The sequence below is a fragment of the Mauremys reevesii genome, linkage group 2 (assembly GCF_016161935.1).
Source record: "Mauremys reevesii isolate NIE-2019 linkage group 2, ASM1616193v1, whole genome shotgun sequence".
NCBI lineage: Eukaryota > Metazoa > Chordata > Testudines > Geoemydidae > Mauremys > Mauremys reevesii.
In genome coordinates, this window is record NC_052624.1 from 176,034,481 (window position 1) to 176,291,417 (window position 256,937).

A 256,937-nucleotide genomic window follows, 5' to 3' on the forward strand; every position below is an offset into this window, starting at 1 on the left:
TTGCTGTTTGCACATGCTCAGTAGAGACTGTTTTGATTTTAGCAGCTAAAGTCCCTGAAGATCCCATTCTCACTGAGCATCCTCAGGCCTCTCACAGTTCCTAGTGCTGATCAGACTCTGCATGCACCCATTCCCACAAAGTGACTGACGTGCTTTATCCCCTCACAACTCCTATATGTAACTGGAATATGCATGTTCCAGCCCAGGACTACAGGGGTGAAGCTGGACTTTCCCTGTAATAGCTGCTTCCAGCTGATCCAGGCTAGCCCAGAACCAGGCACCTGAACTGAGAGCAGGGAACCTTTCTCTCTGGTGCTCTCAGTGACTCTCCCCACCCCTTCCTGCTGGCACCCAGGCAGCATGGAACATGAAGTCTGATTTGAATGCCTCTGATCTGGAACTGGTAGGGGGAGACGGCTGGACTGGGAGCTGGTGAAGGAAATTGTGGGTGGGACTGGGAGCCTGTTGGAGTGTACACTGAGTTTGCTGGGAGGAGACTGGGACTAAGAACTAGTGTGGGAGGAGTGGCGATAGTGTAGTGAATGAGGAAAGAAAGAGAAAGGAGGGTTAAAGTAATTGAATGCTGCCCTGGCAAATTAGTTTCTATTCTTGTCTCTGCCACAGAGCTCCTATCCAATGCTGGGAAAATCACTGAAACCAGACTTTTCATCGGTGGTCACTAATTCTGTGTACCTCATTTTCTGGGTCCCCAGTCTGAGACCCTTGGATCTGATTTGCAGAAGTGCTGAGTACTCACAGTTACAACTTAAGTCCATGGAAGCTTTGCTTTGGATGTATAAAGTGCTATTTTAATGCTAAATACTCTGAAAAATGAGGTCCTAGGTGTCTCAACTTGGGCACCAAAATTAGTGGAAATTTATTACTTTAATCTCTCTGTGCCTCAGTTCCCCATCTGTAAAATGAGGATAATGTCCCCTCATCTCACAGAAGTGTTGCTCAAATAAATTCATTAATATTTGTGATACTATAGTTATGAGTGCCACAGAAAAGCCCTTTAGGAAATTAATGTTCCTGTCTTCATAACAGGGTTTGAATAGCATATAAGGCCGAGGGCCACACATTGAACAATAAGGAGAAAACACAGTATCTTGTGCAATGAATGAGTTAGGAGATCTTGAGAAAAAAATAGTATGGGGTAATATAATTAATGACTGGATCAAAATGAATACACACAAGGGAGCCAAATTAAGTTACTCGGGCAACTTTAATTCTGGCATTTCCTAATTTGGGTGCTTGGTTTCAGAGCTTTAACAATATTCTTTTAACATAGGTAGAGGTGGAGTTTTTGTTTGTTTGTTTGGGTTTGGTTTGGTTTGATTTTGTATCTTTTCATTATGTTTTCTTTATCATACTTCAGGAAATGCTCAAAGGCAAAAACCCCAATCTATATGAAGGCCAAATTCATGTTGAGTTTATCAAGCAGACCTCAGCTTGAATACTTCCTTAGGCATATAAGAGACACTAAGAACCTTCTGGTTTGACAATTTAAATGTTAACAGCTGCTCTGGACTGTTGGCTGAATGACTGTTGACTGAATGATATTGTGAAAAACTGTCTGTGCTGATCCATGTTTGCTGTCTCAAATGAAGTGGAATGCTCCATTTAATCAAATCATTGTGTAACGTTTTAGTTGAGATTAATTCACTGCTGCTTGACTCCTGTTTCACACGAGTGTAACACCATTGATTTCAATGTTTCATTTTTATTTAATGCCTTATTTATTTCAACATTGGTGTAAGTGGGAAGACACATACATATATCCATTGTGTATCACTTAGGCCTGATCTACACTGGGCGGGAGGGGGGAAATCGATCTAAGATATGCAACTTCAGCTACGAGAATAGCGTAGCTGAAGTCGATGTATCTTAGATCGACTTACCTCCCGCCCTCACGGCGCGGGATCGATGGCTGCGGCTCTCCCGTCGACTCCGCTTCCGCCTCTCGCCCTGGTGGAGTTCCGGAGTCGACAGCAGCGCATTTTTTGGGATCAATTTATCGCGTCTAGACATACCCTTAGAGTGCATTCATTGTTGCTTAGTGTCTCTTAAATACATAGGCCCAGATTCTTAGCGCTAGTCTACACTGGCAATACTAAATAGCTGCCACGGCAGAGCACTGGGAGAGAGCTCTCCAAGCACTCTAAAAAAACCCACCTCCACGAGGGGCGTAGCTCAGAGCACTGGGAGTGTGGCTCTCAGCGCTGGGGCACTGTCTGCACTGGCGCTTTACAGCGCTGAAACTTGCTGTGCTCAGGGGGTGTTTTTTCACACCCCCTGAGCGAGAAAGTTGCAACACTGCAAATTGCCAGTGTAGACAAGCCCTCAGTAGTGCACCTTTTTTTCTGCACAGTGCATAGAGGGGAGGTCACAAAAAAGATTTTTGGAACTCCCTGATCCTAGGTCCCAGATTTATACTGGCACCATCCCTGGTGTAATTTAAAGCAGCCGCGGGGCTGACTACAGCCCCAAGGGGCCAGTACACTAGCCTGGGACTGTTGGAGCAGAGTTGTACTCCTCCCACACCACTTCCTCATGACAGGAGATTGCGCATCTGGCCAGTTTTAAACCAGCTTTCCAGCTGCTTTGCACTGCCAGAGCTGCTCAAAGCAGCCAGACCAGGGGTTAGGACCTGAGCCCTGTGGAAACATTAACCAAGTATTCTGCTTGCTAGCTGAAGATTGGAGATTTTTCTTCAAGACGGGATGTTTTTCTAAAAGATCTGCTCTGGAATTATGGTGGAGAAGGTCTATTGCCTGTGTTTTACAGGAGGTCAGACTAGATTATCACAATGGTCCCTTCAAGCCTTGGAATGTATGAATCTATGATTTTGATCAGGCTATAATTAGATTATTGTGCCTTTGATCATTTCCTGATGCACATGAAGAAAATATAGCAAAAAGATCCAACCACTTGTAAGCAGTATCTAGTGCTCTCAGTGCTCCTCCTGCTGGGAAGAAGCATAACATATAAAGTACTCTAATTGGTGCGCTTATCACTACTCATGCCTACTTGCGGCATAATTATTCCATACTTCAATATACATTTTTTTGACAACTCTCCACCGCAACATACAGCTTTCAGACTGTTCAGCAATATCACAAACCTGTGTTAAGATCAATAAAATAAAGGTGCCAATTTGTAATCTGACCATACATTTATGAAGATCTAGTATTAAAAATGAGAGGAACCAATGTTAGGTTAAAATGTGGATTCTGGAATGCATTTTTTGTTTTTTCCAACCATGGAGTTGCTAAACACTGTGTCCCAGGTCCTTGGCTGCAACAACGTAGTGCACAGAGCAAGTAAGGGGTCTGGGAAGGGAGGCAAAAGCAGCTTTAAGACATCTTTATGCTTCCCCAATCCTAGGTGAGCTGTGTGCCATGCCAGTGTCGCAGCATAAACTGGAGCAGCCTGAAGACTTGTGCTAGTTGCCCGTGGCCCGAAGAGCTGTTCCAATGGCACCAACTGCAAATAGTCCCAATGCAGCAAGCAGGTGTCAGCAGGGTATAGTGATGTCCTGACCAGTTCCCCATATGCCAGTTACAGGGATGGTGAAGGGAATGCTACACTAACTCTATGATCTCCAAGAATCTCCTCTTCCCTGAGGTAATCCTTCCATGGCCAACTCTTCTGGCTTAAGGGCTGTTCTGCACTGGCCTTGCTATTCAACGAGGCTGCAGTGCAGCAGAGAATCTGGCTTGTGGCCTGATTCTCCGCTGCCTTGCACCTCGTATAGCAATTTACAACTGCGTAAAGGGAATGTAAAGTGGGTGTAAAATACTTCTATTTTGATTTGGGAGGCTTTACCACTGTAAAGGGTAGACCATAACAGGGTTCAAAAAAAGAACTAGATAAATTCCTGGAGGATAGGTCCATCAATGGCTATTAGCCAGGATGAGCAGGAATGGTGTCTCTAGCCTCTGTTTGCCAGAAGCTGGGAATGGGCGACAGGGCATGGATCTCTTAATGATTACCTGTTCTGTTCATTCCCTCTGGGGCATCTGGCATTGACCACTGTCAGAAGACAGGATACTGGGCTAGATGGACCTTTGGTCTGACCCAGTAGGGCCATTCTTATGTTCTTACATTCTTAACTGTAATTTACACTCACTTTAAGGCACCAGTACACTGAAAGAACGATGTAAAGTGCCATTAATTTAAATGAGACTCAGACCCACTTTGTATAGGTTTAAAAGACAACCCAAGAAGCAACACAGCAGAGAATTGGGCCATGTAGAAAGCACCTCAGAAGAACAACAGAAGCACGAATAAAGAGGATGTGGGTCATATCAAGAGCAACTAATCCTCCTCTTAAGAAAGAAATCTGTGGCAGGGAAAAAATCCATAATACTTTTTAAAAGAAAGTCTTGTTTTATTCTAAAGTGAGAGACAGCTTCCTGTGACAATTTAGCCCTGCGAACCTCTCAGGGCATGTCTACACAACAGCAGCTACAGATGCATAACTATGGCCCTGGAGCTGTGCTGCTATAGTGTAGATGCTTCCTACATCAATGGAAGGGGTTTTAGGGTCAGTGTAAGTAATCCACCTCTCAGAGAGGCGGTAGCTAGGTTGATGGAAGAATTCTTCAGTCAACCTAGCTGCATTTGCAGCAGGAATTAGGTCACAGACCTGAGCAATGTAACTAGGTCAACCTAAGTTTTAGGCCTCTGTAATGGGGGTGAATCTTGGATAACATTAGAGGTTAGCAACGTGGCAACCATGTCCTATGCACAATCTGTGCAATTGATTATGTAAGCCCTGACTAAAGTAAACTATTGAAATCTGTCATTCTATGAAAAACTTCCAAAGGCTAAAACTGTTGTTTAAACTCCAATGATGGGGCTGATTTTCAGCTTGGCTGATCTATCTGTTATGTTCTGTCGATCTAAAATTGCCATGATAGTCTCAGTTGGAAAAGGCATTTCTTATTTCCTGCCATCAACTGATGTTTAGTGTTATTGTGCACTGTTATGCAGCAGCCATTTTTCACGTCAGAGTGGCTGTATTTCAGTGGGGATGTATACAGGGCTAGACTGGGCCTAGCCTTGCATAGCTGTTCAAGGGAGGAGGGTGCATGGAACTGCTCACAAGCACATAATTGACCAAGGCACAATTCCATGAGGCACCATAGCACCCTTTTTTCTTGCACCAGCCACACAACACTAGTCTATTAAAATTGAGGTAGGTAAAGCCCCTCCTCACTAACCCCCCAAATTGGCCCACCTTAAAGAGAAGCATATACTTCATCCTTTCAAAGGGCAGCACACAGGGGCAGCTCTAGGAATTTGGCCACCCCAAGCACTCCGGTCCCGCGGCTCCGGGGGACTCTTGCAGACGTGCCTGCGGAGGGTCCACTGGTCCCGCGGCTCCGGTGGAGCATCTGCAGGCACGCCTGCGGGAGGTCCACCGGAGCCATGGGACCAGCGGACCTTCCGCAGTCATGCCTGCGGGAGGTCCACCGGGTCCGCTGGTCCCGCGGCTCCGGTGGACCTCCCGCAGGCATGACTGCGGAAGGTCCGCCGGAGCCGCCTGCCGCCCTCCCAGCAAAATGCCGCCCCAAGCTGTCCTGCTGTAGTATGGTTGCCCAACCTTCCTTCCTGCAGTGTGACCATGGATTTAAGAGCTGCAATCTGACCATAGCACTTTGAGAGCTTTTTGATTGAATTACAGTATATAACTTTCAGTCACTAGTGAGCTCTAGTAACAAATGGAGCTCAGCCTGAGGCAACTGCTAACCCTTTCCTTCATCCCTACCTCCTGTTTGAGGCAGATGGACACTACTTCACTTGGTATGAGTGAAGGCCTTGGAGGGCTGCTTCTAGTCAGTGACTTGTGGTGGGTTCTGGGAAGTGCTTCCAAGGGCTAGAGACAAGGGGACTGTACTCTGGGGAGTAAAGAGAGTCTGGGAGTGAGCTGAACTGCTGGGAACAGTAAGATTGCCCAGGAGTTGGGATTCCTCTAGGGGACCCAGGGGCAAGATACTATGGTTTAAGCCCCAGCTGAGGGCCAGCTGACTACAAGGAATCAGTGTTGGGTCTGGCCTTATGTGACATTCTTTAATGAAGTTACATGAGGGGAAAACACTATGTTACTTAATTTGCAGCTGATTCTAAAATTGAGAAGGACTTCAAGCACTGTTGCACATCAAAAAATAATACAAAGGGACCTGGAATGGTAAGTATTATGGGTAATACTATTATGGTATTATGGTAATAACAAAAGGTGAATCAACCTGGGAAAATAATCCAAAATAGGCTGTTTTCAATGGCTGGGAGGAACATGGAAAGCAGTAATACCAAAAGGAATGTAGGAAAGTGTCACAGAAATATCCTCTGCATCAGAATAATCTGTAATAATGTAACATAAACATCCGTAATGTGGATTTAAATGTGACTTACTCACATTTCAAGGCCTTGTTATGCTGCCAGAGAACTGTAAAGGGGCCTTACTGTAAATTAAAATTCAGGTCCTATTGTCTTCAGGTAGGAATTTTTAGTTAGGATGAGGCTTACTCAACCTCTTCTGGGGCAACCATAACTCCTTAACTTATCAGACTCTCATCTTACAGATTTGCACAGCTAAGTCAAAAGTCATGAGTCAGACTCTACAGTCAGCAGCTATTTTTTTTTAAATGATCATTTTTAAACTTCCCTTACCCACTCCCAATGCCTGTGCATATGCAGGCCTGCCACTTCGTGCTGCCAACTCCTCCAGATACATAGAGTAAGGGGACTCAGGCCTGGTCTACACTACGCGTTTAAACCGGTTTTAGGAGCGTAAAACCGATTTAACGCCGCACCCGTCCACACTAAGAGGCCCTTTATATCTATATAAAGGGCTCTTTAAATCGATTTCTGTACTCCTCCCTAACGAGAGGAGTAGCGCTAGTATCGGAATTACCATATCGGATTAGGGTTAGTGTGGCCGCAGATCGACGGTATTGGCCTCCAGGCGGTATCCCACAGTGCACCACTGACCGCTCTGGACAGCAATCTGAACTCGGATGCAGTGGCCAGGTAGACAGGAAAAGCCCTGCGAACTTTTGAATATTTCCTGTTTGCCCAGCGTGGAGCTCCGATCAGCACGTGTGGTGATGCAGTTAAAAATCAAAATAAAAAAAGAGCTCCAGCATGGACCATGCGGATGTGATCGCTGTAAGGGCAGGCAAATCTGTTCTATCAGCGCTCCATTACAGAACACGAAATTCAAAATCATTTAAAAAAATTCTCCAGACAGACGCCATAGCAGGGACTCAGCACACTGCTGCGTGACAAGCTTAACGGAAAGCCAAAGAATCAAATGGATGCTCATGGAGGGAGGGAGCGGGGACTGGAGGACTCAAGCAATCCCACAGTTCCTGCAGTCTCCGAAAAGCATTTGCATTCTTGGCTGAGCTCCAAATGCTTCTAGGGTCAAACACAGTGTCCGCGGTGGTTCAGGGCATAGCTCGGCAATTTACGCCCCACCCACCCACCCACCCCCAGAAGTGAAAGGGAAAACAATCCTCTCTTGACTCTTTTACATGTCACCCTATCTTTACTGAATGCTGCAGATAGACACGATGCTGCAGCAGTCAACACCAACATCCTCGCTCCCCCGCCCGCCATGGGTGGCTGATGGTGCAATATGGCTGATATCCACTGTCATCATCAGCCTTTTGGCACATGGTGCAGTGCAAAAGGACTGGTAACCATGCTGACTAGCATCCAGTGAGGTCGACCATGGGTGCCTGTGTAAAAAACTCCTGATTTTTCCTGGTAGATGGTGCAGTATGGCTGTTAACCATCTTCATCATAGCAACAGGGGGCTGAGCTCCATCAGCGCCCGCCCTTCATGTGTAAAGAAAAGATTCAATTGTCCCTGGACTAGCAGCAGGATGCTGGGCTCCTCTCCCCGACACTGCTTAATGTCCTGTCTGGACTATCATAGCAGCTGGAGGCTGCCTTCCACTCATTTCTCACTAACAAGTCACTGTGTCTTATTCCTGCATTCTTTATTACTTCATCACACAAGTGGGGGGACACTGCTATGGTAGCCCAGGAAGGCTGGGGGAGAACGGAATCAACAGGTGGGGTTGTTGCAGGAGCACCCCCTGTGAATAGCATACAGCTCATAATTTCTGCGGGATCTGACACAGAGCAGCTGTGCTCTCTGGTTCTATGATACACTGGTTCTCTAGTACACTTGCCCCATATTCTAGGCAGGACTGATTCTATTTTTAGATACCAAAAAGGAGGGATTGACTCAGGGAGTCATTCCCAATTTTGGCTTTTGCGCCCCCAGCTGATCTCAGCCAGGGGCACTTATGACAGCAGCAGATAGTGCAGTGCAAAAGGACTGGTAACCATGATCATCTTATTGCCAATTTATGGCATGGTAGATGGTACAGTATGGCTGATAACCATCTCTGCTGTCATGCAAAAGCAAATGCATGCTGCTGTGTAGCGCTGCTGAATCGCCTCTGTTAGCGGCAGCTAGTACACATACGGTGACAGTCACAAAAGGCAAAACAGGCTCCATGATTGCCATGCTATGGCATCTGCCAGGGCAATCCAGGGAAAAAAGCCGCGAAATGCTTGTCTGCCGTTGCTTTCCCAGAGGAAGGAGTGACTGACGACATTTACCCAGAACCACCCGCAACAATGATTTTTGCCCCATCAGGCACTGGGATCTCAACCTGGAAATTCCAAGGGGCGGGGGAGGCTGCGGGAACTATGGGATAGCTACGGAATAGCTACCCACAGTGCAACGCTCCAGAAATCGACACTAGCCTCGGACCGTGGACGCACACCACCGATTTAATGTGTTTAGTGTGGCCGCGCGCACTCGATTTTATACAATCTGTTTTGCTAAACCGGTTTATGTAAATTCGGAATAATCCCGTAGTGTAGACGTACCCTCAGGCTGCTCCAGCAGGAGCTCGTGCTGGTACTGGCTGCCTGATGGCGAAGCACTTCACGCTGCTCCCCAAATGCCAACATTTTAATCAATTCATTCTAGGCCTGCCCATCCCCTTGCAATTAATTGTGCACCCCTTAACTCCTCATCAACTTTGCCCCGTCCCAGACTCTGCATCTGTCCTTGGCCCCTCAGTGCACTTCTCCTCCTCCTCCAACTCCAGGGGTTCTTCATTCCACTTTTTTAGGTCTGGGAGGAAGGGGAAGGGCTGCAGCAGAATGAACTTCTCCCCCTTCCTAGGCCTGGGAGGAGCAGGAGAGAGAGCACCTGCTTGGAGTCTTCAGTTCCTCACCCTTCCTTCTTTCCTAGGATTGGTGTTAAAAAGATGGAGAGGAGAAGGAGCAGAAAACAGACTGACCCATTTTTCCAGGACAGGAGGGAGCAGAGCTGCCCTGAGCTACAGGGCTCTTTCTGCTGTCCCTCCTCTATCCAAAAACCCATCTTGGCTCCTGAGGGAAGGGAAAGAGCTCTGCCTCCTGCAGCAATCCTGACTGTCTAGTCTTCCCCAGGAGGTGGGTAAGGGGAAAGGCAGCCAATCAAAGGGGGTTGTCCCTTAGACCAGGCTGAAAATTACTAGCGAGCTGGAGCTTCTGACATCATTGGGAGACTAGCCCCAGCAGGGATAAAATCATGAGATATGGCAACACTGCTAATGGTACAGATAAAATGTGCTATATAGTTGCTACAACTGCATTAATAAATCATGGGTATGTTGTAAATGCAAGAATGTGCAACATGCGAAAGAATGCTTGAAATAAGATGACCCTGTTGCTACTCCAACCACCAACCTCCCCCAGTCCTATATTCTTCTTTAGCTAAATCAATAGCTCTTTTACTTTCAGATGTGAAGATTCTCAGTGCGATTTATGCTGGCATGGTTTCTTCACAAACAAGGATAATCCTTTACTTGATGTTTCACTTCACTGGCTTGATCCTGCAAAACTCTGCTTGTCTGAGAATGAGTTACACAGGTGAGTAGTCCCATTGATTGCAGTGAAACTGCCCACTTAAGAATTATACAGCTGAGTGTTTTCAGAATTGGGACCTTAGCTACTCTACATTTGATTTTCTGGGCTGATCCTGTTGCATTTTGTCTGACCACATAACCAGGGAAAAACACATTTGTGCAGGCAGGACCCTTCATGACATTTCTGTCTGTTTGTCTGGATCAGGGGTCGGCAACCTTTCAGAAGTGGTGTGCCAAGTCTTCATTTATTCACTCTAATTTAAGGTTTCGTGTGCCAGTAATACATTTTAATGTTTTTAGAAGGTCTCTTTCTATAAGTCTATAATATATAACTAAACTATTGTTGTATGCAAAGTAAATAAGGGTTTTAAAATGTTTAAGAAGCTTCATTTAAAATTAAATTAAAATGCAGAGCCCCCCGGACCAGTGGCCAGGACCTGGGCAGTGTGAGTGCTACTGAAAATCATAGGTGCCATAGGTTGCCTACCCCTGGTCTGGATGTAATGTGGTAAACTTGAGCACTACATTCTATCAATTCCAAAATCTCAGGGAATGTTCTACGCACTGATGGGCAGAACCCTGTTGAAAACTGGAAGACTGGAAAAAGCTATTTGCATTTAAAGTTGTTCTTTGCTCTGCCTGCTGTGATCCACCTAACACAGTGGTTTTCAAACTTTTGTACTGGTGACCCCTTTCAAATAGCAAGCGTCTGAGTGCGACCCCCCCTATAAATTAAAAACACTTTTTAATATATTTAACATTATATTATATTATAAATGCAGGATTCAAAGCAGGGTTTGGAGTGGAGGCTAACAGCTCGTGACCCCCCATGTAATAACCTCATGACCCCCTGCGGGATCCCAACCCCCAGTTTGAGAACCCCTGACCTAACAGCTGTGGGGCAGATGCTCAGCCAGGAAGAGAGAGAGAGAGAGAACAGTAGCTGTCTGGGAAAGGTACTTTGGAGGGGAGGCGAGGAGAGATGTACAGAATCCCTGGGATCTGGTTGAATGGGGAATGTGAATGGGGGCAAGAGGGAAAAGTAAAGGGCACACAGAGCCCTGGGGCTGAGGGGAATGGGAGGTAGATAGAGCCCCTGGCATGAGGGAGGGGACAATGTAGGGCAGAAGTCCCTGCAACAGAGGGAGAATGGGAGGGTGGCACACTGGGAGCTTGTGTGTGGGACGGTTACTGGGGGAAAGGAGGGATGCAAGGACCCTCTGGTCTTAGCCTGCAGAAACAATGAAGTATGCAATCCCCTTAGTTTATTTCAATTTAGGACCCTGTTCTGCAACTCTTAACACTGCTGAGAAGTAATTCTGTATTTCCTGACTTGTGTGATTAAAATCTTATATTTAATATTAAATTAGCTTAATTTTTGTGTGTGACTAACTTTTGAAGAAAATAAAATGAAAAAGTAGTTTTTATTTAAGAAAAAAAAAGGAAAAGAAACATACAAACAAATTTTAATCAAAGAAGGAACTATGGAGCGGCACAATATAACCCCACCTCAATCTCATAAATACTACTAAATGTGATTAAGAATTGTAGAATCAGGACATTAACCATTATAAATTATTTGCTTGATTAACCAATAATACACCTCTACCCCAATATAACGCTGTCCTCAAAAGCCAAAAAATCTTACCGCGTTATAGGTGAAACCGTGTTATATCGAGCTTGCTTTGATCCACCGGAGTGCACAACCCCACCTGCCCGGAGCGCTGCTTTACCGCGTTATATCCAAATTCATGTTATATCAGGTCACGTTATATCGGGGTAGAGGGGTAGTTACCAGTCGTCCTGTTACACTTCATTACAAACTATTCTTTGGTAAAAAAATTTTTGTACGTTTCTTTTTCATTTTATAGGCTGGCCAGTTGCTCTTCCCACCTCAAATAAGGTCCCAACAGTAATGATATTTCAGCCACATTGCACATATAGTATTTTGGATCTCTGGTTAGATGGCTGGATTATATGCTATGTGGCCAAGTTAATGTTACTATTGAAACTTTGGGTCAGTTCATCAGCTGCTATAAAGTCCCACTGACTTCAATGGAATTATGCCAGTTTGCACCCGTTAAGGATCTGGCTCCTTAACTTTTGCATTTCCTTACATTGTAATGTTCACATTTGTAACCTTAAAGTTGCATCAATATCGATTTTTTTCTATTTTATATGTGAGAGCAGTTAAGTCACAGTTATATCCAAGTATAAGAATATACTGTATCTTTGTGACATAGAGGTAACCTCCGCACTTGCAGTAGAATGGAGGCTACAGCATTTTCTGGCAGGTAACATGATTTTAGTAAGGCTTTTGGCACAGTCCCACATGACGGCTGTTCCCTATGTCCACTGAAGATAGGACAAGAAGTAATCAGCTGAATCTGAAGCAAAGGAGATTTAAGAAATCACGAAAAACTTTCTAACACTAAAGATAGCAAGCAGTGGAGCAGGCTTCCAAGGGAGGTTGTGGAATCCTTGTTATTGAAGAGTTTTAATAATAGGTTAGACAAATACCAGTTAGGGATGGTCTAGGTATACTTGGTCCTGCCTCAGCACAGGAGGCTGCATTAAATGACCTCTCGAGTAGGGTGACCAGATGTCCCGATTTTATGGGGACAGTCCCAATTTTTGGGTCTTTTTCTTATATAGGCTCCTATTACCCCCCACCCCCGTCCCGATTTTTTCACATTTGCTGTCTGGTCACCCTACTCTCGAGGTCCCTTCCAACCCTACATTTCTATGATTCTGTGCCTCTCAAGGAAGTGAAGCATGTGTTTCAAGCACACACATTTTTTTCTTGTGACAAGTGGTGAGCCACAATTTAGCAGTCTTAGTGGCATGTCAGTGCCATTTACTGTAACGTTTTGATGTTGCCTTTTAAGTTATTATTCTATTTAAACATAATCATATTTCCCTTTTCAGAGAAAAAGCAATCAAATAGCTTACAGAAAAAAAAACACTCTCCTTTTGAATGGAAACATTAGGTAACTGAAACTGAAGCACTACCAGCATGCACTCTGGGTGGCCAGAGAGAATTGGACAGGTAAGGGATGTCAGCACTCACTGCAACTGCTTACCTATGAACAGCTCAAAGGTCATGGCTTGCAGATCCAAAATCCATGGTATCCAAATTCAAATCTAGTTCCCCTAGTAATTTACTGGATAGAGAAGCTAACTTTGGGCCAGGTTCTAATCTCATTTGTACCAGTGTAGCTTTATTTGCCTTTTACATCGTGTAGGCATTTATTTGCACTTGTGTAAGATGCACCCACTCTGATTTGGTAGCATTTTATACCGTCTTTGCATTCACTTTGCACAGGTGTAAATGACTGAGCAAGGTGCATGGCTGTGGAAAATCAGGTCCATAAATTTTACTGTGGAGATCTTGCAAAATGGTAGGCATGCCATGACAACAGTGCTGAATTGCAAGGTATGCCCTCAAAAGATGCATGTGTGTGATATGCCTCACCCTTGCATTTGTTTGCTAAGATCTTTTTGGAAATTTTTTAACTCCTCAGCATTGGAGCTTTTGGTATGTTAGCAATTTAGAGTTAACAAAAGATTTAATTTAATATATTTAAAGGTTTAGCAAAATCATTTGCTGCAGCCGGCAGGGGGATATGTTAGAATACTGGCTCTCAACCAGGGGCACAAGTATCCCTGGGGTTCCACAGAGATCTTCCAGGGGGCAAATCAACTCATCTAGATATTTGCCTAGTTTTACAACAGGCTACATAAAAAGCACTAGCAAAGTCAGTACAAACTAAAATGTCATACAATAACTTGGTTTATACTGCTCTATATACTATATACCGAAATGTAAGTACAATATTTATATTCCAATTGATTTATTTTATAATGATATGGTAAAAATGAGAAAGTCAGCAATTTTTCAGTAACAGTGTGCTGTGGCACTTTTGTATTTTTATGTCTCATTTTGTAAGCATGTCATTTTTAAGTGAAACTTGAGGGTACACAAGACAAATCAGACTCCTGAAAGGGGTACCGTAGTCTGGAATGGTTGAGAGCCGCTGTGTTAGAAGACCCCACTGTGAGAAAATAGCAGTAGTATAACAATCAAGCCTTCAGAAGAAGAGCACCAAGATAATTTTAAGCAGAAATATGAATTCAAGAGATCATTGCTATCCTCTTTTTCATTTAGTAGGGGACTAATGTGCAGACTAACATCAAAACAGTGGTAAATAGTACAAACATGAGAGCTGAACACAACTAAATAGTTTAGTGCTGGCTTTTGACACACCACAGCAAATACCCAGCATATGACCTGCATTTCGCTTATGGAGAGAGAGCGAGCACAAAACATTTTGTTTTTAATGTTTAAATTTTCAAAAGATAAACTTGTATAGTCCCTGTATGTTTGACATTTTGTAAGGTATGTTTATGCAAAACGTCCTGTTTTCCAATAATTCTGGCTTAGTATGCCCTCATAATCAAAAGGTTACAAATCTGATAGCAATTTTTTTAATCAAGTTCACCACCCCCTTAAATGTTTTGTTAAACGTGTACAGGAAAAAATTCCTTTCCTGAAAAAGCAAGTCTTGCCCCCACAACCTGTGAACTTTCAAGCGGATCCTTTGCTCAGTAGGCTATAAAGAAATTCTAGAAAATATACTTTAAAAATATATGTCAGATATATTAGTGCAATAGCACTGAACCACAGAAATGCCTCACAAAGAAACCACTGAATGAAATGCCTTTCAGTTACTTAGGTGTGATAAGGTGGTTGTTGAGGAATTTAAGCAAAAAGAGAGCATGCCACAGAAATAGTATCATATGACAAACATGTTGTAAGTTCACATGTTTCAGTAGGTTTTAAAATGGATGAAATACAAGAGAAAATAGGTTTATTAAATACACATGTGAACTACATTATATTTATGGGAATTAGTATGGAATCTGTAGTTAAGAAAGATTTAAGGGTAGATTTAACCAGAAAGCATGAGATGAAGGACAATAGAGTGGAAAATAAGAGCAAGTTTGTGAAAAAGGTTAGTGATGACCCATGTATCTCAGTTAAAGTGGTATACAAAAAAAAAAAAGGCAAAAGTACAGAGATGTTGAAGAGATAGTGTCACCACTACAAGGTGATCTGCGCCTTAGACTCTTTTCAGTTCCTCTCAAATGCACCCCTTAGATGATAGGCCTGGCATCTGACCCCCTCACTCTAGGTGAAACCATGTGGCCCAACCACTCTTGGATTGGCTCTCTAGGCTGTAGCATTCTGGTTCCCAAGGTTTTAACAACACGGACCCAACTTGGTTTTGGCACCTGTAAGAGTTTCCTTTTGGGAACCTGTGACAGCATAAGTTTGCAGTGACAGAGAAACAGCATCTTCAAAACAAAGCATGATTTATTCATTCCTCAAAAGTACAAGGCATATAGAGCAGAAGTTAAAACAATAAGAGGCCTATATGCATCAGTCTATCTTACATAATCTCTGGCAGGGAGAAACAGACTTCTCCTACTGCAGTTTCTACCTCCCTCCCATTGTGTGAATGCTTGCCAGGCTGTCAGCTTTCCAGTGACACACTTTGGGCAGCCTATCTGAGCCCACCCAACCCCTCTCCTTTTTCCAGGATCTTTGAGATTTTAGACTCCCTTCGATCCCAGGCTTTAGCTTTGGGGACAATAAAGCATTCTAGCCTGGATGGAGTCAGACAGGTAGTTTCTTCCCTATTGATGTGCCTAGCCATTGTTTCCTTAACAAGCCTTATCATTGTTTTGGGGTTTTTTGTGGGTTTCTCCCTTACCCACCTTCTTTAATTTAATTCCTGGCAGTCAGCCCAGTTAATATCAAACCGATAACTTGAGAGGCATTTGATATTTCTAAAAAATAACACACGACTCTCTCGTTCTCCACAGATGGTGAGAGCCAGTCCTTGCTAAAAAGACAGACAGAAGACCACACTGCATTTTCAACAGAGGGGTCATCAGGCACGGAACTCACTTCTCCTGGCTCCGGGGTTCTCAAACTGGGGGTTGGAACCCCTCAGGGGGTCACGAGGTTATTACATGAGCTGTCAACCTCCACCGCAAATCCTGCTTTGCCTCCAGCATTTACAATGGTGTTAAATATATTAAAAAGTGTTTTTAATTGATGGGGGGGGGGGCGGTGTCTCACTCAGAGGCTTGCTATGTGAAAGGGGTCACCAGTACACAAGTTTGATAACCAGTGTCCTAGCTGAACACAGTTAATTGGGCAGCCTTCTGGGTAAAATGTAGCAATGTGAGGCACAATATGAGCAATAAGTAGGCTTTATAGATTAAGTGTTTGCAGCACAGCATGGACAGTTCTGTGAGACAGGGAAGACAATCATTGGGCTAAAATAGACTTGGGTGTTGGTGTTTCTTTTAATCATAGATGAATGTTTTAAAATAAACTATAATAGCTGTTGTATATAAATCCTTCCCCAGGTGGAAGTCGTTAACAATTTCTTGGGTTGCTCAGTACTGTGATACATTTTGTTACCCCCCCACCTCCCGCCTCCAGTGAAAGGAAGATTTGCTTGTGCTAAACTAAATGTGAGTTCCTTGACACCACCACCCCTTACTTTGCCTTGCAGGTTAATAATAAGTGCACCTCAAATCCCCTTGAAGCTGTCCCCTGCAGTGTCCACTCCTTAACCACAGAGATTACCAGGTAAGCTGTCCCCAAAGGGCAGTGCACACACCAACTTGTTTGGTTCCACAGAATCATAGACTATCAGGGTTGGAAGGGACCCTCTGGAGGTTATCTAGTCCAACCCCCTGCTCAAAGTAGGACCAATCCCCAGACAGATTTTTGCCCCAGATCCTTAAGTGGCCCCCTCAAGGATTGAACTCACAAGCCTGGGTTTAGAAAACCAATGCTCAAACCACTGAGCTATCCCTCCCACAGAATAACAGCACAACACTGAGATATATTTGTAGTGAAAACAATCATAAGTTTATTATCAAAGGCTAAGAATTAAAAGAGAGGGAGAAAGGATAATGATGGAAACAGAAATAGTTACATATAATACAAGAAGCATAACATGCTTCCTAGAGTCTAAACTTAACTGTAACAGGCTAAAATCCTCTAGTTTCCCACCTAAAGCAACCTCCAAGCATCTCCAACCAACATGGCTGTTTCATGAATGCAAAAAGTGCTGTCCTTTGTTGCTGCTTCAGTGAAGGATGAAGGAGTGTCTTTTTGCCTTCCCCTCTACTCCCCTAAGCCATCATTTTGTCCCCAGAATCAAGATGATCCCTCTGGTTTATTCCCTGGTTTGTTGGCTCCATGTTGCCATCATATCCTCATGCTGATGTTGCATGCAAACGGGCTTCCATTATGCTGGCTTACAATGGTTATTTTACATGCAAACCAAGGCAGACCAGTGAACATGCATCCTTTGGCTGGTCAAAAGCTGCTCGTCAACGCTGCTTTGATTCAGACTTTAAAACATTTTCCAATATATCCACACGACTCTTTACAAATCATCTGTACGTACATCTCACAGTGATCATGAGGATCAGTATGACAAGCTTTTAATATATACCTCACTTGTCCCGCTTTGCGTAAATACTATGAAAGCAATGAGTTGGGTGTACTGAGTTTGTCAGGCCCGTTAAGAGTCACTGCCTACACAAGAGTTGGCATTGAGGGATTCCTGGGGCATGGCTACCCTCGAGAGTTTACAGCGGCACAGCTGCATGACTATAAGCTATCCAGTATAGCTGCTCTAAGCCAAGGAGAGAAAGCTCTCCTTTTGGCTTAACTATTCCAGCCCCTGTAAGTGCCAGTAGCTATGTCGGTAGGAAAGGATCTCCCGCCAACATAGCACTGTCCACACCAGCGCTTATGTCAGTGTAACTTATGTTGCTCAGGGGGATGGTTTATTCACCGTCCTGAGTGACATAAGTTATGCTGATATGGGATGTAGGGTAGACATAGCCTTAGAGTCATAATGTTACTTGGACTTATTTTTTAAGGTTTTGCATGCTTGCTAGAAGGGAGAGTTTTATGGTTGGAGGATAGCAGGGCTGAGTTAAGACTTTAAGATGGTGAATCGATTTCTGATTATCCCCTCAGGCTGGTAACCAGAAGCGGGAATAAGGCTATATCAGGATATCATGCTGGTGGGGATAGTAATTTGTGTTTAACCCTCAATATGTGTTGTCAGTGAGATGGAGCAGAAGCAGGAGCAAAAAGCAGGTGGAAAGGGAGGTGCCAATTTTGAACTGTGCTTTTTAGGAGAAGCTGCTTAGCAGGCTCGTGGGGGAAATAAATAGTGGATTTGCCTACTTTAAGGTGTTTATGCCTTCTTTATGCCTTCAGGATTCTGGGCCCTGCTGGGGATTTGCCTGGCGCTGCGTGTAACTTTGAGGAATCACGAGGGCTGCAGTGAGTTGTTACAGCTTCCGGTGGGCAGTTCTCTAGCAAAAATGGGGAGCATTACAACCCCCTTCATGTCCTGTCTGGCTTCTGTGCCAGGAGCTGCAAGTGGGGATGGCATAGTACTGCTTTGCCAGTGCTATATCACCAGAAATGCCTCTTTGCACAGGACTGTTTTCTTTTTTTTACACTGCTGAAGCAGCATAAATGGGTTGAAGTGGCAGACAGAATTGGGGCCAGAGTATGAAGTGCTTGGTCTCTCTGTGTGGTTGTTGCCAGATGGGTGCTCATAAAATCACAGGGTTAGAAGGGACTACAAGTGTCATCTAGTCTAACCCCCTGCCAAGATGCAGGATTGGTTGTGTCTAAACCATCTAAGATGGATGGCTATCCAGCCTCCCTTTGAAAACCTCCAGTGGAGAAACTTCCACAACCTCCCTAGGCAGTTTGTTCCATTGTCCTACTGTTCCTACATTAGGAAGATTTTCCTGAGATTTAATCCAAATCTTCTATGCTGTAGTTTGAACCCTTTTGTTACCCAACAAATCCAGGAAAAGTCTCAGGAGCAAAATCAGGACCTGTACATGGCCTGCATTGATTTGACAAATGCCTCTGACTTTTGGCTGCCCTCCAAAATATATTATGGTCCTAAGGCTTCTTCATGATCAGATGACTGCCACCATTCTCTGTAATGGCCTGGAGATGGACCCCCATCATCATCAAAACTGGAGTTAAGCAAGGATGCGTTATTGCCCCAACTCTGTTCTCCATCTATTTAGCAGTCATTTTGGTCCTCATTAAAGTCCGCCTCCCCACTGGAGTTGACATTCAATACAGAATGGATGGGCGCCTTTTTAATGTTCGACATCTCCGCTTTAAGTCTAAAGTCCTCAGGGCATCCATTACTGATCTTCAGTATGCTGATGACTGTGCCATCCTCGTGCACACTAAGAACGACCTTCAGTCCATACTGGAGTTTTTTGAACAAGCTTATTGAAGCCTAGGACTCTCATTTAATATTGAGAAGACTAAAGTGCTCCATCAGTCTGCTTCAGGCCTTGCACATGATCCACCACAAATCATCATCGAGGGCCAGAATTTGGAGACAGTTGAACACTTCTGCCAGCTCAATAGCCAACTCTCTCAAAATGCAAAAATTGACAGTGAGATCCAGCACAGGAGCCAGTGTGCATGTGCCTCCTTTGGGAAATTGCTGTGATGCATTTTCATGGACCACGACCTGAGGAAAGACACCAAAATTAAGGTCTATAAGACAATTGTTATTAATATACTTCTGAATAGATGTGAAACCTGGGTGACCTATTGATAGCATCTCAAGAGTCTGGAGATGTACTTTCAGACTCCAACGATGCCTCTGGAAGATCCTTCACATCAAGTGGGAAGATTGCAGCACTAATACCAGCATCCTTACTAAAGCCAATGTCATCAGCATTGAAGCAATGGTCCTTATGCTCCAACTCCTCTGGGATGGACATTGTGTGTGGATGCCAGACTCTCACCTCCCAAAACAAGCCCTCTACTCTCAGCTCACCCATGGTCAGAGATCCCATGGTGGTCAGAGGAAATGCTACAAAGACACTGAAAGCATATCTGAAGAAAACTGATGTGGACATCACAAGCTGGGAGGAGCAAACCACCAACTGACCTCAATAGCTCCATATCCTCCATCAAGCAGTGGCCTGCTTCAAGGAGAAGCGCCTTGCCCTTGAAGCTGAAGAGCGAGCAGAAAGGAAAAAGAAAGAACTTGCTCCCATCAGAAAATGCCTGCATCTAGTGCAGGTGCATATGTGGTTCCAGGTTCGGACTCCTGAGTAATCTCAGGACCCATATGTAAACCTTTGGTAGAGATCATCCTCAAATCAAGGGATTGCTGATGATGCTGAAGAGTTTGAACCCATTGCTTCTTGTCCTACAGAGAACAACTTTTCTCCATCTTTTTTATGGCAGCCTTTCAATTATTTGAAGACCGCTATCATGCCCCCACTTGATCTCCTCTTTTTCAAATTAAATATACCCAGTTCCTTCAGCCTTTGCTCGTATGGCTTGCTTTCCATTCCTTTGATCATCTTTGTCACGCTGCCGCTATGTCCTTTCTATACATTGGTGACCAAAATTGGACACAGTAATCCAGCTGAGGCTTAACCAGTGCCAAGTAGAGCAGCACTATCATCTCCCATGATTTGCATGCCATGGCTCTGTTAATGCAACCTAAAATTGCATTTGCTTTTTTTTGTATAGCTCCGAGATCTTTTTCAACAGTGCTGCTGCCAAGCCAGTTTTCCCCCATCCTGTATTTGTATATTTCTTTTTTTTCCTCTAAGTGTACCACCTTACTTTTGTCTTTGTTGAATTTCATTTTGTTGTCTATAACCCATTTCTACAATTTGTCAAGATCCCTTTGAATTTTAGTTCTATCCTCCAAAGTGTTTGCAGCGTTCCCTCGCTTTGTGTCATCTGTACATTTGATCAGTATACTCTCTCCCTTTCTACATCCAGATAATTAGTAAAGATGTTAAACAACACAAGACCTAGAACAGATCCCTGTGGAACCCCACTTGAGACCTCTCTCCACTCCAACCTCATTCCATTAATAGTTATTCTTTGTTTGTGGTTGTTTAAGCAATAATGTATCCACTTAATGGTAGTTCTGTTGAGCCTGCAATTCTCCAGCTTACTTATCAGAATGTCCTGTGGGCCTGTGTCAAAAGCCTTGCTGAAGTCAAGGTATTTTATGTCCACAGCATTCCCCCATCCTCCAAATCAGTTACCCTGTCAAAGAAGGAAATTAACTGGGTTGGCATGACTTGTTCTTGGTAAATCCATGCTGGCTGCTAGTAATTTACCCCTTCATCCTCCAGGTATTCACAAATTGAATGTTTTATACATTGCTTTAGTCTAGCAGCTTCCCAGGTATCAAAATCAGGCTGATGGTGTGTAATTTCCTGGCTCTTCTTTTTTCCCCTTTTTAAAAATGGGCACTATGTTATCTGTTCTCCAGTCTTCCGGGACCTTTCCTGTCATTCTTGAGTTTGTAAATATTATTGCCAGTGGCTTTCATTTGGTTAGGAATGAGTGAACATAGAAGTAGATAGTGGGACTCTTGTAGGGATGGGGCAGAGTACTGAAAACAATACTCTCACCGTAATAGTCATTCAGTGCAAAACATGAACAACAAGTGTACTCATCTTAGACACTTGGATAGTATATGGTAATTAGTGTGGTATCAATGACTTTATGGCTCTTCAGTGTTTGAAGGGTTAATTGAATCTCTGGAGTAGCGTCTGGTTAACAGTCAGTTACTGATTTAAGGTATAATGACATATCAGTATATTATATTCTGGTTTATTCCACATCTGCCTAGTGTATGTCACACTACAGACTTAAATCTAACTACGTTAGGTTAATTTACAGCCAAAGCAGTAATTACTGCAGTGGCTGATGTCCACACTGCCCTTCTTCTGTTGGTGCGCATCCTCACCAGGAGTGCTTCCACTGACTAAAGAGGGGCAGTGTTGGGGGCTGAGAGCCAGGGCTCTCAGGTCTGTGCAGCTCCCCACAAGGAGCCCAGCTGTCCCCTTGGGCTTCTTGCCTCCCCGTTTCCTGCTGGAAGCAGGGGGCAGTCACCCTGAACAGGGAGCTGGATGGGGGCAGCTGGCTGGGAGCAGGGAACCAGGGATTCTTGACAAGAACCTGCTCGGCTTTCTTGTCAATTTCAAGGCTCCAGCATGAAGCCCTGAAATTGACAAGACATCCAACAGCTGATGTAAGTAGCAGTGTCTGCAGAGACACCGTGTTGCCCTAATTGCACTGACATAAGCCCAATGCCTCTCCTGGAGGTGGAGTTTTGATGTCGGTTTAGTAGGGCACTTACATCGGTGGGCCAAGGCTGACATAATTAGGTCAACATAAACTGCCTTATGTCGACCTAACTGTGCAATATAGACCAAGCCTAAGACCCCATTCCCCAAGTGAGACTGTTCTATTCAAGGGGTCGGCAATAGTATATCTCCTTGAGTGACTCAAGTCTGTGAGAGAAATATAAATCTAAGCTTGCCTAATACATATGTCATTGTGCAGTGGACAATATAAACAATATCAATATTTGCTGCCCAGGGTAGTTAAATTTGCCACAACAGTTTCCATAGTTAGTAAGAACTGTGGTAAAGTCAAATACCATGGTGTGGTAAATGCTGAATTATTTGAAATTCTTTGCTGTATCCTGGCCTCTCTCACTTCTAAACTTTCTACGTACCTGTGTGGTAGACTCAGGAGTAGTACAAAGAAATCCTGTTCCAGGACTAGGACTTGTAGGTGCTATGGTAGTATAAATAATAATAACTAGTAATTATATATAAGCACCATTATACAATATTATCTGTTGCCAAGTATAGATGCTCTTTGCATAACTTGAGAGGGAATATACTGAAATTTTAAAAATTAGTCCCTTTTTGAAATTGCAATACAGTCAAAAGTAAAATATGCTTTAATAGCCCTTCCCCCCACTCACTCATTTGAAGTGACTCTCATGTATATGGGATTCATTTTAGATGCAGTTTTTAAAGTATCTTACTTTTGTGAGATGGATTTTGCAGTGTGTTTCAAAGAGACATTTAAAATCTCACTGATTATTTGTTGAAATCTCCCTCATGCACAGGGCATGAAAAGATTACCAGACACCTGCTACTAATAATACTACCTAGCACTTTTCATCCAGACATCGCCAAGTGCTTTACATAGGTGAAGATGCATATTATTTCCATTTTACTGATGGAAAAATCATGGCAGAAAGAGATGAAATGACTTGCCCAAGGTCACACAGCATATCAGTAACAGAACAAGGAATAGAATCTAGATTTCCTGATTTATTTTTTTTCAGGCCTGTGCCATATCCAGTGGATGATACTACCCCCTCTTATCTAGAGGATTAAATTTAGTAGCCACAGACAGATGTGAAAGGACTTCACCAGCAAGATCTAGAGGCAAATCCCTGCTAAGAAGCTTGCTTCACCCCTTTCTGCTGGAAGTATACTTGGATTCCTGTCATGATGCTGCCCCTAGACACTGCTTGAAGGCTCCATTTTTAAATCAGCATCTAATTGTAGGTATCTGATAACTTTCGAGTCTCACCCCAGCCTCCAAGTTGCAGAAGGGCTGGTAGGTTGGAAGTCTGCTACTGTAGTCTTCTCCTGCCTTGTGAATATTCCATTGCTTCTGCTGCTACTGATTCAATAAGCAACAATGTGAAAATGACACTATTCTTGTAACCCTTATGTCTATTCCCTGGATGTAGTCCCAGTTGTCAGTTTCATTCTGCTGCTTGGGAAATCTATGAGCACAACAGAGACAATAGAGCTGTCTGTCTGCAGACTCTGGAATGTAGCACTTCATTGGTTCACATTTGAAAAATAATACTTGCACCCTAAGGATGAGAAACATTTTTTTCATAAAAGCTTAAATTCTTCAGATTCTGTTGTGTTAATGCCTGCTGTCACCAGGCAAGTTTTATATTCACTGTGGGAGAGTTGGCTTTTCAAGAGCTCCTCATTCAGACTGATGTAGGTTGACAACACTGCTTCAACCATGAACATGGGGCTGGTCTACTCAGGGAATTTACATTGGAATAGCTACATCTCTCAGGAGTGTGAAAAATCTATAACCTTGGGAAATGTAGCTATGCCAACCTAGCAGACAGTGCTAGGTTGACAGAAGAATTCTTTCTCAGGGAGGTGGATTTTTTTACACCTGTGAGAGATGCAGAAGGGGTTTTCTTGTCAGTGCAGGTAGTGTCTCCTGCAGAGATTTAAGTGTAAGCATACCTATGGATGTCTAAGTGATGATCTTGCAAACTGTAACCCCAAAACATTCCCATATTTTTCCCAACGGTAGTGAATTTAAGTAAGTGTGCATTGTATATCACATATTGCTGTCAGGGGTGTGATATTTGTATTCCAGTAGCACCCCAGAGTCCTAGAGAGGAAGACTGGTCCAGTGGTTAGGGTGCTGGCCTGAGACTCATGAAGACCTGGGTTTAACTCCCTGTGTGTTGTTGGACAAGTTGCTCTGCCTCAGTTCTCTCTTTATAAAATGAGGATAATAATACTTCCAAGCTTTGCAGGGATGTTGTGAGGATATATACCTTTAAAAAAAATTGAGGTGTTCAGATACTATGGTAATGGAGGCTATATAAGTACCATAAAGGGAGAGCCCCACCCACAGACTGGAATCCTGTGTTGATGCCACTGTGCAAATTTATAGTAAAAAGGCAGCTCCTGCTCCAGAGAGTCTTAGTGTAAGACAAGAGACAACAGATGGATCTAGATAGATAGCTGAGGAAGCACACGTAAACAATGAGGCAATATAAGATAGATTTAATGGGAGGTCAGTTAATTAGGTTTGTTCTGTTAAAAAAAAGAAATGCGCTGGATCCAAATGGAATATAAAGGAGAATCTCGTGTAGAACTCCAGTGGCAACAGAAATTTAAAATATCCAGGTGTTAGGATAATGCATTTTAAATAATAATAATTAAAAAAGCTGTCCGCTTTTGAACAAAAGGCAAGGGTTTTTTTTTTGTTTGTGTGTGTGTTTTAACCAGCGATCCACCCCCTTTACTTCCCTGCAACAAGAGGAGGAGGAATCCCTCACCACAAATCTTCCCCATTCAAGATGACCCACACGCAAAATCTATATAAACAGCTGATGTAGTAAACCAATCAGCGCAGTACAGCTAGAACAGCAAAACCCTAGCAAGGGCCAAAAAAGGGGAGCAGCAGCAGAGAGCATTAGGCGCCTCCTCCTCGTATTTCCTCTCACGCCCACTTCCAGCAGAGGAGGTTTTTTTGCTTTCAGCTTTTGTCGCTTTATGTTAAAAGTTAACTGGGAAAGAATGTGCAAAGAGTTTGGGCATTGGGTGAGTTTCTTCTTTTAATCTCGTTGGGGAAAATTGTATGGGGAGGGTTGGATGGTCGGCTGTCCTCAGCATGGGGAGGTTTTATTGGTATGTTGCAATGGGAAGGAGGAGGGGATTAAACGTAGCTGCTAGCGAACGGGAAAACCCAGAGAGAGCAGAGGAAGGAGGACACAGCATGTGTGACCTGCCAGTGGCAGCAAGGAGGAACCTCCGGGATCTCCGCGTCAGCAGCGGCCCCAGTTATGCGCATACATGGGAGTGTGTGTGCGTGTTTGTGTGTCTTCTCTGTCTGTGCTGGAGGGATGGGCCGCTGTAGGGGGGAGTGCGACACACACCTGCGTGCCCACTGCATTGCATTGTGACAGCAGCCCCTCATGTTGGGGTGTGAGAATGCAAATAGCTTTGTAATAACTTTTCTTTAGGTTCTTAATCAAGTCTTGACTTTCTGGTCATGTCGCCTAGGAAAAATAGAATTCTCTTTAATAAGACTTTAACAGCTGTTTGTTGCTGCTGCTGTTTGGGATTAACTGCTTCATGGCTGAAAATGTCTCAGATGCTACCAGTTGACCAAATACGACGTCATGTCATAACTACTGATACAACTGACGTGTTCTGTCATGGTGTTGCATGGGCTGGCTTGGTGCTACATCATCTAACGCTCTCCCAAAAGTCTGACACACTTTTGTGAAGTCTGGCGCAGTGACGCTGTGTTTGACACACTGCTGCCTGGCTCCATTGTAGTGCTGGGCAGTCTATTTATTATGTTAACATGACTTTATCTGACATGGCACTGCCAGGCCCAGTGTGGCACTGGGCACTCTGGCACGATATCACTTTTCCAGGGTAGGGATGGTGGGGGGCAGTGTGGATGGGCTGGGGGAGAGGGAATCCTTGCTGGCTAGGGGGATTTTTTTTTTAAATGTTAGCCTGGGTGCGTATCTAGTTTCACTTCTGTCCCTTCCCACCAGCCTGTGAGGAAACCCCCTCAGTGACCCCTCCCCCTCCCATGCAGACAGGGAAGAGGGCGGAACCGGGAGACCCGATGACGTCACTGGACCGGGCCGCTTCCTGCAATAGAAAGTGAGCGAAGGTAAAACACCCCCTCCCCCCCTCAGACCCGGAGCTGCCGCCGCCGCCGCCGCCGCGCGCCTCCCCTCGCGCTGCCCAGCTGCTGCCCCCAGCCAGCCACGTGAGTGACCGGCCGGGGAGCCCCCAATGGCTGCGCCGCCAGCGGCCCGCCCGGCCCAGCGGGGCCCGCCTACCCGCTGCCCCCTCCCCACAGCCCGGCCTCAGGGACGCCTCCCCCTGCAGCCCGGCCCGCCGGCCCCTGCCTGGGTCATGCATGGAGCATCCCCCGCTGCTGCCTGCGCGCCGGGGCGGGACTAGTGTCAGACAGACAGACCTCGCCCAGCGGGGGCGCCCTGCTGGGGCCTGGGTGGGTGCGGGGGGCGTCACCGATGCTGGAGCGGTGGGTGTTTGGGCGGGCCGGGGCTGTTTGGGGGCGGCACAGGGGGGGTGGGGGCCGGGGATGTTTTGGGGGGCTCGGGGCGGTACAGATGCTGGAGCGGTGGGTGTTGGAGGGGCGGAGGTGTTGGGGCGGTACAGATGCTGGAGCGGTGTATGGTTGGGGGCCTGGGGTGGTGGGCGTTGGGGGTGCAGATGCTGGAGCGGTGTATGTTGGGGATCGGGCGGTGCAGATGCTGGAGCGGTGGGTGTTGGGGCTCAGGGCGGGGTGCTTGGGGCGGTGCAGATGCTGGAGTGTTGGGGGCCTGGGCAGGGGTGCTTGGGGCGGTGCAGATGCTGGAGTGTTGGGGGTGCTTGGGGCGGTGCAGATGCTGGAGTGTTGGGGGCTCGGGGCGGGGGTGCTTGGGGCGGTGCAGATGCGGGAGTGTTGGGGTGCTCGGGGCGGGGGGTGCTTGGGGCGGTGCAGATGTTGGAGTGTTGGGGGGCGAGGGTTGTTGGGGGGCTGGGAGGCGGCGGAGATGGGCGGGCTGGGGGCGTTTTGCACGGCTGCTCAGGCGAGGGAGGGGGCCAGCCCCGGGTTATGTTTGTCCGAGGTTGTCAAGTGAAGGAGGCTCCCAGGCGCCGTGTTTCCTAGCTGCTGCCTCCGCCGCTGGTGCCCCCTTACACCGGAGCGGCCGCCATCAGCAGCGGCAGCAGGGCCGGCTCCAGCCGCCCCCCGGAGCAGGCCGGCAGCGGGGGCACAGGCCGGCGCTGTGGTGAACCCCCAGAGCGGGTCCCATGCGCCCGGCGCGGCCTGGGGAGCCGCCCCCTCTGCTTGTCTGAGCCGCGGCGGCGCCCAGACACGCCACGGTAGGGAGATCGGGGCGGGCGGGAGGCAGGGACCAGCAGGCCCGGCTCCAGCTGCCGTCTTCCCCCACCCCCACCTCCCTGCCGGGGGGCTGCGGTTTGTGCGAAACCCGCCTTTACTCCTGTTCCAGCAGCGTGTGTTTGTTTCCAGCCGGGCTGTGTGTGTGTGTGTGTGAGGCGCCCCCAGGCAGGCTTTGCTGGGTTGTGGCAGGGAGTAGGCAGGCATCCCGGTGATTCCCCTCTCCCCCAGCCCTTCCCATCTGTTTCCTTGTCCCCCCTACGCCTCTTCCCCGGGTCGGTCCCGGTCGCTCTCCCCCTTCCTGGCATGTGGATGGATGTGTGCAGCGCTTTGTTCGGTGCAGCGTTGCAGAGGGGTTTTCCCAGGCTCCTCCCTCTTTATTCATTCATGTTTTTCCCCTTTGCAACTTGTGTTCGCACTTCTCATCATTTCGTGCTTCTCTCTCTCTCTGGGTTTTTTTAATACTTGCCTCTAACCCGCTTTTCTGGTGATCATGATATGGCCATGTTTTCAGGGAGATAACTGAGGAGGAAAAAGGAGATTTCAGATTTCTTTAGCTTTTAAAAGATTTCTACCTGTACCCTTGCTACTGCGTGATTTCCCCCACCCCCCAGCAAAAAAAACTTATTATTTTATTGCTGGTGGGCAACTGAAGTATGCAGTTTTAAATATTATGTAACATGTAACTTGTGTTGCAACAAAATGCTAGGAAATGTTCTAAGAATCCCTGTTCAAAGATATGTCAACATTTTGAAACTTACTTGAATGCTTAACTTTAAGCACTTAAGCGGCATATCTTTTTCCAAAGGTGCCAGGTGATTACCCGTAGCTCTCACTGGAGTTTATCATCATCATCGGGATTCAGAGATGCTGAGCACCTTTTAAAATTTGGCTACAGACGTAGGTGCCTAACTTCAGTCACCAAAGCTTGAACATTCTGATGTTGAATGCTAAATTTCATTTATAATGTATTCATAATTATACCAAACATCTTTTAAAGGATGAACAACTTAAACATCACACTACTGCATGGGATTTTTTTTAACATAATTTATTATTATAACTGAAAGAAATTTGTGAAAAAAATCTATTTTCCAATTTTCATTTGTGTAGTCAGTTCCTTCTTTGAGTCTTTCACACAACAACAGATAAGAGAAAAACATTTAAAATTAATAGCAACATGTCATTGTAAATACAAAACAATGGGTAAGCTTCAGGGGCAGGTGTAGTAACTGAAACGTATACACTTTTTAATTGACTTAAATAATTTCAGGTTTACAATGTCCTTTTACAAACAAAGAATTGGAAACAAAATACAATATCTTTGTTACACCTAGAAGATAAGGTGTGTGAGGATGGCCTTTATCTCCCCTTTCCCCCTCAAGCAGTTTCACTTGCTGCCTAGTCCGATTAAAGGCTCTATGTCAAGTAATTAAAAAATCATTACCTGTGTTGTTAGTACTGTAGACAGTACATTTTAAAATTAACTCTATATTTGTATGTATTACCTTTTCATTCTGTTTAGCTTGGATAGTGGAAGTATACTGGTCAATTTCAATAAGCAGTTCTACATGAGCAGGATGCTGTCCTTTTAGGGTTGTAAACACTGCAGAGCGATTTAAATCCAAGCAAAATACTGTTTAAATAGAAATAAAAAATCATGAGAACACTTTTGTGCATGAAGCTTTGTAGAACTGGGAGGCGGGGGGGGAGGGGAGGAGGAATCTAGCTCTTGTGACTAAAATACGTATTTGTGTCCCTTCAAATATATGGAAAACCTAGTTGCAGAATATTAGGAGAGTGTCATTTTACCTTGGTCTATTTCAGATATTGGCCTTATACACTTAGATGTTGCAGCTTCTTCTGTGTGGGTGGACAGCTAGACCCATCCAGAGCCCTATTGATTGGCTTCAAGGTGGTTCAGGAGTCTATCCACATGCAAGATTAGGGCCTGATTTTGTTTTCCATGTTACAAAGAAAGGTTGCAATGAAACCACCAGCAAAATTTCTCCTGACTTTGTCACAGCTGCAGGCTCCTGCAGATGCCTAGTGTCATGGAGGGGAAGGAATGGGAAGTATATATAAGAGGATCTCTAGTACAGCATATTTCTGTTCACTTCCTTTCACCGTGGATCAAGATCTCAAAGCCTGAGGTTGAGTATTTTTGTGGGGAAAAGTGCATGTTTTTGGAAGTTAGAGAAGAAACTGGGAAAGGTACAAGCAGTGCATTATTTCTTAGTCCATCAATGACATCCTTTGTAACCCTGGAAATCTGTTTTTGCTAACAATAGTAATAAAAGAAAGTTTGAGTTTCTTGGAATGAAAGATGCTATATAGATACAAAGGATTATTAACTATGCTTTATTAATTTGTATAGCAGCTTTAGGGTAAAAAGAGGGTAGAGAGGATATATCTGTTTTCATATTAACATCATATGTCTCTAAAAAACCCTTTTTTTTTCTCTCCTTTTTTTAAGCACATGGATTAATTGACCCCTTTGGCAGATTTATGGAGCTGCCTTTCCTCTGCTTGCTCTACTTGCTATTTTGGAGAGGAGAAAGTGGCCTCTGATTAGAGCAAAATGCCTCGGACAAAACAGATACATCCCAGAAATCTGAGAGGTAAGAAGCTCCTACCTAAGAAAGCAAAATTTCCAGGAAGCTTGGGAACAATTTCAAATGGAAAATTAAAGGAACACATACCTTGAAAAACAAAGTTTCTATCTGAAAAATATTTTATACACTAGTGTTAGATGTAATGTCTAAGATTACTGTAATAGAGACAATTTAGAGAGAGGGTGGGAGGGCACTTTTTCAGTTCTTGTAGTTTATTTTGTGCATGGAGAGCACGTGGCTGTTCTAGAGATTGCAGAAATGCCCAATATAGGCTAGGAACTTTCCAAACACAAAGGAAGACGTGGTTTCTTGCCACAAAAAGTTTACGGTCAAAGGCCCTGTCTACACTTACAAGCTTACAGAGGCACAGCTGTACTGATACAGCTGTATAGCTGTACTGATACAGCTGTGCTGCTGTACGAGTGCTCCTGCAGCCGCTTTATGCTGACTGTTGACATGCTAAAACCAGCAGTGGTAGCTATGTCAGTGGGAGAGCGTCTCCCGGTGATATAGTGCTGTGCATTATCATCAGAGTTTCTAGTCTTCTACAATTAAGTGAGCCTTTCATTAAATTAAGCAAAGAACCTTTAGAAGGAAAATCTGGGTATAGTGTATGCCCAAATTTGTAAAATGATTATTTACAAGCTTTCCTTAGGATTTATTGTTATAGTTAAAGTTGCTTAGAGAGGCTATAAACTTCATATATATAGTACATATATTTATTATCATCTTAGGTTATAGAAATGAAGGAATTTTAAAAATCAGTTTGCTGTTCATTATTTATATTGTTTCCATTTCTCTCATCTTAAATGAAGCAAATGTAGTCAGTTTCACTTTTCAGGTTTAGTGTTGCTTTGTCACTGTTTGCAAGCATTGCAGGAAATCTCTGCTTAAAATAGTTTTTGCTGGAATTTTATAAAGTAGAAATATTTAAATATTTTAATTTTAGAGAGTGTTTACAGTGTCTCTTTTAATGAGTACAACTTATAAATGAATCAAATATATATGTATGATGTAATAAGTTATGGCAATTGGTTCAATTAATTAGACCTGCCAAAAGAAGAAATTTATAGAGTCTAAGATGAAACTCAATATTTTCAATTTCAACAAAAGCATAATTTTTTAACAGTATAAGGATAGGAAATCTTTATTTTAGGGAGGGCATCATGTACTTCGTTCGGTAGGTAGATTGTCAGGATCTTAAAATCACCTGTAGCAATAGTTTTATCATCTCTCCCCACGCCTAATGAATGGACCTACCTGACTTCTCCCTTCCCCATTGCAAGTGTTATGTACTCTACTTGAACTTCAGAAGCTATAACTTCCTTCAGAGCTCCTTACAGGAGTCACTATTAAACATCCCCTAACAGTATCTGTTCTCCAAATGTGCTATGTCTATTGCACTTACATCCCAGGCCACTTTGGAGAGTGAGCAACTATGACCAAGAATTTAACATTTCTATTGCCTCTTAAAGCCTTGAAAATAATCTCCTTTTTGGTTAATACTAGACTTTTCATAGCATGGGATAAAGTTTTAAATTGCTGTTTTAATATGTTCTTGTGTTTTAAAAGTTGGTTGATTATTGCATGGTTTGAGAGAATGAAATAGCATCTGTTGCTGTTAAATCCAGAGATAAAGCCATATTTCACTAGATATCTTTTCTTCAGGTGAGGTGAATTTCATTTACTCAGTGTTTTAAGTAAAGACATTTGACTACTGCTTGCAGACTAGATGTGTCCCTAAAGCATTCTGTGGTGAAGCACAGGTTTCTTTCATTTTATGGGCATTGAGGTGGTTGTTTGTTTTTTGTTGCTTTTTCACTGTCTATTTATATAGTGCTGTACTAATCTGACTTTTACAGAGGGAAGAAATTTTAGCAAGAAGACAGGACATTGGAAACATTATTTCACAAATAATTATGTGACAATAAGATCATCTGATCACTTGCTTTCATGATTATACAATACTGACAAATTATTTTTTTTATGCCAAATGGGTGAATGAGCATGGAAATCGGAACAGTCCCAGTGGAACACGTTGCATATGCCTGCTCTGTATCATTTTGTTTCACAGCATTAATCTTCTCATTTCTTTATGGCTTTGTTGAATATATTCTAATGTGGTGAAATTTTTTTAGTGCCATATTGACTATTTTGGCAAAAGGTCTCAAAGATATTTTCAAACCTAGGCTCTTGACTGTTTAATTTGAAGATGTTAACTCCAGCTTTGGCGATGATTGACTAAAGCCTGAGACAAGTTGTATGTTCTCAGGTCTCGGAGTGACAGGATAATTATATTACCAAAATATTCAGTAGTTCCAAACATAAAGTCCAAAGGCATGCCCAGGTTAAAGCTATCACAGTCTGTTACCTATAGGTTAAACTAGAGGAACAATTCATAAACAGAAGTTCTCTATACTTTTCTAGCCTTATGAGTAGTCTGATGGGATATCATGCCTCTAACTAAGAAACATCCTCACATTTTAAAAAAACAAGAAAACACATTGTTTTCTCCAGTAGGTAGGCACAAAGATTAAAATCTGTAGGTGTTATACTTCAGTTCCTAAGCATCTTAAGAGGTTACATTTTCTTACCTATTCCTTCCTTTTCATCTTTTGAATACTATACATGTCTTATTTAATACAACAGAATTATAAAGAGAAGAATTGGTCAATTGACCAGTGAAGGGACCACTCTATGCAGCTACCCTGTCTATTTTCATGGGACAGACCAGATTAGGCAGTTGTTCCACAAATATAACAAACATTTCTCACTAATATATTCCCCGAAGTGCAATTACATTAGAGACTCACTTTTAGCAGGGTTGATTACACTTGGTATTTGTTGTCAAATGGCTGTGAGTTAATAGAGCAAAACACTAACTCTCCTGCTTTTGCTTTCTTGGATGTCTATTGAATGTCACAATAGTGAGGTTTTGTTTTGTTTTGTTTGTAATTAAAACTGGTTGTTTATTATTTGTATTTTGGTAGTGCCTAAGAGTACCAGTCATGGACTAGGCTCCTGTTGAACTAGAAGCTGTATAAACACAGAACAAAAAGATGGTAGAGCACAATTTAGTTCCAAAAATATGGGCCAGCTTCTTTAAAATTATATGTTAAGAGTATGAATTTTAGTTATTTCTTGTATTTTCCCTTCACCATCAAATATTTTCCACTTGAAGCAGATGATTGTTCTGTCTCTAAAGCTTAACAGCCCTGTTAGGCTTTTAACATTTTGTGTCTGCTAAGGAAATCTGAACGTAATGTGAAATTAAGATATATTCTACTGTAATCTAAACAGTGACCAGAAGTTTATTGGAAAGCTGGATCTGTTATGGTTCTTCCACTGACTTCAACGGAGTTGAACAAGTGTTCTGTTAAGTAAAGGGTTCTTTCTGTATGGTTAAAATTAGAAACTATTTTTCAGTAATGAAAGGTGCCAGTGTAGATTGAAGATTAACAGGTTGATCTTTCTTACCAGTATTTTGGCACACATTTCGATATATCTTGTAAATTAGCTGCTGTGCCAGGCTTACAAAGCATGACTAAGAGTAGGTTTGAATCAAGTGCCTAACACTTTAATTAAAAAAAAAAATCTGATTCTGTATTGTTTTTCAGCTTAAAAAACTAAAAATAATGTTGACTTGGTTTTTACTACTGTTACTGCTGCATAGATAGTGCTTTGTTTACAGGCATTTGAGGTGTCATTACTGTGGTGCTGGTACCTCACAAAAATTAATGATTTAAGCCTGTACAATGTACCTGTGAACAGGGCCGGCGCAACCCATTAGGCGACCTTAGCGGTCGCCTAGGGCGCTAACATTTGGGGGGCGGATCTTCGGCCGCCGCGGTCGTTGGCAGTATTTCGGGGGTGGGACCTTTCGCCGCCTCTGTCGGGGGTGGTATTTTGGGGGTGGGACCTTCTGCCACCTAGGGCGCCAAAAAAGCTAGCAGCGCTCCTGCCTGTGAATATCAGAGGTAGGGGAACATTAACTTGTCTCTCAATTCAAAGAAAACTGAGTCACAGAGAGGATAAATGACTTGTCCAAAGTCCCATAGCAGGTCTATGGCAAAGCCAGAAATATACCAGTAACTGTCAACTTCTGGGCTTAAGGTTGTGCTTTGCCAGAAGACTGCACATGATTATAGAAGTGTCCATTGAGTCTATAACAGTTGGGGCCTCTGTACAACACGTACTTCGTTTTGTGTAGTTTTTTTTGTACAAACTATTCCAAAAATCTTTACAGAAATAGGAAGGAAAAATGGTCTTGTGGTTAATAGACTGGCCCGAGACTTAGAAAATTGGTGTTCAGTTTCGTGGTTTACCAGAGACCTGGGCAAATTATTTAATCTCTCTAAGTCTCAATTTCTCATCTGTAACATGACAGTAATGATACTTCATTTCTCTCTCTCTTCCTCCTCCCCCTCACACTTTTATCTGTCTTGTCTATTTAGATTGTAAGATACTAGGAGGGAAAAGACTGTCTTGTACTATCTGTAAATACAACACCTAACAGAGTGAGGCCAATCTTGAGCAAGTCATCAGAGTGCTGCGTTAACACGAACAATATATTCTATGTAATTACATACAAAAACACTGCTAGTAGAATGTTACGGTTGTGAAATACTGAAAAGTTAGGAAATGCCAGAATTAAAACCTTATTTCATTCCCCTTGTGCATATGCATTGTGATACAGTCTTTAAATATGTGATCACGTAGTTTTTTCCTCAGTGTACAGGATTGATGGGACTCATGAAATGAACCAGAGTTGTGTAGTGAAAGAGACTGTTGTCTGTAGGAGCCCTGCCTCATTTGTTGCAGAAACTGGAAGTTGTGTATCATATGATAGAGAGGATTGCAGGAAGAGAGGATGATCTCATGGTAAGACAGTTGAATGCTGCCCTGGGGAATTGGATTCTACCGCTGCTTCTGCCACATAATTTCTATGTGATGCTGGGCAAATCTCTTTAAAACAAACTTTTCACAATAGGCCACTAATTGTGTGTTCCTCATTTATTAAAATAACTTTGACACGTGGGTCAAAGTGCTGAGCTCTCACGATTGCAGCTGTTCAATTAGACCTGTGATTTGAACCTGAAGTAGTAAAAATGCTCTGAAAAATCAGGTCCTAGATATCTCAAATTGTCTAGTTTTGGGTGGGCAGTCTCTTAATAACTGTGCCTCAGTTCCCCATCTATACAACGGAGATAACCAGATCGCTTTGCCTCACAGGGCTGCCGTGAAGATAATTTCATTCATTTGTGAAGCACTCAGACACTACCGTGAGAGCAACATGGAAAAGTTGATGAGGAAACGAATAATTTTGTGTTCTGTTCAGGATGTACTGTAAACAAGGCCTGGAGACACATGTTGTATGATAAAGATTCAAATAAATATTTAATAACTATCCAATCCATGAGTATGGTCCATCCTGTGTTCTGAATGAGGCAGGGATTCTGTGGATAAAATAGTATGTGATCATATATTTCAAGAATGCATATGCAACCTTGGGTACGTCTTCACTACCGGCCGTATCGGTGGGTAGCAATCGATTTCTCGGGGATCGATATATCGCGTCTCATCTAGACACGATATATCGATCCCCGAACGCACTCCTGTCGACTCCGGAACTCCTCCAACGCCAACGGCGGTAGCGGAGTTGACAGGGAGAGCCGCGGACGTCGATCCCGCACCGTGAGGACGGTCGGTAACTCAATCTAAGATACTTCGACTTCAGCTGCGCTATTCACGTAGCGGAAGTTGCGTATCTTAGATCGATTTCCCCCCCCCCCCCCCAGTGTATACCAGCCCCTTAATTCTGACACTTTCTAACTTGTGAGTGCTAGACTATGCAACCTTAGCATTCTTTTAATGTAATTTTTTTAATATAATTCCCTAGGTTTTTAAAAAAGCAAAATGGAAAAAAAAGTCACCTTGAACCATGTTGACCCTCACATACATAAGTCATTAATAGGGTTGGACCTCTAGAACTACAGCACAGACTTCTATCACCTGAATTAATTGAGTCACTGGTAGCACTAGTAGGTTGCTGTCCTCTGTGTGGACAAGCCACTAAAGGTGGATGAGACACACTTTTGTCAGTGGACTTTGCAGCTCTTTGTTGTTAGCAGAGGGAAATGTGGGAATCCTAGTTCAATTCCAGGTTCTGGACAGGAGTGTGCTTGATACTTTGTATTTTCATCCCCCTCACTGGGTTTCTGTCCCTGTTCCCTCTTGTTCCATTCCTTCATATACACCCTGGCTTTGGGACCCTCCCACCTTGCAGGGTCCTAGAGCCTGGGCTCTAGCCCGACCCCTAATGTCTACACTGCACTTTTATGGCCCCACAGCTTGAGTCAGCGGATGTAGGCCAGCCGCATGTATTTTATTGCAGTGTAGATATACCCTTGGTTTGTTAAGCCTTTGAGCCCAAGAAAACTTTGGCTTGCATTTTATAACAGTTCAGTAAGCTTTTATGTGAATGCTTAAAGAAAAAAGTCCTTTTGCTGGTTTAATAAAGATGCTTTTTTACACTCAGTGCTCAAAATAGCTTCTGTTTTTGCAGCTAATCCATATATGATCTAATTGCTTTGGTATTCTGCAGAAAAAAATATTTTGAAAAGTAGCCACTACTAATGTGTAGCCATCAGGATTTATAATGAACTATCCAGTAGGCTAAAATGGCTGTAGTGCAAATATCTATTTGGCAACTTCTTTAGAATTTTATGAGGGAGTGTGTATTGAACATCCTTATGAATAGTAAAGTTTTTTGGTCTCAGCTTTTCCCTAGTGGATTTTTTTCTTTAAAAAGTACAAAAACGAATACGTAATTTAATCTGAAGACACTGACACGTGAAGGTGAGGAAATTTATAGACTCAGTATATGTTCAGCCAATTGTTACCACAAAGGGCTTCTGTGGTACTTAAACCCAGCAGATGTTAGGTACGTAGTTGCCATTTTTAAAAAAAAATTGTGGCTGATCTACATCAGTCTTTGATAACATCAGTTTTTTCTTAATGTGCATCTTGCTGAACGATGAGTACTTTACCTACATCATCTGTTACAACATAATTTAAATAGCACTTATGCTGAGAGCAGAATTATTGGCTTTTTTCCAATAATAGTAGGCAAAATATTGCTTTAGGTAACAGGAAGCAATAACATTTTACATGTATATATTGCCCTACTCAAACAGATACATACAGGACAAATGAAATGCAGTCACCTTTCTGTTGGAGAGCAGTTGGTGGCTGACACCCAACACACTGCACAGTAGCTGGGGAAATGAAAACCACTTTCGTCAAACTGTCATCCCCCTTTTGAGCACTTCCCAATACCCCACTCTTACCAGCACATAAATCCCAGGTTTATTTTATGGGATAAAATTGAGAGTCCAGAGAAGAGCAGCAAAGATGATAAAAGGTTTAGGAAACCTGACCTATGAGGAAATTAAAAAAAAAATAAACTAGTCATATTTACTCTTCAGAAAGGAAAATTGAGTTGGGACCTGGTACAGTCTTCAAATACTTTAAGGGCTGTTGTAAAGAGGACTGTGATCAGTTGTTCATGTCCATTGAAGGTAGGACAAAAAGTACTGCGCTTAATCTGCAGCAAGGAAGACTTAGCTTAGATACTAGAAAAAACTTTCTAACTAGAAGGGAAGTTAAGCTCTGTGTAAGCTTCCAGAGGAGGTTGTGGAATCCCCAAAGCTGGAGATATTTAAGAACAGGTTGGACAAACCTCTGTCAGGGATGGGCTTGGTTTATTTGGGCCTGCCTCAATGCAGGGGGCTGCATTTGCTGACTTCTTGATATCCCTTCCAGCCCTTCCATCACATTTCTGTGATTACTTCAATACAGTAATCTTCATTGAGACTCTTTTGATGATCAAATAACTTGATTTCCTATTGTGCAAAATGTTGTTGTTTTTTCTGCTTATAAATGTTAAAGGGAATTTCCAGAGTTGTAAATTTTCCAAGAGCTTGTTTTTACTTGACTTACTGATGTAGAAATGGGGGTGAACCAGTTAGCAGGATTTCTGATTCAGTAATGGCTCTGTGAGGTGCTTTTTTTTAATGAAGTCTCTGTACGGTAGTTGTAAATAGTAGAAATCAAGATTTAGAGCACTACAACAGACCAATAAACTACAGTCTAAAGCACTGAAGAAGATAGGGCAGTATTTTTCGCTCTTTTTCATTCCTTAAGTACAGTAACATTCAGAGTGTTTACATTTCATAAAATAAATTGGTCAAATGTTTGGAATCTGCTGTGACGCATTTGTGGAGGAAGTGGGGAAACTCTTGTTTAGTAGAAACAACGAGGCCACCGGACTCCTTGTTGTTTTTTGCAGACACAGACTAACACAGCTACCCCTCTGATTCTTATTTAGTAGGGCAGGAGATACTGTTTGTCTTGTAAGTACATTTAAAAAATATTCTTAAAATTTCCTGTACTGAGGTTGTTCAGTGTGTAAACTGACTGAGTCAGCAATTCCCTTGTGTAAGTCAGTAACAGATGAAAATAAATGTTTTTATAATGATGCACAGGGTCATGAAAACTACTTTTTTAAATGCTAAACTCAAGAGGCATGTTTACCTGAATATGGCCAGCAAGACCAATTCCTTTGGAGTTTGGATTTCTAAGTAATGACAGGATTTGGTGATCCCTGGATTTAACAGGCTACTCTCACTTATCATTTATTACAGTTAGAAGGGATGAATGGAAATCTTACAGAAGTGATTTATAGTTTAAACAGCTGCTGAATTTTAGTTTTTCTTAAATAAAGAGCCCTTACATATTTAAAAGAATAGGACCATATTATACTGCCCTCTCTTACATGGCCCAGTGGAGAGATGACGGTCTGAAATCGTATGGCAAAAGATTTGGAGAAGTAGTGCTGTGGTATGATTTCATGACATTATGTTGCATAGTTGTTGGTAGCTACAACTGTGTGTGATACATTCAGTTACATATGAAATAGGTGGGTTAGGTCCTGCCTGGGAAGAAGTCTTGGAATGTCCAGTCTGAACATCATGTTCCCTTTGATTATTTGCATAACTTGAAGGTGTGGGAAGCAGCGTAATAAATCTCAGCATTAGCTTTTCTTAACTAGTGAGCCATGTCAACCCAGAGGGGAGGTCATATGCTTGCCTTGAACTCTAGAGATGCCTTTGACAGGGGCCAAGTACTATGCAGAGCCAAGAAAGATATGTATAGCCAGAAATAGCATGGTACTTACAATGTCACTTTCTATGAATTTTTGGCCTGCATGTCATTTTTAGGCTCCGCCCCTACCTATTCAACATCACTGGTGGCCGTGCTGAGTGTAAAGGAGTATGTGTCTTAATAGCAAAAAGAGTTTAAAACTTTTATCCCTTCTGCAGGATTTTCCACAGAAGGAGATCTTCCGGCCCATGACAGTCAAACACAATGATGTTTACGCATTATGGCGTTTTAAAAAATCCTGAAGATTTTGTTTTGTTAATATAATGAAAATATTGTAATATGTGATGTGCCCAAAATGCTACTGTAATTCCTGAGACATCTTGTTAAGAAGCACAGTTAAATACATGTATTGTAACACTTAGTACTGTTTGTTTACTCTGAGAAAATATTCAGCCTCTTCAGTAAAAGACCACAAGAGGTAGAACAAGAACCAGGAATAGTTGATATCTCTAAAATACCTTACCAGAGTGTTCTTATAGCTTCCTAATAAGATGTTGTCATTTCTATATAATAGGCTATCTGAGGTTTCCTTCAGTATTATATAACATCATTACTTAGATGTTGTTGCTGGGAGAAATAATCTCTCTATGGATGGGTATCTTTTTTTTCCCCTATGATTCTTCTCTATTACTTAGTTTAACTAGAAATCATCTGAATTGCTTTGTCCTGTTTTTTCCTTTCTTTGTAACGAGATATCATCTCTGGTGTAATGCCTTTGCCAATCAAATCTTAAATTGATTTTAGAAAAGTATGCGTATATTGTGCTTTTATGTAATTGTATCTACTACCTGTCTGTCTAGCTACACATTTCAAATGCTATTGTCCATATATTCTTTCTTGCCTCCTTCTAAGAAGATTAAGGTGGTCGAGACATGACCTGAAGCGGTGATGTAACTTGGAGATATTTAATAGGGTTTTTTACCATTTTCTGAGTGCATCATAGATTTCATTTTCCTCAGACTTCTGAATGATAATTTATTGCTCATTATATGGGCACATAGTTATTCAGGTTCCTAAACTGATGTTTCAGATTAGCATCACAGTTGAATTTGAGCATGTTGATGATTATTGTATTCATTATTTGTGTTACCTAAGAGCCCTAGTCATGATGCTGTCCATATACCATTGTGCTAGGTGCTGTGCAAACACAGAACAAAAAGAGAATGCCTGCCCCCAAGAGCTTGCTGTCTAAATGATTGCTATTGAACTATTAAATCCAGATCTGCCTCCCTATTAAAAGTTGAATATTCTGTCTTTTGAAGGCTAGTAGTTGTTGCTGGTACCTGAGTATGCTCAGAAACTCCAAGAGATGTTTGGCAACCTGTGCAATTTATTCTTTTTGTGTTGGGTCTGTGATTCTTTCAGTTGGATAAATGTGAATTTTTTTCAGTTACACATTCATTAAATAAAGAGCTTCATAGTAATAAGGTGACTTTTCCATAGCCATATTTGAAGTGTTTGCCTAAGAGTCTTGTATCCTCATAAATGTGCACGTTAGTAGACAAATGGACTTGTGTACTCTGGTCCCAGAACTCCCACTAATGTCAGTGGGAGGTTTGCGCAGAGATCAAGTTCTTTTATCTAGTAACTACTGTACTTCTAATTTTGATTGTTTTTTCAGTATTGTATTACCGCTTTCTGTATCCGGTTTTGAGGCAAGCATGCTCCCATTTAGGACCACAGCTATTTTTGCCTTTTGTTTCTTTTTCTTCCCTCTCCTCCTCCTCCTCCTCTCTGTTTCTCTTCCGTATCTTTCTTCTTTTTCCTTTGATTTTTCTGCACAAGCTCCCAGTTCCCACTCTCCTATAGCCCTCACTCTTGCCCCTTTCCCATTCTGTCTCTTAAAATGGTCAACAATGATGTTAGTGTCAACATTAAGCTTTAGAATTGATATCCAGTGAAATTAATATAGTGAGTAAGTTGGTTTTTTTTTTTGAAGACTTAGGAAGAGAGCACTGTATCAATTTACAGTCTGTTTACATTTGGAAAATTTCCCATAAGAACGGCCATACTGGGTCAGAGTTATAGGATAACTGGGCTAGATGGACCATCTTCCAACAGTGGCCAATGCCAGGTGCTTCAGAGGGAATGAACAGAATAGGCAATCATCAAGTGATCCATCCTCTGTCGTCCACTCCCAGCTTCTGGCAAACAGAGTCCACAAGGGGTAGATGACTTTTCTTTATGAAAGCTTAGATTGTACAGAATCTGCATATGTATATGACCACATCTGACTTTCAGGATGAGTGTTTGGCACTGCTGGTCTAGTTGGTATTTAATAGAGGACACTATGTATTTTCCAATTTAACTTGCTATAGTGCATAGAAAATTTAGTAGACTAAATCTCTGTAATGTATCCTCTTTCTTTCCATATTTTACATTTTTATTAGTTGTTATATTTGTTTACCTTGCCACAGAAAGTAATACTCAACTTTACCAGTAAATGTGTCTATTAAAGGAATTGTTTCAAAAAAGAGTAAGCCTGAATAATTTAGTTTTAAAAATATTTGGAGACCATAGGACAAATGACCAACCAGTCAATAACCACCGCAGTGGCTAATGAATTATTATTCAGAAGTCTGAAAAAAAAAGTAAAATCTATAATTCACTGAAAGTGATAAGTAATTGATTATTTCCTGTCTCTACAAACTTAATGTACTCTGCGGAAGAAGAGTGAATGTACATATGGTAGCATTTAAAATGTCTGCACATCTTAGATACACGTTGAATGTTCTTAAGATTTGATTGGAAATGTAGGCTTAAAATGAGTGAGTGTAGGAATAAAGCTTTTTTTTAAAGTTGTGCAAAAACAGTGGTACTTTCCCTTTTTATTGTAAAATATTTTAAATCTAATTGTTTTCAATTTGCATGTTTTGTGTCTGTGCTTTAATACTGGCTAGCTTTACCTGGCTCATTAGGAATAGCCTCCTATTGGAAGTTCTTTCTGGGACACTTACAGAAGTAGACCTCTTATTGGAGAGCTCATGTCCATTAGCTTTGGGTGACCTGCATTCCTTAAAGCTTCCATGTTTGCCACATATTTTAATGATTATGAATTTTAGGACCTATTATGGAATGAAACCAGGCACTTTCAATATTCGGTATTGTGGCCAGACATTAAAAAGCTTATAAACTTGTAAATGTTTGATTTCTCCCCCCCACCCCATGTGAATAGGGAATTAAATTTTGGGCAGCATGGTTGAGAATGAGTAATAATTTAATAACGCTCTTGTCTTCTGCAGCCCTGTAATGTTTTAGTTTACAGATCTTAGTAACTATAAAATGATATTTAAAAATCCCTGGATACTGGGTGGATCCTGATAAGTTAATGTTTTATTGGCAGAAAATAAGAACTTTAAAAAGGAGATGTAGTGATGAATGTTCTCCAGAGCGGAGTTCTGGTTAACAACTTATCTCTGCTATACTGTTTTAAAAAACAAACAAACAAAAACACTTAAACTTTCTGGTTTAAAGAAAAAGGAGGAAGTAGAAAAATTGTGCCTCTTACTACCTGAGCTGATGGAAGGGTTAAGTTAGATGCATAGTCATGTACTTGTATCTGCATGTTAATGAGTCCTGTTTCTCACAAACGCTGATGTAAATGTCTCTTGAGCCAGTACTAGAACTAATCAGCTTTTTCGCTATTAGGCTTTAAAAACAGTTTTGGCAACAGTAATTAAGACAACATGTTTAAAGGAGAACCTCTATTAAATGGAAAGAAGGCTGTAAGCATACTTGACTAGTTACATCTGTATTCTGTCTTTAAATGTTGATGCATTGAATAGCTGCTTATATAACGTTAAAAATACAAGGATGCCATAGAATTTGTTTTAAAGGTGGAGATAAATTTCCTTCAAGTACCAAAGGCAATAGATAGTGGAGGAAAATATATTAGGATTCTTCCTCCAAATCTTTAAAGAGAAAATTGGGCGTTGGTATTTTCACTGCCACTTACACAGTGGATTCAGAAGCTCTGCATGTGAAACTTCTTGAACATCATCTGTTTATAGGCTGGGTCAGTCACAATCTAGTTTAGATTTTGGTAATGTGCTGAATGCACCCCAGGCCCTTTGTAGTTTCTTTTTCAAGAGTCACTTCTGATTAGAATCCTCATCTGAAGCTGCCTTTCCCTTGTGCAGTATTCACTTCCACACCTACCAGTGGATCTCTCAAATGTTACAGCTTCCGTTTTTGATGTCTCAGTAATGTGGATTTCTTCCTCGCGGTATTTTCAGATAAACAAAACTCAGTTTATTTACACTGATCATTTAAGTCTTATGTGACCAAGAAAATAACTACATCCTTCTGGGTTGCAGCTCCTAGCTTCATGGGAAGCTGACATTCTACAGAAAGGTTGGCCTGCCACATAGGCACGTAATAAAAACTGAAAATCTGACAGCTGTGTGGCTAAAAGTAGTGGAATTGACGCAAGCATATTGAAAATTCATGCAACAAGCTCATGGAAAAGTCATGCAACAGGGACGTTGTATCAAAACAAATTCAGGAGTGAGGCATAAGGAATCCCGTTTTCCCTATGCCTTTTTGTTTTTTAATTGTTCTTTTGTCTTCATTTCCAAGTTAGGCTATTACTCTCCTGAAGTGAACAAGTTATAGGAGTACTAAACACTTCCCCAAAAGATTTTTGGTAAAATGATGAACTTTTGAAGTCACTATTAAAGGGAGAAGGCAGCAGGAGGATGAACAGTTTGAGAAATAGCCATAATACCTCTTCTGTTAGCAACATTAAATATGGTACTCCAGAAGGAGAAAAAATGTTCACCTACAATACATTTGAGAGGGAGCCCAAGCATGGAAAAACTAATCTCTTTCCCTCACCCAACCCTTCAATTTGCACAACATCTTCATTATCCTTCTCCAGTCTCTCCAAAACAGTTATCTTCCCCCGTCCTCCTTGATTCCAGAACCTATTTATTTTTCCAGTATTCTCAAACATATCTGCTTTTTGTTGCATTGAGCCTGAGATCCCAGAAGGCTTTGAGTGAGTCTTCCATTGTAATTTACAGCAGCAAAGTTTTCTGGGTATATTTAGTGCTGTTTTGGTGGGTAAGGAGAGGATGGCTTATTTAAAGCACTAGGCCATGAAGGAGTGGTGATGGTGACAAACTTTCAGTTGAAATTCTCTGTACTGGAAAAATATCTTATGAGTGGAAGAAGAACACGTTGGGCCCTATTTTCAAGCGTAAAGTAGATGTTCAAGAATGTAGTAATTACTGTCCATCAAGTTGATTAGCCTCATGATAATATAAAATTATCGAGAAAAGACTTTGGGAGGAGCTGAAGCATCAACTAAGTGACAACTAATTTGAGTTTGTGCCAAGAGGGTCAACAACGGATGCAGTGTTTGGAGTCTGATTATTTCATGAAGAATATGGGGAGAAATATGAGGAATTATGCTTAGCGTTTGTGAATTTAAAGAAGGCTTATGACAGAGTTCCTAGAGAATCATTATGGTGGTACCTGTAGTCTCCCAGTCTGCTGAAGACACATGTTCCGACTATCATGGACACTTCTGAGAGTAGCATAAGAGTCATGAAAAGCAGCTGTGGCTATAGTGAGTAATTCACTGTGAGGGTAAGTCTGCATCAAGGATCAGCTTGGAGCCCATTTGTATTTATGATTGTAATGGACACCTTGATGCAAGAGATTATAGGAGAGGTTCCATGGAAACATTCTTTTCACCAATGGCATCATGTTGTGCCATGAAGATTAATATGAACTGGAAAGGGCCCTAGAACTATTAGTCTGTGCAATAATTTAAATATTAAGTATTAAGCCATGATGGGGATGTGGATTTAGGAGCTGAATAAAGAACGCTTAGTGTAAATGGAGAGAGTTGACAGGAATTCTCTGCAATAAGAATGTGCCAGGTAAACTGAAGAACGAAGGGTATAAGAGGATGACTAGGCTAGCCATAGTGTATGGGTCAGAATGCTGGCCACTGAGGGAGAAGGAACAACTACTTCATGCTGCTGAGATGAGCATGCTAAAGTGGACACTGGGTAAGATGAGAGCTAATGTACCTTTTCATTACTTAGTCTAAGCCAGGATGCAGGTAACCCCTGTCACAGAAAAGCTTAGGGACTATAGAGTGAGATGGCTGGGTCATGTGATGATGTGAGATATGGGAGGTGTTGGCCAGCGAGTACAAGAGCTAGTAGTCCTGGGACAAATACCATGAGGAAGAACTAGACAAATGTGACTGGAGATGTTGAAGGAGGACATGAAGCTTGGAAGACTCATAAGACCAGAACACTTGGAGATGAAGAACAGAACAATGCAAAGTCTAAGTCAGCAGAAGGTGGATAATACCCTCAATGCTCTTGAAATAGTTTATTACAGGCAAGCATTAGAAAATATGCATAGTCAAGCAATAGAAAAAAGACTTACAACTCCTGTGCGCTGCTGAGGCAAATCCAAATCAGATGCACAAATAGATTGTCATCCTTCCCTCCCACCCCCACCTTCCCCTGCACCTTTTGAAACCATCACCAGCAGCTAGTTTGCAAATGCAAGTTTCCCACTTTGAACAATAATTTTTGGAAATTACTCATTAAGTCTGCATCTGTTTTCAATAACAATTTAATATTTGACATCTTACAATAGAATGTATAATACAGATTTAAAGGTAGTCGGAAACTAGGGTTGCCAATTTTGGTTAGACAAATTCCTGGAGGTTTCATCACATGACATAACCTTTAGTTAAAGATTAATAAGGCTAAGATTTAGGCATGACTAATTTTAGAAAGTCATGGACAGGTCACAGGCAGTAAACAAAAATTCACGGCCCGTGACCTGTCTATGACTTTTACTATAAACACCCCTGACTAAATCTTAGCTGCCCTGGCCCTGTTGGTCAGGGAGAGTGGGGGCAGGATGACCCCCCTGGGAGGCCACTGCTGGAGGGTGAGGGCGGCATGGATAGCCCTGGGACTGTCTGAGAGGCTGGCTGAGGGGTGGCTCCAGCAGCGGCTGGCGTGGCTGGCCCCCGGACTTCCACGACCTCCGTGAGAAACTTGCAGCCTTAAAGATTAATCTTTAATTCCTGGAGATTCTAGGACAATCCTGGAGGGTTAGCAATCCTGTCAGAAACAGAAATCTCTTTCTACATAACACATACTTAGAATAGTAACAGCTAATATAAAATGAGTGAAAAAAGATTTGGTTTTAGATAGCATCCTGTAACATAATTACTGTTACAGTTTCTGAAGAGAAGAAAGAACTGTGCCTTTTTTGGACTCTCCTGGAAAAATCCTAATTTTTTTGGGTGGATTTTTTTTACTTAATCAGTGTTGGCAATACATTGTTTTTGCTTATTTTGTACCCTTATAAAATATGCTATGTAATATGTATGTTCTACAGAGTCACGTGTACATACGCGCACACAGGAATTTACATAAGAGTAGCCATACTGGGTCAGACCAATGGTCCATCTTTTTGTCTTCCAACAGTGGCCAGTGCCAGATGCTTCAGATAAAAAGGAGAAACAAAATCATTTCCTTACCGGTGTCTTTAGAATCATTAATAAAATATGCCTTTTACACATGGACTTGTGCACCACAAACTTCCAGTTTCTTGCATCTGAAGAAGTGGGTATTCACCCACGAAAGCTCATGCTGCAAAACGTCTGTTAGTCTATAAGGTGCCACAGGATTCTTTGCTGCTTTTACAGAACCAGACTAACACGGCTACCTCTCTGATACTTGACACAAACTTCCTGTGTGCCCTTGAGCTAGTAATTTAGGCCCACACTTTTAAAGGTATTGAGGCACTCAGCATTGCAATGCATAACTGATTTTAGGAGTCTAAATCATTTTCAGTGCCTTGGTACCTTTAAAAACCTGGTCCCTAGTCTCTCTCTGCCCATTACCTTGTCTGTAGAGAGGCGATAGTAGCATTACCCCATCTCATAGGCATGTTGTGAGGAGATGTGCCTTAAAGGATGTGTGACACACAGATACTATAGCCATGAGGGCCATATAAATACTATAGATAGAATGATACCATTTAAATCATTATTTCCCCAAAGAGACAGAGGAGTCCAATCTTAAGGTGAGGCTAGGAGAGCTAATTATGCATGTTGTTTGCCCCTGTTTCCTTCAATAGAGATAGAAAACAGCTGGCTGGCATGAATGGCTCTCCAATGCTCATACAATGATCAAACCTAGCAGTGCAGTACTGTATGACAAAGACAATGCCCCCCCACTCCCACCCAAAAAAGCCCCAAAAGATGTGCCTGAACTATGGCTATGCTGAAGAATTAAATTTTTCTGTGTGTGGATTAGATTTGAGTTAAGGATTTATATAAAAGATTTGTATTAAATAGTTAAATGTAAATAGTAATGTCAGTTCTTACGACTGAGTAGGAGCAAGGCAGTACATCTGAGGTGCAGTGTATTATAGATTTAGTATACATTCATGTAAAGATGACTCTATCAATTTAAGTGCTACTTTGTAATTTAAAATTTCCCTGTGAGGTCTGTCTTTCTGTTTATGTGAATACCTAACTCTGACTGATATAACTGCTAGGTCATACATGTTGAAAGGAAGAGATGAGTAAACATGCTGGTTTGGTCAAATGATGTGTTTTCTTTGCTTTTTTTTTTTTATTATCCCCTTTCATCTTACATAACATCCATGGAAATAATTGTGCATGCATTTTCTTACGGCTAACATAAACATCTCCCTTCCTTTTTAACAAGAAATTCAAGCTACAGAATATGTTGGCTACATAAAAATCTGTGTGAAATGAAGGTTATTTAGGTTGCAAAGTCAAGCACTTGAAAGTTAGGAAATTCCAGATTTAGGATTACCCATGCAAATTGTGTTCTGCTGCCACGTGCATCTGTCTTGTGCTCTAAATGAGACAAATGTTCTATGGAAAAAATTAGTATTGATCATGTAATTTAAAGACTGGATTATAATGAATACGTACAAGAGGCAGAAACAAGGTTATATGGGCCAACTGTAAATCTGACATTAGAGTGCTTGACTTTGCAACCTAAATTAAAAAGCTATGGAGATATACCTATACGTATCTCCTAGAGCTGGAAGGGACCCTGAAAGGTCATTAAGTTCAGCCCCCTGTCTTCACTAGCAGGTCCAAGTACTGATTTTGCCCCAGTTTACCTAAGTGGCCCCCTCACAACCTTGGGTTTAGCAGGCCAATGCTCAAACCACTGAGCTATCTGTCCCTCCCTCAATCGTGTCCCTTTGAAATACTGCCAACTCTCCTCAGTTGTTGTTCCCCTTGGTCTTGATTCCCATGGGACCTTACCTATCAGCTATCTGAGTTTACCAAAATCCGCCTTCCTGAAATCCATTGTCTCTATTTTGCTGTACTCCCTTCTACCCTTCCTTAGAATTGTGAACTCTACCATTTCATGATCACTTTCACCCAAGCTGCCTTCCACTTTCAAATTCTCAACGAGTTCCTCCCTATTTTGTTAAAATCAAATTTAGAATTTCCCCCAGTAGCTTTTTCAACCTTCTGAAATAAAAAGTTGTCTGCAATGCAGTCCAAGAACTTATTGGATAGTCTGTGCCTCGCTGTGTTATTTTCCCAACATATATCTGGATAGTTGAAGTCCCTTATCACCACCCAATCTTGGGCTTTGGATGATTTTGTTTGTTTAAAAAAAGCCTCCTCCACCTCCTCCACCTGGTTAGGTGGCCTATAGTAGACTCCTAGCAAGACATCACCCTTGTTTTTTATCCCTTTTAGCCTAACCCAGAGACTCCCATCTCCTATGTCCATCTTCACCTCAGTCCAAGTGTGTACATTTTTCATATATAAGGCAACATCTCCTCCCTTTTCCCCGTTTATCCTTCCTGAGCAAGCTGTACCCATCCACACCAACATTCCAATCGTGTATTATCCCACCAAGTTACGGTGATTCCAGTTTGTTTCACTGAGTTCCCTTCTGCTGTCAGCCTGAGGGCTGTTGTTCATAATCCAGGATATAGGCCTACATTCACTAATTTCCACAATTAGGGGGAAGTTTCTGAACCTTTGTAAACTCTTAATTTAATAGTTTGCCTGAAATACTTGCTTCCCATCTTTATAAGGGGTAACATGTTTCACCATTGATCTTGACCACACTATGGAATTCTTGCAAAATTCCAACTGGTGCTACTATGAGGCCGGTTGTACTGGTGGTAGCAAAAGTGTGAGCCCTTCTGTAGGTAAGGATATAGCAGCTTTTTTCCAGTCTTCTTATTACCATGTCAGTTAAACCTGCTGCTGCTTAATTAACATGGTGGTAAAAATGATGGAAGCCTCTGGAGCCTTGTCGGTGCTAACACTCCCACCTCTGGAATACCCACAGTTCTTTGAAAACTGTTTTACTATTTGATGTTAGCGGCCTCGCAGGGCCGCTGTAACCACTAGGGCACCAAGATTTGGGGGTGCCAAAAAGCGGTGCCCCCCAAATTTTTTACACTATTGCTCCTGGCAGGGAGACGAGCCGCTCGCAGCCGCATTAGCACCTACCTCCGTGGGTGTCCTCTGCAACTGCGGTCCCCGCCCCCTCTGCTGCGCCCCACATCACTGCCCACCCACGCCTCCCTGCCAGCCCGGAGACGCCTCCTCCCCAAGCCCCCGGGCTGCTGCATCGCTCCCTAGCCCACTTCCTCGGCTCTGGCAGTCCCGGACTCCCTGCCGCAGCACCGGCTGCTGCCCAAGGGCTGCCGGCTGCAGATCAGAGCGAGTAACATCAGCCCGCCTACAGATGGGCCTATTGACAGCAATGCAGCGGTGGGAGGTGGGGCGGGGTGGGGGAAAGGAAGAGGAGACTATGGCCACCGGTCCGCCTGCTGGGGTGGATCGTAGCCCTGCCAGAGGATACAGGGTTAAAGAGCTGCAAAAGTGTAACCATCCTCAGCACGTGCCACCTTCCAAGGCTTCATCCCCATCTATCCTTGCAGCCCTGTGGAGCAGATAAATAGAGCCCCATTTTGGGGGAAACTGAGGCCGAGAACAGGGACATGACTTGCCCAAGGTCACCCTGGGAGTCATTGTCGGAGTCCTGCTTTGAACACAGGAGATCGAGGCTCCTACTTCTGTGCTGGCTCAGACCATTAGACCAGAGGCCTGGCTACAAGGAAAATCTTCCAAAGGTGATGGGCGTCTAGCCGACACAATTCTGTCTGCCTGAGTCTGCAGCCAGCCTGGGACAACAGCTCTAGGAAATGTGACTTAGCCAGATTTTCATAAACGTGGGTGACCAGTTGCGTGGTGCACAACCACTGCATGTGTGTGAGCAATTCCGGTTAAGTGCAGCTGAACCCTGGGCAGACTGCAGCACCCAAGAGATTTTTGTTCTCCCACTGAATGACAGCAGATGCACCAGTAACTTTACTAGGTAGAAGTTTAGTGACCACATTAGGGCCATATCCTCCCCACTGCCCCTCATTGTTCTCCTGATTGCTTGTATTGTTGATGGGATATCTGCTGTGGATTGAGGGGTATATATGCACCTGCCTTTGCAGGCTCAGTCCTGGCCCAGCATTTGAAATACATTTCCCCGAGTTTCAGAAGTACTGAAAACCCTGGAGTTCCCACAGACATTGGGGGAACCGCACGTGCTCAGCATCTCTGAAAATCAGGCCCAGAATGACACTGACACCTCTGCCCTGGGCCAGAGCCCTCTGAGTAAGGGGCTTCAGCAGCAATTGGCGTGGGGCAGAGTAAAGCAACCAGGACGGTCATGACAGTGGCTGGAACTCTGTCCTTGCCTCACATCTGTGGGGAAGACAGGCCTTCAGACACCCCCTCCTGCCTGCATTGCACTTTCCAGCCCAGAAGCAAGGAACCATTTCACACCTTAGCACTGGGGGGAGCTGAAGCCCAGAACAGGGAAGTAACTTGCCTGAAGTCATCCAGTGAGGTGGTGCCAGGGTGGAGAATAGAAGCCAGATCTCGACTCCCACCTCTGTGCTCTGATCCCCAAAACAGCCCTCTCCAGATCCATGGGGGGGAGGGGGGACTCTAGCCATGTGTAGGAGACTCAAGGCCATTTATTTTCATTAAATATGTAGACTAAATAATGAAATTAATACATTTTCAAGCAGAACGTGTATTAATTCTAATGAACAATGCCACATTATGCAGTATTCATTTTTGAAAGTTTATAATAAGCAATGCTCCGGGGGAAGGGGGAGGGCGCAAGGTGGAAGTTTTGTCTAGGGCACAAAATATCCTTGCACTGGCCTACCTTCTGTGCTGGCATATTATGTTGGCTTCAGCATCAGTCATTCACCATATCCTGAAATGGGTCATAGCCAGTAGCAGTACCAGCACCAGTCATAGATGAAAAAGAAGATACATCAAGTGGCTATAGCTGGATGGAGAGGGTCGGAATTGTGTAGCTTGTTTAGAAATGGTCACTATACAGCTAGATATTTCCACTTGAAAACTTCTTAGAGCTGCTTCCCTGAAATTTACTTTTTATTTGTCAGATTTGACTAGGATGAAGCATTGACTAGGGAGAAATGTATAATTGTCAGAGAATGGGGAGCAGGCTTAGCACAGGTATAGCAGCTGCTTCCAGTTCTGGAGAGAATTCTTTGCCAAATTTTGGAAATCACTAGGAAGCCAAAATAGTGGCTATGAGACTATGTGATGGGAAGAGCAAGAACAGCAGGTTTATATGCATACTGGTGAAAAGGGGAACAAAATGTTTTGGATCCATGTGCAGAAGGCTAACTCTTTGCTCTACGGTAACTGTGAAATAGGTCTCCCACTTTATATATTTATTTATTTATTAAGCAGAATACTTATGATTAATTTGGAAAGTTACACAGGAAGAAAACAAAATGGAACAGTTGATAAGCCAGTCAGTATTCTGAGAGAACGGCGTCTGTTGATGGTACTGAAAGTTGTGAATGTTGACTGGAGAAGAAATAATGATTCATAATGATTTATAAAAATAATCAGGACTCTCCTCAGTCATAAAATATACGATTCCTGAATTTGTTTTTTGGAGATGCACAGTAAAAAACAATATGAGATTAGTTAAATAATTGTATTTATACAAAAGTAGTTTTTATGAGTGTTTATGGGTGGGAAGTGCAGACATAAAGCTCAGTGACTTTGATGTTTTTGTGTGATTTGCTTCAATGAGGGCATCTTGCTTTTAGCCTTTTGTTGTTAGAACTACCTAAGATCTCTATAAGATCAAATGGGTAAAGAAAACCACAAATTGTGTACTTCATGTGTAGTCTCTTCTGCTGTATGGTTGGTTGGCTTGCTCAGATTGCTTCTATCACGCATTGCGGGGGAAGGATTTTTTTTTAATAGGAAAAGTGATGGTTAAACCACTGACACTGGCAGACGGACTTAAGAGTAAAGGTCTTACCAAATTAAATGGCAAAAATCTTCATTAATGCAGATTTAAGGTTTCCAGGTGATAGCTGGTGCCTTTCCAAAACATCGAGATCAGCAAAACTCAAACTTCAGAAAACCAGGAAATAGAGAGTTGAGGTACATGCCCACAAAACCTTAACTCTGTCCCTCCGGAGCTTGCAGTAGCCACTGCGAATTATCCGCATTCACTGCAGCAGCCTTCTGTTTGCAAGTTGTAGTTGGGTTTTTTGACTGGTTTGAATTATGACAGGGCAAGGGTGGTAGATGTGTGTTTGTGATATGAGGATTTGTGCACATACCATGCGTGTAAGGAAATGAGAGCATATCTACCCTCAGGAGCTAGTCTGCATCATTTTATTTCAAAATGTTACAGGTTGTCTCAGTAGCAAGACACTGTGGGGCGTTTCTTGCCATGGATATTGTCAGTAGTGAGTGGGTGGGGAGGTGAGAACAGTCTGTGGGTTTCATGATGGTTAAGGGACCATATAGATTTAGGTGATATCATATGAGTAAGTGTGGAGTGGTTGTTACATTTCACAAGTGGGATACTCTTGTCAGGATAGGAGGCTAAGAGGCTGGTCTACTCTAGGAATTTATAGTGGCATAGCTACATTGCTCAGAGCTGTGAAAAATCCACATCTATGAGCAATGTAGTTAAACTGACAACCCCCAGAGTAGAAAGCGCTAAATCAGTGGAAGAACTATTTGGTCGACCTAGCTGCCATCTCTCGGGGAGGTAGATTACTTACTCCGATGAGAAAGCCCCTCCTGTGGCGTAGGTAGTGTCCAAACTGAAGCACTACTCTGGCATTTAAAGTGTAGACAAACATTAAATGTCTGAGTGTAGGGCAGATCCAAGTGGCTCTTTTCCTTTACAGTGAAAAGGCAGGTGTGTTATAAATGTTTTGGGGCATCGCTCAAAGAGGGCGGAGTTAAATGGGCATGTACCTTAACTCTCTCTTTCCTGGTTTTCAGAAAAATTCATACTTGAAAGCTTGACATTCTGGAAGGGCATGAGCTGTCACTGGGAAGCTTTATCTGTGTTGTTAAAGATTTTTGCCCTTTAAAAAAAAAACAAACCAAAAAAACCCCCCAGAAAATAACCTTGTTGGTAGGAGTTAGGAGTCGTCATAGTAGTTACAAGTCAAATAGACTACCCATCCTGGCCCTACACCCTTCTGCCCCTTGTTGCCGAGTCCCACCAACCAGCCTTTCCCAGTCCAGCCACCCTCTCAGCCAGCCCCCACCAGGCTGTTTTTATCATTAACCCCCCCACACACAGGCAGGGGAGGTATGTCCCTGGTGTATGTACATGGCAGTTTTCCCAGGTTTCTGACTAACTTAGCCTTAGAATCTGGCTTTCCCCCCATGGATGAAGAGAGACTCCAAAAGATCTTTTAAGAGCCATCTCAGTTTTTTTGAAAAGGAACTGGATTCTGTGTGCTTCTTGGCCAGACTGGATTTCTCCTCAGATCGCTCACTCCCCTCTTTGGTAGATGGGGCATCCAGGCCTGCACATCCATCTGCAGCAATTACAGGCTCTGAGTGGTGTGAAATGGCCCATTCATCTCAATGAGGTGCTCTTAGCTGAAAGAGGATGACCAGGAGAGATTAATACAGCCTGAAAGAATAGCTGTGAGATGTGTGAACTGCTCTGTTCATGTCATTGGGTGTTCCCAGCGCCCCTCCCCACTGCTGGAGAGTGTTAAGCGTGCCCATTCGCAGCTCCTCACAACAGTGTTTTTGCTTCATGCTTTGAGCATGCCTGTTCTTAGCTCTCCACCCAGAGGGGTCCTCATGCTTCCCCAGATTGTGGTTCACATTGGGGTGGGTAAGGTGATGGGCTCAGATCCCCTTAGAAGTATAAGGCACCTGAGCTACCAGCTCACATGGGTTGGGGCTCAGACACCCCCACTATGGCAAGCCTCCCCCAGAACCTGGCTTACATAGTGGGGAATGAAGGAGGGATTGACACTCTCCACCCAGAGGGCAGGGACCCCTAGATTCCAGCTCACACTGGTGGGGTAAGCGGGGGGATTCATCCCCCACAGATCCTAGCACATATGCACAACGGGAGAATATGGCTTTGACAGGCACCCCTATTCTTTTCCAGTCACCGTAGTACTCACCCCCGTGTCCTCCTCTCACCAGTGTCTTTCTCCCTAAGCTGAGTCCCCCAGCCCCTCTCACCACCTCTGCCACCCATCCGCATTTATCTCTCTCACCTGGATGCATTCTCACCCCTATTCCCCCAACTCTGCCACCTGCTAAAATGCCCCTTCCTGCCAGCAAGCATTCACATGTCTGATTTTTGTTTTGTTACATTTGTTGGTTTTGAGGGATAGTAATCCAACTGAGAGAGATTTTAGCAACATGACTTCCAACCTTTTCCAGATTTTCAGCCCAAGGTGGGACACAAAACTGACACCTGCTGGATGGGTTAGGTTCAAAGGACTACTGTTTATCCCATTGAGCTAGCCAACTGGTGTAAAACTTTATAGATTAAAAATGCTGTTAACTCTCTGTCCCCATGCGCAGTGTAAGCCATTAGGTGTGTGAGCCTTAGTGCGCCTAAGTGCATAAACAAACTTTTTTCTTTTTCAAACAGTATTTTAATTTGATATCCTCCAAAGGTCTGGTGCAGAGACGATGCTTGTGCGGGGGAGAGGGGGTTTACTCAGGGTGGCCAGGGTTTCTGCCAGGGTTTGCCGGCCCTGCTCGGTCCACTCCCTGCTTGGCACCTAAGAGGCAGGAGCAACAGCTGGAAGCTGCATGGAGGGGCTGCTGCTTTCCAGGAGGGAAGACTGAGAGTAAAGGCGGGACCCTGCCTGGAAAGGGCATGACTCAAGCTGTTCCGGGGCCGGCAGAACCTTTATAGCTGCAGCGCTGTAAGTGTAGACAAGCCCTGTGTCAACTTTAAGGCTATGTCTATATTGTGGACCATACAGTGGTGCAGCTGTACCACTGTGAAGTCTCCTGTGTAGCCATTCTATGCCGGCGGGAGAGAGCTCTCCCACTGGCAGAATTAAACCACCCCCAATGAGCAGTGGTACTTATATTTTGTTTTGTTTTTCACACCACCTGACGGACAAAAGTTTTGCCAACAAAAGTACTAGTGTAGACAAGAAAAGCTATGTTTTTCCAGGAGCTGTATCTCAGGAACCCATTGTTCAAGTGGTCCTGTAGTTGGATCACTGACTGTATCTTGCACCCCCATGAGGCACACCAAATTTCAAGGCAATCCAATTAACCATATGGATTTTAGAGCACTTAGAATAGTCAAGTTTAAACTGAAAGCTTGTCTGAAGCTTTACTTTAGCAGAGCTGCTGCTCTGTTATACTACGACTTGTCTTTTAATTTACTTGATTTCATGTTGAATGTCTCCCTTAAAAAATTTGTCTTAGTTTGCAGAAGTTGAGACAAATTTGATATTTGATTTTTGTGTGCATTTATTAAACATCTGGATTACATGGAGATAGCATAGTTTTAGCACATTCACACTGCTTTCAGTTTTTGTTTTGTTTTTTGTTTTGCTTTACACTCTGTTTTTCTTTTTTTTTTTAAAAGAACAGAGGAAACAGTTTTTTCTGTAAATGCATGTTGTGCTTTTCAGCATAAGTGAGTTCTTTGAAATATAGGGCCCAGTGTTGCAAGGGTTCTGCATTTAGAAGCCCTACTGACTTCAAAGAGAGTTCAGTGCTTGGAGTTCTTCCAGGATTCAGGTCTTTAGAGGTGTATCAGCAGTGTTATACTTCCCGCTGGTTTCTGCAGGCATGGACTTTGCCACATAACCTATCCTTTGTCCCAAAATTGTGTTCCCAAATCTAAGCTTTCATTACAAATTGCTTCTTTATCATCCTGAAGGACACATTTAGAAGGTTAACAGAGTGTAATCTTAATGTAATGTTGTCTGTCTGAGGCCTTGTCTACACTGCCACTTTACAGCTGTGTAAAGTCAATGGGATTCTTTCTGTTGATCTCCATGAACTTTGGATCAAGCCTAAATGTGAAGAAAAGAAGTGATACACATCCTTCCCTGTGCCATTAGCTTTAATAGTCCCCTACGTGCTCACAACCCAAACCGCTTTTCCAGGAGCCAATTATTCAACTATCTCTCATGCCTAAACTCCAGAGCAGGGGTAGACAACCTATGGCACGCGTGCCGAAGGCAGCACACGAGCTGATTTTCAGTGGCACTCACGCTGCCCGGGTCCTGGCCACTGGTCCGGGGGGCTCTGCATTTTCATTTAATTGTAAATGAAGCTGCTTAAACATTTAAAACCCTTATTTACTTTACATACAACAATAGTTTAGTTATATATTATAGACTTATAGAAAGAGACCTTCTAAAAACATTAAACTGTATTACTGGCACGCGAAACCTTAAATTGGAGTGAATAAATGAAGACTTGGCACACCATTTCTGAAAGGTTGCTGACCCCTGCTCCAGACTCTGGGAGCTATGGGGAGGGGGCAGAGGATTAATATATTTGTACACTTTAAGGCCAGAAAGCCCTATTAAAACTTCATCTGACCTCAAAGGAGCCTCAGATTTCGGGTGTTAGGCAAGTGAGATTGGATGAAGGGCCCTCATGGGAGACTGGGACTGGCTGAGTTATGAGATTGGGAACCATTGGGGCTGGTGGCGTGGCAGGGAGGAAGAGACAGATCTGACAAGGAACCAGGATGTGTGGGTGCAGAGGTGGGGTGGGGACAGGGAGAACTGGGACTTGCTGGACAAATAAAACTGAGACAAAACCAGAGCATAGGGATAGCTGATTGGAGGAGAGTGGGAATGGGAGTCAGTGAGACAGGGAATGTGGAGGATGGGGATGGGGTGAGAGATGCATTAGATGAGGAATCAGGAAGGGGTAACTGAGATGGAATGAGCAAGGCAACTGGGGATAAGGAGCTGAGGGTGAGGGCAAGGAACTGGGAATGACTGGGCAAGGAGACTGGGGATAAGGAGCAGAAGGTCTGGGGGAGGGGACTGGAAGCCGGGATGGGAGAAGTCTGGGAGTGGAGAAGTAGTGGGGCATAGGGAATCAAGCAGAAAGTCCCTGCTTACTAAAGCATGCTTCCCTCGGAGCCTGGAATGGAACCCATGGTTTCAGAGTCTTACCATACACCTGTTGTGAATAAATGTCTGTGAAACCCAATGGCAAAGTTCTGGTCTGTATCTAGGATGATAGCCTACTACTGCTATCAATTATTCTGTTCGTTCAAGTGGCAGAGGTCTGAGCAGTGGATCTAAAGGTAGCAATTCTGCTGATGGCCCACGTGGGTGTTACTATGATCCCATGTGATGGAGTTTGTTTTATTTCAGTTTCAGGAGTCCTGTGGAAAAAGTAGCAGTGAGCATGTAATTAAAACTATAGCATGGTGCATGTGCACAATGGGGGTGAATTAGGGTTGTAGAGGCGACCTTAAATCTGGCATTTCCTAACTTTTGAGTGCTTCACTTAGCAACCTTAATAATATTCTTTGAACTTAATTTTGTGTGGGTGTCAGTGTAGATTTGTTTATTTAGTATGACTTTGCAGTAGTTTGCCCTGTATGGCTAGTTGCTTAGAACTATACTAAGGAAATTTTGTACACATAATTCTTCTACTCAGCTAAAAATACACCTCTGCCTTGATATAATGCTGTCCTTGGGAGCCAAAATTTTTTACCATGTTATAGGTGAAATCGTATTATATTGAACTTGCTTTGATCCGCTGGAATGTGCAGCCCTGTCCCCCCGGAGCACTGCTTTACCACGTTGTATCCAAATTCGTGTTATATCGGGTGGCGTTATATTGAGGTAGCGGTGTATTGCCTTTTGAAAGGTGTGACGACAACACCAATAAGCAACTCATCAAGCTTGAATTTTCTTTCAGTAAAGGAGGTTCATTATTAGCGTGGTAGATTTGTAGAGTTTATAACTTGGCATATGTGAATCTGAAACAAAGATGGCTATCTAATTTTTTATATGACCTGTATCACCATGATTTTAGCTTTAGTTGTTCCCAGCTCCATTTTGCTTTTGCAAGATGTTCACTTTTATAAAGAGGTAAAATTACCATTGTTAGCTTTCAAGTTTTTGGTGTATTAAATGTTCAATAAAAGATAGGATTTTGGAAGCACATGAAAAGTTGTGAGTGGAGCTGAGCATATTTTGCACGCATCCATTTTGCATACAGCAATTAAATGTGTAGGGAGAGCTGCACAGTTGCATATGTTTTTTTTTTAAATAAAAACCCTCCAAAAATGCAGTTTTTAGCTTATATGACTGAAGGTGGACACAGTCGCCAACAAAAAGCAATAGTGCACACAAACTACTTGATGATAATTCCAAACTATTTTTTCACTCCTTTCATGTCTGCAGACTGCCAAATTCTAAATGCTGTCCTTCCTGGTAACTAACTAGCATTCTCTGGCGTGATTTTTAACTTCCTCTTATGCCTGTGTTAGAAAAAAGCATATGTTTAGTCTGTAACGAAATATAGTGGTTAACAAGCTATAGATTGCAACTCACAAAATACAGTTTCATAATGCCTAAAGTAGAACATTTATTGTATAAAAAAATACGGGAGCCACTGCAAAAGGAAATGTTTTGTGTGTATATACACAGATTCATCCAGATATGAGAAAAGCTGGGGAAAGTTCAAGGGCCCAGTACGTTTTTCCTTTTGATTTTTTTTAACCACACCCTTTATTTCTTTACTGATTTTCATTACTAGTGTTTTGGGTCAAAGACCATCACCTTTATGTGTATGTATAGTGTGTAGCATAACGAGGCCCTGATATACGACTAGAGCCACTGGGTACTTCCATGACGCAAGTAATTAATAATAATAATTTCCCCCACCACCACACACACATTTCCATGCTCAGAAGGTAAAGTTAGGTGATTGTCTCTTCCTAGAATGGCATTGTTGCTATTCAAAAGGAATAGTGGTTCTATTGTACATAGTAGATGACAAGCTACCATATAGCATGGTATGGTTCCTACAAGGGACTTAAGGCAGAATTCTCCAGTCTACGCCAAAGCGCTGTAGCGCGCGCGCAGCGCGCGCAGTGCTTGGCAGCGCTGGGCGCAGTCAAAGAAGCGCATCAGCGGAAGAAAACTCTCCCGCTGTCCTGTGTCCACTCTGTGGGGCGCTGGGAAGCGCTGGAGCGCAGCGCTCCAGCTGGGGGCTTGGCTACACTGGCTTTAGCGCTAAGCGAGCGCCGCTGCAGCGCTTGCAGAGGTTTCACACCCTGCTGCAGCGCTGCAAATTTGTAAGTGTAGCCAAGCCCTACTACTTTGCTCTGTAGGAGGAGCACAAAGTAGCTTTAAAGCAGCTGGAGAATTCCCCACTGTGCAGGGAAACTCTCTGCTGCTGAACAGCTGGAGAAACCCCCTCCTACACCAGCTGTTGCCTCTCCCTCCCACGAGAAGGGGAAGGAAGCGGATGTAGTGGGGAAGGATGGGCAGATGGGGTGGGGTGCTGAAACAGAGAAGAGTTAGGCCCAATCTTCCACTGACATAAGGCTCCTCCCCCTTGCAGCCTTACATGCACCAAGTTTGGGGAGCTCTGACTCGGGGAACCACAGATGACAGCTTGAACATAGTGAAGCATCAGGGTCTTAATTTCAAAATACCAGTGTTGCCAATAACAAATGTTTAAAGATCTTGACTCAGTGTCTCCCCCCGCCCCTCCCCCCAAAGGCTTAAAATCCAAAGATTCTTCTTTGAGTAGTATCCTTATGGGTGCTCCACTGTAGGTGTGCTTGTGTCCCTGCATGCTGATCAGAGAACTTCAGTAGCAGTTTCCATTAGGCCTGCACACTCACTGTCTCTCCTCATGCCCCACTACAAGGCTAGCCAAGGCACGCAGGCTAGCCCCCCTCAGTTCCTTCTCAACTGCCCCTGGCTAGAGACAGAGCTATTAGTAATCTGTTTGCAACCATTCCCTTCTTTTGCATTTCTATAGTTAGACTTCCTGCTCTTAGTTATTGTTGTTTCTTCTTCTTCTTTTACTTCCTGAACAAAAAAGCAAAACAAACAAACACGACTTTATTCTCTCCCCCACCCCCTTTTTGTCTGGGACCCTTCCCTCAAGGGGTATGCCTCGTTCAACGGGTGTCAAGAAGTGCCTCTCCTGCAAAGAGGCCATCCCTGTAGCAGACAAACTCTCGTGGTGCATATGCTGCCTCAGGGAAGGCCACATTCTACAGAAGTGTGGTCTCTGCCAGCAGCTCAGACCCAGGTCTCGCAAGGACAGGGAGTTGAGACAGAAGATTGTCTTCATGAAGGTGGCCCTCCAACTCTCCCTGGACCTGCACTGAGAGTTACTTGGCAGACGTGAGTCTTCCCTACAACCTTCAACATGTAAGGTCTGTGGGTTGAAGAAAACTCGCAAGTCATCAAAAAAGAGAGGGAAATCCCCAGAGTGAGCCCTGAGTCAGCTGTAAACTATCTCTGGCATGCTTGGTATCCTTGGTATCCTTGGCATTGAGACAATCCCTGTCTGGTACCCATGGCTCATGGAGATCTGGAGCGGCAGGTGCCATTGATGCACCTAAGGACCTGATGGGTACAGGCACCAAGTCCATGGCATTGGAGGACAAAGACAGGAGCCAGCACTCCACTAAGAAGATGCTGCCGAAATGCGCTGTATCATCGCGGGCACCATCATCAGTGCCCCATCCAACACCGGAGTGGTCGATGTGGGCAAGATCTCTAACCTCCTCAGTACCAGCACTGGCACTGAGTTGGTTGGTACCGCTGGAATTCCGGCACTCGAGAGACCTCCGCATATCCACCATATTGGTGTCGCCTCTCCTCAGTACCAGGACCTTGGCACCGAGTCTTCTCCTAGCATGGGAGTTTTCTCCGCTGCCCTGCCACCCGCTCTCTAGTGTGGTCTCGAACAGCAAACCAGAGGAGGCCGTGCCTCGTTACTCCTCTCATGCTCGCTATGGTGCCCACTACCAAGAGGGCCCCTGAGCATACCCTCAGATACCACCCCCACAGTGGCCATACTGGGATCCTTGGGCTGCATATTGACCCCACACCTCTCAAGTTTCAGGTCTCACCCTCGACCATGGCATTCAGAGTCTCGGAACCTCCAGGAGAGATCATGGAGGCCCAGGAGGGCAGCACTGAGGAAGAAGTGACTCTGAGGACCACCATCTCCTCCTTCGTAGAAAGATCTAAGGGTTCAGCAGCATCAGCCCAGAGACTCTCAAATGGGTCTCGAAATGCATTAGACGATGTTATCAGATCCGCAGTGTGAGCTCGCCAGACAGTATTCACATACATTCCATGAGGCCAGTCTCTTCCTCTGCTGCCTTCTTCAAGAATTTCCCTATCTCAGAAATCGGTAGAGCAGCGACATGAGCGTCAGTGCACACCTTTGCAGAACATCATGCGATCACTGGGGACTCCGCCTCCGATGCCATCTTTGGCTCCCTCACAATATTGTCATCTGTAATTGACCCGACTTCAAAGCTCCAGACCTCCGGTAGGGGTACTGCTAGGGAGTCACCTACAATGGAGCACCCAAAGGGACACTGCTGAAAGAAGTAGCTACTCACCTTGTGCAGTAATGATGGTTCTTCAAGATGAGTGACCCTGTGGGTGCTCCACTGTAGTTGTGCTTGTGTCCCTGCGCTGCTGATTGGAGAACTTCAGTAGCAGTGTCCATAAGGCCCGCACATGCACTGTCTCGCCTCGTGCCCTGCCATGAGGGTAGCCAGCATGTGCAGGCTAACCCCCCCATAGTTATTTCTCTACCACAGAATCAAAGACAAGAACTCCAAAGTAGAGGGCAAGAGGGTGGGTTGTGGAGCACCCATATTGGGGGTGAGGGGGACACATTTCAAAGAACCACCATTACTGCACAAGGGGAATAACTTTTTTTTTTTTAAAAATAATGAATTTGGGGTTAATTTTATTTGTCTTCTGGTTTTTGAGCCACTTACTTTGCATTTTTAAGGTTTTCTCTGTAAACGTGAGGGATAGAAACTTAAACAAAAAAATTAAGATGAGATTTTCATTCAGCCTCTTGGTTCCAGCATCTGGGGCTTTAAGGAAAAGCCCCAAACATTGTGAGACTTGTGACGAAATCACAAGAGTTGGTAACACAGTCTTCAACCTAAGTAGCTACACTCTCTTTTTAGTAGGAAAGAATTCATCTGCAAAAACGTGTACATCAGTCATTGGCCAAGGTTTTTAAAAACAGGAGCCCAAAGTGAAGTTTCTAAATTAATATTTAGGCACCTAAATAAATGGCCTGATATTCAAAAGTCCTAAGCACCACTAAGGTCAATGGGAATTGTTGGGTGCTCAGAATTTCCCCAGATCCTAACTTTAGGTTCTACTTTTGAAAATGTGGGCCATTAGCTTTTTGCATGTTAGTGAACCCTGTACTTAGACAATGTAAGTGAGGTGGTTCTGTGGCACAGGCTGCCACAGTCTGATGAAGCAACTACTGTCAAGTAGCTATCCTCCTGTCAAAATTTAGGTTAAGATTTCATACTGTGCACATTATGTAATATCCTTTTTGTGTGTGCTTGCATATACTTGTTTTTTTCCCCTCTGAGTATATTTGTTAGTTACTGCTCTGGGAGATTTCTGAGAGTGTGTGGTTTCCTGATAAATAGTTTTTGTACAAACCAGAGGAACTGGCCTCTCTCCTTTCAAAATGAGTTCAGACGTGGTGCTTAGGTACTTTCCAAATGAGTAAAGCGTGACATCTTACATGGTTAGCCAGTGCAAATCCTGTACCCTGTCAAGTGTGTCTGTTATATTTTACAGCCCTTGTTTGTATAAGTTTTGGGGTATTTTGAAAAATGAGGATTACTGTAACGTATATAAATAATGATATGACCACAGATCAAAGGTTCATTTCTTTTTCCTCCTGCTCAGGATTATATGTTTGCAAAGACCAATGTTATAGTGTTATGGGCTGACAAACAGCAAAAGAAGGTAAATTCAGTTAAGGCAGGGGTTCTCAAACTGGGGGTCGGGACCTCTCGGGGTCATGAGGTTATCCCATGGGGGGTTGCAAGCTATCAGCCTCCACCCCAAAGCCTGTTTTGCCTCCAGCATTTATAATGGTGTTAAATATATTTTAAAAGTGTTTAATTTATTAGGGGGGGTCGCACTCATAGGCTTGCTGTGTGAAAGGGGTCGCCAATAAAAAAGTTTGAGACCCACTGAGTTAAGGCATACCTAGGCCCTGTCTATGCTACAAAAAAATTGTCGTATTCAGTTTTGAAGATCAGGTCTCAAAAACCATTGCAGGTAACGTAACTACGCAGGTGGCTATGGATAGGGCATGACCTTTTGAAAACAAACTCAGGATCTGCACATTTTTGCATTGTAGACAGAGCCCTAGGCAGTAATGAGTAAGGCTGTGATTTGGTCATGGCAGTCACGGATTCCATGACTTTACTGGACCGCTGTGGCTTCTTGCGCTTCAGCTGTCAGCAGCTGAAGCTGGGGCTGGAGGCAGGGCTGTGCACCCCTGCCCTGCAACAGGGGTTGGATAGCTGGAACCAGGACCCTGCAGCCCCTGCCCTGCGGTTTGGGGCAGGGGGGCTGCAGCCGGGCTGTGCGCCCCTGTCCAGCAGCTGTGGCCAGCTCCGGAGTGGGGGCTGTGTGGCTGCGCCCCCTTGCTGCATCCCAGAGCCCGCAGCTTCCACCAGGAGCTGCAGCAGGGACTGTGCTGCAGCCGGGGCCATGTGCCTCCCTCACGGCATCCCAGAACCATGCGATCCCCTTCTCCCCCGTCTCCGGCCAGCTCCGGGGGGGGGGGAGGTTGAGTGCCCCCTGTGGCTATGCCCCCCTCCCTGGTGGGGGTGATGGAGCCAGGGCTGTGCCCCCCGCCATGGTGGGGGGCTCGGCATGTCAGTTCTTCTCTCCCCCCTCCCCTCCCCTCATGAGACTCCGTTCCTCCCCACTACTTAGCCCTGCCCCCGATTATTTTTAGTAAAGTCACGGACAGGTCATGAACTTTGTGAATTTTTGTTTATTGCCCATGACCTGTCTGTGACTTTTACTAAAAATAACCGTGACAAAATCTTAGCGTTAATAATGAGTAGACCAATAGTATAGTTACAGTTGTGTTCTGTTATGACTAGGGTGTGTGCCAGAAGAGCCTTAACTCTGAAGACACTTGCATTTTCCAGACTGCTTGTAAAAGCTGTGTATGTACTATGTATGTACCCAAGGTATGTGTCTATTGTGGAGATCTTTGCCGTCACTCCAGATTTCTCCTCCCCTGTTAAAATCACATGGAGAATTCCTCTCCCTGGTGTAGGGGAAGGACCGCTCTCTCTTCTCACTGGTTTGTGAAATGAGGATTTGCCACACAGGTGAATCTGAAGTAGGATTAGCAAAATGAGCTGGTTCCTGTATGAGGACTCCCAATTGTCCTGCGTGTAGGAGCATGGATCACCTCAGTGCTAGTTTCTATTGCCCATTTCTCTGCTCCTCCAAGCACCTTCATATTTGTGTCTTCCTTCCAGACCCTCATGCTTGGAACACTCTCCTGATTTAGACCATAAAGCCATTACTCTGTCCTTCTTTGCATCTTTGTGCCAGACCCACTTTATTCGTAATACCTTTGGGAAAGTGCCAACTGATAATGGCAAGATGGATTGGCCAGTAGGGACTTTAGCAAAATAATTTATTGGACCCTTGTGGACGCATATTCCTATTCCTGTTTCCATTGCCCTTCCTTCTCTGTACTACTTCAGTGTTACAATCACTTGTTGCATCTTGTCTTTACTAGATTGTGGGATCTCCAGGGACTGTCTCTCACTCTGTGTTCACCAGGGCCTTGATCCTGATTGGGACTTCTAGGTGTTACCATAATACAGATAATTAACAGCAATAAAAGATCTGTTCCGCCTCTGCTGGATTCCCCCTCTCAGGGAAAGTGGGATAAAAAAGCCTCTTCTTCCCCAGCCTCAGCTTCTTTTCCCCACTAGGAGCAGTAGGAAAGAAGAGATGGCAATTTTTGCTTTTGGCTTCCTCTCCCCTCTAGGATCCACACTGCCAGTTCTCCCTTCTAAGGATATTGGGAGAAGAAAGGGAGTTTGTCCTGCCAGCAAAATCTCCTTCTTAATGGAATTAAAAAGAGAAGCCTAGCACCACTCTGGAGGAATAAAATAGCCCTGTTAGGTTCATTTCCTCTCTGGCATTCAACTTAAAAGCCCAATTCTAACTCTGAAGGCCCTGCTGAGTGACAATGTCACAGTAGGTGTTACCATTTATGTGTATTATGGTAGCACTTAGGGACCAATTGAGAACAAGATCTCATTGTTCTAGGCCAGGGGTGGCAAACTACGGCCCGTGGGCCGGATCGGGACCCTCAGGGCTTTGGATCCAGCCCATGGGATTGCCCCCCCGAGGTGCCATGAACCCCGCACCGCTCTCAGAAGCAGCTGGCACCATGTCCCTGTGGCCCCCGAGTGGGGGGTGGGAGCAAAAGGCTCCGTGCGTTGCCCTTGCCTCCGGGCACCGCCCCCCGCAGCTCCCATTGGCCGGGAACAGGGAACTGCGGCCAATGGGAGCTTCGGGGGAGGTACCTGGAGGCACGACAAAGGCTGCGCATGCGGAGCCCTCTGCCTCACCTCCCCCAGGGGCCGCAGCACTTGGAGTGGCACTGGGCCAGGGACAGGGCAGGCATGCAGGAAGCCTGCCCTGGCCCCGGTGTGCACCGCTGCCACCCTGGAGCCGCTTTAGGTAAGTGGCACTGGGCTGGAGCCTGAACCCCTCCTGCACCCCTCCCCCCAACTCCCTGCCCTACGACCCTGCCTGCACCTCACACCCCTCCTGCATCCCAATCCCTTGCCCTGAGCCCCTTCCTGCACACCACACCCCCTCCCACATCCCACACTCCCTCCCGCCCGCACCCCAACCCCCTGCCCTGGCCCTGCATACAATTTCCCCACCCAGATGTGGTCCTCGGCCCAAAAAGTTTGCCCACCCCTGTTCTAGGCATTGTTCAAACGAGCAAAACTGTGTCTGCCTCAAAGAGCTTACAATCCAAATAAACAAGACAGACTAAGGGGAAAGTAATGTAACATACATGCAGAGTAAAGATGCTCAGCAAACATCATGTGTAAAGATACAGTTTTGACATGGATTCCATGACTCTAACAAACCTCTATGACTTCTGACTTGGGCTAGGGCAGTCCACCCCCCACAGCAGCAGGGCTGGGGCTTCCTTGATTTATTGTTCATTGCCCACGTCCTGCCCGTGAATTTTAATAAACATTTCTGTGTCAAAATCTTAACCTTAATCATGTGTCATACATTGGTGAATCCATAGGAAAGTCAAAACTAAACAGGACACAGATGTACCAAATTTCTTCCCCCTGCTGTGGGAAAACTCCTCCTCCCATCACCTTCCTGTTGATTCTTGTCTTGCTCACATGCCTGAGCCCCCAAACTTCTTACCAAATCTGGCAACCTACAGGTAGCCAGCTGACAACAATCAGCTATATATTGCACTAACTCTGCCTTAGACTCACGGCTCATGGCCAGATTGTAGCTGGTCCCAACTCCAGGGTTGCAAGGAGTGGGAGTGCTTAATGGATCTCTATCCCTTCTTGCATCTCTAAACAGTGTGGCTGGGGAATATAAGCCCTACTCCTTTCTAGTGCCCCATTGGACTAGCTGCTTGAAAGCATAGGTGCCAACTCCGTGGGTGCTTAGCACCCACCGGCAGCCAGCTCCCCACCTCCCACCCAGTGCTTCGTGCCTGCTGTGATCAGCTGTTCCACAGAGTGCAGAAGGCGCTTGGGGTGGGGTGGGGTGGGGTGGGAATGGGGACAGGGCGTGCTTAGGGGAGGGGGCGGAACTGGGTGGGAAGAGGCAGGGCAGGAGTGGGAAGGGGCGGGGTGGGGACTTGGGGGAAGGGGTGAGGTGGGGGCAGGGCCTGGGGCTTGAGCACCCCCGGGGCCCAGAGGAAGCCTGTACTTGAAAGAGTTTGGAAGAACAGGGGTACATCACATCACGGGAGAATGGAAATGATCTCTTACAGAGTAAGAGGAAATTGGAGATGGCATAAGAATGGGGAGATTGAAATGGAGGAATGGATGAAGAAAATTCATCATAGACTAAGAAACAAGATAAATATTGCATTGAATTGAAAGAGCAGAAAACTTGAGGAACTTGGTAAATTAAAAAAAAAATGTTTTTATGAAATCTGGTGCCAAAAGGATTTCAACAAAACATACGTTGGTGTTTGATTTAAATGTTGGGGACACGACCTGGCTATGGATATAAGATGGGTACAGAAAAACCAATATTCTTGCACATAGAGGGGGAGATAACTTGCTGTTTTATGCATTCTTTTTTTGTTTGTTTGGGCTTTTTACATGATCAGTGCTGACATTTGGCACGTTTGTATATGTTTTAATGTGTGTGTCTGGGAAAAACACATTGTCAAGTTACTTTTAATTACTAAGTAAATTCAAATTTTTGTGTGTGAATAAAAGTTCTTTTGAAAGATCTTAAAATCTTCTAAACTGCAGGAAATCTCATTATTTAAAAAATGTCCAGAGAAAAAGGTGACTGGATCCCCATTTTTATTTGTTGTTTTTCCATCCATTCTCTGTTTTGATCAAGTCTAAGTGATGATGCTTATAAGCACCATAAACTGCACACTCTTGCTTACTTTTCTTTGAATGGCCATGGGCCTGCTTGGAGCCATAACCACCTTACAGATAAATTACATGGCATGTCCCCATTATCCACTTTCTGCTATATCCCATAAGCATACAAGGCCAAGATCTGTCATGATGGCTAATATTGGTGAACTTCTCTTCCTATTTTGACGTACTTAAGCCACTCCCAACAGAAACTATATTGTTCCCAGGAGAATGTGCAACCACTTGTACTAACATTTAGTCTTTCTACACTATGCTTACTTACCCAAAGCTCTTTGAGTATGGAGGCTGAATATTAAAGAACTCTTATGACATTTATGCTATTTAAAACTTGCCACACACGCACAGTAAATGTTTCCTTTAAAATGGGTGGGGAGGAGGCGGAAATCCCTACTCATTTAAAATAACTTATTTTCCAGATTGGACAAAAAAAACTGTTGGTCCTCACTGTGGGCTAAATGCCTGTAAAATTTCACCACTATAATTTTTTCCAGTAATTCCAAAGACTATTTGTTCAGCTGGTTTTATTCACAGCAACATTTATTAGGGCTCTTTTATAAAGCTAGGTGGCTAAAATATAGGTTTTACAATGCTGGGGTGATGTTCAAACAGCTTTTCTCATTCATTGTGTGACTTTTGGGGGGTGGGGGGGTAAATTGTACTGTGGGTGAACATCCCATGGAGTAATATTAGCAACCTTGTACTGTTGAGTCAGTGCAAGTTGCTGGAAAATGGACAGAAACAGAGTAATTACTGTAGAGAATGCTGCAGGAATTCACCTTCTATTATTTTAGACTGGTTATGGACATTGAGCCCTTTCTAACAGGCCTGAGGCTGTTTATGAATGTGTGTGTGGTATTTTCAGGGATACACAGAGCCGTTCATGTTAGGGATGACAAGAGGAAAGACTCTCTTTGGTTGGTCCCCTGCCAGAGTTGACCAGCTATTGTGGGAAAAGGTGTAGGTGACAATTTGCTTACTCCTCAGTTGACTGCTGCCATGGAGATGGGCAAAGTAGATTTCCTGTAAGTCAGAACATTAATCAAATACATAGTTTATTAGTTTGCAGAGTTTGAATCAGCTTCTAGGTGATAGCCCACAGAATCTGATTGATTCTCCACAGTTTTTGGTCTATCTTTCTCCTTTGGTGTTCCACTCTGAAAATCCTTGTCTAAGAAACTCAAAATAGAAATGTTTTTAAATTAACATTTTTTCCACTTATGTCATGTAGGATTTTTTTTTGTTAATTTTTCTAGAAATAGAGACAGTTGCATTGACAGCATGGTTCCCAGCTCCTATGTGCTATGAGGTGCTTATCATAAACATATGTACTGATACTATTCTTCCCTGTGAAGGAAGGAACAGTGTTAGGGTATGTCTACACTACAAGACTATTTCGAATCAACTTAAGTCGAATTTGTGGAATCGACCTTATGAAGTCGAATTTGTGTATCCACACTAAATACACTAATTCGACTGTGTGAGTCCACAGTAACGGGGCCAGCGTCGACTTTGGAAGCGGTGCACTGTGGGAAGCTATCCCACAGTCCCCGCTGCCCATTGGAATGCTGGGTAGAGCCCCCAATGCCTGCTGGGGGAAAAAATGTGTCGAGGGTGGTTTTGGGTAACTGTCATCATTGAACCGTCAATCACGCCCTCCCTCCCTCCCTGAAAGCGCCTGCGGGCAATCTGTTCGTGCACTTTTCTGCTCAGTGACAGCGCGGGCACCACAGCACTGCGAGCACGGAGCCCGCTGCAGTTATGGCCGTTGTCAACTCCTCGCACCTTATCGTCCACCTCTTCCACAGTCAGCTGCTGAGAAATAGGGCTACTTTTCAATGGTGCTGCGAGCACTGGTGGACCATGGGGGATGTTTTACCAACATCAACGTCGGGTGGCCAGGCAAAGTTCATGACACGCGTGTTTTCAGGAACTCTGGTCTGTTTAGACGCCTGCAGGAAGGTAGTTTCTTCCCGGACCACAAAATAACTCTTGGGGATGTGCAGATGCCTATAGTGATCCTCGGGGACCCAGCCTACCCACTAATGCCCTGGCTCGTGAAGCCCTATGCAGGCGCCTTGCACAGCGACAAGGAACTCTTCAAGTACCAGCAAGCAGCGTGACCTGTGACTGTTCAGTTTCTTTACAGAGGAGCTGAACCTGCCCCTGTTTCTTTACCAAGTTATTGTTGACTAGCATCTGCAGTTACATACCCTGTCCACCCCGCTTCCCCCACTTCCAACACACGTTTAAAAATAAAATACATGTTCCACTGTAACTTTACAAAGGTTTCTTTATTGATGACTTTGCGTTAAAGGGTTGAAACTGGGACGCAGACTATGCTGGGTAGGGTGTGCGGTGATGTAAAGACCGCCTCTAAACTCGAGGAATGACAGGCTCCTGCTCCCAGAGCGGTCTGCAGTGCCGGACTGGTTGTTTCAACGGAGCCTGCCATCCCTCCTTTTTGGGACTCTGTGTGCGGGGGCTATGTGGCCTTGTGGCGGGGGAGGACGGATACAGATTCCTCTGCTGCATGGCTCTGTGGTCCAGGACAGGGACCGTTGCATGAGATCTGTAACCCCCCTCCCCCGCTACAAAGTCACGTACCCCCCCCACCCACACAGAACCTGCAAACCACCTCCCATACTGACCAGGGTGCCTACTGACTGCACTGTGTGTGTGACCTGCTGCTGATCCTGCCCCCGTCTCTGTACCCTGCTAAAGATGACTGTCCTATGCAATACCCTACCCCCTTCCCCAACCACCCACCCCTTCAAACACAGCGTTGTGTAAAAAAGCATGACGGAAACAGTAATTAACAGCAAAGTATTTTTAATAATTAACCAGACAGTCAGGGGATGAAACTGGGATTGGGGCTTGGGTGAGTCAGGAAGGGAAGGAATTCTCAAAAATTAGGGTATGAGAGCTTTTGGGTACTTGAGCACTCTGCTGGGGTGCAGTGACAGTTTTCACGGCCCCTGGCGCCACTCCTTCTGGTTACTTTGGGTGACGGGAGGTATGGGACTTTGTTGCGGGGGAGGGCAGTTGCAGATACACTGCGGGGGGGCTCTGTCCTCCTGGCTGCGGTCCTGCAGAACATCCACAAGGCGCCGGAGCGTGTCCGTTTGCTCCCTCATTAGTCCAAGCAGCGTTTGAGTCGCCTGCTTGTCTTCCTCACGCCACCTCTCCTCCCGTTCGCTGTGTGAGCGCTGGTACAGAGAGAGGGTCTCCCTCCACTGGCTCTGCTGGTCCGCCTCGGCTCGGGAGCACCCCATAACTTCAGCGATCATCTCGTCCCGTGTCTTTTTCTTTCGCCGCCTAATCTTTGCCAGCCTCTGTGAGGGGGATGCTGTGGCAGGTCTGGAGACAGTCGAAGCTGTGTGATGGGAAAAAGGGAGTGAATTCCTTGCAAAGATACATTTTTGCGAACAATGAACACAGTCTAGTCTGTGTCTGTGAACAACACCATGCACAGCACCTATCTCGTCCGCACTCCTGCAGCAGGCAATCCTGAAAGCATAAACTCTGCCCCTGTTCTACCCCATCGCAGTGTCCCCCGACCCTTGCACTTCTGGGTTGAGATCCCAGTGCCTGATGGTGCAAATTTCATTGTCGCGGGTGGTTCTGGGTAAAGTAGTCAGTCATTCCTTCCTCCAGGAAAGCAACGCCATACAATCATTTCGAGCCCGTTTTCCCTGGATTGCCCTGGCATACGCCATAGCGTGGCAACCATGGAGCCTGTTTTGCCTTTTGTCACTGTCACCGTATGTGTACTAGATGCCGCGGACAGAGGCGATTCAGCAGCGCTAAACAGCAGCATTCATTTGCTTTTGCATGACAGCAGAGATGGTTACCAGCCATATTGCACCATCAACCACGCCAATGTAAATTGGCAAGGTGATGACGGGTAGCAGTCCTACTGCACTACACCTTCTGCTGCTGTCATAGGTGCCCCTGGCCGAGATCAGCCGGGGGCGCAAAAGACAAAACTGGGAATGACTCCCCGAGTCAATCCCTCCTTTATGGTATGTAAAAATAGAAACAGTCCTGCCTAGGATATGGGGCAACTGTACTAGGGTTGCAGTGTATCAGAGAACTACAGAGCACAGCCGCTCTGTGTCAGATCCCGCAGGAATGACGAGCTGCATGCCATTCACAGGGGGTGCCCCTGCAACAACCCTATCTGTTGCTTCCCTCTTCCCCCAGCCTTCCTGGGCTACCGTTGTAGTGTCCCCCCATTTGTATGCTGAAGTAATAAAGAATGCAGGAATAAGAAACAGTGACTTGTTAGGGAAATGAAATGAGGGTAAGGCAGCCTCCAGCTGCTATGATAGTCCAGGCAGTACAGAATCTTTTCTTTACACGTGAAGGGCGGGGGCTGATGGAGCTCAGCCCCCTGTTGCTATGATGAAGATGGTTAGCAGGCCGTCTACTTATGGGCTGACGATGAGGACGGGTAGCAAACCTACTGCACTACACCATCTGCCACAAGGCTGATGATGAGGACGGGTACCAGTCGTATTGCACCGTCAGCCACCCATGAGGCGGGGGGCGGGGGGCGAGGATGCTACCGTAGCATCGCATCTACCAGCAGCATTCAGTACACATAGGGTGACATTTACAAGAGTCAAGAGACGATTTCTTTCCCTTTTCCTTCTGGGGGTGGGGGGTGGCTGTACATTGACGAGCTATGCCCTGAACCACCACGGACACTGTGTTTGACCCTAGAAGCATTTGGAGCTCAGCCAAGAATGCAAATGATTTTCGGACACAGCGGGAACTGTGGGATAGCTTGCGTCCTCAGTTTAAAGCACTTACCGACTGCTCCTTCCCCTGATTCAGGGTCCGGGTTAACGGCCAGGGAGGGTTGGTAGGGGCTCTCCGTGAGGGTGATGAAGAGATCCTGGCTGTCGGGGAAACCAGCGTTGTAAGCGCTGTCGCCTGCCTCGTCCTCCACAAACCCTTCCTCATCTTCCCCGTCCGCGAACATCGCCGAGGAACTGGCCGTTGACACTGTCCCATCGTCAGAGTCCACGGTCACTGGTGGGGCAGTGGTGGCAGGCTCCGTAGCGTCCGTTTGCCTCTTTGATTTTTTGGTAGCCTTGTCTGGGGTCCTTGATTTCACGCGGCGCTGCGTTGCATCCCACCTGTATCCTGTGTCTCTCATGGCTTTGGAGACCTTCCCGTAGGTCTTTGCATTCCGTTTTTTGGAGCGCAGCTCCGAAAGCACAGACTCCTCGCCCCACACACCGATCAGATCCAAGACTTCCCGGTCAGTCTATGCGGGGTCCCTCTTTCTATTCAGAGATTACATGAACTCCTCTGCTGGAGAACTCTGCATTGCTGCCGGTGCTGCTGAGCTCGCCCCGATGTCCAACCACGAAATGAGATTCAAACTGTCCAGACAGGAAAAGGAATTCAAATTTTCCCGGGGCTTTTCCTGTGTGGCTGGTCAGAACATCCAAGCTCGGACTGCTGTCCAGAGCGTCAACAGAGTGGTGCACTGTGGGATAGCTCCCGGAGCTACTAAGTTCGATTTCCGTCCACACCTAGCCTAATTCGACATAGCCATGTCGAATTTAGCGCTACTCCCCTTGTCGGGGAGGAGTACAGAATTCGAACTAAAGAGCCCTCTATGTCGAATTAAATGGCTTCCTGGTGTGGACGGGTGCACGGTTAATTCGAATTAATGCTGCTAAATTCGAATTAAAGTCCTAATGTAGACCAGGCCTTAGAGTTTACCAACTGCTTTGTCTCCAAAGAGCTTCACAATGTTAAATGCATTATTTGCTGTTAATGTATTGTTTGAGTGTAAAAGTTAATAATGGCATTGTTTTCAGAAGTGCTGAGTACCTAGAGTTTCTCTGTGTTTTATTTATTACCATTTAAATAATTTAAAAAAAAAGATGCCTATACAACAGTCTAGGTGCCCTAACACATAATTAATACTACCTCAAAACCACAGCGGCATTAAAATAGTTATTCAAGAAGGAACTGTGCTAGCCTGCCACTTACAATAAAAGCGCCTTTCTACCCTTTCGTTATCCTGGGAATCATATCCTCAGCCCTCTCCAAAAACCCTTTTGAACAGATTTTTTTTTATTTTTTATTTTTTTTACCCAGTAAGCCTGTTTGTAGGATCAGGGTTTTAAAATATGCTGTTCGCTTTATACTGTTATGACTATTTTTTTATATGTATTGTGTTAAAAACCAGGGGGGGGAATTGAGTATGACTCTTTACTGGTTTATCAGATTGTACAGCTAACCTGAATTTGTGAGTATTACTTGAATTATAAGGGAGCAACATTTTGATGCATTTTGGTTGAGTATCAGAAGGGTCTTTGTCCCTGGTTCCTTATTGATCAAGTCAATAGTACATTCTCTAGGCATAAATATCAGAGTTTGTTCTCCTGTACAGTAAAGTGTAGATCATTCATACAGAAATGGATAAGTATGAAATTGTTTTTTCCATGTATATTTTAAGTAAAACATTGACATAACTGTCAAGCTAATACATCCATTACACTAATGTGACTTAATATCATTTTGTAAGGAATTTCTGTGACATGAGCATTTCTAAGACTTTTTACTGCATTTACTGAAACCAGTTTTTTTCATGAAGTAACAATAAGTTGCACACTAAACACTACTTTTCTTTGTCTTGTAGAACCTCTGAAAATAAATTGTAGGGTAGCCTAGACAGAGACAGGGTATCCACCTCAAGGGTATCATTGTTGAGTCATACAACTGATCATTCTTACCTTAATGCGCATAACATTTGATGTATGTCATATGGCAATCCCACTTGGAATGCCCTCTTGCAGCAGACCACAGCAGGACACGTGTGCCTGCCTCCTTTCCCCTCTCAGGTAACCCAATAACTCCATGCAAGGCTTATCTTCTACTCAATCAACATGGTTTATTACTAGAACATAATTCAAAACAGTCCATAATAAAGGCCCCACACATATAATTTGTTTCTCGCCCTAGTGTAAGCAGTCATCAGTACTCAAGATATCTCATCTCTTGATGCCCATGTGTCACAAATTGTCGCTTTAAACCGCGGCTAGACTCTGTCAGTGCTCTCCTATGCTTGTACCAGGACAGCCATCCCAACCCTTCCAACTGGAGTGCAACCTCAGTCTTCCCAACAGGAACCCCTATAGCCTCTCAGCTGCAAAGCATCCTGCCAGGAGAGTATCTTTCACTCCCTAAGTCCTCTTAGGGATTCCTCTGGGTCTGGTTCTCTGACCCTGGAGATGTCAGCGGGTAAGATCCTCTGCTGCTCGACTGCCTTCAGGCTTTTGGCTCTTGGAACTGGTTCTCTTGCTTAGAACCAGCAGGCAGCTCCCACTGCTGCGCCTCTTGGCCTCATTCTTCTCCATCCCTCTGGCCTTGGCTCTCTGGCTTGAGGACACCAACTATCATTTCCCCCTTGCTGATCTTTTGCCCTCAGACTTCTCCCAGAAACCACTTTCTGCTTTCTTCTGGGACTCCTCCAATCCCCCTGGTCTCTGGCACCTCTCACCTGCCCTTCCTGATTGACCCAGTCTTCTCTGACTCACTGGGCCCTTGATAGTTCCCTGTCTGCTGCCCTGCCTCTTAAGTGGCCAAACAGGAACAGCTGTTCAAGCACCAGTGAGCTGGACCTACTTTATTTACCATGGCCAGCCACTGTGTGACCGTGCACTTTAAATATTCTTTGGAATTTGATATTTTTTAGAAAATGTGAAGTTTTTTAACCTAAATTTGGCATTTTGTAAAAATGCTCATTTTTCTTTAAGATGCATAATAGGTTTGAGGAAGAGATTACATTTCTTCCCAAGTCAGAGTTAGCAGATGGTGATAAGCAAGCAGATGAGGTTCTGAAATAGTCACCACCTGGGAACTTTAGTCATCTTCATTCTGGAAGGTACAAATCAGTTTAAGCCTCCTTCCTCTTAAAGATGTTCTACTTTTACTGATATTTTGCTTCAGTGGGTTGACTGCATCTCAAAAAAGAAAATAGTGTTTGCTATTCCTGTTGCTAACTTCTCTATCTCTGCAACAGATGTTGAAAGCATGTTTCTTCTTCATTAGATCTTTTAATAAAGCTATGTTGAATTTACATATGCTTTAAATTTGCTGGGGCACTCTGTTTAAATATGATTCAAACATAGTTTTTGTTAAATCTGGTTACAGCATACTGTAGGTTAAAGGGAAATAAACATGTTAGTACTATTTTTTTTTTAATTCTTCTCAACCATGTATTAGAAACAGTTGTAAAACCACTTCGATCCATTCACAATAGCTCTTTAAACTGTGTTAGAATCTGGTTTAGTGTGAACTCTATTTATGTGTAAATATCTGTGTTTAAATACTTAGAGGACCTTGATATAGTTCCTTTCATCTGAAGTATCTTAAATTGTATTTCATCTCCTCTGTATCCCTCCCACAGTTGAACTACATTTACTTCTGCAGTGCAGTAAGGCAGCTGGTAACTACCCAGAGCTACACTGTACAACAGCTTAGAGCAGAAAATGAAGTAAATCCTATTCAAATGAAGCTTTAAGAGGAGTTTGGAATTTAGCCAAGATGCTGGAGTCAGCTGTCTTTGATACAGCTGGCCCTGAGTAGATCCTAGATGGGGTGGCTGGCGTGGCCCTGAAAAAAAGGCAATATTGCTTCTGAAATCTCAGAGGATGTTCGGGGATAAACATCTCGTCTTCCCAAGGGAGTTCTGATATGTGGCTCTACTCCATTACTCCTACCACTGTTTATGTAGTGAAGGCCAATGGGAGTATTAGCTAGACTATTCAGGCTGAAGCATGATCAGCAGGTGGATGACAAGTATATCTTGTTTTCTTCAGCTCTAAATGGCATGGTGTGTTAGCTTTCCTGGGATCTTGAAGATCATTTGAAAGTTATAGCTGATACAGAACACATCTACCTACCTGGAAACACCAGTTCTCCTGAAACTTCATAGGCTTCCCTTTCACTTACAAATGCAATTCAAGGACTTGGCTTTGTCCTATGAAAAACTTTGGGTCCTGATTGTCTGAGAGACTCCTCCTCTCACTGTGTACCATCTCTGTAGCTGAGATTAACAGAGGTGCTGAATTAAGTTGAATTATAAATACAAAACACATGAGGGGTAGAAGAAGCAGATAAAACATACCAACAAATGGGCAAGGGTGCTGATTTATTTGTATTTAGCTCGTCCTCATCCTTGTTGAAAAAAACCTTTGCCTGTTCATTTGTTGTAACCTCGGAAATCCACACTTTGAGTGAAGCATAACAACACCCTGTATCCACTCTCTATCCCCTAATGCCAGCCTCCTTCATGTTCTCCCCTCTCCTTTCTGTCTGTTGACTGGGCTTAGTGACGATGAACACAGTCCATTGCGAGGAAGAAAGTTCTGCTGACATCACCACACATTTTGCCACGGAGTTCTCTGCTGGGGTGGTGTTAGCAGAGCCCCCCCCAGAATACTGAGTCTTGAAGTTAATGTTCCGTAGAGATGAATGGGATATTTCATTCCCCCCCACACCCCTTTAGAGCTGTTGTTTCTGGCTGTGTGCAGACTCAGGCAGATACCTCTCCATTGAAATAAACATTTTTATTTTACATAAAAGCTGAGGCTCTGATTATAAACTCATGATTTGGGCTTGGCTGGGGGGTGGGGTCTGGAGCCGCTTCTTTCTGGTTCTTGGAGCAAGGATGATGCAGAGGGGATGACATGTCTGATCTCCTCCCTTCTCTGCTTAATTGCTCCTGCTATTATCTAGGGGCTTATCAGAATCCACCCCTGCAAGGACGAAGTTCGTGGGGTACCATCTCCCTGTAGTGGGTGGTGAAGGTACCTGAGACGGTTCCCTGCTTGTGGTTCCCCTAACTCTTTCCAAGGAAAGAGGTCAATTCCCCACCTCTTGGATTTCCTTTCCCACTTGGGGACCCAAACATGCAAAGTCAGAGCCCTTATGACCAGTGCAACCATCGTGATCCTTGGTGCTGGTAGTCTCAGTCTCCACTTCCTCAGGAATCTTCCTGAGGGTAAGATCACTGAGCAACCACATTGTTCAGCACCAAAGCACCCTAACGAAGTAACTGAGAGGCCACTTTTTTCCTGGATGTTCCATTGTCCATTTAGAAGAGGATGTCTCAGAATCAGGGCAGAAGGAAGAGGAACAGATTATAGATATTCCTATCATTAGATGACTTCTTGGTCATTCTTTGTTTCTTCCTCTTTATAATTTCCACGAGATGATGGTACGTTAAGTTCAGGTCTTGATTGTGTGAGTTGCTTCAGGCCAGGAAAAGGCATCCAAACTCTTTGACATCTCAGGGGCAAAACATAAAAATGTTTCTCCTATTAATGAAAGGCTGGCCAAGAAGAGCTTGGAGCAACCAGATTTTAGTGTCATCTTCTACCAGGATACTTATCTGTGTCAAGTCCTTCAGTAGAAGACTTGCTTTTCCCCCACATCTCCTATTCCAGAAACTTTGGTCTTGGCTGCCTCAGAACAACATAATAAAAGGAACAGAAAAATTAAATAAAAGCATCACCCTTCTAAAGCATCCATTATAGTGTTCAACTAAAACTCTGATTGGCATACAAAAAAGAGTTAATCTGACCTGTAGTGTCCTTTAAAGTTCATAGCTTGTTATATCAGTGCTTGATGTCATCTTTACCTATGTGTCAGAGAGTGGGTGTGTGGTTGGTTTGTGTGTTTAGTTTTTGTTTTTGGGTAGTTGTCATTTATGCTAAAAAGGGAGTCCTGTGCCATTAGAGGTAATGGTGACCTTACTTCATCTGGCAAACACCTGCAATCCATAATAGCTGAAATATATTAATAGACTAGAATATTGTAGAACTTTACGTCAAAAAGGAACTAGTGGATGTATCATATCAGCTGCTATATGTAACTGTCTTGGCTTGTGAACAAGATGTCAGGGAGAATTCCAGACATTTCTAGACATCTCTGCTATTTTCATGTGCTAACTCCCCCCCCCCTCCTAAAAGAGGCTCTTTCATGGGGACACATTGCAGTCTATTGATCTAAAAATATAAAGAAAATAAATGTTTTTTAAGGAAAAAGCTTGTAAGTCTAAAATAACACTTCATTTTCTGTAGTCTATTTTGGGTCTGGTGGTTTAATTTGAAAGCAGAATTATGTGATATGAAATAAAATGATATATTGTTTTGTTGCTTCATAGCACATATGGAAAAATCAGGCCAGTATATCTGTGCTATAAGGCTCTGATAAAGAAGAGAATACCAATTCAGAGCAGCACTTAAGTACATATTTACATCCTTCAAGGGAATTTAAGAATAAGATTAAATTTAAGCACACATTTAAGTGCTGCCCTGAATAGGGATGGATTTAAGCACATACTACTTAAGCCCCCATTCAGGAAAGCACTGAAGTTTGACTGCTATTTATATATGCTTATTAGTCCTTTGTTATAACTTCTTATGTCTTTTTGTCTTGTTTGTTGAAAGGTGCCAGGTTTAAAGATTTTTTTTCCTACTTACTTTTAGCTTGCTATGGCCCTGATGCTGCAATCTGATCAGCATGGGTTGACCTTCAGTGGTTCTCCATATGGGCTCTGGGGTCCACCTACTTGGGTCACATTTCAAGGCCAAGGTCCATATCTTGTTTTCATCTTTAATTTTTGCCCTTTGAGGGTCTAATTTATCATTTTATTAGGTTCAGAAAATTAAAGTCCGTTCAGATGCAGCACTGACTTACTGGGAAAAAATGTAAATATCCTAGTAAATTGCTTTGGTATTAAAAACAAAGTTTTCACAGTTTAGATGATATATTTGTGGGTTAAATTTTAACATTCAGAAGGTGATTGGTGGCAGTATCCTAAGGTAATCAGTATCCGCAATCCTAAAATAGACATTGTAAAATTCTTTTGTCTGCAAGACTATCTCTGTGCAAGGATAAAGAGTACTTCAGCAGAATATTTGTTACATGAAAATATAGGGAGGAAATCTGATGTTGAAAACATTGGTGCATTATCCATATGTACTTGGGTTGTAGCTCTAATTTCTATGTCTGCTTTAAACTGTTAGTCATCCAGCAAAACGTGACTTGAGATATTTGAAATGTAAGGGAAAAGAAATATAGACTACTGTTTCTTTAAGGGAGAAACTAAATGGAGAGGGGCGAGAGTGGTGTTTTGACTGCTGACATTTGTGGCCTTTTGGCCGTGTTTCATACTCTTTTCGCTTGCGTAAGAGGTAGACTGTCTTTACTGTAGCTACTGTTGCCATGGAGAGATAGCGGGGGAGGATTCCTAGGATCCCATAGCCTGTGAGAGATTATGTTTTAGAATTGCACTCTGAATATAATGTGATGTGGCAGGGTAATTCAGGTGTGCTGTGGCACAGATAATGGGGGATGACCTGTCAGCTGTCTGGTAACGTGACAATTAAAATACTTCTTATAGGCATAATATTAAAATAAAAATAAAGCAATGCATGTGAGTTAGCTTTGAGAGTAAAGAGGATTATGTTTGTTTGCATGTTGGCTGTGTTTTTAAGAGGTGACAGCACCTTGTACAAGGTTGGTTTGCACTGTTTGGCAGGCTTTAATGAAAAGGGGATTTATACATATTGATACTTGGAGATAACATCTGCTAAGGGTCTGGCTGTCATGTAGCAGAATTGGATTTGTTCGAATTGTAATCTGCAGATTTGATTGTTATAGTGGGTTAATTTTCTTTATTTTCTTATTTAATCATACAACAAAAGCTGTGTTATGGTGCTGACATAGATATATATCCTAAAAATGTTATGCTGTAGGATAACATGTAAACAGCAATAAATCTGTAACTGGCTGATGTTAGCAAACATTAGCTCTGTGCTACAGGCAAATTATTTAGCAGTCTAGGCGAAAAAACAAGTCATTGATGGATATTTTAACATGAGTGGAAGGAATGACAGGAGCAGGTATATATGTCTGCTTATGTAAGTTTTCTTTTAGTTATTTTTAATAACTAATGTTTTAGTCCCATACTCACTGGGCATTAGAGTGAGAGAGACTGTTATTAATCAGGTCTTTTAAAGCTTTTGAGTATTTGTAGTTCCCTGCCTTTAATTCCTAGAAACAGGTGATCATTTATAGATTACTGTCATTGTAGTCTCTCCCTTTTCTGCTGCCAAGGAAAATCATCACTGTGGGCAGAAACTTCATAAATAATGGGAATTGATTTTAACTTTGAAAAAGGTGATTTACTGTCTAGAAGCAGGTGGGAGACATTTTTTATTGTGAAAATATTTTCTTTGGGAGTATACTTCAAAGAGACAGAGAGAGAGGGCCATAACTGGGTTACTAATATTTTGCAACTTATTTTTCTGGCAATATGATGATCAGAGAAAAATCTAAGTAAATGTAACATACTTCAGTTGTTTTTGCAAAAGCTAGGTGAGAAATGGGTTAGAATGTAAGGGAGTTATTACTGGGAAATGAGCTTACATTACACCCACAGAGCATTTACTGTACATTAGTTATAACCATGTTGTTTTTGTTGTCTGCAGTTAATTGAGTAATTTCTTCCATGACAGAAACTGCAGGATAAGCATATTTGGTTTGAGAGGCAGACTCTTGAATCTAGACAGCTTTTTCTCTTATTATAATAACGAACTCTTGTGAGTCACATTTTATACGCCACGGGTATGAATTCTTGAAATATACCAGTGGGGGTTAATTCACTGTTTACATAAACAGCCAAAACCAGCATTTCATTATATTAGAATTGTTCTAAAATTGTTATTAGTTGCCTGGCTGTTCCTTGCAAAAAAGTGTATATTTGGTACACATGAATAAAGGAATTCTTCCTTTGTAAAACTTTTAGGGTGAAGAAGAGAAAAGTAGATTAATGAAATGTCAAAATAGATAAATGTCTTTTGTATAAATAGGGAAAGCCTGACTTTTAAAAAGTTGCATAGCTTTTAACATTCACTTTTAAGATCAAGGTAAAAACTTTATTTCCAAGTTCCATTGAGACAACCTACCAGAGCATTTTTCATGCAAGCTGGATATTTATTATATGAAAACATTTGAAAAAGCATTTTTGCTTTAATTATTATTTTCTCATTTCTGCTTTGTGTCTATTTTCTAAAAATGTTAGAGGTTAGAGTATGCTGCATTTGAAAAATGAGGTAAAATAGCTTGACCAGAATATAGGCATATGAGCAGCATAGTGGAACATCAGATTTATTGCAGTAGTGTTATGCAATAGTTCATCATAATCTGGGCAGTGCAGTAAAGAGATGAGAAACCGTTTTTGATAATGATTGAATGCCATGGTACGGTAATGGAGCTAATTTATAGTCAACTATAATATTAGTAACTGAAAGTATGCTGAATTTTATTAGTTCTGTTTTAAAAGCTTGCTACAGTGTTTGATTAGATTATATTGTTAGGCAGTTGGAATGTTTATTTGGTATGCCAGGCATGCTTTTTGTTAAAGATACTTTCAGAACTTGCATTTTCTTCATATGATTTTATCTTACGTGAAGATAAGAGAGCATGTTTACTGAAGGAATTTAATGCCATTTAAACATTATAATGTTGCTTGTTTGTGTGCCTTCTTGGTTGAATACAGATTAATTTGCAAAATTAACTGGAAAATAACTGCCTGTGCTGCAGTTCCATACAAAATATAATCATGCTTTTTATTATTTTTTGTAAGGGTTTTTTCCTATACATATGTGGGTGTAATTTTTTTTGTGAAAATAGGCAACTGCCTTTTAACAGATGGGAATATTTTACATTTTGATACTTTTTATATTAGTCTTGTTTGTTGTGTTTTAAGATGCAGTGTTGTTCGGCAACAATAACATTTGTTTATTTAAAGACTTATCATGCACACCAATAACTTTTTTTTTTTAATTCGAAAGCCTCCTTTTTGTTAAATGTTTCAGCCTGAGACTTGATAAGTTAATGGCAGTTACCTTGGCAAACTATAAAACAAATGAAGATGGATGATCCTTGACCTTAAAATTATTTTTGGCTGGACTGGGCATATGCAGCTGAAAGTGGAGAATTAATTGCTGTTCTTTTGGCAGCAAGCTTTGACAGGGTAGGATTTTAGTAAATACTTCCTCTGTAAAGGAAGTGACACATGCCCCATCTTCTGATTTGATTCTGAAGTCTTTCTAAAGCTCATTGGATTTGCATATATTTCTGATCAATATAATGTGATGTGATTACATGGCTGGTGAGATGAAGGAAGTTAGGAGACTAAGGGACTTAGCCAGCTAGGTTTGCCAGTGGAGCAAGGCAGGAAGATGGGGTTGTTTTTGTTTTGTTTTCCTCCCTGACTTGTAGGTACAAGGAAGAACCTACAAGGGGTAGGGGCAGCAGGTTTATATAATTTTTGGTAGTGCCCAGAATAGATCCAAGTCCTGACATCCCCGCACCTGTCCCCAAAGCCGATATATATAATGTAAAAATGGACTGGAAACAGTAAGCATTTAACAGTTTCCGTATACTGCACAATGTGGGGCTGGGGGGGGGGGAATGAGGATTTGGGGTGTGTGAGGGGGCTCAGGACTAGGGCAGAGGGTTGGGGTGTGGGGGGATGAGGGCTCTGGCTGAGGATGCAGGCTCTGGGGTGGGGCTGGGGATGAGGAGTTTGGGGTGCAGGCAGGCTGCTCCGGGGCTGGGGCCAGAGAGGAGGACTCCACAGTCCCCCCAGCCCTCTTCCCCTCTCCCCACCCCACCCTTCCATCAGCACACTCATCTGGCACCGTCACTGCACATGCTCCAGTGGGCCGGGCCCCTCTCAGGTCCATGAAGTCCCCTCGCTTCCCCTGTGGTGGGTGGGTGCCGGAAGGGGGGGGGGAGGGGGCTGCCATCACATGTGGCCTCCTCCCTTGCTGCAGCATGCTGCCTCTCATGGGGGATGGGGCTGCCCCTTGTCCAGCATGGGGCAGGAGTGGTGGTGGTGCGGGCGGGGAGGGCACGGATCATATGGTCGAACACTCACCTAAGCCCCAGCAGCTGCTCAGGTGAGGTCTAGACTCCGTCTCCCAGAAGCCCCCTTGGCATCGCCTCCTGGTGGGGGCCAGGGGAGGGGAGGGCTGCCAATCACGTGTGCACCTCCTCCCTCTGCGGGTGCAGCAGCCACCTCAGTCCGCTGCCGGTGCCGCTCTTGTGTTGTAGGCGGCAGCAGCAGCCACCGGCGGCAGTGAGGGGGCGCAGCATGGAGTGGCAGGGCAGCTGCCTGCTTGAGGCAGGGACACTCTGGGGCACGGCAGGGGGTGGAGGCAGGGGGACGCTCCAGGAGAGGCATGTGGGGGTGGCAGGCAGGGCTGGGAGAGAGACCCGGCTCTAAACATCGGTGGAGTCAGGCCCCCAGGCTCTTAATATTCCTGGAGTCCGGGCACAAGGGGCCCATATAACTCGCCGCTCCTAGCAAGGGGAAGAAAACGGCATGTCACCAACAGCACTGCTAGCTCTTCCGCTGCCCACACGTGTGGAGGTGCTGGCCAGACAGGCATCCTGACTCTGGAGGCTTCTACTCAGATCCTGGTCTTGACTTGCTGGGGATGTGGCCTGCAGGTGCCTGCCAAAGAAAGCCAGGCAGGCAGAGCCACCCAGTGTGAGAGGGGTCTTGGTGAAGTCCCTCAGGAAGCAGGTGAAGGAGAGTGGCTTATCTGCATAGCATCCAGTAGCATGAGAACTTCATCAATAGGATGCACATAGAGACAGCTGGGATGGAGGATGCCAGCCAACTAGAAAATACTAGCAGCCCCAGGGGAGGAAGGAAAACCAGCTGTTCTGCAGTGAGGAGACAGACTGCTTGCTGGATAGGACACTGTGTTTCATCCCCCATCCAGGTTCCCCATCCATTACAGCCAAGAACTGATATGCTGTACAGCCTCCATGCCTGAGAGGCTCCCAGCCACCACACCCACGAGGAGGAGACATAGGGTAGTGGCGGTCGGGGACTTCCTTCTGAGCGGGACAGAGGCATGCATCTGCTGACCTGACCTAGTGTCCCAGGAGGTGTGCTGCCTGACTGGAGCCCACATCTAAGATATCACAGGTTGCCAAGGCTCATCTATCCCTCTGACCACTACCCATGCACATGGGCTCTAAGATACTGCCAGGTATGACCTTGAGCAGCAGTGATTACAGGGCCTTGGCAGTGAGAGTGAAGGAGTTGGGGGCACAGGTATTCTCGTCCATCCTGCCCCTTGAGGGTAAGGGGCCAGGCAGGGGCGCACACATCCTGCAGATGAATGCTTGGCTACACAGATGGTGTTGATGGAAAGGCTTGGTTTCAGCTTCATTGACATGGGTTGCTGTTCCAGAAACAAGGACTGCTGGAAGAGATGGGGTCCACCTGACCAAGAAGGGGAAGAGCATCTTTCTGCACTGACTCACCAACCTTATGAGGAACGCTTTAAGCTAGGTTCAAAGGGGACAGATGACTGAAGCCTACAGATAAGCATAAAAACTGATGACCTTAGCAAAGGGTTAGATGATGGGGAGGAAATAGAAAATTACAATAGTCATAGGATCAACAAGAAGGAAAACAGTGGGGGAATCTCTTCCACATCTTAGATGTCTATACACCACTGCAAGGAGTGTGGCAAACAGGAAGAATTGGCAGTATTATTATGTAAGCTAAACTATTGCTTAATTGGCATCTCTGTATAAATCCAATGACTGGAATATTGGTATGGAGGACAGGCAAGGGGGAAAAGGGAGGATGTGTTGCATTATATATCAAGAATGTATAAATGTGTTCTGAAGTCTAGAATGAGGTGAGAGGCAGACCAGAGACTTTCAACTGGGTAGAGATAAAAGAGGAAAAAATATAGAGGTGATGTCATGGTAGGGGTCTACTATAGATCATCAAATCAGGCTGAGGAGGTGTATAAGGCATTTCTAGAACAAGTAACAGAAGTATCCAAAACGCAAGACCTTGTAGTAATGGGAGCTTTTAACCACCCAGACATCTGTTGGAAAAGTAATATACTAAAAAACAGTATCCAACAAGTTCTTGGAATGTATTGGGAACAACACATTTCAGAAAGTGGAGGAAGTAACCAGTTGGACAACCATTTTAGACTTGATTCTGATGAACAGGAATGAATTGGTTTTGAATCTGAAGTGGAAGGCAATTTGGATAAAAATGATCATGAAATGGTAGATTTCATGGTTCAAAGGAAAGGAAGGAGTGAGAGCAGCAGAATGACAGTGGTCTTCGTAAAAGTAGACTTTAATGAACTTTGAGAACTGGTAGGCAAGGTCTCATGGCAAGAAAATCTAAGGGAAAGAGTAGTTGAGGAGAACAGGCAGTTACTCAAAGTGGCAATATTAAAAGCACAACAGCAAATTGTTCCAATGTGAAGGAAAGACAGAAAGAATAGTTAGAGGCCAACGTGGCTCCATCAGGAGCTCTTTAGTGCCCTGAAAATCCAAAAGGAATCCTACAAAAAGTGTAAACAGAGACAAATTGCTAGCCCCATGAAATTCTTTTCATTTTTATAATTTTTCATTTTATGTTTTTGGAATTTAGTTTTATTTCATTTTATCGTGTGGGGGGCGGGGGGGGCAGAAGGGGGGATTGCAGAGTGAGCCCACTCTGCATTCATCCCACTGTGGTGTCTCTTGTTGCACAGGGCTGGGCCCAGCTCCCTGCTCCAAGTGTTGCAATCTGGTACATGGAGTCACAGCGTTTGGCCTGGCTGCCCCTCCATCATAACAGGGGAGGTGTTCAGGCCAAACCTGAGTGATTGTGCAACCTCGTACATCAGGGTGCAATTCCACTCACCCAAATTTGGCCTTGTTGCCCTCCCAGTCATGACGAAGGGGCAGATTGGTCAGTCCTGATTGGCACTGAGACCTCATGTGCCAGGTCACAATTCCCAGAGTGGGGAGCCAGACCCAGCCCCCTCACAGGATAGAAGCCTCAGAAGCCACCACTGTGGGTTAAGATTTTCATTTTATTTCGTTTTATAGGTTGTTGTTTGTTTTATTTTGCATTTGCAAAAAAAGAAAGGGCGGGGTCTCTACAAATTACTAAGGGTGAGTACAAAAACAATGACGTAGACATGTAGGAACAAAACCAGAAAGGTTAAAGCAGAAAGTGAGTTACCTAGTACAAGACATAAAAGGCAATGAGAAGAGGTTCCGCAAATACATTAGAAGCAAGAGAAAGATGAAGGAAGTGCAGGCCCATGATTTAGCAGGGAAGGAGAGCTAATAATGGGTGTTTGAAGCAAAACAGGCATTAATCTTCACTAATTAGGAAAATTGTGACCAGAACTTAACACAATTTAATATTATTAACAAGGTGAAAGGAACAAAATCCAAAATAGAGAAAGAACAGGTTAAAGAATATTTTGATAAGTGAAATGTATTCAAGTCGTCAAGGCCTGATGAAAATTTGTCTTAAGGAACTAGCTGAAACAATCTCTGATCCTTTAGCAGTTGTCTTTGGGAACTCATGGAGGATGGGTGACTGGACTGGAGGACAGAGGACTGGAGAAGGGCAAACGTAGTACCTATCTTTAAAAAGGGGAACAAAGAGGACTGAGTAAATTGTAGAATAGTAATCCTAATACCTCAAAAGATGCTGGAACAAATTATTAAACAATCAGTTTGTAAGGACCTAAAGCAGTGGTCCCCAGCCTTTTTCAGACGATGAGCCACGGAAGACTATGATGGCGGACGAGCATCCACTGAAATTCCGCCAACAAGCGGCGATGTCAATAGGCGTCACCGCCGCCAAGTAGCGTCATCCAGAGGCGTCGCCACCGAAATACCACCGAAAATCGGCAGCATTTCAGTGGCGACGCCTCTGGATGACACAGCTTGTCAGCAGCATTTCGGCGGATGCACTTAGATGCCCCTGCAGGCGCCATGGCACCCGCGGGCACCGCATTGGGGACCCCTGACCTAGAGGGTAATAGGGTTATAAGGAATAGCCAGCATGGATTTGTCAAGAACAAATGATGCCAGACTAACATTTTTTTTCCCCTTGGCTGGGTAACTGGCCTCCTGCATAGTGCAGATGCTGTAGATATGATTTTAGCAAGTCTTTTCACATAGTCCCACATGACATTCTCAAAGGCAAACTTGGGGAATGTGATTAAGACTAAATTACTATCAGATGGGTACATAATTGGTTGAAAGACCATACTCAAAAAGTAGTTATCTGGCTCTCTGTCAAACAGGGAGGACATATTTGGTAGGGTTCTGCTGGGGTCAGGTTTGGGTCTGGTATAATTAAATATTTTCATTAATGACTTGAATAATGGAGTGGAGAGTATGCTTATGAAATTTGCAGATAGCACCAGTCTGGGAGGGATTGCAGCACTGTGGAGGAAAGGATTAGAATTAAAAACTACCTTGATAAATTGGAGAATTGGTCTGAAATCAACCAGATGGAATTAAGTAAAGACAGTTGCAAAGTACTGTGCTTAGGAATTAAAAAAAAATCAAATGCACAGCTACAAAATGGGGAATAACTGCTAGGAGGTAGAGGCAGCTGGAGGGTATAGTGGTTCACAAATGAGCCAACAATGTGATGCAGTTGAGAAAAAAGGCCAATATAATTCTGACGGTATTAAGAGGAGTGACATATGTAAGACATGGGTGGAAATTGTTCTGTTTCACTCAGCACTGGCGAGGCTTCAACTGAAATATTGTGTCCAATTCTGGGCATCACACTTCAAGAAAGACTGGAGAGAGTTTAGAGGAGAGCAACAAAGGTACAAAACTTGACCTATGAGGAAAGGTTTAAAAAAAAAACTGGACATGTTTAGTCTTTAAAAAAAAAAAAAAAAAGGTTAGACCTGATAAGTCATCAGATATGTTAAGGGTTGTTATAAAGAGGATTGTGATAAATTGTTTTCCATGTCTGCTGAAGGTGAAACAAGAAGTAATCAGCTTCTTCTGCAGCAAGGAAGATGTGGGGGAAAGTTTCTAACTCAAGGCATAGTTAGCACTGGGATAGGCTTCCAAGAGAGGTGGTGGAATCCCCAACATTCTCACAGGTTTGCCAAACCCCTGTCAGGGATGATCTAGGTAAACTTGGTCCTGCCTTAGCGCAGGGGGCTGGACTAGATGACCTCTCAAGGTCCCTTCCAGCCCTACGTTTCTGTGTTTCTTTGTAGATTTGTTTTTTGAGATGTTTACATTTCTTTACATATAAACTGTATTTACTTATTTCTGTATCATTATGTTGGCATGTGTACTGTACACTTGTCATCATGAGAAGTGAATTAAATGTTTGTGAAATAGTTTAAAAATAGGAGACCTTTGCAGCCATCAGTGTAATTATACCAGAGTAAATGACACCCTTAATCAAATGGGGATTGTTGTTTTATTTGTAGTCTGCATACTGTGATTTGAATATAAATCCCAATACTGCTTGAAGGCATTGGAGAAGCTGCATGACAGAACTTGGCCTCACTAAACCTAGTATTCTTCTTTAGAACAATCAAAGAAATATCTGTGTTGGTTCATCCATTCCTGGCTTGTCTCCTAAGTAGTTGCTGAGGAGGGTTATGAAAGGACAGCGACAATTTGTTTAGGAGGAGATTTTCCAAAGGCACAGAAGGGCATTAGGTGCCTAATTATGCTGTTGAAAATCTCTCCCTTAATATAATATCATAATAGCATATATTCATATAGCAAGTTTGATCCAGAATGATGCCAAAGCTTTTTTATACTTTGTAAAATTTGCTTTAATTCCTACTTATGGAGAGCTTATAATGTCTGAGCAACAGGGGGAAGCTTGTGGCTGTTTGTGGGGTAGTCTGCTCTTCTAATGGACTGTTCTACTAACCAAGAAAAAAATTGCAATAGCCAGGTGGGGAGTCATGCCAAATTTAAGATAATCTTGGAGCCCTTTTTGGGGGGTCTCCCAAATCAGACACTCTGGAGTGTTTCAGATCTAGAATGAGCGGGTTGCAACACACTGTCAGGTAAGGGTTGCCTTTCTGCATAGAGAAATAAAATAAATGCTAAATAAGATGTTAATTTTTTTATTATTATTATCCCAGCATGCTGTTCCGGCCTTTTACATTCTAAGGCAGTGGTGGGCAACCTGCAGCCCATCAGGGTAATCTGATTGCGGGCTGTGAGACATTTTGCTGACGTTGACCGTCCGCAGGCACAACCCCCCCCCTGCAGCTCCCATTGGCCGCCTTTCCCGGCCAATGGGAGCTGTGGGAAGAGGTTGTCCGCCACTGTTCTAAGGTCTTTGGGAAAGGGACCACATCATCTTGTATGTCTGTATTGTGCTGTAGACATGCGGACTCACCCCTGCGGCGCCTCCTGCTGGTGACTTCCGGGAATTAGCTCATTCCCGGCTCTGGAGCACCCTCTGCAGGCTGGTGATCCACCTGTCCTCTGGCCCCCATGTCCCTCCCAGGATCCGGTGCCCCTTTATCTGGGGGTGCTGCCCCCTGGCAGTAACCCCTTAGTCTTAGGGTCTCCCCTCCCCGGGGAACCCCCACCCACTATTCCCACCTCGCCTCAGTATAAGGTTACTGCCAGTCATCGTCTAGCCCCCATGCCCTGGGGCAGACTGCAGTATCAGCCACTCATCACTGGCAAGGTTGGGTTTGGACCTGCTGCCTTTGCCTACCCCTGGGCTGCCCTCAGCAACCCCCAGTACCTATTGGCATTGTGCTAGGCCGCAGCCTGGGGCTTTCCAGGCTGGAGTTCCCCAGCCCTTCTGCCTTTCCCCAGCCCTACTCCACTCAGGTACCCTGTATCTAGCTCCTTGCAGCCAGGCCCTTCTCCCTCTACAGGCAGAGGGAGACTCTTTGCTCCTGGCTTCTTGGCCTTCTTATAAGGCCCTGTAGCTCAGTTTGGGGCGTGGCCCCAGCTGTAGCCAATTCCCCCAATCAGCCAGGGTTTGGACCTAAAAGCTGCTTTCTCCAGCCACAGCCCGTTCCCAGGGCTGTTTTTAACCCTTCAGGGCAGGAGCAGGGGACCACCCTGCTACAGGTGCATATAACAATGGGGCTTTATCGTGATTGTACTTTCTGGGTGGTGTTGTAAAATAAACATTAAACAGTAATAAATGTAATCACATAGGGCATGCACAAGAGCTTTATACCAGATAATACGTGTGTTGTTTTTTTGTTTTGTTTTTTTTTAAGAAGGCTTTGGTAGAAAATTTTCCCAGAATTTATGGGTGGGATTTTAAAAAGAATTTAGCATTGGCCTAATTCAGCACCCATTGTAGTTAATGGGAGTTTTACCATTGGCTTCTTTGGGAGCAGAATTAGACAAAAGCTGAGTGGTCTTGAAAATCCTGGTCTATATTTTTAAGATATTTAATTTTGGAATAACATTTTGCACAGTTAGAAGAGGGCTATATAAATTGTGCTTACTAGAATAGCTTATACATTATTTTTAAAGAAAACAAAGACATATTCTGAGGTCAAGGTTTTCAATGCTGACCTCTGTGATTTTAGGTAACCCAACTTTAAAAGGCCTTAATTTTCATAAGGCTCAACCTGTCACTGAAAACCTGGCCCCTTTAAGGTGTCTGAAGTTGGGCACCTCAAATCAGTAGTCAGCTTTGAAATTCTTGGGCTACATATATATTTAACATCTAAGAAATTTCTGTATAGGCTGGTTTACACTGACAACTTACATCAGTATAGCTGCATCTCTCAGGGGTGGGATTAGCCACAGTGAGGGAGAACCATTGCTGTAGCGAGTGTCTACGCTGAAGCACTACAGCGGCGCAGCTGCAGCTATGCTGATTAGTGTTTAAGGTGTAGACATAGCCTCAGTGAGGAGCTAATACCCCCATAAGGGCTGCGTGACAGTAGCACATGGTCAGATAGCAGAAATGTGAACAACATTCAACTTTGTGTGCACTGTAAAAATATTAAGAGCAGCAATTAAGGAATTAATTCAAAAGTTTCTTCCCTGTAGGGTGGCTGATGGCAGTAAATTGCTGATGTGTGTGTATTTATATGGCTCCATCAGTATAGCAACTGAGCTGCTCAGAAACATTAATGACTTTATCCTTACAACAACCCTATGAGGTATGGAAATATTATCTGTGTTTTACAGATTGGGAGCTAAGGCACAGAGAGATTGCCACTTGCCTTTGGTCACACTGGGAATCTGTGGCAGACATGGGTACTAAAGTCTGATATCTTCAAGATCCAGTCTAGTGCCTGGGTCTTTTTTTTCTCCCCCCGCCCTCTGTGTGTTAGTCCTTCCATTTCTCTCATTGGACTGCTTAGTCAAGAGCAGTTACTTCCTCCCTCACCCTGCTCTCTGTGTGTAGAGAGCTCTGTGCTGCTGGTGTGCATCCTGCTTATATTGTTATAAGGATGACTACTTCCCACTGCAGTCCATTCCTGCTTTTGTCTGCACTGTGGGATCCCAGAAGAAGTCTGAAGTAACACCTCTGTGTGAAACTTAGCAGGTCTACAGAGTCACTTGCCACTGGGGAGTGGAAGTAGCAACAAGAGTTTCCATAGATAGGTGGGTGTTGTGGTGCTAGAAGAGTTTGTGGAATGCTAGGAGGATTTGTCATGCCTCTTTTAAGTCCACAGGAACGTTGCTATTGACTTCTGTGGGGTCAGGTTTTCACTCAGCGCACACATGGCTTTTCTGGGTTAACAATTTCTGCACCCTCCGGCCATTATAATTCCCTATGTTCTGGAGATTTAAAGTTCCCAGAGCATGAACTCTTCATCAGCTATCCTCTCTTTATAGTGATTTTATGAAGCAGTGGAGTGCTTGCAATATGGGGCCAAAAAAGGCATTTCAATTTGATCAAACTGTTTCCAGTCAACAAAAGGTAGCATGAGAGAGATTCTTTCCTGAAAAATAGAAAACATACATCATACATATGTGTATTGGATATTTAATTATATACACATATGCATAGAGTGGGTGTGTCCGTGTATATTTGGCAGAGAGAGTGAATATTGTGGAAGCACCATTTGCAGATCTACACTTAAATTTGAGTTGAGTCATCTTTGTTGTGTGTGAAAAATAAAACTTAGCCTTCCCAAAATTGTAATGCTTCGTGGAATAATTTTTCTGAAACCTTACAAGTAAATCTACTAATATGTTTGAGTTAAAATTAAGTTAAAAATGAGTCTTGTAAAAATTTAGCACTAGATGTCAAACATTTGTGTGTGTGCCTGCTTCATTATCTTAGTAACAGGATAACATCGTCTTTAAGCTTCCCTTATTGCTAACTCATTGAAATATCCTGCATGGGCTACATTTGAAGAACTTTTGGTTTTGGACTGTTTGGACTGTTTCTCTTTCAGCAGTGCTGGCTAATTAATTTTCAAAGAATTCTAAAAAGTATCCCTGTCTTTCAAATTCCTGCCATTTCCCATTATTCACAGTGAAACTGAAGCCACAGGCTGTCCTTTTCAATGATGGTCTCTGCCTCTTTCACCTGCTCCTCAGTGTGTTTCTCTCCACTAGAGCTCTGCAGGAAGTGGTTTACCTGTCCCATAAAGGTTTTGACAAGTCAAATTTGTTTCCTTCCCAAAACAATACAAAAAGTTGAAATCACAATTTTTAACTGACCATCAAAAAAAATTGGTCAAAATATTTCATTTAGGTAATTTTTGAAACATTTCATTTCAATTTCAATCTTTTTTAAAAAAAGGTATCTTTTATTAGTATACAAATTAACTAAAATTTCAAAAAGAAAAGTAACTTCAAATAAAATTAAGCTTCTTGTTTATAAAATGTTGTAACAGGACAGTTCAACATTTTTTGAAACTTTTTTTCCCCAAAAAATTTTGAACTGGGAGATTAATCAAAACCAACCCTTTCCTCTGAACAGTTTCAGTTTGGAGGAATCAACATTTTTTTAGTAAAAAACTGTTTCTTCAGAAATTTCCCAACTAGCTCAATGCTCCTTCTCCTCCTCCAAATGAAGGAGGCTACTCTCTTGCCTGTGTGCAGCTTGGCTTCAGTCTCATATGGTATGAACATCTCAAGGTATAGAAATCTGGGATCACTGTGACGTACCAGGGTACAATCCAGACCAGTGAGGGGCTGTGTCACCCCTGCCCTGCAACCTTAGGTGCCTTACAATGCCTTACAGGTAATAGCTTCCAGCTGGACCACCCCCAAACAGCCTTCCAGCATGCAGTTCACACCCTGAGTGTCTGTGTGTAACTACAGCCTGCCAGCCACAACTGGGTTACATGCTGGCTCTTGCCAGTCTGGATAATACTGCAAGGTGACCCCTGGACTTTCCCCAGAAATGTATGTCTTGCATTGCCCAGCCTTCTCCTGGACAGTGCAAATATATTAAGTTCATTATTCCTTTAAAGAAATAATATACACCAGTTTATCACCTGAAATGGGGTTATGCAGACACTTTAAGTTAAACACACTGGATTAGATAAAACAATGACACATTTATTAACTAACTACAAAGAGATTTTAAGTGAGTACAAGCAATGAGGCATAAAAGTCAGAATTCAAAGCAAAGTTTCTCACCACATGCGTCCAACAGCATTACTGAACAAACGTGCGGGTCAGGACTCCTCTCACAGAGTCCAACAGCTGTTACCTTTATCTTCTCAGGTGGAGAGAATGAGATGGGCAGAGAGAAAGAGGAGTGCCTTGGGGTGTTTGCCCCTCCTTTTTATAGTTTCAGCCCCTCTTTGAAAACCTTTTCCGGGTGAGAACCAAGATACAGGGGGTCTGGTGGATGAAGAAGACGTCATGCTGTTTCTTTGCTGAGTTGCAGATCTTTGTACCTGCCCTCCTTTCTTGCCAAAGAATGGCTACTTGATAGGTGATAGCTTTGTTGATACCTCACTGGGGGCATCAGCTTGCCCTTTGTCTTAAAGAAACTAGTTTAGCCACTTCCTAGACTTATCTGGGAAACACACTTCAATCATGATTTCAGCTTATGTTCATAACTTTACAAACATGTTGCTACATGCATTTTAGCATGATATTACTGATTAACAAATTGATATTTCAAATGATATCTCACAAGACATGTCATGTACAAAGATTATTACAGTAGTGTGTAGGATGTGAATACAAGGGCGCATTCTGTCACAATCAAAAACACTAAAATGCCGTAATCATAATCATACAATTATTGCATGGTGTCACTATAGAGCTGAGTTAAGGTTGTTGAGGTTCTTTAACTGTGTATTTGCACATCTTACTGTGTCGGACTTATTTTAAATTTAACCTTACCTGAAGTTCCTGGGTGCGTTTACTCTCAGCCCTAACTCCATTTTATCCTAGTTTTTGTCTGTGAATGTTAAGGAGCACTATATCTTGTTACATCATGTCCAATTTGTATCACCAAGGAGTAACAGTATAATATTTACTGACTGTTTGAGAATGTGAAGATTCCTATCAGTCTGTACAGAATATCCCAATATGCATTTAACAGAGAGATTTACTGTAGGTCTGTCTCTTTTCTGCTACATGAATTTATTAGAATCCTTGAGGTCAAGGTCAGAAGGGATCCGTAGGTCATTTAATCTGACCTCTTGTATATCAAAGGCCACCAACACCAATCAGCACCTGCACACTACACCCAATAACCAAGCTTTACTGTGGTATCACCAATGATTTTGCAAGATCCTCTTTTAAATTGTATTTTTAAAATAAATAAAACACTGACATATTATTAAAGCAAAATCTTGTAAATGTTGTATTGTAGCCAAACTAGGCTTGACAAAACAAAACCAGAAATCTGCAAAGCAAGCCCAAATGTTATTTATAATATACTGTATCACAGTCAATTGTTTGATATGGCAACATTACTTCTGATCTTCTGCATAGAGCAGCATTCTGACAGTTACTTGGTATACTATTTATTCTCTCTTCCACTTACCTTGTTCCTGTTCACAAGTTGCTTAACAGAGGCTTGGAATGTTTTTTAAAATATATTTTGGTTACCCAGCTCGAACAAGAGAAATTTAATGTAAATTGGACTTGCAAAGCATGACAACTCCCTATTTTGTTCCAATTTAGATTAAAATTATTTTTATTTTCCAGTATGTGGTTTAGTATTTTTTTTCTCTTAAGTAGTAACAAAGAAAGATGACTCAAGTCAACATCCGTTGTTAAGTTGAGACTTTCATTGCCTCTTCTATGTTACATAGATTTGAAAGAGCTGATGTCACTTTGTGCATCCGATGTGCAAACCATATCTTGGAATGTGGGTGCCTATTTCCATACTGTGATGAGTATGTCCACAGACCCATAATTGATAAAATGTTACACTTGGTCCCAGGTGGGGAGGTAATTTGAAGTGCTTTCCTCAACTATCCTTGGCATAATTCTATTTTTTTTTGAAAACTCTGTTTTTACTAGGATTTTCCCTTTTTAAAATAAATAATCTAGGAACTGGTATAACTGTTAATTTATTAGTGAACAAGTTACACTGTCTTGCAACTTCCTAGTCTGTACTCTTCCTCCATTTTCAGTAAGTGCTAGGATATGTTGAGTTGCTGTTCCGATGACCGGGAGATCGCTGAGCAATGTTTGGTCGCTAAGTTGATGGCATTCATCATGAATTCATAAGTGGGCCCCGTGAAGGCTGCCATCTTCCAGACTGGTATGGAGCAGATGCAGCTTCATGCGACTTGTGGATACCCAGCTGAATACAGTGATGTGGTGCATTATGGGAACCTTTAAGTCATCTCCAACACCATGCCTACCTGTTTTGTCTAACATCGCTCCTCCTTTGATACACCGAACTGTTGCGACATTCTGGAAAGCTCAGTGAATGCAGGAAAAGAGATGTCTTCTTATTCACCAAGACTTTGACAGTGCCCTCCCCCCCCCCCCCCACCACCACACACAGCGTCTTAAGTCCTGCAAGCCTTTCTGGGAACATTAGTTTAGCCTCATACAATCAGGCTATGACCCAGGAGGAGGCTTGGAAAGCAGATTGGACTAAACAAGACTTTAAAAATAAGCACCTTGTGGCTGGTTCCATGCAGAACGTTCCTGGGTTTGACCTTCCGCAATCATCTTGGTCAACTCTGAACCGAATTTGAACCAACCACGGTAGATGTGGATATCTAATGCACAAATGGAAAATCAAGGACTCCCCGGTGTGCAAGTGTGGTTCCCCACAACCGGCTATCGAACATATCACTACCTACTGCCCAATTTATAAATATGAAGGAGGCATTACTGCAATAAATTCTGCTACTCCTGATGTAGCCATATGGCTCTGATCAACTGCAGGTGAAATTGTAGTTGCTCTATACCTGCCATATGAAAGAAGCAGTAAATGCTAGTAGAGCATTTTGGTTGCAACTCCCAGACCCTTGTGAGCTTAGACAGTTCCTGTGAACTTTCCTCTACTGCAAGTCACTAAGTGAGAATCTGTTAATGGCATCTCGTGGAAATTCTATTGGCATTCTTAAATTGTAATCTTGTTGAGTCAGGGACCCTCTTTTTGGTATACGTGGGTGCAGTACCTATCATAAGAGGGCCTTCATCCTTGGTTAGTGGCTTCTAGGTGTTACCATAATACAGACGACAATCTGCTTATGTAGCTACAGGACCTGCTGATTGTAACATCAGTTTGAAGTCTCTAGCTCCTTTTGGACTCCTCAGTGCTTTTGGATACTCAAATATACACTGAAAAAGGCTCACTTAGAGCTGGGAAGAAGACTGTGCTCCATTCTATTGGACATAGATATGTCTATAGTAATCCCATATACTGTGTGACCTCCACGGATGCTCATTTAGTAACTCATGATGGATCTATATCCAAAGCCTATGGAAGTAATTCGAGAGATTCCCAGTGTTTTCAAATGGGCTTTGCATCACACCCTATGTCTAGGAATGAATCCACACACCTTGAAAAAACTTTAACTAGTACAAAATGCGGCATTCCATTTACTTAGTAGCACTACCTTGGTGAAAGTGAGTGAAGGTGGGGGAGAGTGACTGATGGGGGGGGGATGGAGTGAGTGGGAGCATGGCCTTGGGGAAGGGGACAGGGCAAGGGCCGAGCAGCTCGGCTTGGGTGTCCCCAAAAATTTTTAAATCAAAATGGGGGTCCTTTGGTTGCTACAGTTAGAGAATCGCTGGTGTAGTACTTAGACACTGGAAATGATGGTCAGGTTTAACTTACGTCTTCTCTGTATACATCCATAGGGCATTTAAAAATCGGTATTCTCATAAATGCAAATGTCTATTGGCTCCATTTCACACATTGTCCTTGGTTATGAAATTTACAGAAAAGATGTAGACTAAGTTAGTTGTAATATTTTCAAATAATGTATTTTATGGTACAGTGTACACAACTAACAAATAGACGTCACTGTTTGCTTATACTATAGTTGTATATGTGAAGAATACCAATCCCTTTTAGTTTTAATATAACTAAAGGAAACTTCTGTGAAATTTTATTTTAAGAATCACACCCAGTATAATTTTATTTAAAAGTAAAATTAAATGTTGCTCAGTGTATCAAATTTGGAAAGTATTGCATAACAACGAAGAAGGTTAATACATTGCTTAATTTAGCAAAATGGCCTTCCAGAGAAAAATACTAAGCTTGTCAAAAATAGATAGATAAATTGAATTATGATTCCACTGTTTTGCTGAATTTCATATTATCTGTAGTTTTAGTTTTACATATTGTTTATCTCAAATGTTGTGCTTCTTTCTCTGACCAACGGATAGGGTGACCAGGTATCCGGTTTTTGACCGGAACACCCAGTCGAAAAGGGATCCTGGCGGCTCCAGTGTTGACCGGGCCATTGACTGTCTGGTTGGCGACACTGCGCAGATGGGCTGGCAGGCTCCCTGCTAGGCTCTGCATCGCTCGTGGGAAGCAGCTGGCATGTCCCCTCCCCACCCCGGCTCCTATGCGTAAGGGCAGCCAGAGGGCTCTTCACACTGTCCCCACCCCAAGCACCGCCCCTACCGCGGTTCCCAGCCAATGGGAACTGCAGGGGCAGCGCTTGTGGATGGGGCAGCATGCAGAGCCGCCTGGCCGTGCCTCTGCGTAGGAGCCAGAGGAGGGATATGCTGCTGCTTCCGGGAGCTGCTTGAGCTAAGTGCTGCCTGGAGCCCCACCCCGGAGCCCGCATCCCCAGCTGGAACCCTCACCCCCTCCTGCACGCCAACCCCCTAAGCCAGCCCAGTGAAAATGAGCATGTGAATGAGGGTGGTGGTGGGGAATTAAGTGAGTGGGGGTGGTGCCGCGGAGAGGGGGTGGGGCCTTGGCGGGGTCTCAGGAGGGGCAGGGTAAGGGTGTTTGGTTTTGTGTAAGAAGAAAGTTGGCAACCCTACTAATGGAAGTTGGTCCAATAAAAGATATTACGTCACCCATTTTGTCTCTCTAACATAGGAATTAATTTTACATATTTTTATATAACTGGTTTGAAAACCTATATAATTAAAGGAAAACTATATGTAAAAAGTAAGCCAAAAATACATCCAGTATACTGACATGTACAGCAAAATCTTTCTCTAATGACAGATGTATTAAATTTTAGTGTGGTTGTAAGGTCAAAACAATCTTTTGATTAGTACCAATTTGAGAAGTCTTAAAATCTGTTAATTATATTTTTATTATCATTTTAAACAATAGTAATAGAAATTAAGTATGTATTTAATTATAAGTAATAAAAATGCAAAACTTGTTCCCAAATCACTACAGTCAAAAACCTGCAAGCAGACTGTAAAAGGTGATAAACTGCACTTTGGTTTAGCCTTAGGCATTAAGCATCATGAACTGTTGTAGTTGTCTTATTATAGTTAACACTGCATCCTTAAAAAAGAACTAGTAATTATATATATAAAAAGAGAGAGAGACACCCCCCCCAATGTGATAGATAGATAGATTATATTGGCAGATTGATTGATATAGAGCTAAATAATGTTTTAGTGCTGGGTCAGAATAAGACACAACAGTAAAATCAAGAGCCTTTGGAGTTAAGTCACAGAGTTCTTGTTATAGTACCCTTTTGCCTATGCATTACAGTATTTTGCTTTTTTATTTAATTTTAAAGATTGCTTGATGGTTAACCAGCCATCCCTCGATTTTACCTATTTGCCCATGTCCTGTGAGTAGGCCAGGTATTGAAATAGGAGACTTGTGCTCCACTAAGCACTCAGATCACACTTTTCTATACTTCAATAATCTGCTACTCAGAACCAAGGAAATAATGGGTACTGTGCAATGGATGGCACAGCATTAACTGGCTGTCATCACATGAACATGTGTAACCCAAAATAAATATTGTAAATCTCTTTTAGGTCTACCAGTCTGGACAGCAGTCATTTCATTGTTTGCACTCCTAGGATTAAGATATCTTTTGGATGGAACATAATAGCAGTCCATGTTTTACATATAACAAAACCCAGACAAATGGCTAGCAGTTTTGAAATCTCTTTTTTTAAATGAAAACCTGGGTCATCATTGGCAGCATAAATGCCCTCAATAATATAGATGGGAAACAACGTAAGAAAGCCATAGGGCAGAATTTGTGAGTGAAATGTAAGCTAAACCTTTTGGTATAACAAAAGGGAGCCCTTCCCCCATATTGTTTGATACTCTTGTATTTGGAAACATACTTTAAAAATGAATTTTTTGATTTGAAAATACAACAGGTGGCTTCTACATTGCTTTTGATGATACAGAAAACATTTTTTTATGTTAAATAAGGGTTTTTTTTGAATGAAGCACTAGACAGTGGGTTATTGTAATATCTTTGTGGTCCCAATCACACTTGCCCCCGAACTAGACATAATTAAACAATTTCACTTGATATCTGTGGTGGCAATATTGTGAATGACTGCAGGTTCTGTTAAGAAAAAATGTATAGTGAAAGTACAATTTCTGTACCTTCTCATAATCTTTTTGGTTATACTTTCTCACAAAAGAATTAAAGTTGTTCCTGAATCTGTGATATAGGTGCACTGTAGTAATATGTATATAATCTTTTTTCATGTATGTCACAAATTGATATCTAGATTGTTCAGCCATCTAACTGCTGCCTCATCAAGGGTAGCAAGGTGTTGCAGTCTTCTGACTGTGCACTTCTAATTGTTTGACGGTCTGCAGCGCTGCTCCATAGTCATGCTGTGAAAACTGGGCCAAGCATTTCTACATTGTGGCTGCCATTCTTGCTGTTCCCATCAGCAGCCTATTAAGTCTGGTCCAGGATCTGCGTTCCGGATTGCAAAAGGCAATGTAAGTTAGGGATTCTGAAATTCATCAGCATACCTGGCTCTCTATCCCAGAGTTGCTGCCACTCTGCGAGGACATAGCTGTTGGCCCCAATGTTCTGTTGTTCATCTGAGATTGGCACTAGGCCGTTAGCCCTGGACATGAATGTTTGTCACAAAAGGGTGTTTCGAATTCAGTTGTGGCAAGGCAGCAGGAACTGCAAATGTCGGTGTTTTCTTGTGGAGGTGGCCAGATCTTATAGGAAGTGTGTATTGCTTATTTGCCCCCATTGGAACCATTGTTAGCCTTGCATGTAGCAGGCTGTTTTCATCTACCATAGCCCTTCATGTGGTTTTAAGGGAAACAGCATCTCATCAAAGTTCTGAGGAAGATGTGAGTCAACAGGTATACATTTTATGTTCATTGGTGGCTAAGACAATCACTAATGGCATGAGAGGCTGTATTCAGTTCCATATCAAGACGCATATGCCAACTTCTGTCCCAAACTGCTCCACAATATTCTATTGGAGCAAATACCAGTACTAGGATTGAGGTTTGTAAAACATTTGCCTGTGCTCCCCAGGATGTCCCGGCTAGCTTCTAGATCAAGGAAGTATGGGAGGTGATCTTTTTCTTCACTTATTCTAGATAGGACCAATATGTTAGAGTGTGGTCCAGTTTCACTCCTAAGTAAGTGTCAGCTGGCTGGAAAGGGAGTGAACATTCTCAACACAGCCTGTATGGGTTGGATGGCTGGGCAGTTCTTCAGATAGAAGGTTATGGCCACTGTTTTAGACTCACTTAATGTAAGTCTCTGCTGACGAAGGCAAGTGGCCGGAGTATTCATGTCCTGGATGAGCGGCTCTTCAGTATTGTGTGGTGGTTTACTACATCAGCAAATTATGTTATCTACATATATGCACTTATCAGCCTTAGTTGTTGTTAGATCATCAGTGCATATGTTGAAAAGGAGAAGAGGTGGAACAGATCCTTGCATTATGGAGATGACTAAGTTCGCTGACTGTCTCCAGTTTGCAAAATGAAGCTTTGATTCGTTATCATTTCCATAATGAACCACACCATGGTATTGCAAGAAATAGTCTGCAACAACTTGCTGGCCAACAGTATCATATGGAGGTGACAGATCAACCAGAACGGCACCAACTTTCTTGCCCTTCTCGAAGGCATCTTCCATGTCTTATGTTAGGCAGATGACTTGATCTTGGTTATGCAGTCCTTGTCTGAAGCTAGACTGAATGAAGGGCAGTGTGGTTCAGTAGCCTTATTGATATGCATCAGGGTCAGTCTCTCGATAGCTTGTACGTGACATAAAGGAGATAGGTGGTTCCATAGCTCTTGAGGTTTTCCAGGGATTTTCCTGGTTTCAGAATGTCTACGAACTTTGCCCTGCACCAGATTTATGGGATGCAGTTATCTTGGAGACATTGGTTGAGGAACCAAAGCAGACAGCTTTTGGTCCTAGGTGAATTAGAAACTCCATATTTATATAATCCAGGCCTAGAGCCTTTACTGTTTTCATAAGGTTTATGGCCTAGTCCCTCTTTGTCTGAAAAAGGAACCCTCAAGTTCAAATCCACACTAGGAGCCTCCCACCTCTCTGTATTTCAGTTTTGTCTGCACAGCTGAAAGACTTACCCAAGTTCTGTATATGGCCATTAGCCACTAGCTGGGTGTGATGATGATTGTGGTGACTGGAAAACTCTCTTTTTTGCTGAGGCTGGAATCTCCAGAAAATCTTTTGATGGTCTGCTACACTTTTTGGCTAGAATGAATAAAGTACGTCTTTGTGACTTTCTCTCACCATCAATCATGCCTGGTTTGAGCCAGTAATGGATTGAGTTCCTTGCTCTTAGTAACAGCAGATTTGAATTCCTTGTAGAGAGTAATTGCCTCTGGCCACACAGGAACATACTGTCAGTGATAGCTTCTAGGGCAGAGGTTCCCAAAGTTTTTTTTTGCTGAGCCCCTTTGGGAGATTCATATCCCATGTGCACCCCCCGTTTCTAAGAGACAGTATGTCCATGGATGTGTGGGGTCCAGGACCCCATTCTGGCCAGGATGTCCTAGTGCTCCGTACCCTGCAACAATCCCTTGCCTAGAACTTTCTTCAGGTGGGTGGCCCCATCAGAATGCAGTCTGGCTGCGCCCCCCTTCGTGCCCTTGCCCCTGAGAACCTCAGAATCACTCACAGGTTGCAGGCTCCTCTGGCCCTGATGTTATCCCTGGCACACACGCACAAGAGCCTGTGCAGGCAGGGAGGAACTAGCTCCCAAGGGACAGCATGCGTATCAGCCTCTAAGAGGCCAGTAAGCTGGAAAGCCCCCCTCCCTCCACACATACGCTTCCTACATAGGGAGAGGCCGTGCCCCTCACTACTCATCTCTCTTTCCTTCTTGTTCTTCTGGCCTCACAGCAGGAACTGGAGCAGGAGACTCAACTGGTGAGAGGAATTCTTATTTTATCAACAATATTTTGAAGAAACAAGAAAAAATTCTTAACCAGTCAGGTCTTTGCATCCCCCACCACCCCGATAACCTCATAGTTCCCCTTGCCCCCCATCTTGAAAATCAGTGCTCTAGGGATCAGTTGTTTTAGCAGCTGCTTGAAGTAATTTGCAGAAGTTTGATAGGAGTTGTTTAATATTGCTTGGACATGTGAAGTTCATGGCCAGTTCACTGACTGACATCTCTAGTTCTGCTTGAAAGACCTCCCACTGAGCTTTCTGATAATTCCACTGGGCCTTCTGTAAGCTGTTTTGTTGTTGATATCCACAGGCCCGTGGTGATCAAAGAGAGCCCATGCTGAGACTTTGGGAAAGCTTCAAGCACCTTCCACATTTGACCACTGGAACCAGTTGCCTGGAAGATGAAAAGACAATGGTGGATGAAGAGCCTGTTACCCATCTACTACTGTGAAAGCTTGGCATTTGCTTTGGATCATAGAGGAGCTGTAGGTCAGCGACTGAAGTCCACTCCATTAATCACTCTCCGTCTGTGTTGTTGTCAGGGTATCACAGATTGACATAGTGGGAATTGAAGTCACCACAGTAGATGGAAGATCCTAGAAAGGTGGGCAGAGCAGGGTTTGGCTAGTTAACTGATGGAGGGTTGTAGATGTTAATCAGAATAGGTTTGTTTACCTTTATTGCCTGCCATTCTACGAAGTCATTTGGACCAGATGTCTAGAACTCTGCAGGAGACGCAAACCACTGCATGGAAGGGACTCCTGTTTGGGAGCATGCAAGCCGCTTGTGAACACTAGCACGACCAGGGACTGCTGCTGGTGAGCCTAGTGCCGGCCCCAGTGGGCAGGGCTGGGGGTGGTACAGCCATGCCAGAGGAGCTGCCTGGGCTGGGCGCTGGCTCCTGTGAGTGGCGGCCTGACGTGCTGCTGCTTTTGCCGCTGCGATTCCTGGTAGAGCCCTGCAGCATCTCAGATATCCGCTTTATATCCATGGATATCCGCATCTCTGAATATAAATTTGTATCCGCGGAGGGCTCTACAGATGTTGACATAGTGACAACCTTTCTCTAAGATGGTATCCCAGACTGCTTGTGATAGTGATGACCCATGACGGTGTAGCCTGCAACTGGAAGCTGCACATCTCCTGAAGCAAGATAATATGTGTTTCAGTGTTTGTAACTAAGTGGAGCAGGATAGCTCTTTTCACTGCCGATAGCTCCTCCGTATTAAAATGCAACATCTTTAGAAACAACCCCATGTCTAGGGTTTCTGGTGCTGGCCCTGAAAAGGGCCCCATTAGAGGATAGCTCTTTCAGTCTGATTATCATTTAAAACATGAGCCTATGTTTTTTCGGTCTGCTTTCATTTTGGTTGATGCTACTCACGAAGCGACGCCATGAGATGGTAATAGACATTTGTTCACTGTGCATCTAATGATACCTCATATAAAGCAAAACCAAGGATGTCGGTTTCTGAAGCAACCAAAATTATTTTAAACTATGTTCTTCTTTTCTTTAAAACAAAAATCTAGTGTTTCATCTAATGTGAAATCCTTTCTCCAAATTTAGCTAGCACCAAATGCTTCAGAGGGATGCTGTAAGACATCCATAATGGACAATTATGTAATAACAGCCTATAGTCCAGAATATTTCTTCTTAACCCCAGGAATTCAGTAGTCTATCTCTTGAACATTTTTATTCTAGCTAGGGTAACTGTATATGTCCAGTTCCTTTTTGTATCCTGCTAAGTTCTCAGCTTCAATAATGTCAGGAGGTAGTGAATTCCACAAGTTGATTGGTTATATATTGTAAAAAAGGATTTATTTTTATTCCATTCTAAACAAAACGGATAACTCAGTGTGAAAGCTAGGTCTAACAATTATATATTTTTAAAACAAGTGGGAAGAGAATTAAGATATACTTGTAAAGTAAATAAAGCCTGCAAGATGCTCAACTACTAAGAGAAACTTCATGATATTAAACATTTAGAGACCATATTTATGGGTCTTCAGATTTCTTTTTTTCCCTAATGGTTTGTCCTTGCTCTTATAATGTAAGAGAGGGTAAACAGGAGCGCTCCCATTGACTGTCTCTGTCTTCTATTATTTTATATACCTATATTATATCAACTCTTTTACATCTCCACTGTAAATTAAGATTAGAGAAATGTTTAGTCTCCCTCATTGAAGCCTTTCCGTACTTTTGATAATTTTTCTTACCCTTCTTTGGACCTTGTGTACTTTTGCTATATCCTGTTTGCTGTATCCTACACTGACGGTAGTACTAATGGCACTATATTTGCAGTAGTATCATCTGTCTTTTTCGTAATACTGCCTTATATCTTGTTTACATTTTTGACTGCTTTTTGTGCACTATATACTTGTCTCTGAGCTGTCCGCAGTGACATCTAGGCCTGTTCCTGAGTGGTTACAGTTAATCTACAATCCATCAACGTGTATGAGTAGTTCAAATAAGCATTGTGATTTGCTTTCTGTTTAACTCTCTCAATTTCATAATGTTTTGATAATGATTGCTCCCTTAGCTGATCAGGCAGTAACTTAACTATCTGAAAAGAAGCATTTTTCATGCAAACAATTTAGGTTCATAATGTACTAGGAAGATTGCATTACTCTGACTGTCCTGTGTGCATGGAAAATAAGTGATTGTTAAAACGTCCTATAACATTAGGTTTTCTATACAGTATTCTATAAATATTGAATAAACTCAAGTACTTAGAGTCCTGACCTGTACAGAGCTGACTCCTAGTGGTAACTCAGGGTGGAGGCTTTGTCTCTTTTTCCCTTTTTTGTCCAGGTTTGTTTCTGACAGCTGTCACCAAGTCTGTCTTTGTGCTTACGCTAAATTGTGTATGGAACAATAGTAATTTCTGAATCCTTTCTTTACCATAACACATAAAGCAATTAAATTACAACTATCAAACCTTTTAAAATGACCTATTAGAAGTGGGAGATTTCAGTTTTTAATGACTGAAGTTTATGTAGTTTGTTAGTAGAGACAGATTCTGCTATCATTACTCATGCTGAGTAATATGTAACTCTGGGTTTAATGGGATTACTCATTGAGTGTTAATTGTGAATAAATATGGCAGTTACTCTTCAGAAGTTATTAAAAATTTATATTTTAATTGACCTAGAAAAAGTGATCACTAAACAGGATAAAACAAATGGGAAATGTAATGTTTAAACAGGCACATAAATCACACATTTGACGTTGTCTGGTTGAACAGACACCAAATCTATTAACGAGTGAAATAATCTTAACAGTTGGACATAGGTGTTTTTGATTGAAAATTGTTATATGCTTCAAATGCATTCTGAAGCATTAAGCTAAATGCCAAAAACTTCTGACCACCCAAGAAATGTGATAATCCTTAAAAACATAATACTGTATTTGAAATTTGGTTTGCAAATATGAAATACAATTACAAAAAAAGGAAAAATAGACGAAAAGATTGTCAGCAATGTGAACCCCGGCTTGTTTACCAGGGCACTTGTGTTTCTTGACATGGGTATATTGATGGCTACAGCTATCGATAAAGTTTTGTCTAACATTCTAAAGCCACTTTATTTGCATCTGGAAATAAACAGGAAATTTGTATTTAGTATTTTCTTACTTCCTATGATTTTCTGAACTGTAATATTATCAAACTATAACTGATCAGTTTGTGTGTGTATGTGTGTGGTGGGTTTTTATTATTATTATTATTTATTAAAGTGAAGGTGAATTTCAGCCCATCATTGGTTGTTCTACAGTGTGGTTTTCCTCTGGGACCACCATTTTGATGACTTTCTCTCCTCTTTCTCTAGTCCTGTGATTTTTTTGGTTGCTTTTGCTCTTCTTCTCATATTTCAGCACTGAAGAGAAAGTCCCTGTTTCAATCTGAGGAACAAGCAGAAAACAAATTCAAGATGGAAGTTTCTTACCCATCTGACCTAGGGTGACCAGATGTTCCGATTTTATAGGGACATTCCCGATTTTTGGGTCTTTTTCTTATATTGGCTCCTACTACCCACTACCCCCTGTCCTGATTTTTCACATTTGCTGTCTGGTCACCCTAATCTGACCAGTTCAGCTCCCACCCCTCCAAAGGCACAAATTGAGGTTTCTGAGATAGTACCTTTTGAGTTGTAGGACACAAGATATAAGAGAGCGGGTACATCCCTCCCCCACTACAATACACAGCCTAGCAAAAGCAGCATATACAGGGATGATCAAAGTAGGTCCCCCCCGTAGAGATTTTGTGCTCAGTTTTCTTTTTTTGTTTTGAAGAAGTTAGGATGAATCAGAGTTGTCCTTGGATCTCAAAGCCCTCAACTAGATACAGAAGAATCAGGATGAAAACTATTTTCCATGCTAGTGTGTGTTCAACCAAAGGTCATTTGATAGAGAGCAAGACTGTCAGTGCTCATTTTGACTTTGCTCTTCTGACAGATGTCAACAATCTGATACCTACATAATCCATAACATATAGAGGAGGAATATCATAACTGGCCCCCAACAGAGTGCAGGAACTCCACTCCACCAGGATTCACCCATAGAGAAGCAAGGATCTCATCAGCTTGCCACACTAAAGTGTTGCCCAGGTCGTGATAGAAAAGTAGTGAACTGCAGCATTTTCTACTCTCTGTAGCCTAAGACACATTCCTGCATGAAATATATGATCCAGTTTTCCAAAATATTCAAACTTTTTATAATGGTGGAGAGATGTGCCTCTGCTGATAGAAGAGAAAGTGACTAGTAAGAGGCTGTTTGTTGTTTTCCCCCTGTCTTCTATTGTTTGTATTTTTGTAATCAATCACACAATTTCAGGTCCCATTTTTAACCTAGAAACTTTAAGCAAAACTATATATTTGAACAGACCCATTATTTTATGATAGAGAGAAAATACTTTTGTTGGTGGTCAGGAAAACCAAACTTATCATCCAAGCTAGTAAGCAGTAAGGTATAGTGTGTTAAGAAAGAGAGACAATTTTAAATCTGAATATTTTTAGAGGTTCTAGGGGAATGTTTACTAAAACATGAAGTGTTAGTAAAAACCAAACAAGCATATTTTAAAATGCTAGCTCCAGGACATTACACCGTCTCTGTGTTTTCAGTTGTTTTAGTATAGTAGCTTATTCTGATTTCCTCTCCCACCCACCATTTTTCTAGAAGTCTCAGTTCCAAAAATTAAGTATCTTACTGCAAATGAGTTTAATAAGTTGGATGCAAGTCTTTCTACTGTTCTGACCAAGAATTGATTTGTGTAAATCCCTTTAAAGGACAGAAATCCTTTTGAAGACTTGGGAGTCCCTTGACACTCTCTTCCGCACATAACTGTTCAAGTGAGTTCTCTCCAGAGTTAATTGTTCCAAATGCAGTATGGAACAGTGTGCATGTTTTTGTTGCAGCTTACTGTGGCTTTCTCCCATGCAGTCCTCACCAACCCCTCATCTTCAATCAGACTGTATGAAATTGAGCATGAATTTAAAAATAAAGGAAGTGCTATGCCCCTTCTTGAATTACACATAGGGCAGGACCCACATATCCCTGGTCCCAGCGTTGCACCCCAGAAATGTACCATCTTGCACTGTTCCGTTTTTTACTGAACGGTACAGCCTCATAAGGTCCGTCAATTTGACAAAATTTGATTATGCATCACCCTTTGTTAACCTGAGTAGATTCCCCAAACACTTCAGCTGAAAATACAATAGACATAAAACATTTACTAGCTAATGAAAGATAGATTTTAAGTGAGTAAGTCGTATTGGCATAGAAGATCAGAATTGGTTACAAAAGGAAATAAAATATAAAATTGCAAGCTAATTCCTAAACTTTACCGGCAGTTCTTGCTAACTAGAACGTGTTCTAGTTAGGACCAGTCCCTCCCATAGCCTCAAAGGAGTTTCTTTGTCTTCCCGATGTTCCTTGTGTAAAGATGGTGGAGGAGAGGCAGGTGAAGTGATGATACCACTGTCCCCTATCTATACTCTTCTTGCTTTCAGGCATAACCCTCCACCCAACTGGGGTGCTGTGAAATACATAGTGTGTCTCAGGAGAATTGCAAATTTCTTGCTCACACCTTTTGCCTATGTGAGTCTTGAGCCCTCTCTGGGGATGACATTCAGGTCTTTTGTTTATAGGCCCTTCTTTTTTTCTGAGAGGTTAGTGTGTGGGCATTTCCCAGACTTACAGCATGTTTCAGTAACAAGACATGTAGCAAAATGTCATCACTTGCTATACATTGATGCACACATTTAAACAGGACAATGAGTTTCAGCAAATCATGGCTTTTCAAATGATATCTCACATTGTACTTTGTACAAAATATCATAACCACATACAAGTGGTGAATATGGGAGTACAGGGCAGTGTTCCCTCTCATTCTTTACGTCCATGTGCGGAATGAATTTTATGTGCACCAATATGGAGGTGATGTGAATTTAGTTGAGTGGTTCGTAGTGTGGGACAGGCCTAGGGTTCTGGGGTGTGTGTGTGTGTGCGAGCTCTGGCTGGAGGGGCAGGGTCTGGGGGTGGGGTTGGGGGGTTTGGGGTGCAGGAGGGGGTTCAGGGCTGGGGCAGAGGGTTGGGGGGATGAGGGTTCCGGCTAGGGGTAAAGGCTCTGGGATGGGGCCAGGTATGAGGGGATTGGGGTGCAGGAGGGGGCTCAGGGCTGGGGAAGAAGGTTGGGGTCAGGCCAGGGATGCAGGCTACCCCAGGGCTGTGGTGGGGAGAGAGGATTTCCCACAGCCCTCTCCTGCAGCAGCAGCTCGGGGCTGGGGGAGAGGCGCCTCTCCCAGAACGCGGCAGCTCCAGCGGGGCTGGGCCGAGGGAGGGGCTCCTCTCCCCCAACTGCAGCAAGTGTGGGGCAGGTCCACGCTGGGGCCGCCTGGGAGGTCCGCGCTGTGGGAGAGGTATCTTTCCTAGCTGCAGCCCTGAACCCCTGCATGGGGCTTAATAGGCAGCTGCACTGCTGCTCAGTTAGAGGGAATTTAAGTACAGGGTGTTATTTTGAGGTAGAGTGTGTCACAACCAATACAGAGGATTTCACATTTGTAAATTGTTATATAAATTGTCTTTTCTGCTGTTTGCATAGCACCTACTGTAATGTCTGGCACAATACAAATAGTAAAATATGAATAATATTGTGACACCTGGGTAATGAGTAGGATATTAATTGTGATTCAGAATAAAAGTACGATTGACCATAAAATATCTCTAACGGATTAGGTCAAAAACTGTTTCGATGGAGGATTGGGGGTGACCCCACTGCCAATCCCAGGATAAACGATGGACACTTCTGAGCAGGCTGGGGAATTTTCTGGGTGAAATGTTTCTGGAGGAAGGGGTTATGGATGCATGCATGCCAGCCTCTAGGTTTATATAGGCACTGTGTCTTGTCCCCTTGTCCCAGGTGGCGCGCGTCGCCACTCTTCTGCCAGTGGTGGGGACCATTTCTGAACACAGGCACGCCATCTCAGGATTAAGTCCTGTGAAAAATGTGGGAGACTCTTTTAGTGAGAGATAGGAGATAAGATCACCCCTGCATCTGCATCTTCGAGAACCTCAGTGTAGTAACAATTCATGTCTGGAGATAGGATATAAAATGCTGCTGTAAAAAATGTCATTTTTGTGTTCTACAGTGACCTTGACTACTGGACTGCCCAGATGTTCAACATCACAGAAAGAGCAAAGAGGACATGCTGAAAACTGTTCTTAATCAGTCTGCTTCTTGTCATATGATGTGTGTTGTGTGTCTGTCTGTCTGTCAAGTTTTTTTTTTTTTTAAAAAAAATTCTTGGCTTTGAAAACAGTCTTTATTATAGCAGATAGTGAAAGATACCTTAGCCCAGTAAAGAACTCATGCAAGGCAGCAACATTACTGTTGGCTTTCAGCCTCAAATTCTTCCCTCAAGGCAGCCCTGCTCTCCTATATCAGCCTTTCAGCTTCCAGGACTTGAACTGGTCCATGCTCACTGAATGTTTCCTTCTTCCTTCACAATATTATGGAGGGGAGGGCAGCGCTTATAACCATTGGGATGCTGCTTTCCCCTCAAGTCTAGCTTCCCATACAAACATCTCCAGCGAGACATCCCCTACTGTGATCTTCTGTCTGGGAAAAAAAGTCCTGCATCTTCCCTTCCTGAAGCCACTTCTCCGAAAGATGTGCATCATGCACCTTTCAGGCCAGCCTGTGTAAATGTCAATGAAAGGCAAATTGATATCATCATCATCTCACTCTCACTTTCACTTTGGAAGGAAAGGAAGCTCGAGCACCAAACGTGTGCTGCTGGTGACACTCATCAGCAGAGTCCTCAGCAGATCGGCCCATTTGCCACAGAAATCGACTAAGATTGAAAGTCCTTTAGGGGAGAGAGAGTGTCTTCCTTTAGGTTTATCTCCAAATATTCCAGATTTGGGGTTAATATATTATAAAACATAGTACACAGTTTATTCCATTAGTAGCATAGCTTACAGGGTTCATACAGGATGGTCTAACCCATGCAAATGAAGAGAGTGCAGTTACATTCTCAAACCTGTCTGGTATGTATGGGAACAATTTCAGGGAGAAAATAGTAATGTGAGAAATACTACTCATTGGGTTAAAATTAAGAATGTGCTTAAATGTTTGCAGGATCAGGGCATGGAAGTAATCTATTTTAAACAGTGGATGTATGACTGCCTGGCCTCCCTTAATATGAAACTTTAAATCCTCTTTTTGTCAGAGGAAATCAACATTTGTTTGAGACATGGTCCCGCTAGGTGCTGAGTACCTTGCAAGTTCAGCTTTCAATACCTACCTGAATTGGTGGTTAACAGGTTAGTAGCTACTAGAGTTCAGTTTCTAGCATTTCTTTTAAAAAGATGAAATGACTTTATAGTTGTTTGCCGCCTCAAAACTGCTGATGTGCTTTGAATATGGTAGTGAATTTTCTTAATACAATTTTATTTCTCTTTATCTTTGAGCCAGCAGCAGTACAGGACTTCTCCCTTATGCCTCTAATCTCATATGAGCATGTATGCCAAAGTGTTTCCCTTCCATTCCCAAGGCAGTAATTTGGGAAGTGTCTGGCTAAGTCAGATGATTTAGGGTAATTAATGCACAACTTTCCTGCTGATTTCCATTTTCCCTGATTAATTTTCCTCCTCCACCTATGAGAAGCATTTTCCATTTGGAGCTGGAATGCCACTCAAGCTATTTGCCAAGAATATTTGAGAGTATTTAAGTCTGTACCATTGCACTTTCCATCCTCTGTAAACATCTGACAGAATTTCCTTATTAAGATCTCCATATTGCCTAAAGATTGCCTGGATTGCTAAACTTCTCACACAGCATTCTTTTACTCAGCATTTCAGTTTTATCTTAAAAATTGACATCTGAAATCTAATTTCAGGTTTAATAGGCTCAGATCTGTCAAGTTTTATTCACTGTGACCCTGATCCTGTGAGCTGCTGAGCACTGCCTGGGGAAAGGTGGTGATCACTACACACAGCTACTTTGACTTGAACGGAATGGGTTGAGGGCACTCAACACATCGCAGGAGACTTTTTTACACCAAATTTTTGGTAGTTTTAAAAACTTTTTTAAAAAATTATAATTTGTAAAATCAAACTTTGAGTCTAGTTTGCCAGTTTTAGTTTAAACAAAACTCATTTGTTGGAGCTCTAGGAATAGAGCAAAAACTATGTATGGCTATTGGATAAATAGGTTAGAAAGGGTAATCCCATGTTCACATCTGGAATTTTAACAGAGCAGTAATGTATCATTGTGGTTTTATTTCATTTTGCGCTCAGATATAGTTTCCTAAATCTTGTTCTACTGGCCAACTCATATCACTTTCACCATTCACATAAATATGCACGTTTTGTGTCGAATACAATGCAGAATTTTTTGATCATGGGAACAACCAAGAAACCTCCATGTTCATTTTTAATTAGGTTACCCTGGGTCTTATTTGAGTAGTTGTCAATTTTTCAAAGGCTTTTCAATTTTATCAGTTCCACTTTTCTTGTAATTTACCTTTGTCACAACCGATACTTACATTTCATGCAATATGAAACGAATAGGAGACAAAATAATTTAATATGAAAAAGATCAACTTAGGCAAAATTTTAATTAAATTAGGGCTGTCGATTAATCGCAGTTAACTCACGTGATTAACTCAAAATTAATCACAATTAATTGCAGTTTTAATTGCACTGTTAAATAATAGAACACCAATTGAAATTTATTAAATATTTTTGGATGTTTGTCTACATTTTCATATATATTGTATTCTGTGTAGTAATTGAAATCAAAGTGTATATTATTTTTCCTTACAAATATTTGCACTGTAAAAATGATAAAAGAAATGGTATCTTTCAATTCATTTGAATGAATCAAGTACTGTAGTGCAATCTCTTTGTCGTGAAAATGCAACTTACAAATATAGATTTATTTTTTGTTGTTGCATTGTTTTGTTTTTGAGTGCAGTCATGTAAAACTTCAGAGCCTACAAGTTCACTCAGTCCTACTTCTTGTTCAGTCAATTGCTAAGACAAACAAGTTTGTATACATTTAAGGGAGATAATGCTGCCAGCTTATTTACAATGTCACCTGAAAGTGAGAACAGGCATTTGCATGGCACTTTTGTAGCCAGCATTGCAAGGTATTTATGTGCCAGATATGCTAAACATTCGCATGCCCTTTCATGCTTCAACCACCATTATAGAGGACATGCTTCCATGCTGATGACGCTCATTAAAAAAAATAAGCATTAATTAAATTTCTGACTGAACTCCTTGGGGCAGAATTGTATGTCCCCTGCTCTGTTTTACCCACTTTTTGCCATATATTTCCTGTTATAACAGTCTTGGATGGTGACCCAGCATGTTGTTCATTTTAAGAACACTTGCACCTCAGATTTGGCAAAACACAAAGAAGGTACTAATGTGAGATTTCTAAAGATAGCTATGGCACTCAACCCAAGGTTTAAGAATCTGAAGCGCCTTCCAAAATCTGAGAGGCACGAGGCGTAGAGCTTGCTTTCAGAAATCTTAAAAGAGCAACACTCTGATGCGGAAACTACAGAACCTGAACCACCGAAAAAGAAAATTGACCTTCTGCTGGTGGCATCTTACTCAGATAATGAAAATGAACATGCATCGGTCTGCAGTGCTTTGGATTGTTATCGAGCAGAACCCGTCATCAGCATGGACACATCCCCTGGAATACTCATAGACTCATAGACTTTAAGGTCTGGTTGAAACATGAAGGGACACGTGAATCTTTAGCACATCTGGCACTTAAATATCTTGCAACACCGGCTACAACAGTGCCATGAGAACGCCTGTTCTCCCTTTCAGGTGACATTGTAAACAAGAAGCGTGCAGCATTATCTCCTGCAAATTTAAACAAATTTATTTGTCTGAGCGATTGGCTGAACAAGAAGTGGGACTGAGTGGACTTGCAGACTCTAAAATTTTACCTTGTTTAATTTTTGAATGCAGAGGTTTTTTGTACATAATTCTACATGTGTAAGTTCAACTTTCATGGTAAAGAGATTGCATTACAGTACTTGTATGAGGTGAATTGAAAAATACTATTTCTTTTGGCTTTTACAGTGCAAATACTTGTAATAAAAAATAAATATAAAGTGAGCACTGTAAACTTTGTATTCTGTGTTGTAAATAATTTCAATGTATTTGAAAACGTAGAAAACATCCAAAAATATTTAAATAAATATTTAAATAAATGGTATTCTATTATTGTTTAACAGTGCGTTTAATCGCGTGATTAATTTTTTAACTCTCTTGACAGCCCTATTAACAATACAAAATAGTGCTGTTTTCCAGTATGAACCGTATTTCCATTAATGGGCTTTGCTGGCAAAAGCTTTGCAGTGTAGGCTATCCGTCAGTGTGTCTCCTGCAGGGTCTCCCCCTTAGCAGTTACTGATCACTCACCTCTCCCTGTCTTCTCTAGTCAAGATCTTTTTTTTAACAGTCCTTTAATCTTAGGCCCCAGCCTTTTAAAAATATAAACTTGTTAACATATGCAGAGGCAGTTAGGTGCATCCCAATCAAGAAGCCAATTGTTCTCTTAATGACCCTTGAAATATTTCCTCCCCCCATATTTTATCTTTAGTAATTGATAAGTTTCCTCCTTGTTCTTTCTAAAAGCCCCTTTTAAAATCAAATCCATGTAGTTAGAATAATATGAATCAAGTAAAAGCAGCAAAGAGTCCTGTGGCACCTTATAGATTAACAGACGTTTTGGAGCATGAGCTTTCGTGGGTGAATACCCACATGCATCCGACGAAGTGGGTATTCACCCACGAAAGCTCATGCTCCAAAACGTCTGTTAGTCTATAAGGTGCCAAAGGACTCTTTGCTGCTTTTACAGATCCAGCCTAACACGGCTACCCCTCTGATATATGAATCAAGTAAACTGAGTTACATCATATAAAAAAGAAAAATACTGATACCTCCACAACTTGCCTGCAGTATAACCCCTGCCATAGACCTGTACTAATGATATCTTGTCATTCCATGAATTAGCTAAGAAATCACCAGCCTTTGTTGACTTCAACCATTTCCCTGTCAGAATCTGGAATGGACACTTGTGGTTTTTTTCTTTGATTTCTTCAAATGTAACTGGAACAACTTGCCCCTTATGGTTGTGGTTATTTTTTTATTTACCTTTTTCATACTGTTTCTATATTGTTCCTTTAAAAAAAATCCTATACTGAGTTATGTAGAGAGAGCATATAAAGCACAAATTAAAGGTTGAATAGTAGCTCCACTAGCAACTTATATAATTAAGAACATGTTAGCTATAATGATCATTCAGTTCTATGTATATAGGTAATATTTGGCTTTCTGTGTAGAATATCAACATAGCAGTGTAGTAATTATTTCAGTAGTTTGTTGATTAGAAACTCTGCAAGTGCAGACACTATTGCTATCATTATTTGTACTTGGTTATATAATTGAAACAGCTATAAATAAAAAATAATTGTCTTGTGTCACGGCTAATATCTGAGGTAAACATAGTAATGCCTTGTTTTGTGGCACTACTGGGATAGTCGCTATCCTTCAGTGTAATGAAAACTAAAGCGATTACATAATATACTTATTCATACAATGTAAAAAGATGCCTTCATCAGATGATTCAGCTGTTGATCTTTCACCTTCTTTACTTCTGAGTGGTTTGCTTGATAGTAACTGTGGGTTTTGGTTGTCTCCACAGATTAGAAGGTACTTAATTCTTTGGGTTTGTTTGTTTGTTTTTTATTTTTCTAAACTAGTGATGCAAGTAGTCGTCATCCAAGGATCGATCTATCTTTGTCAGCCTATTTTGAGCAAGTTTAATAATCAATTCAAACAGTATAAAAATTCAAATAGTATCAAGATAAGATAACATTGTGGAGGTGATTAATTTCATAGTGTGGAGGATTGACTTTGGACCTGATTTTTCAAACACATATAATTTATGCACAAGTCCCACTGAGCTATGTGTAGTTCAAAAGCTTGTCTCATTCACCAGCAGAAGTTGGGTCCAATAAAAGATAGCACCCCACTCACCTTGTGTCTTATGCTTAAAGTAACACACACACGATCGTAAGATTGGAGCCTTTGTGTATTACGTTTAATATATACACAGTTACGGCACTGAATGTTTCACTAATGTGGTACGTATGTTCACTGCTTATGTACATTTAGTCTGAAAATTATAAAGCATGTTATTTAACATAATCAAACCTCTTTTTAAAAATACAAAGCATTTCTTAAAATAAAAATGAGTGAAGATTATTTTATGTTGAATGGTTTTTTTTATTATTTTAATTTTTAAATGACAAATAATAATTTAGGACACATAATATGTTGATAGTGTTCAAAGTCAACAGTAAGAAAAAGGTTCATGAAAATTTTCCTGAAATACTTTTGTCTGATAAGTCACTGATCAAATAGATACTGGCTGGTAGAATACTTTACACCTAAAGAAACACATTAAACTCAAAATATTAATACTTACGCATTTATAATAGGTAGTTTCAGCAATTAAATCTTCTCTGAATCTGCCTGCCAATTTTTAGAATCAAAACATATTGTCTCATTTGTAAGAACTTTTTTTCCATTCCCTGTTGCTGCATGAAAGATCCACATGGTGAGAGACAACTGAATGTATGGGGAACCGGTGAAACTGACAATATACAAAAGCAGTGTCCAGTTCACAAACCTGAAAAATAGGGGCAATTATTGTCTAGATTATTGTCTAGATTAGACGCGATAGTTCGAACTCCGAGAAGTCGAACTCACCGCGTCGACCCGGCAGGTAAGTGTAGACTAGCCCCAAGATGTTTGGTAACATAATTTTTGTGGCTTTTTATTGCTAATTGTCTATTTCAGAGGGTTGGATTCTGTGGCAGGAAGGTAGTGGTGGGAGTTTTGGACTAGCAAAACAATCTTCAGTACAAGGGATTTACAGCACTTACAGATACTACACCTACTCGCTCACAGATTAACTTGCTCCTTTACAAACCTCACCACATTCAAGTGCAAGACACATTTCTTCAACCTTGCCTTCTCGTAGGAAAATGTATATTATAAAAAATAACCCCCCTCAAATCCTCCCAAAAAACAAACACACAACCCTATCAAAACAAGACACTTCACTGCATACACTTCTCCCCCTGGGGCAAGGATAAGAACACAATTAACATATACCAGATATTAGTTTAATAGATAACTGGAAGGTGCTCGTACTATGTTGATGAGTAATGTATAAGAACATATACAGAATAGAATACAAGTGACTTTCAAGGAAAATACCATATATATCTGAAGATGGCAGTTCTCTCTGTGATAGGGTATAATGTTTTAGCTGTAGCTTGTGCTGCTGAAGAAAGAATCTGAAACGGAATGATCTTTATGTTGGATGCTTGTCAAATAAAGATGGCTTTATTAGAAAACCAGGTTATTTTTAATAACATAAATCTGAGAAGTAAAATGGTATTTATTGCCTAGGGAGTGATGTTTAATGAAAATGCTGGATAATGAATACAATTGAAAGTATCAGTTAACTCACCTGAATCTTTTTGCTGTACTAATGTGTGATTGACTTGATACTTCCAATTTTAACAGGTGGGTATATCTCACAGGTGCTCAAACACTACGTGATGAGGGAATATAAAAGTCTTGGTTGATGGGCAGAAAGATGTTATCTTACTCAGAATTCTCTCCTAAATTTTGTATCAAGTAATCCATACTGTATGTAATAATTTTCTAAACTGTGTTTTACAAACGACAGCTGTGGCATTGAATAAAAATGCAGCAGAAGTAGTAGTTCTCTAGTGAAACACATTTTAAGAGGGTGCTGTATCCAATTCCCTAAAGCAAGAAGAAAATCAGATGCATTTGATAGCAGGATTATTCTGGTCAAAGCAGTGGTCGTGAAATGGTTTTTGGTTTTGTTTTACTAGAGTCAAGATAAGCAGGTTTATAAGGAGCTAAATGTTTTCTCCTGGCAATGATATAAGAGCTGATGCTGCCATTGCCTGCTCAGATTTTAAATATAGGTTTTGTATCTTGATATTGATGGTGTATTTGTACTACAGTGTGACTAAAATAAGGAGAAGTACCGGTGAAGAGTGAAAATCTATAAGAAGCCAGCCCTGGGGTACGTCTTCTCAAGGGGGAGCAGGACCTAAGCACTCGTCTAAATCTGTGGGTGAGAGGGCTAAACGTAAATGTATATACCTAGGAACAAAGAATGTAGGCCGTCCTTAGAGGATGGAAGACACTATCCTGGGAAACTGAGACTCTGAAAAAGGGGTAATGCAATCCTTGGATGCCAAAACAAGGAAATCTCAAGTAGCAGTAAAGAGGTTATTTTACCTCTGTATTTGACACTGGTGGGACCGCTGCTGGAATACTGTGTACAGTTCTGGTGTCCACAATTCAAGAAGAATATTGATAAACTAGAGAGAGTTCAGAGAATAGCCACAAGAATGATTAAAGGATTAGAAAACATGCCTCATAGCGATAGACTCAAGGAGCTCAATCTATTTAGCTTAACAGAAAGAAGGTTAAGGTGTGACTTCATCACAGTTTATAAGTATCTAAACAAGGAACAAATATTTAATAATGGGCTATTTAGTCTAGTAGAGAAAGGTATAAGACGATGCGATGGCTGGAAGTTGAATCTAGAAAAATTCAGACATAGTAAGGTGTACATTAAGAGTAATTAACAATTGGAACAACTTACCAAGTTCATGGTGGGTATAAATCAAGACTGGATGTTTTCTCTAAAAGATCTGCTCTAGGAATTACTTTGGGGAAGTTCTGTGGACTGTTTTTTACAGCAATTTAATGTTATTTAACAAGTTATTTTTAGTACACCTGATGCTTTTCTAAAGAAAAAGAGGGAAGAAGTATTTATAACTTTTGTGCAGAGCTTGAAAATATATTATGTAATGTAACTCCACAAACCTTCACAGTAAACCAATTATTCCTGTAATTGAAAAAGCAGAATATATTGTTTTATCAGACGTATCCTGAGGCCATATCTACAGATGGAAAATGTGTTAGCTAGCACATTTTAACTAATTTGATGTTAAATACAGCTCAAGTTTCTGGTGTTAACAGAAGCAACACGTTATCTAGTAGTGGTTAACAGTAGGAATCCCGCTTAGGGTAAAATCATATGTAACATTATGTTAATTAAAATGTGTTAGCTAATACCTTTTTAAACACAATGCAGTTTCTCAGTATAGACAAGAACTAATGGTTATAAATGTGTAAAAGATACAGTACGGTATACGGTTTTGTCATTAAGGGGACGTAATCAGTGATGAGCTGCCAAAATCTTAACAACCGGTTCCCTATAAAAAGTTCTGATTTAAAGGGGGGGAGCAGGGGAGGGGCCGGGGCAAGGGGAGACATACTCGTGCAGGGCCTGCAGGGCCTGGGGCAAATTGCCCCACTTGCCCCCCCAGCAGCCCTAGAGCTTGCAGCCCCCTCCCCCTTTACCTTGCCGGCAGCTCAAAGCAGCAGGATGACTCAGGAGCTCAGCTGAGCTGCCCAGCTGCTGGCCATGCTGCAGCTCTGTGGTGGGGGGGAGACATCCTCGTGGGGCCAGGGGCCCGGGTCAATTGCGCCACTTGCCCCCTCCCCTCTGGCCAGCCCTGGAGCTTGCAGCAGGACCCCCACACACACCTTGCCAGGCCTCTCAAAAAGCGGCAGCAGGATGACTCTGGAGCTCAGTGCCGGCAGCTGGCCACGCTGCAGCTGGGGGGAAGCAGGGGAAGGGCCAGGGGAGCCTCAGCCTCCCCAGCTGGGAATCCTGGGAGCAACAGGATGGTCCGGCCCACGGACCGGAGTTCTTTGCCCACCCCCTGGCCCTTTAACAACCGGTTCTCCACGGAGGTCTAATTTTAGCAACCGATTCTTGAGAACCTGTGGGAACCAGCTCCAGCTCACCACTGGACATAATTCCTCTCACACTTGTCTGTCAGATCAGATTGAGAATTAGTGCCTTAGGCCGTGTTTACGCTACTGCCGCTGCAGCAACACAGCTAAAATGATGTAACTGTGCTGCTGTAGTGCCATAGTGTAGACCAGGGATCGGCAACCTTTCCGAAGTGGTGTGCCAAGTTCCCTGTAATTTAAGGTTTCGCGTGCCAGTAATACATTTTAATGTTTGTAGAAGACCTATAGTATATAAATAAACTATTGTTGTATTTAAAGTAAATAAGGTTTTTAAAATATTTAAGAAGCTTCAGTTAAAATAAAATTAAAATGCAGATCTTATCAATTTAGTGTGATCCTTGCCTGAGATCCTTGTCTAGGGTTCCAGCCACCAGCCCCACTCAGCCCGCTGCCGGTCTGGGGTTCAGCCGCTGGCCCTGCTCAGCCTGCTACCGGTCTGGGGTTGCATTCACTCAGCCAGCAGCAGGCAGAACGGGGCCGGCATGGGGCTGAGTGGCTCAGTCCGCTGCCAGTCTTGGGTGCCGTAGCACTCAGCCCGCTGCCAGTCTGGGGTTCCGGCTGCCGACCCCTTGCCAGTCAGGGTCCCAGCCGCCGGCCCCGCTCAGCCTCCTGCCAGCCTGGGTGAGCAGAACCCCAGACTGGCAGTGGGCTGAGTGGTGGCAGCGGCCAGGACCTCAGACTAGCAGCAGACTGAGCCACTCAGCCCGCTGCTGGTCTGAAGTCCTGGCCACTGGCCCCGCTCAGCCAGCCGTCAGCTGAGTGAATGGAACCCCAGACCGGCAGCGGGCTGAGCGGGGCTGGTGGCTGGAACCCCAGACGAGGATTCCAGGCCCTGTTCAGCTCGCTGCCAGTTTGGGCTGAGCGGGGCCGGTGGCCGGGACCTCAGACCAGCAGTGGGCTGAGCGGGGCTGGTGGCTGGAACCCCAGACCAGCAGCGTGCAGGGCATGGAATTTTTTACAGCCCTGCACGATGTAGCTAGACTGACATACATTTTAGGTGTAGACTAGGCCTTAGAGTGTAAAATCCTTGAGGCGGGGTACATACCCTGCTCAGTTTTATAAAGTGCTATGAATATTTGCAGTGTTCTATACATGAATAGTAAAGGTATCTGTCTGGTATACCTGGTATCTGTCTGGTAGTATTGCTGCAAACATGTAGTACTCAATGAAATTCTTAGTAAATTAGAGCCATGCCAATCCATACACCTCAGGTATTCCAAACAAATTTGGAAGCTTCTTGTTCTCACTTCTCAGCAAAGATTTAGTAAGAGTGCTGTAGTAAAGTGTTATGAAGTATTAAAATTAAATCTTAAAAATAATTAAAATTATAATTATAATTAAAAATTAAACAGAACTTGTCAAATATGTTATGGAAGTAAATTTTGTGTTGCATTGTCTTGCTTGTTTGGCCACTCTGTTCAGTATTTCAGAATCAGGGGTAGCTGTGTTACTCTGCATCCACAAAAATAAGAAGGAGTCTAGTGGCACCTTAAAGACTAACAGATTTATTAGGGCAAATAAATCTGTTAGTTTTTAAGGTGCCACTGGACTCCTCATAGTATTTCTGAATGGCTCTCTGTCAGTACAATATTGACATTTTTCTAAGTTCAGAATGCTTGAAACTCATCTGTATTGATGCATATGTTGCAAAGAAACACTTGTATGCAATAGTTATAGTAATTTATTGAAGGATATAGCAGGACTTGCAGGAAGTGAAAAAAATGTCTTGGCTGTATACAAAATGTGTAGTTACCTAGTTATTATTTCCATTATTAGCTTCTCATTGCTTAAGGTAACAGACTATGCTACAAGTGGTTAGGAATTTCTGATGGGCACTTGTTATAGTTTATTTGAAATAAGGAAAACAGAATGCACTTTAGGGGCTCAAAATACTTCTTAATAGTCCTCCTGAAGATCTAAGTAGAATGCAGTTTTGTAGCTCTTAGTATTTTCGAATATACATTTAGATGAAAAACCTGCTAAATTATCTGAAGAAAGGCAAACATTATGTCTTATGTGCTGTGTATATGCCAAAACATATGGGGAAATGAGGTGGATATCCCACTTACCGTTTTGGATTGCTAAGTAGCATCTTAGGAATCTTAAAGATTATCTGGTTCACAAATACCAGTCAGGGCTGGAAGGATGTAGACAATGTTCATTTCCAGATTGCCTGTGAATCCCAGTGATGTAATATACTTTAAAATGTGTCATATAGATATTAATAAAATATCAACTGTTAAGTACATAAGAACATAAGAGTAGCCATACTGGATCAGACTGAAGGTCCATCTAGCCCAATACCCTGTCTTCTGATCATGGCCAATGCCAGGTGCCCCAGAGGGAATGAACAGAACAGGTAATCATCAAGTGATCCATCCCCTGTTGCCTATTTCTCACTTCTGGCAAACAAAGGCTAGGGACACCATCCCTGTCCATCCTGTCTAATAGCCATTGATGGACCTATTCTCCATGAACGTACCTAGTTCTTTTTTTAACCTTGTTAGTCTTGGCCTTTACAACATCCTCTGGCAAGGAGTTCCACAGGTTGACTGTGCATTGTGTGACAAAATACTTCCTTTTGTTTGTTTTAAACATGCTGCCTATTAATTTCATTTGGTGATGTCTAGTTCTTGTGTTATGAGGAGTAAATAACACTTCCTTATTTACTTTCTCCACACCAGTCATGATTTTATAGACCTTTATCATATCCCCACTTAGTGGTCGTCTTTTCCCAGCTGAAAAGTCCCAGTCTTATTAAGCTCTCCTCATACGGAGCCATTCCATACCCCTAATTATTTTTGTTGCCCTTTTCTGAACCTTTTCCAATTCCAATATATCTTTTTTTGAGATGGGGCGATCACATCTGTACATAGTTTTCAATATGTGGGTGTACCATGGATTTATATAGAGGTAATATGGTATTTTCTGTCTTCTTATCTATCCCTGTCTTAATAATTCCCAACATTCTGTTTACATTTTTGACTGCTGCTGCACATTGAGTGGATGTTTTCGGAGAACTATCGACAATGACTCCAAGTTCTCTTTCTTGAGTGGTAGCAGCTAATTTAGACCCCATCATTTTATAAGTATTGTTGGGATTATGTTTTCCAGTGTGCATTACTTTGCATTTATCAACACTGAATTTCATCTGCCATTTTATTGCCCAGTCACCCAGTTTTGAGAGATCCTTTTGTAGCTCTTCACAGTCTGCCTGGGACCTATCTTGAGTAGTTTTTAAGTAATTAAAGAAATAATCTTTAGAAGAACAGTAAAATGAGATTGTCAAAGAGGTTGTATTTCTCTCTCCCATGAAAGCAATCGCGAAAGGGGTGTATAAAAACTGCACCTTTGATGCTTCATATTTTACATTTTTTTTAGTAATTGTCTTTGACAGATCTTTTCCCAGGGGAAAGCATTAAAATAAAAACAGGGTACATTTCAGTTATGCCCAACTCTGAGAAGATACAAGTATATAAAGTCTGTATTGTATAAAGTCAGTCAGCCTGCCTAGATATGTGAACAACTCCTTAATTTTTGCGTATCTACAAGCATCTAATATGTATGATATATGCTTCCAAATTGCTGTTTTCTGATTTGCTATTGTTTATGGTAAACAACTAATCACAACTAAACAAATAACACATTTTAAATAAAACTTTCTGCTTCAGGCTGTGGGTCACATCCGGCTCCCACTAAAGTCAATGACAAAAACCCATTGACCTAAATGGGGGCAGGAGTTCACCCGCAGGACTACAGTTGTTGTCTTTTTCGGCTGTTTAATTCGATATAAATTTGAGGGTCAGTCCTTTAAATGTGCACAAGCTATCCCATTGTATTGTCTGGGACTGTTTACAGGAGTGATGTTACTCGCAAGTGTAAATGTTTGAAGGATCGGGCCTCTGTGTGCGTAGTGAATATAAATCCTGTATCTTGTTAGTTTTGAGAGTTAAAAGTACAAGATGGAATAACTCATACAGCACTTACTCTCCGAACCCATAAAAGAGTATTTGTATTATAGTTCTCTTCCTTTACTTTTTTTCAAAATTAAAAAAAAAATTGAAAAATAACTGCAGGCTGTTACATCAGTTATTTACAAATAGTGCCGGTGAGCCAAACCCTAACAAATCTTTATGGTGTGTTATTGTTTTGTCTCTCAGATATTAGGAAAGACAGTAAGAAGGCAGAGTCTATCATGGAAAAGTTCACTAGAGGGTAGATTATGGTGGACGCTTACATGGCCTCACATTGGGTAGTGGTAGGTAGGTAAGGCCAGCCAGAACTGCAGCTCCTGTTCTCCTGAGAGTACACTAGCTACTACCAAGATTCTCCCCACCAGGAACAACTTACCTGAAAGAGGGTGGGGAGTATCCAGAGCTAAGGTTCCATCCCTCCAGTGTGAAAATCAAGAGTTCTGAGTGTACTACACCCTTTCAAAGCACTTCACCAGTACAGCCAGAGAGCTTCAGTGATTCTCCTGCAGCAGTGCAGTTCTGCCTCACCACCAACTATGCGCTGTCCAATGGGACTTGGCCTCCTAAATCACTTAGTTGCTTTTGAAAAATTTACCTCGTATCTAAATGCTATAATCTGAACTCAGGTCTTGATAGATAAGTAAAACCGGAATTGGTTCATATCTTCAGTTACTCTGTTTTTAAGTGTTTGCATAGGAATGTCCAAGTTTACCCGTGTGTGTGTTTTCATATTTGGGGATATTAAATTTAAAAAACAAACTCACTCCCTAAGATGTTATATGCATCTTTAAGATTTACGTACAATGCATGGAAAAGATACTACATCACAGATGTGGAAAAACTGAGATTAACTTCCACAGTAGTATGTCTTATTTAAGATGAGACTGAGGTATAGTTATACCTAGAGCGGAAGTCTTTGAACCTGATTGGGTTCATGCAGTCTTCCTTGGGAAGAGATGTGTGTGCAGATTCCCTGCTCCCTTGTGGAGTACAGGCTCAGCTACCTCTACAACAACATTCCGCACCACCACCTCTTTTCCCACAGAACATGTGGAGGGCTGTTTGCAGGACCATAGATCTGCAGGTGGGGAGGCTGGCCAAGGAAATGGGCGTCTTCCTGCACCTGCACATAAAAATAAATACATCTCAAGGTTGTATTAGTTTCCTACTACTCCCCATCCCTGCTTGTGCACACACATGATGAGGTGTCATGGTACTGATGCCCACTGCAGAAGCCTTGCCACTATGGCTCCATTGGATCCCTTGGTAGGGGTGGGTTGCTGAGAGCACAGCTAGCATGAAGGCACAGGTTCTCTGCACAGAGGCCCTCCTGCTGGTCTATGGGTATGTAGGACAGTTCCGTAGTTGGATAAACCACACACAGCTAATGGAACAATTTCCATCCCTTTGCATTGTCCTTGGGCTTTACCATGGGGAAGCGCTGTTGGGCCTTTTGATTCTACCCACATCAGTATTTATGGAAAAACAAATTTTGTTTGATTTATATTACCATAATCCTTAATGCTGTAATAACAATGTAACATTTTAACAGCACTTGATGTTTTCTAAGATGTGTTAAAATGTTTTATATGTCAGTAATTCACATTAATGCCTTTTTTTTTTTATGTTGTCCATTGGGCTACATGAGTTACTGCAGATAATGTGAACATGTTGTGGTTTACTTATCAACTGCATATCCCATAGCAATGCTTTTATTCCTTTAGTTCTTATTCTGTGTATGTTAATATATCAGTAGCAATTTAGCAAATGTAGGTGCTAGTACAACACACTAAGATTTTACTTGGCAATATTACTGTAATGTCTTGTATGACTTTCACGATATATTTATTTACGTGTGAATGATATATTGCCTGTAAATGTCAATGAGATAATCCAAGAAAGTAGTTAGCATATTAACACCAAGCAGATATTTTCAAGACTTTTTTACAACTTTATTTTATATTTTAATATGATGTATTTTTTTTCTTAAACAGACAAAATTGAAGAAGCACAAAAAGAACTTAATGAAACAGAAGACCAGCAGAAAGGTAAAAAAGCAAAAACCATTTATGGCAAAGCTGATCAAAGCCTTTTGAAGTCTGTGGAAAGTCTCCCTTTGGTTTAGCTGGGCTTAGGGATAAGCCAATAGAATGCATGACTGTAGAGCAAATGCTATGCTAACACCCAGTCATGCTAACAAATACTTGCTTAAATTTAACCACTTGAGTTGTCCCAATGACTTTGACTGCTGAGGTGAATAAAGTTAAGTCTGTACTGACATTTCAGCTCATACTAGGCGTTAATTATTAATAACTATCTTCTGTCCATGATGATCAACCTGTGATTGGTTTATATGGATTATGAGAGGACACTTATCAGTTACTTTAAAATACAGATAACTTCTGACAGATGAAATCTGTGTGGCAGAGACTAGTGGTCATGTAAGGTTGGCTGACAGCAGTAGCATAGGAGATTGGTGCTTTGTGTCATATGTTAAAGGCATTCTTCTCCTCCTTGATAGTGTGTTTGAAGTGTTATCTGAGCTGTTGCAGGTGGTGGACAGCTTGGTGAATCTTTGATGTTGTTGCCTGGAACAGAGTTGCTTATTTTTTTATACGAGTTTCATAATTTTTTTACAGATCATAGTTTCAGACTTTATTGATAGCCCATCTGCAAAATAGAGATTACATTTGCCTACATCATAGAGGTGGTGTTGTATCCTAACTAATGTTTGCAAAGTACAGGTTCAATCAGTGGAAGAAATGAAAACTTTTAGTATGAAGAGAAGCAACCAGAGGGTCTTTTTAGGAAAAGTTGGATGCAAGCTTTTGTTGTTCTGCATCAGGGCCTTGACGTTTCACCAAATATTTGTAAAGGGTGAAGAAAACAAAAATAAAAGATTAAATGATAAAATCATCAGGCTTAAAGCTGTAGTGCTGTATTTGAGTATCCTTTTCAAATTTAGAGACTCTTCCATTTCCACAATTCAGACTTGATACTAAACTAACCACTTCTGGCACATTCTTATTTAGTAGATCCTAGATCCCTGTATATCTTCAAATCAGTTTATAACTGCTTATTTAAGTGATTAAAAACACAATTTTTTTATTGTCAACAGCAACAGCTCAGATAACACTTCGAACACACTATCAAGGAGGAGAAGAATGCCTTTATTGTCAATCTTGCAGTCTAAAAGCAGTACAGCTCTGGGAGAGTAAACTAGGCATAATCAATCAAAATGTTAACTATGTTCAGGGCCATGCATGCAGCCGGCATAGCTGAAATTATGCGCCTGGTTACACCTGTGCAGCCCCACTGAAGGCGATAGGGTTACCAAGGTGTAACTGAGGGTACAATTTGAAGATGATGTGGTTACAGAGGTCCAAGTGATGACATTCGGCCTTCAGAATCTACTATTGGTAGTGACTTCACTTTCAGCTTTTAGACTAAGTTTGTGAGACTGGCAGTTACAGAATTTGATATGGAAATAATTGAGACAATAAGTGGAGAACCATCTGCTACCATTTTTAACAAAGTCTCTTTACAGAGTAGAAATGCACTTTTCCTCTTAGAAAAACTATTATTTATTTTATGTTTTGTCTGTATGTTGTACCTAGGTGAACCACTTGCTAGTATGAGCTAGATTCTGATGGATATCATTTGAAGAAACAATCAAATTCTTAAGGATATTGAAAGATTGAAAAGAATATTTGTATAAAACTGAAAAAGTAATTTAAAATACAGAAGCTTTCATATAATGATGATGAAACAAAGTAAAATATACACACATTCACCTAAAGTATATGTGTTTCTTTCCTTCTTTCAGTTCTTTTGTATCTAAATTACCAAATGGTCTTTTCAGTTTAGAGATTTCTTAGATAAGTGTCTTTCCTATTTAAAATAAATTGGGTAATAAATTCCACAAACTTACAAGCCAACTACTGTTTGGTAATATTGTAATTTACATACCCTGCTTGTAGAGGAAAATGTTTTCATGAGGTGGTTATACATACTGTTTTTTCAGCTGACGGTAATTTGCCAGTGATCAGATTTAGAAATGACTAGAGTGTGTGTGGTGGAAAAGCCACAAAAAGAGTTTGTGCTAAATGCACCTTGTTTTCACTATGTAAAGTAGTCAAAATAAGAAGAAAATTGTAATAGATCTTTTTTATCAAAGACAGGGAGAAAAATGAAGCAGAATAGCAATATTTATAGACAGACTTCTCTACCTATGGACCCTTACATGTTCACAGCATGTCCCCACTCTTCCTATCATCGCTCATTCACTATAGAAAGGTCAGCCCCTGTCTCTGGTTGACCCATAATGCACCCTATTGTCATCTTGTTAAATTTCAAACAAGAACTTTTATGTTTCCTCCCATGTGGCCTTCCTCACTTGGAGGAGCTTCCTGTAACATCAGCAAAACTAACTCATCGTCTTCCTTCAAATCACTTCTTAAAACCTTTCTTTGCCATGAGCTGTACAAAATCCATGATAATGGTTAGGCTGCTGTTGTGCTGAGACCACTGCCTATCAAGCTGACCAATACTGTCTCATTGTTTCCTTGTACTCTGCCGTGGATCTGTCTGTATCCACCTGTTGTCTCTTGTGTTGCGCTTAGATTGTAAGCTCTTGGGATCGGAGACCATATTTCTGTTCTGTTTGTACGGTGCCTATACAATGGGGTCCTAGTACATGACTGAGGCTCCTAGGTATTAAGATAATTTGAATAATATTTAGAATAAAGCTACAACTGGAAAACCAAGACTTTTTAATTTACAAATATCTTGGATCTGATTACATTACATATACATGAGAGAAGAAACAGTTTGACCATTCTTAATTAAAATGAAAAAAAAAAACAATTAATTTATGCAATACACTGAACTCCAGTGTGACTTAGGAAAGAAAGGTTGCTGTTGTAACTGAAGCACAGGACTTTACCAGGTTCTAATAATACAGGTTCGTCACAGTCGTACTGCATCTCCTGGGACAAGTCACTTTACTTCTCAGTCTCCATCTGTAAAATGGAAATAATAGTAATATCTGCCTCATAGGATATTGAGAGCCTCAATTCGTTAATGTTTGGTAAGTGCTTTCAAATCCGTGGATTAAAAGAGCTAAAGTAGTACAAAGTATTGTTGCTAATCACTGGCAAGAAAGCACATGGTGAATACAGATACTGTCAGCATCTCCAAATACCGTTCCAGCCTTACATACTAAGCTTAGCTAACTCTGCAGTGAATGAATTTTGAACATTGAAAAGTAGGCCCTGAAAAGTCAGTGGCTAAAATTCTTAGTGTTCCATTCTTCTTTCACTTCCTTTGTGTGCATTAAGGTATGAATTGGCTCCAACAGCAAAAGTGTGAATTAAGGTGCATTAGAAATGTCTGCATTAGGAATATTTGCATGTCAGGTCTAACATGAGTTGTCTTGAACTCAAGTAGTTCATGTACAACATACTATAGAGTCTGCCTCATTCTGGCAAAGTACCATGTAAAATGTATGTAGTTTGATTTTGCTTTCCCAAAATAAAACATTTTAAAAAGGAAAAGACATCCTACCTTAATGGGGAGGTAGGGAGAAGAACTGATCATATTTCAGTAACTAGTAAGGTGTTCAATAAGGGCTTTAATCTGTGATGTCCTGCAATCCTCAATCTTGTCACCTCTCCTGTTCAGTTCATGTATAAAGTCACTGTGTGAAATCATGGAAAGATACTCAGAGTGCCATTAACAGCAATATCTCTTCGTCACTCATAGACTGTGCAATATGCCCACTGCAGTGCCTGAGGAAAACAGGGACCTAGGATGACAGAGAGAGAACTCAAGATAAAATCTGGAAAGATGGAAGTGATGATAGGCAAATGAAAGGAATTTGATGATCTACCATGATATATAACCTCACCCTCCACAGAGGCTGTTTGTCCTGAGGTTTTAGTACAGTCTTTTTGGACTCCTCACTACTTTTGGATACTCAGTAGCATAGGCATGCGTACCGGGTGTGCCCAGACACGCCCCACAAAAAAAAGTGACTTTGCATTTTAATTTAATCGCATGATACACTCTTTTAGTTTTAAAGTATGGATTGTTATATTATGCAATAAGCGCTGAATTGCGTAATACAGATGTTGTAGAAATGTATGGAAAGCCCGCGTTCACTCGCAGCATGTTTCCCCACTACTGCGGCACCGCATTACCATTGGTCCTCCCCTCCCCCTCCGACTACTATTCTAGAAAATTCTTTGACCTATATAAGCGGCTGCGTCAGGCGTGCCCAGTGCAGTGTCTACAGTGTTTGTAATCTTCGTCACGTGTACTCTACTGAAATAGCATAACAAGCCCATGGCTTTACGTTTTAATTCAATCATATGATATCCCCTTTTAATTTTAAAATATGGATCGGTTTGTTAAGATAAGAAAAGGAGCAGACAAACTGAATTATAATGAATGTGCTGATAGTAGTTCAAATATCTCGGACTCCTCGGTTAAGGACTTACATGAAGATAATGCCGCCACCAGTTCCAGTGCGTGCAATAAACTGAGTAATGACCAACAGAAACAGAATTTGTCTTTGTTCAGGTCAGTATAGTTCCTATTCAAAGCCATCAAACATTCCATCTGATGACCCAGTCTGTGATATTCCAAAAAATAGATTAGAATGATATATCGATTTCCCCCAGTTAAGAAGAGAAAAACATCCACTCATATTGATGACGCTTTTGAGTTCCAGCATCACTTTGATACAAAAGAGGAGTAGGAGAGAATAACTTCATTTTACCCACTCCTAGATTCAGTGATTACCAGCATTGACCAGTGATTTGAACAGAAGACTTGTAAAATTGTGACTGCAATGGGAAAACTGCTGAGCTTAGACTTTGGCAGGGACAATATGAGAATCATTGCCAACAAATTTAAAGTGTCCTTGGATGACTTGGAAGCTGAAGTCGGATTGCCTTGGGGTTATGACGGATCTGTTCCTAAAGGTAGCACTACGAACACCACCAGAGAGTGGCTTGATTGACTAAAGGAGTCAGATTGGTCTTCCATGTTCCAGGCCTTTTACAAATTTATTCAATGCTTTGCAGTCTTACCTGTTACAAGCTGTTCATGTGAAAGAGCCTTTTCAAAACTAGCACATATAAAAAACAAACTAAGAAGTACAATGTCCCAACAGCGCCTCGACTCACTCATGATTTTGTACATTGAACAAGAATTGGCTTAGTCAATTAATTTCAATGATGTGATTGAGGAATTTAAGTCCTTAACACCTGGTGCACGACGTCTCATTCTCTAGGACAGGAAGATGAAGAAACCTTAATCTGTTTTGGTCAATTTGGGTTAGCTCATTATCTGGTTAAAAATAAAGATCATGAAAATTGACTGTATCTTTGTATACCCCTGTTATCACTACAGCAAAAATTTGGTATTTTTGTCTCATTTTTTAAGTTTGTATTTTTAAAGTAAAGTTTAGTTGTTAATTTAAAAAAAAATCAAGTTTAGTTAAGTTTTAGTTTCTTTAGTTTGTTTGATGAATAAAAATAATGTTCTTTATGATTAAGTATTCAATAAATGTTCTCCTTTAAAAAAAAAATCCCTGGGTACACACCCTAATGCAGGGGTAGACAACCTATGGCACGGGTGCCGAAGGCGGCACGCGAGCTGATTTTCAGTGGCACTCACACTGCCCAGGTCCTGGCCACCAGTCCAGGGGGCTCTGCATTTTAATTTATTTTTTAAATGAAGCTTCTTAAACATTTTAAAAACCTTCTTTACTTTACATACAACAATAGTTATATATTATAGACTTATAGAAAGAGACCTTCTAAAAACATTAAAATGTATTACAGGCACGCAAAACCTTAAATTAGAGTGAATAAATGAAGACTCGGCACACCACTTCTGCAAGGTTGCTGACCCCTGCCCTAATGAAATATGCAGCGCACACCTAGGCTGAGTAGTATTAGTCAAAAGTGCCTTCTTTTTATCTTATACTTGCTGGAGACTATGCCCTTGCCTCTGGAAGTGGACCTAGTCACTGTGATCCATTCATTTTGTATTTGTAGGTTAGCTTCACAACCATAAAGAATAGACACATACCTATTTTAAGTGAAAGCTTAAATTCTTCACAAATTGAAGGTTTAATTCCCATTCCACATTCACCATGAAAAGCTCTCATTTGGCAATGTTTTATTTTTTTAAGCCCTGAGTTAACATATTTCTTCTGTCTGCTTGCAGCAGAGCTGCCTAACTTTGAATTTCTAAACGTCTTTAAAGTGCAAACTAAATCATTTGTGTAATTCTGTTGCATGTTTTCTTTGTCTGTTTTCAGAAAGACTTTGTTCCTGTACATAATTATCACATATACAAGTGCCTATTAAGTGATTCTTGGTACATCAGACTACAAGATTTTAAATCTATATGGGATATTTTTCTAAGATATAAGATGTAGCACAAATAGGAGTTGTGGGCTTCACGCAGGAATTATCATTGGTTATGTAGGCTTTCAGACTAGATGATCATAACAGTCTCTTCTGGCATTAAAATCTATGGGTAGGTCCACACTTAGAGTGTCTGTACTCTACCCGCTGCACTATGCCCACCTAGCATGGGTATAAATAGCGGCGTAGACGGTGCGGCACCGATTAGGAAATTAGAACCCCAGGGTATATACCCCATCTAACTCTGTGCATGCCCAAGCCATGCCTCCCATGTCTACAGTGCTGTAGTGGAGTGTCCCACTGCTGGAGCCTTTGCCCACTGCCTCTTCCCTGCCCAGCTGCGTGTGGACACGGCCCGCCTTTCACTGTGGCGGGTAGCTGCACGTACCCTACGTGCGGCCGCAAGTGTAGACAATGCCTATGATTCTGAGTAACTCAAAATGGAGTAAGCAGACTTGTTAGACGTCTGTTTGCTGCTGCTGATAAGAAGTGTGACTTATTGGGGGGGAGGGAGTCTTTTCATTTTCAAAGCTCTTTATAAACTTATTCCTGCTCCCACTGAAATAAAGTAAAAAAAACTCCCATTGACTTCAGTGGGAGTAGAATTAGGCCTTACTCCTCACTCCCTGCCACCTCTGTTGGGTAGCTAATTAAGTCTCAATATTCTCATTTTACAGATGGGAAAGCTGAGAAACAGGAAGGTGGTTAATTTCCCTAGGACACAGGAGGAAGCAGTATTAGAGCTGGGTTTGACTGGGTATACAAACCCCACGCCAGGCAAGAATGGGTTAAATAGCATCTTTGGGTTCAGGCAGCCCCCTCCCGCCACCCTGCGGCACCTGTGAGGCATGCTGCTGTTGGAGCAGGAACCTTAAAAAAGGAAGGTGCTCAGTTGAGAAGGCCCTAGCCTGGGGAAGTAGATAGGCCTCTCGTTCTCAGCTCCCAGAAAAGAACTGAGCAGAGAGCCAAGCAATTTGTGGTTACCTGTGAGCAGAGCAGTAGGATAGATGGCTGGAGGATCCTGGTAGGACAGAAAAGCTGGTGCTGTTCTTTGTCCATTTAGTTTCCTTTTCTTTGTTGCTTTGAGAACTGGGATTTGGGGGTTGATCCTGGGGACGTCTTACCATACTGACTTTTGGTGGTTGCTACAAGGGTCCTTGGGCTAGGACCCAGGATAGAGAGCGGGACTGGGTTCCCCCCACAGCCAAACTGGGACCGGAATGACTATTGGGACTGGGTCAGGGCTGTCGATTTGGTGTGAGATCTTGGAACTTTGGGGTGAAAACCCTGGTTTATCTCAAAGGGGATGAGACCAAAGGTGACCCTGCTGGAGTGCCAAGTCACAAGATAATAAGTGGACCTGGTCAGCAGGACTACAGGGGGAAAAGATATGCAACTTTGCTCCTAGCCACAATGCGGTGCACCAGCTGGTGAATTTGTTTGCCATACTGGGATTTAAACTCAGCTGTTCCTGGCTCCCAAGTCTGCTTGGACCACAAGGCCATGTCTGTACTTCTGTTTCTATTTTGGAGGGAAACCTATTTTTATTTGTTTTGTTTTGTTTTGTTTAGTGGTGCTCTATGAAACAAAGCTGGTATTGTTTTGACAGTTAGGGAGATAAACAGATTTACAATTTTAGAATTAAAATGTCATCCTCTGAAACTGTTATGAGAACTTTATCATTTTATTGTGATGTTAGAGTAATAGTATTTTGACTTTTTGATGATTACAGCCAAGTTTTTGAGTAACAGTTCAACAAAAGAGAGATTCCAGAATGCATCTATCACATTTTTTTGGAAGGGACACTGTACAGGTTAGCATGCCCCAGATGTCCTGAATCAGACCCCACATTAAAAAAAATCTTTCTGATAGTAAACAAGAAATGAATCCTCCAAAACTAAGGCTATGCTGCAGTGTTAAACCTGCAGCAGGGTTTTGTGCCCCACCAACACTGGAGTGAAGATATTTGGTTTGTTGTGATTGCAGATATGCTTGTGTACTTTGTGCTGCTCTGCCAATGTTCCTGTTTACTCAGTCCTTGTGAGCTGGTAAGGTAATGAAATTGAGAAGAATCTAGAGAGAACAGAAAGACTGCATGAGAGGCACTCATGTATCTGAGATCAGAACAAAATCATTCCTTTTAGATGGGTATATATCTAATCAGATGGGTTGCCTGTTGCATCACACTTGAACTGGTGTAAGCAAGCACTGACATTGCAGAATTTTGGACTCTGGGTTCCTGTTAGCTTCCTCAGTCTTGTCTGGACTCAGACATGATTACTGAGTCTTTCTAGAGGTTTCCCTAAATCAGGTTTTTGCTCATTTAGTTAGTCCTCCACCAAATTCCAAGGGGTGTTTTAAAATGGTTGATACAACAGAGTACTTAGATGAAAATATAAGTAATTCTCCTTTTGTGGAAAGATATTGTGACCTGACCTTGCTGAAGATTCGTTATGAGAAACTTCTAAAAAGTTGTGCATATGAGGTAGTATTAACAATCTGCAGCTAGTGAAGAGCCACTTTCAGCAACCCAAAGATCTCAGGGCCGGGAATTTTACAGTAATGCATAAATGCGACATGCCCTGGTGGATGTCATCCTTCTCACCTTCTAACCTTCCATGTTTAACCTCCTGGCTGGTTAAGGCATCATTGGCTGCTAAAGTGTAGTTGAATTAACCTCTTCTCTTCTGTTAAGCCCAAAAAGGAAGAGCTAGTGTTTAAACTTATACAGTTCCATCTGTTAGAGCTAAAATTGTTCCCACTGTCTTCTATCTGATGTATCTTTAAACATTATTGCCATTAAATATGAGCCCTCATCTTTCCCTAATTGCTGCAGGCAATATGGATCTAATTGAGCCCAGCTTTTCAAATGGAAATATGTATCAAAGAACTGAAGAGAAAGGAGCAGGGACTATTTGCTCAGAAACTTGTTCTGGCTGAACATCATTATGTACAGAGGAAGCTTAGATAGAGTGACCAGATGGCCTGATATTCAGGGCTTTTTCTTATATAGGTTCCTGTTACTCCTCACCCTCGTCCTGATTTTTCACACTTACTATCTGGTCACCTTAAGATTAGATAACTTCTTTTTCCTTTTATTTTCTATTTTTCCCTTCCATACTCATGGTTGGGGAAATGTCTGTAGGCAGGATTTCATGAAATCAGGCAATGATTTGCTAACGACCCTTACACTGGCCACTCCTTCTCCTACAAAAAGGCATTTTAAATCTAGTGACCCAGGCAATGAGATGTTATTCTTGCATGCAATACTAAATGGGCACATTTAGCATAAAATGCCTCATTTCATGATTTCAATTCAAAATTTGGCACATTGGAGAGGAAAGAAAAAAACCAGTCTGTAGGGGAAAAAAATCATTTGACTAAAGATTTTGGTGTCAAGATGTTGTTTTGGAGGTTATTTTGATTTTTTGGCTAAAAATATGTACTGAATTGGAATATATTATAGCATGCCTGTTTAACAGTGGATGTTAGAATTGCTCCATTGAGGCTTTGGCATTACATTGGTGGTCAAATATTTATTGATCTTTGGTCCTTAAACTTGATGGACTTTTTGCTTACTTTACACTCACATTGGCACAGTCGACTCATGGAAGTGCTGAATTTTGAGACAGCAGTTTTGGTAAGCTCAAGTCACTTTTCAACATCTCAGTCCTGATCTGTCTCAGACTGTGGGCGGCAGGAATTCTGAACTCCCACTCAGCCTCCCGGGCTATTCCCTAGGTTGCTTTCTCTTTAGGTAGGAGGTAGGGGCTTTTTCGGGGTGAGGGTGGGGGAATTAGGTGTGTTTTTTGTTTCCTCTCTTCATGGTGGTATATGCAAATATATAAGAAATCAGATAACACGGAGAGGAAGAATGAGTTCCTTTCATGGCAAAGCAGCACCAACTGGTCATGTTGGGTTTCTGTTTTCTGTGTCAAGTTTCCAAAGCATCACCTGTGGTGGTCTCTGAGTAGTAAAATCACTCTCTGCAACCATGGCTTCAGCAACTGAACAGCAGGTTTCTGTGGATTTGGGGTATTTGTACCAGGGATGAGGAAATGCTGCTGCAAAATTCTGGGGTGTGAGCTTCCCTGGCTCTGCCATTTCTGTCTCCACTCTCTCCTTGTTAAGTAAGGCATTTTTTGTGGCTAGAGCTCTGCTGGACATGACTTCCTTAAGCCAGACCAAGAAGCTAAATGGGCAATTATCTAGATGAGTTGTTGTAACCCTAAATGGAAGTCTCTTAAGAACATAAGAACATAAGAACGACCGTACCGGGTCAGACCAAAGGTCCGTCTAGCCCAGTATCTGTCTACCGACAGTGGCCAATGCCAGGTGTCCCAGAGGGAGTGAACCTAACAGGCAATGATCAAGTGATCTCTCTCCTGCCATCCATCTCCATCCTCTGACGAACAGAGGCTAGGGACACCATTCTTACCCATCCTGGCTAATAGCCATTTATGGACTTAGCCACCATGAATTTATCCAGTCCCCTTTTAAACATTGTTATAGTCCTAGCCTTCAAAAGGTCACCCTACAAGGGTGACCTTTCTTGGGCCTACTAATTTAATTATGTCCCCACTCCCACCCTGAACTCCTTCTGATAATGTTCTCTAGCTGATATAAGTCATGATATTGAAAGACTTCAGGACAGCATCTTCTTCTCATCTGTATCCAGTCATTTAAGGCAGTGGCTCTCAACCTCTCCTTTCAGGAGTTTGATTTGTCTTGCATACCCCCAAGTTTCATCTCACTTTAAAACTACTTGCTTACAAAATCAGACATAAAAATACAATAGGGTCACAGCACACTATTGCTGAAAAACTGCTGACTTTCTCCTTTTTACCATATAATTATAAAATAAATCCAATTGAAATATAAACATTGTACTTACATTTCAGCATATAGTATATAGAGCAGTATAAACAAGTCATTGTCTGTATGAAATTTTAGTTTGTACTGACTTCGCTAGTGCTTTTTATGTAGCCTGATGTAAAACTAGGCAATTATCTAGATGAGTTGTTATAACCCTGGGAGACCTCTGCATACCCTCAAGGGTATGCGCACTCCTGGTTGAGAACCACTGATTTAAGGCAAAATTTAAAGCAAAATTCACTGTCTTAACTGACCCCTATTTCTGGGATGAGATTGTATCACAGAGGAACTTTCTGATAAGTCCAGGCATTATGCCTTTGGGATCTTCCCTGGCTTATGCTGTGATATTACTGGATTGCTAAGGCTGATCCTATCTCCCCTTGCTGATGAAATATCTCAAATTCATATAAACTGTGAGGAGGAGAAGCCAAGTGGAACACCTTCCTCTTTGCCTGCACATTCTAAAGCTGTCGTACATCTCACTCTCCCTGATTGTTCATCCAAGTTGTACAAATTGTTGATTCCTAGATGAAACATTTGAACTTCCAGTTGTCTTGATTGAGCACTTTTTCTGGTCTAGTTTTGTTATTTCCAATAAATTACTTTCTCCTTTTGGCTTCAGTGTATGTTTAAGTGCTACAGCTATTGTGACTGGGCTGTGACAAGAAGGTTTCAGATCATCTATATCGCTGTCCCTCCAATTATTTTCTCTTTTGTGTCTGCTAAAATGTGAGGTAAAATCGTTCAAGTCAGACTCTGTCCATCCGTAAAATGCCATTAAAATATGAGAAATAACTATTCTTCCTTCCCCTCACTCCCATTTTTCATTTAATTTTAAAACAATCATTCACTAATATTAATTATTAGAATTAAGTTCTTTAAAATGCTGTAGGTCACAATATATATTAAGTACAGAATCCACAATGTTTGGGTCTTCTTAACTACTGGTTATTGAGGTGAAAAACATATCAGTCTAAAAAACTGACAGGCATGGTCATTTCTTGATGAAATGTGTAAGACCTTACTCATTCAAAAAGTACATTTTGCAAAAGACTGGATTTAGCTGTAAGGAGATAAGATTATGATACTAGCAACATTGCGCTGCCTCTAGGATATCTTGTAGAACAGAGAGAAAATTGTCAGTATCACTTTCGACCGCTGTTTACTTTTGTTTCTGTGTTGTCATGGCTAAGAGGCGGTGGGCAGAGTGCATCTAATTGTAATTTGATTGGTGGTGGGAGTTGGGAAAAAGAACAAGGAATAAGAGGCTGCTGAAAATAAAGGAAAAGGGAGAATTCACAGGGAATGTTTTCCTCTGTGTTGCCACTTTCATGGTTAAGTGAGGATCTCATGGGCATATGTTGTGGTCAAGATTTTTGAACAAGATGGAGACCTCTGTTCGGATACTGCAAGTACCCCAGAACATTTTAAACTATTTAGAAGTTCTTCAACTCTATATGTATTGTCCTGGCATATTGGGCTTTCCAACTTTGCAGCAGTAACTTTAAAATATAGAATGGCTGTGGTTTATTTCTAGAGACCCTATATATAGATTTAGAGAGTTTAAGGCCAGAAAGGATTATTAGATCATCTAGTCTGACCTCCTGTCTTTGGCCATTAAATCTCAGTCAGTTAACGTGATTTTTTTAGTGCAGTTTGCATTTGTATGTTTTACATACAGAAAACTTCACAGCCATACTTGATTCTTGTAAATCTGATCTTGTAAATACTTAAAATTGTGCATAACTTTAGATAAATGAGCAGTCTCATCGAAGTCAATGGAACTACTCAGATGCGTGAAGTTATGCACATGCGTAAGTGTTTTGAGGTTCAAAAACTAAAGGCGTGTACAACTTTTATATGTGGACTGCTTTAACTGCACCAGCACAGTTCTAGCACTACAATACACGCACCAACCATGAATGCACCTATACCTTATGGAGTTGCTTATACCTGTACAGCTTATTCCCATAACAGAAAAGGAATAAGCTCTTCCAGCATGGTATCGTTGTACCCACACTAAAAGTGGTACCTGCGTAACTATTTTGATTTTTTTAAAAAAAATTCACACCCCTAACCAAAAGTACACCTCTACCCCGATATAACGCTGTCCTCGGGAGCCAAAAAATCTTACTGCGTTATAGGTGAAACCACGTTATATCGAACTTGCTTTGATCCGCCGGAGTGCGCAGCCCTGCCCCGCCGGAGTACTGCTTTACTGTGTTATATCCGAATTCATGTTATATCGGGTTGCGTTATATCGGGATAGAGGTGTAATACCGGTACAAAAACTGTGTGTAGAAGAAGCAAGTCTTAGAGGGCTGATCCAATGGTCACTGAGTTAAATGGAAAAATTCATAAGCTTTAGTGGGCATTAGATCAGGTTTCTAGTCAGTGTATTTGATCCCTTTGAATGTCGAAATGACAGATTTTGTTTTATTGACTTATTTCCAATTGTGATTTATATAAAAGCAGATCACTTGGCTCTTAAGGTTTCATTCACCTAATGAAGAAAAAATAATCTTAAGACCCTGTTCAGCAAAGAAATTAAGCACGTGCTTGGCTTTTTAAAGCCCAAGATTTTCAAAAGAACGACTGATTTTGGCTGGGTACCCAACTTAAAATGTTTAAAAGGGGCCTGATTTTCAGAAAGTGCTGAGCACCCTCCAGCTGAAAAAAGTCAGGCCCCTTTAAAGTATTTCAAGTTTGGCACCCAAAACCATTGGTTGTATTTTAAAATTTTGTCTGTTGACTTTAAGGGGACTGTGCTGGGGTTCTCTTTTCAGTCAGCTGGCCTAGTGGTCAGGGCTCGCTGCTCCAGTCCTTTTTTGTTCAATCTGTCCTGAACCCTCTGAATGGGGTTCAGCTGGATCAGCCTACTTGTCAGTAACCTCCTAGTCCTGCCATCCCAGGACTAGGTATAGGAGAATCTGGGATATGTAAGGGAACCTGGGTCCACCCAGGGCCTTTGAAAGTGTGATAGCGTGGGATGGCTTACGTTAGGCCCACCGCCTGCTCACCTTTCTCTGGGCCCTTCCTATCACACCAAATGGCTGTTTGGGGCATGGCTGCTGTTCACTTGTAGTCCTTTGCTTCAAACCCCCGAGTCTCAGGGCTAATGCAGGCAACCCTCTGATGCCCCTGCACGCAGTTCTCACTACCTCTTGGGCAATGTCTCAAAGGACAGGAGAGAGACTCACAGCTGGACCTGGGTGGAAAGAGCTGCTTCTCCTACTATAGTAGAGCAGTGCCTTTCTAGGATATTGCTTCTCTCCTCCCTTCTGCCTAGGCTGCTGGACCTCTCTTTCTACCACTCCTTTTCCTGGAAGCATGTTCCGCAGTGCCTGAGAGGCAGAGCTTTCCTGGCCCAGGACTGCTCCAGCCTTTCCCCTGCCTAGGCTTTAGTGTACAGGGACTATTTGTGCTTAAAATTAAGCATGTGCTTAAGTGCTTTGTTTAATCAGGGACTAAATTTGGGTAGAATAATATCCTGGCCGCATTAATTATTTTCATGTATGTATATTTAAGTATTGACACTTAACAATTTTTTTTTTCAACTTTGGAGGAAAAAAAATATTTTAAAAACTTCTGTCATTATTTGAAGGTCCACTCTGCTGTATGAGGGTTAAAAAACTTGGTCAGTTACAGAAACAAAAGGTTTTAGCAGTCTGCTGTTAATTTAAATGAAGATCCTATGGCTTACACCATTTAGACTTACTTTCTGTATCTAACACTCAAGTTATTTGTTGTTTAGTCATGAAAACACACTCACAGGGATGATTCATAACTGTTTTGCAATAGGCTCAGAGAAATCATTGCTATAATTAAATAGACATCTACATATAGGAATGTAGAAATATTTTGAATATTTTAAAATACCGGGTCCCTACGGTTTCTAATTTTAGTTTGCGGAAGACCCTTAGCAACAGTCTGCCTCTTTTTTTTGAGAGGCTTGCACATCTTTAAGTGCATTCTTTTTCAGAAAGTATGCATTTTAAGAATAATTGTTGGCCCTAGTATATGGATTTATAATGTTTTAAAATGCTTCTCTAGAATAAACTAAAAATACTAGAAACTGAATAATGTACTATCTGTTCATCTGTAAGCCAGAAAACTGTGAATCCAAAAGGTAACTTTCACAGAGTAGTTGTTGGAGTGGAAGTAGATGCCTCGCTTCTGCTCTCTGTTGCTTTCTTTTTTTATTCAAGTCCACAGCTTTTTTTTGAGCGAGAGAGAGAAAGTGGATGTTTAATAATGTGGCTTTGAGCAGGCTTTCAGACAGGCAGCTCTAAGAATTACTTCCACAGAGCCGTGGAGCTCAAGCCAGTATCGGGTTCCCGGGTGAATAAAAAGGAAGACAAAATTCAAGTAATTTATATTTTTCCTTTGTTTGGCACGTTTATTATATTACTGGGTTGTTGTTTGTATTTTACTGCTCTACTTCATGTGCAAGGAGCAAAGAGTAACTGACAAATTGCAAGTCTCTGAAGTAATGCGTAGATATCTTGGCAGAGTCTCTTGCTCACATTTGGTTGCAGAATGAAGCAGAGTAACTACAGGTGCTTGAAATATTTTTATAGTGGGGGTGCTGAAAGCTTTTACCATGTATTTGGTGGTTGTTAGTACTTCAAGCCAGAGGATGCAGCCGTACCCCCCATCATCCCTAGTTCCATCATCTCTGAGAGTAACCGGGGAGCAGGGAAGAAGGAAAGGGAAGTGAAAAGAAAGCAAAGCAAACCAAAAAACAATTAGAGATAGTGGAAAAACTTTAGAGATAAGCTGGTATGGGGTTTGATGGGAAAGAATGGAAGCAAAAGTCAAAGAGAGCCAGTACAGCACCCTGGGACTGCTTTCTGTATACCCACCATCTAGATACATGTGGGCAATGGCTGTCATACTACAAGATAGATTATGAAAAAAAGTTTTAAGAAGTTTGATTAGAATTTGAGCAAGAAGCATTTGACCGGCCAATGGAAGTATTAGCATTCATAGAAGCACAGTGATTTGGAAGGATGAGGCTTTCGTGATTTGATGAGGGAGCTGATAGTTTATCATTCTGTGATTGATTGCGTCTGCCTTGCCCAAGTGTAATTACTATTTAAAAGCAAATAAGATCTCAAACATTGCATTACTTTGGTAAAGATTTTTGTAAATTTACACAGTCGTATAATGAATTTGTGACAGATATGACTATTTCATGCAATATCCAAAAAAACCTTAATACAATAAGTTATGTATTATTGTGGGCCAGGATTATATGTAACCTTTCTGGGGGAAGATGTAATGTGAGGCCTAGGAGTTCAAAGGGCTATACTGAAAATATGCAGGACAGAAGTTCAATAAGTGTGAATATCTAGGGGGAGTTTAGTGTAAATTCCCCACCTCCGTTTATGCAAAACGGAGCCTTTTGAAGTTAAGCCCTGGACGTGGTTCATTGTCTGTTCATGGAGATCAAAGTTCTGAGCTGAACTGCTCAGCCTGAGTTCTGGTTCTGAATTTAAAAATGGGGAAAATCCAGTTGTGGGGTTTGAAAGACTAATACGTATCAGAGTCTGCGGGTGGAGTTGGGGGAGTCTTCTGATATACATTTTAGCATGTGTGCAGGTTGTTTTATTTTTTTAATACGATTTTTCTGTAATACTTTTACCTTTAGAATAAATGTGCTCAGAAAGTGCTGTGGGGGAATTTGTAACTGCTGGCAATTACACTGTTCATAGTCTTTGGAGAGAAAGCAAAGCGCAGACCCTGGCCTGTTTAGGTAGCCTGGCTTGTTGTGGATATCACAGTTTAGTCAGGGAACTATGCTGCCTGGAAAAACCTTGGTCAGGAAGGAGTGAGACACGGGTCTCTTCCCAGAGATGTCGGGGAGCTGGAAACCAGTAAGTGGGTGCCCTCAAGGGTCCACAGGCAGAATAGATGTGCAGATACCCTGAAACTGTGAGAGAAATATCCTCAAGAACATTTACGCAGAAAGGTAAGAGAAAGTAAAAATATAGGTAAGATTGGCTGTAAGGGAGCAGTTCCTTTTTAAAAATAAAAATACTGTAGCTTTTGCAATTAGTAAGCATAAAATGAATATTTTGCACTTTTCTATAGTGCCTATTTTCAGAGGATCTCAGAACTTTAAAAAAACAATTAAAGTTCATAATACCATTGTTAAGCAAGTGCTTTAGTTGCAATATTTATAGATAGGTAATCTGAGGTACATTTTAACACCTTCCCTAGTCAGGATCACAGAGGGAGTCAATGACAGAGCCAAGAATAAAAACAAGGAGCCAGACTCATAATTCTTGCTGATTCAAAGTTCTTCCAGAATGGAAATCCCACTTTCAGTGATTGCTGAAGAATGAAACAAATTATAAACCGTTTCTACAAGTTGTTTTCATTTTGTGAGAGCATTTCTACAGTCTTCATTCCTACCCCCCCAAAAAAAATATACAGTCCCCATATATTAGTATGTCATTACAAAATATGGCAATAGGTAACCCTCCAAAACTCTTGAGATTATTTTCACAGTGAATTTGAGATTCCTAGTTACTGAATTGATAGAAGCTAGGCACAGGTCAGATGTTGAAGCATTTGTACTTATCTTAAAAGACCCTGTCCACTCTATAACTTTTAACCAAGTTTGTTGTTAGTTTACTAACATGGTTGGGTCTAAATATTATGTGTGTCCTCACACAACATGGTTCAAACCAGAGTCATTTAACACCATTTCTCCCCATCAGTGTGGCACATGGTTGTCTTCCTGATTTAGTACACAGTTTGTAGCACTTTGGACAGGACCCCTTACCCTTGTGCTACAACATGTTTGGCCACTTGGACATTCCTCTTCGTGCTGCTTATTTCCATTCTGGGCTTGCCTACATTTGAAACGCTGCAGGTGCGCTGCTATAATGTTTCAAGTGTACAAAATACCTACGTCAATGGGTTCTCCCATAGGTGTAGGTAATCCATCTCCCCAAAGAGGATGTACCTAGGTCGACAGAAGAATTCTTCTGTCAACCTAGCAGTGTCTACACCTGAGGTTAATTTGTCTTAATTACATTGCTCAGGGATGTACATTTTTCACACCCTTGAGCAACATAGCTAGGCCAGCCTAACTTTTTAGTACAGACCAGGCCTGTGTTCTTGTTCTATGGGCACATTAGCATTTCCGCTACCCGTGAACTGCCTAGATTTTCTTGTATAAATGCAAGCAGTACAATAGGTGTGGAGGTATGGTTGTGATAACAGAAAAGCTGCAGTATGTGTATAAATGGAACTGTATTCCTTGCCCCCTGTTAACATGACCAAGCCTCTTTCGGGTTACAAAATCATAGCTAAAATTTTAATGCGGGCAGGGCCTCTTCTTTCTTCTTCTTCTTTTTTTTGTAACTACCTTAATATTTTCTCTGACTCATGTAAACTGTTTTGTTTGTTTGACCACGGCTTAAAAAAACTGGCAATAAATGTTGCATGTTAAAAAAAGCCATCATTAGTAATATTAATGGCAGTTTATCAATGTAAGACTCAGTTAATTGCAATACTATTGAAACGATAAAACATCCTAATGAAGGCAGTTATATCTTGGATGTCACTTAGTTGTTTGTGATAAAGCACTAAATACACTTTTTATCCAAACATATGTATTACAATGGATTCCTATCTGAGTCCATGTCTCGGGCACAAGAACAGCAGGAGCTCCTGTACTTCTACATTTCAGAGCCACTAGGTTCTAGTGACATCCCCCAGAGGCAGTGCATCCCTTACAAGAGTGTGGAACTTGATACATCCATTGCCGACTCATTGTGGTTAAATTTCCTCTAGCAAATGGGAGAGAATAACCTTTTCTGTAGAATCCATGTTTTTGTTTATATAGAAAAATGTTTTTTGCCTTTAAGGTTGAAAGAAAATCTTCTAAATATGAACTGGCTGTAAACTAAAGCATTCTGTGCAGACATCAAGCCTGAAACAAGGTTGTGAACTGCCTACTACCCAAATGCTGGCCTCACCACACAGTCTAAAAAGCCAGGCTATGTGCTGGGGTTGTTTCTCTGAGATGGAGTGAGAAGGACTCTATTTCCTCGCCTTCTCTCCCAGCCACTCTGGAGCAGCAGAGTCACTCTGTTCTGCTGTTATAGGTTCAGACTGAAGCTGCCTCTGTGTCACTTATAATCCTGATGCATGTGGCTAAAGATGATTAGTGGATGTACACTGGATCTGCCATTCCACCACCAATTCCCAATTGCACTGTGGCACATCACAGTCCCCTCCAGAGCTGCTGGTCTCCATGTCATATAGGAAGCATATATGACATATGTGCTTTCCACGTTCTGCAGAATAGAAGCAGACTGATGCCTCTGCAAGAGCCACTCTCAGTGTACAGAGGAGGCAGAATTAATCCATACTAGAAGTATGACTGCCACCATTTATCTCAATGGGATGTTAATTGTAAAAATTCTTTGCCTGTCTGTATATCCCGGAATAAGAGTACTTTGTTGCTGCTTAGCTAAAGAAAGGATATGGAGTGGACACTTATTTCAGAAAAGTGTCCATACATGTAGTTACTCAAGAATAGCTGTTCCTGAATAATACCATGTGTATACAAGCCCATAGTACTACCCCTCAAGCTACTATTCATTGGGACCTTTTAAGGGGCATCTGCCTCCCACTCTCCCCATATCTTTCCTTCACTTTGAGCATCAGCATCCAGTTTGAAAACCATCTGGCTAGTGACCTACTGGTTTATTTGTAAAAGTTTGCAAGGGTGAGAGAGCACCCATATACAATTATTAGCTTCTACTGTGATAACCATCAACAATGCTACATGAGGTGGTGGTGTTGATTTTCTGGACACTTGTGCATTAGGAATAGATAAATATTTAGCAGATTAGAATAGGATTCAGAGATGAGGTAAACAAAGGTGCATAACAGCAAGTTGCGTGTGTGTGTGTGTGTGTGTGTGTGTGGAGAGAGTAAATATTACTACTTATTTTCATTTTATATATGCTATGTTACACTATGTTTTGATGCATGCTCTGTACAGAATAATATATTCCCTATGCTACAAAATTATACTTTTGCTTGATATTATAGATCATTTGCTATTCAGGGAAGCCCTGAAACTCCCAGTGTATGCCTAGTTAAACAGAGCAACAAGTATAGTTAAATATGGAAATAATTCAAATTTTGTTAGTTTTGTTTCATGAATACACAAATGGAAAATCATTTAAACTTGACTGATTTCATTTATCTGTGGTAGTAGCTCATCTGAAACGATACTGATAAATCCAGTCACAAAAATAACCATGAAGGAAGGTGTCTTCATTCCTTGTCTGTTGCCAAATGTAGAGGAGGAGATGGGGGGCGGGGGAAGGGGGAGAAGACAGTCCTGACAGAAAAACAAATTTGTTGCTCAGTGCTTCATTTGTTCCACTATAATAATTTGTATTTTTAAACAAGGGCAAAATGAAGGCTTGATTTTACTGTGAATGAAAAGGAGTTGCTATAAATCCAAAAATACACCGCTACCTCAATATAACGCCACCCGATATAACACACATTTGGATATAACGTGGTAAAGCAGTGCTCCGGGGAGGCGGGGGCTGCGCACTCCGGTGGATCAAAGCAAGTTCAATAGCTTTCACCTATAACGTGGTAAGATTTTTTGGCTCCCAAGGACAGCGTTCTGTCAAGGTAGAGGTGTATTATTTAAATAGCTCAATTTCTTTAAATTTTCTTTGCAGATTTTCATATATAGCAGCATAGTGACTTTTGTAATACCTTACAAATCAACAAGCAAGCATAGTTTTCAGGGGTAATAAATCTCTCTCAATCTAACCTAACCAGAGAGTCTAGATATGGAAAATACCTATTCAGTCACCTGGTCCATTTCCCTGGTAGTACAGGACTTACTGTAACTGACTAGTCTTATTTTGACTGTCTACACTGAAAGAGATGAAATCAATACATAGTATAAACAAAAGTGAATTACATCCTGGCAGTTTTAATATTCTACAGTATCCTTTATAACATAAGGTAGGCTAAAAAAAATTGTCACCTGATAAAGTCTCTTTAATTAAAAAACTAAAAATTTAGAGCTTGCAAACACAGAAAAGTTTCTGTACTTGTTTGCATAGAAAACCAATATAATAAAGTACGTTTGAATAATGAAGTTTATAGCTTAAGCCATTATTTTTAGGTTTAACTGGCCAAAAAAAATTAAAACCGTGTTCAAAAAATTAATATCTATGGTCCACCCCTCCAACCCAATCAGTTTGTCACAGTTTCAGAGTAACTGCACCTGTATTTCCCCTCTGTGATCCATCAAAGGCACCCAATTTAGGCTTCCTGCTCCTAGCAGTCACCTCTCTTGGGCGGAGACCCACATCTCACTCCCTACCGACGGGGGATTTTAAGGCTGAACTCCTCCCTACCTTACTTATATGGTGATATCCCCAGCAGCCAGACTACCAAAAAAGACCACTGTCTGTGCCTTTTTTTTGTCTCTCCAATGGCTATAACCAGTGTGTTGCGCACAGTTATAAGTTACCATACAGCTCCTTCTAAACAAGCATATTTATTCTTAAGGTAAAAACATTGCAGAGAAAACACATAACAATAAAAGTTGCTACACACATGCAAAAAAAATCTTACCAGAGGTCAACGATGTGCCCTGTACACTGCATGGCCACGCAGCAGGCTCTCAAGGGAAGGTGGGGAGAGGCATCCCTCCCCAGGCCCACCAGAGCTGCTGGGGAGAGGAGCCCCTTGCTCAACCTGGCCCAGCCCCGCCAGAGCTGTTGTGGCTGGGGAGAAGCATCTCTCACCCAGCCCCGAGCTGCTGTGGCAAGAGAGGGCTCGGGGGAGTCCTCTCTCCCCACTGCAGCCCTGGGGCAGCTTGCACCCCAAACCCCTCATCCCAGACCCTACCCCAGAGCTTGCACCCCAACCCTCTGCCCCAGCCCTGAGCCTCCTCCCACACTCTGAATCCCTTGTCCCCACCACCACCACATGAATTTTGTTGTGTGCACCAATACGAAGGTGCATCGCCTCCATATTGGTGTACATAACAAAATTCATTCCACACGTGGACATAAAATATTAGAGCAAACACTGGAGGTCATCCCTAATACCAGCGTAGGGCTCTGGTAGGTTAAACCCAGAACTGGGTTTTCTCCCATGGTTACAAGTTCACAATTGTCTTCACTCCAGAACCACAACAAAGGCTGGGCAGATCAGTTACTTCTTTATATAGCTTGGGCCTTTTATCTTGGCCTTCTGTAACAAGTAATCAACAGACAATAACCATCTACTCAAGATATAGCTTTAAAGGGCTGGGTTTTTGCATAACCAGAGTTGGGGACTTTACATTCGCTGCTCCCTAAAAATTCCCCCAAAAGTCAACTTAACACTTGTCACCAAAGTCCATACTTTTCTGGCACATTTTCAGTATAATCTTTAGATCTCCCAGTTCTTACATCTGTCACATTTTCCTCTATATAGGTTACATACAATCCTGGCCCACAATAAGACATAAAACTTAATGCAGTAGTACAGGGTATTTCAGGAAATTGCCCCATCTGTCATACAGTGATTTCACCATCTTGTCATATGGATATACTCTGTGTGGCCTATATCACAGTTATATCTAAGCACATCACATACATTTAATTTATCCTTACAACACCCCAGTGAAGCAGGAAAATATTAGGAAAATATCTGTTTTACAGATTGGGAACTGAGGCACAGATAGATTAATTGTGAAATCCACACCCCATTTAACTCAACAAAAATGTTTCCATTGACTTAAATGAGGCCAGGATTTCTTCCAAAGAGTCTGCCTGCTCTGCATCTGGGAGCAAGCCTCTCAGCCCAGGTCCACAGACTTGTGCTAGCAGAACTTGCTCTAGCATGCTAAAAATAGCTCTGTCGAGCCCCCTCCTGCCGGTTCCAGCCTGAGCCACAACATCTACGTGGCTCTTTAGCACACTAGTGCAAGCCCTGTTAGCACAAGTCTGTGGACCTGGGCTGGGAGGCTCAGTTCTTGATGTACCCAGAGTGATTTGCTCAAGGTCACATAGGAAGCAGAACTGAAAACTGAACCTGGATTTTCTGAGTCCCAGTGTCTTAACCACACTATCATATTTTCTCAGTGAGCAAAGTTGGGTGATATGGTGGTAAAAACAGCATTGCCCAGTTAACATCTGTGCTATTATCATTGCTTATGCTAACAGAGCTAACTGATCGTAATGCAGCAGGGAGACGTTACTCAAAAGAAGCCTAGCATTAGTAGCTGAGAGAGAGGTCTTGCAGCTAAAAAGATAAAATGATAGCAGTGGGAAACATGGGGCTGGTCTTAAGTGTGTTAGCAACACAAGTCACAGAATCAAAATTCAGCTCTTGCTTCCCAGGACAACAGATGCAGGTTTCAGCATGTTCAGTCCCTAGAAATGAAGAACACTCTGGAGGAACTATCTCCAGCCATTCTCTGGTAGATGGACAGTTTAATGCTCAGGATAAGACGTGTTGTATGGGACTATCAAACAGACTTGTTAATTCTGAATAATTTGTAGTGGAATGAAAAACTATTTCCATTTCCATTTGCATTTTAGAACATGTTGAAATGTTTTACTAGTTTTGTTTAAATTGTAAGATGTCATTACATTGTTATGATATAATGTATTTGTGTTGTAATAATAATTCACACAGTGATTCTGTGAATTTACCATTTCTTTTTGTGTTTTGTTTTAACATATCTCAGAGGCTGGTACTAGAGGAACTTCAGATACAGTTAAAGGTGTGAAACGGAAAAAGATTGTAACTGAAAACCATCTGAAAAAGATACCAAAATCGCCTTTGAGAAACCCCCCTCAGGCCAAGCATAAACAAAATGTAGAAGAATCTTCATCATCTAAAATTCTTCCTGATGCTTTGGAACACTTACAAGCAAAGAATCAGTTACCTGTACAAAATGGAAAACAATGTGTGAAACAAAATGGGGAAACACTTAGTAGCAAGGTAACTGATGAAACAGTCACATCTGAGACATGGATGCAGACAAATCTTTCATTGTTACATAAGTCCTTGGATTTGAGTAAATGGACAGCAGAAGTCTGTGATACAAGCCAATTAAACTTGCCAGCGAAGAAGCCTCTCTCTAATTCCTTGTCAAGTAAATCAAAGACTGACAATAATGAATGTATTACTTTTGTTGATTGTAGTACTTCATCCTCAGGTACAAGTACTGCATTTGATGTCTTATTAAAAGCTATGGAGCCTGAACTGAACATCTTAGCACAAGAGTGCCCTCCTTGTGGGATGCAAATAGAAAAAGTGAGACCAAATAAAACTACAAGCGCCTCTTCAAGTCTCACATCCAATACAATGAGTGTCCCAAATAATTTTGCTTTGTCACAGCAAGAGTTTGTAGCTAGATCGCACTACTACCCTTGTTCTTCACGTAACATGCAAGCGGTAACATCAGAGAAGAGTGAACAAGCACAGACCAAGTCAATTTCTCATTCACAAGAGCAATTTATTGCAAAAACTGGACAGCAAAATCAACAGATTGTTGTGTGTCCCGGTTTCACTAGATCACTGGTACGTCAGCAGGGTCAAGAAAACCCCAGACTCCAACAGATATACAGTATAGCAGTAACCTCTTCTGTAGTACACCCCCCCTCTTCTACTGTGACTCAGGTTTTCCCTCAAAACCAGCTAGTAGCTAGTTCATCTTCGTCTTTGTCAATTAAGCCATCTCATTCAACACACTTACCTGTAGCTCCTCTGTATAATTCAGCCCAAATAGCATCAGTTGTCAACCATGGTGTAGAACAAATATGTAATCTTCTGAAAGACCAGAAGCCTAAAAAACTAGGAAAATATGTTTGTGAGTATTGCAATAGGGCTTGTGCCAAGCCTAGTGTTCTCCAAAAGCATATCAGATCCCATACAGGAGAGCGACCGTATCCTTGTGTGACATGTGGATTTTCATTTAAAACCAAAAGTAATCTATACAAGCACAAAAAATCTCATGCACATGCAATCAAACTTGGACTTGTCTTACAACCAGACTCTGGTGGTTTATTCCTATCTCATGAATCAGACAAAGCACTTAGTATTCATTCAGATGTGGAAGAAAGTTGTGAAAGTGAAGATGAAGGCACTGCTGATGAAAGACAAGACGATCAAGGATCCTTAGAACTGGAACCTGCACAAATAGTGAAAATCATTTCAAATTCTGAAACGTTACGGAAAGGTAGCCCCATTCCATTAAGCAATCCAAACTATGTAATAGGTGACTCTTCATTGCATGACACAGAACCACAAGTTAGGGCAGCTTTACCTAAAGTAGTAGTTCATCCTGTGAATGTTTCTCCTTTAAGGGCTGATAGTCCAGAAGTAACAGACTCCACGCCTCAGCTTGCTGCAGCACAGAGACAAGGAGATTTTAAAGTTACAAATATAAAATCAAATGTAACACACATGGTCTCTTTAACGGAGACAGATGTTAAGCACCACCAAAAAATAGAAATGGGTCCATTAGAAGAACAGCTTGGGTCTGCTGTAGGAACAGTGCATGCACAGCTACAAAGACAACAGGCAACTGACTGTTCCCAGGAACAAGGAAAATGTCTTTTGAGCCCTAGGAGCTTAGGTAGCACTGATTCTGGTTACTTTTCACGTTCTGAGAGTGCAGATCAAACAATGAGTCCACCAACTCCTTTTGTCAGGGGATTGCCCACCTCTGAAAAAGACCCAAATAAAAATCTGTCCTCTGTGCCACGAATAAGTGCCACAGTGGCATCTGTTGTACAAACAGTTTGTGCTGAAAAACATTTACTTTTCTCTGGTCAAATGCGACCACCAATGGCAACGAAAACACTTGAAGAACGCATCTCAAAGTTAATATCAGATAATGAAGCTGTAGTGGATGACAAACAGTTAGATAGTGTGAAACCAAGAAGAACGTCTCTTTCAAGAAGAGGCAGTATAGACTCACCAAAATCATACATATTTAAAGACTCCTTCCAGTTTGATTTAAAACCGATGGGGAGAAGAACTAGTTCAAGCTCCGACATACCAAAGTCTCCTTTCACACCAACTGAGAAATCAAAGCAAGTTTTTCTTCTGTCTGTACCGTCCCTTGACTGTTTACCTATAACCAGAAGTAATTCTATGCCTACTACCAGCTATTCAGCTGTACCTGCAAATTTAATACCACCTCCTCATCCAATTCGAGGAAGTCAATCATTTGATGATAAAATTGGCTCTTTGTATGATGATGTCTTTCTGTCAGGACCTGTCACTCCACTGCACCAAGGGGGGCATACTCGCACTCTTGTTAGACAGACAGCAATAGAAGACTCTTCAACTAATGAAAGCCATGCTCTCGGACCATCACGATCTGTAGAAGAAGGTTATCATAGATGTAATTTGCCTAATGAACTCTCATTGCCAAGGAGCAAGTCACTTGCACAAGTATCAAATTTGGAAAAAGTAAAGAAATCGCATCCAGGGCGAGGGACAATGTTTGAGTGTGAAACATGCAGAAATCGATATAGAAAACTGGAGAATTTTGAAAACCACAAAAAGTTTTATTGTTCAGAGTTGCATGGACCAAAAACCAAGGCAGCTATCAGAGAGCCTGAACATAAGATAGTCCCTAGCACTACACAACCTCAAATTCTGCACTATAGAGTTGCCAGTTCAACTGGTGTCTGGGAACAGACACCGCAGATAAGAAAAAGAAGGAAAATGAAAAGTGTTGGAGATGATGACGAGCCACAGCAAAATGATACTGGGATACCATCAAAGAGTACAGAGGGTCAAAGTAAGCCAGGAGATTTTCCCAGTTTATCTAAACCTAATGCAACAATCATAGGTTCACAACAGCATGGCAGCATTCCGCTTCAAAGGTCTCAAATTCAGCTTGTGGCTCGAGGCACAGAACAAACCACTGAGCCAAAGATCTCTCCACTTCTGAAAAAGCAGACAAGTTCAGTTGCACAAGAAAAGGTAGAGTTGAAAAGACAAGGAACTGGCATTTCAGTAATACAGCACACTAATTCATTGAGCAGGCCCAGTTCATTTGAGAAATCAGAATCTTTTGAAGGCATTTCACCAGTGTCTTTTCAAGAGGTTAATAAGGCTGTGAAGCACCATTCTTTGAACACAGTGGTAATTCAAGAGGAAAGGCATTCTAATCTGAACACTTCCCAGCATCATCAATCAGTGTCAGCAGAAGCACCCAGAGTGGAACTTCAGGAAAGTCAAATAGTCTCTAATGAAAGAAATGCAGTAATGCAGCCATTAAAACTAGTTCGCCAACATAACATCCAGGTTCCCGAAATACTGGTCACAGAAGAACCAGACAGGGACCAGGAAAACCAATTCAGTGATCAGGAAAAAACAGAGAAGTTTAATTGGCCTCAGCGTAGCGAAACTCTGTCAAAATTGCCAACAGAAAAACTGCCACCGAAGAAGAAAAGGATCCGGTTGGCTGAAATTGAGCATTCTTCAGCTGAATCAAGCTTTGACTCCACGCTTTCTAGAAGTTTAAGTCGGGAGAGTAGTTTATCTCATGCCTCTAGTTTCTCAGCTTCATTTGATAAAGAAGACATTTCTAAAACTGAGAATGCTTCCAAAATAGATCTTAATAAATCAGCAGAATTCCTTACAATTCCTACTGGCTCAAATACACTTGGTGTGCCTGGCCCTCCTTGCAGGGAAATGAGACGTGCTGCATCAGAACAAATTAACTGCACACAACCATCCATGGAAATTGTAGATTACAGAAGTAAATCTTTTGATTGTGGAAATATGTCTCCATCAAAACCTACCCCACTTGTGGAGAGATCCTCTCCAAAGTTGTCTTCTGGCTGTGGAGTTACCGGACATGTGCCTCTGTTAGAAAGGAGGAGGGGGCCACTTGTAAGACAGATATCTTTAAATATTGCTCCAGAAAACCATCTGCCTCAAGTTAAATCTTCATCTTCATTTCAAATAGCTCATGCAACGGACGTGTCTACAGTACCATTTCACAGGCTGCAGACCTCTAGTAGAACTTCAGTGGAGTTTCCTTCAAGTTCTCAGCACTCACAGACTCACTCTAAACCATTACATGAATCTCAGTCAGTAACTCAGAACTGTAACCCTCTTAGCCTCCCTTCTGTTCAGCAACCTTTAGGTCCTGTTTTGCATAATCAGGGAAAGCAGCCCTCAACACAGCATTCACAGACTTCTCTTAAAGTACTGGCCCCAGGAGAACAAGCAGACACAAACACCTTTTCTTGTCAGTCTGTTGAAAAGGAGTATTACTTTGCTCCCAAGTATCAGCTTCAAGTTAAAGCTCCACATGTAAGTAAGTCATATTCTTCTAAACCAATAACAGCTGCTTTCCCAACCCACACTCTTCCAAGTCAAATTGGTGTGAACCAGAGTGGGACTTCATTATCCATACCTACTAAATTAGCTGACAGTATGTCTAATCTGTATTCAATGCCTCCCCAAAAACATATGGTACCTGAAAACTCCAGTGGTCAAATACATCACATCCCAACTTTTATGGTGCCTGTTCGAGTTCATAGTAATGTTCCATCTTATGGATTTGCTACTGTTACACCTCTTCCCCAAATTTTAGTGACGCAGGATCAGGTAAATCAGTCTGTCTGTAAAACAAATGTTGTGACAGTGCCAACTCTTGAAGGGAAAACTCCGCCGCCAAAATTACACAGAGATCATCAGAGGGTTTTGCCAAATCTACAATCATCATCTATATTTGATCATTCATTTTCTGAGACTGGAAGTAGAAATTCACCTTTGCCAAGTTCCTTGAATATTATTCAGAAATTACCAGTTAGTGGACTCTTTCCCCAACAAGAAGCTACAGCATCAAGTAAACGCATGCTCTCACCAGCCAATAGTTTAGATATTGCCATGGAAAAACACCAAAAGCGTGTTAAAGATGAAAGTGGAGCAGCTTGCACAACAGATGCTAGAGCAATGCAAACATTGAACATTCGAGCCAGTGACCCTAATAGGCAAAAGAAGCCAGTATTGGTGCGACAGATTTGCACCACAGAGCCTCTTGAAGGCCTCTTATTAGAGTCTGATGTTGTTCCACAACATGAAAAAAGCAGCAAAGATAGAAATTCACCAGATGTGCTAGTGACTGGCCACCATTCATCTGAAAGTGTTAAAATTGGAGTTTCTGAAACTATAAAGGAGTCACCAGAATTTGAAAATCTTACATCTTCTGCACCTCAAAGTTTTGAAGTTAAAAAGCCATCTGAACCTTCTGCAGTGAATAATCAGACTTCTTTTCTGAAGACTTTAGGTAACAGTCAAGAAAGGTGGTCCCCACGGGTTAATAATGAGGGCACACAAATTAATACCCAAGGCCAAGCAAACCCTGGAACTACTCTATCTGTGGCAAATGCAGGAGATACACAACAGTTGTCATTTCCAAGCCTAAAAACTTCAACAAATTTTACGTGGTGTTATCTGTTAAAAAGAAAGCCATTACATCTGCTACAAAATGACCAAAAAACTTCAGCATATTCTACTTGGACTATTAGTCTCAACAATCCCAATCCACTTGGTTTGTCAACAAAGGTTGCTCTTTCCCTCCTAAATTCAAAACAAAAAGTTGAAAAACCACTATACACTCAAGCAATAACAACTCATTCCAGATCCGATGTATTGGTTTACTCAAGCAAGTGGAGGAACAGCTTAACCAAGGTACTTAAAGTACATTTAATATATCTTAATTTTAAGGATCAAATTTGTGTTTATAGAGTACTTGCTTTAAAAAAGCATACTGCGTTTATATTTTTAATAATGTATTGTGTCTTGATTTTTTTCCCCTATCTAATTAATTATATGCATAATGTGCTTATGTGTTATAGTTGTGCTGGGATGCACTACTATAAAGATATTACGCTATTTCAATGAAGAAACTTGTTCTTAGGGGTTTATCACTTTTCATTAAAAAAAAATTTCTTTGTGGATTAAAATTGGACAGGTCTTTGAACAGAAATTCACTTGGCTAGTTTTAAATTGCAAGAAAAGTGTACCAAAAATAGCTTCCATTTAAATACTTTAACACTATCTATTTAAAAACAGCTTTGTTTGTAAATGAAGAGTTTGCAGGTATATGACCCTATAAATTGACTATTATTGTCTGATGTAAAATAGTGCTCTCAGATTGAGTAGTTATCCATGGGTGTGCTACAAATACATTTGATATCATTGCTAGTTGAAACAAGGTGCGTGGGAAGCAATGTTCCCTCTAATTTTTTATATCCATGTGCGGAATGAATTTTATTATATGCACCAAAATGGAGGTGATGTGTGGCGGGGGTGGGGTTGAGAGGTTTGGAGTGTGGGAGGGGGCTCAGGGCTGGGGCAGAGGGTTGGCATGCAGGGGGTGGGGGTGAAGGCTCTGGGGTGGGGCTGGAGCTAAGGCATTTGGCATGCAGGCTGCCCTAGAGTTGGGGCCAGAGGAGACTCCCCAGCCCTCTCCCTGCCGCAGCAGCAAGCTCCGGGGGAGGGTGGCCCCCCTCCCCGCTGGCAACAGTGAGCTCCAGGGCTGGGGGAAAGGCCCACAGCAGCCCTGCAAGCCCCAACTTGCTCCTCTCCACAGTCCCCACCCACCCCCTACCTCTTTCCTCTCCAAGCCCCTGGGGCTGTGTGTCCCTTTATAGCCTGCTGCACAGCTGCGCAGTTTAGAGGGAACTTAGGTGGGAGGGAGGGAAAGAAAGTGTACTATTCCCACCCCAATCTCCCAATTTGATAGTTGGGATGAAACAATTGCCAAGATAATGTCACTTAAAATGTGGTTACCGCTTTCTTAAAAATTTTCACTACCCGATCTATATTATTGATTGATATTGTTCCAAAGAACCCATTAAATCTATAGAGTTAAAAACATGTTCAAAATAATATACGTAATCCACACACATATGAATAACACCATTGACATGGAGTCAGCGGTAAAAGAGCATCAGGCTCCTTCAGTGGCTCATATGTCCTCAACAGAAAGCCCTCATACTATTCAGCGCATTTGACAGCCTCCAACTGAAGAGAGGCCCCTAACTAGAATAATAGGTTAAGAATGAAAATTCAGAATTGTTAAAGAAGCTTGCACAATATCTACCTGCACAATACCTAGTTAGAGCTAATGTTACAGCATTTCATTTGTGTGAACACCACAATAAGGTAAAAACACTGAGGTCTGAGAATGATATATGATTATACAATATGGTGTCTTCAGCTAAAAAGTGTTTGGATCCTTGCTTTGAAATATATGCATTTTGAATGCTGCCAGGTATTATGGGCCATTACAGGATTTCTGTTTCAATCCAGAGTATACAGTACAAATTACTTAATTTAATGGGACTTCAATCCACTTTTCAAATCATTGTCTTGTATGTGCTTGAATATCTAGACACAATTGAGTGAGTTAGTGGTAGTATAACTGGCTACAATGTAGATGTTTTATGAAATATCACTGCAGTGCATAGTAATATCTCATATCACATATTTTATATCTATAAAGTTTATTCTCAAATCTGTTTGAGTGTCCTGAAAATTGTTTTTTTTTCCTATGAGTGTCTCATTGCAGTTGGTGCTTCCCATACATGATCAGAATCTTTATCAGAGTATAATATTCTGTGCACGTTTTGAGTGAATTTGAGTAACTTTTCCTTCTGCACTAACAGAAACTAGACAACTGGAAATGAATGATGATCACCACATGCAATCCATTAATGACCCTGTTTTTGTTGTTAAAAAAACAACCCACAAAACACACAAAAGAATGTGCAAGTTGGTTCGTGTATTGGGCACCTCCTATGCACCCCTTCTTGCCCAAGGGTGGCTCTGCAGTGCCCTGCTAACAATTTCTCACTCAAAGGGCTTCTTAAACAAATGGCAGCTGAGCTTTTCTTGTCCACTCACCACCTTTTCTCGAGGGTCCAGGTTTAGTCACATGCAGAAAGTTCCAGAATCAAGCTGAAAGTCCCAAAACACAGTCTGTCAGGTTTACCCTCTTGCTGGGTTACGCTCAGGCTTTTCCTGCCCCTCGTCCCAGGTCTGTCTTCTGGAGCCTGCTCACTCCCAGAAGTCTCCAGTTCACTCCCAGGACTTCCTGCCTGGGGCTTTTCCTCCTTTGGCAGGTCACTCCCAGCCCTACTTCGCTGGAACCTCAAGTTTCTGGCTCTGGCTACTAGACCCCCTGGTCTCAGGGTTTTTCCCCATATAAACCTTTCTCACTTCCTGCCATTTCCTAGGCTTCCCCCTTCACTACAGCCACTTGCTGCCCTTTACAGGGAATTACATGATCCAACCCAGGTGTGCCTCTTTAGTAATCAGGGTTGACTAGCCCTAGGTCTTCCAGCCCTTAAGAGGCAAGGCACCCTGTTACAGTACTGCTCTAGAAGGCCTGTAACCAAATGCACATCTTGGCTGGCATAGTCTATCTTGTCCTCGAGCAGTAAGGTAAGCCTCCAGAATGGCAATGCCAAGGACACCAGCATTAGAAGCAGCAATGTAATTACCTGCCTACCTCAGAGAGATACAAGGACAGCAAGCTATTGATAAATGTTCATTATCAGAGTATAAAATTACTTTTTTTTCCCCCAAACTAAAACAAATTAAAATTTACCTTTTCATTGTGTGGGGGGTAACAGTCACCCTTTTGTCTGACAAAAGGATTTCAGTTGGTTTTTGCTTTAAGAATATTTCCACTCCATTCTTCCACCCCCTGCCTCAAAAGTTAACAGGTGCGATCATTAAAAATTAACTACTCTCTAAGCTGCAAGGTGATAACATTTTTAATGCCTTGATGTACTATAAAGATGTGGAAGAAAGGAGACTTTTTTTTGCAATAGCCACGTATTTCAGTGTTTGTAAAACTAACAAACGGAGCAGTATGCTAATTTGCACTGAATCTGATGTTCTTTAGTAACTGATGTACCTTTCTGCGAATAGATTAAGCAGATGCTGTACCCTAACAATTTTTTCTGTATTGATGCTACACCAATAATATATTATAAATTGGCAACAAGGGTCAGTGTTTATCTAGTCTGCCTGAATTTGTTGTCCCAGGCACCAAAAGGTTAATTACTAAGAAAATGTAGAAATGTGCACATTGAGCTGTATCATCTTATAAAGAAAACTGTGCACTGTACAGTGCAGTTTGAGATTCTTCTTTATATTTTCCTTACCATTTTGCCTGATGCCAGTTTCGTGCATTTTTTTTTCTTTTTGGGTACAGCTGTAAGGCTTCAACATTAGCCCCAGAGATCAGTTTGTCTAGACTCTCGCAAAGAATGTCTAGAACATACAAAATTATTATTTGGGGGATCAACAATGATTATTTTGGGTTAGTCTTCAGTGTACGGGCAGCACAACATTCTTCGTGCTATGGCTATGTGAGGATTTGAATCTGGGTCAACAGGGCCTGAAATTGCCATGGAGGAACCCCGCCCCCGCAATCATCTGAGGGAAAGAAGTGTTGCTGTTCAGTGGCAAAGACTACAGTTTAGCAGCTCCAAAGGGATCTGTTTAGTACTTTTGTGCTGAAGAGAAGGTTAAGATACAAAATATTCAGAGGTGGGGACAGATATACCGTAAGGTTAGAAAAATAACTTCAGAATTGCAAGAGGGACTGTAAGGATATTCTATTAAACCTCTATAGGCAGGAAAGTATTAGGGTGAAATCCTGGCCCTATTAAAGTCACTGGAAATTTTACCATCAGTTTCACTGGGGTGAAGACTTAACCCTTTGTGTTAACAACAAAAAATGTGCATTTCAATACAGACTGCTGTTTCTGTATCCATATTGCCACTGAATTGTATTATGTATTGCAAAGTCAGTGTTTCCTTTTTTTTTTGTTTTTACGCATATCTGTTTCAAGATGTCTCCCTCATATAGTAGATGAGATGTATTTAAATGTTACTAAATTAAAACAAAAAACTTAAAGGGATACTGTCGTGACAGGTAGGCATTAAATTGGCCTTTTTTCTAGTTATGTGCATTTAGCTATTTTCTTTAGGAAAGCGAAGTTTTGTATGGGCTTTTCACTATACTTTACTTTTTGTTTTTTTAAAAGAACAGTCGTGAGCAGCCTCTGCAAAAACAAGCCAGTGTGCATGTACAATGGAGAAAAGAAAATTCTGTTGGAAAATAATTTCAGTTTAGAGTATAAATAGTGAGTAACAAGATTCTGAATAATATTTTGACAAGTGTCCTTTTAAACAGAGGCTGCTGTCATATGTGCCCATTATTTACATTTACACTTATTCTGCTACCAAAGAAGCAAAATTATTAATTTTTCTTCAAGTTTATATTCTGATTTTTTTTCAAAGTATGTTATTACGGTGAAGCTGGAAAGAAATTCATCTCCATTTCTCCAGCTTCTTACTGGCATCAAATTAAGTGACTAGCACTTGTACTTAAATGAGTTATAAAAGAAGAAAGTGCTGCAAGAAATCATCAAGTGAAGATTAATGAATACCTCAGATTGTGCAAAGGTTAGGATTAAAAAATAGAAATTAAGGATTGAAAAGAGCTAGCACGTACTTTGCCAATGCAGGATTTTTTCATACAGTATATTCTCAGCCCTTTCCTCCAGTCCAGTTCAGGTTTAAATGACTCAAGCAGTGGGGTTTGAACTGTTTTTCTGGCGATTCAGAATGCTATTACAATATTGTCACCTTTCTGTGCTAATCCCAATCCTAAAAAAAGACATTTCTATTGACATTAGATGTCAGGAGAAGAATGAAGATATGCTGAAGTAAATGCAGGCAATAAGGAAATCCAGGACCCTTTTCTGTTCTTTACCATTGACTGGACCAGAGGAAATAGTGTGGGCATAGACCCAAAGGCGGCTCTAGGAATTGTGCCACCCCAAGCAGGGCGGCACGCCGCGGGGGGCGCTCTGGCGGTCGCAGGTCCCGTGGTTCCGGTGGACCTCCTGCAGACGTGCCTGTGGAGGGTCCGCTGGTCCCATGGCTCCGGTGGACCTCCCGCAGGCACACCTGCGGATGCTCCACCGAAGCCGCGGGACCAGCGGACCCTCCGCAGGCACGCCTGCGGGAGGTCCACCAGAGCCGCCTGCCACCCTCCCGCGGCACGCCGCCCCAAGCATGTGCTTGGCGCGCTGGGGTCTGGAGCTGGCCCTGCATAGACCATTGATTCAAAGTACACCCCAAAAATGTGTGTAATGGAGGAGGGGCTATTGCTTCTAAAATAAATAAATATAGTACGTTCAAATAAATTAAAGGCCCAGTGAGCTAATGCAGTTTCTTGGATAAGAGAGGTAGCTACTTGGTCCAAACTCCATTTTCTTTCCTAGACATTACAAGCTCAATCACCTGATACTATCTGTGATTTCTCAGTAGCTCTCTCTTAAGCCTAGCTACTACAGATGCCTCCCGGGTTACACAAATCCGCACTTACGGAAAGAGTTCCATAAGCTAAAAATAGGAGTCGGGGGTTTTTTGGTGTGTGTGTAATGATTGAGTATGTGTTTCCAACTTATGCAAAATTCGAGTTATGCAAGGCGTTCTGGAACGGAATGCTTGCGTAAGTGGGGGAGCATCTGTACCTACTCTCTTAAAGTTTGATTCCCTCTCTGAGGTGATTCTTGGTACATTCCACTGTGAGGATTTTTTGCCATCACTAGTCTGAAGAATGGAAAATACCTACTAATTGGATCGTTTCCTTTCTTGGATTATGTGTGACAACAATCCATCTCACCATTGGAAAGAACTTAAATCGGAGCAGTCTTATATTAAACTAGCAAACTATCTCAAAATATTAATAAACATTTTCCCTAAATGGCTCTGTGCCAATGGGGGAAAATGATTATTATAACATGAAAGTTATAGCTCTGGAAAACTTTGGTTCTCGGTGTAGTTTTCCATGGGACAGTTGTACATGACATCAGTAGTTGTTAAATCCTGGTCTTCGTGCTGCATTAATCACTGTCACTCCAGTTTTATACCACTAACGGAGGTTGGTGGATTTAGTGTGGCACAAAACTGGAATAATGCAGAGGTGAATCAGGCCCTTTGCCTCCAGTCATAAGAGCAGGGGGAAAGCCACTGAGAGGATTGTCAGGCATTAGTAATTGAAGAAAGGAAACTTTTACTGTCCAGTATAATTTTTCTTATCAGTTGACCACTAGCTGTGGTCCTTTTGTTTAGGAGTGGGGCACATTAATGGATTGTTCTGCCTCTGCCTGCACTGTACCTCTCGTACAGATAGAGAGGACCTGAGTCTTCATGAGGGTCAATTTGGTACTTTTCACAAACACTATTTACAAAAAATAAATAAAAATGCAGATTTTCCTGATTATCCTACAATTCCTGAAATTCTCTGACAGAAATTCAAATAACATTTCTATTCGTGCATTTCTGTAATAGCAAAAGTTTTGCTACAGCTCACTGGGGTTATCTTGTATGTTATGAACACTAAAACCAGTGCTAAATTAGCATAAAACCAGTTAATTAAAATATGTGACTGTGGGAAGTGGGATGATAGTTTTGAACACATGGATTTGAATATCCTGTCTCATCACCATTATGTATGTCATATATTTATAGAAAGGTTAAATTCCCCTTGGTGCAGATGGCCCAAGAGCTTGTAAGCTACATAGACCAATTACCTCTGGATTCTCTTCCCCTTTTCCTTTTTATACCATTACAAATTAAATGTGAAAAAAAAAGTTAATTCATTAAGATTGAAAGATCAAGCACTTAAAGTCAGCAAATTCCAGGGGCTGGGAATGGTCACACACTGCTGGCCACATTGCACAGAAATTGCATTTTCTATTCCCCTTTCCCTTGTTAAACATAAATGTTACACTATAAAAAGTAATAGACTAAGCTATAACACATGCCATGAAATATACAGGAAGCTCAGTGTGGTTGAGTTAAGTTTGCACTGCCACTTGAACTTCTGGTATCTCCTATCCAGAGTGTTAGATATCTTTATCCTTCATGTTGCATTAACAATATTTTTCATGACGGTAAAATTTATGTTCCACTGCATAGAGTCAGAATTATCAGGCTTGATGTGGAAGAAGTATTTAGAGTGGAGGAAGGAAAGACCAGCATCAGTCAGGACACAGAGATGTATCAACCTTAAATGCTGGAGTAGCAGCTGCAGCATCCTGCACTTGTGCAGACTGTTAAGGTCATTGGAAATGCCAAATTATGAATATACTAGTTTCTCCTTTGACCCATCCCCAGTGCTGCACCTCTCTGCACCATACTCCTACACATGCAAAAATCAAAAGCATGGCTCAAGTGGCACAGAGGAACTTGCACAATCCCTTCATACCAGGATGATTGTATATAGTTTACAGTGTTTTAATATGCGATCAATGTAAATACATCGCTGAGGCATTGCCTTTTCTGTGAATCCTAAAACCTCCAGCATTCACTTTTATAGCCAATGAAAAACATTTAAAATAATGAGCCTAATATTTTTCTCCTACCATTTTATTGGCTTATTAGTGTTAGAAAATGTGGTAGGTATGCCAGCTATGTGGGTAGAACAATTTATAAATATGGTTGTAATAACTGTCAGCTAATTAGATTATTGCCTCATTTTATAAATACGCTAGACTTGGAAGGATTAGATTTCAACTGGTAAATGGTGTAGAATTCAGCCTTCACCAAAAAATGATAGAAAATAATTTCTTTAATAATCAAGGGAAAACTGAAAAATTATTTTGCAGTTAGATGACTGGTACACTCTCTCTCAATTTTCTCTGGCAATAAGAAATACATATGGAATACTGTTATCAAGGGTTTTTGGAATCTCTGCTTTGAAAGTTACTAAATTGTGAATGGACCACTCTTACAGTGAAAATATAAACATATTTTTAAATTAATATAACCTGTAAGTATCTCTTCTTTGTACACATCTGTCTTTCTCCCCTCTTCATCTCTGTTGCCAGTTGTCAGCCCGCCCCTGGAGGCAATGAGATACTAGTGGTTCATGTGCCCCTGGTAGAATCTGAGCATTGCAGCTACAAGACAGGAATTTTTGAGGGAGACATGTCCCTTGCAGTCCCCTGTGACAGCTCTAATGAGCAAGTGGTTCGAATATATGGTGCTCATGAAATGTAGTCCTGATACAATACCAGTAGTACCAGAGGAGAAAGTGGAAGTAATTGGTTTGTATGGCTAAAATTTCTCACTTCTAGTCAAACTATGGAGGACAGCAGCATCCTGGTGCAGCTGAGGAACATCACCTAAGAGAGTCCTGAGGTTGCAGCTGGCATGACAGCCACTGACTTCATGGCTTCTGCCACAGAGATAAGAGGCCAAGAGACATGGAGAGGCATAGGAGGGCCTCTTCAGATTTCGGGGGACTAAGTAGGTTTGTAGCCCAAACTTCATGCTTGTTCCATAACCCCACCTAAGCTGAGCCCTTGACAACAGAATGAGGAGGCCACTTTGAATGCAAACTCACAGCATTCCCATTTGCCAAGAAAGAGTAACTTCCATAAGGGTCAATGAGTCCATAAACTCTCAATGTGTAGTAGGAAATAAGCTTAGTAAGAAGATCTTTGTTCCAAAGATCTGCAATCAGTGTTACAGGTATGGCTTCTAAAGCAATTATTTGTGCATATAATTGGTTTTTTACTTTGTTTATTCTTAATTTACTGACTTGAATAACATAATGAAGGGTGCTAACATCAGCTGTAGTCAGAAATTTATAAATTTCCTATTTTCTTTCAGCGGGCATTAAATAAAAAAAAATTGACTGCAGGTGAATTCAGCAATAAAGAAAACTCTGAAACGAGCACTGAGCACGATAAAGAAAATTCCTTTACCAAAACCGAACCAAGAAGAGTTAAAATATTTGATGGAGGGCAAGTATATATTTTTTAACCAAACACTATTGGGGTTAATTATTTCTTGGTTCTGGGTTTTTTTTGAAAGTATGATGTTCTTTCCTCTTTCAATTTATTTCAATTAACAGTTCCTAAACTGTGGCATGTAGACCAGCGATGGTCTGTGGGATGCTTCCTGGTTTTCCCTAGAGAAACACAAGTCATATGTTCCATGGTGGTGCACAGATGGAAGGAGAAAGATTAAATGAAGAAACAGTAGAGAGTGGGATTAATTTTTTTCAAAGAACACAACACTCATCACATAAAAAATGTCTGATGTTATAGCTAGATATGGCTATAGGCATAGGTATTTTCCTAATGTTACCAGTCCATGTAAATGATTTTCTGTTGCTGCAACAATGATGGTATGTGATTGTGGATGGGAGGGGAGCTGGTCTAAGTGATCAGGCCTGGGCAGGATGGTGGTACTCAATACAATCTCTGTTCACATGCAGTCTATGCTGTGAAAAAGTTGGAGAGCTCTAGTTTGCAAAGCACTCTGAAAATTTTACTGAAAATAATAAAGTACTGTAACATTTTGCATCAGATATCAAATGCTCATCAAAATAACAATCACTTGTATGTGGTACCCTCCATGTAACATATTACAACAGTTCTTTGTAATAGTAAAGTAACACTGACATTTTTAAAGGTTTTGGGGGGCACAAAGAGAAGAGAGATGACATGACTTAGGTGATTGGTAATGAGATCCCAAGGTCGTTCATTTCTAGGCTGATGAAACCAATCCAGGGCAATGGTGAGCATAAGTTTGTTACCATCTGTCCATGCAAAGTGATGTTGCTTTTCTCTGCCCATTTCCTAATGGGTAGGATCCACTTCACAAAAAATCATCACCTCAAGTGGCATCCTAGATGATGTTCTCAGCAGAGAAGCCAAGTAATGAATGGCAGCAGACTCTGAAGTACACTTTCATCCAGAGGGCGTCCCACTAGGTTAAGATTGGCAGGGAGTTGTGAGGAATTTTTCACTGTCATAACCCAGGCTATTCCAGTTACATAGACGTCAGTCTCCAACATGATGTTCTTTTAGCACCTTCCTCCTCCCCACAAAAATTGACAGTTTTTAGAAGTGTGTGTATGTGTTAAACAGATTTAAGATTAAGTTTGGAATCTAGATGTTTGTCATATGGGGGGAAGCCCATTCTTAAAGACATTAGGATTCTGCTCTAAACCTTTTGTTGGCTATCTAGTAAAATAACTGAAGACTAAAATACCATGAGTTGATCAGAGACAGGCTTTGATTTTTATGTCGTTCGTTCACATATTACATTATTTCTGGAATTCTGTTCATTGTACTGCAATTCTAATTTTCTGACTTTAGCTGACATAGGACTTTAGCTAGAAAATAACCCACTTCATAACAAACTTCCTCACTGTTACCATATTGTTGTTAGGTACAAATCAAATGAAGAATATGTGTATATTCGGGGAAGAGGAAGGGGAAAGTACATCTGTGAAGAATGTGGTATACGTTGTAAGAAACCAAGTATGTTGAAGAAGCATATTCGTACACATACGGATGTCCGTCCTTACCACTGCAATTACTGCAACTTCTCCTTCAAAACTAAAGGTAGAGGCACTTGTCGCAGCTAGTGATTTTTTCCTTTTTCCTTTTCTTTTCTACCTACTTGAAACTGTCTTTTTTTAAGAAATCTAAACAGCAAGAGTGGATATAGAGTATGGAGGTGATAAAATAAATTGAATAAGTGGTGTTACGGTAACAACTATAAAATGTTGTGTTCTAATTCAAGCAGTGTCCCTATGGGTGCTCCACTTGTGCCTTTAATTGGAGATTTATTGTGTAGATCCTGGTGAGGCCACACATGAGTCATACTCATCTTCATAGTCCTTATCGAGGGCATATAAAGCCATGCAGACTAACCACCCTCAGTTCCTTGGTCTGAGACCTTGTCTTCAGTCTCATTTTCTTTCTTTCTTTACCTTTCCTTCAATTTAATTTTATAAATAGTTCATTTTGTAGAGAGGTCTGTTCTATAATCCCCCCCCCCCCCCCCGGGTTGTTTTGTTTGTTTGTTTGTTTGTTTCCTTTAGAGATCCCCATCATCCCAAGGTTTGCCAGAGTCTCTAGGTTTTAAACATTGCCACAGTTGCTGGGAAGCTATGCTGCTCAGTGACAGGCATTCCTGGCATATCTGTTGCTTGGAGAAACATAAATGCCTCAAAAGTGTATCATCTGTTCAGCTTTTGAAAGCAGAACTAGGAAGAATCTGGAGAAAAAGTTTAAACTCTTAACAATGGAGTGTTCTCTCAATCTGGCCTTGGATCCAGGCAAGGAGATCCCATCTCCATCCCCACACAGCAGTCTCTGAATGAGAATAGTGTCCCGTCAATATCTACATGCTTGTCCAGGTCTACTCTGGAAGGATCATTGGAGGACTCAGGGAGGATTCATAGACAGAGGGCCAATTCTCTGCTTTGAGAAAGCCTTCTTCTATTCAAAGATCACATTGAAGATCTCACATCCCAATATGGGTACTGCTGAGTCTCCATGTTCCATCAGTACCGACCCTGTGTATGGAGCTCTGAGCTCCTCTAAGAATAAAGGCACCAAACATGCTTCGGTACCAGGATCCTTCTCTATACCACAGCAGCAGGACACTGCAGTGAAGGAGTCTAAGCACTCTACTCCTAAAAGGATAACACCTACAACATACTCAGTACTCTCCATTCCTAGGCCAGGGAGATGATGTACCAGGGAGAGGGCATACTTCTTATTCTGTCTCGGTTCCTCCCAAGCCATCTTCTTCAGTACTGTCTACTTCCATCAGATGAGACTTACTAGAGCAGTCTATGCTTTTGGCTGACTGTGAAACTTGCCCCATGCCAACCCACCCCGTACCACAGGAATTCAGACACTCCAGGGATTTATTTGTTTCAGATGAGCTGAAGTCTTCACCAATAATGGTTACCAAATGTCTGTTGATAGCGAGAGTGACATGGTGACTGAGACTGTACCTTTCTCCAGTACCATTCAGTCCTCCAGCACCTTCTAAAAGTGGCAAAGCACTTCCTTTAGATGAGAAGTTCTCTTCTGACTCCCAATCTCAGTGCAGGATTCTCCTACTCACCAAAGGAACTTCCCTCCTGTTACTTTTGGGGAGAGAAGGGAGTTACACCCAGGACAAACCCATGCCCCACACTGATTCAAGCACCATTGGATGCCACCTCCCATGTCTGATGGACCCCCCCTCAGTGGCTAACCTGGGATCCTTGGCCTAAATATCAACAGCAATTCTCATGTGTCCCTAGTCTTTCACTTGGAGACCACAGAAGGAGACTTTCTCCTACTTCATCTCTCCCTCCTCCTTTACCTCACATGCAGGAATCCTTTGAAGAGCAGGAAGCCAGAACAGATAAGGATGCTACTCTGCAAATGAATATCTCCTCATCCTCTCTAGATGAGATGATTATGCCTCCTCCACCTTCTTTGGCTGATGATTTCAAACAGTCCCAGGACTTAATGAAATGTATTGCAGACTCTTGACAGATCCCCATAGAGGAGGTCAGAATCAAAGCATAAGTTCTTGGATATTCTCCAGTGGACACCCTATGCTCGAGTAGCCTTGCCAATTAATGAGGCCCTGTTGGATCCCACCAAGCCCATCTGGCAGACCCTGGTTAACAATACCACCGACATGCAAGCATGCCGATTTACACACACACACACACACACACAAAAAAAAGTCCAGACAAGGACTCTAAATTTTTGTTTTCCAATCTTTCACCTAACTCTCTGGTTGTGGAAGCAGTGAATGAATGCAAGATTCCCAGACAACTTGCTGAAAGCACAAACTTCGAGGATGGTGACTCTTGCAGCTATAACTTCGTTGTTGGAACTGGGGTATTGGTTTTCAGCCTTCAACCTTCAGGATGCATATGTTCATGTCATGATTTATCCAGCTCACAAGAGATTCCTTCAGTTTCTGATCAGTCAAGATCACTTCCAGTATCAGGTGCTTCCTTTTGGCCTATCTTCTGCCCCAAGGTTATTCTTGAAAATATTGGCAGATATTGGCCTATCTTTGTCTGGGGAGAATTGTTTTTCCATGCCTCAACAACTGGCTATTCAAGGGCCAGTCTTACGAGATTCTCTCCACCATAAAGACAGCAGTGTCTCTGTTCCACAGGCTAGGTCTTCATCTCAACATCAAAAAATCCACTCTAAGCCCTGTGCAAAGGATAGAATTTATAAGGGCATCCTTAGATGCAGTATGAGCAAGAGCTTACCTTCCCATGGACAGGGTCATGGTCTTAACAAACTGTCTCAAAAATTCAAATCAGTCCACAGACATCAACAAGAAATCACCTTCAACTACTCAGACACATGGCAGCTTGTACTTTTGTGACACAATGTGTTAGGTTATGCCTTTGATGGTTCCAGGGCTGGTTCAGGATGGTTTATGCCCTCAAACAAACGCAGCCTGCAGAAACTGGTGTCAGTCCCTTATCAAGTACAAGACACTCAATTGGTGGAAAGACCCAGACAATGTTTGTGCAGGTGTTCCATGCATCCATCTCTCTCCAACCATCACCATAATGGCAGCTGCAACTCTGGTGGGTTGGGGAGAACATTTAGGGATCCACACCATTCAGGGCAAATGGTCTGTACAAGAAGCCTAGTTGCACATCAACATCCTGGAGCTGAGGACAGTCAGAAGTGCCTGTATCTACTTCCTGCCATTAAATCAGGAGCAGTTTCATAAAAATCATGACAGACAATGCAGTCTGCATGTTCTATATCAACTGGTGTGATGGACAGGTAAGCATGGGATCCTCTTTGTGTGAAACAGTGAGGCTATGGAACCACTGTATAACCAACCGCATCCTAATTTTGGCAGCCTACCTCTCAGGTACAAAACACTATGGCTGATGACTTCAGCAGGCACTTCTCAAGCAATTACAAATGGGAGATGGACTCCTGGATTCTCAGTCACATTTTCATGACTTGGGGAGTTACAGAAGTGAATCTCTTTGCTACCTTAATCAACAAGAAGTGCAAACAATTTTAATTGAGAGGGGGTGTGGGCCCTCACTCACTGAGGGAAGTGCTTTCCTCGTTCCGTGGACAACGGGCCTTCTGTATGCATTTCCTCCAGTGCCCCTGATATTTAAGGTGATAAACATGATCAAGCAAGACAAAGCCAAGATGATATTAATAATTCCAGTGTGGCCCAGACAGGCCTGGGACCCTTACCTGATTCACCTTGCTGTTTGCCCAGTGATGAGTCTTTCCCCCATCACCGGGTCCCAGGATGGATGAGAGGCCCGGAGTCTGGGCTCTAGCTTGAGCCTAAATGTCTACATCACAATTTTACAACCCCAGAGCCTGTCAAATGAAATGGACCAGCCATGGGTATTTAATTGCAGTGCAGACATACTCAAAGTCTCATTACATCCACATACTAAATTTTCTATCTAAGGTGTCATCTGTATTTCATATCTGTTAAGATATCTATCTTCTAGTTTTCTTTGTGAAGCCACATCACACCAGGATGGATGTTGTCTTCTATACCCTAGACATCAGGAGAACACTGGCCTCTTATTTGGACCAAGCCAGATCATTTAGAAAATCTCCAAGACTATCAATTGCTGAATGTCCAAAGGATCCACAATCTCCACCCAGAGACTCTCCAGATGGATTTCTGGATGTATTATTCCTTGTTATGGATCTGCCCATTTACAACCTCCTCCTAGGGTATTAACCATTCCACGAGCTCTTTTTCTGCCTCTGTGACATTACTCAAAAACATTCCCCTTGTTCAGATCGTCAGAGCACTACGTGGTGGTTCATTCTTCTAGATGAGATGCTGCCTTGGGAATGCAGTCTTGTTTTTAGTATTGGACTCGAATTCAGAGCTTCCTCATGTTGAGGATACTGCTTGAAAGTCACCTGAAATGGGGAATCCAAAGGGATGCTATTCAAAGAAAAAAGAGAGGTTACTCTCCTTGTGCAGTAACGAGTTCTTTAAGATGTGTGTCCCTGTGAATGCTCTGCCACCTGTCCTCTTTCCCCTGTTTCAGTGTTTCTTGTATGGGACTTTGTGATGGAGAACGAACTGAGGGCAGTTTGCCTGTGCAGCCCTTTATGCCCTTGGTGTGCAGCATGAGCAGGCACTACCACCAAAAATTTCCGATTGAAGGCACATGGGGGTGTAAGCGCATCTGAAGTGCAGCACCCCTAGGGACACACATCTTGAAGAACTCCAGGAACTGCACAAGTTGAGTAACCTCTGATTATAATTCATTACCTACTCACCTGACACTTAGTTTTCAGGATTCTCTGCACTGTGAAGAACTCTTAATTGTCTGAGTGTGTGGTTCTGCACTGCTCTTAAAAAAATAAAATTTTGAATTCTGACATTGTATGTAACAGTTATGTTTCTAATTTAACTTAGTTTCCTTCTCTGAGTGGCCTAAGAGTGGGAAAATGCAGAGGTTATTTCAAAGAACTCTGGTTACAGATGACGAGCTTTCATTTTTAGATTTGCTTGTTCTAGGTTAATATATATTGTACGTGTGATTAGATTTGCAAAGGATTAAAGTAATTACCAATCTTAATATTTCTCACCAAGTGATTCTTCAGGAATATGGATTTTCTATTTTACTTGCTTTGACACCATCTCTGGGCTCTCAACACTCTGTGTCACATCTGCTGACCTTCTAGCCAAGATGACATTGGGTGGGTAGTCTCCAAGGCTCCCTCAGGAGCAGCTAGATAAATTGATATGGAGGCACTCCCATTCCTCACTATTCTCACCAACTGGGATCTGGGAGTTCTGAATTACAGAGGCAGCACAATCATATTTGAGTTTCTGAGTCTAGAGCAGGAGACTAAGCTAGCTTTAATTTGACCTTTTAAATGATCAGTCCTTTTCTAACACAATTATTTTCTTAACTATAGAATTCTGTCTCATGTGGCTGAACTTTATTCTTAATTGACCGAGTAACAGAGTAACAAATGCTGTACTAATGACATGCTCGTTATACAGGTCTGTCGCATCTTACGCGCATTTAACATGCGTGAATTCAGCTTTACGCGATTGGCAAAAACAAAACAAAAAACAAAACAAAAAAAGAGAAAAATAACAATTTAAATACTGTTCCTGTAGTGCAGGCGATTCTGCCCGCCATTATACTCAATGTAATTTTGACTATACGCAGTTTTCGCTTTACGCACTGACCGTGGAACGTAACCCCAGCATAAGATGAGACAGACCTGTAGTGTTTTTAAATTATATTTAATTTTTTTTTAAATATGATCTTTGCTTTAAACTTTCATGCAACTATATCACTATGATTTCAAAGAAACTATTGTGTTAAGTAGGGTCAGGCCTAGGCAGCACTGGAGTGGAAAACTTCCTACAGTATCTTGTTTTGTTTTGAAAGTGATGCACGTAATTCAGCAGGTGTGTCGAAACTTAGTAGTCCATCACAGTGTAGGGAGTACACATGTTGTTTGTGGTACAGTCTTTTAGATGACATGTCAAACTGAGGCCTTAATCACTTCTGATCATGAAAGAGCCCATGGGAGTATTTGCAAGAGTGGGTGTGCTGGCCATATTCCAAATTCAACTAATTAAATTCCGCCTACCTCAATTCCCTTGTCACTTTAGTTGGATACAGTATTTTTATTCTATCCTAAACTGTTGTGCAATGCTGTGGTTGCCACAATGACTATTGCATTCAATCAAAACAGACACCCTAGTCTTCCAGGTTGTGGGTTAGGCACAGAACTAATAACCCTGTCCTATAAAAAAAAAAAACAGAATATATTACAGAAACAGTGACTGAGAAATCGACCATTACTGTGTTTGATGGCCTCCAGGAGTCAATGACCCGTATGACTGCCAGTGGTGAAAGCCAAAAGGAAGCCACTGGCATGAAGACTGAAGTGCTGAACACCAAGACAAAAACCAAACTTGTTTTTTGGAATGTATGGACAATGTATGAAGCAGGGAAGCTATCTCAGATCACAGCAGAGATGAGACGCTACAGCTTACACATCCTGGGTGTCAGCAAGAGGAGATGGATGGGATCAGGAAGATTAACAGCAGCCTCAGAAGAAACTTTGCTGTTTTCTGAACGGGATGATGGACAACACCATGAGGGTGTTGCCATCCTTTTGAAGGAGGGAGTGGAGCATTCCCTGCTTGAATGGAAATCCATCAGCAGCAGACTTAGGAGAGCCAGACTGAAATGGAAACATAATATCACCCTGATTCAGTGTTATGCTCCGACAAATGACAGTGATGAAGAAGTAAAGGACAAATTCTACCTTACGCTACAGGAGGAGTTAAAGAGAATACCACGCTACGACCTAACTATCGTCATGGGAGACCTGAATGCCAAGGTCAGTAAGGACAACACAAACAATGACAGGAAGGAGTGGATTACACCCACCACGTGGAACACCATAGAAACCAGACAAGTCCCGAAGAAAAAAAGTTTGACACAAAATCCCATAAGCTAAAGGACAAATACCACGAGCAGGATAGCAAGGCACACCGGGAGGTCAAACGCCTTGTGAGAGCAGACAAACGTTATTATATTGATAATCTGGCAACACAAGCAGAGGATGCAGCTCCTCGTGGTGAACAAGGAACCGTCTACAAAATGACGCAGCTTATCAGTGGTACACGGCAGACACCCCAACTAAGGAATAGATCATTCAAGCCATCAAATCCTTAAAAAATGGGAAAGCTGCTGGCAAGGATAACTTGAATGCAGAATTGTTCAAGGTAAATCCTAAATTAGCAGCACCTATCCTGGCCCCTCTATTTACATCAGTCTGGGAAAGGGAAAAAGTGCCAGATGAGTGGACCAGTGAGGTTATAGTGAAGATACCAAAGAAAAGAACTCTCAGTGATTGTAATAACTGGTGTGGTATCACACTTTTATCTGTGCCAAGCAAAGTATTGTGTAAGATCATAGTCCAGCATATATCAGAGGCAGTTGATCATGTTCTCAGAAAAGAGCAAGCTGGTTTTCAGAAAAGGCTTGGATGCACAGACCAGATCTTCACTCCACGAAACATAATAGGAACAATGTTAGAATGACAATGGCAATTCTACATAAATTTCATAGACTTTCAGAAGGCTTTTGATAGCATTCACAGGACTAGCCTCCAGTGCATTCTGTGGGCATGTGGAATTCCTTTCCCTATAATCAGCATCATCAAAAACGTCTATTTCAACTTTACATGCAGTGTTGATCACAGTGAGCTCAGTTTTGAAGTCAAAACAGGAGTATGTCAGAGGTGTGTCATGTCTTCAATCCTCTTCAACATTGCCATCAACTGAGTAATGTGGCGTACAACAGAAATCATGCCAAGAGGCATTAAATGGACTCTCTTCTCATCCCTTGAAGACCTGGACTTGCAGATGATGTCGCTCTCCTATCACATACCCAACACCATATACAAGAAAAAACAACTTGACTCAATGCATTCAGCCAGCAAATTGGACTGAAAATCAATTGCAATAAGACAGATATTATGACCTTTAATATTGCCTCATCATCACCAGTACAGATAGAGGATTATGGTCTCACCAATGTAGAAACATTTACATGAGCTGCGTACTTTCAACACTACTTTATATTGCAGAATGCTGGGAAATAAGAAAGTATGACATATCCAAACTGTCTTCATTCCATACAACCTACCTCAGAAAAATCCTCTGTAGCTTTTGGCCCAGAACAATCTCAAACCAAAATCTATTGATGCAGTGCAGCCAAGAGGATCTGAGCACCATCATTGCCAGGTGACGCTGGAGATGGATCGTTCATGTGCTTCGGATAGAAACTAATTCCATCACCAGAGTAGCAATAAGATAGACACCTAAAGGCAAGCAAAAATGCGGCTGCCCGAAAACAACATGGGGAAGAGCTGTGGAAGCCGAGCTGGAAAAACCTGGGGCACAGCTGGGGAACCATTGAAAGACTTGCCAGAAACAGACAGGAGTGGAGGAGCTTCATCACTGCCCTAAATGCCAGATGCATAATAGGAACATGATGATGATGATTCAATCAAAAGAAGAGGATGCTTCTCAGTGGCTGGTGAACTGACCTCCACACATGGAGTACATAACCTGTATTTCTGTAAAGCACCTGGGAAACTTGGAAAGTTATTGTGTAAGTCAGTCAATAGTAATAATATATGGATTTTTATAACCACAGTTTCTTCTTTGAGTAGTTTTCCTATGGGTGCTCCACATCAGGTTGTCAGAGATTTTCATCAGCAGGGTCTATGCCTGCATCCCAAACACCCTCATGTGCAAGGGTATATAGGGAGGAGTGGACCTGCCATCACTCCATTTCCTTCTCAGTTGCCTGCAGCTTGACATGGAGCATCACAATGTCCATTTTCTAGCCATGCTGCTTTGTATACCTCTCGCTTATTTGGTTTCTAGCCATGCTGCTTTGTATACCTCTCGCTTATTTGTTACCTTATTTTTATAGTGGTACTTGTGTTTTTTTATTTTTCCATTATTTAGCACAGTTGGAGGGGGGTTCTCCTCGTCCTCTCTGTTTGTCTGATATGGTCCTTTATCACTTTTCTTTGTCCTCACTATTTGGCCTGAGTATGGGTTATGCCCAACACCCCAGGCTTCAAACCCTGCCAGACCTGCCATAGGTTTTTTTTCTCCACAGTGATGAACATTCAGGCAGCCTTTGGGAGTCTCAAATCCCCTCCAAATTAGAGAGATAAGATGAGTGAGGTAATATCTTTTATTGGACCAGGAGTTGGTGAGAGAGACAACAGAAGACAGACCTGGCGAGGACTATCATGGGCCCTTCCCTTTTTACTTTGTCCCAATTCAGTGAGCATATTGGAACCCCTGTGACCCATATGGTGACCACTTCTATTGGGTCCCATCTTGTAAGAGAGCATGTTAGGAGCAACAAACTGTTATTGAGCCTTGCTCCCACGATACTTCTCACTGAGGAGCAGGTACTAGCTGAGGAGGAAGAAACACCTTCCCACAAGTGCTCCTCCTCATCAGATGAGGCTGTCATGTCTCCTCCACCGTTTTACTGTGATCATTTCAAGGTGTTTCAAGACCTGGTGAAACATATAGTGGACAGTTTACAAACTCAGTGGAGGAGATACAGGAACCCCAACATTCCTTCAGACATCTTTCATCCATCTCCCCAGGACAAAATCGCCTTGCCCATCAGTGATGCTTCATTAGCCCAAGTAATGCAAGGTGTGGCAAGCTCCAGCTACTATTCCAGCTCCTGCAGATGGGTTGACAAGCAATACGCTGTTTCACTCAGAGGCTCGGAGTATTTTTTTTTCCTACCTTACAAACAACTCTCTGGTTGTTGAGACAGCAAACGAGAGGAACAGATAACACCAGTTCCATTCAAAACCATCAGACAAGGAGCTGAAGCGACTGGATCTTCTGGGTCACAAGAGATACTCATCTGCTTCTTTGCAGTCCAGAATACCCAGTTACCAAGCCCTGATGGTGAAGTATGACTTCTAAAACTATTCTCTTTCTCAACTATTAAATACTTGCCTCAGGATCAGAGAGGACAGTTTCAGGCCCTCATTACAGAAGGCCAGACAATTGCTAAGGCACCTCTACAGGCTTTGCTCAAGGCCACTGACATAGCTGCAATTTCCATAGCTGCAGCAGTCTTCCAGCCTCCTCCGTAAGATAAAAAATACTGTTGAGGGCCCTCCTTTTGAGGGATGCAAGTTGGTTAGTGACACCACAGGTGGGTCTCTTCACAGGTTGAAGACTGCTCAGTGGTCTCGTCCAGTCCACTACTAGCCCCTGAGACCAGCTGAATCCCCCCACCCCAGGAAGAAGCCCAGGTTCCCTAAGAAAGGGCTCTCTTCAGTGAACTCCCAACCAGTGATGTCCTCAAAATGCCAGTTTTGACTTATTGATCAAGGGCCACGAACTGCCATCTACTCTGGATTCTACGCTGCACCTCCCCCTCTCCCACCATTACCACCCTTATGGGAATCATCTGTCCCATTTTCTACCTTCATGGGAGTGCATCACCTCAGACAGATGGATCCCGGAGTTGATTTTCACAGGCCATTCCATCAAGTTCAGCTCCTTACCACCCCCTCACCCTTCTTCCTCATCCCTCTTCAGGGCCATTCTCACAAGGATCTTTTGAGACAGGAGGTATAATCTCTCCTAACACTGCACTCGATCGAACTTATTCTACTGGATTTCATCTAAAAAGGTTTTAATCTGGGTATTGCTTGGTTGTGAAGAGAGTTGAAGGACAGAGATCAATTCTGGACCTCAGGATTTTCAACACTTTCATCTGTGCTCAGCATTTCAGAATGATAACCCCCAAGGAACGTTAATTCCCTCTCTGTATCTGGGAGATTGGTTAATTTCCCTTGACTTTCAGAATGCTTATTTCCATATTGCCTTTCAGCTTTTCTGCCAGCCCAGGGTCTTTACCACAGTCTTATTGGTCACCACAGTCCATCTTGCTAGATGGAAATAATCATCTCCCCCTATCTAGACAATTGACTCCCGAAAGGTCGCTCATTTCTAAAGGCTTCGGCAGTAACTGGCAAAGCCCTAGCTCTTTATCATTCACTAGGCGTCTACCTCAACCTGAAAAATTCTACCCTCATACCCAGATAACACAGATTTCATCAGGGCCACTCTGGACTCCTCCAGTGCCAATGCGTACTTGCCCAAGGACAGATTTACCTTGAAGTCCAACCTTGTTTCAAAGATACAGCAAACCACAGCATGGGCTTGCTTAAAACTTCTGGGCCATATGAAAGCCTGTACATTTGTGACACCCTTAGCAACAGTACATTCTTGGTGTCTTCAGACCTGGCTGAGAACCATCTATATCCGGAATAAGCACAGTCTGTTGGAACGAATGTCAATTCCTTGGAGTGTACTCAACACTCTAAGTTGGTGGAAAGAGCCACAAAAAGTGTGTGTGGGAGTTCTGTTCCTGCAGCCTCCTCCTATAAGGACCATCACTCCAGACACTTTGGTGATATGCTGGGACGCACACTCCCAGAACCTCACAGCGCAAGGAAGATGGACTCCTTGGGAGACCATACTTCATATCAATGTATTAGAATTCAGAGTGGTTCTTTACACTTGCAAGCACTTCCTACCCCACAACAGGGGCCACCCAGTCAGGATCATTCTGGACAACAGAATAGCAGTGTATTATATCAGTCATCCAGGAGGAGCAAGATCCTAGTCTTTATGCACCAAATCCATAAAACTATGGAGCTCTGGTGCAATATCATACTGTGGGCAGATCTCAGCAGTTTATCTACTGAGACTACAGATCATATTGGCAGATTCCCTCTGGAGACACCGACCACAAGTGGGAGCTGAATGACAAGGTATTCCAAGAGATATCTTATTTAGAGCCATCCACTGATAAATCCCTTCAAAACTCCATCCAGTGTGAAGTGCAGACAGTTCTGTTCGAGGGGAGGGCACCTCCACAACTTGACAAGAAATACCTTAGTCATTCCTTGGCCTCATGTATTGCTTTATGCTTATCCTCCAATTCTCTTACTACTTAAGGTTCTTAACAAATTGAAACAAAAAAAATTAGTAGCCATCCTCTTAGCACTATCTTATCCAAGATGGGTGTGGTTCCCGGAGCTGACCCACTTGTCTCTGTGATTGTCTCTCTTTATTCCCCTGACAGTGAACCTCCTCACCCAAGAGTTGGGATTGATCACTCATCTGAATCTTTCAGCGCTTCACCTAAAGCTTGACTACTAGATAGTTCTCTGGTATTGTCATAAATATAAAGGAGTTTTGCCCAGAGGGAAATCCTCTGTGTTTTGAATCTGATTACCCTGTGAGATTATCTTCCATTCTAATTTTACAGAGGTGCTTCTTTTACCTTTTTTCATTCTAATGAAGTTCTGGGTTTTTTAAGAATCTAACTGGGGTTTTTTTAGTGTCCTAAAAAAAAACCCAAGGTTGATCTGTGCTCATCTTGTTTATTCTCAAGCCTCCCCAGGAAAGGGGGTGTAGGGCTTGGGGGGATATTAGAGGGGAATAGGAACTCCAAGTGGTCCTTTCCCTGAGTTTTGTCTAATCACTTGGTGATGGCAGTGTTACCTAATCCATGGTACAAGGGAGAATTTGTGCCTTGGGGAGTTTTTAACCTAAGCTGGTAGAAATAAGCGTATGGGGTCTTTCATGCGAGTCCCCACGTCTGCACCCTAGAGTTCAGAGTGGGGAGGGAACCCTGACAGGTATAGAACAAGACTGCTCCCCAGAGGTACAAACGGTACTGCTTCATAGCAGAAAACCTAAAACAAGGAAAATGGACCTGCAGAAGTGAAGTTGTGGGCAGAGATGTACAGCTCCTTTTGAGTCTTGTCTGCCACACATTCTCAATTATCTGTTCAATTAAAAAACTCATATTTATCATTGAGCTCCAGCAAAGTTCACCTAGCTACTATCACAGCTTTTCACCTCCCAGCCAAAGGGTTTTCAGTTTTTACTCACCCAACCACAGCAAGGTTTATCAAAGGCCTCTTCAACTTCTTCCCTCCTGTCAAGGAACCAACTCCACCATGGGACCTCAACTTAATCCTTATCGCGTGGCGGAAACCCCAATTTAAACCTATGGCGAACTGTTCCCTCCTTCATCTGTCCCTTTAAGATCTCATTTCTCATAGCCATCCACTCAGCCGGGAGGGTAAGGGAGCTTGGAGTCTAATGGCTGACCTATGGTATATCGTGTTCTATCATGACACAATGACTCTACATCCGCACCCTCGCTTCCTTCCCAAGGTTTCCCATCAACCAGGAGATTCACCTCCTGGTGTTTTATCCTAAGACTCAGTCTTAGAGAGAAGAATCAAGCTTTCCCACACTGGATGCAAGTAGAACTCTTGACTTGTACCTAGACAGGGCTAGGCCCTTTAGGGCTTCACTCAGGCTTTTCATCTCAGTTGCAGAATGCATGAAAGGACAAACAGTTTCCACCCAAAGACTATCCAAATGGGTTGCAGGATGTCTCTTAACCTCTGATGAAGCCTCGGAGGTTCACACCCCTCCAAGAGTTGTAGCTCATTCCACCAGTGTTCAATCTACCTCAGGAGCCCTGCTGAAAAACATACCTTTGAGATCTCTGCAGGACAGCAACATCATCTTCAGTACAAGTGTTTTCCCAGCATTACGCTTTTGTGACGGTGTCCAGAGCTGACGTGGCTTTTGGCAAGGCTCTTATATGAAAGTTCATAAAATGTCACAAAAATAAATGTTGATGGGAAAAGGTATAAAATGGAGACTGAAAGACTTAGTCTAACCAAAAAGACCTACTGACGTTATCATGGACTAGGACAGGGTTTCTCAAACGGGTCGCCACTTGTGTAGGGAAAGCCCCTGGCGAGCCGGGCCAGTGTGTTTACATGCCCCGTCTGCAGGTCCGGCCGATCGCGGCTCCCACCGGCCCCGAATTGCTGTTCCAGGCCAATGGGAGCTGCTGAAAGCGGCGTGGGCCGAGGGACTTACTGGCCTCCACTTCCAGCAGCTCCCATTGGCCCGGGGCCAGTGGAAGCCACGATCGGCCAGACCTGCGGACAGGGCAGGTAAACACACCGGCCCGGCCTGCCAGGGGCTCTCTCTACACAAGCGGTGACCCTTGTTTGAGAAACCTGGACTAGGACTATGTTAAGATCATTCCTGGTAAACAAGAGAAGTGTGAGACTGGAAATTAGGGCTAATTGGTGTACAAAGTAATAAGGGGACGAGCTATTCCATCCATCACTCCCTTTTAGAGCTCTTCAAAGAAAAGACTTTGTGGGGTGAAAATTGATCATCAGCACAATTGCTAACTGAAAAAAGGGGAAGAAGTGAGCTTTACCATCATGGTTGCCACCCTCACCATCTCCTGGGACCCAGAGTCCACTGTGACACTGTTGGGCCTTCGTCATCCTAATCCTAAGAGATGTTCTAACCAAGCGAGGCCAGAAAGAAGGACCCAGATAACATAGACAGTGGAGGTGGCAAAATCCCAACCACCGGTTGGTCTCTGTATACTAAACCCCCAATTTGGTTTAAAACTGTTTAATGGTGGACAGTGACAGGGTCATGTTAACTCCTTTAATTCTTTGAGCCCATTTATTGAATCAAAATTAATGTAACAGGCACTTCCGCTGTGGTGGTGGCAAGTCCCTACCTCATTCTTGCAAGAAACACCTTAGCCACATAAGCAATATGACTCCAGGAGAGGGGTTCCTGTTTGTGCTAGGCAAGCAGAGATAGGTGCCTCCCTGAGAGGGATGGGGCTTAGGAGACACCCCTCTCCTCCGCATTTTCCATTGGCTAGCTTAGACAGCTCTCCATGCTGTTTTTTGTGTATCTCATTCTTAGATGCCTTTCTGCCCTCATTCATTGTATACGGAGCCAAGGCAGCTAACTCCGGCATTATGGATTGTAGTATTTGTTCCAGTGATTTTTCTAGGTCAGTACAAGTTAGGTTTTGTGACACTTGGTTCAGGGTGTTAAATATTTGATAACTATGGACAGCTTATCTGGGTGTGGGGAAGAGTGAACTGGTTTTGTACAAAATCAAAGTATACCTATAACTGTGCTTGTATCAGTGTAGATCCATATGCAGAATGTGACAATCTTGGGTACATATGTGTATATTTAAAGAGTAATTCATTTTTGTTTTTCTCTTAAGGAAACTTGACAAAACATATGAAGTCCAAGGCACACAGCAAGAAATGTATGGATTTAGGAGTTTCAATAGGCTTAATAGATGACCAGGATGGAGAAGAATATGGTAAGGATTTTAAATCTTCGTTTCTTTACTCCACCTTTTGTATTGATTTATTTTTCTGTCATCTCACGTATCTAGCCTTTCTCACCCAGAGCCTTTGACTTCTGTTAGAAGTAAATGCCAGTGTGATAGACACCTTAGAAATATGACAGAGAGTAAAAGGTACTAGAAAAACACATAAGCCAAAAAAAGGGATGGCATTTGCTAAAAGTCCATTGCTGGGAAATGTTCAAAAAATGCTACCCAGTTTAATATCACCAGTTTTACAAGACCTCAATATATCTTAGAAACATATTACAATTAAAATGTTTCTCCAGAACATGCAGTTCCACATCACAAAATTTCACATTTTTCACTGAAAATAATTTTGCTTAAAAACGTCAAATTTTAATACAAAAGTCTCACAAAAATTGGACCAAATGTCAAATCTGCAATAAAATGCTCAAATTATGAACATGTTGCTGTAAATATTTTGTGCAGCTCATTCCAGAAAGCAAACAAGCAGTCACTGTGCTGCATGCAGAAGAAGACTGTGCTATTGTAGCAGTGATTTTGTATATCACTAGGTGGGTGATATTCAGTTAAAAATTCTGCCGCTCTTCTACCTTCACCCTTTTTACTTTTTCGATAATAATGTGAACATCAGTAAAAGGCATTTATAACAATTGATAAAATTTGAACCAAATCCTATATTTCTAAGACACTCAAAGCTGCCCTTGGAAGAAGGTAGGAGCTTGAGTGTGTTCCAGAAATGGAGAATTAGGGACATTGCAGATTTTGATTAGTTGAATAAGCTGGTTCACTAGCACTAGCCAACTCTGAGAGGTAAAACAGGACATTATTTTAGGACTTAGTTTTGGCTCTGGAAATTCATCAGTGTAGTGGTGAAATTCATCTGCCCACCCATCTGTTCTGCAGTAGGATCAGACATATTTTTGTCTTCGGTATATTTTTCATATTTACATTGAATAATTTATTAGATTGTGGAGGAGGCTTTAAAGAGAAAAGTGGTGAAGAGTTTATTGAAAGAAGAAAGGGTAATAGATTAATTCACATGCTCCCACTTGACAACCAATAGCAGACTAAGTGAATCAGCCTGAATTTAATTCTTAATAATGTTGAGAATGTGACTCAATGTTCTTCAGTTGGTATGACTCAGTAATGTTCTAAGTACAAAGGAAGCGGCATTTGCCCTTTCTGAGCACAAATTGATTTATTCCTTTTGAAGACAAGGAAAAAACAAGGTAATCTTACTTATTTGACAACAAAATTCATGAATTAGTCCTCTTAGTAATTGAAGTACAAAAACAAGTACCACAGAAAATATGCTGCCATTACATATTCACATCTATTTCTCACTTAGGAACAATTTTATTTCAAATGTTCAGTTTCCACACAAAATTTAAAAAAATAAAATAATGCGGAAATGTTTTTGTTTGTTTGTTTGTTTTTAAATACCATTTTGCAGCTATCATAATCTCATTTGGCCTTTTGTAGTATAGGTGACCAGGGATGTTCTATTCACTAGAGTGAAAAAAATTAAGTGATTGACAGGTTTATGTTTGCATTGTTAAATATCTCCCTTTATAGTAGTAACGTTATGGTTTTGGATTTACAATCATCATTAGTACTCAGGACAATTAAGTTATTTTTAAATTATTATTTTAATTATAACAGATTACATAGTAATTCACTAGCATGTATTAGGGCACAACATTTTTGCAAGAAAATTACTAAAATGCTATAGTTAAATTTACTGGGATTTAAAAAAAAAAAAAGAAATTCATTGAGATTTAGACATTAATTCCATTAGGCTCCTCTGAAAATCCTAGCCTGATCTGAAGCGTCCACTTGCCAAAAACTGCTAAAATCATTAATAGGTGCCCAAATACCAAGAGAAAACAAAGCACCCAGATAGATAGTGCTTATGTCTCTTCGGGGAAGAAAAGTTGATACCCAGTCTTTAACGAGACATAGCAAGGATCTGTCATTGTGTTTCATGTATATCTATGTCCCGGACGTAAGTTGACCTGAACATTTTTTCAGTAATCTCTGTAAAAGTTCTAATGTATATCAAAATTTACCCTAGTAGTAGTATGTACTGTATATTGTAGAGTGACATGTATATTTTGCTCTTTGTTCTACGGAGAAAACAATGCAAGTTTTGGGGAACAATTAAAATGTTTCTCCTTAAAGAAACTGACTCCACATATCTTTACTGTTGGAGTTGTGTACCAGTACATGCAAGTGTAACCCATACATCTTCTGAGTGTGGTGTTCTGTCCCATCTAGTGGCACTGAGACCATTTAGAGAGAGAGAAAATGAGTCTGCTCTATAGCCTTAGCTAACAGCCAGTTGGCTTTTAGCTCATGTGATAGAGGCTCATGCACTAAGCTCCAGAGGTCTCAGGTTCAGTCCCACCTGCTGACAAGCAGGGTCTGTCAGCGTTATACAAGCATATAGTACCTTCTAAAAGCAGGGCTCTGGACAAGGTTGTGAGCTTTGGGTATGCACTGTAAGGTGTTAAGATTGCATCAGTAAATAAATGCATGTTGATTATATGCCAAGTTTTTTCTCTGCTTGCACATTTAACTGCTGCTATTTCATCATAGGTTTTTTAAACCCTTTATTAGTTTTATGTTTTTACAGTTGTTAAGTTTTATTTCTCATCAATATTCTCTAGTCTTTGTCTGTCCAAACAAAAGAGAGAGAATTACTTTGATGTATGTAACCACTCCACCTGAATTCATGAAGAATGTACAGGAACTCTCCCCTTGGGGCATGCAAAAGTAGTAAATGGTTGGTGTGCATCTCTCACCTCCTTTTGTTTCTTTTCCAAAGCCGCTTTCTTCAGCCTTTATTGTGTTCTTGTTGATCCAGAGCAAAAACAGAAGCAAAACTACATATGAAACAAACATTTTAAAATTAATATGAGAATCTCCAGTAGAGGTGGGAAATTGGGAAATATACTTGATATTTACCTCTGTTTACTGAGGGTAATATTTTAAAAAGTGCCTGAGTCACTTAAGAGCCTATGTCTTGTTGAAAATCCATTTGCTCTGTTTTATTAAAGGTCTATGTTGTTCTGTGGAAGAAATTAGATGACATCTTTTCAAGAACCACATTATTAAGCTTCACCTCTGTCTATTACAAAATAAGAGTCTTTAACCTCTGAGTCCTGTGGCACTTTATAGACTAACAGATGTATTGGAGCATAAGCTTTTGTGGGTGCATACCCACTTTGTCAGATGCATGTAGTGGAAATTTCCAGAGGCACGTCCACCAATGTAATATACGCCATCATGTGCCAGCAATGCCCCTCTGCCATGTACATCGGCCAAACTGGACAGTCCCTTCATAAAAGGATAAATGGACACAAGTCAGATATTAGGAATGGCAATATACAAAAACCTGTAGGAGAACACTTCAATCTCCCTGAACACACAATAGCAGATTTAAAGGTAGCCATCCTGCAGCAAAAAAAAACTTCAGGACCAGACTTCAAAGAGAAACTGCTGAGCTTCAGTTCGTTTGCAAATGTGACACCATCAGCTCAGGATTAAACAAAGACTGAATGGCTTGCCAACTACAAAAGCAGTTTCTGCTCCCTTGATGTTCACACCTCAACTGCTAGAAGAGGGCCTCGTCCTCCCTGATTGAACTAACTTCGTTATCTGTAGACTGATTCTTGCCTGCATATTTATACCTGCCTCTGGAAATTTCCACTGCATGCATCTGACGAAGTGAGTATTCATCCACGAAAGCTTATGCTCCAATACATCTGTTAGTCTATAAGGTGCCAAAGGACTCTTTGTCGCTTTTTACAGATCCAGACTAACACGACTACCCCTCTGATATTTAACCTGAGTTAGCGCCGTTCGTTTACAGTAACTGACCATGTAAAGCCAATGGAACTTGGACTCCAAAGTCATTTAAGCACTTTTGAAAATTTTACCCTAAATAATTTAGTATCGTGTGCTTAATAAGATAGAATTTACTAACAGTACCATTTTTAAGTTGGGGAAAAAAGATTATCACCTCACCTTGCATGTACATTTACATGTGTATAATACTGCAGCACTATTTAAAATTGATTAATTATTTTTAATAGAACTTAATGCTTATGCCGCACAGTAAGATCTGATACTCGAATACATCTAAACTATGGCATTATGCTTGCACTTTTATAGTGATTGAATCATGTTTATTATCTTTGGAGAAGTGTAAATCATCTGATTTCACCTAACATCAGTATTTGATCCTTTCACCTTCCACCACCTTGATTTTCAATGGTGAATGTTTTATTTGTGTCAAATGTTTGTTTGTTTTTTACTTTAATAAATGACAGCTTTGCATGCTTTTATTTTTTTACTCAAAGAGCTGACTGATTGTTAGAAGTGGCACGTTTATATCATAGGAACCAATGGTCCAGTTAACCCAATATTCTTCCTCTGGCAGCAGCCAATACCAGCTGTTTTAGAGGAAGGTGCAAGAAATCCAGGAAAGGACAATTGTGAAATGACTTGGTCATAGAGGAAATTTCATCTGTCCCTTAGGCAATTAATTGTTCGCTTATGTCCTGAAGCAGCAGGGTGTCTATAGGTCTCATGTTATAATTTGTTGTTCTGGCATAGGTAATAATGCATATTCTTATTGGTCGTATACATGTCTAGTCTTTTGTTGATGCCTACTTAACTAAGCTGTTGTCTCCAATAAAACTCAGTAGGTTTTTCCTCGGGTTAATCAGCTGAAATTAGGGTTTGACATTTAAAGAAACTCTACTACGTATGTTATCCTACTAATACTAGCACTGATACCAGTATGAGTAGCCCTGTTCTTTAAGCTAATATCAGAAAGAGGTTGATTCTCACCTGGAAGTACTACACAGTTTAATATCAGCATATAGAAAAAGGAACAGAAAGCTGTTGTAGATACTTCCTTATTGTGTGCACACACTTAATGCAATCCATTTTTCAAACAACTTGAGACACTGCAGTCATTACACTTAAGAATTTACAGGACTACAGTGCTCATTAGAAGAGAGCGAGAGTGAGATTCCCCCTTGCTGGGTAAGACTCTGTGGGATCAGAGCTTTTAACAGTGTTCTTTGTATTTGGTTTTGTCATCATTTGGGTATTAGTAAATACTTTTTGATTTCACCTTTTGTGTTCTAAACCATCCCCATGTCATTTTACCTTTCATCCTCTGATCCATGGAATGTTCTTGTCCCCAAGGGTTACAATGTAAGGAATGTTAATATCTGAATTCAGCTGTCAGCAGAAGTGAACCATTTAGTGTGACAAAATCCAACTGGGGATATCCTTTTAGACCATGTTTGTTTTTACTTTTCAGTCTTTTTAATAAGATGAATTTGTATCTCTTCTGAACTGTAAACATTCTAGGCCTAATCCTGCCAAGTGCATATGAATGAGGTTGCTTGCCTGAATAAAACTACTCACAAGTGTAAGAGTTTGCAGTCTTAAGTAAATCACCAGCTGCATTATACAAGTTATTTAGCAATACACTCCAGTGATGAGAAGAATTTGTGAGCAGTTTCTATGCAGAAAGCTTTCATCCTAAAAATATTTCTTGCTTTCCACACTGTAATGTAGATATTTTTATATGTTATATACACGGAATTGTAGTTTTCAAACAATATTACATGAGCCTTTCTAAAGTTCAGATTTTTCCAACTTAATTAGCAGTGTGTCATTTATCACAGTAGTTCATAAACTGATTTTCAAGGCTCTGGATTAGTTTAATGCTGTTTTATTCTGCATTCTTAGCATACCTGCATAGAAAAGGTTAAAATAAATGAAAACCTCAGTAAAAATATATTACTGATAATCTAGAAGAATCTAAAATTGACCTTTTTTTCTTTTCCAGGGAAGATTTTTTAAAAATAATAATTAACAGGATTATTTGCTCGGCTTAAATGTATGTAATATGCGTTCTAACTCTACATCCTCTGACCTGGAAATAGAGTGTTTGTGGCTAGTGGTAATTTATAATACAAGATTTACACAGGGCAGGATTATATGTGAATAACATTCTCGTTTAAAGAAAAGAATGTGAGAAGCCATAAGCTTTTCTTTTTTTACGTAATTTCAGGTTCAAACATCTGCAGCTGCTCATCTGAGGATCTTAAGTTTCTTCCAGCAGATGTCACTATGAGTCTGTCAGACAGTAATGAGCAGAGACTAAAATTTAATCTTTAAAGTAAACCTGTGAGTTTACTTTAAAAAATAGTAATCCATCAAATTTAGAAATAGGTGCTAATTTTGTTTAATAATTTTCTTGTTAACATCTACCTGTAAGTCTTTAAAAGCTCTCCACCAAGTAGTTTTAAATTGTCTCTTTTTGGCATTTGAGATGTCCATTGCAAGACGGTAACACTCTTAACCTCAAATATGTGCAGATACATTTATTGGAAATAGACTCAAGGCTGCAGGTAGAAATGTTTATCAGCCCAGGATATTATTCAGCTAGTAAGAAGTACCTTCAGTCTCTCATAAGCAGAGCCGTTACTGACACTTGTAGTTAAGATTTCCTAACATTTTCAATTATAATTCCCTGCTTTCAGTTGCATATAAACTTTGCCAAACGTAGCCATGTGGGCTGAAATTTTCCATGCTTGCCCTCTGCCTCAAGCTGAACAATTTTGGAAAGTTTCAGCAAAAGCAGTTCTGCCCTTTTAAAAAATGAGGTTAAGGAAAAATTGCAGTTATGCTAATGTTAAATTGTATTTTTTCCCCAATTGTTTCTTTGAAGAGTTCTAGTGCCTCCCTGCTTTGTAGCAGGAGCTTAGAATTTGGCAGGGGGATAGTCCTTGGGTCTTCTACTTTTCCCGTGAAAATTTACCCAGATATGGTCAAGTTGTAAGCCCCTGAACTTTGCCGTTTGATGTCAGTGGGAAGTTACTTACATGACTGTAGGACCAGGCCCTGAAAAGTCAAATCAGACACCATGTTTATTTCTGAAAATATCAGAATAAATATTGAAAAATTATAAATTTAGACTATGAAAACATTTGCTGTGATGCCTCATGTAAATATTATTACTAAAATGAACAGCATTTTAAACAACTATATACAATAAGGATTCAAGCAGAAAAATATTTAAAATAAATAAAGGGCTTACAAAAGTGTGTAAAGAAATGCTTAGTATTATCTACCTCAGTCCTATAGTTTGTAGCATCCTCAACTGGTAAGAGCGGGGCTGGAGTTAGTCAGCCCTAGGCTCTCTCAGTAATGGACATACTAATGGCTGGTCTACACTGGCGGTGGGGTCGATCTAAGATACGCAACTTTGGCTATGTGAATAGCGTAGCTGAAGTCGAAGTATCTTAGATCGATTTACCTCTCGTCCTCACGGCGCACGATCGATGTCTGCGGCTCCTCCTGTTGACTCCGCTACCGCCGTTTGCACTGGTGGAGTTCTGGAGTCGACGGGAGCGCTTTCGGGGATCGCTATATCGCGTCTAGCTGAGACGCGATATATCGATCCCCAAGAAATCGATCGCTACCTGCCGATACGGTGGGTAGTCTAGACGTACCCTAAGATGCTAATAATTCCAACTAATGCTGCTGTGCTGAGGAACTTTAAGCCTTTTCATTCCCTCTTGGAGGTAAAATGCCATTATAGCAACTAACTAATCAATACCATGGTCAAAAATACTGATCTGATTGGCAGGCCAAGGCCATAAGGACAAAATGAATCAAGAGGGTTTACCCATAAACTAGTGTACTTCAATAAGTAGGATTAAAACTCAGTTTTACTAACTATGATTATAGCTGAAGTGCTAGAAAATCTACAGTGAAAAGTTATGTCAGTGGTTTTCTATTAAATCGCTGTTTGCAGTTAACTTCCTGAAATTTTCATTTATCTGGCTAGAAGGTTCAGGTCTCATTTGTGGCCTAAGGAGAACATTCTTTGGAAATGTTTGAGGGAAAAATGGTGGTTCAAGCCATTTTTTGAGGGAGAACAAAACATCCTCTTTCCCCCTCTCCAAACGTTTTTGCCATTATAAAATATTCTTGAGGTTGATTTTTTTTTAAACAGTTTTTGTGCTAAAATGGTGGGGTTAGAACTTTGACTGGGAAATAAACTATAGAACAGAAGAGCTGTGGAAAGTTAGACTGAAAACTAGTTTTGTATTTGCAAAGCTATTAGTGCTTGAAAATCCCAGGATAAGCATTTGCAGAACTTTGGATACTAGTTTTTAGGCACATTCACCAGTGTTCTAAGCAAAGGAAACACATCTGGAGAGGCTAACTCAGGTGCTCAGTGAACATCTATGTCTGCTGAGGTACACATTGAAAAGAGCAGGGCTCCTTTGCCAGACTGAAGAATGCATGCATGTTTACCTTCAGTGGGCTTTGGATCAGGCCACCCTATCAATAAAGAGAATCTGCTTTATTAATTTTTGACATTGAGCAGGATAGAGCCTTTTTCTTCTGTAAAATACATAGGAACTTCAATTGCAGAAAAAAACCTCTTAAAGACCATTAGATTTGCACAGTTAAGTCAGGAAATACAATTAAATTTGTCCTTCCATAAGATCCCTTGCCTCATTCAGTTCCTGTCTCCCACATGCAAATGATGCATGGACCCATAAATACAGTAGTACAACATAGTGGAATGTTACCCATGCATATCTAAGATGTTAGAGGGATGTATCATTTTTTTGTCTTTGAGAGAATATTAAATCACATAATTAGACAAAGTCAAACTGCATACATGTAAGAGGGAAGAGTTAAGAAGGGTGCATGAAACCTTAATTTTCACTTATCCTGAGAGCTTTACACAAACATCCTTAATGTTTTCCAAATAGAAAGGGGGGAAAAAATCTTTTTGCTGTAGTAGACACTATTTTCACTAAGCTGGATTCTTGTATTGGTTATTGTGTGACCAAGACAAAATGTGCCGAAACATTTTAAGCAAATTGTTAAATATTTAAACACAATCATTATAACAACTCTAATGATCCTATATTGCTTTACAAACTTACACTGATATCCACAGCAAAATGCAAACAGCTCTTCTGATGTATCAACTATTTAATAACAGTATTATACAGAACTTAGGTCAGCAAGCAAATAATATTTTTTTCCTACTAAAATTTTACAGGGAACTTAAGTAGGCAGAAAGCAATTATCAAAGTTGGAATTGGACCAAGACATCTTGGTTAACAAGCCTCAGCTTGCAAAAAAGGTGCCATAGGCTCTTTGAGATACAATAAGTGGTCACAGCCTCTGTTTGACATCTCTTCCAAAGACTGCACCTTATTACTAAAAACCTGTAACCTTCATGGTTCTTCCCCTCCACGTAAGAAGAAAGCAGAAACTGTAGAGTCAGACATTATCACAAGTAACATCACTAATATTAGATAATACTCCAAGCATTCATTAATTATAAAAGCCCAGGGACCTATCAGTGCAGTGATCACGCACACATGGATATAAAGCATAGTGTTCCTTTTTGCATTGCCAAAAGAACTTGAGTTATTTTTTTTTCATCTGGTGTTTTGAAAGCAGTGTGGGAGTAATGGAACCACACTTATCCCTGTCAGGTTGATTATAATGCAAGCTTCTGGCTCTAGGTCTACACTTCTAAGCAGAAGCTGGCAAACTCAAATGATGGAGAGAAATGGGAAACAGGGCTGGGGGGGTATGATATCCCCACATTAAGCCCTGCATTTAAGGAATCAGTGTCCCCTACATGGTTCCCCCTTTTTTGTTCCACTTTTTGATGATGGGAGATTGAGGCATATGCATAAGTTTACAAAATATTGGCTTAGGTCCTATATTAACAGTATTTCCCTGTGAGATCTATACTATTTTTAAATGTGTGTTTAGAGAAGGTAATTTCTCATAATGAAGTAGGGCATTTTGGCCTAATTACTTGGGGTTGCTTTTAGTCCTTATATAATGATATATTCTGTGCACATCAATGTAGTCACCTCAGAGTGATGATACAAACCAAAGCTTCTGCAATATATAATGCAGCTGATAAAAACATACTTAAAGTACAAAATGTATATCTTAAATATCACAATATATCCTTAAAGCTAAGTTGCAAGTTGATCTAAAAAATTCTGTGTCTTAAAATATGTGCTTAATGCATCAAATAACCAGGCTTACCTGTGTGCTGGATACCTCTCAGCTTAATCTTACTCCTTTACCTTTATTGTGGACTTGCACCTAAAAAACCCAAAGCAGATGAATTCTAATCTAATAATGCAGATGTTCTCCATTTGGGAAACCCTGCCAATGTTTTCGCTTTGTTACTTGTGCCATTGAACACACTTTGTTTTAAAATATTCTTTTTATTGGAGATTTAATTATAGGAACAAACGAAAAGAAATGAGACTTGAGCACTAGCACCCAGCAGGCATACTAATGTAGAGAAAAGTAAAGCGTGAGTCGGAATCCAGATGTTTAAATAATGCTTAGGAGCTCAGTCAGTCAAAACACAGAGATGCTAGCATTGACTACGGTGAAAGCACTCATGTAAGTCATATGTGCACAGAAACTCTGGCAACCTAAGCTTTTCACCTCCTCCCGCTACCTTTTATACCACCTGCCACTGTGCTCCACCACTCACCCCACTCCTCCTTTTGCTAGTATTTATTCCTATGGAAAAACTAAACCACTGTGCCCCTGACTCCACAAGAGGGAGTAAATCATAGAAATGGAGGGATGGAAGGGACCTCGAGAGGTCATCAAGTCCAACCCCCTGTGCTGAGGCAGGACCAGACAAGTGTTTGTCCAACCTGTTCGTAAAAACATTCAAAGACACAGATTTCACAACCTCCCTTGCAAACCTATTCCAGGGATTAATTATTATTATAGTTGGAAAGTTTTCCTTAATATGTAACATAAATCTCCCTTTCTGGAGATTAAAGCCCATTAGTACTTCTCCTACCTTCAGGGGACATGGAGAACGATTAATCACCATCCTCTTTATAACAGCCCTTAACATATTTGAACACTTAACACCTTCCCCATCAGTCATCTTTTCTCAAGACTTAAAAATAAACCGGGCATGTTTACCTTTCTTTACAGCTCACATTTTCTAAATCTTTTATCCTTTAGTTGATCTCCTGTGGAGTCTCTCCAATTGATCCACATCTTTCCTAAAATGTGGAGCCCATAATTGGACATATTACTCCAGATGAGGCCTCACCATACCTATCAGAGCAGGACAATTACCTCCCAGGTTTTGCTTAACAGGAGTGTCATATCTACCCCCAGAATATTAGCTTTTCTTACAATTGCATCACATTGTTTACTCATATTTAATTTGGGATCTACTATAAACCCTAGATCCTTTTCAGCAGTACTACCACCTAGCCAGTTATTACCCATTTTGTGGTTGTGCATTTGAGTTTTTCTTCCTAAGTGTAGTTCTTTGCAACTGCCTACTGAATTTCATCTTGTTGATTTCAGAGCAATTCTCTAATTTGACATGGTCATTTTGAATTCTAATCCTCTCCTCCTCCAAAGTGCTTGCAACCCCTCCCATCTTGGTGTCATCCACAGAGTTTATACTCATTCTCTCTATTCCATAGTCCAAGTTATTAATTAAAATATTGAATAATATAAGACCCAGGACTGACCCCTACAGGATCCCACTAGGTATGTCCTCTCAGTGTGACAGCAAGCTATTGATAACTACTTTTTGAGTACTGTCTTTCAACCAGATGTGCACTCACTTTATAGTAATTTAATCTGGACCATATAATCCTAGTTTGCATATGAGAATGTCATGATGGACTGTGTCAAAGCCTCACTAAAAATATAGATATATCACATCTAGTGTTTTTCCTCCAATCCACCAGGCCAGTAACCCTGTCAAAGAAGGAAATTAGGTTTGTTTGGCATGATTTGTTGTTCAAAAATCCATGCTGGTTATTCCTTAAAATCCTATTATTTTCTAGGCACTTACAAGCTGGTTGCGTAATAGTTTGTCCCAGTATCTTTCCATGTGTCAAAGTTAGGCTGACTGATCTGTAATTCCCAGGGTCATCCTTGTTCTCTTGTTTTTTTTGTTTTTGTTTTTTTTTTAAGATAGGTACTATGTTTGCCCTTCTCCAGTCCTCTGAGACCTCTGGGTTCTCAAAGAATAATAGTGCTAATAGTTCTAAGATCACTTCAACTAGTTCCTTAGTATTCTAGGATGAATTTCATCAGGCCCTGCTGACTTGAATACATCAAACTTATCTAAATATTCTTTAACCTGTTTCTTCACTGTTTGTTTGCATTCCTCCCTTCCCCACCCCCCTTGTTAATATTAATTGTGTTGAGCATCTGGTCACCACTGTCTACTGCCTGACGTGGCCAACAGTCTCCTTCCCCTGCAAGAGCCAGTTCTCCTTCCTCCTCTGGTGCTGCTGTAGTCATCCTTAGCTGGCTAGCATCCTCTGTCCCAGAGATTTCCACATATGTCCTGTCAATGAAGACCTTGTGCTCCTGGTTGCTACGCAGACAAGCCACCTCCTTTTGCAGCTCTTACCTGCTTTCTGAGGGACTCCACCGACAGATACCTCTCATAAAGGTCATCTGCCTGGCATTCATCGGTGTAGATGCGCAGTCTACATTCACAGCAAGACCAGGCCAGAGTGGAAGCCTGCAGAAATTGCTTTCAAATTCCCCTCCTCCCTGAAACATTTAAGAGTGGATAGGGAGTAGCATCCTAATCCATCCCCGCCCCAACATAATCCATCTTTTAAAATTACTCAGAATGGTGAAAAAAACACTTTTCAAAGAGAGACAGGGATAGGGAGAGCTGGGAGGAAAAAAGAGCTAGGGAAGTTTTAAAGGTCAACACTTTAAAAGATTAGGGTTGGAAGGGACCTCAGGAGGTCATCTAGTCCAAGCTGCTGCTCAAAGCAGGACCAATCCCCAGACAGATTTTTACCCCAGTTCCCTAAATGGCCCCCTCAAGGATTGAACTCAAAACCCTGGGTTTAGCAGGCCAGTGCTCAAACCACTGAGCTATCCCTCCCCCCATAACTGGATGTATAATATCTAGTTTTGAAAATCTTGGCTTTACTTTTTTTTAAATTATTCATTGGGCAGTGGGGTCTGAGTCTTCCTAAGTAGCACTGGGGTATGGAGAGGCAAAGGAAGGAGAGCTCAATTTTAATGCTAATTAATAGTAATAAATAATTACATACAAAATACTACATTAAAAGCATGATAAGGTTACAAAGTCAAGCACTCAAAAGTTAAGAAAAGCCTAAACTGAGGCTATGGAAGCGCTAAGTGTAGTCAAAGCGCCAGCGCTGGGAGAGAGAATAACGTACAGCGCTTTTGACCACACTGGCGCTTTGCAGCGCCGCAACTTGCAGCACTGGAGAGGGTGTGTTTTCACACCCTGCTGCAGCGCTGCAAATTTGCAAGTGTAGCCATAGCCAGAGACTCTTTGAGACTTAATTTGTCCCTAGTTCACATATACATTATGGCCAATATATCATAGGAAGTCTGTGGCACAACCACAGATAGAATAGCTAACCTTACATCTGGCATTTTCTAGACTTTGGGTGCTTGACTCTGCAACTGTTTTTGAGAACTACTTACACATGTGAAGGTGGTTTTTTGTCTATATGTTTGCAGGATCCAGACCATAGTTTGTACAGTCTTCTGCAGACATCTGTGTGCAGTTCCATAAGCTACTGCAACCTCAATAATTCTATCACTGGAAATTGAAGAGCTATAGTATGACAATTTCTTTTGAGTCTTAAAGTCTGTTTTTAAAAAGAGAGTATTTCAATAACAAAAGCTTAAAATGTGTGTAGTTAAAACACTGGTGTTCCTACTGCTGTTCATTTGAAGTATTTTGTCTTATCCCCTGAAGGCAGAAAGCTTAAGTAGCAATTAGCAATAGGCTTTGAGTCAAAGGTTTTGACAGTATTTGCCACTGAAGTTGTGGGGTGGGGTGGGGTGGGGTGGGGTGGAAGGAAGGTCATAGAAAGTAGTATTAGGTTAATATATGTGTGTATATATAGTGATCAGTATATTCCAGAACAAATCAGCTATCCACAGGTATGAATGCTTACACCAAGAAAGAACTCAAAGGGTGAAATCCAGAAACTGACCGCTTCCTTGCCTTTACACAATACACAGTGGGAATTTATGTACTAGAAGCACCAATTTTAAATAGAGTTTTTCCTCAATGTTTTTTTTAAAGAAAGTTTGAATTCTTCCTTATGTATTAAGTATGTTCTTGGTTCACATCTTCCTGGCTCACAATACTTGAATGTCATGATATTTTAAAACAATAGTGTTATAATAGAGAAGATTGCAAAAACCGTAAAAAATGAGGACACATCTCTTCTTTGGAGAGTAATGTAGACTATAATTAAAACTGGTCTTTTATATATTCTCATCAGATTGTTATTCGTGATGTGTATCATCATAGAAGCTCCAGTCGTGGACTCTGTTGTGCTAGGTGCTGTACAAACACAGAACAAGGACAGTCCTGTCCTTATAATCTTAGTAAAGTCAGAGAAGAATTGTAATATATATTTAATAATATGAAAATGGGGGGGAGGGGGACGACTCGCCTAGGTATAAGAATCTGAAGATATAGAAATATTTGTGTGCAAGAGCGAGAGTCCAGTGTAAGAGGGAATCTTACTTTGAGAAATCTGTGAAATGAATAAAAATATCTTGGGATTTTGGACAAGACAGGGAACCTAGATATTAAGTCAGATTAAGAGATTGGAGGCAATTGGGGAATTTATGAGCTAAAGCCATCCTAAACTCTACCACTTTTCATAGTCAAGACAAGCTTATTTGACTCTCATTTTGTTTGCTGCATAGATGTGAGGATCCAGTCAAATTAATTCAGATAGATTTACTTACCTATAAGGACTTACAAATACAGTTTACACCAACATTTGTAGGAAAGGTTATCTCTGCATAGGGAGAATAAGAGAAGCAGTATGACTCCTCAAAGAATACTTATGCAATGTTGGTACAGGAATAATGCATCTCCTAGACAGGTACGATTCCCCCCTCTCTTCCCCCAAAGGGATACTACTTAAAAGAGAGTCCAGACTGAGTCCCAAGCCCAAAAACTTCAAAAATCACTGACCCACACATTATGATGAAAGTCAGAAATAAAGAAAGTCATAGGTCACTCTGGAGGTATCATATGTAAAAAAGTCTCTCTTATAGTTGTAGTGGCATTAAAGCTGATGGATCCAATTAAGAACCTAAATGTATGTTTTTGGATGTGGTTTTGTTTCATTTGGATTTTTTTGTCCCTTAAATTAATTATGCAAAGTTTTTTATTATCCTTTTAGGAACTGGAGATGAGAAAGTAAAGGAAAACCATAAAATGTGTGTTTACTGATTAATAATGTACGTAACTATTCTTCTATTTAGCATATTTGAGGAATGGGCTTTTTAAAATTAATTTTTTCGAGAACGATTTTTTTTCCTCTTTGAAGAAAAGTTTTGTCTTCAGGTAAATATTGTAAATGAAGACTGGCTAAAACGTAATCAAACTTTTCCACTAACATGATTCTTATGACATGGTAGATTTAAAGTGGCTTTATTAGATTATATTTCTAATGCACAGGTTACTGTCTAGGATGCAAGGGCTGAATCATTACACAAAGAATTATTTAAGGACTCAGAGCTCTTCCATATCCTAATCCTACTACTAATTTAAAAGCATAAAGGCTTGACATGTTGAGAGGTAGCTCTAATGATACAATTTTTTAACCTAAAACTCAATTTGTATGTTTTTCTGCGTGATGCATGTTTTGTTTGTGGTTTCATAGCTGGATAGAGTAATGGTGGTAGGTCTTAATTCTTATTAAGGTCTGATTTTTTTTTTCATAAGTCATTCATCTTGACAGTAAGTTGTCTGTGTAAATTCCCTTAAACAGAGGCTCTTTTTGAAATTTTAACACTAAAACCAAACATCCTTGAATATTAGGTTTTTTTCTGAGTCAAATGCTGTTTTGTGCTGATATTTTCTTTGGAGAGCTCAGCAGACTGACATTTAATCCAATATAAAATAAAATATTAGTGTATCCAAGCAGTTCGTCTTTTGTCAAATATGATCCAGCCAGTTTGGCTTGGAATCAAATATAACAGATGAGGTTTCTGTTTACTGAAGAAAATTCTTCTCTTCCCAAGATATGATACCAAAAAAAACCCAAAAGAATATCTGTAGTTTAATTTACCAACTAAAACTGATTAAGAGCTTGATTTCTGAATGATGGGCAAAGACAGTGGTGTCTGTTCAGCTTTTAGACTTAAAGTCAATGGGACTTCTCATGTGAATAGAGTTACCCGCCTACTTAAGTGTTTGCAGAATCAGGGCTGTTTTGTGCACTAGTTGTCATTTAACTCCTAGTACATTTGGTTGATATTAATAATGCTTTAACCACTTTTTTCTTAAAGTGAAGAATTCTGGTAAAATCCAATTTTACTGTCTCCTGCCCCTTAACTAGACACATTTCTGACTAGCACTTTCCATTCTTTTTTTGTTGGTCTCTTTCAAAAGATTGTGTAGTAGTGATTCATACTAATTGCAAGGATGCCCACCTATGAGTCAGTAACAAACTTGAGAATATCCCACTGGTAAGCTTGGCAAACAAATCTGTTATCACTAGAAACTTAATGAACCAGGAAACCAATTCCTCTCCCCCCTGCAAAATAAGTATTTATTAAAAGAAACACTTTATATAGAGAAGATTTAAGGGGGGAAATTGCAGTCTTACAGGCATGAGAAAAATGTATAAGTAAAAGATACAGGATTAGCGTAAGTGTGCCTAATGATATACTTTGGAAAATGGAAGTGTAGAGCCCTTGGTTGTTTGTGACTTAGTAGTGGAAAGTAACTGATGCACTTGTGTTGTACTTTGAGTGCTGGGTGATAGACATTTGTGATTCTGTTTTGTATCAGCATTACAATTCAAATGATATCAAGTTGTCTTGACCTATTCCCCCAAAGCTGATAACTGATAGAAAAAACTTTGCTAGGTCTTCAGTGGAATAACTATTTTTCTAATTTTTGTATTGGGTCTTATTTTACAGGTGAGAAGCAAAAGTTTGGCTGCGATCGATCAGGATTTGATGTGGAAGATTCTGATGGCCCGGAGGATGATGACAATGACAATGAAGATGATGATGAAGACAGCCAAGCTGAATCAGTCCTATCTACAACCCCCTCAGTTACAGCCAGCCCTCAACATCATCCATCTAGAAACATCCTACAGGAGACCACAAGTGCTGATGAAGACATCAGAATTACAGACTGCTTTGCTGAGGTCCACACAGACTCTATGGATGGTTTACCTAAAGCACTACTTACAAAGATGACTGTACTCAGTACATTGCAATCAGACAGCAGGAATTCCAGGTCACCAATAGCAATTGCACATCAAGAAGCAAAAGAAGAGAAAATACAAGACAAGGAAACAAGTATAGAGCTTACCATCTCGCCGGGCCCTTCTCCTAGATCTCCATGTCATCAGATGTCTGTAGATTATCCAGATACAGCAGCAGCTTTGGGAAGTTCTGCAACACCAGCTACCGTTGTTACAAAGGTTAGAGTATTCAATTTAGGGGGAGAAGGGAGACTTGTATTTTAAATGCTTCTCAAGAGCTGTGATTGGGAGCTAAACATCTATCCTTATTTTGGTGATTTTTCTAAAAGCCATCTGGTTTCTTTCCTTATATTCTTCATACAATTGTTGCAGACTGATGGAATTCTTTTTTTTTTTAAATCTGCAAGTGCAGGAGCATAGTAATAATATAGAAACACTTAGTTTTTACCCCCCTCGCCCCGCCCCTCTTCCCCCCCCCCCCCCAAAAAAAAAGTGTGTAGATTAGATTGTATCTCCAGGACTAAAAGGATTAGTTATAACGTGGTTCTTTAGATCTTTGCAAAAGTTTGGAATTAATTGACTGTACTGTACAGACTAAATAGTGGTATATACCAAATAGACTTAGTGCTAGAATAGAATGCTATGTTCCAGGATCCAAAAAACCTGCACAATAGTTGCCTGTGTTCAATACCAAGGGCTGGGAAGAGCACAGAATTACTAATCTGAGGCTATAAAAGAATTAAGACTTGTATTCAAAGTTTCCAGCCCAGTGCACCGTCACCTAGGCAAAAGGATCAGTTGTTGGGAACAGGACAGCATCAGCAGGAGGCGGCTCCATTGTGTCTGTCTGGAGCTTCACCTGCATATGGCATACTGAGCAAGATGCTCGGGTGATGCATGTGCCATGCTGATGGAATCCTGAGGGATTTACTCCTGGGGGACTTCTGCACCAAAAATTAAAAATTCTGTGCAGTTCTAAATTCTGCATATTTTGTCAAAATAACACAATGCAATCACACCAGTTTCAATTATTTTAGTAATTTATTTCAAAATACCTGTCAGCAAATATGTCTGTCACAATACATACAGAAAATATTCAGGAAATATTTTTTTGACAAATAAATTCCTTACTAGGCATGTCAATACAGAGCTTGAGTAATAATTCATTTAAACTATAAAACAGAACCTTATTTCCCATGCCCCTCAGAAGCAGGACAAAGGCTTGGGGAAGTCAGAGTAATGGAGGATCTGAGGGAGAGGGAAGTAATTTCTGGGAAGGAGCCTGGGAATGAATCTGGAGGATTGTTGGGTGTGGGTGGGAAAAGTATGGAACAAGTTTGGTGTGGGTTTTTTTGGTGGGGGGAGGTTCAGGGAGGCGAGATTGTTAGGGAGTTGGGAAGTCTACCCCATGCAGACCTTGGCTGATCCCTAGCCTCTCCCATTCAGTCAGACACCTCTGCCCTTGTCCTTACGTGTTGCTGCACCACCACTCCCCCATGTCCTCATGTGTCCCTGCACCTCTCCTCAGCCACCTCTCTTCCATTCCCCCCATGGGTCCCTGCACCCCAACCACATACAGCCCCTGGTTCGATGCTGTCACACCCTAGCCTCCTGTGCCCTGTCCCACTCTGTCCCTCCCACTGGCCCTTCTGAACCCCAGTCTGTGACCCCCCCCCCTCCCAGCAGCCCCATGTGCCCTGTTCTGTCTGTCCCCCCCATATCCCATGCCTCCTCACCTGGCCCTGCAGGCATGGCCCTGTGAGGAACGCAGCCACTGCCACCTTTGTCTCTGAAGCTGGCTTCTCTGGCCCTGAGCTGGCTGCCCTCTCTTCTGGCACAACAGCAGCCCCTGGTGGGCGAAAGGTGTAATTGCAGCACCTCTCTGACACGATGTTTTCTGGGAGAGGAGTGGGAGAATCTGTAGGGGATATGAATTCTGCATGTGCAGAGTAGGAGTAGGGATTGAACGAACCAGCCTCTAGCAAACTGAGGAAAACACAGATGGGAAATGGCAATTTTCAGCATCTTACAACTCAGCCAAATGGTGATGGCATAAGGCACCTGCCTCCTTAATCTCTGCAGTAACCTGATGTGTACAGTAGGGTCACAGGATATTAAGCCCTAGTAGTAGTAGTAGTGCAGTTGCCCCTAGAAGCCCCAGTTGCAATGGGAGCCCCATTGTGGCAGGCATTGTACAAACACACAGGATGAGAGTATCCCTATGTCAAACTGTTTACAGTCTAAATAGACAAGACAGAGTGTGAGAGGCACACGGAGGCGAAGTTAGCTGTCCACGACCATACAGCAGGTCAATGGCAGAACTGCGAACAGAACCCAGGTCTCCCAAGTCCCAATTCAGTGCCTCTCCATTTAACATGTCAGTTTATGATGACAATACTTTATCATCATCCATCTCTTTTCATTCTAGTCTTCCAGATTAAAATCCTGCATCAACAAATGCATTGTAGCATTAGCCTTTCAGTGCAGAGACTGTAATGCTGCTGATGTGTGGCTAAATAAATACCCCCAGGAGAGGATGACGCTTGTAGATCTGGATGTCCAGTGACAAGATACCACAGTAGTTAATTCCCAGCCGAGAGCTGATTTTCACAGTGAATGTACTATAAGGGAAATGCCAAAATGCTTGTTATGTATTAACACAAGAGAGAAAGCAGATGTACTAGACTTAGGAAAGCTTTCTTAAAGGGTGAGGAGCGGGAGACAGTCAATAATTGTTCAAGTCATGAGCTGTATTGTGAACAGATTTGTTGCAACTTCCTAAAGGGAAAGTAGGCTGTAATTCGAACTGCCTCCTTTACAGTATTTTGATTTAATTTAGCTGCACTGGCCCTCTTAATATTTAAATGTTTTTGCTGTTCTTTTGTAGAGCACACCGTCTGTAGGGCTTCCCTCACCAGCCGTGGACCAAAGCACACAGACAACAATGGTGGGTCCTTCAGCAGCCTCACCCTATTCTGACATCCAAGAAGAGAAGCTGCATGCCACAGAACTGACAGCTCCTCTGACTCATTTATTTAGCCACCTTCCTTTGCACTCACAGCAGCAAGCCAAGACACCTTATGGTATGATTCCAGTAGGGGGAATTCATGTGGTCCCTGCTGGCCTAGCCACGTACTCCACATTTGTACCAATTCAAGCTGGGCCAGTGCAACTCACCATTCCTGCTGTTAGCGTGATTCACAGAACTACAAGTGCGCTAGGTGACACGGCATGTGCAGTCTCTGCCACTGCAAATCCACTAGGAGTTGCTGAAGTGAACAGTGTTGTGCCATGTATTCCAATAGGTCAGATTAACGGGCCAGGCGTCCAGAGTCTGAGTACACCAAGCTTACAACCTCTTCCACCATTAGGCATGGAGACAGTGAACATATTAGGCCTGGCAAATACAAATATAGCCCCTCAAATACATCCTTCAGGACTCACGCTAAATGCTGTGGGACTACAAGTTTTGACTGCAAACCCTTCTCCTCAGAGCAACCCCAGCCCTCAGACACACATTCCAGGCCTGCAAATATTGAATATAGCACTGCCTACATTGATCCCTTCAGTCAGCCCCGTAACTACAGATGGGCAAGGAGTTCCAGAAACACCAGCTTCCAGTAATAAAGCCTGTGAAATTCACCAAGAGCGGACTCCTGTGAGTTTTCCTGCAGTTGACATCAATCCGATCGCTAGTGCTGTATCTCCTCAAGCAGCACCTACGGTCCAGTGGTACAACGTAAAAAAAGTTGCAGAGCCTTTTCCTTCGAAGGAGTACGAAAGACTTGATGGTCCTGGAAAAACAGATACTGAAAAGGCTGACCCAGGAAACCATGTCAAACCAAAGTGTGATGTCATTTCCATTCAGGTCAAAAGGGCTTCCACCTCAGAACCCCTCTTGAAGGTGAATTCTGAAGTTTTAACCAAGTCCCCCGTCCATCAAACTGTCTCTCCAAATAGAAAGGTACATAGGCCAGCAGGATTGCCACGAAGGCAGAATACTGTACAGTTTAGTGATGGCAGCAGTGATGATGAGGACAGACTTGTAATAGCAACCTAGGTTTTTTTTTTATTATTATTATTATAACACTTACAGGTTTTTTTGCAAACCTTCCTTTCCTTAAAGCACATTTTTCTGACACAAACTCATTACTAATCTTTTTGTGCAATCATGAACTCTTGACCAATAATTGTTGTTTCTCGTCAGCTCCAGCCATTCTTGTACATGTTGTATAGACAATTGTGCCTTTTTGGAGTTTTATGTTTAGAAACCTGTACAGATTGTTGAAAATATATATAAATGTATATATAAAATATGTACATTAAAACCAGGTAGTTGCTTGTGTTTAGTAAGTAAAAACATCTTATGTCAGAAAAACTAAAATGATTAAATTATATGTTGCACTGTTAAATGTAAATTTTTATGGCTGTGGGGCAAAGTTTCTGTGTACAGATCTAGTATGTAAAACTCCATATTTATTGTATCCATATTAGTCTTGGAACAAGGGTCTGTCCATCTTTCTTGTGTAAGACAGTAGCTTTACACTTAAAACAGAATACAGTATCTGTGTTATGAAATATTACAGTAAAATTTTGTTTACTGACTTTACCATTGCTTATGTTGTGCCTTCTTGATACTAATTAGTGATTGGCGAGCTGCCTAAATCACTTATTTTAATACAGCCCCCATAATTGGCTTTCTGTTTTGAAACTACTGATCAACTGCCTGCACCCATGGTTAAAGAGTGAATTAACAGGTGTTTCATGTTCTTAGGAAGCAAATTCCTTTTTAAAATTCCTGTAGGGAACATATTTGCTTATAAATTTTTCATATTTATTATCAAAGGCTGAATGTCAAAATAAGCCTTTTTTCACTTACCAAAAATGACAAGGTTTGAGGATAATCTTGATTTTTGTAACTCTGAACGATAAAGCCACATTTTAATGAAACTAAAATATAGTTGAGCAACAAAGGAATAATTTGTGTCTTCTTGCTTGTAGTATCACTAGTGCAAGTGGCAAAAAAAATGATGCTGCAGCAGTGAGGGTTTTGCAGTACAAGTTGTCAGGACACTTCCTTAGCTTCTAATAAGTATTTCATTTCATGAAATTATTACTTTCAGCAGTAGGTGGCTAATTTTGCTTTAAATACAGCTTCATCTTATTCATTCAAGAAAAAGAAAATAGGTTGATGTATACAATTAACTTGCCCCAATTCCAACAATCTCACTGTAAGCATACAAGATATGGAACAATTCCAAAATATTGGAAGTAAATGAGATTCTGGGCATGCACAGTGCAAGCAATTTAAAGTCACCAAGAGACCTCTTAAAGCCTTGAAGTGTTTCAAGAGAAGACGCTATACAAGTCTAAGCCACCCTAAATTTGGAATTATCCTGAAATTGATTCAATTAAAAAAAAAATCTTTCAACACAAAGTGCTTCATTTTTTCTTTTTAATAAGTGTATGGAAGAGGGTTAAAAAGAGCATTTTAGAAAACAGCAGATTTATAAAGCTATTTTAACAATTGTATTCAAAATTCAGTAGAACAAAGTAATAAAACCGATAAGCAACCTTTCTGGTGAAAGTAAAGATGATGTGTGCATATGTAATGATGATTGAAAAACTTGAAAATCACAAGTGAAACTGAATGTTAGCTGGGTGTTGCATTACTCACAGATTTATTCCTGTAAATTACAACAATAATTCTTATCTCACACTGCTCTAAATTCAAGTGCAATATTATATCCCTTAGCTGTTTCTGTTTTTGTACTTTGCTCACATTGTCTACAATATTGCAGCACACAGTAATGAAATAATGCAACAAATACAGTGTTGGCCTTTGACTTTAAGAAATAGCATTTACAGTATAAACATATCAATGTGATTGTCAACTAATTGCAGTAATATACAGCAGTTAAGAAAAAATAGTTACTCACTTTCTCATAACTGCTGTTCTTCAAGATGTGTTGTTCATGTCCATTCCAACTAGGTGTGTGCGCCCCGTGTGCATGCCAGCCGGAAGATTTTTCCCTTAGCAGCATCCGTAGGGTCAGCCTGGGCGCCCAATAAAGGGCCCTCCACCCCCTCAGTTCCTTCTTGCTGGCTATTCCGACAGAGGGGTAGGAGGGTGGGTATTGGGATGGACATGAACAACACATCTCAAAGAACAACAGTTACGAGAAAACGAGTAACTGTTTTTTTCTTCTTCGCGTGATTGTTCATGTCCATTCCAACCAGGTGACTCACAAGCCAAAGCTTAGGAGGTGGGGTCGAAGTCCTGCACTGATTGGAGCACAGCGCATCCAAAGGCCACATCGTCTCTGGCCTGTTGTGTAATTGCATAGTGCGTTGTGAATGTATGTATCGAGAACCATCTAATCACCCTGTAGATTTTCTGGGTGGGAACTTCCACCAGGAATGTCGCCAAGGAGGCCTGGGCCCTAAGGGGCGGGCACCCTCGCCAGGCTGTAACACTCCCAAATGCAGGATGCGATCCACGATGAGATGCTTTGAGAAGAGACAGAGATCCCTTTCATTCTGTTCACCAGGGCCACAAAGAGTTGGATGGACTTCCAGAACAACTTAGTCCTCTCTATGTAGAAGGCTAGGGCCCTATGTACATCCAGTGAGTGCAGCCTGCGGTCCGTATCGGAAGAGTATGACTTGGGATAAAACACTGGGAGGAAGATGTCCTGGCCCATATGAAACTGGGAGACAACTTTAGGGAGAAAGGCCGGGTGAGATCTGAGTTGGACCTTGTCCTTATGAAAAACTATGTAAGGGGGCTTGGACGTGAGGGCCCTGAGCTCCGATACCCGTCTGGCCGAGGTAATTGCCACAAGGAACGCAACCTTGTATATGACAGAGAGCAGAGAGCAGGGAGCAGGTCGCCAGTGGTTCAAATGGAGGGCCTGTAAATCTGGAGAGGACTAGATTAAGGTCCCAAGCTGGGACAGGCTGACACATCTACGGGAAGAGCCTGTCCAGGCCCCTGAGGAAATGACTGACTAGAGGGTTTGCGAAGACTGAGAAGCTGTCTGTGCCCAGATGGAAGGCGGAGATGGCGGCTAAGTGGACCCTTATTGATGACAAGGACAGGTCTCGTTGTTTTAGGTGAAGGAGGTAGTATAGTATGAACGGTATGGGGGCGAGCAACGGCGACTGACTGCGTTGCTCCGCCCAGATGGAGAACTTTTTCCACTTGGCAAGGTACATTGCCCTGGTGGACAGCTTTCTACTACCAAAAAGGACTTGTCTGACTTGATCCGAGCATGGCAGCTGTACTGTGTTTAGCCATGGAGCATCCAGGCTGTGAGGTAGAGCGACTCTAGATTCGGGTGCCGGAGTCTGCCATGGTCCTGCATTATCAGATCCAGGACCAGTGGTAAAGTGAGCTGTGCTCTACAGACATTCCCGGGAGCGACATAAACCAGTGCAGGCGCAGCCACTCCGGTGCTTTCAGTATGACTCAGGCCCGGTCCCTGTGGATCTTGAGGAGCACGATGGACCCCGGACTGTGACTCATGAGAGAGCAGAATAGCTGACATTTCTTGTTGCCACGAGTGGCAAACAGGTCTATCTGGGGAGAGCCCCCGAGACAGAAGATTGATCTTGCAATGTCCAGCCCGAGGAACCACTCGTGGCTGTGGAAGGTCCAGCTGAGACTGTCCGCCAGCTCGTTCTGCACTCCTGGGAGGTATGACGCCTGCAGGTGGATTGAGTGATCTACGCAGAAGTGATCTACACAGTGCAAGGGCTTCCTGGCATAGGGGAGAGGAGCGTACACCCCCCCGTTTGTTGATATAGAACATGGCCGAGGTGTTGTCTGTGAGGACTAGGATGCACCTGCCTGCTATGTGGGTTTTGAAAGCGTGGCATGCCAGTCGTACTGCACTCAGCTCTCTGACATTGATGTGCAGAGTGAGGTCCGCCTGAGACCGGAGGCCTTGAGTCCTGAGGTCCCCTAGATGAGCTCCCCAGCCCAGGTCCGAGGCATCTGTCACCAATGAGAGAGAGGGCTGAGGGCTGGCAAAGGGCACCCCCACACAAACCACTCACGGGTCGAGCCACCATAGGAGGGAGTCCAACACCGGGCAGGGCAGGGTTATGATGCTGTCCAGAGCGTCTTGGGCTGGCTGATACAGTCTGAGCCTGGCATGCTATACCATGTAGGTGCATGCAGCCATGTGTCTCAGCAGCTTTAGGCAGTTCCTTGCTGTGGTCGTGGGGAACTGTCTGAGGCCCCATATGATGGCCCCTAGTGAGTGAATCCTGGCTTCCGGGAGTCTAATCTAGGCCTGCATCTATAAACTCTATCCGCTGCACCGGGGACAGAGTAGATTTGGCCTTGTTTAGGAGGAGACCTAATTCGAAGAAGGTCCTTTTTATGAATTCCACCTGACCCTCCACTTGGGCTCTTGAGCGGCCCTTGATCAGCCAGTCAGAGGTAAGGAAAAACCTGTACCTGGCTCTTGCGCAGGAACGCCGCAATGACTGCCATGCACTTTGTGAATACTCGGGGAGCTGTCGACAGTCCGAATGAGAGGACGGCAAACTGGTAGTGGCTGCTGCTCACCACGAATCTTAGGTAGCGTCTGTGATGTGGGACTATTGCAATGTAAAAATACACGTCCTTCAAGTTGAGGGCAGCGTACTAGTCTCTTGGATCCAGTGAGGGGATAATGGAGGTTAGTGAGACCATGCGGAACTTGAGTTTCTTTACAAACTTGTTGAGCTGCCGCAGGTCCAAGATGGGTCTGAGGCCCCTCCATGGCCTTTGGTATTAGGAAATACCAGGAGTAAAACCCTTTGCCCCTTAGCTCCTGAGGAACCTCCTCCACTGCCCCCACCGAGAGAAGGGACTGCACTTCTTCATTTAGAAGTTGCTTCTGAGAGGGGTCCCTGAAGAGAGACACGGAAGGAGGTTGGAGGGGCGGGAGGGGGGCGGCACAGAATTGGATGGAATATCCCCTCTCTACTGTGCGGAGCACCCAATGGTCTGAAGTAATTCAGGACCAGGTATGGTAGAAAGGGGATAGACGGGACAAGAAGGTAAGAGGGGAAGGATCCAGAGTCCGTACTGGTGAGCTGTCCTCAACCATAACTTCAAAAGAGTGGTCTAGGCCCGGGTGGAGGCTTGGGCTGGCCAGAGTTTTGCCCAGAGAAGGGATGTTGCTTCCTCCTATCACTCCTGTTTCACCTACGCAGAGCATCCTGGCGGTTCTGCGGCTGGTAAGGCCAAGGGGCAGGCTAAGGCCTAAAATGCCTGCACTGGGTAGCTGGCATATGGAGCCCCAGCAAGCGCTGAGTAGCCCTAGAGGCCTTCAAAGGGGAGGTCCTGTATAGTCTGCTGGACCTCGTGGGGCATTCCAGAGACCTGTAGCCAGGAGCCTCGCCTCATCACCACCCCTGTGGCCAGCGTGCACAAGGCTGCATCCACTGCACCCAGAGCCATTTACAGAGAGGCCCGGGAAACTAATTTCCCCTCTCCACAAGTTCAGAGAACTCCACCCGAGAGTCCTGAGGCAGGAGCTCCGTGAACTTAGCCATCGCCGAGCAGGCGTTATGTCCGTAGCAGCTTACAATGGCCTGTTGGTTGGGTATGTGGAGCTGCAGGCCCCCGATCGAATAGACCTTTCGGCCAAACAGGTCAAGCTTCTTGGCATCCCTGTTTTTAGGGGTGGAACCTTGGAACCCCTGGCGCTCTCTCTGATTGGCTGCATTGACCACCAAAGAGTCAGGGATGTGGGTATAAAGGTGTTCGTACCCCTTAGACAGTACGAAGTAGCGCCACTCTGTTGTCTTGACCATAGGGGCCAGAGAAGCAGGGGTCTGCCACAGGCTTTTGGATGTCAACTACTGTTTTTTATCAGTGGCAGAGCAACCCTGGATGGGCCAGAGGGAGCAAGGATGTGTCCACAACAAGGTCCAAATCCTCCTCCACCTCCTTGGCCTGTATCCCCAGGCTTTGAGCAGCCCGTCTCAAGAGCTGCTGGAGAACACGGTTGTCCTCGAGAGCCAGGGCCGTCGATGTCCCCGTGACCGCTTAATCAGGCGAGGATGAGAGGATGGGTAGTGAGCCCTGTTCACTACCCTCGACCCCTCTGGGGTCCCTCGACACATGGTACTCGAGCTGCGGTTCCAGTGCTGATGGGGGATTCAGCACCTCAGCTGGTGCCAGGGATGACAAATCCAGCGGTGCTGAGCCCGACGGTGTCGGCGGGGTCAAGGTTGGAGCACGTGGTGGTGCTGTTGTCTGGAGAGACAGTGCCGGGGCTGTCTGTGCCAGCGGGTGCCGTTCCCTCGGACGACGGTGTTGCTGGCGGCGGTGTCTGTGGCACGAAAGATGCCAAAGACACCGATGCAGTCCTGAATCATGGACCGTGGACTTGGCCTTGGCTCTGATGGTAACCCCAGGGTGTCCAGAAGGGCCATTGAGCAGACAGATGCCACTATTGCTGCCACGGTGCCAGGTATGGCTGGTGACTCCGTCGAAACCTGGACCTCCTGCTCCGCGATCTGCTAGAGCAATAAGAGTCCGCCTGCGAGGTCTCAAAGGAGGAGGACCACGGAGGAGCACGGTGAGCGGTGCTGCGAAGCCAGGGAACAGTGCGGCCCTTCTGTCTGTGCGGGCGGTGCCAGGGGTGCTGGTGATGGAGACCAGCAGGCCATCATGGCTGGCTTGTCGGCACCGGGAAGACCATCAGGTCTGTGGTCGCCTCGAACACCTCCGGCGTCAACAGTAGCTGTATGTCTCCTTGGTGGTCCGGGGACCGAGGACTTAACTGGACCCCGGCTGGGGAAGGAGTCGACGAGACCCTGGGCGGAAGCAAGGAGGGGCAGTTTGTCCCAACACACACGTGCACGCCGCAGACCCCTTAGGTTTCGAGAGGGGTGATGGACCCCTCACCGGCCTCATCTTCTTTACTGGCACTGGGGATGGAGAGTGGTGCCATGCTGAGACTGACTTCTTATGGCCCGAGCCGTGGCGGTGCCGGGGGGCCTTAGAGTCCTTAGTCAGGGCCATTTCGCGTGCCATTGGTGCTGGAGCACTGCGCACCGATGAGGACGTGCTCAGTGCCAGTTCAGTGGGTCCCGGGTCAGAGTGTGGCCTCAATGCCGCTGCCATCAACAGAAGTTTTAGTCTCTGTTCCCGGTCTTTGAGGGTTCTGGGATGGAAACCCTTGGAGATACAGCACTTCTCCTTCTGGTGACTCTCACCAAGGCACCACAAGCAGGAAAAGTGAGGATCACTCTTGGGCATAAACTTGCCACAGGCCTTGCAAAGCTTAAACCCTGGAGACCCGGGCATACCCCAGGAGGGGGAACATTGCGGGGGAGGTCCCCAAACCAACTAACTATAACTATAAGGAACAGCTATTAACTAACTGAGAAACTAGATACACTATATGCTATTAGACACTGCTAAAGTGCTTGCTGCAGGAACGAGCGAAGTTCCAGCTAGCTGTCACCGGCGGTGAGAAGGAACTGAGGGGTGGAGGATTGGCAGGGCCCTATATTAGGCACCATGAAGGCACCACTCCAGTGGGTGCCCAGGCCGACTCTACGGATGCTGCTACAGGAAAAATCTTCTGGCTGACATGCACACGGCACGCACACACCTGGTTGGAATGGACATGAACAATCACTCAAAGAAGAACCAAAGGTACTGGAAGAGAAAAATCACACTCAGTTCAGAATGAATTATCATGTTATCCTTTCATAGAGCTTTGTTGGGGGTCTGATCACCCGAAACCATGAGCATCCTCAACTCCCTCCAAAGTTATTGGGAGTTGAGTAGCCAACCCTTCTCAAAACTGGGCCTCAAATTTGTGCCTTGCATTCAGCTGCTGTGTATTGGTATGTTCATTTTATAACTGTTCTAATATAAACGTGGATATCTTATTACATTTTCATTATATTGGACATGTTTGGATTTATATGAAGTCATCTTTACTACTAAAAGTGTGTAAGCATTGCTCCATTATATGTTCTTTTATATAATGCTGCTCCAATAGGCATTCTTGATTTTTAATAAGTACAAAATCAGGCCCTAAATATGTATCTGATATTTTAACTGTTTCATCTAGCTATAACTAGTTATTGAAAGAGTTCTTGCTTAAAGCTTTTTGAAAAGTGCAAATAATTTTCATATGACTTTTCTAAGAAGCTTTGTATTAATTTTAGCTCTCTTCCATAAAGTGAAAAGCGACAGAGTCCTGTGGCACCTTATAAACTAACAGAAGTATTGGCGCATAAGCTTTCGTGGGTGAATACCCACTTTGTCAGATGCATGTGGTGGAAATTTCCAGAGGCAGGTATAAATATGCAGGCTCGTGGGTATTTACCCACAAAAGCTTATGTTCCAGTACTTCTGTTAGTCTATAAGGTGCCACAGGACTGTCACTTTTTACAGATCCAGACTAACACGGCTACCCCTCTGATACTTGATTCCATAAAGTGGACAAATGTGGATTTAAACAAATGTGAGTTACACTACTGATTAATTTGAGGATCATTTACATGTATCATGTTGGAAAAGAGATTAAATGGATGGGACAGGGTTAAGCAAAAGAAAAAACAGTCTCTAAAAAGTGTTGAAAGGATATCATTTGAGTGGAATAATATCACTGTGTACATACAATTTTTACATAAGGAGAGAGCTTTATTTGCTTATTTAATTACACATACACCATAATCCTTAATTTGCTAACCATGTGGGAGCTGGCCAGGAGCGGCGCCAGGGTTTTTGGCACCCTAGGCAGGGGTCCTTCCGCGCTCCCGGTCGTTGGCGGCAATTCTGCGGCGGGGGGATCCTTCCGCGCTCCTGGTCTTCGGGGCACTTCAGCGGCAGGTCCCGGAGCGAGTGAAGGACCTGCCGCAAAATTGCCGCCGAAGACCCGGAGTGCGGAAGGACCCGCCCCCCCCACCCCCCAAATCCTGGCACCCTAGGCGACCATAGGTCGCCTAAATGGAAGCGCTGGCCCTGGAGCTGGCAGAGATTTATTTTGCTGTCTATAGTTCCACCTAAGTATTCCCTTGGCTGGCACTGTCTGTGCCAGCATTCTTAGGGTTAACTCTCTGAGAAGCACTATACTAGAGAAGTGATTGATTCACTATAAATGAAACCCAGTAACTCAGACAATCTGCAGCTCTGTTCTATTCTAGCATTTATAACGACATCAAGAAGCATGACGCAAGAGAAGAAGAGTGCAGTGACAAGACAACAGGGGTCTCACTTGGTAAGTCAATGGCAGCAATAAGGAGCAGAGGAAGGACCCATAGGCTGGCAGGTGGAGCGTTAGTTAGTAGTATTGCTAGGAACTACTGGTGTCACTTACCCCACAAAAACAGCGGAGCTGAAGTTTGAAGTAGGATTTCCACTAATGACCAGGCTATGGGATAATTGCAGATAAGTCATATAGGTAGTATTTTTAGAAGGGGAAGTGGAAGGAAATAGTTAGATGTGGATAATTGTCACCCTTTTCTCTTCCTGCGTATTACATGGTAAGGTCCAGACCTTATTGTGTGTTTGTACAGCACCTGCCACTTTGCAGCTAGTATCAGAAACAAATAATATCAGAAATATGGCCACAGCTCACAGATGCCTGGGATTCTTGCCTGCTCCTATTCAGTGTCTGTCAGTTTGGCTTTAATTCACACACATTGCCAACAGAAGCTTTTGGTTATTTAGGAAAACATTTTTATTCCAGTGTTATGCACTGAAAAATGGTTGTCAAGTAAATAAAAGGCATATAACATTCACATAGGGCACTTATTTTCCAAGTTACATAACTTCTCTACATCACACATGGTTATTTTCCCTTTGGTATAAGCATGTGACTACTTGCAGAGCAATCCTGGCTTTCTTTTTTTTTTAAAAAAAAGGAAAGTGTTCTATACTTGCGCCCTCCCATATTTGCTTTGGCCCCATTCATGAGGCGATTCATCCTTTCCTTGCCTCTAAGGGCCTGCTCCTGCTGTTACTGAAATCAGTAGCAAAACTTTCATAGATGCTGACAGTGCAGGATTAGAATGGAAGGGGCAGTTCCCCAGATGATGTATATTGTCACAGTTCCATTGAATTCCATGCACCTCTGACAGTTTATACCAGCTGAGGATGCATACCTAAGACCCTAATTGAGGACAACATATACACACATACTTAATTTTAAGCATTCGTTTAAGTCCCATTAACTTCAGTAGGACTTAAGCACATACTAATGTGTCAGAGAGATCTTGAAAACCCTAATTACAGACAGAACAGGTAAGTAGCATGTGATCTCCCTATTTTCACTGGTGTCTCGAGTAACGGTGGCGATGCACCGTGTTTATCAGTAATGCATGGCTCTAGCTCACCACATTGATAGACACCTTGAAGATCTGGAACATAGATAATATTTCCACCATGGATTTCTAGCAGTCCATCCTAGGTAGCTGCTTTTTTTTGTAGCAATATTGTTTTTGGAATGTAGGTTCTCACTGTGGAATCTATGAAGCGATTTCTGTCTTAGTTCCTCTTAGAACTTTGATTTACTCTTAAGGCAAGATCCCAGAGTGTCGTGCAGCCATTTTTGTCATAACCAGCCCCAGATTCTCCCATTCTGTAGAGTGAACACAGTAGCTCATCCATCTCTACCTTCACTGCCAGCATCGGGTCCATGACCAAAGTAAAGGTGTTGTGTCCAGGGCTTCCCTCTCCTATACAGACCTTTGTTGCCATTTGTGCTATGGGTTTGTTGGCAGTAGAGCTGGTTGAAAAGTTTTCATTCGAATAACATTCTGATGAAAACCGCCCTTTATGCAAAACCAGTTTTCCACAAGAAGATTTCAGTTTCACCAAAAACATGATTTTCCACTGGGAAAAATCAAAAGGCTCGTTACCCAGTTGCATGCATGGAAAGCTGCTCAATTTCACTTTTGGCAGGTGCACTGAATCCCCCCACCCCACCTCCAGGGATGAAGAGGCAAAGAGCCCAGGAGCTGTCTGTCCCTCAGAGCTCAGGGAGGCAGAGTGGCCTGGCTCTTTGCCTCTGGAAGCTGGAAAAAATCTGTTTCCGTTATCCCCAATCTGAGGTTTTCTTTAAACCCTTTTCCATGAAAAATGTCATGTTTTTGATGTTTTGCCCTGCTTTAAGGATGCTTTAATTTACTCTGCAAGACTAGCCAAACACACAGCTGGCCCATGTCAACTAACTAGCTGTCTAACTCCAAGACATTGGGTTGTATAACAAAACCATAGGAACAGTAGAATTCTGTGTTCCCATGAAGTCAAAGTCCAGCCATAGCCTTACTTTTTATTGATATCGTTCTAGTTAGGTCAAATAGGGGGTGTTACATCCAAAGAGCAAATGTGTACCATGGCATCCCGGAATAGATTTTGGATAAACAGTTTAATTTCCCTTGAGTTTACTCACAGATGGTGTCCAAAAAGGAATCTGTCACCATACTGCTTATCGCAGAAATCTGAATTTTCATAAGATGATGCCAAGTATATGTTCATAAACATATCTGAGTGTGTCTGCAGAGTCCTGTTTCACAGACTGATAACACTTAAATCAGCATGGTACACTATAGATAGTTTCTTAAGATTGGATAAAACATGGAGACACTATAGCTGATTCACAAGTTAACAAAACCCAGAGACACCAACTATCTACATGAGACTTGTGTTCCAGGTGTTCTAAAAACATCCCAGTCTGGGAGTTTCGATAGACCATCGCCTACAAGCTCCTACCTGCAGCAGAAAGGTCTTTAAGCCTGTTGCCTTTGACAAACTCCTCTGGGGCCAGTGAGATGTCAGAATGAAGAAGGAAATCTCTCCCTCTGCTTTAGGATTATTGTGGTTTCCAGTATTGGTGATGGGCTGTCATCAGGCTTAAATGGAAGGTTGTGGGCAGTCTATTATTGTGCACATTCATAATTTAATTATTTGAAGCATTTTTTTTCAAGGCTCATCTTAAAACACTGGAAGAATATTTCTCCCTTATTAACAAAAATGGGGAAGGGTATTTAGAGAAGCCTATCTTACATGACAATATGATAATGTAATCGATAGGAGGCTGAAGACGGGGGACTTCTTTAAAAGCATATGCAAATCATTGATGGATTCGATCCCTGAAGATGACACATTGTATAAAGGCATTGACATTTGTATGTATAAATTGTCACATGCATAGGTTGTGGATTGGTTGGGTTTGTCTCTTCTTTTCCCCACTCCTATTAAAATACATTCCATTACTAGATTATCCAGTACCCTGGGAGGGCATAAGGAGAAGAAAGCATGTAATTGTGTGTTCTGAAAAACGTTGACCCTAACCTGTTTAATAAACACTCTTCCCATATTTAAAAGAAAAAATATTGGACACTCTGACTTTTCCCCTCTAGAATCACAGCAATATTTTGAGTAGCTAAGATACAAATGTTGCCTATGAAGTCTAAGAAAACCCTGCTAATTGAAAGATGACAAGGCATTGCATTCCTAAAGTTCAGTCATGGAAAGAAAAGCCTGGCTTGAGATCAGTCAATTAGCTAGGCATGCTTAGTTGTCTTTGGTAATAACAGATTTGTTTTGCCCCATGAGGTCAAATGTTAAGACCTGTTTGATTCTGTGGTTATACTCTTAGTATATTTGAAATCCCCTTACATTGCAATGCCTGTGACCAATGAGCCATTTTGTAATGCTGGAAACAGGCTGATTGAAGATGGCTTGTAAACACAGGTAATCCACTGTTTTCACTTTTCATTGTTACCTGGTTAAAATGTCCTCATTTCAGTTTAGACATTGAGTTAAATCCTGTAACTGGTTTAGCCTTTCAAGATGCTAAAAATTTAATGTGTGGATCAGCTTAATTACACATCACTACGTTTCGGGTACAGCAGTCATCTCTTAAATTCATAGGGCTCAGTCAATGCTTTCCTATGAACAAGCCTAGGAAACAGATTAGAAGTCTTCCTCCCAATTAACCCACACTCTACCCCCAGAGGAAGTCCCATGCACTGGATCACCCCAGACAGAGCATATTTCCTTTCTGCACTGGTGTAGCTGTGCTAGCTGACACATTGTAGAGCAGGGATCTCAAACTCAATTTACCTTAGGACCAGTGCCAGTCCTCAAATCCTCCCAGTGGGCCAATGTCACTCATGCTGCCCAGAACCCATCCCCCAAAAACTTTGCCCCCCACCTGCCTAAGGCTCTGGGACAGAGTTTGGGTGGGGGAGGGGTCTGGAATGCAGGCTCTGGGATGGATTTTGGAGGCTGGGGTGTGTGGGAAGGGGGTGCAGGCTCGGGGAGGGAGTTTGGGGGCTGAGGGCTCTGGGAAGGAGTTTGGAGGTGGGAGGGGGTGGGGTGCAGGCTCTGGGAGGGGGGTCAGGAGTGCAGCACTTACCTGGGGCTTCAAGGTGGGGTGGGCCAGGGGACCTCAGAGTGCTTCTGCCCCCAGGCACCGCCCCCACAGTGTCCCATTGGCCACAGGGGCACTTGGGGTGGGGGCAGTGTGCGGAGGCAAACCCCGCCCCACCACTGGGCCGCAGGGAGGGGCTGGCAGCCACTGGAGTGAGCAGGCAGACGCTGCTCAGCTCCGCTGCACTGCCAGGGCCCCTGAGTGGGGAGCGCCTGGGGAAGGCAGGTGGGGCCAAGGGAGAGACCCAGCCCCAAAACTGCTGGAACCCCACAGGCCACACTGGGGAGGCCTGCAGGCCGCAAGTGGCCCGTGGGCTGGGAGTTTGAGACCCTTGTTGTAGAGGAAAGAAGGACAGAGTCCAAGCCCCATTCATTTACATGGATGCAGCAGCATTCAAAGCTGCTAGACTCCCTATCATCTGAGTAGCTAGCACAAGGAGATGCTCCCTTGTACAATTGTGTAAACCAGGCCACAATCTCACCCTGGGTTTTCGGTCAAGATTTTCAAAAAACAGGTACTAAATCTGTAGAGTGAGCACAATAGCTCATCCATCCCTACCTTCACCACCAGCATCAGGTCCATGACCGAAGTAAAGGCATTGTGTCCAGGACTTCCCTCTCCGTAGTGACCCTTGTTGCCATTTGTGCTATTGGGTTTGTTGGCAGTAGAGCTGATTGAAAAGTTTTTCATTCGAATGACTTGCTGATGAAAACCGCACTTTATGCAAAACCAGTTTTCCACAAGAAGATTAGGAAAAAATCAAAAGGCTGGTTACCCAGCTGCATGCCTGGAAAGCTGCTCAATTTCACTTTGGCAGGTGCACTGCATCTCCCCACCCCACCTCCAGGATTGGAGAGGCAAAGAGCCCAGGAGCTGTCTCTGTCCCCCAGAGCTCAGGGAGGCAGAGTGGCCTGACTCTTTGCCTCTGGAAGCTGGAAAAATCAGTTTCCGTTGTCCCCAATCTGAGGTTTTCTTTAAACCCTTTTCCATGAAAAATGTCATGTTTTTGATGTTTTGCCCTGCTTTAAGGATGCTTTAACTTACTCTGCAAGACTAGCCAACCACACAGCTGGCCCATGTTAACTAACTATCTGTCTAACTCCAAGACATTGGGTTGTGTAACAAAACCCTAGGAATGGTAGAATTCTGTGTTCCTGTGAAGTCATAGTCCTGCCACAGATTTACTTTTTACTCATATCAATAAAAAAGTATCAATGGGTACAGAAGGCTCCTAAATCTATACAGTGTATTGAAGGCACCAATGAAACTCATCCCAGTCACTCATTAGTCAGCACAAACTTGTAGTCTATCATGCCTTATTTCCTTGTGTATTTAACTTGATCAAGCCTTTCTTAACATAAAAGTTTTCTGTTGTAGTTTGTGTAGAAATGTATCCCTTTTGTCAGGTATCTGAAATTTTAAAATATATTTTGGTTTATGAACAATACCTTATCAATTAATGCTATTTCATTTCACACACTGGATATTGAACTCTGTGCGCTTTGGTTTAGTAAGACTTTGTATCCTAGAATTCACACTGTATTGGGTCCTAGAGTCACAAAGAAGAGGGATTTTCATAGTGCGGCACACCTGAAAAATAAGAAGACATATTTAAAACGCTGACTTAGTCTGCACCTCATTTTGTGTCACCTTAATTATTGAAAATGTGTTTTGGGAGCTTTGCCTTTTTGCCTCATGTATCTATCTCTTGTCCTGTGCAGAGAAGTCTTAGCCTTTGTCCTGGGTAAGTGCCAGGCCAATCACAGAAATTAGAGAGGAATAAATAGCCCCTGCCAATCTGCATTGATTGCTACCAAATATTCAACAAGTTAGGTGGTTCAGATAGACTTTTTTGATGCTTATCAGAACTTTCTATGGTCTCTCTCCCACATCTTTTATTCTCCTTACCTATAATAACCCGTGAGGCTATCTGCTTGATAGTCATCCATCTTTGGGAGTCTTAGATACCCCAGTCTAGTACTTTCTTGTGGCTTTACTGACTGGTTTCTCTTTAGAAGTCGTGGTTTCCCTGTATCAGCAGTGCCTCATAGTATATTCCTTAATCTGGATCAAAGCTCTAGCATGCTTCAACTATGAAGACATCAACTGCCTCAGCAGATTAGCAAGGGCAAAAAATGTTGCTGCCCAGCTTCTCTCTCTCCAGTTGTGCTGAAGATTTGTTTCCATAATAATGCCACAGACCAAAAACAACCACACAGGAAAAAATTAATTTACCTGGAATCTTTTACAAATTAACTTTTCTTGAGTAATTCTAGTTTTACATATTCTTAACTTATTCTAATGTTTGGGGTAAACTATGGGTCAGATCTTCTGCTGGTATAAATTGATCAAAATAATTTATGCTATTTGCGGATCTGACCCTATGGTTTTAAGTGTTAGTCTTGCATACGTCTCTAGATTGCCATATTTTGTTCAAATATGAAAATAAGGGAATAAGAATATCAGACATGTCTTAGTGTTAGATCTATTACAGAAGGTTATGTACATTCTATTTTTTAGATTTTTGTGGATCTTCCATTTCATTGTTCTAGGTTATAGTTTTCTCTTTCAATTTCTAACACTGAAATGCTGAAACTTCAGGCCATGAGACTAGCGGTTCGCAAACTTTAGCAACCCAAGGATCCCTATTTTGATTTTAAAATTGTCAGGGACCCCAAAGTCACCCACCCTGCTCAGCCCCTGCCCTGCCTCCTTCCCCAAGGCCATGCCCCTGCCCCACCCCTTCTCTGAGGCCCCACCCCCCCACTCACTCCATCCTTCCTCCCTCTGTCGCTCGCTGTCCCCCACCCTCACTCACTTTCACCAGGCTGGGGAAGGGAGTTTGGGGGCAGCAGGGAGTGCAGGCTCTGGGAGGGAGTTTAGGTGCAGGAGGGGGTGAGGGCTCTGGGCTGGGGCAGGGAATTGGGGTGTAGGAGAGGTACAGGCTCTGGGAGGGAGTTTGGGTGCAGGCTCTGGGCTTGGACAGGGGATTGGGGTGTAGAAGGGGGTTTGGGCTCTGGGATGGAGGGAGTTTGAGTGCACATCCCTCTGGCAGCAGCTCCTAGGCAGGGGGCCTAGGGGTCCCCATGAGCTGCCCCTGCCTGCAAGTGCTGCCCCCACAGTTCCTGACCAATAGGAGCTGCGGAGTCAGTGCTTGGTGCAGGGGGGCGGTGCGTGGACACCTACTACTTCCAGGAGTGGCACGGAGCCAGGGCAGGTAGGAAGCCTGCTGCCTGCCTTAGCCCCTCTGCACTGGTGGACTTTTAGCATGCAGGAGGTGCTGGGAGGGAGGGGGAGGAGTTGATCAGAGTGGCCTGTAGACCCCCCGGGATACCTTTCGGGGACCCCCAGCAGTCTGTAGACACCAGTTTGAGAAATGCTGGACTAGACTCTTTTGTTCCTTCTCCCCTTAAAATTTGTGAAATCGATGAATTTAGGTCTTATCAGATAATTGAATGAATAACTGGTTGAATAATTTTCTTCAAGGAAGGTTGGATCTTGAAAATTGCACGTGAGATTAGTGCTTTGGGATTTTAAACTGTTTTTTCTTCTAAAAAATAGCATTTACGTTCATTCATTTTGTGGGTTTCTTTTAATTCTTCTATACTAAAATTAAGAGCCACATGGGCTGTAACACGTCAGACAGTATGTTTAGATTGCTCCCTCTATAGAAATATGAGCAACACATTCTGTTTTTTGTTTTTTTTTTAACATCAAGAAAATTTTCCTCCAGTAATTGCAAATAATTGAGTGAGGGCCTAGAGAATTGTCCTTTTTCTATCATTAAGCTCATAGAATAGGAAGATAGATGGCCTGATCTCTGAGCTTGTAGGTGCCTGTCACAGGCTGACTTTCAGAAATGTCATTTACTCATCAGTGTCTAACCCCCTTACTAGCCTACCACCATAAGAGTTTAATACATAACAAGCAACTGCTTTTTACAAGTTTGGGCTCCAGATCTTAAGTAATCCCCTTGAAATCAATGGAGAAAACTCAGCATGACACAAATATTTCCAGTAAAATCAATGGGCACAAAGTTAAATATATGCAGAAGTCTTTGCAAGATTGAGACTATGTTCTAGAGATGCTTTAGTTTCATTTCTATCAAGATTATAGTTTAAGAATTTAAGAAGTGTTTTAGAGAAGGCTCCCTCATTCAAGTGATTTAAAAGAATGGCAAAAGAGTGGGGCTCAAAGTTTAGCTTCTGCAAAAATATTAAAATTGAAATAAAAATGTTGGAAACATTTTTTATATAAAACTTTCCTGCAGTGTTACACTCCTAAAGTTTTTGGCTGGCATATAGAAGCCAGAAAGAGAATACTACCAGTCTCTCTTCATTGTTCAGTGCTGAGGGAAAACATGAATGGAAACATTTTTTATTTTTAATAATCAAAAGGTACTGCTGACATTTTTTGAAAAAAAAACCACCACATTTTAATTAGAGAAAGACAAGTAGATTAGCAATGCATTACCAATAAAAAATCCCAAGTGTTGGAATATTTAAGAAAAACCTTTTCAGAAGAGGGGAAAGTTATGAAATTTATCCCATCCTATGATTGTGAGATTTTCTACTAAACCTACAAGTATATGCACTTGTAGAAAGACTTTCTCGCTCCTTAAAATTGCCTGTCATTGCTACACCTGGTGGGAGCACTAGTGTGGGCAACAGATTGACAGCCAGTGGTATTTTAAGCATGGTGTCATCTGACCCTGCCAAGAGGCAGAAATAGCAGCAGCTACCCCAGGGGCCTGATTCACCAGTCCATTACGGGAGTTTTATGCCAAGGTGACAAGTTTTCATGAAATTGGAATACTGGAGTGGTGACTCAGACCCTAGAGCAGTGGAACCAAAGGTGCGAAACTTTAGGGGGAAAAGTCTAGTGCAGACAGGGCTACACATCCTCTTGCGGAAATTATCTAGTAAGTTTCCAGGATGTTCTGGTACACTGAAGGAAGGGATTCCTTATGCAGTGGTTTTCAAACTTTTTGGGCTGTGTACCCCTTTCCAAATAACGTAGTATGCTGTGTACCTGTATTGAGAGAGGCAGAGACAATAGGTGTGGGGGTGGGATGGGCAAATGTGGTGTTGCGTCTCCCCCTTCCCACAATTTCTGCCTTCCATTTAGTAACTGTTTCCAGATGTAAGCGGTGAAATGGTCCTGCTATTGTGGGGAACTTTCCTGGCTTATACACTACCCTGGTGAAATGGGCTAGTGAAAGGATTTGAGTCCTCGCTCCCACTTCCTTTACCCAGAGGCCTCCCTGCCCTTGAGGGCTCCCTTTCCACTCTCCTGTCTGGCAGAGTCCTCGTAACCCCGACAAGGCTGGGCCCAGGATTCCTGGGGGGGGCTCAACCCCCAACCTTATCATGGCACTTAGGGCAGGGGCTAGGGTGTCCCCACGCCGGGGTGCTCTCTCTGCACTGGATGTTTCCCTGACCCACTGATCATTACATACAGTTCAAAGCAAATACAATTTATTAAACAACAATCCATTTCTAAAGATAAGGAAAAAAATGATGGGAAAGGTTAAAGGAAAACACACCACCCCATTCAGTGGCACAGGGATGTCACACCCAGCGTCTCTGGAATGTCAGGGACGTTCTGTCTGTTCCTTACAAGTCCCAGGCCCTGGCTGTGCTGCAGGTCAGACATTTGCTCTGGCGGTGGCCACACGCTCTCAGGCTCTAGATGGCAGGACCCTTCTTCCCAGTGTCATCCCTGCCCTGTCAGGGTTAAGATCCCCCTCCCAGTCTGGCCTGCAAGGCCTCTTGGCTGGGGGTGTCTCCCTGTGCTGGGTTCGTGGCACAGGGTCCCCCTCGCTCTCCCCAGCTGCTTACTGCACCCAGCTCCGCACTGCTCCAGCTCCAGCTCCAGCTCCCTGGGCTGCTTCTCTGGCCCTGGTTGCTACAGCTCTTCTCCCAGCACAGATCTGCTCTCTGGGCTGCTTCTGTGACTCTGCTCCCAGCTCTGACCTGTTTCTTGGGCTGCTTTTCTGGCCCCTCTAGCTGGCACAGCTCTGCTCCCCAGCTCAGCTTGGGCCCCTGCTCTCTCCTTAGCTCAGCCCCACTCTGTCTGACCCAGGCAATTTCAGCTCACACAGAGGATGGGACTCCCCTGGCCTCGCTAACTCCCTGATTAGCCTGCCCAGCCTGTCAATCAGGCTCACCTGGAGCACTGGCCTCCCCCCATTCAGGGGCGGGGGAGCAACCAAAAAATTGTAACTCCAAGGCAGGAGCTCAGGGAAGCTGGGTAGCCTGCTGAGGTGAGTCGGGGTGGAGGTGACACTCCCTCCTCAGCCCCGCCCCACAGGGCTGGCCTGAGCTGCCTGGCATGGCCACTCGCCCTCCTGAACATTTTTCAGTGCTTCCCTGGGAGTGGTGCCTCACACATTGAAAACCTCTGTATTAAATAAAGCACAGTGCTTGTCATTACAGGATTTTTCTCACATACCCCCTGATGAGAGCTTGCATTCCACTCAGAGTCCATGTACCCCAGTTTGAAAACCACTGCCCTATGGGAAGAGGGGTTTTTTTGCTTGTAATCAATTAAATCAAATCAAAAGGGGTGAAATCTTGCACCACTGATTTCAGTAGGGTCAACTCCCATTGCATTCAGGATTTCACCCATGGATGTTTAAGGACAACCTGAACCATGGAGGAAATCTAGAAAAGCTTTGTGGGTGTTTCACAATGGCTGCTATTAATGACAGAAGGAAGTTTTTTTTTTTTTTTTTTAAACCTGGGGTTGCTCCTTCATGCAAATCAATGGTTGATACATTTGCAGTTGTGCATCATTAACCCAGATGTCTGCATGGGATGTAAGGCTTGTGTCAGCTGGCCAGACTTAATCCTACTAATGTGCTTTTCCTAACACACTGAGGGAATCTGGAACCTTTCTGTTTGAAGCTGACTTGCTATTTTGACTAATTGCTCACAGCAACAGTTAATAGCATTTTGTAAAGGAGCTTCATCTGCTAACTGCAGATTGATGGAAGAAAGGGACACAGTTCACACTTCCAAAAGGAACATCAAGAAACCCATTACCAGCCTTCTTGTTCTGTTCATAAATAAAATTAAAGGACAAAGAAAATGTGACATATTGGGTTCTGTTGGAAAAGTCACTTTAACAGGAGGCTCAGAATAAAGGTCAAAACAGATGCCATTTTCTGCTGCATTTTAACAGCAGAATCAGGAGGAGGGTTTTGTTAAGAGCTCTGTAATTAATCTGGTGACACTGTAGTTGTGCCCAAATGGTAGAAGAGGAGTTTGACAAGGGATTTTTTTCCTTGGGAGATTTAAAGAAATTAGAACATAAAGCTTTGTCGCACAATCTAACTTTATGTGCTAATTCAATTTCACACGAACCCTTATATATCCCCACCAGACTAGGTACTGTCCAGCTACTTACCCTCACAGTCATTGTTCTTGTGACCCCTCAGCATATTCACCCAGCAAAGCATGGGGGGGGAAAGCAGCCAGCCAGGTTCTATTGCACTAGGGAATGTAGCAGCGAGCTGCAGAGCTAAAAACAAGCCTTACACTGCAGAATTTATTGTTAGGTTCACCTGAAATAATGGCACAATTATTAAAAAACACGACCAGACATTCATTGTTGTGTGTGTGTGTGTGTGTGTGCGCGCGCATGTGTGTGCGCACGCACACACACACACAGAGTATTAGGAGAAAGAGGTTCATAGTGGGATTAAGAAAACAAACAAAAAACCAGTCTTTTATAAAGAAAAGAAGCATGTCTTTCCTGGATTCATACCAGGAAAGAGACCAACCAGTATGAAGAGTGCCATAGCTGTGTTAGGGATGGCCCTCTTGTATCCCAAAGAAGCCAGAGTTGGGAGGGGAAAAAAAACAGGCACGTACCTGGCAAACCATACCAAACATCTGTATATAAATGGCTGTCAGAGGAACTCAGCAAAAATACCCTGAAGTGTAAACCAAATGTACTGTCAGATTCTCATTTACACTAAGCCCTTTTGAACTGTGGTGCGCACCCTCATTATCACATCAGAATGGTGAAAAGGAGCCCTCATGTAAATAAGACTCAGGCCCATGAAATCAACAACATGCAGTGGAGACAAAGGAGCAAGTCAGGGAATACAAATTACAAAGCCGACCGAAAGACAATTGTGTAATTAGCACACTTCAAGATCCTAAACTGATTACCATATGTTGGACACTAGAGAAACTAAACAGCCTAAGAAAAACACAAGTTCATAGTAGAGCCGCACAAAGCACCCAGGAAATGACACGCATTTTCTAGACCAGTGGTTTTCAACCTTTTTCATTTGTAGACCCCTAAAAAGTTTCATATTGAGGTGCGGACCCCTTTTGACACCTTGGACTTGGTCTGCAGATTCCCCAGAGTCCACAGACCACAGATTGAAAACCACTGTTCTAGACATACATTGAAATACATTCATTTTGAGGGGGGAAAAATGCTAAATAATACAATACATATGACCATTTGGAAGAAATGAAGTGTGCTGCTGATTACAACAGGTTAAGCTGTAGAGAGCTTCAGAAAACCAGCTGTCTGATACTTTGTGATGCGGGGAGGGCGGAAACAGACTGTATAGAAATATATTGATTTTTTCATTGAAAAACAGCACCAACTGTATGATACAAGCACTAATTACCATAATCCCACACAGTCCAATCTTCTTACCTTCCTCATCACTTTCTTTCATCCTATTCATCTTTTCAGTTATGCCTGCTTTTCCATCTACAATTTCATTTCTCAGTGTTTATTCCTCACCTTTCTCTCTGTTTGGGGTGTGGCCCTCTAAATAGCTGTTTTTAGGTAAGTTAGTATCACCAGGACATAGCGGTAGGAATGAAAACTATAGCATTATTGTTGTCCATGTGGTATCTTCTTGACAAATCCTTCCTCTTAGGGAGGAGTTAGCAGTCAAACCAAAGGGGAGATGAGAGTAGTGTGGAAAGAAAGTATTTCTGCAATCTTAATGGGCCAGGTGGGAACAGGAACTGATGCCTAATAAACGCTGATTGGCTGGAGAACAGATAAATGCTGGGTTTATAGAGCAGGAAGGGAGTGGGGGTTTGTGGATAGAACAAGGAAATGGAGTGTGAAAGAGATGGCATCTCATTAGATACAGCATTAATTTAGAGGAAAAAGCAGGACTAGAAGGGGGTGAGGCAGGCACACAGATTGCATGCAACACCACCAATAGAGGGTTCTTACTGATAGAGCAGCTATTGCACTGTTTGCACTACCAGCCTGAGCTCAGCTACTTGTACTGCTGGCTGCTGCTGGGATTAATACTGGCATGCCAGGCTTATGGGTGTTATTATTCATGCTTTTTAGTTTTGGTTCAGAGACAGCAAAGTCTTTCATTCTTCATATAAACAATCTTAAACACAACTGTGGATGATGGCTAGACCTCAGTGTCACTGCTGCAGGTGTTGGCTGTTGTCTGGATTTGAATTTAATTATATTGCCTATTTTCTACATGTTTCTGCTTGTGCTGAATTCTTACTGCTTACCTGCTACTAGAGTACTGTTGCTGCTGGCTGCATCTCATTGCTGCAATTAGTTGCTCACATAGGGTACAGATGTGAATAGTGCTAACAAAAGAGAAAGCAAAATCTCTTTACCTGTGCCTTCTTTCTTGGTGTGGTTTTTATCTCTATAGAAACTTACCCACATGCAGTCTGGATGTGCTGTGTCTATCTAGCCCTAATAGGCAACTCCCAAAGCAAATATGTTTCCTGCCATGCTGGCTACAAAGGGAAATTGACTGCCAGTTAGTTTTACTCTGAAGCAAGTAGGAAGTACAAGCCTTTGCATATGAAGCCGCTACAGAAGGACATCCCACCGTGTCCCTTTGCAGCTTTCCCAGGTGAAGAGTATTACTTACAGAGAGAAAACAAATGAAAATAAATCACTGAGAGAAGACAGAAATCAGTAGACATAAATAAGCCCCAGAATCAGTGGGTGTAGAAGCTTCTCTGATGTATTGCTGCATACAGGCCCTGTGAAGAAAAGGAAATAGGATATTTTCTATGTGAGCTGAATGGGTTGTAAACAAAGGGTTAGATTCTGTCTTGTCTTCTGTTTTCCCCCGATTCTATCCATATGTCATCAAATAAACCTCTGTTACAGGCAAAAAAAAGAAAAAAGACGAGACTTTGGAGTCTCGAGTTCAGCTTGTTTAGGAAACGAGTCTATATTCAAAGCTGCTATGGAATAGAGTGGGAGATATATACACAGTAGATCTACTGGGAAAGCTTGGCTTTTCAAGAGTCACTGATCAAATTCCAATCTTGTAATTGGTCTTTAAATGTTAGTACATATAAAGCTTAAAATGAACAAAAGTGGGAGCTGAGTGACTGTGTGCCACATTTTGGTTCTTAAAATTAGCCTTTCCCTAGTTGAGAAGTTAAAGAGAAATGGTTTGCATTATTTTTCAGTTGTGCAAACCAATGGGAGCGCTCAGTATTTTGACTCTGTTTTACCCACACATTTTGCTTTTGAATTGTGAGGCTGAGTATCAGGGTAAAGGCCCAAGCCATTGTCTTTGGCATGTTATAAAATCCTTAGGAAATCAAGCTTTTTAGTGAGAGCACTGACAGTCCTTGAAAATGCTGCATTGCTAGTTCGGTTCATTTGTGACACTGTCTCTGTGAGACAGCAGTTGTACCCAGTTCGTGTAGTCCATGTGCTACAACATGGGGCTCAGGGTGAAGAAACTAAGATTCTACTCCCAGCTCCGCTACTACTGGCTCTCTGGTGTGACATTGGTTAAGCTACTTAGGCACTCTGTGCCTCAGTTTAGCCATTGCAAGCTCTTTGGAAGGGGGCCTTTCTTTTCATTAGATGTGTGCCTGGTGCCCACCACAATGGTGCTATGATCACTGCTTGGACCTCTACCCAATCCCAATAATAAATAATGTGGAGAAGAAAAAGAAGGAACCAGTTTAGCTGCTAAACTACAACTAACACAGGGAACAGGGAATGGAATGACTCAAGGCCTGGAATTCATGCCTTATTTTAGGAGAGACTCAAGAAGCTCAATCTACTTAGTTCAGCCAGGAGAAGGTTAAGAGAGGACTTGATCATGAACTACAAATACCTACATGGAGAAGAGATTTCTGATAGCAGAGGGCTCATCAGTTTAGCAGACTAACAAGGGTATAACAAGCCAAAGTTGAAGCTAGACAAATTCAGACTAAACATCAGATGAACACTTTTAACACTGAGGGGAATTAGCCATTGTAACAACCTCGCTGGAGATGTGGTGGCTTCTTCCTCACTTGAAGTCTGGGTATGTTTCCAAAAAAGAACCTATAGCTCAAACAGAAATTATGGGCTTGCTGGAGAAATTATTGGGCAAGGTTCTATGGCCTGTGTTATGCAGCAGGTCAGACTAAATGGTTATAATGGTTTCTTCTGGCTCTAAAATCTATGAATTTACAGGACCCCAAACAAGGTAGTTACCATAAGAACAAGGCCTCATCCTCCTGTCATATGGCTGGAGGGAATGGAGCGGAATTAGGCTGTGGACCAAGGATGACAGTGCCAGGCAACAAGCAATTTCCGCTCCTGAGTAATTATATTACTTACGCTCTTTGTACAGTAGCACCTCTCTACTCACCTGAGATTGGAGCCCCATTGTACTGAGTGTTTTTAGGTACACACAGTGAAAGACAGTCCCTGCCCAAAGCATCCAAGCTTCCAAATCTGCCATGACTTATGCACATACTTAACTTTACCTACTACAAGTAGTCCCATTGGAGGAATCTCTGTGAGAACCACGGGGGGACAACACCACGTACATTCCAAATGATAAACACCACTTTCCTTGAAGCTCAGAGGACTACTCACAGTGCCAAAAGTTAAGCACATGCGTGTGTCTTTGCAGAGTCAGGGCCTAATGAGACAAGTCATGAGACAGAGACCAAGGGAGCAACATTAGCCCCAGTTTTGCAAAGGAGAGTTCAGTCACACATGCATCACTTTTAATACTGTATTATAAATAGCTGTGCACGATGACGGATATGACCTGTTGTGCTGCAAGATGCTACTGGCTACTGGCAGGGGTGATCTTGGATCTAAAGCCAATCTCAGACCTCTTTAAAGCCAATAGGTGGACCAAGCACTTTTTCAGGGTCAACAGAAGGAATCAACAAGCCCCTTTATGTAGTAAAAAGAGTTGAAAATAATGGAGCCCACCACCTGAGGAATGAGGCTGCATGGTAGATCAGAGCCAAGCCCTGTGGACTGAGGGATTTCCCTGACTGCAGATACAGGGACTGGGATATTGATTGCAACCTGTGTGGGTTGGAACCAGAAAGACACGTAAAGGTGCTGTGACTGTGACCCTGAAAGAAAGCATAGGGACAGGGCTTCTTGGGCACAGAGCTCGCTGGAGTGGCAGGCTAAGGGATTTCTTAGCAAAGAACCTGCCTGCTGTTACATGTCTCTACCCTGTTCAGGGAAATGGGATGTTGTGTACATAATTTGTAAATTAACAAGGTTAAACCAATAATATGCCTCACTCAGATCTTCACTTTCTCATCCTAATGGAAACAATCCTGTAAGTCCCTGACTATTGGCTAACTGCTTAGGCTGAAGGGGCAACAGAACCTTAGAAGGAAAAAATATCCTGGAATCCAAATGCTAACTCTCCAAAAGGAGACCACCCACAACAGCCTTCCCATTTCCCTCCTCCTTTTCCCTCTGACGCTCATTTGTTTCTTATGTTCAGCAAGCTTAGCTAAATTCTTGTTGCTAAAAGATTCTATTTTCAACTGCTATTTCCTTCACTTCTCTAAGTCAACCTCTGTTTATTATGTTAACTGTACTAGCTGTATATCAGCATGAAGAGATTCTTTTAAAAAGTATTCTTCCTTGCTTCCATTATTGCCCTCCTCTTCTGCATTTTTTTTTGGGGGGGTGAGTTATTTGAGGGTATATTACTATTTGTGCTTGACGTTCCCTGGAGGAACCTCATCAACATGAGCAAGACTTTTTACTAAGCTTTTCTACAGAGATTTTAAAAAATAAACCCACTCTGAACTCAAAGAATTCTCTGCATGCTCCGGGGAAAAATAATAGCACCACATATGCTATTTAGAGAACTCTTGTTATAGTTCAGCTATTCAGATTGTATTTTTATCTGAATCTCTAGTTAGCTGTATCTCTCCCTGGCTGAATCACAGGTAAGCATTAACGGTATGCGTGGGGTGAATGTGTTTTCCGGCTACCCACTCTCCTATCTACTTCATTAAGTGCCAAATGCTATTTGGAGAATTCTCCCAAGTTAGAAATTAGACTGTGTTTCACACCCTGTATGTTTTACGTACTATGTGGTCACAGGCAGCATGATTCATAATAGTTTGGCTTCATTTTATAGTCAATGCAAAACTCTGCTTCAATGGAAGGTTATGGTTACGCAGTTAAAAGCAAATTCAGGACATGGAAGCTTTGAACTTCCCACAACAATGTTCTATTTTGTTTTTTATTTTTTCAAAGTGTGTGAGGGCCCCTTGAATTTGGGCCTCGCCCCTCCCATTGGTCCAAATAGCCCAAATTGTGTCTATGTTTCAGACATACTTGTTTCCTGAACCTCTTGGAGAGCACGGAGAATTATGAGCTCAGTACTGCAAGATGCTAAGCACGCCGGCCCTAACCCAGCAAAGCACTTGAGTACATGCTCAATTTGACTTATGCATGTGAGTAGTCCCAATGAAGTCTCATTGGGGGTCACTGAAGTCAATGGGACTATTCACATGCTCAATTAAGATTCATAGATATTAAATCCATAGGGGACCATTATGATCATCTAGTCTGACCTCCTGCCTAACATGTTGCACAAAATTTCACCCAGTGATTGCTGGGTCATAACTTGTGGTGGAGCTAAAGCATATATATATATATATATATATATATATTTTGGCAGGACATCCTGTCTTGGAGTTAGGCATATGCTTAAGTGCTTTGGCAGATCAGCTTCAGACTGATCAGTAACCTGCAAGATCAATCCCCATCATAGTGGTTAGTAGCAGAAAGAAGTAGGAATTGGGTCAATCATTATTTTGCCTATTTATGTCTCATCTAGGGTCAGGAGTGGCGCAGTCGGGAGAATTTTTGGTATTGTAGGAACGGTAAAAGTCATTACAGTTTATCCTGAATCATGTCTACGGTGCTTGGAGTAATGAATAGGTGCCCTTGTATGTTCATTGCTCTTTATCAACATAACAAAACAAAACAAAAAAACTTTAGGCATTGTCACTCCCAGGGCTTGTAAACCTTTTAAGAAAATCAAAACTGACCAGCATTTTTTCAGAAGATAAAAAAGCTACAATGGTCCGAGTTACCCTATTCACCAGAAATACAAAGCTAAATATTTCTAACAAGCTCACTAGGAAGTGAGAGCTTTCTTTTGGGCACTAAATTCAAATCACTAGGCTAACATTAGGGCCTATAATTTACATTTTTCAGTTGCCAGCTACTTAAGCCTCATTGAAGAAATTCATAATTACCGAGCTCCATGCTTACGAATAGATTCATATTTATATTGAAGATGAAAACAGCCAACAACACGTTAACAAATTCAACTGAGGCATAATTTTGGTGATGCAAATTAATTTGACAGCAACATGAATTCAGGAGCATGTGCCCAGAGCAAAAAATGGGGAGGTATCTGAAACATTAGTTTCATATTTAGATGAAAGGGAGGGGGGACTCCTCAATCCTCTCATTGTTAAAGAGATACATGAACAATTTACAAAGAGCAAGGGTCCGAGATGGACTCTCTCTACATTTGCTTTAGTAAAATCCCACATACAATAGGGAATGTTTGAATTAGTACAGGGAATGTTTGAGGAACTGTGTGAGCATTAATTCCCCTCTCAATGGGTGCTCTAGCTTTGCCCAGAGCTGAGCATCCAATGTTTGTTTCCAAGCACCCGGGTCTTCAAGTTATCCAAATGTGTTGTTATCATCCAACTAGCATAACATAACTTCCCTCTGAAAAAATGCTGCAGTAGCACTTCTTATGGAAATTTACTATTTTAATAAGATCCTCTGATGAGCTGAAAACCAAACTAACAGCTGCTCTGAGACCAGTCAGTCCCACAAAATCCATTGAGTTGCTGATGAGTGTGAATATTTGGGATATACAGTTAAACATTTCCAAAACTGAAGCCCAGAAGCATCCAAGCCAGAAGCAAGCTTTTGCTCAAGTTGAAAAGTGAGTTTAGAATTCAGGTCCCAGTTTTTCCCTCTAGAGAGAACTCCTTGCCCTCTATGTTATTGGGTTTCCTCTCTGTTACTAATGGCACAGAATTGCTTTGGGTATAAACCTAGAAACCTTTATGTATTAGGTCTAGGGCAAAATGGCAATAGTAAGCCATAGCCTGCGGTAAGGAAGGGTGTCGAACTGTACTGCCTTACCAAGAATTGCTGAAGAAGTGGATTTTTTTACCTACAAAAGTTTATGCCCAAATAAATCTGTTAGTCTTTTAGGTGCTGCCAGACTCCTCATTGTTTTTGTGGATATAGACTAACATGGCTACCCCTCTGATACTTGAATTGCTGGAAGCTTTGGGTCCAATTCACCTCTCACTTACATCAGTTTATGGTGTGGCTCCATAGATTTCAGTGGAGCTACTCCTGACTTGCACCAGTGTAAATGAGAGGCGACCCAGGCCTATTGTGCCTAAAGCCACCAGAAATGCCAAGAGAACATGGCAATGTGCCACCTTTTCCCTAGCATAGGGCTGTGGGAGGTGAGGGGTGGAAGTTTCATTGGCTTGAACTAGACCCTATGCTCCAAGGAGCATAAAGGCTGCCACTGTGCCTGGCCTGGCCTCTGGGAGAGTATGGAAAGTGGGATGGGTCCTTGTTACCCCCCCCCCCCCCCACTTTCTCTGCTGTACCTCCTATGCAGGGCTGGGCACAATAAAGTTTTTAGAGTTTGGAGTCCAGGTCTCTTTTGGGGCTGAAGTTTCCTGTATGCTGTCTGGCTTCCTCTCTTGTCTCTTCTGATTTATTCCATGAGAGTTCCTTTTTGATTTTGCTAAGCAAGCTTTAAAGATCTGATACAGTTTAATTTTGTGTGTGTTTTGCTCAGGAAACGAGTGTGAGTTTGCTATTGCCTTCCTAATTTATCCTGATTCTGCTTGGGTAGACTGCAGAGGGTTTGCCATAACAAATCACACAAACACACACGGGTTGCCAATTTTGGTTGTACATATTCCTGAGGGTTTCATCACATGACATAATCTTTAATTGAAGATTAATCTTGGTTCCTGGAGACTCCAGGGCAACCCTGGAGGCTTGGCAACTATAACATATACACACACACACACACACACACACTCACTCCCTCTCTGTCTGTCTGTCTCTCTCTCTGTGTCACACACACACACACACACACACACACACACACACACACACACACACACACACACACACACACACACACACACACACACACGTATAATTAAGCTATTTCTCCTACAGGTTGGGAAGGAAGATTGTTGTTTTGTTGTGGGGGACTGGGGGTTTCCAAATAAGACAAATCACTTATTCTGGGCAACACAGTAGATGAGGAGAGGATCTACTTTTCTTTGATTATTCATACAGCAATTTTAATTATAAATATATCTATCACACTTGATATGCTTCATTAAGACAAAGCCTTGAGAGAATTTGTACAAGCCCTACAGAGTAATTGCTATAGATCTGTGGATTCTTTCTTCACAGATTTGTATAGGAGTGTGAGAACTGTACCAGGTAATATTGTCTTCACTCTGTTAGATAGCACAGAACTACTGTGTGGGATAGTGGTCAGCTCAGAATTAGTGATCCTGACAAGATTTTATTTATAGAGCTAAACTGGACCAACCTTTTGTGCTGTGCTAAGAAATCTGTAGGCCCTGGAGGAGAGGAAGTTGGCAGTGATCTATTCCTAAAGGAGTTGGAGGGGAAATCAAGATAACTCCACTCCTCCCTATACTCTCTGTCCTCTGGTGCTGAATGTTAAATAACTTTACAATGGGCAATGCATTTTCCCCTTCTTCGCTATCTATCTGTTGGTGGCTCACATGATCATATACTAAATATAATGCAATGCATTCTTCACCTCAATCCACAGCTTTCAGATTTTTGTGTGCCTTCTCACTAGATCAAACTTAGCCCCCACACCTCTCCAAAAATGAGGGTGAGCTACAGCATCCAAAGAGAGGTGGGCGTGTCACTGCTTTCCTGTTGAAAGCTAAGAAAATGTTCAGATTCCTTCCCCTCCTAGAAACAGCCAAACCGCCATTAAATCAGAGGTTCATAGAACCGTAGGGTTAGAAGGGACCCCAAGGGGAGTCTAATCTAACCCGATGCCAAGATGCAGGATTTCTCGTGTCGAAACCATCCATGATGTTGTGTAAAGCATTCTATTCAATAAACAAAGGCTCCAGTTCAAGAAAGCATTCAAGCCCATGTTTGTCATCCCTACTCAAAAAAGGATTTAAGCACATGTGTAACGTATCATATGTTTAAGCCGCATTAACTTTTGTGTGCTTGTGTTTATGTGCTTTTCTGAATGGAGCCAAAGCCTCTACATTTCCCCTGTAGACAGGGTCAGTGATGATCTGGGAAGGGACAGCAAGTGCAGCTGCAGTATGGGGAAGCCAGGTCCATGGACACAAAGCCAGAACTAAATATTTATCTTCAGCATAAGTGTGCAGACGTCTAAGGGGTCTCCTGCAGTCGTCCTATTCCAGCAAATGGTAATGGAGGAGACAAAGGGGAAGCCAAGGCCAGAAAAAAGAGAGAATAGCAGAAATCACTGGTTGGGAGAGAACCTGGTGTGGGCTCATCTTGTACTGGCGGAGGCATCAGTTATGCTCCCTCCCACTGAAAAGATTATAATGAGCATGTGGATTTAGGTGGATGTATTTCAGAATGTGCTTCTCATACACTCTGGCTGCCACTTCAGTGCTAGCAAAAATGTCCCTTGTGTTACGCTCCTTCTGATCCACAACAGGATGCTTAGTTTTTATTCTGACTTGATTTGTGGCTGGACAGGTAGCCCTGAGAGTAATCCTGTAACTGCTGCGATGTCTTCCCATCTTCAAGATAAGGCCTCCTATGGCAGCAGCTTCCTTGATTCTCCTAGGGAGCATATGAGTGAGTGCTGTTAACAGAGAATGGTTGCAAGCTCTGAGAGCAGCATGTCATTTTCATTCCGGGTGAATTTTAGAACCGTGTGATCAATCAGCGCTCTGCTCTGATGGATCAAATGTTAAATTAAGGTACAGGAAGGGAAATGGTTACCCAGTGGCTTATTTTTAAAGGACTAAGTTGTGTGTAAATCCAGGGCTGGCTCCAGCTTTTTTGCCGCCCCAAGTGGCGAAGCAAAAAAAAAAAAAAAAGAAAGAAAAACCCGTGATCAGCAGCACTTTGGCGGCAGCTCTATCACGCCGCTTCATTCTTCAGTGACCGGTCCTTCCCTCCGAGAGGGAGTGAGGGACCCGCCGCCGAATTGCTGCCGAAGACCCGGATGTGCCGCCCCTTTCCATTGGCTGCCCCAAACACCTGCTTCCTTTGCTGGTGCCTCTAGCTGGCCCTGTGTACATCCCTTTAAAACATCTGGGACCTCAGTCTGCCCACCCTGACCCACAATTTACTATGCCTTACTCTGTGACTATGCCCATTGGCTTCAGTGGGAGTACATGTGTTAGTAAGGTACCAACCAACACAAGTAAGGATGTAGGATCAGGCCCCTAACTACTAAAACTATTGGAAAGGCTGCTGCAGACTCTCTAAAAATGTTGTGGGAGAAGATCCAAAAAAAAGCCCCCAAAACTGGAGGGATGGGGGGGGGAGTGAAGAGGAAACAGGTAATTTCTGAAGGATTAATAGGTCAAAGGGCTTGGTTCAGGAAAGCCAGCCCAAATCCACATAAAGCTCTTAGCGTGGGATCAGCTGGAGAATACATATGAGAACTAATCCTTTAGCCTATTCAGGACAACAGTGCAAGTCGCGGAAGATGTTCACCACAGTGCAGGATATTTCTTGCCTTGTGAATGAATTTGTGAGGTGGTTCTCTTCACACATCCTTCCATTTGGGCCACAATCACCCCTTTTCTCCTGACTTTGCTCTCCCTCCTTGATGTTTCCATTGCAGAGCTGTTCAGAGCAGCTCCCAAAACAAATGATCCAATGAACGCACCAAGAGGTAAGGGAGAGTCCCAAGTGCACATACGTCTGTCTGACCAAACAGAGGACACTACAGCCAGCATAATTTCTCTTGGGGTGCTGCAGTGTTTACGGACAGTTCTGCCTAGTTGCAGGCAGTGTGCTGTGTTCTTTCCAACCCACGGAGCTGTATGGGGTTTCAGGACTTTGATGGCAGTGACATGTCCGGGGGCCCATGAAATGCTTTGCAAATGTAGGGGTAAGAGTGTAACAAATAGCTTGTTTCAAAGCAGGGGCCTATGCTGCCTCCCCTGTGTGCATGCACATGTATGCCCACATAGGCATAAGTAATTGCGGGGAAGGGTTGGCAAGTGACTATCCAAAGGCTATGAACCCACCTGTCCCACTCCCCTTCCTCAATGATGTAAAGAACGTCACTCTCACAGTGTAATACCCAGGCCCTGAGTCTGCATTACTGTACTTAGAGCTGCCCTAGCTAATGCTCTGGCAACAGTGGCCCCAGTACCATGTTCCAGCCAGGCCCTCTCCCTTTCCCTACACTGGGGACTAAGATGGGGAGGGTGCAAAGCAGTTTCAGCAGCTTGATACTATCTGGGGATACCACTTGCATCACGGGTATTTCCTGGCAGTTTCTGCCCAGTTTGTAACCCCCTCATGCCACCCAAATGGCAAAAACAGGCTCTAGGCAAGAAAAAAAGGGGTGCCCAGTTTCTACAGCTGTCTCTGGCCCTCCATCTGTTGCTGTGGAAAGAAGGCTCCATGTTAGTTAGGTCTTGTTATTTATACCAGTTCTCTAGCTGATGTGTTTTTTGGTTTTTTTTTCCCCCCCCAACAACTTAAAAATAGTGGGCTGGGTGTTTGTCATCAGCTTTGCTTGCTTTCAGGAGTAAGGGCCTGATTCAAAGCCCTTGAAAGCCAACGGGAGGGAGTCTTCCATCTGACCTGAGCGGGCTTTGGGACAGGCCCTAAATCAATACAGTAGATCTCTCTGGCCATGTGCAGGAGCTCTCTAGTTGCAGAGGTTTCCTTTGGCTAAAGAAGGGCTTTTTTTGTTCCCTAGCAAAACCTGGGTGAAAAAAGCTAGGAAGGCTCAGCTGCTTCTGGTTCTCACTTATCATCTGCCATCACAGGAAGGGCATGTTTAGTGATTGTAATGACAGAGTTGTTCTAAGCTAATCCCACAGGTACCTTGTTGATGCAAATGCAGCAGCAGCCTACGTTTGCTACATTGCCAGTCTCCTGATATCAAACTTTAGAGCAAAGCACCACCTGGTGGCCTGATCCGTTTATTAAAGCAGGAACATTTAAAATATATGCTCCTTTTCTTCTCTATAAAATTAATATTAATAACATGGTGCCTATTTCCAGCTGAAGATATCAACTAGTGGTTGAATGACTTTTTCTGTTTCTTCCTCTTATAAACAAACAGGTGCTCAACATGGACAATGGATGCAGATCCAGCAGAATTATGAGAGAAATTACCACAATGGCTTTTGGTCAAATATACTGGAGATGGGAAATACCATACATTAAAGCAGGGTTTCAATCTGCAAAGTGGCAGTAAAAATCGCCTTGAAGTTCTGTATTTGGTGCATCTAAAGGACTCCGGCTCAGATGTGTTCAGTTTACAAGTAATTCCTTTCAGGCTGTTTTCAAAAGCCCAGCTTCAAAGTTCATGCACTGAGCCAAGCCTGCTATTCCACTTGAACATTATCGTCATGTGTGGTATTCTTTATTGAGCAATATCAATGTCTGTTTTAATCTCATTAGAAAGGAAAAAATAGTTGACCAGATCCTTCAATGTAGTGTGATACAAGAGTCTGGTTTCCTTTTTGTCTCTAGTTATTTCCTCTGGAATGTTAGCTCTGAATCTCCATACCTATTCCATGTTTTGACAATCCTGAAGTTTTGATTCCTATCATGCTGAGCCACTGTCTAGTAACTGATGGACAAACGCCTTTTGAAAATCAACCATATTCCTGGTATTTCTGTCTCCTCCTCTTGACTTTCCTCTTCATTTCTTCTTCCTTGGTTAGTCTCTTCTTTTCTGTCCCTCCCTCTCTTTCCTTCCCCACAAATCTGTTATTTGCCTCTTTCAAACAGTAAAATAGAAGAATAAAATCTCTACTGTATTGTTTTTTGCCATGGGAGAGACACCAAGAGGTTTATTCTGCACTCCATATGTGTGAGTAACTCTCACTGAAGGTGACTGCCTCTCAAGAGGAGAATGTCTTTTTTCTATTTGTGTTTATGGAAGAGATCTCCGGCAGTGGGTATTGTGGTTTTCCTAGGCATGTACTGTATATCCCATCACCAATATTGGGAGGTGCTGCAGTTGCCATTGCTGAGAGGGGGTTGTGACCTAAATAGTATTTGGTGCAAGCCTACCCAGAGGACCTCATTGCTGATGTAGCTAAGCTGAAGGGCAATACCTATCTCAGTACCCTTCCTAGGAGCAATGCATTTGCCTTAGAGACTAAAACCAAGGACCCCCGCAAAAAAGAAGTGCCAGAGACACCATGAAGTTCACTAAGGACTTCACTATTGCAATTGTTTACAATAGAAGGTACTCAGCCACTGCTATGACAGGCAGCAATATAAAATGCTGAGGTAAGATAATATTAATAAATTTCACTTAAAGCCACTGGGCTGCGTTTCATCTTTGCTCCAGTTTAACACTCAGTGCCCTGTATATACCCAGGGTTGATTGTAGGTGCCTGCAAACCATGTGATGTTCCTACCTCTAGGTTCCCAAGTACCTCTCAGTAGGAAGCAAGACTTGCATAGTTGTTTATTATTTGTATTGTGCTAGGCCCTGTCCCCACACACAGGAAGACATGGTTCCTACCTGAATCAAAGGAAATTTCAAATTTCAAGCCCTAATCCTACAAACACTTAAGTACCTGCTTAAAGCTATGCTTGAAGTCAATAGAACAACTCACATACTTAAAGTTTAGCACATGAATAACTTTGCGGGATCAGGGCCTAAATGGCTATTATATTTACAACCTTGGGGTGGGTGCAGGGGCTCCATATGACCTCGGGCAAGCTCAGTAGATAGTATCTTTTTTTTTATTGGGATTCAAGTCCTTAAATGGTAAAAGAGCTGATATTTCTTCATCATGTCCATATTAGGCTTAATCCCTGAGCTCCTTGAGTTTGACCCACCTTGTTAGATGAGGGAAACATTCTGCCATGTGGCTAAATTACATTCTAGTGCTATTTTCTGTATATTGCCTAGACGTTGCTTTGCACCCCAGTTCCCTTAGTGTTTGATCATGTTTCTCACACCTTGGAGCACTCTCTTATACTTTGGGCTGTGAAATATCCTTTGAGAAAATAATCCTACTTGTCGATAAGGCAAAAAGAAGTCCTTTCATTCTTATAAAAATGCAGTTTATAGTAGATGTGATTAAGCAACACCTTACTTTGCTCCAAGGCAACGTACTGTAAGTGCCCAACGGGAGTTGTGAATATTCCTTACAACCTAGTAATAATCAGGAAATGTATGTAATACATAGTGATGAAGTGACTAGCATGTTTGTGCACCACTGTCTTCTATTGGTTAGAATCAGAAACATAGGCTCTAAGCTGCTGACAGCCAATGGAGATTCTTTTTTAACTGAACTGGGTCTGTGTTTTTGGAGATGAAAGATTTGGGTTTTATCCATTAAGTTGCTGTGAAATGCTAGTTTACTGTGGGGTGCACCAGAGTGAGAAATGTGAAGTTCTAATGGCAACGGATTTGTTATAGCTTGTTTGTTTTTATATACTTGGTTTCCACTGTTTTACACACACACACAAGTATTGTTGTATATACTGATAGTTGATCATTGTGTCCAGCAAAAACTACACATTGTTTCCAGCCTTGGAAATGCCACCTACTCATCATAATGAAACCCTTATCAATCCTGAATGTTTTGTAGATAAACAGGATTGGCATGAAATGAAAGAAATCAAGGAAGAAAGAGTAATTTGGGGAAAGCTGTGTGAATAGTAAAAGATAACTGGGTGGGCTGCCCACTCTCCTCCCCACATATGAGTGGTGTTAAGATACTAACATCTTGGTGATGAACGTGCAATCACTCACTTCTCTGGAAAGAGGAAATGGGCATTTCTACGTTGCCTAATACCCAACTACAGAATGCTTCCTTTATGATAAAAACCTGTTGTTTCTTTTTTCCCCTTGGAAACGATCTAGAAATAAATATGAAGGTCTGAAGGCAAAGATGTCATTCACAGGGCTACAGAAATGAAAGGTAAAGTCCTAATTAGTTACATTTCCCTATTTATAACATAACATACCACATTTGTATCAGCAAACTTGGTGCCAGCTCTTCTGAGAATAGATACAGTTCTGGAAAGAAATGCAAAAGGGCAATGCCAGTTCCTTTCTGATCCAAACCCCATCAACAATAAAAGAAAATCTATCAGTTTATCGATCTGCTCCTTGTTGTTCTCTGTGTTCAATTTGGGCTTTGTCTATAATCAAAGTTGTGCTGGTTTAATGAATGGTGCAATTTTAAAACTGATTTAGTTAAACTGATGCAAAACCTTAGGTGGACGGTCTTAATCCATTTTAAACCAGTCTTATCTCAATTTAGCTTAATTCATTAAGGAATTGACTGAAGATAAAATGAGATAAATCTCTTTTAAATCTAAGAGAATCCACACTGAGTTTTTTTAAAATAAATCTGTTTTTAAACTGAGTTAAAGATAGACTGGTGCAACTCTGAACGTGGACGAGGCCTTAGTTAAATTTTGGGGAAGGAGTGCCCTCTCTGGAAATATGAATTTGCAGGATCAAATATTTCTGGCATCAGGATTTCCTTTTCTGGTATAATTGTAAATGAAAATGCTTATTTTATAAATGGGGGGCTTAAATTTTGTCTTGTGATGCATGCAGTGCTTTCTCTTTACAAGCTCTTTATATACCTTGTATGAGACCTATTGATCCCTGGTTAGCTCCACTGAAATCCACTATGAGCATCCTGCACCTCATTTTTATAACCTGATATTGGCAAGAGAAACACAAAGTGCTCATCTCCAAAGAACGAGCCTGAGGGTGATGAGGGAGATGTCATTAAGAACTATGAAGGGGCATTAGATAGTGTGAAAACTTAAGATTTCTGGGCATGTGTGACTGGCCAGTTAGAAGGTGGTAGATGCTATAGCTCCCAGTCTCTCTTCATTTCAAGCTCTATGTGTAACTCCCATTGATGGTAGTGGGATTTCTGCGGCAAGAAGTGATCCTAAAATTGAGATTGATCACAGAAAATCTAACCAAGACTGGTCAGATTTTGAGTGTTCCCTTCATATGTCAATGTGCAGATAAATATAAACAAGAGTGCAAGTAGGATGGTACCCACCAGTACACAGTACTGGCAAGAGATTTTTAGCAGGTATGGGGTACCAGAAAGACTTGGGGCTGCACTCTGCTCCTTGAAGGAGCAGAACGCGGCTAGGGAGGACATTCATTGGTTAAATGGCTTTAACAGTACAATATATATGCTAACAAACAAAGGCTTTTTTTAAGTTTGTTATCATATGTTTTGTGCTGTTACATTGGTCCAGAGTCCTCAAGAGGGGAGCAGTGTGGGGAGACAGAAAACGTTTAAACAGTATTTTTTATTCTGTTTCTCCCCATTGGTCTGAATTATCCATGACATCCATACTGCATCACATCAAATCCAAATCATTAGAGGAATGCCTCTGCTTGCACTGACCAGAGGATGTTTGGATTCTGATGTCAGCCCAGTTATTCAGCCTGACGAGAATCAGGTATTGTCCCCAGTGTACCTATAATTCTTCTTTGAAACCAAACTAGTCTAACATGCATTTTGTTAACTGGAACTGGAGCTAAAAAACAAAGAAAACTAATGCCTCATTTTCCAGCTTTGTGGGTAAGAGAACTATAAGTGAAAATTATAATGCTGGACATTGATGGCCTTAAACCAGCTGCCTCAGGAATCTGCCAAGAACTTTGCTGAAAATATGTTCCTCATCCTAGTAATGGAGCTAAGACTTATCTCACAGCTGCCCACCTTTGTTCAATTGAAGCTCCTTCTGATCTGACAGCTCAGGCATTGTCAGTTTCATCCAGAACAATTTACAAACTTGGAACCTAATCCTGCAAACCCATAATCATTTGATCAATCACCTTGAAGACAATGGGACAATTTGCATGGCTATGGACCACTTTTGTGGACTGGTAAAAGTTTCAGGAGTCTGTTCTGTTCCTATAAAGGAAATTAAATCCCCCATTGAAATTCAATGTTTGGGTAAAATACCATAAAGCATTTTAGGATAGAGTTCTACTTTAAAATTTCTTTTAATAATTCATACAGATGCTGAAATGGCTCCTCACCCAACTCCCATATTCCATATAAACAGACTGAATACTACATATGTGGTGGGAAAGTGAGTAGTTAAGCATGTTGATGTTTGTATATACAAAGGCAGGTGTCTGAGGGGATAGGGAGAGGAAGAGTGCTCTGGGCTGGGGGCAGAGAGGAGTCACATGGAGGGTCATGTGGGGAGGTCGCATGCCCCCCTTGTGTTCCTCCCATGAGTGCAGTACCAGCAAGAAATGAGTTCTACTTGCACCAATGAATATAGAGAAGTCCATCTATTCCATGAATCATTTCATCTTTAAAGATACCATTCTGGGTTCTGACAATGCACTTACCATACAGTCTCATCTCCAGTTTTAGATCTACTGGTCCTCAAACCTGGGCGAATTGTAGTTCCCAATAGGAAAAATTGCATTTACAAGATGCCCCTTGTATTTTGCTGTTCCATCCGGGCCTAAATGGGGCAATCTTTACAAAATTCCCATTGGTGCTACCACCAGTTCAGCTGGGCTAGTGTTAGCACAGGTGGGAGGCCTAATATAGACAAGGCACCTTCCATTGTGTTTTACTGTGATATTAGATAAACCTATTGAAAAGCAGGTTTAACTGACCCAATGGAAAAAAATGGATCTAGCTGCCAGTCATGTCCGCACTAGAGTTCCCACCAGCATTAACACCAGTTCTGCTGAATCTGGTGGTTGCCCACGTGGAAATGTTTGGGTAAAACTTCCTCGTATAGCCAGAGCTCCAAATTGCTTATTCAGAGAGAGCTCTTAAAGATGGCCTCATTCCTTAAATTCCAAATGCTCAAATGGTCAATGGATAATTCTGCTATGCTGAGGAGATTGGTTTGTTTGGGCTAGTTTCCATGAGACAATTTTAGGAAACCCTGGTGGCAATGAATTTGGAGGTGGAGCAGGAGTTTCCACTGCTTCGGAGACAGGTAAAGGCAGCCAACTAGGCTGTATCTCCTCTTCACGGAGGAGGCCGTTCAATAAAGTTTAAGCAGGGCCATATTCCGTGTAACATTTCCCCAAACCTCTTTTAAACACAACTCCTAGAACTGTAAACATATTTCATGTTGCATAATGTGCATTGGTAGCTCTAACCAAAAAAAAAAAAATTAAAACAAAACTTACAAACACCACTGGAACTAGAAAGCAAGCATCAAAGCCCAGCTAATCCTAGAATGAGTGCAAACTGTCTCACAATCACAAAAGGTGCTAACTTCTCTAGGGAAAGGGCTATTGATGTAAAAGAATTATCTTCAGCACCACTCTCTGAACAATGACTTTGCTAATTAAATTAATCTCCATGAATCCCTTATACAAGGAGAAAAGGGGAGAACAGGTTGGATTAAAAATTATGTATTGTTTTGGGTCTTTTGAGACACAATCACACAAAAGATGGGAGGATTATATAACTTGAAGAGAACCTGGGAATTTGAAGGAAACATTAAAAGTCTGCTAAAAATGAGTTATAAGAAAATTCTGCCACCAGTGAGTTGTATAAAATGAAAGGCCTAGCCTTTTTGAACAAAGCAACAGAAAATCCTAGGAATAGGCAAAACAGTCAGGAGGTAAATTCTAAAAAGCAAAAATCTGGATGCTTCTTTAAAAGGTACATTTAGAGCAGTGGTCCCCAAGCTTTTTCGTCTGGCAGGCGCCAGAAGATGAGCCATGAAGGAACGTAGTGGCGGATGAGCATCCGCCGAAATGCTGCTGACAAGTGGCAATGTCAATAGGCATCGCTGCCAAAATGCCACTGAGGGTATGTCTACACTACGAGATTATTCCGATTATTACAGAAACCAGTTTTTTAAAACAGATTGTATAAAGTCGAGTGCACGCGGCCACGCTAAGCTCATTAATTTGGCAGTGTGCGTCCATGTACCGAGGCTAGCGTCGATTTCCAGAGCGTTGCACTGTGGGTAGCTATCCCGTAGCTATCCCATAGTTCCCGCAGTCTCCCCCGCCCATTGGAATTCTGGGTTGAGATCCCAATGCATGATAGGGCAAAAACAGTGTCGCGGATGATTCTGGGTAAATGTCGTCACTCAATCCTTCCTCCGTGAAAGCAACAGCAGACAATCATTATGCGCCCTTTTCAGCTGGATTGCCGTGGCAGATGCCATAGCATGGCAACCATGGAGCCTGTTTTGCCTTTTGTCACTGTCACCGTGTGTGTACTGGATGCTGTTGACAGAGGCGGTACTGCAATGCTACACAGCAGCATTCATTTGCCTTTGCAAGGTAGCAGAGACGATTACCATCCCTATTGCACCGTCTGCCATTGTAAATTGGCGATGACAGTTATCAATCCTTTTGTACCGTCTGCTGCTGTCATGGGCGCTCCTGGCTGGCCTCGCTGAGGTCGGCCAGGGGCGCATGGACAAAAATGGGAATGACTCCCTGGGTCATTCCCTTCTTTATGTTTTGTCTAAAAATAGTCAGTCCTGCCTAGAATATGGGGAAAGTGTACTAGAGAACCAGAGAGCACAGCCGCTCCGTGTCAGAGTCCCAGAGATCCCGCAGAAATGATGAGCTGCATGCCATTCTAGGGGGTGCCTCTGCAACAACCCCACCCGTTGCTTCCCTCCTGGGCTACCATGGCAGTGTCCCCCCATTTGTGTGATGAAGTAATAAAGAATGCAGGAATAAGAAACACCGACTTTTAGTGAGATAAAATGAATGGGAGGCAGCCTCCAGCTGCTATGATAGTTCAGGCAGTCAGAATCTTTTCTTTAGACATGAAAGGGGGGGTGCTGATGGAGCTCAGCCCCCAGTTGCTATGATGAGGACAGTTACCAATCCTTTTGTACCATCTGCCGGGAATGACCGGGAGTCATTCCTATTTTTACCCAGGCGCCCCCGGCCAACCTCACTGAGGCCAGCCAGGAGCACTCACGGCTCTGCTGCTGGGCTGGACTGATGTGTGGATGATGCCGACCCACTGCCAGCAGCATATTGTAAGGGGTGTGTGAGCCAGCACAAAAAGAAAGATTTTTTTGTTTAGATTTTTTAGGAAAAAAAGAAATTCTTTTTTTTTTCATTTTTTTTTTTTTTTCTTTCTTGGACGGAATACACCCTGAAAACATACACCCTGAAGCAAATGCAAATGCTTTTTAGACTGCAGGAACTGCAGGAATGCAGGGATCTCAACAATGGGAACTGTCTCCTGAGACTGCTCCTATTTGTCCCCTCCTCTTTCCCATCCCCTCCCTCCCTCCATCTTTGCTTCTTTGGCTCCTTCTTCGCTTCTCACGGTGCCTCCTGTGCCTTCTCCTGCTGCTGTTTCTTCTCATCATCTCCTTTATTTTTTTTCTCAATGCTTTGTCATTTCATCTCTTTCAGATGAGATCCATCTCCCCTCTCTCCATCTCAGAGAGCTCCCATTGTCATCCCCTTGTCCAGCATCCTGTGCTGAGGCTTTGGCTGGATTGATGCTGATCTGCCGTGCATGCTGGGCATGCATGCTGGGCAAAAAAAAGGAAATTCAAAGTTAGCTGGTTCTTTCCAGCTCAGTCCTTTCAGTGCTCTGAGTGCAGATCAGTTCAATCCAGACGATAATACAGTGCAATCAAACCCTAATCCGGGACCACAATAACCTACCAAGCCACACTCGCACTCGCTACTAATCCCCTCTCCCGAGGAGGAGTACAGATTCGGTGAGGAGGAGTACAGATATTGAGGTCTTTGTTGTTTTTATCGTCGATATAAGGGTAAGGTGGTTTAACGGTGCAGGGTTTAAATTAAGTTGAGAAGCAGCGTCTAGGTTTGAGAAGTAGCGTCCAGTAGAGTTGCCGCTGAGCATGCGTAATTCGCGGCATTTCCTGGCGGCGCTTCTCGCCAGCGGCGTTCGCTCGCAGCGCGCAGCCACAGCAGCCAGCAGGCGCGCAGGGCACACTGCGCCACTAGGTGGGCACCACACCAGACCACGGCACTGGGCACTGGCGCCTGCAGGCCTGTTGCCTTGTGTAGTTCTGGTTTATTGTGTCAGTTTAACAAACAAAAAAATTGTTTGTGGAACTTTTACAAATGGGTCAAATAACAGTCAGAAAGAACAGAAGTCAATAGAACCAAAATCCAGACAGAAAGAAAGTTTCTCACAGTAAAAGAATGCACAGAAGAAAGAAAGCTGGGAAAAAAAAAGAGAAAAATAAAGCTCAATTAAATGCAGGCAATTCAATTTAGGAGGTTTTGGACTAGCACTGACTGAGACTTTTGATTGGATTTACTATGGCTACTACAATACTACTAACAACTAATAATAAAAAATAAAAATAAAATAAAATAAATCTCAAATTATGGGATGATGGTGGACTGTGGATCAGGTTAGGCTGGACAGGGGGGTGGGGGGGGGGGGGGAGTGAGAGGAGGGGTGGGCATCATGGGGGAGTGGGAGAGGAGAGGGAGAGGGAGGGGGGGGGGAGAGGGGCCCAGCAGAGGGAGGAGGAAGAGGAGGGGAGGACTCTGAGTTTCAGGTGCTCTCTTCTGTTCTTCTCCTCTTGTTCTCTTGGGAAAGAAAAAGCTAAAAAGCTGCTTGGGGGGGAGGAGGAGGGGGAGGAGGAGGAATCCCCACCATCCCCAGAGTCCTGCATTTGGAGAAGGAGCAGAAGGCAACCCCCTCCCCTTCAGAAGAGACGGATGAGACAACTGTGGATGAGACAAGGATGGAGAGAGGAAATGGAAATGGTGTTACTCCCAAAGCTCCATGGATCTTTTTTTCATATCTTCAGACTTTTCTATTTTCTCCTCTTCCTCTTCTTTCCCTTTCCTCCTAATCCTTTCCTTGGCTCCTAGTTCTTTGACATTTATTCCTCTTTTGCAGTGAAAAGAGAAAAAGGAAAGGGGACACACACACAACATCTCTCTCGATCTGAATCTTCTTGTGTTTGTTTTTTTTTGACATCATCATGACTCTCTCCAAGAGGCAGAAAACGGTGTTCAGTAAGGCCAATATTCTCCTACATTTCAACGGAGGGTGATTTGGATTTCAGCTGCTGCACCCAAGTGTTCACTTCTTCTATTTTTAGAAAGCTTGAAAATAATTTAAATTATTAGCATTATTTTTATCACAATGGCTGCCCATCTCTGTTAAGATCCTCAAACAATTATGGCCCAAAGAATAATTCCACTCCATTTAAAAGAAAAACAAAACGATAAGCACAATAAAAGCAAACACCAGCACTACCACCCTAGTCTTTAGCCTTTGGATCCCTACCTATTCCCCTGCCAACCTTACTAACCACGGATCCCTAAGCCAGGCTCATCATGGTATGACAACACTGTGCAACCAAGATGAGCACTAAATACTGGCTCATAGTGAACTAAACAGAAAATAAATCCTTATTGGTACTATGATACATTGGGGCCCTCTAGAACTTGGTGGTTCCACCCAGCTGCACACAACAGCTACTTGGAACTTTCCAGTGACAATAGGGATAAACCATATTTCTCCTTCTCATTTAGAGCATGTGACACACCATTAGTTAGACAGATCTGATTCCATCCAGTAAAGGGCAGTGATACACATCTACACTTCACTATATTTTAAAGTACAGTCCCAGCACCTGATTTCTTAATGGTAGAGGCAGCCTTTGTGTACTTTCCCGTTAGATTCTTCATGGCAGCACATTAGTTCATTGTTTTCTGGCTGACCATGTTGATTGCCAAGACTCATTAACAATGCCTGTGCCAAATGACTCCTGATAATGTGCCAGTGTGTTCTCCCATCTCTTCTCTTCTCTCCATTCCTCAGTCATAACAATGAAGTTCACCCCTATGCATCTCTTAAACACTCAAACGAGGGCTGAGAGCATAGAGCATGGGCCTTTGTGCTGGCCCCTAACGGGTTGAATCACACCCTTTATGCCTGCCTTTTGGTGGTATTTTACAAGGGAAGTGTTGTTTACAGGATAATCATTCCGTGTCTATATTCTGCTGCTAAAGCTCTATGTTAGGAATGCTTACCCCATGTTCAGGTGGAGCAAAAATATGGCACATAGATTCCTCCCGAGGAGTATATGGAGTGGGAAAGTGAGAGGGAGGTTGTTTTTTGTTTGTTGCTTGGGGTGTGAGAGAATTATTGGTTGGACACTTTGGAGGAACCACATAATTATTAGCGATGTGTTGAATTGGGAATATCTGCTAATTATTACGGCTAGCCCCCCAAACACCTTACCGGCTCCAAAACCGTAGGGAGAGAGAGGTTTCTATGTCCTTCCAGGAAGCTCATTAATTGGAGGTGAGGAGAAAGGTTGGTTGACAATGAACTCACCTTTCAGCTGGCCAATGAGCATGCAGATCAGGCCAGTGGCAGAGGTATCAGTAGACAGAGTGAATGGGGGTAAACAGAAAGAAAGCTGTGTGGGCATCAGATGAGATGACTCATGATAGGCCTAAATTTAGGCCTTGAGCGTGGTGTTTGAGTAAGACTGGGTCTAAGTGAAAGAGTGACTGAAAAGTCCAGGAGATAAGAGAGGCAACCCTGATGAGCAAGGGAAGGATTGTGTAACTTTCATTTTGCTTAATATTGTGTTTCAAATCCATAGAAAACAACAAGTTGCTTCCCTTGCTCTCTAGACACAAAGGACTAGTTTTGCAATCTCCTCGTATTGTTTCTCTGATAAGCCAGCATTTTCCATTTCTGACACTGGACAAAATGTCCTGCAGAAAATTCAGTCAGTGCCATGACAATTCCCAGCTGGAACTTTAGAGCCAGAGACTGTCTGTCTAGTTGATTTTTCTCCCCACACTATATTGCCAAAGCTGTCGTCAGTGGAGGTGCTGAAGCTGGCATTCCCTCAGTATAAAGGAAAACACTCTGCTGAAAGGTTATTCTCCATGAGAGACCCTCAGCTCACTAATTGTTCCAAAATAACCCTAATGTGTTAACAAGGCCCATCTATTCACCAAAGATTTGGGGGAGATGTGCTTCATATGAAGTGGAGTGATTTATTGAACAAGTAGGAAGCCAGAATGTGACCTTGGATTTCCAGGTTGCAAAAAATGACTCTGGGTCAAATTCTAGCTCCAGCTCTGGCTGGTTTGTGCCTCTCCAGTGGTGCAAAGCAGCTGAAAATTCAGTGGATCTAATCCTGTGTGGAATTTCATTTCCAAGCAGAGTCTTTGAATGGCATAGAAGTGCCATACACCTCCCAGCCTATGGGGCATGGCCCGGGAGAAAGAGCGTGCAGTCTTTCTTTGCCCTTGTAATCCCTGGCTGCTGAAATTTTCCTTTGGATCTATGCGCAGTTGGACCTAAATCCGAGTCCACTCTGACATGAGGACCATCTTATTCCCAGCTAGTTCCAGAATCAGAAGGAAATAGAGTTGTCACGACTTGCTGAACCAGAATAGATAAATCTCTGTCAATGCTAATACTTAAAACCCTCCCATAAATCACTGAAGAGGTTTTTGGTTTTGAAAAATTGAATGGCACTTTAATAAACCCTTACCATGTGATGTTTTTGCTTTGCTACTCCAGGGAAAAAATGTTTCCGAGTCTACATGCCATTTCCACCAGCTAACCCAATACATTCTAGCAAGGCATTTTGACAGAGAAGAAGAAAATATCTTGCACTGATAGATGTACTTCTTGGAAATGGAACAGGAGTACTTGTGGCACCTTAGAGACTAACAAATTTATTTGAGCATAAGCTTTCATAGGCTACAGCCCACTTCATCAGATGCATAGACTGGAACATACAGCAAGAAGATATTTATACACACAGAGAACATGAAAAGGTGGAAGTAGCCATACGAACTGTCAGAGGCCAATCAACTGAGATGAGCTATCATCAGCAGGAGAAAAAAAACTTTTGAAGTGTTAATCGAGATGACCCATAGAAAGTGTGAGGATACTTAACCTGGGGAAATAGATTCAATTAGTGTAATGGCCCAACTATTCCCAGTCTCTGTTCAAACCTAAGTGAATTGTATCTAATTTGCATATTAATTCAAGTTCAGCAGTCTCTCTTTGGAGTCTGTTTTTGAAGATTTTTGTTGTAAAATTGCCACCTTCAAGTCTGTCACTGAATGGTTAGAGAGGTTGAAATGTTCTCCCACTGGTTTTTGAATGTTATGATTCCTGATGTCAGATGTGTCCATTTATTCTTTTGCGTAGAGACTGTCAGGTTTGGCCAATGTATATGGCAGAGGGGCATTGCTGGCACATGATGGCATATATCACGTTAGTAGATGTACAGGTGAACGAGCCCCTGATGGCGTGGCTGATGTGATTAGGTCCTATGATGGTGTCACTTGCATAGATATGTGGACAGAGTTGGCATCAGGCTTTGTTGCAATGATAAGTTCCTGGGTTAGTGTTTATGTTGTATGGTGTGCGGTTGCTGGTGAGTATTTGCTTCAGGTTCGGGGGCTGTCTGTAAGCGAGGAGTGGTCTGTCTCCCAAGATCTGTGAGAGTGAGGGATCATCTTTCAGGATAGGTTGTAGATCTTTGATGATGTGCTGGAGAGGCTTTAGTTGGGGGCTGAAGGTGATGGCTAGTGGCCAGGGCCGGCTCTAGGTTTTTTGCCGCCCCAAGCAAAACATTTTTGGCTGCCCCCCCACCCTCAGACATGAGCCCCCCCCCGCCCACCAGTGCCCCCCATTCACACCCCCTGTTGCCCCAGCACTGGGCTCCCCCCAAAATGTGGGATCCGCTACCAGCACACTGCAGCCGAGCCCTGGCCCAGCTGCGACTCTGTCCCCATGCGGGTGGAGCTGCTGGGCGGCGCGGAGCGGGAGTACTTCCAGGTGGTGGCGCGGCTACGGGGTGGCGCAAAGAACACGGCCCCCTCCCTGGGCTTCGCAGCACTGCTGGTGGCCAAGGTGGATCAGTTCGCGCTCACCACCCTCACCCCCGACATGCTGGCAGCCGAGGACCTGGAGAGCCCCCTGGACCTGCTGCTCTTCAGCCTCACAGTGCCCTGGCCCAGCCCTGGCAGGAGGGAAGGCGAGGATCTCCGGCTGGGGGGCTACCTGCTCAGCACCGATGAACCCAGCCGGCCGCTCACCTCCTCACACACTCCAGGAGCCCCTCGCCGCCATCGCAGCCCGGGCTTGGCTCCAGGAGACCCCGTTTCCCTCCCTCCCCGGCTCCTCACACACACACTGGGTAGGGCCGCCCAGAGGACTCAGGGGGCCTGGGGCAAAGCAATTTTGGGGGCCCCTTCCATAAAAAAAGTTGCAATACTATAGTAACATGTATTTGGAAATGTAAAAAATAACTAGTGAAAATTAATTTGTAATAATTTGAAAATACACCAAATACATTATTTAAAAACATTAAATGCTTTACTGGTCTGTATACATTTGCAATTACATAATGGGCTGTTGCTGGGTGATGGTGATGGTTGGTGCCAATGGGCTGTCACTGCCTGGAGGTGGTGCTGCTGTTGCCCAGGGCTGGGTGGGGAGCTGGGCTCTGGGGGGTGCCCGGCTCACAGGGGCTGGGCTCAGGACTGTGGGGAGATGGGGTCAGAGGTTGTCTGGCTCAGAGGGACTCGCCTCAGAGCTGGGGGTCTGGGGTGGGGATGGGGTTGGGGGTGCCTGGCTCAGAGGGGCTGAGCTCAGAGCTGGAGGTCTGGGCTGTGGGGAATGGTGTACAGGGGGTGCCCAGCTCAGAGGGGCTGGACTCAGAGCTGGAGGTCAGGGCTGTGGGGGAATGGGTACAGGGGGTGTCCGGATCAGAGAGGCTGGGCTCGGAGCTGGGGGTCAGGGCTGTGGGGGGCCTGGGGTCATGGGGGTGTCCGGCTCAGAGGGGCTGGGCTCAGAGCTGGGGGTCAGGGCTGTGGGGAGGATGGGGTACGGCTCAGAGGGGCTGGGCTCGGAGCTGGGGGTCAGGGCTGTGGGGGGGATGGGGTCCGGGGGGGGGCCGGCTCAGAGGGGCTGGGCTCGGGGCTGGGGGTCAGGGCCGGGTGCCCACCTCAGAGGGGCTGGGCTTGGAGCTGGGGGTCAGGGCTGGGCCTGGGGAGGATGGGTTTGGGGGGGTGCCCACCTCAGAGGGGCTGGGCTTGGAGCTGGGGGTCAGGGCTGGGCCTGGGGAGTAATGGGGTTGGTGGGTGCCTGACAACCACCTCCCTGAGACCCCCCAATCCAACCCCCCCTTCCCTGGCCCCTGGCCTGGCCCCCCCCGTCCCTGCACCCCCAGAACCTGTGCCCCCTGAGTGTCCCCGGGACTCCCTGCCCCTTAGCCAACCCCCCGGCCCCGGCCCCGGCTCCGGCTCCGGCTCCGGCTCCGGCTCCGGCTCCAGCTGCTCACCCCCGGCTCACCGCGCACCTCGAGAAGCGGCCCTGCCCAGCGAGGCAGCCGCATGGCTCCAGAGGGGGCTGAGCTCTTCCCCGCTCAGAGCCGCGTGGGGAGGGGCGGGCTCGGGCTGAGCTCAGCTGCCTCCGCTCGGCCCGGAGCTCGCAGCCCCTCCCCTCCCCTCCCCTCCCCTCCCACGGCTCGGAGCGGGGCGGAGCTCAGCCCCGCCCCCAGCCAAGCTGCTGCTGCTGCTGCTGCTGCTGCGCTGTTTAGGCTCCGGGCGCGAACAAGCGGAGGAGGAGCGGCCCGTCTTCTGCAGCCAGGCGGGGCCACGCTACCGGTCAGGGGCCATCCCTCTCCCCCAAGCGGAGCCGGTAGCGCGGCCCTGCCCCGGCTGCAGGGGACGGGCCGCTCCTCGGCTCGCAGCGGCAGGATGAGCGGGGGCCCCAGCCTTTTGCCGCCCCCTATATTTTGCCGCCCTAGGCACCAGCTTGTTTTGCTGGTGCCTAGAGCCGCCCCTGCTAGTGGCGTTCTGTTATTTTCTTTGTTGGGCCTGTGCTGTAGTAGGTGACTTCTGGGTACTATTCTGGCTCTGTCAATCTGTTTTTTCACTTCAGCAGGTGGGTATTGTAGTTTTAAGAATGCTTGATAGAGATCTTGTAGGTGTTTGTCTCTGTCTGAGGGATTGGAGCAAATGCGGTTGTATCTTAGAGCTTGGCTGTAGACAGTGGATCACGTGGTTTGTCTTGGATGGAAGCTGGAGGCATGTAAGTAAGTATAGCAGTCAGTAGGTTTCTGGTATAGGGTGGTGTTTATGTGACCATCGCTTATTAGCACAGTAGTGTCTAGGAAATGGACCGCTTGTATGGATTGGTCTAGGCTGAAGTTGATGGTGGGATGGACATTTTTTAAATCATGGTGGAATTCTTCGATGTCATCAATGTAGCGCAAGTAGAGGGGCACTAGGAGATGAGAGCTAAGGAAGCGTTGTTCTAAGTCAGCCATAAAAATGTTGGCATACTGTGGGGCCATGCGGGTACCCATAGCAGTGCCGCTGACTTGAAGGTATATATTGTCCCCAAATGTGAAATAGTTGTGGGTGAGGACAAAGTCACAAAGTTCAGCCACCAGGTTTGCCGTGATATTATCGGGGATACTATTTCTGATGGCTTATAGTCCATCTTTGTGTGGAATATTGGTGTAGAGGGCTTTGACATCCATAGTGGCCAGGATGGTGTTTTCTGGAAGATCACCGATGGATTGTAGTTTCCTCAGGAAGTCAGTGGTGTCTCGAAGATAGCTGGGAGTGCTGGGAGTGTAGGGACTGAGGAGGAAGTCCACATAGCCAGACAATCCTTCTGTTAGGGTGCCCATGCTTGAGATGATGGGGCATCCAGGATTTCCAGGTCTATGGATCTTGGGTAGCAAATAGAATACCCCTGGTCGGGGTTCTAGGCATGTGTCTGTACAGATCTGTTGCTGTGCTTTTTCAGGGAGTTTCTTGAGCAGATGGTGTAGTTTCTTTTGGTAATCATCAGTGGGATCAGAGGATAATGGCCTGTAGAATGTGGAGTAAGAGAGCTGCCAAGCAGCCTCTTGTTCATATTCCAACTTATTCATGATGACGACAGCATCTCCTTTGTCAGCCTTTTTTATTATGATGTCAGAGTTGTTCCTGAGGTGGCTGATGGCGTTGTGTTCAGCACAGCTGAGGTTATGGGGCGAGTGATGCTGCTTTGCCACAATTTCAGCCTGTGCATGTAGACGGAAGCAATCTATGTAGAAGTCCAGTCTGTTTCGACCTTCAGGAGGAGTCCACTCAGAATCCTTCTTTTTGTAGTGTTGGTAGGAAGGAATCTGTGGGTTAGTATGTTGTTCAGAAGTGTGTTGGAAATATTCTTTGAGAAATGGCAATTTTGGAAAAATCTCTTATTAAAAATGCTGACATGTAATACCATCTTTAAGTGACAAACCTGGCAAAGTTGTACATTCTTCTGTGTTACACAAAAAAACTGATTGAAGTAGAGAGACATCTTCCACCCCACACAGTCGTTCTGTCAGCATTTTCCATTTCCTAAATGCAGTTCCCTCCTTTCCCAACTTTTGGAGAGCAATGAAAATACAGTGTATTGTTTTAATGTGCTACTAATACTTCTTATACAATTAGCAGTTTATTGGGCAAACAACCCAGAGTTACTTGGGAAAATGCATCTTGGGGATCTGTGCTGGAGTGAAAGCATCCAATTTTTAAAATGTATGCCTGCTGGTGGATTATTATTCAGTAGTAGTAGTAGTTTGTGTGTATAGATAGAAACCTATTATTATTCCAGTAGTCACATCCTCAAATATGACATGATAGTTCCTGTTCAGAAAAAATGATGAATGTACTATGATGGCATTTAAAAACTTGTCATTCCCCTGAAATAATTTAAATAAGATTTTCATTTAGCAACTTCGGTATTTGCTGAGGAAATGTCTCTAAGTATAGGGGAGTACAAGAAAATATAACAGATAATGAGAATTATCTATCTAGGGTAAAATTGACACATTTTCCATATTATCACTGCACATTTGATGAGAGACATATTTTGTTCATGTGAGCTATATTCAGATGAAGGCCATCTCAGTTAGTTTATCTGATTTCATGTATTTTTATAATAAGGCCTGGTGTCCAGCAATAATCACTAAAAATGTACTGAATTGTCAAAGACCATGAGTCTAAATAAGAGACAGCAATATAAATAGAAAACAGAAACCAGCACCTGGAGCCTACTCCTGCTTCTAATGAAGTCAATAGCTGAGGGTT

At 42.5% G+C, this 256,937-nt stretch overlaps 1 protein-coding gene and 2 long non-coding RNA genes across 14 annotated transcripts; 1 reads left to right on the plus strand and 2 right to left on the minus strand.

Moving 5' to 3' along the window:
• Window positions 1–25,079: 25,079 nt before the first annotated feature.
• HIVEP1 (HIVEP zinc finger 1) lies at window positions 25,080–205,471 on the plus strand. 11 transcript variants are annotated; one of them, XM_039522225.1, is made up of 10 exons: window positions 25,080–25,256; window positions 26,225–26,346; window positions 30,062–30,206; window positions 127,536–127,589; window positions 151,603–157,583; window positions 166,605–166,738; window positions 168,174–168,349; window positions 183,469–183,570; window positions 200,629–201,140; window positions 203,809–205,471. In XM_039522225.1, the coding sequence occupies exons 3-10, from the start codon at window positions 30,167–30,169 to the stop codon at window positions 204,979–204,981; spliced, it is 8,172 nt and encodes a 2,723-aa protein (XP_039378159.1). In that variant the 5' UTR covers window positions 25,080–25,256; window positions 26,225–26,346; window positions 30,062–30,166; the 3' UTR covers window positions 204,982–205,471. The 11 variants fall into 11 exon arrangements, with proteins under 11 accessions (XP_039378159.1, XP_039378161.1, XP_039378163.1 ...); XM_039522227.1 differs by having other exon boundaries at window positions 26,225–26,336; XM_039522229.1 differs by lacking the exon at window positions 26,225–26,346.
• Window positions 130,342–160,186, minus strand: LOC120396954. The gene is made up of 3 exons (XR_005593556.1): window positions 159,804–160,186; window positions 131,107–131,347; window positions 130,342–130,562 (listed from the first exon to the last, which is right to left on the minus strand). It is a non-coding gene; the product is annotated as an uncharacterized LOC120396954 (long non-coding RNA).
• Window positions 205,472–212,426: 6,955 nt separating the features above from the next.
• On the minus strand, window positions 212,427–227,271 carry LOC120399455. Of its 2 annotated transcripts, XR_005595175.1 has the most exons (5): window positions 227,099–227,271; window positions 225,737–225,893; window positions 219,775–219,916; window positions 218,885–219,043; window positions 212,427–212,592 (listed from the first exon to the last, which is right to left on the minus strand). It is a non-coding gene; the product is annotated as an uncharacterized LOC120399455 (long non-coding RNA). The 2 variants fall into 2 exon arrangements; XR_005595176.1 differs by lacking the exon at window positions 225,737–225,893 and having other exon boundaries at window positions 227,009–227,271.
• Between the last annotated feature and the right edge of the window lie 29,666 nt (window positions 227,272–256,937).

Coding starts and splice junctions, on each gene's coding strand:
- HIVEP1 (XM_039522223.1), top strand. CDS start 104,499: ATGAAAAGACAATGGTGGATGAAGAGCCTGTTACCCATCTACTACTGT. Junction 104,587..127,535: donor GGATCATAGAGGAGCTGTAG/GTCAGCGACTGA, acceptor TTTCTTAAACAG/ACAAAATTGAAGAAGCACAA. Junction 157,584..166,604: donor GGAGGAACAGCTTAACCAAG/GTACTTAAAGTA, acceptor ATTTTCTTTCAG/CGGGCATTAAATAAAAAAAA.